At 43.3% G+C, this 288,358-nt stretch overlaps 6 protein-coding genes and 1 long non-coding RNA gene across 8 annotated transcripts; 1 reads left to right on the top strand and 6 right to left on the bottom strand.

The window, feature by feature from the left end:
• Positions 1-15,388: 15,388 nt before the first annotated feature.
• On the bottom strand, positions 15,389-44,487 carry rbm12 (RNA binding motif protein 12). Its single transcript, XM_034164494.1, has 3 exons — positions 44,391-44,487; positions 31,588-31,665; positions 15,389-19,132 (listed from the first exon to the last, which is right to left on the bottom strand). The coding sequence occupies exon 3, from the start codon at positions 19,101-19,103 to the stop codon at positions 16,380-16,382; it is 2,724 nt and encodes a 907-aa protein (XP_034020385.1). The 5' UTR covers positions 19,104-19,132; positions 31,588-31,665; positions 44,391-44,487; the 3' UTR covers positions 15,389-16,379.
• Positions 44,488-72,815: 28,328 nt separating this feature from the next.
• On the bottom strand, positions 72,816-80,605 carry LOC117507862. Its single transcript, XR_004559850.1, has 3 exons — positions 80,491-80,605; positions 77,862-77,864; positions 72,816-72,826 (listed from the first exon to the last, which is right to left on the bottom strand). It is a non-coding gene; the product is annotated as an uncharacterized LOC117507862 (long non-coding RNA).
• A 1,352-nt stretch (positions 80,606-81,957) lies between these two features.
• Positions 81,958-178,409, bottom strand: nfs1 (NFS1 cysteine desulfurase). Its single transcript, XM_034164472.1, has 13 exons — positions 178,196-178,409; positions 169,881-169,957; positions 169,690-169,806; positions 167,943-168,026; positions 167,716-167,868; positions 148,117-148,210; positions 147,854-147,988; positions 116,377-116,534; positions 116,187-116,292; positions 90,004-90,085; positions 89,709-89,792; positions 82,668-82,757; positions 81,958-82,585 (listed from the first exon to the last, which is right to left on the bottom strand). Exons 1-13 carry the CDS (start codon positions 178,275-178,277, stop codon positions 82,522-82,524), a joined length of 1,326 nt encoding a protein of 441 aa, XP_034020363.1. The 5' UTR covers positions 178,278-178,409; the 3' UTR covers positions 81,958-82,521.
• On the bottom strand, positions 118,159-119,009 carry LOC117504978 (reduced folate transporter-like). The gene is given in 2 exon segments (XM_034164483.1): positions 118,159-118,592; positions 118,595-119,009. Coding segments are annotated over 2 exon segments (651 nt in total). The 5' UTR covers positions 118,905-119,009; the 3' UTR covers positions 118,159-118,251.
• A 328-nt stretch (positions 178,410-178,737) lies between the features above and the next one.
• LOC117507650 (caldesmon-like) lies at positions 178,738-182,965 on the top strand. The gene is made up of 2 exons (XM_034167474.1): positions 178,738-178,941; positions 180,986-182,965. Exons 1-2 carry the CDS (start codon positions 178,738-178,740, stop codon positions 182,963-182,965), a joined length of 2,184 nt encoding a protein of 727 aa, XP_034023365.1.
• Positions 182,966-183,229: 264 nt separating this feature from the next.
• Positions 183,230-199,332, bottom strand: LOC117507861 (MKRN2 opposite strand protein). Of its 2 annotated transcripts, XM_034167644.1 has the most exons (6): positions 199,322-199,332; positions 199,099-199,100; positions 189,470-189,759; positions 189,165-189,214; positions 183,673-183,841; positions 183,230-183,524 (listed from the first exon to the last, which is right to left on the bottom strand). In XM_034167644.1, exons 3-6 carry the CDS (start codon positions 189,667-189,669, stop codon positions 183,305-183,307), a joined length of 639 nt encoding a protein of 212 aa, XP_034023535.1. In that variant the 5' UTR covers positions 189,670-189,759; positions 199,099-199,100; positions 199,322-199,332; the 3' UTR covers positions 183,230-183,304. The 2 variants fall into 2 exon arrangements, with proteins under 2 accessions (XP_034023535.1, XP_034023534.1); XM_034167643.1 differs by lacking the exons at positions 199,099-199,100; positions 199,322-199,332 and having other exon boundaries at positions 189,470-189,898.
• A 2,527-nt stretch (positions 199,333-201,859) lies between these two features.
• Positions 201,860-286,759, bottom strand: mkrn2os.1 (MKRN2 opposite strand, tandem duplicate 1). Its single transcript, XM_034164459.1, has 4 exons — positions 286,515-286,759; positions 277,760-277,806; positions 254,130-254,298; positions 201,860-203,144 (listed from the first exon to the last, which is right to left on the bottom strand). The coding sequence occupies exons 1-4, from the start codon at positions 286,727-286,729 to the stop codon at positions 202,934-202,936; spliced, it is 642 nt and encodes a 213-aa protein (XP_034020350.1). The 5' UTR covers positions 286,730-286,759; the 3' UTR covers positions 201,860-202,933.
• Positions 286,760-288,358: the final 1,599 nt, after the last annotated feature.

Below are 288,358 nucleotides of genomic sequence, written 5' to 3'. Positions count from 1 at the left end.
CGTTTTACAATTATGCCTCACATTCACCTCGATGTCAGTGTGCTGCGATACAAGGCGCTCACTACACACCAGGAGCAATACAGGATTAAAGGCCTTGCCCAAGGGCCCTTAGTGATTTTCCAATCAGGTGGGGATTTGAGCCCAAGATCTTCTGGACTCAAGCCCAACACCTTAACCACTAGATCATCACCTCCCCTATATTGTGCCTAAAACTCTAGTGAATATATTCTCTGGGTTTATAGACGTTGTTATTGTGTTTGTTTTATGTAAAAATGCCAGCAGAAGCTCAGGTTGTTTCTCCAAAAGATGAAAAGTCGGTTAAATTGTGATTCAGGCCGTGTGATATAACCGGCGTCAAAATGCATAGAACACTGCTATCTACTGGCGACCGGTTATATCACAGTGTTGTTGACCGCAGGATTTTGAAATTATCTGTAGGTTTACAAAACCTCAGAGACCCCACACGTGGAGATTAAAAACAAATCATAGATCTGACAGGTTTAGTTGTACAGTGTGTGGTGTCAGCCACATGGTAAAAATAACACACAAACAGATTTCACACACAAACATTCCCAGGTCAGACACCTCGCTTTCTGATTGGCTGCATGTCACATGTTCCAGAGACACCACACACGGCAGGAATATCTATCTGAAGAGATTATGTTTAGCGTGATCACGATTGTCAGGGCGTCCTTAAGATTGTCGGAAGGGGAAGATCGGGTCCAATATTGACCTAATTATCTTGTCATGTGAACCAGGCTTGATGTTGTGACTCCTCATGGAGCGAGGGATCTGTTATGACACCGCACCGAGCCGCTAACCGATCGGATGTTATGACGCCTCGCGGAGCGACTGATTGATCTGTTATGACACAGCACCGAGCCGCTAACCGATCGGATGTTATGACGCCTCGCGGAAAGACTGACTGATCTGTTGTAACACCGCACCGAGCCGCTAACCGATCGGATGTTATGATGCCTCGCGGAGCGACTGATTGATCTGTTATGACACAGCACCGACCCGCTAACCGATCGGATGTTATGATGCCTCGCGGAAAGACTGACTGATCTGTTGTAACACCGCACCGAGCCTCTAACCGATCGGATGTTATGACGCCTCGCGGAGCGACTGATTGATCTGTTATAACACCGCACACAGCCTCTAACGGGTCGGATGTTATGACACCTCACGGAGCGACTGATTGTTGCGTTATGACACCGCACCGAGCCGCTAACCGGTTGGATGTTATGACGCCTCGCGGAGCGACTGATTGATCTGTTATAACACCGCACACAGCCTCTAACGGGTCGGATGTTATGACACCTCACGGAGCGACTGATTGTTGCGTTATGACACTGCACCAAGCCGCTAACCGATTGGATGTTATGACACCTCGCGGAGCGACTGATTGATCTGTTATTACACCGCACACAGCCGCTAACGGGTCGGATGTTATGACGCCTCACGGAGCGACTGATTGTTGCGTTATGACACCGCACTGAGCCGCTAACCGGTCGGATGTTATCAATCAATCAATTTCAATCAATTTTTTTATATAGCGCCAAATCACAACAAACAGTTGCCCCAAGGCGCTTTATATTGTAAGGCAAGGCCATACAATAATTATGTAAAACCCCAACGGTCAAAACGACCCCCTGTGAGCAAGCACTTGGCTACAGTGGGAAGGAAAAACTCCCTTTTAACAGGAAGAAACCTCCAGCAGAACCAGGCTCAGGGAGGGGCAGTCTTCTGCTGGGACTGGTTGGGGCTGAGGGAGAGAACCAGGAAAAAGACATGCTGTGGAGGGGAGCAGAGATCGATCACTAATGATTAAATGCAGAGTGGTGGATACAGAGCAAAAAGAGAAAGAAACAGTGCATCATGGGAACCCCCCAGCAGTCTACGTCTATAGCAGCATAACTAAGGGATGGTTCAGGGTCACCTGATCCAGCCCTAACTATAAGCTTTAGCAAAAAGGAAAGTTTTAAGCCTAATCTTAAAAGTAGAGAGGGTGTCTGTCTCCCTGATCTGAATTGGGAGCTGGTTCCACAGGAGAGGAGCCTGAAAGCTGAAGGCTCTGCCTCCCATTCTACTCTTACAAACCCTAGGAACTACAAGTAAGCCTGCAGTCTGAGAGCGAAGCGCTCTATTGGGGTGATATGGTACTACGAGGTCCCTAAGATAAGATGGGACCTGATTATTCAAAACCTTATAAGTAAGAAGAAGAATTTTAAATTCTATTCTAGAATTAACAGGAAGCCAATGAAGAGAGGCCAATATGGGTGAGATATGCTCTCTCCTTCTAGTCCCCGTCAGTACTCTAGCTGCAGCATTTTGAATTAACTGAAGGCTTTTTAGGGAACTTTTAGGACAACCTGATAATAATGAATTACAATAGTCCAGCCTAGAGGAAATAAATGCATGAATTAGTTTTTCAGCATCACTCTGAAACAAGACCTTTCTGATTTTAGAGATATTGCGTAAATGCAAAAAAGCAGTCCTACATATTTGTTTAATATGCGCTTTGAATGACATATCCTGATCAAAAATGACTCCAAGATTTCTCACAGTATTACTAGAGGTCAGGGTAATGCCATCCAGAGTAAGGATCTGGTTAGACACCATGTTTCTAAGATTTGTGGGGCCAAGTACAATAACTTCAGTTTTATCTGAGTTTAAAAGCAGGAAATTAGAGGTCATCCATGTCTTTATGTCTGTAAGACAATCCTGCAGTTTAGCTAATTGGTGTGTGTCCTCTGGCTTCATGGATAGATAAAACTGGGTATCATCTGCGTAACAATGAAAATTTAAGCAATACCGTCTAATATGACGCCTCACGGAGCGACTGATTGTTGCGTTATGACACTGCACCAAGCCGCAAACCGATTGGATGTTATGACACCTCGCGGGGTGACTGATTGATCTGTTGTGACACCGCACCGAGCTGCTAACCGTATCAGATGTTATGACGCCTCGCGGAGCGACTGATTGATCTGTTATAACACCGCACACAGCCTCTAACGGGTCGGATGTTATGACACCTCACGGAGCGACTGATTGTTGCGTTATGACACCGCACCGAGCCGCTAACCGGTTGGATGTTATGACGCCTCACGGAGCGACTGATTGTTGCGTTATGACACTGCACCAAGCCGCTAACCGATTGGATGTTATGACACCTCGCGGAGCGACTGATTGATCTGTTATTACACCGCACACAGCCGCTAACGGGTCGGATGTTATGACGCCTCACGGAGCGACTGATTGTTGCGTTATGACACCGCACCGAGCCGCTAACCGGTCGGATGTTATCAATCAATCAATTTCAATCAATTTTTTTATATAGCGCCAAATCACAACAAACAGTTGCCCCAAGGCGCTTTATATTGTAAGGCAAGGCCATACAATAATTATGTAAAACCCCAACGGTCAAAACGACCCCCTGTGAGCAAGCACTTGGCTACAGTGGGAAGGAAAAACTCCCTTTTAACAGGAAGAAACCTCCAGCAGAACCAGGCTCAGGGAGGGGCAGTCTTCTGCTGGGACTGGTTGGGGCCGAGGGAGAGAACCAGGAAAAAGACATGCTGTGGAGGGGAGCAGAGATCGATCACTAATGATTAAATGCAGAGTGGTGGATACAGAGCAAAAAGAGAAAGAAACAGTGCATCATGGGAACCCCCCAGCAGTCTACGTCTATAGCAGCATAACTAAGGGATGGTTCAGGGTCACCTGATCCAGCCCTAACTATAAGCTTTAGCAAAAAGGAAAGTTTTAAGCCTAATCTTAAAAGTAGAGAGGGTGTCTGTCTCCCTGATCTGAATTGGGAGCTGGTTCCACAGGAGAGGAGCCTGAAAGCTGAAGGCTCTGCCTCCCATTCTACTCTTACAAACCCTAGGAACTACAAGTAAGCCTGCAGTCTGAGAGCGAAGCGCTCTATTGGGGTGATATGGTACTACGAGGTCCCTAAGATAAGATGGGACCTGATTATTCAAAACGTTATAAGTAAGAAGAAGAATTTTAAATTCTATTCTAGAATTAACAGGAAGCCAATGAAGAGAGGCCAATATGGGTGAGATATGCTCTCTCCTTCTAGTCCCCGTCAGTACTCTAGCTGCAGCATTTTGAATTAACTGAAGGCTTTTTAGGGAACTTTTAGGACAACCTGATAATAATGAATTACAATAGTCCAGCCTAGAGGAAATAAATGCATGAATTAGTTTTTCAGCATCACTCTGAGACAAGACCTTTCTGATTTTAGAGATATTGCGTAAATGCAAAAAAGCAGTCCTACATATTTGTTTAATATGCGCTTTGAATGACATATCCTGATCAAAAATGACTCCAAGATTTCTCACAGTATTACTAGAGGTCAGGGTAATGCCATCCAGAGTAAGGATCTGGTTAGACACCATGTTTCTAAGATTTGTGGGGCCAAGTACAATAACTTCAGTTTTATCTGAGTTTAAAAGCAGGAAATTAGAGGTCATCCATGTCTTTATGTCTGTAAGACAATCCTGCAGTTTAGCTAATTGGTGTGTGTCCTCTGGCTTCATGGATAGATAAAGCTGGGTATCATCTGCGTAACAATGAAAATTTAAGCAGTACCGTCTAATATGACGCCTCACGGAGCGACTGATTGTTGCGTTATGACACTGCACCAAGCCGCAAACCGATTGGATGTTATGACACCTCGCGGGGTGACTGATTGATCTGTTGTGACACCGCACCGAGCCTCTAACAGATCGTATGTTATGACGCCTCACGGAGTGACTGATTGTTGCGTTATGACACCCCACCAAGCCGCTAACCGTATCAGATGTTATGACGCCTCGCGGAGCGACTGATTGATCTGTTCTAACACCGCACCGAGCCGCTAACGGGTCGGATGTTATGACGCCTCACGGAGCGACTGATTGTTGCGTTATGACACCGCACCAAACCGCTAACCATATCGGATGTTATGACGCCTAGCTGAGCGAGTGATTGATCTGTTCTAACACCGCACCGAGCCGCTAACCGATAGGACGTTATGACGCCTCATGGAGCGACTGACTGTTGCGTTATGACACCGCCTAATCTGCTAACTGTATCGGATGTTATGACGCCTCATGGAGCGACTGACTGATGCATTATAACACCGCACCGAGCCGCGAACCGATCGGATGTTATGAAGCCTCACGGAGCAACTGATTGTTGCATTATGACACCGCACCGAGTAGCTAACCGATCGGATGTTATGACGCCTCACGGAGCGACTGATTGATGCGTTATTACACCGCACCAAGCCGCTAACCGATTGGATGTTATGACGCCTCACGGAGCGACTGATTGATGCGTTATGACACTGCACCAAATGTTTTTTCACTATTATTTCTTTGTGTGAATGACATCATTATTCAAGCATTCAAACGGCGATTCCTATCGACACACAACTCCAGCACACGAGAAAGTTTTTCGACAGTTCTTGTTATTGAAAGAAACCTCGTCTTCCTAACCAGATAGAGTTGTGATGTCATCACACGTGCGCTTAGGTGCTGTCTAGCAGGAGCTTGAAAATGTTTTTATACAAATGAAAAAAATGACATTTTACAAAAGCACATTTATTTGTAAACACCAACACACGTTACATTGATTCACTTGTGTTGGTTTTTACATTGAATGAATGAATCAACCAATCAGTATGAGCGGAGGCTTAGTTACCCATAATCCCCTTTGGGGATCTGTGTGTTAATGTTCAAATCTTCAGAATTAGTGCATTATTTTAAAATTAACAGATGTGTGTTATATATCACTTTGTTCATATTAAGAGTTTACATTAATGTAGTTATTCTATCCGGAATAATTTTATTTATAAAGCAAAACTGTAATTCAAACATGCTTTCCATTTCAAGACCTCTGCCTCATCGCTGGACCACTGTATTCTGTAAGAGACACTTTCCTACAGCAGGGGGCAGCGTGCATAAAGACAGAAGTGCTGCTCATTGGCTGTTTGGGTTTGTGATTACCGTTGGTTCAATTAAAAGCTTTGGTGGAGTTTATACTCAAAATCAGCTTCTTAGTAGCTGAGAGCGTACGGGAGGCAAAATTTAAAGTTATCGGTTATCTGTAGCTTCCGATAAGTTTTTAGGCAGTTTATCGGTTTAGCGTTAAAAAAGGTAACTTTTCTGTTAGCTGATTACCAGTTATTGAAGCTAACTTTTTGGTTAGCTGTGCCCACCACTGGTGACATCACAATTTACACACGTTTACTGACAAATACTGAACACAGGATGTTTGTTAAGAAGCTCTGCAGCTCACCATCAAACAAAAATAAAAAAAGAGACATTAATAATCATAAAAACATTTTTGAATGTGCACATGCACAAATGTGTTCACGCTGGTTTTTGTTCGGGACAATTACACAAATAAACTATTTCAGGGATGAAAGTGGTGAAACACACACACACACACACACACACACAAAAAAGCTGAAGCTGAAACATCCAGGAGTCACCAGAAGCCTCATGTACAAAGCGTGCGTACGCACAAAAACCTGGCGTCCGTCTCCGCGTGCAGCTGTATTAAAAGTGAAAGACTGTGGAAATGCGCGGTGCATCACGCACAAATCCAGGCTGGCATCCGCACGTTTCTACAGCTATTGTTCCTCTGTGGACACGGGCAGGTGATGCTGGGAACCGTTAATAGTGTGAAAACATGAAGTCATCAGATTGACATCAGAGACACACTGACAAACAATTAACACACTCACGAGTTTGTAGTTATATGGGTGGATATAAAAACATGCACACAGTGATGTGTGAAATGGCGCTAACAGTGGCTGCATTAGTGTTGTCAGAGGACCTTACAAATGGTTCAATCCAACGTGATTTGAGTATTGGGAGAATGCGAGGATTTATGTACAAATGAGGATAATTGGCTCATAAACCTTCATCAAACTTGCACCGAAATGTCATCAGGTACATTCCAACATTACAGCACATTTTGCAGCCACAGCCGGTTTCCTGAATGTAATTGGAGCTACTGACTGCACACGTTGCTATAAAGGTGCCGTCACATGATGAATTTGCTTGTTAATAGGAAACATTTTCATTCCATCAATGTTCAAATCACACAGTGAATCAAATAAGTATTTGACCCCCTGTCAGTTTTGCAGGTTTTCCCACCTACAAAGACTGTAGAGATCTGTAATTTTTAATCATAGGTACACTTCAACTGTGAGAGACAGAATCTAAAAAAAAAAAAAAAAATCACAGTGTATGATTTTAAATAATTATTTTGCATTTTATTGCATGAAATAAGTATTTGACCCCCTACCAACCAGTAAGAATTCTGGCTCACACAGACCTGTTCATTTTTCGTTAAGAAGTCCTCTTATTCTGCACTCTTTACCTGTATTAATTGCACCTGTTTGAACTTGTTACCTGTATAAAAGACACCTGTTCACACACTCAGTCAATCACACTCCAACCTGTCCACCATAGCCAAGACCAAAGAGCTGTCTAAGGACACCAGGGACAAAACTGTAGACCTGCAGAAGGCTGGGATGGACTACAGGACAACAGGCAAGCAGCTTGGTAGAAGACAACTGTTATGATTATTTATTAGAAAGTGGAAGAAACACAAGATGACTGTCAATCTCCCTTGGTCTGGGATTCCATGCAAGATCTCACTTTGTGGGGTAAGGATGATTCTGAGAAAGCTCAGAACTACACAGGAGGACCTGATCAATGACCTGAAGAGAGCTGGGACCACAGTCACAAAGATTACATTAGTAACACATGATGCTGTCATGGTTTAAAATCCTGCAGGGCAGCAAGGTCCCCCTGCTCAAGCCAGCACATGTCCAGGCCCGTTTGAAGTTCACCAGTGACCATCTGGATGATCCAGAGGAGGCATGGGAGAAGGTCATGTGGTCAGATGAGACCAGAATAAAGCTTTTTGGAATCAACTCCACTTACCATGTTTAGAGGATGAGAACAACCCCAAGAAAACCATCCCAACCATGAAGCATGGGGGCGGAAACATCATACTCTGGGGGTGCTCTTCTGAAAAGGGGACAGGACGACTGCACCGTATTGAAGGGAGGATGGATGGGGTCATGTATTGTGAGATTTTGGCAAACAACCTCCTTCCCTCAGTAAGAGCATTGAAGATGGGTCATGGCTGGGTCTTCCAGCATGACAATGACCCCAAACACACAGCCAGGGCAACTAAGGAGGGGCTCCGTAAGAAGCATTTCAAGGTCCTGGAGTGGCCTGGCCAGTCTCCAGACCTGAACTCAATAGAAAATCTTTGGAGGGAGCTGAAACTCCAAACCTGAAAGATCTAGAGAAGATCTGTATGGAGGAGTGGACCAAAATCCCTGCTGCAGTGTGTGAAAACCTGGTGAAAAACTACAGGAAACATTTGACCTCTCTAACTGCAAACAAAGGCTACTGTACCAAATATTAAGGTCTGTTTTTCTATTGGATCAAATACTTATTTCATGTAATAAAACAATTTTCTGAATTTTTTTTTTTTTTTAGATTCTGTCTCTCACAGTTGAAGTGAACCTACAATAAAAATTACACACCTCTCCATTCTTTGTAAGTGGAAAAACCTGCAAAACTGACAGGGGGTCAAGTACTTATTTGCCTCACTGTGTGTGGAGGCTGCACGGTGTGCGAAGGGGGACGGGGCTTGTGTTTAAATAGTTCATTTGTGTAATTGTTCCTACCGGAAACCAACGTGGACACATTTGTGCATGTACACATTCAAATATGTTTTTATGATTATTAATGTCTTTTTTATTTTTGCTTGATGGTGAGCTGCAGAGCTTCGTAACAAGGTTCCAATGTTCAGTATTTATCAATAAATGTTTGTAAATTGTGATGTTACACTGTCAGCAGGTGCGCCTCACCTTTTTAATGTCAGTGTGTGCGGCCACACACACACACACACACACATACACACACACACACTCTCTCTCTGTAGCTCCCACAAACATTTTTCCAGTTTAATCCATTTAACAGCATCCTGAATAAACTGTCCCTGTGTGTCTCCACGTCATGTCCAGTTGTCTGTAGTATCATTTCTTTCCTGTGTTCATGTTGTCTGATGTGACGTCTTGGGGAATCTCTGTTCAAAGGGCCTATTTACATGAAATTGCATATTGAAATGGGGCGTGGCCTGGGAGGGGTTTGGTTCCACCTTCAGCTCCACGTTCAGTGGGATGTACAAAGAGAACGTGTGTGGATTCATGCCTCTGCACACTTTGATATATCTGAATATATTTGATAAATATATTTTGTACTTACTCCAGATTCAGGGTTTTGGTGAACACCAACTTGTAGTAGAAAGTCTTTGTACATGAGGCTGCTGGTAAGTTTGAGACGTTCACTGTGAAACTACAACATATGAATAGAAATAAATGAAAAAATATTACAATCTGTTACGCATTTGACTCTTTTACATCAACAAAATCTGAGTCAATTATTATAATGACCACAAATACACACAAATGTACTGACAGGCGACAGGTAAGTTTAACATTATAAAGTTATAAAATACATATATCAACTCTTTCAGAAGACCATAACAGGTCAGTTTAACATAAGGTAAATATTACTCACAGACAGATGCTCTTGAGGGTTTAGTGGGGGAAAAAATTTAAGATAAAGTGAAATAAAAACCAACAGCTTTGCTTCAAGGGCCTCTTGCTGCCCAACAAGATGCCTGATGGAAAAAAGTGGAAATCCACCAAAAGTAGACATTTTTCATCCCTGCTATTTAAACACAAGCACCCCCCTCCCCCATTGCGCACCATGCAGCCTCCAGCCTAATGTGGCGATTTGTGCACCACATATGATTAGAACATTGATGGAATGTAAATGTTTCCTATTAACAGAAACAAACTCACCATGTGATGGCGCCTTTATAGCAACATGTGTGCAGTCAGTAGCTCCAATTACATTCAGGAAACCAGCTCTTGCTACAAATTGCACTTTAATGTTGGAATGTGATGTACCTGGATGACATTCAGATGATTGTGTTCCACACAGCTGGTGGCTCCGCTCAAGGTTGACTGGCACACTCCTGACCGATCAGCCAGCTCCCGCTGGAATGCCCCTGTTGCCAGGATGCCCAGTGTGGTCAGCACCTGTGTGGGCACAGACAGCCCCTGGCTCCTGCCTGTCTTGCGCTCTGGGCCAACCACAGTTCTGCAAGCAACTCCAGTAACAGTAGTCTTAGTAGTCGAAATTGGTTTATGAGCCAATTATCATCATTTGGAAGTAAATCCTCGAGTTCCCTGAAGACATGCTCACGTTGGATTGAACCATTTGTAAGGTCCTCTAACAATGCTAACACAGCCACTGTTAGCGCCATTTTACACATCACTTTTGCGCACGTTTTTATATCCACCCATATAACTGCAAATGTGTGTGTGTTAACTGTTCATCAGTGTGTCTCTGATGTTCCTCATCAGTCTGATGACTTCATGTTTTCATACTATTTAACGGTTCCCAGCATCACCTCTACGTGTCCACAGAGGAACAATAGCTGTACAAACGTGTGGACAACAGCCAGGATTTTTGGGTGACGCATCACATATTTCCATGGTCATTTCACTTTTGATACATCTGAAAGTTGTTCTGGTCTTTTCTGAAATTCAAAAATATTACATTTCACATTTACAAATTCCACATTTTTACACAGTTACTGTACTCTCTGAAGTCCTGGATCAGCCCTGAGGCCCACTGGTTCCAGTACTGACCTCTGGATTCCATAGTGTCACGCGGAGGAGTCTACAGCTCACCCCGGAGGGGACACCAGTCCAAAGTAGCCTAGTTCCCCAGCCAACACTGGTACCTGTTTACAGCTGGGTGGACTGAGACAATGCAGATTCAGCATTCTATCCACAGGTTAGAGGTATCATGACCAGGAAGTCAGTTGTATATGCCGATAGCTGCTGGAAATCCTATCCACATAAAATCTTTACAGGACTGTCTGACAGCAGTGAGAAGTTGGATGTCTAGCAACTTTCTACTTTTGAACCCTGATAAGACTGAAATGATGGTTCTTGGTCCAGCAAGACATTGGCATCAATTTGATCAGCTAGCGCTTAGCCTGGGTTCATGTGTTATACATCATACTGACAAAGTGAGGAACATTGGAGTAATTTTTGATCCTACGTTGTCCTTTGACCTCCACATTAGGGACATTACAAGGACTGCTTTCTTCCATCTAAGAAATATAGCAAATATTCATCATGGCTGATGCTGAGACTCTGATTCATGATTTTGTTTCTTCTAGATTGGACTATTGTAATGCTTTGTTTTCTGGTTTACCACAGTCCAGCATCAGGGGTCTTTAACTGGTTCAAAATGCTGCTGCCAGACTTCTGACACGAAGCATAAGGTTTGACCATATTACGCCGGTTCTGGCATCCTTTCACTGGCTTCCGGTCTCTTTAAGATCGGATTTTAAAGTATTACTATTGGCCTATAAAGTTGTTCACGGACTGGCGCCCTCCTATTTGGCCGGCCTGGTTGAGTCCTATGTGCCGGTTGGGGCTCTGCGTTCACAGGGTGCAGGACTATTGTGTGCCCCGAGGGTGAAGAAAAGGTCAGCAGGTTACAGAGCTTTTTATCACCGCACCCCAGCTCTGTGGAATGATCTGCCTGCGCTGATACGACAGTCGGACTCTGTGGAGACTTTTAAAGCCAAGCTGAAGACACATTTGTTGTCCCTGTTTTATCATTAGTATTTTATATGATTATGTGTCTTTTTTTATTAGTTTTATTTGTTTTACTTCTTTTACCTTTAATGGTTAACCTTTTTTTATTGTGTTTTAATCTTATTTCATTTTATTCTGCTTTTAAATGTTTGTGAAGTGCCTTGAGGCGATTACTCGTGATTTGGCGCCATATAAATTAATAAATTATTATTATAAATTATTAGGAAGTGAACCTAGGTCTTCATATGGGTCATCCAAATCCTGATTCACTGAACATTAGCATCAATTCTCCCTTTCGTATGGCTAGCATACTGGCATAGAATGGTAGTATGCTTCCTATATTTTAAAATTCATTTTATTACTAACAAAATGGGTCTCAGCCTCAACTTTATCTAAAATTTTGGGTCTGTTAGTGAAGCTTAGGGCTCGTGGCCAGCGATCACCTTAATATTTTCTTTGCTTTCCTGGTGATGTACTGCTGATGAATTATACCTTAGGTGTCGTCTTTTTCTTTTTTTTGGGGGGGGGGGGAGACTGAGTGTGTTCTTTTTCTCTCTGTCTGAGGTACGTATAGCGGGACGACTACTGAAGACAGACTGACAGACTGAAATGGCCGTTGCTGTGGAACAGGCCCACTGACAGCATGAGGATTGCTGGATAACCCCTGCCTAGACATGGGTATTGATAAGATTTTATTGATATTGCTGCCATTATCAATTCTGCTTATCAATCCGATTCTTAATCAATTGCCTTATCAATACTTCTTGTGGATTTTCTGTGTACTCATGTAGGCTTTACAGGTTTTCCATGTCAACATTTTATTGAGTCTTAAACTAAATAAATATGAAACTGCTGACTGGATCCTTGATCTCTGGACATAAACAGAAATAAAATTCTGTAGTTTGTGTCAAAAGCATTTCCTTTCAGGTATAAATGAGACACGTCAAGATCAATGTAATTCATAAAGAATGGAGGACGTCTCATTTTGTGGGGGGGAACAGTTTTGGTCAGTTGTAGTTTATTGTCTGTATAACAAAGTTTGGAAAGAGATGCCATTTGATTTCAAACTGATTTGCTTTGAAGTTATTAATTCTGACTGAAATCCAGCATTTCAACTTTACTCAAAGAGTTGTGCTGTTTGCAGTTTGAAGCTGTACAGTTAGTCCCACAAAACAGAGGACAATATTATTATCATTATTGTTATTTCCTCTACCTGATGGACAACTTCAGCTCACGCCAGAGAACCATCCCGTAAAACTCTGGTATGGAACATTGGACGATTCTCGTTTCTTGCCCGTAACAAGACAAGAGTCCCAGTTAGTGACTTTAATAGCACAAAGGTGACTCACGATTGACATCTTTAAATGGCTTTGAGGTTAATGAAGAAATTGCAGACCCACTGTTTCTGAAAAGCAGCGAAGCAGAGAACCAACAAAGCAGTGGGTCGCAGCGCTGCTTCGTTAATTCAAACTGCAAGCAGACTGCAATCAACAAAGAGAAATTAGCATTTTTTGTCTGATACACACCTTCAAAAACAATGGCCGCTCCAGCATAATGTGAACTAAAGGACCGGTAAAGGAATCATTAAGCAAAAAGGCTATTGATGTTGGTGGATCAAATTATTTTTTACTCTGTTGTGATTCGGCGCTATATAAATTAAAATAAATTGAGCTGAAATCACTCAGCTTCACCGTGGAGTGGGACTGAGAACGTCTCTGAAAGTAAGACTGACTGTCAGGAAGACTGGTGCGTGGTTTTGATGCAGGTTCTTCCGCTCCAACTTGAACCAGTATAACTGCTGATGCACAGTCTCCAGTCACAGCCACAGAAGCCTAGAACCGCTTCAGGATGGTCTTGGTGGCTTCCCTCACCCATTTCAGTAACTCAGTTTCTGATTTGTTTACAGAAAAAAGTAACCAAGCTGTCCCTTAAAATAATAATCTGGATTTTAAAAAATTATCCTTACATTTCAGTTTGTCTAGTTCCCTCTGCTCTCTGAACTCTAATTTACAAGCACTTTAAAAAATGTTGAACTCCACTGTGATGGCAAAAACTCTGTCCCAAAACACGTGGGCCTGACTGTAGACCTATGGATTTATACACTATTACTGATGGACAGTAAGACGTCTCAACCTGATTTGAAAGGAATTGAAGCAGGAGTGACAATTTGAATATTTGTTAGCTGTTAGATTAATATTTTAATGTTTGTGCTGTTAATGAAGCAAACTTATAATTCTACATGTTGTACACAGAACCCTCAGACACCATGACAGCAGGTCTTACTGATGTAATTTCATGTCAATCATGTTCTGAAGGGAGTGGCAACATGGCAGACAGAGGTTTGAAGCGCCTCAGTCCAGCTGGGTGGTGTTTAGGTGTATTACTGCCACCTGCTGGTTTGACTATTTTCCTTCACGGCTGTGACAGGCCGACAGACTTGAGGCAGGATGCGGTTGCCCTTGACAACCAGCAGCACATTCAAGTGAGATGTTCCGGGTTATTATGGTCTGAAATTTTTGAATTTTGGTGTTAAATGGATATTTTTGACTATTTTTGAAAGTTTTCAGATACAAGCTGCAGAGATCAAAGACCAAGCAAGAAAACTAGACCAGGTGGATTCTGAGAGATGCGACTCACCTTCTCACTGCCTTTTAGACTGTTGCTCTCTGAGGGGCGCTATCAGGCACTTACAGCTCTTAATATTAACAAGTGTTACAGAACCGGAGAGTTTAAATGTTTGAGGGTTTTTGTCCAGTTAACTTTCCCCAGAGAAACTCCCCAAATGCAGTAAAAGTCCACATTAAACCAGGCAGCATGCAGTGCCCTCTGGTGGTCACACCACTGAATAATGATGTGTTTAAGTGGCAAAAACGTTTAACTCCTGTCTGAACAGTCCTTCAAGCCACTGGTCATTTTTCTAGTTCAATGAGCATCTCTCAAAACAAAGAACTAATCATCAGGATGTTGTCCACCATCATCATCACGTCAGCAGCGCTCCTGGAGCAGGCTGTCAGGAGTGGGTCTGGTTTAGGAACAGGTTTGGGCTGACGTGGCTGCCACTGTTTTGACATTCAAATGCTTTTATTGTGAAGCCCATTCAGGAAACAGTGCAGCAGCTTTTCAACTTTGACTTACTGCTGCAGCGACAGTTCTCAGTAAGAACTATCCAGACTGTCTCAGCGGTGTCAGTGCTTCGCTCCAGATTGTGTAGCGTGAAGAAGGTGAGAGCCTGCGACACCAGTCCATCACAGGTTACTCCCTAGCCGAGGCAGTACCCATTTTTACAGCTGCGTGGACCGAAACAGTGCAGATTCAGGGTCTTGTCTGCAGAGATTCAAACCCAGGGCTACAGATTGTCAGGCTCAGTAAAAGTTCTCAGTGTTGCTCGACTTCTTTCCTGGAAATACTGCACAGTTCTACATCATGTCCATTTATAACAAGTTTTCATTTATAACTTGGCGTACAAACTGACATCTCAATAAAGGACATTTACCAGAGCCGGAATATAAGAGCGGGAATCAGAAAGAACTGAAACTTTAGGAAGATACCAGCATTTATCCTGATCATGGACGAAGATCAGGACATCTGGGGGGGGAAAAAGACCACACAAACATGACAGCGTGATTACAAAAAATTACATCAGTGGTTTGACATCAGACGAGGAGCAGCAGCTGATCTCAGAAACAATGTTTTATTGGTCCAAGCAAACATCACGGTGAGCTCAACCATCATACAGATGAAGAAACAGGAAACAACAGGAGAAAGGACGAGAGGCAAATTAAAAACGGCAAACTGGGGGAGCACAGGAAAGAAAGCAACAGCCTCGGATATTTACAAAATAAAAGACAAATGAGCAATCCCCATTCACTCCTTAGCAATAGGACACCGGTGCTAACAGGTTACCGTGGCAACACAGCAGGGCATCAGGTTTTGAAATTATGCATTTATGTTTTTGCAAACGTGTCGACATCTTACAACAAAGAACATGTCAAAATATAAACAAAGCAACGCCGCCGGATGTTATATCACCATAGCAACAGAGCATTTCAACAGTTGTACCTTAGCAACAGACCCTGTCATCATGTTACTTTAGCGGCAGATCACAGGCATTTTGAAGAGGACTTTTCATATTCACATTATAACAGCAATAATATCACCATGGCAACACAGTAGAAAAACAAGCTCTTCATCGACAGTATGTTTGACCAGAGACACAGCAGGTACAGTCATAGCATCAAAACAGCTTTCACCATAGCAACAGAGCATTTTATACATCGCCACAGCACCACAGCACATTTAGGTGCAACCAGACACGTACGTCAGCTGCACTGTAATACCGAGTTCCCATGGCAACAGAACATCACTCCTCTTGACAGAGAAACACCCATCAGCCACCACAAAGGTGTAACATGATCACAATCAGAACCGCTGTTATGGCTGAGTAAAAGCTGTTTGAATTAAAGTACAGGTTTAGTCAGAAAGCAGGGGGCGGAGTTCACCATCAATTTTATACAGGCAGGGCGGGGCTATGATAAAAGAAAGGGTGACCAGGGTGTTACAAAACCAGCCGACTATAGGTTCAAATCCCACTTGCTTACAGTCGTGTATTTGAAATGGGGCGTCAGATGACATTTTTATTTAGTCCGTTTTGGCCAGGATAATCCTAACCCAGGCTAATCTTGACCTTGCGTGCTCCAATGGGTCGGTCATTCAGGTCCATGACAGCAGCAGTAGCCTCCTCATGATTCTGGAAGGCCACCATGGCCTCACCCGTTGGAAGGCCTTTCTCACTGAACTGTAGGCAGACGGAGCCGGGCAGAACCTGGTAGCCATAGAAGAAGTCCATGATCTCATCCACCGTCACGGTGAATGGCATGTTCTGGAGTTTCACCACTGTTGGCCCAGCCGCACCATGTTGCCCGTTGGGGTTGTTTGGACCACTTGGGGCTGGTTGGTTCCGTATGCTGTCAGGACCAGGTTGGAACACTGGCTGTCCACTTGCAGCTCCACTCCCTGGGTGCACTGGTACTTGACTGGTATTAGGGCCTCCTCCTCGGTTCTGGCCTCCTCCTCCTCCTCCTCCACTTCCTTTCCTGGTAGTATTATCAAAGGGTGCCAAGCCTCTCAACCCTTCCTGACCAAACGGACCTCCTCCTGCAGCTCCAGGTCGAAAACCCGGAGGCTCCAAGAGGGGAGCACCAGGAAGACCAGCAACAAGTGGAGGCGCTACATTCAAATTGACTTCACCCAGCCCAGGTCCCAGAGGTGTTAGAGGAGGAGGGCCTGCCAACCCATTCCCTGGGGCTGAGAATGTGGAAACAAATGGAGGAGTGCTGAGATTTCCCATTGGACTCCTAAAAAAGTTGAACTCCTCCCCACCTATCCCAGCAAATGGGTTGATTTGAGGCTGTTGCGGACTGGGCTGAGCTGGTTGATGTTGGTTTAATGTTTGGGTTTGGTTTTGCTGGTTCTGATTGCGCTGTCCCCTCTTGGTCTGAGGGGGAGGATTCCTCTCAATCTCCTTCATCTGCTCAAAAGTCACCAGGTGGATGAATGCATCGCGACCATTGAGTTTCTGGCGGTGGAGCCTCTCAGCCTTATGGGCATCTTCCTCTGACCGTAGTTGGAAGATTGCTTGTCCTAAACCATTGCCTTGGCTATCTGTCAGGACCTTGAGACTATCCTCATAAATTCCAATCCCCTCCAAGAAGGCACGGACATCTTTCTTAGAGATATTGTAAGGGATGTTGCTGATGTGTGCACAATTCCTAGGAGCTTTCATAGGATCGTGGTTCTTGCCATCACTGTGATCCGTTTCACGTTTTCGAATCATGTCAATCTTCTCCAGCATTCCTTTCCGGCTGACTGGATGCACCTGAATGAAGCGGTTGCCCATGTATTGCATGTGTGCTCCTAGAGCAGTCTTGTAGTCCTGTTCTGTCTTGAATTCAAGGAAACCCTCTCCAGTGGCTCGCCCAGTGGGCCCGTATGCAATGTAGACACTGTCTTCCACAATGGACAAATTCTTAAAAAACTCTTTCAGCTGTTTCTTGTCAGCTTCGTAAGGAAGGCCTTTCAGGTAAATACAGAATTCATGCCGGTGTGGAGATCGTGACCGTCCACGCTGATCCCTGCCTCCTGGCCCAACATGATCGCGACGATGCTGATGGTCATGTGATTGGTTGACATTAATTGGTTTGCTGCTATTGTGAGGGACCTGGCCTGGCATACCATCAGTAAAGCTGGTCCATTGCCGCTCAGTGGCTGGAGTAATCTCAATGAACCTTTGGCCCATCATTCCCCCGCCCCGTTTTACAGCTTCAAAGCTGTCATGAGGTGAGAAGAATTTAACCACAGCCCTGCCTGTTGGACGACCCTGTCCATCTCTGATTAGACGAACCCCTTCCACCCCCAGTCCCCGAAAAAACTCTCTAACTTCAACCTCTGAGCAGGAGAATGGGAGATTTTGCAAGAGTACAAATAGTTCATCTGGATTAGCTGCTACTCCTCCAGTAGCGACAGCTGCAGCAGCTTTCATATGGGCTTGAATGCCAAGAGAGGCCAGAGGATTAAACAACATGGGGTTGGGAGTTCCTAAAGGAAGACCAGAGCCCAGCCCTGCAGGGGGTGGCAGGGAAGGGTTGAAAGGAGGCAGGGATGACATATGGGGAAGATGAGACATAGGAAGTACTGGAGGTCCTTGGGGTAGTGGGGAAACAGTAGGTACAGGTGGGAGAGAGGACAATGGAGGAGGAACAGGAATTGTGGGCAACGTGGCAATTGGGGGCATAGAGGTGATATTGGGAAGTGGAGGAATTGCTGGAGGACCAGCATTTAGAGATGCAAGAGCTGTGGTGATTATGGGGGCAGAACTGAAACTATTGGTGAAGCTGGGTACCACACTGGTCAGGTTGGCAACCGTCTTGTTGGCCTGTGGCTCTTGAGAGGAGCTGGCTGTCACTGAGGCCTGTGTGTTACTAAAACCCTGGTTGCCAATGCTACCACTTCTCCCCGTTGAACCTGGTTGGCCCACAGAGGGCATGGGTACAGAGGCAGCTTGACGACTGGCATTTCCCGCTGTAGGCACAACAACATCTACAGAAACTGCACCAGCTTCAAACCTGCGGCGGCTCAGCTCAATCATGTTCTGCATTTCAGTCTTACTGCTAAGCAACAAGGACACTTTGGAGCCCTTAATGGACCCACCTGTACGCATCATCCCCAGACGGGCATCTTCATCAGTGGCAAACACAATGAAGGCCTCACCGTGCTCACCCCCCACAATATGCACTCCCCCGTCAGGGATGGTGAGGCCAGAGAAGAAGTGTCTGATATCCATGGTGCCAGCCACAATAGGCAGACCCTGCAGCCTGATGACTACCGCCATACCGACTGCTAAACAACAGGCACTACAACCTGGGGAGAGAACAACACAGGAAAGCACATAAACCAGTTTGAAAGTGTTTTCCCGGAATTAACTTCACAGGTCAGTCAAACTTTAGGACAATTCAGCAGCCAGGATTAAAAAAAAAATAAATAAAAAAATTGCTGGGGATTTTGCTGGGGGCTATAAAGCCAATGGCAATTTTATGTTCTTATACTTAAAGAAAAAAGGCATGTCATTAAGAAAATAAATTAAGATGACACTGAAAGAGCTCCAGGCACAGACAGCAGACGGTGTTTAATTGTGGATTACTTTGAGAAGAAAATTGAAGACATTAAGGTTAAACATATCCCAGCATGCCTTAACCCAGCCACTACAACCTGCTATTGAGGTGGGCGCCATTACTGAGGTATTACCTAGATTTACAGAATTTGATAGTATCTCACTAGGCATGCTGCTGAAACTCGTAACGTCAACAAAACGCACAACCTGTTTATTTGATCCTATACCAACAAAACTGTTTAAGGACCTGTGGTCCACTCTTGGGCCGACTGTGCTGGAAATTATTAATCTTTCTTTAACTTCTGGATTTGTTCCTAAATATTTTAAGTCTGCAGTGATTAAACCATTACTTAAGAAACCTAATCTTGACTCTAGTGTATTGAAAAACTATCGGCTGATATCAAATCTATAATTTTGCTCTAAAATTCTGGAAAACGTGGTGTCACGGCAGGTCGTGGACTATCTTACTGAGAATAATCTCTTTGAGCCACTGCAGTCTGCTTTTAGAAAATATCATTACCACATAGACGGCTCTCACTAAAGTGGTGAACAATCTACTGCTTACAATGGATTCGGACACCACTACGGTTCTGTTGCTGTTAGATCTCAGTGCTGCGTTTGATACAGTGGATCATCATATTCTACTTGATAGGGTGGAAAATCATTTTGGGATTACTGGGAGTGTCCTTGCATGGATATTGACGTCATACCTGACCAGTCGTTCTCACTGTGTTTTGTACAGTAACACTACCTCTAACCTTAGTGACATGAAATTTGGGGTTCCACAGGGGTCCGTCTTAGGCCCCCTGCTTTCCTCCCTTTATATAGCACCCCTTGGGCACATAATGCAGCACTTTAGGATTACATGACGATAACTGCTGGTAATCTCATCCACATAAAATCGTGAGAAGATTGCCTTGCATCAGTGAGAAGCTGGATGTCTAGAAACTTCCTACATTTAAACTATGATAAAACTGAAACGATGGTTCTTGGTCCAGTGAGACAACGGCATCAATTTGACCAGTTAACGCTAAAGCCTGGGTCCCACTGAATAATGAAGGATGATTAACGAGCCACGCACAGGGGCGTCGGACGGGGGGGTGGGGTGGTGGGTAAAGGGTACTATGCACCTAGGGCCCAGAGCATGGGGGGAGCACAAAAACTGGCATTAAATACATTTTGTGTTGCATGTTATTAATGTCCATACAATTCATGTTGTAAAAGAATATAATTACAATGAATATATAAATGTTGCGAAACATAATTCTGCTCTAACAATAATATTGAAAGATCTCTGAGGGCCCTTCCACGCCTGCATAGTTGTACAATGGTTTAGTCCAGGCGCACAGGCGGCACTCTGCACCCCCCCACACATCCCAAACAGGATCTGACAGAAAGAGGAGGCGTTTAGTAGAGCTGAAACAACTAATCGATTTAATCAATTATTAAAACAGTTGTCAACTAATTTAATTATCAATTAGTTGTTAAATAACTTTGTTTTACCGCAAATGTTTAGTTTCTTCCATATAAATCAATCATTTCTGCAGCGCGGCTTTGCTTTGAACCAATCAAAGCAGTGATTCGCAGATCAAAGCAGTGCTTTGATCTGCTGCTTTGTTGATTTGTTGTTTTATTTCACTTTATCTTAAATCTTTCCCCACTAAAACCCCAAAGAGTATATGTCTGAGTAATATTTACCTTTTATGTTAATCTGACCTGTTATGGTCTGAAACAGTTGATATATGCATTTTATAACTTAAAAACAGGACCGATGCTAACGCATTAGCATGTCTACGGCATTTTCAATGTTAAAGTTAGCATTAAGCTGTTGCAGCTGTCAGCACATTTGTTTTCTGTATAATTCATGACTCAGCATTTGTTGTTGTAAAAGAGTCAAATGTATTACAAACTGTAATATTTAAATTTATTTTTTATTTATATATTAGTAATAGCAACAATAGTAATAATAACCAGTAATGCTACAATTTTAGAGAAAGAAACAAAAGAACCTGATTAAATACAACAGAAAAGATAAATCCAACTAACAATGAACATACATAAATACATTTAGAAATAAATAAGTGTTTCCTGTGAACACCTAGTGACCCTTAAACCTCCACTTCATCCCTGTTTTATTTAAGTTTAATGACAATTTGTTTTGGTCAAACCACACCTAAGATGTGTTTTTACACCAGAAAAAATAAAATGCAGCAAAATTGTGTCTTTTTCATGAAAATAACTTAAAGATCACATATTACACTTTAGTCAGGCCTTTAAAATACTTTTGTGGACTCTTGCTGTAATATGTTGGCAGTGGTTGAGATAGTTGCTGTAGGCATCTAAAAATGCTCATGATCGGATGAAACCTGATAGAAATCTCTGTGGTGTGTCGGTGATGTATGTATGTGCAAAATAAAACAAAACATATTCCAGGTATGTTTTTGACGAGAATATAACATCAAACGTTGTTGTTGTGTGATAAAGGCCTTTTAAGTGGTTAATGTGTTTGGTTTCAGTTCAGAAGGCTCCAGGTTCAAATCCCACCCCTGCCACATTTCTCCATGTAATGTGGAGTTGCGTCAGGAAGGGCATCTGGCGTAAAACCTGTGCCAATTCAACATGCAGATGCACCTTGGATTTGCTGTGGCGACCCCGAGTGCAAACAAGGGAGCAGCCGAAGGGACTTACTTTTTACTTTTACTTAAAGAAATAATGGCAAAACTTACATATAAGTTAAAAAAACCAAAACAGTTAATTAAAATATAATCGACCGATGAATTGATTACTAAAATAATCTAAAGTTAGTTGCAGCCCTAGTGTTTAGGCTGAAATATAATATGTCTTTCCCCAAAAAAAATCACAATCCCGATTTCAAAAAAAGACAAAAAAAAAAAGGTCAGGGAAAGAAAACTAAATGAGGGAAAGCAGCTGCTAACCAAATTCTCTGAAAAGAGAAAAATATAAAAATATAATCAATCAATTTTCAATCAATTTTATTTATATAGCGCCAAATCACAACAAACAGTTGCCCCAAGGCGCTTTATATTGTAAGGCAAGGCCATACAATAATTACGTAAAAACCCCAACGGTCAAAACGACCCCCTGTGAGCAAGCACTTGGCAACAGTGGGAAGGAAAACCTCCCTTTTAACAGGAAGAAACCTCCAGCAGAACCAGGCCCAGGGAGGGGCAGTCTTCTGCTGGGACTGGTTGGGGCTGAGGGAGAGAACCAGGAAAAAGACATGCTGTGGAGGGGAGCAGAGATCAATCACTAATGATTAAATGCAGAGTGGTGCATACAGAGCAAAAAGAGAAAGAAACACTCAGTGCATCATGGGAACCCCCCAGCAGTCTAAGTCTATAGCAGCATAACTAAGGGATGGTTCAGGGTCACCTGATCCAGCCCTAACTATAAGCTTTAGCAAAAAGGAAAGTTTTAAGCCTAATCTTAAAAGTAGAGACGGTGTCTGTCTCCCTGATCTGAATTGGGAGCTGGTTCCACAGGAGAGGAGCCTGAAAGCTGAAGGCTCTGCCTCCCATTCTACTCTTACAAACCCTAGGAACTACAAGTAAGCCTGCAGTCTGAGAGCGAAGCGCTCTATTGGGGTGATATGGTACTACGAGGTCCCTGAGATAAGATGGGACCTGATTATTCAAAACCTTATAAGTAAGAAGAAGAATTTTAAATTCTATTCTAGAATTAACAGGAAGCCAATGAAGAGAGGCCAATATGAGTGAGATATGCTCTCTCCTTCTAATCCCCGTTAGTACTCTAGATGCAGCATTTTGAATTAACTGAAGGCTTTTCAGGGAACTTTTAGGACAACCTGATAATAATGAATTACAATAGTCCAGCCTAGAGGAAATAAATGCATGAATTAGTTTTTCAGCATCACTCTGAGACAAGACCTTTCTGATTTTAGAGATATTGCGTAAATGCAAAAAAGCAGTCCTACATATTTGTTTAATATGCGCTTTGAATGACATATCTTGATCAAAAATGACTCCAAGATTTCTCACAGTATTACTAGAGGTCAGGGTAATGCCATCCAGAGTAAGGATCTGGTTAGACACCATGTTTCTAAGATCTGTGGGGCCAAGTACAATAACTTCAGTTTTATCTGAGTTTAAAAGCAGGAAATTAGAGGTCATCCATGTCTTTATGTCTGTAAGACATTCCTGCAGTTTAGCTAATTGGTGTGTGTCCTCTGGCTTCATGGATAGATAAAGCTGGGTATCATCTGCGCAACAATGAAAATTTAAGCAATGCCGTCTAATAATACTGCCTAAGGGAAGCATGTATAAAGTGAATAAAATTGGTCCTAGCACAGAACCTTGTGGAACTCCATAATTAACCTTAGTCTGTGAAGAAGATTCCCCATTTAAATGAACAAATTGTAATCTTTTAGATAAATATGATTCAAACCACCGCAGCGCAGTGCCTTTAATACCTATGGCATGCTCTAATCTCTGTAATAAAATTTTATGGTCAACAGTATCAAAAGCAGCACTGAGGTCTAACAGAACAAGCACAGAGATGAGTCCACTGTCCGAGGCCATAAGAAGATCATTTGTAACCTTCACTAATGCTGTTTCTGTACTATGATGAATTCTAAAACCTGACTGAAACTCTTCAAATAGACCATTCCTCTGCAGATGATCAGTTAGCTGTTTTACAACTACCTTTTCAAGAATTTTTGAGAGAAAAGTAAGGTTAGAGATTGGCCTATAATTAGCTAAGACAGCTGGGTCAAGTGATGGCTTTTTAAGTAATGGTTTAATTACTGCCACCTTAAAAGCCTGTGGTACATAGCCAACTAATAAAGATAGATTGATCATATTTAAGATCAAAGCATTAAATAATGGTAGGGCTTCCTTGAGCAGCCTGGTAGGAATGGGGTCTAAGACATGTTGATGGTTTGGATGAAGTAACTAATGAAAATAACTCAGACAGAACAATCTGAGAGAAAGAGTCTAACCAAATACCGACATCACTGAAAGCAGCCAAAGATAATGATACGTCTTTGGGATGGTTATGAGTAATTTTTTCTCTAATAGTTAAAATTTTATTAGCAAAGAAAGTCATGAAGTCATTACTAGTTAAAGTTAAAGGAATACTCGGCTCAATAGAGCTCTGACTCTTTGTCAGCCTGGCTACAGTGCTGAAAAGAAACCTGGGGTTGTTCTTATTTTCTTCAATTAGTGATGAGTAGTAAGATGTCCTAGCTTTACGGAGGTTTTTTTTTATAGAGCAACAGACTCTTTTTCCAGGCTAAGTGAAGATCTTCTAAATTAGTGAGACGCCATTTCCTCTCCAACTTACGGGTTATCTGCTTTAAGCTGCGAGTTTGTGAGTTATACCACGGAGTCAGGCACTTCTGATTTAAAGCTATCTTTTTCAGAGGAGCTACAGCATCCAAAGTTGTCTTCAATGAGGATGTAAAACTATTGACGAGATACTCTATCTCACTTACAGAGTTTAGGTAGCTACTCTGCACTGTGTTGGTATATGGCATTAGAGCAGTGATTCTCAACCGGGGTGCCGCGGCACCCTAGGGTGCCGTGATCGATCGTCAGGGGTGCCGTGGGCAATTATCAAATATCACCATTATCGGGTGTATGTGCTGTAATAGTGTGGCAGATGGTGTAATGCTCTTTTATTCCAGTAGATGGCAGCAAAGCGCGCAGTAGCGCTGAGCCATGTGCCGACAAGGAGGCGTGATCGACATTTTAATTCCGGGCAAGTTAGTGATTTATGTGCATAGAAGTTCACTTAGTCTCGTCAAGAAACAGGTGGAATATGCCGGAAAGCTGCGTATGTTGGCAAAGTCACAAACGGAGGAACAAGGGAGACAATATTTCCTTCCATAAGTAAGTGGTTTTAGTTATTGTTGTCACTTTGTCTGTGATATTTGGATGATAAACAGCTGTATGTCTCCTACCGTACCTGTGTCGCCCGATGACACGGATCATTAATTTCACTTATGTCTAGTTAATATTTTCCACTGCTAGACCAATGTCTAGTTAAAATTGTCGTTAGTGACTAAAAATTATTCGACAAGACTGGGGAGTTTTTTTTTTTTTTTTGCACCTTAAAATAATGAGATTAATGACCCGCGCTGTGCTGCCACACACACAGAGATGTGCGCACACACACACGGCTGACTTCATGAATGAAACTCGGTCAATAAAGGATAATTATGTAAAAATATAATATATATAAATGTATTGTGATGGTTTTCGGAGCCGCGCTGCGTTGAACAGCAGCAGATCAGCCGAGCAGCGTAGCTTATCAGCGCAGATCCGTGTAACTTTCAACAACAATATTTGTGAATGTGTGTGTCAGAGTAAGTTTAATACTTTCCTGAATTAATTTAATGTAATTTAATTTTACTGGCTCAATATCCAGGACAAAATGGCATTTTAACACGTATTTTGCGAGCATTTTTCTGAGTGTGTTCAGTCGCGAATCTCCATTGAAAATGCATTAACATCCGGGTACTTCGTCAATATTTTGCCCGGTTAGGAGACGTCATGTCGCTGTCCATGAAGGGACGTTTTCGTTTAGTGTGCAGCAATGGGACTGCGCTCTCTAGTTCTTATATACAGCTCCATGACCATAGTATACATGTTACGTCATATCTGTACCGCACGTGTTGCTAACGTGCTAACGCACCGTGTAGAGACAGTAGAGTTAGTGGTGCGTGACACGTGACACATGACAGTGGTGTGCCGCAGGACTTTGTAAATATAAAAAGGGTGCCGCGGCTCAAAAAAGGTTGAAAATCACTGCATTAGAGAACATAAAGAAGGAATCATATCCTTAAACCTAGTTACAGCGCTTTCTGAAAGACTTCTAGTGTAATGAAGCTTATTCCCCACTGCTGGGTAGTCCATCAGAGTAAATGTAAATGTTATTAAGAAATGATCAGACAGAAGGGAGTTTTCATATATATATATATATATATATATATATATATATATATATATACATATACATACCCCCTGTCAGTTTTGCATGTTGTACCACCTACAAAAAATGGAGAGGTCTGTAATTTTTATTGTAGGCACACTTTAACTGTGAGAGACAGAATCTTAAAAAAAAAAAAAAAAAAATCCAGAAAATCACATTGTATGATTTTTAAATAATTAATTTGCATTTTATTGTATAAAATAAGTATTTGACCCCCTGGAAAAACAGAGCTTAACAATTGGTACAGAAATATTTGTCTGCCATTACAGAGGTCAAATGTTTCCTGTAGTTTTTCACCAGGTTTTCACACACTGCAGCAGGGATTTTGGTCCACTCCTCCATACAGATCTTCTCCAGCTCTTTCAGGTTTGGAGTTTCAGCTCCCTCCAAAGATTTTCTATTGAGTTCAGGTCTGGAGACTGACCAGGCCACTCCAGGACCTTGAAATGCTTCTTACAGAGCCCCTCCTTAGTTGCCCTGGCTGTGTGTTTGGGGTCACCGTCATGCTGGAAGACCCAGCCATGACCCATCTTCAATGCTCTTACTGAGGGAAGGAGGTTGTTTGCCAAAATCTCGCAATACATGACCCCATCCATCCTCCCTTCAATACGGTGCAGTCGTCCTGTCCCCTTTGCAGAACAGCACCCCCAGAGTATGATGTTTCCACCCCCATGCTTCACAGCTGGGATGGTTTTCTTGGGGTTGTTCTCATCCTCTAAACATGGTAAGTGGAGTTGATTCCAAAAAGCTCTATTCTGGTCTCATCTGACCACATGACCTTCTCCCATGCCTCCTCTGGATCATCCAGATGGTCACTGGTGAACTTCAAACAGACCTGGACATGTGCTGGCTTGAGCAGGGGGACCTTGCTGCCCTGCAGGATTTTAAACCATGACAGCATCATGTGTTACTAATGTAATCTTTGTGACTGTGGTCCCAGCTCTCTTCAGGTCATTAACCAGGTCCTCCTGTGTAGTTCTGAGCTTTCTCAGAATCATCTTTACCCCACAAAGTGAGATCTTGCATGGAATCCCAGACCAAGGGAGATTGACAGTCATCCTGTGTTTCTTCCACTTTCTAATAAATAATCATAACAGTTGTTGTCTTCTACCAAGCTGCTTGCCTGTTGTCCTGTAGTCCATCCCAGCCTTGTACAGGTCTACAGTTTTGTCCCTGGTGTCCTTAGACAGCTCTTTGGTCTTGGCTATGGTGGACAGGTTGGAGGGTGATTGATTGATTGTGTGAACAGGCGTCTTTTATACAGGTAACAAGTTCAAACAGGCACAATTAATACAGGTAAAGAGTGCAGAATAAGAGGACTTCTTAAAGAAAAATTAACAGGTCTGTGAGAGACAGAATTCTTACTGGTTGGTAGGGGGTCAAATACTTATTTTATGCAATAAAATTCAAATTATTTAAAATCTCGTAATGCAAATTATAATGACAATAAAGTGAATAATGTGATTTTCTGGATTTTTTTTTTAGATTCTGTCTCTCACAGTTGAAGTGTACCTATGATAAAAATTACAGACCTCTTCATTCTTTGTAGGTGGGAAAACCTGCCAAACTGACAGGGGGTCAAATACTTATTTTCCCCACTGTATCTGTATATATATACTCAACAAAAATATAAACGCAACACTTTTGGTTTTGCTCCCATTTTGTATGAGATGAACTCAAAGATCTAAAACTTTTTCCACATACACAATATCACCATTTCCCTCAAATATTGTTCACAAACCAGTCTAAATCTGTGATAGTGAGCACTTCTTTGCTGAGATAATCCATCCCACCTCACAGGTGTGCCATATCAAGATGCTGATTAGACACCATGATTAGTGCACAGGTGTGCCTTAGACTGCCCACAATAAAAGGCCACTCTGAAAGGTGCAGTTTTATCACAGCACAATGCCACAGATGTCGCAAGATTTGAGGGAGCGTGCAATTGGCATGCTGACAGCAGGAATGTCAACCAGAGCTGTTGCTCATGTATTGAATGTTCATTTCTCTACCATAAGCCGTCTCCAAAGGCGTCTCCGAGAATTTGGCAGTACATCCAACCAGCCTCACAACCGCAGACCACGTGTAACCACACCAGCCCAGGACCTCCACATCCAGCATGTTCACCTCCAAGATCGTCTGAGACCAGCCACTCGGACAGCTGCTGAAACAATCGGTTTGCATAACCAAAGTATTTCTGCACAAACTGTCAGAAACCGTCTCAAGGAAGCTCATCTGCATGCTCGTCGTCCTCACCGGGGTCTCGATCTGACTCCAGTTCGTCGTCGTAACCGACGTGAGTGGGCAAATGCTCACATTCGCTGGCATTTGGCACGTTGGAGAGGCGTTCTCTTCACGGATGATGCAAAGGAGATGTGTTGCACTGCATGAGGCAAATGGTGGTCACACCAGATACCGACTGGTACCCCCCCCCCCCCCCCCCATGAAACAAAACTGCACCTTTCAGAGTGGCCTTTTATTGTGGGCAGTCTAAGGCACACCTGTGCACTAATCATGGTGTCTAATCAGCATCTTGATATGGCACACCTGTGAGGTGGGATGGATTATCTCAGCAAAGGAGAAGTGCTCACTATCACAGATTTAGACTGGTTTGTGAACAATATTTGACGGAAATTAGTGATATTGTGTATGTGGAAAAAGTTTTAGATCTTTGAGTTCATCTCATACAAAATGGGAGCAAAACCAAAAGTGTTGCATTTATATTTTTGTTGAGTGTCTATATATATATATATATATATATATATATATATATATATATATATATATATATATATATAATCTTTATTTCTTCTGCAGCTTACAAATCACCGTGATACGACTTTTAACTTTGTGTTATGTCTTCAAAATCGGTGTTTTGCGTGCTCTCCTGTGTTGCTGCACAGCTCTGCGCTTCTTTTAGCGGCTTCACTGGAGTTATTTCTTGGGCAGCTTTAAACACACATCCACTTTCATGCAGTCATCCAAATTTCAACTTTGTGTTCATTGAATACTGACTGAAAAGAAAAAGAAAAAAAAAAATCACTTTTGTGAGCCGGCATTCTGCCTACATGCTCCTTTGGCACGTGATGAGTCACTGCGTCAGTGCGCACACACAGCAGAGCTCATGTGATCCATTAACAAGATATTAAATCCACTACAGACATACTTTTACAGCTAGGAACTGTTTTATCCATTTTTAAACATTAAAAATAGTTACCTTAAGCTTAAACACTTACATTCTTTAGAATTGTGTGTGTGTGTGGGGGGGAGGGTGTTAATAATCAGAGGTAAAATTAAAGCATTTGCAGTCTGAAACAATCGGTGTCCGGTGGAAATGAGGTTTATAGCAGGAATTTTTCAATTTACCTTATTTTCATTTATGTAGCGTCAAATCACAACAAATTTGGCTCAAGGCACTTCACACAAGTAAGGTCTAACCTTACTAACTCAGGAAAACGTGAAAACACTCTTGCACATTTGGGGTATGGACCCAGAATTTCTTTATTTTTAATTCCCCCCAGTCAGATGAATTCCTGGCCCCACTGTTTACAGTGCTTGACAACCACATTTTTTTAATTTATTCATGTGTCTACAAGATGTCTGCGCAGCTTTGTCCAATTTGTCAAGAGTGTGACCCTGGAGAGGAAGCAGCGTGGCGTTAGCAATCTAAACAACATCAGCAACATCCAAGTTTAATGGCTTACTGACCGAGGCTGAAGAAATGAAAGAATTAAAACATGATAATAAATCGCATATTTAAGGACCGTCTTGTGAAACTTTGAAATATGTAACATTATGAAGCCCTGTGAAGCAGGATGATATTGTCTCTGATTTCTGTGTGCCACTTAAGTGAAGTCAGTGGGATGTGGTTGTGTTGTCAGGTTTACAGTTACCATTTGTTACTTTGTTTGTCCAGTCTAGTTCACACTTACTGATGTATTTTTAATGCTGGCTGCACCAGTTACAGTGCAACCACAAAAACAGCTGACTGTCAATCTCTTCAAAAGAAGGTAAATAAGAATAATGTGGCCTTACGGTGGCCTGGATATGACAACAGGGAAGATGAACAGTGGGACTGCGAAGATGTTTCATATTAAAACCTCAAATATGGTAATCTGTGTCAAATCAGTGAAGAATCTGCTGACGCCTCTCAGAATTTTGCAGGGCTGGTATGAGTTAAAATCATTAAAAGATTTTTTTTTTTAAAGAAATCAGTGCCATTAATTCATGGTACTTGTACATGTATGTGTGCCTATATGTTTTAACATGTCAGTAAAGATTATAACTAATGATATTGTATCGTCTCATTAAGAAATAAATAAAAGTGAAAAAAGTATTTAAATCATTAAAAGTACATTTAAATTGGGAAAAAAAAAATCAGAAATAATGGCTTTTTAGAAAAAAGAAAAAAAAAGAAAAGGTTTTCATAAACCAGCCCTGTAATTTTGGAAATCTTTGTGGGATAATTGTGATTCATGAGTAACGGCCCTAAACTCTCATTTTTTGCTCAGTTCTGGGTGTTACCCATGAATCCCAGTCATCCCACAAAGACCTATGAAATTCTGATGGTCAAATCTGCTCCTTCAAAAAACTTACAAACTGGATGAAAATTTTCATGAATCAATGTTTTTCAACACAGTTGTATATTTTAAACAAATACTTGGCTGCATGCTCATTTAAGATCAACAAGTCAATGGTAAATGGGCTGCATTTATATGACGCTCAAAGCACTTTACAATAATGCCTCACATTCACCCCGATGTCAGGGTGCTGCCATACAAGGCACTCACTACACACCGGGAGCAACTAGGGGATTAAAGACCTTGCCCAAGGGCCCTTAGTGATTTTCCGAACAGGCTGGGATTCTCTGGTCTTTAACCATTAGACCATCACCTCCCCTAAAGGTGATGGTCTAGTGCTCTAAGGCACTCAGGTACTTAGAGTGGAGCACCAAACTCCTCTGGTCCACAGAACCAGATCACTTTTTAAACAGCATTTCCATGAAAACTAATGGTTGTCTTCAGAAAATACTTTGTAGGGAGTTACAGCTATGAAAACATTATCTAGACACTTTTACCTCACATATACAGTGAACAGAGAGAGGAAAAAAGAAATCAGAGAGAGAACGAGCTGTAATCCTCAACTCTAAACTCTAGTGGTTGTAGTTTTAAATTAGGTCATAACATTTTTTGTACAACATTGCAGGAAAACTTTCATGCAACTTTCAACTCACCAATGCAACTAAGCTGTGTTTAGTTTTGGGGCAACAGCAGCCTGACAGAGAAGTCAGGTTTCTGGATGACAGCGACACCTGGTGGAAAGGTCAGAGAAAGAAATGTGTTGACATAACAGATTGATTTAGTGCTGACAGGTGCCTGCAATGATTCCTGCAAGTTAAGATGACTTGTGTTCGTTGAACCTGGACATCAGCCAGTTTCAGGTAAACTTTCAGCAACAATAAATGCAGACACACAATTCAAACACTACAAACTGTCCACAAAACACTCCCAAACCCAAAACTATGGATGCTCCAATCAAGTTCCTGCTTGGCCAAGTCATTTCATACAGAGCAATGACTGTTGCCGGTAGATTACAAGTATTTATGACTCAATCCATAGCGCCTCTACAGACAGACGTGGTGGCCTGTCGAGAAAACACAAAAGTCTGAGGTACTGCTGAGATATGAAGACTGTGAAATTCTGAGGGGTTGTGCTAGAATTTATCCAGAGGATTTGTAGATGTGGACATAAATGATCAACCAAATGGAATGTGGAAGTCTCCAATATCCATAAGAGGAGGCGTTTCATATCTGATGGGACTCTGAATATCATCTACATGATTTGAGGTGCATGGCATCATGGAAAATGCAGGTATTGGGAGTAGACAGAGGCGTTAGTTCAAAGAAAATGTGAAAAAAATAACTCACCACCTGTGGTCCAGTGACTCTTGGCCTGCCTACAGGCGAACAGGAGCACTACTTTACTCCAAACAAACATTTTCCAACTCAGTTGCCACTGCTGTAGCTGAATACTTTGAGCCGCTGTTTAAAGACCCCCTGACACTTGCATAACTTTGAACTTTGATCCGTGCACTTGCATGTACATTGTTGTGACAATCCCACCTGCTGTGTTCCCAGCTGGATGCCATGCTTTATTCCACTGGTTACCATGCGTTGCGCACTGGACGCTGCGTATATGAAATAATTATTTTGCAGCAGATGAATAATTTTCTCTGCGAGCTGTCTGTTGAAAATGGCTCGAATTGCTTCATGATTCACAGAGGAGCACTCCAGCTGCTGCTGTTCTCACGCGCACGCTGAACGACGTGGAGAAAGCATTTAGAACCGTCTAAAAAGGTAATTGTTTGTCATGTTTACATTGTCATGGCTTGGTAAAGCCCCTTTCACACCGGGCCCACTTCCAGTTGCTTCCTGTTACATCATGACTCATGACGACGCAGGAATATCTATGTCAGGTGCGAGCAGCAGGGGGCAGAGAGGAGGTGAGAACGCAGCCTGCAGGATCTCTGCACAGAGGAATCAGAGTGCACAGTCTGGCTGCAGACAGACTGTGCACTCTGATTCCTCTTCTAGTTTATATTTGTTCTTGTGCTGAGCTGCAGGTCTATGCTCTGAGTTCTGTTATACAACCCCTGGCAAAAATTATGGAATCACCGGCCTCAGAGGATGTTCATTCAGTTGTTTAATTTTGTAGAAAAAAGGCAGATCACAGACATGACACAAAACTAAAGTCATTTCAAATGGCAACTTTCTGGCTTTAAGAAACACTATAAGAAATCAGGAAAAAAAAATTGTGGCAGTCAGTAACGGTTACTTTTTTAGACCAAGCAGAGGGGAAAAAATATGGAATCACTCAATTCTAAGGAATAAATTATGGAATCATGAAAAACAAAAGAACGCTCCAACACATCACTAGTATTTTGTTGCACCACCTCTGGCTTTTATAACAGCTTGCAGTCTCTGAGGCATGGACTTAATGAGTGACAAACAGTACTCTTCATCAATCTGGCTCCAACTTTCTCTGACTGCTGTTGCCAGATCAGCTATGCAGGTTGGAGCCTTGTCATGGACCATTTTCTTCAACTTCCACCAAAGATTTTCAATTGGATTAAGATCCGGACTATTTGCAGGCCATGACATTGACCCTATGTGTCTTTTTGCAAGGAATGTTTTCACAGTTTTTGCTCTATGGCAAGATGCATTATCATCTTGAAAAATGATATCATCCCCAAACATCCTTTCAATTGATGGGATAAGAAAAGTGTCCACAATATCAACGTAAACTTGTGCATTTATTGATGATGTAATGACAGCCATCTCCCCAGTGCCTTTACCTGACATGCAGCCCCATATCATCAATGACTGTGGAAATGTACATGTTCTCTTCAGGCAGTCATCTTTATAAATCTCATTGGAACGGCACCAAACAAAAGTTCCAGCATCATCACCTTGCCCAATGCAGATTCGAGATTCATCACTGAATATGACTTTCATCCAGTCATCCACAGTCCACGATTGCTTTTCCTTAGCCCATTGTAACCTGTTTTTTTTTCTGTTTAGGTGTTAATGATGGCTTTCATTTAGCTTTTCTGTATGTAAATCCCATTTCCTTTAGGCGGTTTCTTACAGTTCGGTCACAGACGTTGACTCCAGTTTCCTCCCATTTGTTCCTCATTTGTTTTGTTGTGCATTTTCGATTTTTGAGACATATTGCTTTAAGTTTTCTGTCTTGACACTTTGATGTCTTCCTTGGTCTACCAGTATGTTTGCCTTTAACAACCTTCCCATGTTTGTATTTGGTCCAGAGTTTAGACACAGCTGACTGTGAACAACCAACATCTTTTGCAACATTGCGTGATGATTTACCCTATTTTAAGAGTTTGATAATCCTCTCCTTTGTTTCAATTGACATCTCTCGTGTTGGAGCCATGATTCATGTCAGTCCATTTGGTGCAACAGCTCTCCAAGGTGTGATCACTCCTTTTTTAGATGCAGATTAACAAGCAGATCTGATTTGATGCACGTGTTAGTTTTGGGGATGAAAATTTACAGGGCGATTCCATAAATTTTTCCTCAGAATTGAGTGAGTCCATATTTTTTTCCCTCTGCTTGGTCTAAAAAAGTAACCGTTACTGATTGCCACAATTTATTTTCCTGATTTCTTATAGTGTTTCTTAAAGCCAGAAAGTTGCCATTTGAAATTACTTTAGTTTTGTGTCATGTCTGTGATCTGCTTTTTTTCGACAAAATTAAACAACTGAATGAACATCCTCCGAGGCCGGTGATTCCATAATTTTTGCCAGGGGTTGTAGTTCATCTTTCCTCCTTTGACCACAAGATGCGCGCGAACGAACTGTCCATGAGCAAATGTGGAGATGTCTGGAGTTCTACTTGATGTGGACATGTCCTGTCTCTGGCAATCAGTCTGTGAGCAGGACTTATGTCTTTTTTTTTTTTTAAACACAGTGATGAGAGAGTTTGAGGGCAGAACAAGGAACTAACTGCCTGCAGCCTAATTGTTCACATGTGCATGCCTGAACAAATCGTCCATGAGTGAACTGGAGATGTCCGGACTTTTTACTGGATGTGGACATGTCCTGTCTCTGACAGTCTATGAGCAGGACTTTTATGGACTTTATTTAAACACATTTGTGAGAGAAGAAGCTGCAGCTGCTTCACAGTGCCTCTCTGTGCCACAGTGTCGTGCCAGAACTGAGACCACGTCATATGGAACAGAGCTCACATGGGTGACATGAAAATCAGATCGCCCACTGCGTGTTCTGATCTGACGGTCCGTTTCAGCCTGGGGGCAGCAGCAAGGGAGCAAGCGCACGCTGCAGCAAACAGCATATATCGCCACAGCGACATATGCTTTTATTTATGTCCACGTGATGACAGCAAACAGACAAACGTGTCACAGTGGGCAGTTGTTAGTCCATGTTGGTCCAAACACAGTACATGTTGTCCAGCTGTAATGTCCAGATAGACAGATCTCCACAGCCACATCTCCTGTCAGTTCTGCGCACACACCAAAGCCACACTTGTGGAGAACTTAGACAAATTTCACTGCCAGCACGACAGTGATTGTCTGCAAACTATTGTCGTGCCAAAAGTGCGAATGGCCACACATTTTCTAAGTGCCAAATAAGCAGTGCTAGATGTCTGTGTGTGTTACCTGGAATTTGGCCGACACTTGTTGTGAAAGGGATTGATGGGTTCGCACAGCGCACACTCTGTCTTTCAGCCGCTGGTGTGCGCAAATAGTTGTAGCAACAGGTGTACGAGGCGTTCAAGGCAGGGACAATTTTACACATGGACTACACGTGTAAAATGTGTAAACATGGTGTCTGTGGACACAGACACTATGTAGACCGCTCGCATCCAGCATTTCGGTGTCGCCGAACAAACAGCCCCCACCCATAAAAAAAATCGGTCCACCTTTTGCATCTGTGCATGTGTCATTAACCGCGGTTCATGGATTAAAACCACGTTTCTGCTTCAAACTGTACTCCAGTCATCATCTATCTCAGCGACAGATATCTGAAGATTTGTACAACAATCATTTCCACATAAATTCATTCATTATTTCATCATAAAAGGAGACGGAAGCAATCAGAGCACCGTGGCTAAACAAGCTGCTAGCTGATGCATTTCACTGCGTGTTAGTCATTTCAAAGAGTCATGGAATTTCGCAGAGTTTCTACTTAAAATGGCCTTGTTTCTGCTTAAAACTGACTTTAGAATGATTTAAGATATTTTACTTCTGTCATCTGATGGTTAATAATTCCATTAATCCAGTTGATCACTTTGGGTGAAGAGACTCCGTCTCAGACGTGCTGCTGTGGTCCGACATGACGCATGCGCAGATGCAAAAGGCAGATCGATTTTTAGGGGCGGACAGTTTGGTCTGCGACACGGGATTTGATGAAACTTGAAAGTGCAACAGTAGTCAACATTTACAACCACACATCATATGATTTAGCAGCATCAAACCACATTAAATTTGAGCAACTGTAATGTGAGAAAGAAAAGCATGCGAAGTAAGCAGAAGACTCCAAGTAGAACCTGATCAAATCAATGAAGAAATGCATCCAATACAACAACAGCATCATGTAGGACATCAGCAGCAACTCACAAACCATGTCAAGATCTTAAACCATAACAGCAGCGTAATCACAAACAAAAACGAGAGCATCATCATCAACACGGGAATAAAAATAAGGGACATTTTAAACAGACGCCCTTCAGCAACACACCCAGCAAAAAGTGCAATACTGTCAAAGCACAATTTTCAAATTTATCACTTACTGAGGCGTTGCTGGGCCGGTAGCATAGATTTACATTTACACTACCTGTCCATACCTGCCCACAGTAACAGGCGGGTATCCCAATACCCACCTGCTGTGTGTAAAGTGATGATGTCATAACATGAGCAACCCAAGAACTGTCCGCAGAGGACAACGTGAAAAGGCGCGAAGTGTGTGTTGGTCCCAATATGGATAATACAGATGATTTCCTCATGGACAGTCTGACAATGAACAGCAGCCAAAGCAGCCAGCTTGATGAGGACGCGCTGGAGAATTTGGAGAGCAGCGCGGTACCAACCAACATGACAAAAGTTAAAGTGAGCCAACTTTTTATGTACACGTTTGCTGGGTGTCGTGCGTTTTGAAATGACATTAAATATTGTTAATGTGAATCCACGTGTTGTGTATCTCAGTAAGTGATAATAATGCAAATAACATGCAGTTGTTGTGCGGTATGCATTTTCAGAGTCCCTCCGTCCAGTCACCCAAAATGACCGATATTCACCCGAGTTAGACAAGTATATAGGTCATTTTGGGTGACTGGACGGAGGGACTCTGAAAATGCATACCGCACAACAACTGCATGTTATTGTATCATGAGTCACCCAGATGTGTTTCAGCAACACACCCTGCAAAAACAAAGCGCAATTTTGTCAACAGCAATATCAGACATGAGTCACCCAGATGTGCTTCAGCAACACACACACACACACACAGCAAAAACAAAGTACAATACTGTCAAAGCACAATTTTGTCAACAACAGCAATATCAGATATGTGTCACCCAGATGCCTTTCAGCAACGCACCCAGCAAAAACAAGCTGCAATACTGTCAAAGCACAATTTTGTCAATAACAGAAATATCAGATATGTGTCACCCAGACGCCTTTCAGCAACGCACCCAGCAAAAACAAGCTGCAATACTGTCAAAGCGCAATTTTGTCAACAACAGCAATATCAGATATGCGTCACCCAGACGCCTTTCAGCAACACACCCAGCAAAAACAAAGTGCAATACTGTCAAAGCGCAATTTTGTCAACAACAGCAATATCAGATATGCGTCACCCAGACGCCTTTCAGCAACACACCCAGCAAAAACAAAGTGCAATACTGTCAAAGCGCAATTTTGTCAACAACAGCAATATCAGATATGCGTCACCCAGACGCCTTTCAGCAACACACCCAGCAAAAACAAAGTGCAAAACTGTCAAAGCGCAATTTTGTCAACAACAGCAATATCAGATATGCGTCACCCAGACGCCTTTCAGCAACACACCCAGCAAAAACAAAGTGCAATACTGTCAAAGCGCAATTTTGTCAACAACAGCAATATCAGATATGCGTCACCCAGACGCCTTTCAGCAACACACCCAGCAAAAACAAAGTGCAATACTGTCAAAGCGCAATTTTGTCAACAACAGCAATATCAGATATGCGTCACCCAGACGCCTTTCAGCAACACACCCAGCAAAAACAAAGTGCAAAACTGTCAAAGCGCAATTCTGTCAACAACAGCAATATCAGATATGCATCACCCAGATGCCTTTCAGCAACACACCCAGCAAAAACAAAGTGCAATACTGTCAAAGCGCAATTCTGTCAACAACAGCAACATCAGATATGTGTCACCAGACGCCTTTCTGCAACACACACAGCAAAAACAAAGTGCAATACTGTCAAAGCGCAATTCTGTCAACAACAGCAATATCAGATATGCGTCACCCAGACGCCTTTCAGCAACACACCCAGCAAAAAAAAGTGCAATACTGTCAAAGCACAATTCTGTCAACAACAGCGATATCAGATATGCGTCACCAAGATGCCTTTCAGCAACACACCCAGCAAAAAAAAGTGCAATACTGTCAAAGCGCAATTCTGTCAACAACAACATCAGATATGCGTCACCCAGACGCCTTTCAGGAACACACCCAGCAAAATCAAAGCGCAGTACTGTCAAAGTGCAATTCTGTCAACAACAGCAATATTGCAATATTGCCAGCAGGGTAACAAAAGCAACAGAACCAGACACCCTTCAGCAATTCAACTAGCAATAAATAAATAAAAATAAAATAAAAATGCATTTTTGAAGATTCTTGGACCAAACTTTGACTAGTATACTTGTTTAAAACTAATACTCTTCCAATGGCATGTATTTCTGGTCCAGTACGAGGTACACAAAAATGTGACGTACAGCAACAGAGAGATTTGTTGGAACTGTTAGCTACTGCTTGAAGTGTTCAAGCCAAGACGTATTGTGAGAACCAAACAACAGGGCATAACTCATGGCATAGTTCCAAGCTGGTTCTGGAATGCTATCAAGTGTGACGTAAACAAATTGTGACGTACCGTATCTGTGCATCATTAATATCAAATACATTCAAAGAAATAGCTGACAAAATAGTAAGTACAGCTTACCTATACCTTAACTAGTGACATCCCATAAACAGCTGTCCTGCATCATCAGTATGTCATCTCTGGGGTGCAAGTTTTTGTGACGTACAAAAATGTGACATACATAACAATAAGTGAGTGTGCATGTTCCCGTGCAACAAGGCTTAAGCCAACCAGATAATCCTCATGTATCGGGAAGAATTACAACAAGACCTTTAAACCAACCAGTGCAATGTCACCTATTGAAATGTCAATATTTTAACACCAGCAAGATGTAGAGCACAGAAACAGCAACTTCTAGTGCTGTTACCAACTTGCAATATCAATAAGCTAACCAACGCAACATCAGCTGGATGACAAACAAAAGCAGAAGAGCTCCTTGAGAAATATCAGCAACTTGATGTCAGCACAGAACATGTGGTCACAGGGCCAGCGGACAGCAGTGACTGGAGCTAACTTTTCCTAAGCAAAGTGTTCACCGAGACTGAAAATAAGACTTTCCCATAATTGTTTTACAGCAGGTTGTCTATTGAAACGAACGAACGAATAGTAACTATTTAAGTTACTACTCAGACCTGATCCAGACGTGTCAGACCATTATTACCACCCAGTCAGAGGTCAGACTGACGCTTCAATCATTCTCAGAGCTTCCACATGAATCAGTCCAACAAGGTGCTACACTATTAGCGGCTGTTAAGAAATTTCATAAAATAGGTTCATTTTAACTGCTGATGTAGCATTATGGATTTGCTTTATGAACACGTATGAGTGTGGGTGTGTGTGTGTGTGTGTGTGTAACACTGACCAGGAAACCATCATAATGAAAAGACCACAAAATGAACACACTCACAGAATTTTTACGAGTCACAGTATGCTACAAAAATTGTAATCACTATGGTGCATAAGAGGGACAAATAAAAATAAAAAGCAGCACAAGATCCTTGCTGATTTCTAACTGAAATCATAGATCAAAATTATGGTCTGGCAACTGTTAAAGAACCCTTTTGAAAAAATACATAAAAATACAGTCATTCTCCAAATATTTAAGTCAACATTACATCACAGATTAAAGCCAAAATAAAAGTGTTCTGCCTGAATTTTTTCTTATACAGCCAAGACATAACCCGTTCACCATCGACCTTTTTACAGAAACTCTTTTGTGATGGCATCCTACAGTTTAAGGTAAAACAAGGTGGAGATGGTTAAGAAAAGAGAAAATTGTTCTCCTGCTGAACAGATTATATTTTACTCACTAACTGTTGCTGTTCCTTTCTAACACTGCATCATATTATAGAAAGACTTTAACCTACACATTATTTAAATATTCAGGATAAACACATTTTAAGGGGACAGCTTTTCTACAGCTTTTATTTCATTCAACATCAATTCAAATCTCAGGCCTGTAGCCAGGATCTGAATTTTTTTTTGGAGGGGGGTCTTGTTTGGTGAAAGTGGATCTTTGTTGGCAAGGGGTCTGGGGCCCAAAACATTTTAGTTGTTTAAACATTGTTATAAGTAGGAGCAGTATATATTCAAAAGTGGACCTTTAATCAAGGGCACGCCCCCCAACACCCTCTGTCTGTCTGAATGCACAGCTGGTTTGCAGTCTCTGAGCAGGAACAATCAAGAATTTGTGGATTTATGTGGAAAGCGCGACCTGGTTGAGGCGTAGGAAGGTTTTATGAGCACATTTACGTCACACCATCCTCAGGAAGAGATCTTAGGCATATTTTTTGGGAGTAAAAAGAGCATTAGTGTTTGATGTTAAGGGTTTGCTGGCCTGCAGCTGTGTTTTTAGTTTAATCACAGTGAGCACACTCACAGACAGAGCAGACTTTGAAAGAAAAGAAAAGCTTAAAAATATGTTTGGAAAACTCTGCTCTTTGTTGGCAGTGCGCTGAGAGACACTCAAACACACCGACCCCTCCTCTTCCTGCAGACAGGACACGACTCGCTACCAAAAGAAAAAAATAAAACAGAAACATTCTAAAACTGGATTTTTGAAACATGGTTCAGGTGGAATCTGAAATTTCAGGATGTCGGGGCTGCTACAGCTAGCAGGGGGTTGGGAGAAATACTACATGCAATTTGGTGCAATCAATAAGCTAAATGAGAGCACAGCTGAAAAGATCATTCGAGTAACTAATAATTCAATTACAAAAAATGTTTCAGGCAAATTCTGTGCCTCAAAGCTCCATTTAATGTTGTAGTACATATGCCAGGCCTGTCTATGGCACTGTAATGTCCCCAGAAAAAAACCAGAAGAACAGAGCATGCACATAAACCGTGTAAACGCTAATCAATTTAGCACCAAAAGCTACAGCTTTCCAACGCGACACACAGAGTAAAATAAAACCTTTTAAGAGAAAGAGGATCCACGCTAATCATCTGAAATAGCATGACTGCACATTTAAAGTGAAGCAGTGTGTTTGTCTATTTTTTAAAAACACACGGTCCGTCTACGTGGGGAATGACTATTAACTTGGTGGCCGGGTACCCACAGTCAAAGTCTGCTGTTCACCTGGCTGCTGTCTCTCTCTGCCCGGTGTGAGGGGCTCAGCACTCCCCTCATACCGGGCGAGTCACAGCTCCGTCCCCGGACACACCGACAAACAGTCTCTGAAAGACGCACCTCTCAGCAGAAGTCCACTCTTTCTTCTGTGTTTTGCTCAGACTCACACTGAGTGTTTCGCTTTTTAATTTTCACTGTTTTTGGGCAACACGCTTCACAGACACGGTAACTTAAAAAAAAAAAAAAAAGTGAATGCAAGGCTTGCATCTGTTGAATCACAGAGAAAGGAATAACACACCAACCTTTTTGGGGGAGTAAAAAAAAAAACAAAAAAAAACAAAACTCAAAAATGGTTAAATTTTACAAGTTGGGAAAAAAGGGGGGGGGGGACACATAAAAGCCACATCCCATTGCCATTTCAGCAAAACATTAAAAGACTTTGGTGCAGCGACATTTTGCCATTGCTTAGGGAGAGTCCTGGACTATTGATGTTGTATAAAAATGCAAAAGTACTCTATCCGATTACTCGATTAGCCGCCAGAATCGATAGAATACTTGATTACTAAAATTATCGATAGCTGCAGCCCTAAATGAGAGCTCAGTTCATTCATTTCATGCTCATTTTAGTCATAAAAACTATATTTTCCCATATTGCCAAGATGACAGAACTATAATCCAGTCTGTCAGAACACTGATTTGGGTTTAAATTAGATTCTTATTCACTTCTATAAATAGGAAACACAATAATACATTTTTCTGTCCATTGATGACATCAGCATTTTTGGGATACTGATAATTTAGGTGTTGCACAAAACAACACACAAAGTTTTTTTTTTCACATCAACATTTGACTTTTCAAGCATATTAAGAGCCAGTTTTTATAAGAGTCAGGCAGGTGGTGATTTATGAATTTTTTTATGGGTAGATACATGTTAGAAACTAACAAAAATCACATTTATTTATCCTTGATAGGGTCCTTTTTTTTTTAAAGGGGGTCCTGGAAATTTGGGGTGAAATTGAGACAAAAATGGCAAAAATCACAAAATTTAGGTTCTCAAATGCTCATATTTCTGTGCACCCTGAATGAGCCAAATTGATTTTCATTTGTGTTAGTCTTCCGGGTATGGACTCTCCACAAAACTGAAAATTTTGGCAGCTGACGCAGGGCGCAGTCCAAAGGCGGTGCTGCTTATCGCTATTTTTTTGTAATTGTGTACATTTTCACAGGGGCGGTGTGACCTGCCTCCTTTTCCACCTCCTCCACGCAGGTGGAAAAGGAGGCAGGTCACACAGCAGCAAAGTCACGTCACTTCCAGGCAAAAATCTGTCCGGAAGTGACATGACAAGCAGTTTGGACATTCTATTTTTTTTTCTGTTACGAATTAATTTTGCGTGTCAGTGAAAAAATAACATTTGACATAAAAACTATTCATGAACAGAATTTTATGCAGTGAAAATAAATATGCACACAATAGGAGCACAGTAGCAATGAAGGAGGTGGGAACCAGGCTGTCTTACATCTGTGTGAGCCAATCAGATGTGCTCAGTGCAAAGTGCTCTCCAGCCATTGAAACAGAGAAACTCACTGCTGGCTGTCTGCCTCCTGTTGCGCGTGCACGGAGGAGGCGGGGCCCGACCAGTTGAAAAACATGTTGGGCAGGTGCCCTCCAGGAGCAGGGTTGGAGAGGCCTGGTTTAAAAATTCCACCCCCTGTCCAGTTATCATAGAGAAGGGATCTATCTATAGAGACCAAAACCAGTTTTTGTATCAGGCTGTAAACATGTTTATTTCTGCTCTGAAGTTGGACATTTTAACTTGAATGGAAACCTGCTCGCTTTTGGAGCTTCAAGTGACCAGTCAAAGAACTGCAATTGTTTTTCTTCCCCTGTGGAGCCTCATCTGAGACCATCAAAGCGTATCTCTTGCATACAAACCCAAATTTGACGTTCTGGCCAACGTGAGCACCATCTATGCTCTTGTACAGATGGTCTACCTGCCTGAAGAGTTCAACTCAAATGGTTTAGGGAGGAGGACAGAACAAGTTACGCCTGTGGACCTGGAGGGGAAGCGTCTATTTCAAGTACCGAGGATTTTAGGAAAGTAAATAAATAAATCAAGCAAGTCTGAGGGGATGATAGATCAGCCGTCACCTGACTCTCTAAAGAGAAAAAAGGGATCCCTGTCTGATCAGCCCCCTGCCTTCAGTGCGCATGCGTCATTTCAGCACAGTAGGGGTTCACTGATTATCACGCCGTTCCTGTTTCAAACTGCCTCCAGTCACCATCTATCTCAGCGACAGATATCTGAAGCTTTTGTACAACAATCGTTTCCATATAGATTCAGCATTATTTCATCACAAATTACAGAAAGTCCTAAAAATCAACTGAGATTAATGAATCTCGGTGCGTCTGAGTCTGACTCTCTACACCCAAACCAATCAAAAAGGCAGAGGGAGTGCCGAGCTCCCGACACCGGCCAAATGATGGGCCCGTTTTAATTGGTTTTATCCAAGTCTAAACCGGTTCTGTCCGGTTCCGGCTGGATGCTGAATTTGATTTGAATCAAACTGAAAAAAGCCGGTTCAGAAACCGTAAGATTGTTACAGTTTGTGAACTAACACAAAGTAGGGTTCCCCCGCACAGAAACATAAAACATTCACATGCTGAGGATAAAAGCTGGCTGGCTAACTAGCTCTTAGGTTAGCAGGCTGAGGCTAGCTGTTAGCCGCGGAGCCTGCCGGTGGGTGGAGCTCACAACGGCTCCCACACCGACACGTCATTAGCGAGTCGCCGTCGCTGATTCTTACCGACAAAGATGTAACCGAACTTTATTCACGGTTTTGAGTCTGTCTGATCCGAGGCCTTCACCACCAAATGTCAGCCGAGCTGCTTTTTCTTCTTCTATGGCGTTTAACGGCAGCCAGCATCCTTATTGGTGCACTGCTGCCACCTGCTGCATCAGTCCGTTATAGCAGCACTAAATCTTCTCCATAAGTTGTCTTTCAAGTATTTTTTTTCTTTCAAAATCTTTTTATTAAATTTCCAACGCGAATGTATTCACATGTGTACATACACGCACCCACATATATACATACATATACATACATGTATATACATGTACCCACACACAAGGAGAAGAAAAGAAAAAAAAAAACACAGCAAATGCACCTTGGAATTGAATAGTACAAATATAAAAACAATAATAGCAACAACCGAACACATCTTCCCAGTATTAGGCAGGTACCGGTATGGAAAGTACAGTTAAGTGCTCTACCCTTCCAAGTGTTATGCAAACACCTACGTAGGAGCGTATGACGACTCCACTTCATCTTATTATGATAGAGGTAGGACGTTGAACCTGCTCCCCCCCCCAAAGAAATACAGCTAAGGCACACACATCAGTCAGCAGGCTTGACATTCTTCAAATATTGAGCTACTTGGATGTCAGGGGCCTACTCCGCAAACGTATTTTACAACGCGTACGAATCATGAAAGTAAGTTAGGAAGGATCCCCAAGTCTTATAGAATTTGCCCTCAGTGCCTTTCAGTGAGAAGCGCATCTTTTCTAGAGCAAGACAGTGCATAATTTCCCTCAGCCATTGAGTATGTATGGGCGAGGTCGCCTCCCTCCACTTAAGCAAAATGGCCCGCCTGGCCAACAGGAGAGAGAAGGAGACCATGTGGTGCTCTGCCGAAGTCGGACGGGGGTCGTCAGGCCCAAAGGTGCCAAATAAGGCCATCATAGGATTTGGGTGGAGTTCACGTTTCAGGATATTTGAAAGAGCACGAAAAATCTCACTCCAAAAGGTTTGTAAATGGGGGCATAACCAATACATGTGGAAGAGTGTGGCATCGCCCAATTTACATTTCACACAGGTGGGGGTAACATCGGGATATATGCTAGCTAACTCCGCTTTTGATCTGTGAGCTCTATGGACCACTTTGAATTGGATTAGGCAGTGTCTTGCACATAGTGACGATTTATGAATCGAGTTTAGGATCAAGTCCCAACGGTCGGTGGATATCGTGCCTCCTAGGTCCTGTTCCCACGCCTTTCTGGTCTTGTCTAGTGTCAAATCCGAGAGTGCCATAATGTTCCGGTATAGTTTAGCGAGTGCGCCCTTCAAGGTTGGATTAAAGGAGAGAAATGTGTCAATTGGATTAGCACCTGGTTTGTTGGGGAAGCATGGCAGGGTATGTCTCATAAAATCTCTGACCTGTAAGTAACGAAAAAAGTGTGTTTTGGGCAAGTGGAATTTCTCAGAGAGTTCGTCGAAAGAAGAAAAACTGTTGCCCTTGAATAAATGTGAGAGTGAGATGATGCCCTTTTTATGCCAGTCTGTAAAGGAGGTATCGTACTGAGACGGGGCAAAAAGGGGATTGAATGCAACAGGGCTGAGCATGGAAATTTCGGCAAGATTGAATGCCCTAAACTGAGTCCACACCTTCAATGTGGAGCGCACTACTGGATTCTTTATTTGTTTGGGTATTGGGTAGTTAGTTGGGGCACCAAGCAATGCAGAGAGTGACATGTTTTGAACTGAGTTCAGCTCGACTGTTAGCCATTCTGGGGCATCCGATCGAAGGTTGTATTTATACCAAAAGGCGAGAGAACGAATATTCGCTGCCCAATAGTAGGAGCGCATGTTTGGTAATCCCATGCCGCCGTCAATCTTCAAACGTTGGAGGACTGCTTTGCTTACTCTGGGTTTCTTGATCTGCCAGATGTATGAAGAAATAGTCAAATCCAACAAGGTAAAAAAGGATTTAAGAACAAAAATAGGTAGAGATTGGAATAGGTATGTAAACGCAGGCAGTATGTTCATTTTTACGGAATTTATACGACCAGCTAGTGTCAATGAGAGGGGTGACCATTGTTGTAGAGATGTTCTCACCTGATTGTGGAGAGTTACGAAATTTTCACGGAATAAGTCCTTAAATTTAGGGGTGATCTCTAATCCTAAATAAGTAAACTGCCGTTTCTCAATTTTAAGGGGGGTGCTGCTGTAGTCAGCCACCAGGGCCTCATCATTTAATGGAAAAAGCTTTGTCTTGTGGATGTTAATTTTGTAGCCAGACATACGTCCAAATTCTTCAAACAGAGATAACGCCGCGGTCAGAGAGTTAATTGGGTCAGAGATATACAACAAGAGGTCGTCAGCGTAAAGAGAGACTTTATGCTCCAAGCCACCCCTATTGATGCCTGGGATGCTGTTTCTAAGCGTGACTGCAAGTGGCTCTATCGCTAAATCAAATAGGATCGGGCTCAACGGACAACCCTGTCGTGTTCCACGGCTTAGTACGAACGGTTGGGATGTTATGCCATTCGTCCGTACAGTTGCCTTAGGTGCGGCATAGAGCAACTTAATCCAGCCTATAAACATGGGGCCGAAGCGTAGTGCTGAAAACAAATATTTCCATTCGACACGGTCGAATGCTTTCTCCGCATCAATAGAAACAATGCATTCCGGAATTTTATCTTGAGAGGGCGTATATAGCACGTCAAGAAGACATCTGATATTAAAAAAAGCATGGCGGCTTTTAATAAAGCCGGTCTGATCAGTGGATATTATATGAGGGAGGGCCTCTTCTAATCTGAGAGCTAGGACTTCCGCTAAAATTTTGGCATCCGTATTAAGGAGTGAGATAGGACGATAGGAGGCACAGTCAATCAATTCAATCAATTTTTTTTTTTATATATAGCGCCAAATCACAACAAACAGTTGTCCCAAGGCGCTTTATATTGTAAGGCAAGGCCATACAATAATGATGTAAAACCCCAACGGTCAAAACGACCCCCTGTGAGCAAGCACTTGGCTACAGTGGGAAGGAAAAACTCCCTTTTAACAGGAAGAAACCTCCAGCAGAACCAGGCTCAGGGAGGGGCAGTCTTCTGCTGGGACTGGTTGGGGCTGAGGGAGAGAACCGGAAAAAGACATGCTGTGGAGGGGAGCAGAGATCGATCACTAATGATTAAATGCAGAGTGGTGCATACAGAGCAAAAAGAGAAAGAAACAGTGCATCATGGGAAGCCCCCAGCAGTCTACGTCTATAGCAGCATAACTAAGGGATGGTTCAGGGTCACCTGATCCAGCCCTAACTATAAGCTTTAGCAAAAAGGAAAGTTTTAAGCCTAATCTTAAAAGTAGAGAGGGTGTCTGTCTCCCTGATCTGAATTGGGAGCTGGTTCCACAGGAGAGGAGCCTGAAAGCTGAAGGCTCTGCCTCCCATTCTACTCTTACAAACCCTAGGAACTACAAGTAAGCCTGCAGTCTGAGAGCGAAGCGCTCTATTGGGGTGATATGGTACTACGAGGTTCCTAAGATAAGATGGGACCTGATTATTCAAAACCTTATAAGTAAGAAGAAGAATTTTAAATTCTATTCTAGAATTAACAGGAAGCCAATGAAGAGAGGCCAATATGGGTGAGATATGCTCTCTCCTTCTAGTCCCCATCAGCACTCTAGCTGCAGCATTTTGAATTAACTGAAGGCTTTTTAGGGAACTTTTAGGACAACCTGATAATAATGAATTACAATAGTCCAGCCTAGAGGAAATAAATGCATGAATTAGTTTTTCAGCATCACTCTGAGACAAGACCTTTCTGATTTTAGAGATATTGCGTAAATGCAAAAAAGCAGTCCTACATATTTGTTTAATATGCGCTTTGAATGACATATCCTGATCAAAAATGACTCCAAGATTTCTCACAGTATTACTAGAGGTCAGGGTAATGCCATCCAGAGTAAGGATCTGGTTAGACACCATGTTTCTAAGATTTGTGGGGCCAAGTACAATAACTTCAGTTTTATCTGAGTTTAAAAGCAGGAAATTAGAGGTCATCCATGTCTTTATGTCTGTAAGACAATCCTGCAGTTTAGCTAATTGGTGTGTGTCGTCTGGCTTCATGGATAGATAAAGCTGGGTATCATCTGCGTAACAATGAAAATTTAAGCAATACCGTCTAATAATACTGCCTAAGGGAAGCATATATAAAGTGAATAAAATTGGTCCTAGCACAGAACCTTGTGGAACTCCATAATTAACTTTAGTCTGTGAAGAAGATTCCCCATTTACATGAACAAATTGTAATCTATTAGACAAATATGATTCAAACCACCGCAGCGCAGTGCCTTTAATACCTATGGCATGCTCTAATCTCTGTAATAAAATTTTATGGTCAACAGTATCAAAAGCAGCACTGAGGTCTAACAGAACAAGCACAGAGATGAGTCCACTGTCCGAGGCCATAAGAAGATCATTTGTAACCTTCACTAATGCTGTTTCTGTACTATGATGAATTCTTAAACCTGACTGAAACTCTTCAAATAGACCATTCCTCTGCAGATGATCAGTTAGCTGTTTTACAACTACCCTTTCAAGAATTTTGAGAGAAAAGGAAGGTTGGAGATTGGCCTATAATTAGCTAAGATAGCTGGGTCAAGTGATGGCTTTTTAAGTAATGGTTTAATTACTGCCACCTTAAAAGCCTGTGGTACATAGCCAACTAACAAAGATAGATTGATCATATTTAAGATCGAAGCATTAAATAATGGTAGGGCTTCCTTGAGCAGCCTGGTAGGAATGGGGTCTAATAAACATGTTGATGGTTTGGATGAAGTAACTAATGAAAATAACTCAGACAGAACAATCGGAGAGAAAGAGTCTAACCAAATACCGGCATCACTGAAAGCAGCCAAAGATAACGATACGTCTTTGGGATGGTTATGAGTAATTTTTTCTCTAATAGTTAAAATTTTGTTAGCAAAGAAAGTCATGAACTCATTACTAGTTAAAGTTAATGGAATACTCAGCTCAATAGAGCTCTGACTCTTTGTCAGCCTGGCTACAGTGCTGAAAAGAAACCTGGGGTTGTTCTTATTTTCTTCAATTAGTGATGAGTAGAAAGATGTCCTAGCTTTACGGAGGGCTTTTTTATAGAGCAACAGACTCTTTTTCCAGGCTAAGTGAAGATCTTCTAAATTAGTGAGACGCCATTTCCTCTCCAACTTACGGGTTATCTGCTTTAAGCTACGAGTTTGAGAGTTATACCATGGAGTCAGACACTTCTGATTTAAAGCTCTCTTTTTCAGAGGAGCTACAGCATCCAAAGCTGTCTTCAATGAGGATGTAAAACTATTGACGAGATACTCTATCTCCCTTACAGAGTTTAGGTAGCTACTCTGCACTGTGTTGTTATATGGCATTAGAGAACATAAAGAAGGAATCATATCCTTAAACCTAGTTACAGCGCTTTCTGAAAGACTTCTAGTGTAATGAAACTTATTCCCTACTGCTGGGTAGTCCATCAGAGTAAATGTAAATGTTATTAAAAAATGATCAGACAGAAGGGAGTTTTCAGGGAATACTGTTAAGTCTTCTATCTATCTATCTTCTATCTAGTCTTCTTTGGTTCTCCGTCAAATTCAGAGGAATATAGACTGGAATAAAAATTTCTAAACGTAGTGTTGATCTCATTGGGGTTGGAAGTCATTTCCCCATTTTCAGAGCAGATGGCCGATATGTGTTGTTTGGCTCTGCGTCCCCTTAGCAAGTTAGCGAGTAGTTTCCCCGATTTCTCCCCGTGTTCATACAGTGTGCAATTGGTTTTCAGGAGAATGTTTTGTGTTTGGTAGATTGTCAAGAGGTCAAATCTGGTTTTGAGTTCAGTCTTTTTGTTATAAAGCTCAGGAGTTTGGTATGTTGCATACTCCTTGTCAGTGTTGTGGATTTCAGATAGGAGGTCTGATTGGTCTTTCCGGGATTTTCTTTTCAAGTTTGCTGTATATGAGATAATTTGGCCTCTCAAATAGGCTTTGAGTGCTTCCCAGACTGAGAGTGCAGATATGCCAGGAGTATTATTAGTTTCAAGAAATAGAGAGATCTGTTCCTCTATAAACTTGATAAAGCTATCATCTGAGAGTAGTGTAGAATTAAATTGCCAATGTCTTGAGGGGTTTGGGATTCCGGGGAAATTCATTAACATTGTCAGAGGAGCATGGTCGGAGATGACTATACTCTGATAGTCACATGAGCTGACTTGGGGAGCAATTTTGTCATCCACAAAAAAAAGATCTATCCTGGTAAATGTATTGTGCACGGGGGAGAAAAAGGAATATGCCCTATCATCAGGATGAAGATGGCGCCAAACATCGGAGATTCCGCCCTCTGACAAAAACGATTGTATGTACGAGGCTGACTTAGTCCTCATAGCTGGCTTGGAAGAGGAGCGATCTAGTACTGGGTCCATCCAGCAACTGAAGTCCCCGCCCATGATTAGGTAGCATGAGTCTAACTCTGGAAGCTTGGAAAAAGTTTTTTCAAAGAAGGTAAAATCATCCACATTTGGAGCATAAATGTTAACTAGGACAACACTGGTATCAAAGAGTTTCCCAGAGACAATTAAGAACCTGCCATCTCTGTCAGCTATGATGTGAGTTGGTTCAAACAGCACATCCCTAGACATGAGAATGGCCACCCCCCTTGCATTAGCCTGGAAGGTAGAATGAAAACACTGCCCTGTCCATTTGGAAAATAACTTAGAGTGCTCAGATGACTGCAGGTGAGTTTCCTGCAGAAACACAATTTCTGCCTTTAATTGTTTGAGATGGGTTAGCACCTTTTTCCTCTTAACTACATGGTTCAGACCCCTGACATTCCAGCTCACCAAATTAACTTGTCTAGCCATTACCATTTAAGTGAGTAAAGGAAAGGAAGAAAAACTATATATATGCATATACATACACATATGCACATGCATGTATCGACACACAGAAGATAAGAAGAAATAGATAGACCTGCACGTGTGCTTGCTGCAAGAAACAGAACCCTCTCCCCCCCTCTAACCCTACCCATAACATCCAAAGAACAAAGAACAGACCTTCTTACCACTACTCAAAAAGCAGCTGACTCGAACTGCAGCTGCATACTTCTCCCATGCACTACTCCATGCATATACTTCCCTGTGTACCTACTCCTTCTCCCTGGATTGAAATTTAATCAATATTTAACATGTTGAAGAGAATGTTAACGATAAGAAACCGTGATAGCCGCTGGGGCTGTAAGCCGTATGTCTCCTGTGGCGCAACTTGCCCCGTAGACCTTGTCCAATGGCTTGCAGACAGAGAGGTCCAGAACTCAGTTGCCAGCTGAATAAGCATGATGAGGTGTCATAAATCAGGCCAACATAAGCAGGAACGTTGTTTTTGGTATACAGTAGACAAGTGCTACTACAAACGAGGTACTTAATAGGAAAAAAAAGGGGGGGGAGGGGAAGGGTAATGGGAGCACCTGGCTGGGAGCCACGTAACATGGCCAGTCCTTGGGGTTGAGTAGGCTGGTATGACCAAGGTGAAGAACCCTTATTAGAGTTATTATTATTAATTTTTATCATAAAATAAAAAATAAATAAATAAATAGATGAAAAAATAAATAAATAAAAAGGGTGGGGGTCGGTGGGAGCGCTCAGTTGGAAGCCACGTGACATGTTCAGTTTTTGATACAGGGTAGGCGAGCGCTGCCCAAATAAGGAGACCTATTTAATGTAAAAAAAAAAAAAAAAGGGGGGGGGGGGGTGATGTGAGCACCATGCTGGGAGCCACGTGAGGTGGCCAGTCCTTGGAGTTAGATAGGCTGGTGCTACCAAGATGAAGACCCCTAATTAGAGTTATTATTATTAATTGTTATTAATATTGATTTATTTATAATTAATAATTAATATTTTAATTCATATTTTTAATTATTATTTTATAATGATAAAAAAAATGGGGGGGGGGGGAATATCGACGATAAAGGCACCCAGCTGGAAACCACGTGTGCTGTCCGATATGCTGTGCAGTGGCGCTACAATTGGCTGTCGAATCGCAGCATCTTTGGGTCAGAGCATCAGCGTAACATGTCGTGTCGAACGGGTGTCACACAGTTACCGTACATCACTGCGGATTTAGCGCTGTGACGCCAGAAAGTCCTCAGCATCCTTCACAGAGGCGAGGCATTTCCTCCCACCGTCTTTGGTTGTGATTCTCAATTTGGCCAGGTATAGCAGCGATGGTTTGAAACCCCGCTGGTAAAGTGCCGACATCACCTCTCGGTATGCTGTGCGCTGCTCCATAATTTCCGTACAGTAGTCCTCAAAAATTGCCACCGGTTTCCCCTCGTAGAACAGCTTCCCTCTCCTTTTGCGGGCCTCCTGGACGATCAGTTCTTTAAGCCTGTAGTTGTGAACTCGTGCAATCACCAGCTGTAGTTTGTCCCCGGAGCGCTTGGCAGTCGGCGCTCTGTGGGCTCGGTCTAATTCCGGAGGCGAGCTCAGAACCCCTTCGCCTAGGATTTCAAGCAGAAGCTTTGAAAAAAAGGCAGTGGGTTGCGTGCCCTCCGCAGACTCAGGCACTCCCGCTATCCGTATGTTGTTGCGTCGGCTGCGGGATTCAAGGTCGATAGCCTTAGCGTTTAGCTTGTTGTAGCCCTGCTCCAGAGCACCGATCCTAGCCTCCATGTCCTCCAGCTTGTCACTAACTTGGTTCGCTTCGGCTTCCAGGGAACTCAGTCTCTGTCCGTGGTCGGAGATGGTTGTTTGAACACAGTCTAGCTTAGTTTCAAGGGAGATCATGGCCATTTTAAACTCAGCGGAGAGGGCTGCTTTTTGCTCCTCCAGTAGCTTAGCCAGGGCCGCCATGTTAGCACCTGCCGACGCGTCGTCTTTTTTCCTGTCTTTCCTGGCTGACTTCGACGCCATTTGGACTTCGGGCAGTAGTAGATTGGTAGTAAAGGCCAACGCTGCTATGTAAGCACACAGTCCTTGTTAAATATTAATTTACATTGAGATGTTGCGGGAGCGCGAGCGACGAGCGTCTACTCCATTCGTGACCCAGAAGTCCTCCCCTCAAGTATTTTTAAAAAGCCAACACTACCTCCTCTCACTTGACCTTATGTCTAAAATACTTCCCACAGAAACGTCTTTCAGGCCTGTTCTTCTAAATTCTGAGAGAACTTCTCGCCTTCCTCTGGAATATTGATTTCAGTCCATGAGGACATGCTGCACTGTCTCTGGCTGTGGACGTTCCAAACATAGTCCATCCTGGCACTTTACTAGGAAGAAGAGAGTACTGTTCAAGAAGGTATGACCAATTCTCAGTCTACCAACAGTGACTACATCCTTTCTTCTCCAGCTGTTTCCCGAGTCTGTCACTCTGCTAGTTATTGAATATAAATATCTGCCCTCAGTCTGCTGCTCCCAGACTTTTTGCCATTGTCAGTTAATTTCACTCCTGATGATACACTAACCCTCTGCTTTGGAAAGGTTGATACTGATGTCTATGTTTTCTTTTGTCACAGCTTTTTTTGGCCAACCTATCCATCCTCTTATTTGTTGGGATCCATCTATGTGCTGGAACCCAGATCAGCATTAGCTCCACCCCATTCCTCGCCACACACCTAATTGCCAAAAGTATGTCGTGAATGAGGTCTTGCCTTCTCCTGGATGATCCTGTGCCAATACTACTGATAGCTGACACAGAGTCACTGCACACCGACACTTTACGATGATCAGTCTGTGACATCCACCAGACTGACATCAGAACAGCCAATAACTCCACTGTGAAGACGCCTACGAAGTCTGACGTTCTCTCGTATTACTCAGTATTCATCGTTGGTAAGGTTAGACCTTACCTGTGTGAAGCACTTTGAGGCAATTCTGTTGTGATTTGGCGCTATATAAATGAAAATAAACTGAAAAAAATTTAATTAAAATCACCTCTTTTCCTGAGTTAGTGAACATAAAAGCTCTTTTCAAGCAGGGCCGTGTTCCCACAAGTGACTTCCACTCCTGTCTCCAGGTCGAAACACCGGACTTTAGTGATAGGGGATTCTATCACCCGCATAGTCAGGTTACAGACCCCGGCTGATGTTAAATGTATTCCTGGGGCCAGAGCTCCCGACACTGCATCTCATCTTAGGGTGCTGACGATGCAGAGGGGAAGACAGATGAAGGAACATGACATGAGATATAGTCACATATTTATTCACGTTGGCACCAATGATATCAGGATGAAGCACTCAGTGGTCACAAAAATAGACATAGAGAGGACTTGTGACCTTGCCAGAAAGATGTGTCGGCATCAATTAATAGTCTCTGGTCCCCTCCCCTCCCGGGGTACTGATGAGGCGTTTAGCAGGCTGACATCGTTAAATAGGTGGCTGGCGCAGTTTTGTATACAGCAAGGCTTTAGCTTTATTGATAACTGGCCTTCGTTCTGGGGCCGCCATGGCTTGCTGATGCCGGATGGCCTCCACCCTACTGGGGAAGGTGCCGCCATCTTCTCTGCGAACATAGATAGAGCTCTACAGGGAGGGTAACATTAGGAATCTACAGCAGGCCACGGAGCATGTGATTAGAGACCCTGCAAGGCTTATGACAAATGTGGGTGTGGAATCCATTAGCTTAGTGGGGAATTTAGTGCAGAAAATCCACTATGGTGATAGTGCAGATTATTTACCAGGGAGGGAATTTCAACAAGTTGAGACTGTGGCCTGCTTCCGTAGTGTCCAGAAAAATCATAGAGGGATATGCTTTCCAAACTTAATACCCATTACTATATTGGATGATGTTGAAATTGAGGATGGCCCAGTGGTTGTTCCAGCAATAGCAAAGATTTCGTGTCTGCTACCTACAACGCGCATGGAATGTCTTAAACCTAAACCTACTTCGAGGCATCTTATATATGCTACTCTGGAACCACCCCTAAACCCAAACAATTCAACTGTCAACCCCACTGAGGTCCTTAGACTGGGTTTCATTAACATAAGATCACTGTCCTCAAAATCATTGTTGATCAATGATCTCATTATTGATCATCACTTAGATATGATTGGGCTATGTGAAACCTGGCTTAAACCTACAGCTGTCCTCTGCTTAAATGAGGCCTGGCCAATAGCATATACATTTAGTCACATCCCTCGTGATGCGAAGCAAGGCGGGGGTGTTGCTCTTATTTATAAATCTAGGTTTAGCTTATTAGCTGTTGGGGGTTACAAATATCACTCGTTTGAGCATCTGATTCTCTGCTCTGCTCAGGATACTACGCATTGGCAAGGTCAGAAGAATAAAAATCAGTCTTATTACTTTGTCACTGTATATAGGCCTCCTGGCCCATATTCTGAATTCTTAGATGAATTTGGTGCGTTCATCTCTAACTTGTCAACTAATGTAGATAACATTCTGATCATTGGTGACTAACATTCATATAAATAAGCCTTCTGATCCCCTCTGCAAATCATTTCTGGAAATTGTGGATGCATTAGGATTTTGGCAATGTATTCAGGATTCGATGCACATTAGCAGAAATACCCTGGATTTGGTTCTCGCATGTGGTATTGCTGTCACGAATACTGACATCATGCCTCTTGCATCGGTGGTGTCTGATCACTCACTTATTAAGTTTACAGTTTCGCTGCCGTGTTTAGTGGAACAACAACCTTATTTATCATTACGGTGATGCATCAGCTCCTCAACTAAGACTGAACTGGAAGCTAGACTGCTTGATGTCTTAGCTTCACATTTGACAAATACCCAGTCATTATTATTACTTTACCAGGGCGTTGCTGGGCCGGTATCATAGATTTACGTCGACGGTATCTGGCTATACCCGCCCGCTGTGAAAAACAAATTACATCATAGCACGTGTGCAGCCCAAGAACTGTCTGCAGAGGAAAAGATTAAAAGGCGAGAAGTGTGTTTTGGTCCCAATATGAATATTCCGGATGATTTTCTGATGGATAGGTCGACAATGAACAGCAGCAGCCAGCTGCCATATTGGCATCTCTTCATTGGCTTCCTGTTAATTCTAGAATAGAATTTAAAATTCTTCTTCTTACTTATAAGGTTTTGAATAATCAGGTCCCATCTTATCTTAGGGACCTCGTAGTACCATATCACCCCAATAGAGCGCTTCGCTCTCAGACTGCAGGCTTACTTGTAGTTCCTAGGGTTTGTAAGAGTAGAATGGGAGGCAGAGCCTTCAGCTTTCAGGCTCCTCTCCTGTGGAACCAGCTCCCAATTCAGATCAGGGAGACAGACACCCTCTCTACTTTTAAGATTAGGCTTAAAACTTTCCTTTTTGCTAAAGCTTATAGTTAGGGCTGGATCAGGTGACCCTGAACCATCCCTTAGTTATGCTGCTATAGACTTAGACTGCTGGGGGGTTCCCATGATGCACTGAGTGTTTCTTTCTCTTTTTGCTCTGTATGCACCACTCTGCATTTAATCATTAGTGATCGATCTCTGCTCCCCTCCACAGCATGTCTTTTTCCTGGTTCTCTCCCTCAGCCCCAACCAGTCCCAGCAGAAGACTGCCCCTCCCTGAGCCTGGTTCTGCTGGAGGTTTCTTCCTGTTAAAAGGGAGTTTTTCCTTCCCACTGTTGCCAAGTGCTTGCTCACAGGGGGTTGTTTTGACCGTTGGGTTTTTTTTTTACGTAATTATTGTATGGCCTTGCCTTACAATATAAAGCGCCTTGGGGCAACTGTTTGTTGTGATTTGGCGCTATATAAATAAAATTGATTGATTGATTGACTTGTGGATAGTTTAAACTCAGTGCTCAAAACTACACTCGACATGATTGCACCACCTGCGTTAAAACTGCGCTCCCCCAAATCACAGTCACCTTGGTTTAATGATTATCTGCGTGACCTCAAGCATAAGGGTAGAGGTCTAGAACGGAAATGGCATAGTTCAAAATTAGAAGTATTTCACCTTGCGTGGCGTGATTCTATCTTAGACTATAAGCATGCATTATTGGCTACAAAACGGACTTACTACTCTGATTTGAACAAAAACAAGCATAACTCAAAGTTCTTGTTCGACACAGTGGCAACACTTATTCATGGACAACCACCTGCAGTTCACTGTCCTTTTACAGCACAAGATTTCCTGGATTACTATGAGAAGAAAATAGAAGACATTAGGTTAGACATATCCCAGCATGCCTTAACCCAGCCACTACACCCTGCTATTGATGTGGACGCCACTACTGAGGTATTACCTACATTTACAGAATTCGATAGTATCTCACTAGGTGTGCTGATGAAACTCGTAATGTCAACAAAAAGCACAACCTGTTTATTTGATCCTATACCAACAAAACTGTTTAAGGACCTGTGTGTTTTTACATAATTATTGTATGGCTTTTGCCTTACAATATAAAGCGCCTTGGGGCAACTGTTTGTTGTGATTTGGCGCTATATAAATAAAATTGATTGATTGATTGGCCCACTCTTGGGTCGACTGTGCTGGAAATTATTAATCTTTCTTCAACTTCTGGATTTGTTCCTAAATGTTTCAAATCTGCAGTGATTAAACCATTACTTAAGAAACCTAATCTTGACCCTAGTGTATTGAAAAACTATCGGCCGATATCAAATCTATCATTTTTCTCTAAAATTCTGGAGAAAGTGGTGTCACGGCAGCTCGTAGACTATCTTAATGAGAATAATCTCTTTGAGCCACTGCAGTCTGCTTTTAGAAAATATCATTCCACAGAGACGACTCTCACTAAAGTGGTGAATGATCTTCTGCTTACAATGGTTCTGGTGCTGTTAGATCTCAGTGCTGCATTTGATACAGTAGATCATCATATTCTACTTGATAGGCTGAAAAATCATTTTGGGATTACTGGGAGTGCCCTTGCATGGCTGACATCATATTTGACCAGTCGTTCTCACTGTTTTGTACAGTAACACTACCTCTAACCTTAGTGACATGAAATTTGGGGTTCCACAGGGGTCTGTCTTAGGCCCCCTGCTTTTCTCCCTTTATATAGCACCCCTTGGGCACATATTGCAGTGTTTTGGGATTACCTTTCACTGCTATGCAGATGATACTCAGTTATACATGCCGATAACTGCTGGTAATCTCGTTCACATAAAATCCTTAGAAGATTGCCTTGCAGTAATGAGAATTTGGATGTCTAGAAACTTCCTAGTTTTAAACTCTGATAAGACTGAAATGATGGTTCTTGGTCCAGTGAGACATCGGCATCAATTTGACCAGTTAACGCTCAGCCTCGGCTCGTGTGTCATACATCACACTGACAAAGTGAGGAACCTTGGGGTAATTTTTGATCCTTCGTTGTCCTTTCGCCTCCACATTAGAAATATTACTAGGACTGCTTTCTTCCACCTGCAAAATGTAGCGAAGATTCATCCCATCCTGTCTATGGCTGATGCTGAGACCCTGATCCATGCATTTATCTCTTCTAGATTGGACTACTGCAATGTTCTATTTACTGGTTTACTGCAGTCTAGCATTAGGGGTCTCCAATTGGTTCAAAATGCTGCAGCCGGACTTTTGACAAGAAGCAGAAAGTTCGACCACATTACACCCATTTTGGTGTCTCTTCATTGGCTTCCTGTCCCAGTGAGATCAGATTTTAAGGTTCTGCTACTAACCTATAAAATTATTCATGGACTGGCACCTCCCTACCTAACTGACCTAATTAAACCTTACGTACCGGCCCAGGCTTTACGTTCTCAGGGTGCAGGACTACTTTGTGTCCCTAAGGTGAATAAGACGTCTGTGGGTCACAGAGCTTTCTCTTATCATGCCCCTGTTCTGTGGAATGATCTCCCTGCATCAATAAAACAGTCAGATTCTGTGGAGACTTTCAAGTCCAGACTTAAGATACACTTACTTTCCCTTTCATATGGCAGCATACTGGTACAGTTTTGTTTTATGCTTTTTACTCTTTTAATTCATTTATTAGTAATTGGAGTGGGCCACGGCCTCAACGTTACCTAAATTCTGGGTCTTTTAGTGAAGTTTAGGGCTAGTGGTCGGCGATCAATCAATCAATCAATCAATTTTATTTATATAGCGCCAAATCACAACAAACAGTTGCCCCAAGGCGCTTTATATTGTAAGGCAAAGCCATACAATAATTACGTAAAAACCCCAACGGTCAAAACGACCCCCTGTGAGCAAGCACTTGGTGACAGTGGGAAGGAAAAACTCCCTTTTAACAGGAAGAAACCTCCAGCAGAACCAGGCTCAGGGAGGGGCAGTCTTCTGCTGGGACTGGTTGGGGCTGAGGGGAGAGAACCAGGAAAAAGACATGCTGTGGAGGGGAGCAGAGATCGATTGTTTGGCGCTGGGACGGAGCTCATAGCGCCGAGTCCTGGAACTCAGAGATGCAGACACACATTGCTCCAGCTGTGGCTCCAGGCGCGTTTCATTTAAAGCGTGATCGTGAGCTTTGGTTTTGTTAAGTTCCTCTGTCGTCCCTTTTGCGCTCTTGCTTCACAGGTTGTTCAGCAATAAAGCTCTTTCATTCACCTTTTCTCAACAAATTGTGACTTTTTTTACTTTTTTCCCTTCGTTCAGGATTGTCTTGTGCCGTGTGACTGGACCATCATTTAACTGCTTTGAGCACTTTCTGTGAGTTAATGGACCATAAAACGATGTTTAGAGACTTATTAATCATGCTAAACTAGCTTAAATGTTTTCCCTTGTGGCAGCTGTGTTCAGACCATGGAAATATAGACCTGGAATGGACGTCACATGACTAGCGGCGTGCTGCACGGCGGCCGTTACTAAGGGTGGACAGAGCACCTTGAGCCAGTTAAGGAAACAAAAGAGAAATGAGGGAAAAAAGGCAGCCAGAGCTTCACCATCAACTGCACCAACTACAAAAACAAATTCTTCAAAACTAAAATGAACTGTACAAGAGCTTTAATGTAACTATGTAAAACAAACGTCTATTTTAAAGTCTGAATTTAATATCGATATACTGAGACTGTAACTCAACACGATAAGTTCTTTTCATTAAGCTGCGTTCACATGCATACAGATACAGAAACAAAAATGTTTAAATATACACTCAACAAAAATATAAACGCAACACTTTTGGTTTTGCTCCCATTTTGTATGAGATGAACTCAAAGATCTAAAACTTTTTCCACATACACAATATCACCATTTCCCTCAAATATTGTTCACAAACCAGTCTAAATCTGTGATAGTGAGCACTTCTCCTTTGCTGAGATAATCCATCCCACCTCACAGGTGTGCCATATCAAGATGCTGATTACACACCATGATTAGTGCACAGGTGTGCCTTAGACTGCCCACAATAAAAGGCCACTCTGAAAGGTGCAGTTTTGTTTTATTGGGGGGGGGGGGATACCAGACAGTATCTGGTGTGACCACCATTTGCCTCATGCAGTGCAACACATCTCACATGGGTGAGTTTTTCCATGCCTGTCGGTTGCGTCATTTGCCGGTGAGCAGGCTTTGAGTGAGGAGTGGTCCACCCCCTCGTCGTTGTTTCATTGCCAGGAAATGGAATGATTTGGGCTTTTTTTCCATCAGAATTTTTTCAGAAACTGTTAGAGACTGGCAGCTGGAAACCATTCGAAAAATTTATCTGGCTTTCGGTGAAAATTTTACGGGCTTGGTAGAGAATAAGGAGTGTTACTGTCGCTTTAAGGACGGCCCCCAGCAGCTGTGGAGTGCGCCGCACTCCGTGCTGCCATCGAGAGCCACAAACCACCGGATCATTTCTAAACGGATGGCTGTCTGGATCCATGACCATCATGTGCACTTTCTCTGGTTATCAACCAAACCAAGAGATTTTGTCATGGAAAGCCGAGCGATGGATTCGCTACTGGAGCAAGACAAAACCACCTCCGTTTTGGTCTCACAGGACGGCTTTGAGATGGCGTTCAGACAGACGTTGGTGGTTTTTCCATCGAGTGATTATCCGAGAAATTGTGGATGTGCCTGAACATGCCAGAACATGTCCTGTGAGGCTTCATCACAGCGTTGCTTTGTGCCATGCGGCACTGCTGCGACGTGCGAAGCCTCCGCTCCTCTTTCCATGACAAAAATTCCTGTAATAGTGGAATGTGCCGTTCATTTCCAAACTGGATGCTGTGTTTTATCCGGGACGTCGTCTGAGTAGCACAGGAATTGTGAAAAGACGTGGACATCAGCACACAACAAAGTGTGAGACAAAAACACAATGGCTGGTGCAGTGATATGGAGTGGCAACATATTTGGGCTGGCATGAAAGAAACGTAGAACAATGAACAGAGCTAAAACAGAATCATATAAACCATACCTGACAGAACTAAGATGGCAGTAAACAAAGAAATCAATTATCTTAACTATAACCTGAGTGAGATGGATCAAAATATAAAAGTGAATGCAATAAACAATGGTGAGATGACAGTATAAACTAAGACTGAATAATGAACAGAATGACAGCCAGTGACTATAAGATAGAAATAAAAGGACTTAACAGATAAACAATAAATGGAACATAATCACAGATAAATAATGACCAATACCTGTGACAAAAGCAAAATGCCAAAAATGTGATAAACCGAACTGTAGATCAAAGCATAAATGAACAGAAACAAACTAGGACTGAAGTGACTAAGTGAACATGAATGACAAATACCAGGATAACAGAAACAAAACTAATGATAACCTGACATGAACATGAAGCAAGATCAGACATAACCTAAGCGGGACTATACATGACTAAAAGACAAAAGGCTCAGAACATGAAAGTCCAGAATCAGAACAGCTGGCCCACATGGGCCAGATCATGACAATGTGGGGATTGTTAATTTATGATGTTAGAATAACAAAATAATAGACTATACGATCACACGAGAATGTATTTTTTTGTTTTATTTTATATGAACAGATTTCTGTATTTTATTGCAATGATTGACTTAATTACTGTACAGCACAGAAAAAAGAGGACTCCACTGTGGTGTGCTCAGATTGTCCCCACACTGACACCGTCTTTCCCACAAACTGCGGTGCTTATATGCTGTGTTGCAGAAAAGAGGTGTTGTAATAAAGTAACCCACAATCCACCTGGTCGTCATCTCTGGAAGCAACAGCAGTGTGGCAGCCTGCGACCCGTCACAGATAGACAGTTTAGAAGAACAGTTTTTGACAAACGGGCTGATTTTTACGGAGCTCTGGAAGTGTCATTGCAAAAGGTTTTGCATGTGGAGAGAATGTGCACACATTTTATTATATTGTGCGCACGTTTTAAGCATCGTTTGAGTAGATCTACTTAAACGTGGCCACAATTTGTAAAACGTGCACTCAATATGGTCTTGACACATAAATGTTGGCTATTAGTCAACAAACCAGCAGACAGTGTGATACATTTCCCCTTTAGAAATGGATCTGGTCAGAGTGTATCATCATATGTTTGAGCGCACAAGGACATATAGAGAACTCCAGCTGCCCAGCATGACATCATCTGGAGTATAAACACATTAAAAAGGATGCTGAGGGCGAAGCGTCTCCCCATCATGAGGATGACAGTTAAGGTCATATTATGAAGTTCATTTTGAACGAATGGAAAACGTGCGCACGTTTTATTAATTCGAGGGCTCAATTAAAGGAAAACGTGCGCACAAATTATCATGGCCAGAAAAAATATCACTTTAAGTGACCTCTCCTGGGTTCCGTAGATTTTAACTTTCATATTGTAAAATTTCCTTATATGAGTAGTAACATACTGAGTAAACCTACATGCGGTGTTTACACCTCCCAACTAGTCAGAATTGGTTGAATCTGTGATAATTACCAACGTTTTTACACTATACACCATAAACTTACTAGTATAAATTAGTTAAACAAGGGTTTCTGTATAACAAATTGGTTCTTCAGTTTAAAAGATTTTTTGAAATGCATACTGAGATAATATCTAAGTTTGCGGTTTCCATTAGGAAGCATCTAGAGGATGGAATTTGTCTGCCTATAGAGGGTTTTCAATCATCTGACTGATTTGCTCTTGTCTCTATTATGGATTACTACACTGCTGGCGCATGAAAGAAAATAGAGAGAATGAAAGGTTATTATGAGGCTTTAAATCCTCGATATAAAGCTGTTTATGGTGATTGATGTGTAACAGTTGGTTCAGTGGATCCGTATGTTGTACCGGATCATGAATTTAATGACAACTTAACGAAGTGTCAGGCAGTTTCACAGCGTAAACTTAATATGGGCATAACCAAGCAGACCACCCGTAAATTCACCAGAGGAAAAGCTCGGAGAAAGCAGCTCGCTACCAAAGCTGCCCAGAAGAGTGCTCCGGCTACCGGCAGTGTGAAGAAGCCTCACCGTTACAGGCCCGACACCTTGGCCCTGAGAGAGATCCGCTGCTACCAGAAATCCACCAAGCTGTTGATCCACAAGCCACTGACCACTTCAGCCTCATTGGCCTCCTGCAGAGCATCACAGCAGAGCTCTGAAAGTGGAGGTCGGTCTTGAAGTCAGGAGTGATCTTCTTAAGTTTATGGGTTCTATAATAGATATCAACAGATAGTATCTAAGTTTGGGGTTTCCATTAGAAAACATAGCGTATGTAGCAGAGTATAGTATCTAGCAGGGTGAACTTAAGATAGATACCTAAAACATATGACATCATAGCTTCTGTTTCGATAATAAAATAACCATATTGATAGCTTAGCCTTTAGAAGCTAACTTCTATAATATTATGTAGTAACTATATTTCTTGTATATGTTGTTTACTACTGTGATTGTCTAAATGTCACTTATATACCTGCTGTCCATATTCTTGAGCTGTTTAGGTGGGTGGGGAGAGTTCCCATGGGATAAAAAAGCTTTTCAACCTACCATCCCTGGTTCTCAAGACCAGACACCTAAGTAGCTCTACTCTTTACACTACACTACACTCTACACTAGTAGAGTTCTACCTTAGAATTGGAATGTATAATAGAAGATATACCTTACTGAATTTTCATGAGCTCAGAATGGGCAGAACCATGACACTTTGTTGTAGGAAACACGGACACATTTTCCAGCATGTGACACGATGAATTGTTCCATAATGGTCTTCCTGCCATTCCTTTAGCAGAAACATGGCCAGCTGGTCCTTGAATATGCCATTATCCAGATGTTTCTGGCAGTTCTACCTCTGAGTTTCTTCAGGACGTGCAATGATGAATGGCTGGTCATCTGCTCCTCACAGATTCCTTTTGCTCACCTTCAGGGACATTAGTTTGCATGTAGGGCTGCAGCTATTCATTATTTTAGTAATCAAGTATTCTATTGATTATTCTAGCGATTAATCGAGTAACTGGATAAAAAAGTACTTTTACGTTTTAAAACATTAACAGTCCAGGGCTCTCCCTAAGTAATGGCACAATGTCACTGCGTCATCACAGAGACTGTCAAAATCTCTTTCTGTTTTTCTGGGTAATTATTTATTTTTTCACATCTTTACAAGTTTTGGATCTTTCCTGGTGTCAGAAGCTCAGTCAAAGTCTTGACATTTTGCTGAAATGGTGATGAGATGTGGCTTTCTGTCTTTGTTTTCCCCAACTTGTAAAATTTAACCGTTTTTATTCATTTATTTATTTATTAAGGTGGTGGACTGGGTCCCTGCATGAATTTCTTTTTAACACTGTCTCTGGGATTCAGCCAATGCATTTAATTTTCTGCTGGAGGCTGAACATGCAGCCTCGCAGTCACTGGTTTATGTATTATTATTATTATTTTATTTGAGTTCCCGTGTTTGTGAAGAATTGTGTGTTGCCCAAAAAAGCGAAAATTAAAAAGCAAAACACTCATTGCGAGTCACACAGAAGAAAGAGTGGACTTCTTTCAGAGACTGTCTGTGTGTCCAGCAGCTGGTGTCCTGTCGAGATGAGGTGAACATCGAGATGAGGTGAACATCGAGATGAGGTGAACATCGAGATGAGGTGAACATCGAGATGAGGTGAACATCGAGATGAGGTGAACATCGAGATGAGGTGCGTTGCGCAACTGCACATGTGGAGATGATGTAACTCGCTCGACGTGCAACTGTGCATGCGCATTGTTTTTTTTTTTGTTTTTTTTGTCTGAGTCAAAGTTTTTTTTTTATTAATTGTATTCAGTGTATTTATAGCCTAGCAAGTAAAACATTTTCTGTATTTTACGTTAGGAGCATAAATGTATGTACGAGGGCTGTCAATAAAGTAACGGTCCTTTTTATTTTTTTCAAAAACTATATGGATTTCATTCATATGTTTTTACGTCAGACATGCTTGAACCCTCGTGCGCATGCGTGAGTTTTTCCACGCCTGTCAGTGACGTCATTCGCCTGTGAGCACTCCTTGTGGGAGGAGTCGTCCAGCCCCTCGTCGGAATTCCTTTGTCTGAGAAGTTGCTGAGAGACTGGCGCGTTGTTTGATCAGAATTTTTTCTAAACCTGTGAGACACATCGAAGTGGACATGGTTCGAAAATTAAGCTGGTTTTCAGTGAAAATTTTTAACGGTTGATGAGAGATTTTGAGGTGATTCTGTCGCTTTAAGGACTTCCCACAGTGCGAGACGTCGCGCAGCGCTCTCAGGCGCCGTCATCAGCCTGTTCAAGCTGAAAACCTCCACATTTCAGGCTCTATTGATCCAGGACGTCGTGAGAGAACAGAGAAGTTTCAGAAGAAGTCGGTTTCAGCATTTTATCCGGATATTCCACTGTTAAGGAGATTTTTTTAATGAAAGACGTGCGGACGGGTCCGCGCGTCGGGACGCAGCCGACGCGGTGCGGCGGCACAGGAAAAACACCTCCGTGTTGATAACCATTTGTAAAATCCAGGCGGCTTTTGATGGCTTTCAGTGGAGTGAGTATATGAGAAATTGTTTAACAGGCAGGACATGTTCCAACTTGTCCTTAAGGCTTTCAACAGAGGTGTTTTTCCTGTGGCGGAGCGTCGCGTGGCTGCGTCCCGACGCGCGGACCCATCCGCACGTCTTTCATTAAAAAAATCTTTAACAGTGGAATATCCGGATAAAATGCTGAAACCGACTTCTTCTGAAACTTCTCTGTTCTCTCACGACGTCCTGGATCAATAGAGCCTGAAATGTGGAGGTTTTCAGCTTGAACAGGCTGACGACGCCGCCTGAGAGCGCTGCACGACGTCTCGCACCGTGAAAAGTCCTTAAAGCGACAGAATCACCTCAAAATCTCTCATCAGCCGTTAAAATTTTCACTGAAAACCAGCTTAATTTTTCGAACCGTGTCCACTTCGATGTGTCTCACAGGTTTAGAAAAAATTTTGATCAAACAACGCGCCAGTCTCTCAGCAACTTCTCAGACAAAGGAATTCCGACGAGGGGCTGGATGACTCCTCCCACAAGGAGTGCTCACAGGCGAATGACGTCACCAACAGGCGTGGAAAAACTCACGCATGCGCACGAGGGTTCAAGCATGTCTGACGTAAAAACATATGAATGAAATCCATATAGTTTTTGAAAAAAATAAAAAGGACCGTAACTTTATTGACAGCCCTCGTATATGTATATTTTGCCTGTTGAAATAATCTAACTCCAGGTTAAAAATACTTATCGTTTTATAGTGAGTAGATTTTATACATTACTACGTTCGGATGAACAATTTATACATTTAATTGTCCATCAAAATAAGCGAACTTTGTCAAGTAATTTTTTCAGTGCACACATACAGTAGTGTTCAGAATAATAGTAGTGCTATGTGACTAAAAAGATTAATCCAGGTTTTGAGTATACAAGGTCTGTTAGAAAAGTATCGGACCTTTTTTTTTTTCTTCAAAAACTTGATGGATTTGAATCACGTGTGTTTGCATGAGCAAACCTTGAACCATCATGTGCATGCGTGAACTTTTTCACACCTGTTGATTGCATCATTTTCTGGTAAGCAGCCTTTGTGTGAGGACGTGTTGTGCGCTCGGCGGATTTTCATTTCAACGAAAAAGACGGAACAACTGGAGCAGCGCCACATCAAATTTTGCCAGAAACTGGACAACAACCAGGTGGAAACCATTCGGATGATTCAGACGGCTTTCGGTGACTTTTCATTCGTGTGACTATCCGAGAAATTGTGGAAGAGGTGAACATGTCACAGCATGTCACAGCATGTCCTGTGAGACTTCAACACAGAGGTGCTTTTGCTCTGCCGTCAGCAGCTTCGTGTCGAAGCCATCGGCATAAATTTCACCGTCAATCTTTTCATGGCCAAATCTTCTGTCACAGTGGAATGTGCCAAAAAAGTGCTAATGTTCACCTCTTCTGCAATTTCTCGGACAGTCACACGACAGTCCCACATCACCACAGCGTTCACTTTGGAAATTATCTGGTCATTTTGATGGCCGACTGGAGCGTGGCTCGCTCTCCACCGTTGTGCGGCCGTCTTTAAACCGGTTGTACCGCTCCTTAATCTGTGTGATGCCCAGAGGATCGTCACTGAAAGCCGTCTGAATAATCCAAATGGTTTCCACCTGGCTGTTGCCCAGTTTCTGGCAAAATTTGATGCAGTCGCGCTGCTCCAGTCGTTCCGTCTTTTTCCTTGGAATGAAAAAACGCCAAGCGCACGACGCACACCTCACACAAAGGCTGCTTACCAGGAAATGACGCAATCAACAGGCATGAAAAAGTTCACACATGCGCACGAAGGTTCAAGGTTGGCTCATACAAGCACACGTGATTCAAATCCATCAGGTTTTTTGGGCCATTAGTAAAAAAAAAAAAAAAAAAGTAGAAAAGGGGGTGTTCACAATAATAGTAGCATCTGCTGTTGACGCTACAAACTCAAAACTATTATGTTCAAACTGCTTTTTTTTTATCAATCCTGTGAATCACTAAACTAGTATTTAGTTGTATAACCACAGTTTTTCATGATTTCTTCACATCTGCGAGGCATTCATTTTGTTGGTTTGGAACCAAGATTTTTCTGGTTTACTAGTGTGCTTGGGGTCATTGTCTTGTTGAAACACCCATTTCAAGGGCATGTCCTCTTCAGCATAAGGCAACATGACCTCTTCAAGTATTTTGACATATCCAAACTGATCCATGATACCTGGTATGTGATATATAGGCCCAACACCATAGTAGGAGAAACATGCCCATATCATGATGCTTGCACCACCATGCTTTCCTTCTTTCTTTCTTTAATATTTATTTCATTCATTTAAAAGAAAAAAAAAATCAGAAGAGCAGAAGTAAAGCATCACAAATCACCTGAATGAAAAGGAGCAGAGAGAAGAACAAGTCTTATGTTTTCTGGCCCTTTTTACAATACAATCTTTCAATATCCAGCGTCATTATTTAACAGATTGCATTTCTTTGACTTGTCACATACCACTGACTTATTTCATAATTATGACCATTATTTAGTAGATTACATCTCTGACAGGTTACATTTTAAACTTAAAACATTTTAAACGTTAACAGATTACATTGTTTGGCTTTCTCACAGCCCACTGACTTATTTCATAGTTTCATACTTACTTAATACATCTAGTTTAATACATTTTTTAAATAACTTAAGCAACCTTAATTCTTTGATTTCTTTGTTGAGGTTGTTCCATAATTTTACACCATTTACTGCAATACTCCTTTCCTTTTCTTTGGTTCTGTATCTTGGTTTTTTTAAAGACTTCTATTCCTTTCAATTTATAACTACTTACTCTTTTTTCAAACATATTTTGAATGTTTGTTGGTAAAGTATTTTTATTAGCTTGGTGCATTGTTTGTAATATTTTCAAATCGACTAAATCATGAAATTTAAGTACCCTATACTTAATAAACAATGGATTAGATGGATCTCTAAAACCACTGTTGCTAATCACTTTTAAAGCTCTTTTCTGCAGAATAAATAAAGGTTGTGTATAAACTGTATATGTTGATCCCCAGATTTCTGCACAATAAGTTAAATATGGAACAATCAATGAATTGTACAATGTTAATAAACCATAACTATTTAATGAATATTTTACTTTATGCAAAACAGCAATGGCTTTCGCTATTTTCCCTTTTATGTAATTTATGTGTGACTTCCATGTAAGATCTTCATCAATCATGACAAAAAAATTTCGTTTTTACCCTTTGTATGTCCATTCCATCTATTTGTAATGACACATTATTTTTTTTCCACTCTGTCATTAAACAATATGAAATTTGTCTTATTAATATTTAGTGACAATCTGTTTATATCAAACCAATATTTAACTTTTTTCAACTCTGTATTTATCACTTGTGCTACTTCCTGTATATCTGATCCAGAGTAAAACAGCGTTGTATCATCAGCAAATAAAATGCTGCCAAGCACATTAGATACATTCACAAAATCATTAATATACAAAAGAAACAGTTTGGGTCCAAGTACCGATCCGTGTGGTACTCCATAAATAATGTTACACAATTCTGATTTGGTATTATTTATCTGAACAAACTGTTTTCTATTTTCTAAGTAGCTTTTTACCCACTGATGTGCAATACCTCTTATTCCATATCGTTGTAACTTGTAAAGCAATCTTGAGTGGTCGACAACATCAAAAGCCTTTTTCAGGTCGATAAAAATACTTACAAAATAATCTTTATTTTCTATTGTTGTTGATATTTTCTCTATTAATTCCATAATTGCTACAGCTGTCGAATGTTTTGTTCTGAATCCATACTGAGCATTATTTAAAATATGATGTTTCTCAATGAATTTGTCCAACCTTGTCACAAAAACTTTTTCCATAATTTTAGAAAACTGTGGAAGCAATGACACTGGCCTGTAATTAGAGAATTTATGTTTGTCTCCATTTTTATATAATGGGACTACCTTTGTTGTGTGGGCTGCTGAAGAGGAGGTACTGCTGGCCCACCACCACCAGAGGGCACCCTGCCTGGAGTGCGGGCTCCAGGCACCAGAGGGCGCTGCCGCCTCACAGGAGCAGCCGGGGTGACAGCTGACACTCATCACCTGTGACAGCTGTCACCACTCATCTGATCTGCATCGGTATATCAGCAAGACGTCATCTCCACCTCTTTGCCGAGATATCGTTCTACCTGAAAGGTAATATCCTCAGCCTGACTGCTTGATAGAAAGCCCTTTTTGTGATTTTTGTGAGTGATAACAGACTTTTTCTCCAACGAGAGGTGGAGGTAGCTTCCCTGCCGTGCAGATTGCTGGGTGCAGACGCACCCACGTTTAATTGTGTTTTTGTTCCTCGCCAGCAGTACCAGGTCCGACACGCGGAGGCAGTGGCCACCTGGGAGTTCGGGACTTGGCGGCTCCAGTATTCCCGGGGTCTGGTGGTGGAGGAAATCGTGTGGTTCTGGTTCTGCTTTGGACAGGCGTCTCCTATCTTCGAGCCTGCCCACACGACACCTTGTAATTTGACCTTTGATCTATTGTGTAATCTGTTGTGTTTGTTGTGCACGTTCGCAACAGTAAAGTGTTGTTATTTGACCTATTCCATTGTCCGTTCATTTGCGCCCCCTGTTGTGGGTCCGTGTACTTACACTTTCCCAACAGGATATCTCGGCCAACGTCATGGATCCCGAGGGGCGTCAACCGGCTGTTGAACGACCAGTGGAACGTCACTGTTACGCACAGGGTCGACAGGAGGGAGAGCCGCAGCAGCGCCCTGAGGGCGCGCTTCCACCTGCGCGGCGAGAGCCTCCACCCTGCGGTTAAGGAGGACGTTCTGCTCGGTCATTAAATCCAACCGAGCCGTGAAAACGGTGAGGATCCGCTGCAACTCACCGATCATTCCTCCTGCGGGCGCCTGTGCGCCCTGTTCTTCCATTGGCCGTTCAACAGCCCATTAGGTCACTTTGAGTACCTGGTCATGCCGTTCGGCCTCACAAACGCCCCCGCGACGTTCCAAGCATTAGTTAATGATGTCTTGCGGGATTTCTTGCACCGATTCGTCTTCGTATATCTAGACGATATACTCATCTTTTCTCCGGATCCTGAGACTCATGTCCGGCATGTACGTCAGGTCCTGCAGCGGTTGTTGGAGAACCGGCTGTTTGTGAAGGGCGAGAAGTGTGAGTTCCACCGCACCTCTTTGTCCTTCCTGGGGTTTATCATCTCCCCCAACTCCGTCGCTCCTGATCCGGCCAAGGTTGCGGCGGTGAGAGACTGGCCCCAACCCACTAGCCGTAGGAAGCTGCAACAGTTCCTCGGCTTTGCTAATTTCTACAGGAGGTTCATTAAGGGCTACAGTCAGGTAGTTAGCCCCCTGACAGCCCTGACCTCACCAAAAGTTCCCTTCACCTGGTCGGATCGTTGCGATGCCGCGTTCAAGGAGTTGAAACGGCGCTTCTCGTCTGCACCCATTCTGGTGCAGCCCGATCCTGGTCGCCAGTTAGTGGTTGAAGTGGACGCCTCGGACTCAGGGATAGGAGCTGTGCTTTCCCAGAGCGGGAAGACCGATAAGGTCCTTCACCCGTGTGCCTATTTTTCCCGCAGGTTGACCCCGGCCGAACGGAACTATGACGTCGGCAATCGAGAACTCCTTGCGGTGAAAGAGGCTCTTGAAGAGTGGAGACATCTGTTGGAGGGAACGTCCATGCCATTCACGGTTTTCACTGACCACCGGAACCTGGAGTATATCAGGACCGCCAAGCGGCTGAATCCCAGGCAAGCCCGCTGGTCACTGTTCTTCGGCCGTTTTGACTTCCGGATCACTTACCGTCCCGGGACCAAGAACCAGAGATCGGATGCCTTGTCCCGGGTACATGAAGATGAAGTCAAAACGGAGTTGTCGGATCCACCGGAACCCATCATCCCGGAGTCCACTATCGTGGCCACCCTCACCTGGGACGTAGAGAGAACCGTCCGGGAGGCCCTGGCACGAAGCCCGGACCCCGGAACTGGGCCGAAGAACAGACTTTACGTCCCACCAGAAGCTAGGGCTGCAGTCCTGGACTTCTGTCACGTCTCTAAGCTCTCCTGTCATCCAGGGGTGCGAAGAACCGTGGCAGTTGTCCGGCAGCGCTTCTGGTGGGCGTCCCTAGAGGCCGACGTCCGGGATTATATCCAGGCCTGCACCACCTGCGCCAGGGGCAAGGCTGACCATCGTAGGGCTTCGGGTCTGCTCCAGCCGCTGCCCGTGCCCCATCGCCCCTGGTCCCACATTGGCCTGGATTTTGTCACGGGTCTCCCGCCGTCCCAGGGCAACACCACCATCTTCACGATAGTGGACCGATTCTCCAAGGCGGCCCACTTCGTGGCTCTCCCGAAGCTCCGGACGGCCCAGGAGACAGCGGACCACCTGGTTCACCACGTCGTCCGGCTGCATGGGATCCCAACAGACATTGTCTCAGATCGCGGTCCCCAGTTCTCCTCACACGTCTGGAGGAGCTTCTGCCGGGAACTGGGGGCCACGGTGAGTCTCTCATCCGGGTACCATCCCCAGACCAACGGGCAAGCAGAACGGGCCAATCAGGAGATGGAGCAGGCCCTGCGTTGCGTGACAGCCGCGCACAGCCGGCGGCCTGGAGTACCCATCTGGCCTGGATCGAGTATGCCCATAACAGCCAGGTGTCGTCAGCCACCGGCCTCTCCCCTTTCGAGGTATGTCTGGGGTACCAACCGCCTTTGTTTCCAGTGGTTGAGGGAGAGGTCGGTGTGCCCAGGCCCACCTACGGAAGTGCCGTCGGGTGTGGCGTGCCGCCCGTTCTGCCTTGCTGAGGGCCCGGATGAGGTCAAAGGCCCATGCAGACCGTCGGCGGACCCCGGCCCCTGCGTATCGGCCAGGGCAGGAGGTGTGGTTGTCGACAAAGGACATCCCCCTCAAAGTGGACTCCCCCAAGTTACAGGACCGTTACATCGGTCCCTTCAAAATCCAGAAGGTCATCAGTCCAGGCTTCAGCTGCCGGCCTCACTGCGGATCCATCCTGTATTTCACGTGTCCCGAATCAAACCACATCACACCTCACCCCTCTGTACTCCGGGTCCGGCACCGCCTCCTGCCCGGATCATCGATGGCGAGCCGGCTGGGACTGTGCGCCGGCTTTTGGATGTCCGTAGGATGGGCCGGGGCTTCCAGTATTTGGTGGACTGGGAGGGGTACGGACCTGAAGAACGCTCCTGGGTGAAGAGGAGCTTCATTCTGGACCCGGCCCTCCTGGCCGATTTCTACCGCCGCCACCCGGACAAGCCTGGTCGGGCGCCAGGAGGCGCCCGTTGAGGGGGGGGTCCTGTTGTGTGGGCCGCTGAAGAGGAGGTACTGCTGGCCCACCACCACCAGAGGGCACCCTGCCTGGAGTGCGGGCTCCAGGCACCAGAGGGCGCTGCCGCCTCACAGGAGCAGCCGGGGTGACAGCTGACACTCATCACCTGTGACAGCTGTCACCACTCATCTGATCTGCATCGGTATATCAGCAAGACGTCATCTCCACCTCTTTGCCGAGATATCGTTCTACCTGAAAGGTAATATCCTCAGCCTGACTGCTTGATAGAAAGCCCTTTTTGTGATTTTTGTGAGTGATAACAGACTTTTTCTCCAACGAGAGGTGGAGGTAGCTTCCCTGCCGTGCAGATTGCTGGGTGCAGACGCACCCACGTTTAATTGTGTTTTTGTTCCTCGCCAGCAGTACCAGGTCCGACACGCGGAGGCAGTGGCCACCTGGGAGTTCGGGACTTGGCGGCTCCAGTATTCCCGGGGTCTGGTGGTGGAGGAAATCGTGTGGTTCCGGTTCTGCTTTGGACAGGCGTCTCCTATCTTCGAGCCTGCCCACACGACACCTTGTAATTTGACCTTTGATCTATTGTGTAATCTGTTGTGTTTGTTGTGCACGTTCGCAACAGTAAAGTGTTGTTATTTGACCTATTCCATTGTCCGTTCATTTGCGCCCCCTGTTGTGGGTCCGTGTACTTACACTTTCCCAACAACCTTGGCAATTTTCATTTCATCTGGAAAAATCCCTGTTGACAGAGACAGATTACAAATGTAAGTAAATGGTTCAATAACAGTTTCTATTATACTTTTTACAGTCATCATGTCTAAATCTTCATGGTCAGTTGATCTTTTGCTTACAGTTTTTTTTTTTTTTTTTTTACAATATTTCTTATTTCATCTTTTTCCACATTGTTCAGGAAAATACTATTGACCGTATTTACAAGTGTATGTAATTTATCTTCTACTATTGGTTAATTTCCTACCAGACCTGATCCTACATTTGAAAAATAATCATTAAACCCATTTGCAACTTCTTTTATGTCATATATTTCTTTATTTTCCTTGACAAAGTAATTTGGAAAAGTTGCTTTCGCTCCATCACTTTCAATCACACTTTTTATAATTCCCCATGTTGCCCTCATATTATCTTTATTCTTATTTAATTGTTCACTATAATAATCTTTTTTTTGTTTCCTAATTATTGTCAATAGTTTATTTTTATCTTTTTTGTATCTGTGTTCTGTTTCCTTTGTTTGCATTTTTAAAAAGCACCTGTATAAATAGTTTTTCTTTGCACAAGCATTTTTTATTCCCTTTGTCAGCCATGGTTTATTTACTCTTTTCTTACTAATTTCTATTAATTTACAGTTTTTATTATATGATTTCATCAATATTTTCATAAATGAATTATATGCTACATTAACATCACTGACATAAAGTTCCCAATTTTGATCTTTTCAGGTCATCATCTTATCTCTTTTAAAGTTTATAACAGTTTTTTTCTTGTACCTATTTTTATATTTAAATATTGAAAAGACTGGTAAATGATCACTAACATCTGTCATCAAGATCCCATTCCTGATAATTTCATCTGTTCTATTTGTAAATATATTGTCGATTACCGTTGCACTTTGCGATGTGATTCTGGTTGATTTTGTTATCAAGTGGAATAACCCCAAACTATACATTGAATTCACAAAATCACTTATTCTTTGGCAACTGGAGCTTTCTTTCTCCACACATATAAAGCGTTTTGTTTTTGATTTGATGGAATAATCCTATTATTTTATCTGTAAATTTCACAACACAAGTGCCTGGTGCTCTGTATACACAACTGATTAGAATATTTTTAGATGTTTCATGTACAAGTTCCACTGTTACAATTTCTATGACATCATCTATAATTGTCATTTCTTCTACAATTGTACATATCAGATCTGCCTTTATGTACAGAGCAACACCACCGCCCCTTTTATCTCTTCTGTTCACAAAATACAGCTCATATCCCTCTATTTGAACATCAGCCATGAGATCATCATTAAGCCAAGATTCAGTGATTGCAACAATACTAAATCTATTTTTAAACTGATTTAAATAATCTTTTATTTGTGACATTTTACAATACAAGCTTCGACTGTTTATATGTAAGAGTGACAGGGTATCTTCTGCAATTTTTTCACTATTTAGCTGTTCTACTGTATAATACTCACAACCAATCGTTTTTAATTCAAATATACTTTCATCAATATTAGTGTCTATGTCATATTTTATCATCTGTTTCCATGTTTAATCTGATTTTATTGTTGGTCAAATTACCAACAGATGTTATATTTGATTGTCTATTCAGGTCTGTATTTTGTAAGGTCCTCCATGTTTTTGATTTGTATACCGTTTGTTCCTTCTTTTACTCTAATCCAAACCCTACAATTCCAGACCCATGTAGTAACAATGTGTTTCTGTTTTCTTAGTAGTCTTGCTTCCCTAGCAATATCTGCATTTTTTTTCGTTAGATGCTCATTTATATAGATGATCGTTCCTTGCAAATTCTTTGCCTGTCTTAATAACTCATTTTTATATTTTCTGCTTGTAAATCGTATAACAATGTTAGTTTATTTTTTCTATCTTTAGCTGGAATAGTATAGCAGTCTGATATTGTGTCTTGATGGATGACAACACCTTTTTGATATAAAAAGTTTGTAACTTGTTCCAGTGATTGTCGTTCTTCAGGTGGTGTATCCTCCCCATTGGCTCCACCAGAATCCACCACCCTTGCATATGTCCGATGTTTAGTTTCTAGTCCAGATATTATAACATCATCTTTTCTAGTGAATTGTTCAAGTTCATCTACACGTTGTTCAAGTTTCTTGATGATCTTGTCCTTCTCTTTAACCAACTTTTGGAGTTCTTTAATCTCCATCGTCAGCTTGTCTAAATTAGACATGTCTTTTGATATCTGGTTTAATGAGGTCTTTATCTCCTCTATATTTTCCTCGAGTTTATCTGTTTTCTTGGGTGGTGCCATGTTGATTATCGTGGCCCAGTATGGTCACTATCAATTACAAAACAATTCTCACCCGTAGCCTCCACCACCACCACAGGTTCGGTCGCCGCACACTAGCCCTCCCCGTTGCTAATCTCAGTCACAGCCGCCCCCAGCCTTGGTCGTAGCCGCAGCTAGCCACGGATGTAGCCGCCGTCAGCCCAGGATGTAGCCGTAGGCAGCCTCGGATGTAACCGCCGCCAGCCCCGAATGTAGCCGCCGCTAGCCAAGGATGTAGCCGATGCCGCGGGCCTGGATGTATCGCCCCCACCGATGCCGCGGGCCTGGATAAACCACCTCCACCGATGCCGCGGGCCTAGATGAACCGCCTCTGCCGATGCCGTGGGCCTGGATGAACCGCCTCCGCTGATACCGCGGGCCTGGACAAACCGCCTCCGCTGATGCCGCGGGCCTGGATGAACCTCCATGCCGCGGGCCCGGATGAATCGCCGACCCAGGTACGATCAGCTCACACTCAAAGTTATGTCCAAGATCAAACTCAATGCTCGTTAACTTTCAAAAGTTCAGTCAGTTCACTAAAAGTATGCACAGGAACAATGACTTCCTCATGCAAAATCTTCTTCACTTCACACTTCTGCTTCACTGTCTTCACTGTGAACTGTGGCTTGAATTCAGAGTTTGGGGGTCGTCTCACAAACTGTCTGCGGCCCTTGGACCCAAAAAGAACAATTTTACTCTCATCAGTCCACAAAATATTCCTCCATTTCTCTTTAGGCCAGTTGATGTGTTCTTTGGCAAATTGTAACCTCTTCTGCACATGTCTTTTATTTAACAGAGGGACTTTGCGGGGGATTCATGCAAATAAATTAGCTTCACACAGGCGTCTTCTAACTGTCACAGCACTTACAGGTAACTCCAGACTGTCTTTGATCATCCTGGAGCTGATCAATGGGTGAGCCTTTGCCATTCTGGTTATTCTTCTATCCATTTTGATGGTTGTTTTCCGTTTTCTTCCACGCGTCTCTGGTTTTTTTGTCCATTTTAAAGCATTGGAGATCATTGTAGATGAACAGCCTATAATTTTTTGCACCTGTGTATAAGTTTTCCCCTCTCCAGTCAACTTTTTAATCAAACTACACTGTTCTTCTGAACAATATCTTGAACGTCCCATTTTCCTCAGGCTTTCAAAGAGAAAAGCATGTTCAACAGGTGCTGGGTTCATCCTTAAATAGGGGACACCTGATTCACACCTGTTTGTTCCACAAAATTGATGAACTCACTGACTGAATGCCACACTACTATTACTGTGAACACCCCCTTTTCTACTTTTTTTTTTTTACTAATAGCCCAATTTCATAGCCTTAAGAGTGTGCATATCATGAATGCTTGGTCTTGTTGAATTTTTTCTCTCAAAAATTCTTGAAAGGGTAGTTGTAAAACAGCTAACTGATCATTTGCAGATGAATGGTCTATTTGAAGAGTTTCAGTCAGGTTTTAGAATTCATCATAGTACAGAAACAGCATTAGTGAAGGTTACAAATGATCTTCTTATGGCCTCAGACAGTGGACTCATCTCTGTGCTTGTTCTGTTAGACCTCAGTGCTGCTTTTGATACTGTTGACCATAAAATTTTATTACAGAGATTAGAGCATGCCATAGGTATTAAAGGCACTGTGCTGCGGTGGTTTGAATCATATTTGTCTAATAGATTACAATTTGTTCATGTAAATGGGGAATCTTCTTCACAGACTAAAGTTAATTATGGAGTTCCACAAGGTTCTGTGCTAGGACCAATTTTATTCACTTTATACATGCTTCCCTTAGGCAGTATTATTAGACGGTATTGCTTAAATTTTCATTGTTACGCCGATGATACCCAGCTTTATCTATCCATGAAGCCAGAGGACACACACCAATTAGCTAAACTGCAGGATTGTCTTACAGACATAAAGACATGGATGACCTCTAATTTCCTGCTTTTAAACTCAGATAAAACTGAAGTTATTGTACTTGGCCCCACAAATCTTAGAAACATGGTGTCTAACCAGATCCTTACTCTGGATGGCATTACCCTGACCTCTAGTAATACTGTGAGAAATCTTGGAGTCATTTTGATCAGGATATGTCATTCAAAGCGCATATTAAACAAATATGTAGGACTGCTTTTTTGCATTTACGCAATATCTCTAAAATCAGAAAGGTCTTGTCTCAGAGTGATGCTGAAAAACTAATTCATGCATTTATTTCCTCTAGGCTGGACTATTGTAATTCATTATTATCAGGTTGTCCTAAAAGTTCCATAAAAAGCCTTCAGTTAATTCAAAATGCTGCAGCTAGAGTACTGACGGGGACTAGAAGGAGAGAGCATATCTCACCCATATTGGCCTCTCTTCATTGGCTTCCTGTTAATTCTAGAATAGAATTTAAAATTCTTCTTCTTACTTATAAGGTTTTGAATAATCAGGTCCCATCTTATCTTAGGGACCTCGTAGTACCATATCACCCCAATAGAGCGCTTCGCTCTCAGACTGCAGGCTTACTTGTAGTTCCTAGGGTTTGTAAGAGTAGAATGGGAGGCAGAGCCTTCAGCTTTCAGGCTCCTCTCCTGTGGAACCAGCTCCCAATTCAGATCAGGGAGACAGACACCCTCTCTACTTTTAAGATTAGGCTTAAAACTTTCCTTTTGCTAAAGCTTATAGTTAGGGCTGGATCAGGTGACCCTGAACCATCCCTTAGTTATGCTGCTATAGACGTAGACTGCTGGGGGGTTCCCATGATGCACTGTTTCTTTCTCTTTTTGCTCTGTATGCACCACTCTGCATTTAATCATTAGTGATCGATCTCTGCTCCCCTCCACAGCATGTCTTTTTCCTGGTTCTCTCCCTCAGCCCCAACCAGTCTCAGCAGAAGACTGCCCCTCCCTGAGCCTGGTTCTGCTGGAGGTTTCTTCCTGTTAAAAGGGAGTTTTTCCTTCCCACTGTAGCCAAGTGCTTGCTCACAGGGGGTCGTTTTGACCGTTGGGGTTTTACATAATTATTGTATGGCCTTGCCTTACAATATAAAGCGCCTTGGGGCAACTGTTTGTTGTGATTTGGCGCTATATAAAAAAAATTGATTGATTGGATTTGTGAGAATCTACTGAATCTACTGGTACCTTGTTTGCCATGTTAACAATAAGAAATATACTCAAAACCTGGATTAATCTTTTTAGTCACATAGCACTACTGTTATTCTGGACACTACTGTATGCAGTTACGCGAGGAACCTCATCTCGACAGAACACCGGCCGCCGCGTGTAGAGCGGCCAGTGGACCAAACTGTTTTTTTAAAAAAACAACCACACTGCTTTGCTTTAAATGCACAGTAAGCTATTTCAGATGATCAGCGTGGACCGTCTTTTTCCTAAAAGGCTTTATTTCAGTCTTTGTCGCGTTGGAAAGCTGTAGATTTTGTGCTAATTTGATTAGCGCTTGCTCTTCTTCTGTTTGTTTTTCTGGGGACATTACAGCGCCACACACAGGCCTGGCATATGTACTACAACGTTAAACGAAGCTTCGAGGCACAGAATTTGCTCAAACATTTTATGTAATCTAATTATTCAAATTACTCGACTAATCGTGCATGTGTCAAATAAGACATGGACCTCATTGCCGAGACAGCTGCAGACATGTGACAGAAGTGACCTGGCCAAGTTTCCATAGGATGTGACACACCCTATGCCAGACAGGAAGGAGTGGATTAGCAATCCACCATCAATCAAAGTGGCATTGATGGTTGGTGGAGGTGTCTCCGTGAAACCATCCTGCAGTGTCTCAAGCCTATCGAGGAGTTTGCTCTTCTCCGTCTTTAGCATTGAACCATCAGAATGTATAATGGACAGTGGATAGTCACTCATCGGGAACATCGTCACATTTTTCAGGCTGAATGTAGTCTTCTTGGAGACAGCAATAAGCAACCGGATGAATACATCCCTCTGGCTTTCAGCAGCAGCTGTTTTTCCCAGGGACTTTGGGCATTTCTTGGAATTTTCCTGAGCAAAGTTGGCCACCTTTCTCCTCTGGATCACTCTGAGAAACCTGTCCATATTTGTGGCACATTCTTCAAATTTCAAACAACAGGCCTGACCAGCATCAAGGCCTTCACTCAGGTAGGTCCTTGTTCCTAATGCTGCCTTCTCTCTGTGGCAATATTCACGAGGTAAGCAGAGGTTGATGCTGGAGCTGAGAAAGGCTCACAAGCCTCAGTGACTGCTTCATATAAGGCATCTCTGTGGTGACTATCCTTCTCGATCCTGCTCATCCGTAACCGTGCTGCAGGTTGGTCTTCTGATTCCAATCCAGTCATATGCCGGAGTTCTGTAACAGACACACCTCGCTGTGTTGATGCAATGCACCATCGTCTAACGGCATTATGGGTGTAGTGGAACCCTATGATTCCTCTCATTAGTGACGCAGCATCTTGATTAACAGTCTACTCCAGTGTCAAATCAGTTGCTGCCATGGAATAGTTCTTGTTTGTCCTTCTGAGTGAAAAAGCCCCTGCATGAATTATCAGTTGTGACATTTTGAAGATCCTGTGTTTGGGAAATCGTGCTCAGGACTGTAGTGGGACTTCCTGCACATTTACAACACTTTACCTCATCAGAAATCATCATCAGCACCTCCCAGAGGCCATGTGCCAAAGCACAAGAGCAAAGATAATAAGGACACAGAGTACCAATGACAAAAGGTAGAGGACAACCACCCAGATAGACATCCAGTCCATCCCAACCTCTGTCAAGTAACCATCTACCTGCTGCAGGTGAAACGTGGGCATGTCCTTGACCTTCTCCAGTCTTCGGGGTCCTCCACACTGGCACACTTGTGTCCTGGATCAAGTCCAGAGAAACGCCCCACATGGACTAAACGTGGTGTCTGATGTTCCATCACAGTGTCAGTGATCCTCCTCATCTGAGTCTCACCAAGTAACTGTTCATTGGACACAAAGTCATTTCAGCAGGACCCAAAGATCCTCCACAGAGACCTGGGACCAAAGACAACCAGTTGTCTCCTTAGGTCACTGGTTAGAGCCCAAGTGTGACAACCAGACAATGAGACAGGAAGCACCAAGTCCCTAAAGACATGGACCTTCTTTGTCCTGCAAAAATATTAGCATCATCAAACACCTCTGACCTACGACCTCATGACCCCGTAAGATCTTTCCAGGCGTCTCTGGATGTCAAAGGCCGAGGACCCAGAGACATGAAGGTCCCTGCTGAGATCAGTGAATGTTTCTACAAGTTCAACACTTTGACCCCATACAGAAACACTTTGGATGGACAAGTCCAGGAAGTGACTGAACGTCTGGATCTTAGTCTGGATCCAGGACAAGAACCGTTCATGTCTTCAGTAATAAACAACACAATTACGCAATATTGAAGTTGGTGTTTATTAGTAATCATACAAAAGGCACACAAAAAAGTAACAGTGCAGTGGACCTTTAAAACCAGAGCAGGTCCAGAACCACAGGGTTCTTAGACCTGGTCCAATCTCACTTGTTTTTATTCTTCGTCATCCTGCAATTGTCCCATTGTCCTTCACAGAAAACCAAAACACATTAAGACGTCCTTAAGTTCTCATTGTTTGCATTTCACAAAAATTTTTAATTTATTTCTCGGAACGCGAGTCCTCTCTGGAGGACTTTGGGTCCACTGAGACTGATGTAAAAACAGACCATATGAACCAGGTTTCCTTTGATTTAACGTTTTGTCTCTAAACAAGAAAAACTGTCCAGATTTTAACTGAGATTTCTTGTTTTTTAAGTTCTGGGGATTCGTCTGTCTTGGGCTTTGCAGAAGGGGGCGCTAATGTCGGTGCTGAAGAACAAATGGTGGTTCGGAGTTAGTCAGAAAGGTGTTTGTGCAGGTTGGACACAGAAAGACCTGGTCAGTCACCAGGTCCAACTCAATCCCAGACTGAAAAAAAGTGGGAGGGGTCTAATGCTGGGTCCACTTGATGTTCTTTATGTCGATGCCGTCCTGAACCATCTCCCACAGAGGGCTGAAAAAGACAGACACGTCACGGTGCTTTGGAACACATGGGCTGCCGGGATGAGGTGGGTGTTGAAGGATGAAAGACTCACCTCATGTCTCTGAGCCTGCGGACCTGCTGGATGCATTTCTCTGCTGTGTAGTCTACTTCTTCTTCTGTGGTGAACCTGCCGATGCCGAACCTGAAACAACACACAAACGAACATTAAAACCTCTCTTCTTACACATGGGCATGGACCTGAACTCCAGCCCTGGTCCTCAGGGATGGAACATAATCCACCTTTTCCTGCTGTGACTGGATCAACACAACAAACTCAGCTAATGGACTAGCTTAGCCATGAGGTCAGTGTCACATGACCTCCTCCAGTTTGCAGTTTGTGGTTCCTGTGAAAGCAAAATAATTGTCTTCATGTGACACCATGTTTATTTCATATTGTGTTCCTCACTGTGAAATGTCCTTAATCCAGAAACTGTTCATGCAGTTTGCACAAAAAGCCACATGTTTCTGTCTGACTCAGAATGACACAGAGTCTGTTCTGATCGTGCCTAACTGCAGCCTTGAGACAAAAACATCTTCTCCAGATGAAGTCATTTTCAGATAGCTACGAGTATCAGTTTGGGGAGATGAGCTCATGAGAACTTGTGCATGAACACCGTCCTGACATGTGTACATAAGGGTGCACTCTAAGTGCTGATACACACACGTTCAGATACTTGCTGTATGCTGTTCGTTGGTGTGTCCAAAGCACTTTGTATAATAAACCTGTTAATTTTGACAAACAGTCAACCTCCTGACTCTTCGTTCCACGACAGCCAGAGACCGTTTGGTCCAAAGTTTGAAATTTTGCCTCCACAAGCTGGTGTCAGACGTGGGATGCTCTCTGGACCGTTGGACCGGACCGGACGGTTGGCCAAACAGATCTAATAGGTAGAGATCTGCCTCATACCTGTTATTAATGGACGGAGGACCGACCGGCTCCGGGTTCCCGATCGTCAGTGCAGCATTCCCACGAACCGTTCATGTTGTAACAACAACACTGGTGAGAGCAGCATCAGAATCACATTTATTGCAAAGTAAGTTCTCACATACAAGTAATTTGATCTGGTGTCATTGGTGCATAAAAAACAATAATAAAAAGAAAACAAAAAAATTCTTCTGTAAGAAGTAAAGAAATAAATCTGCTCTTTTAAAAGATGAAACCCTGGATGAAAAGCTTTGTGAATCAGTTTTTCACACTTTACTGTTTCACTGAAGCTGTGTGGTGAAGATGATGGTTGACTAAAATTGCTTCGCTGCTTTTTTACAGCGTGTAGCGTCTGTTCACACTTTTTCCTCCTCTCTCTCTCTCGCTCTCTCTCTGTCTGAGGGAACGAGAGACTCGTCACTCTCACACCGTCTTTGCGGCTTATTTAAGCAAACTTTGGAAACGTGAAGGCTTTCATCTGTAAAATAAAGCCTTAATGTGTACTAACTACGCGGGCAGAAGGAGCACTTTTTATTGGAAGACTTTGATGGAGTTTTTGTTCTTTCACTCTGAGCTGTGGCTCTGCTCGGCTCTCTGCCGGGGGTGGAGGCAGCAGTCCGTTCAGCACAAACAGCCTGGCTGGATTAAAAAATATCTGGGAGCACGGTGCAGTATAACGGCGATGTCATGACACTATAATGGCGCAACGGCGTTGTTCCATTGTCTGGGGAGAACCCTGGGACATGGTTTCCAAATGGATTGAGGCCTTTCCAACAAATATACGTCAGCACAGGCAGCAGCAAAAGCTTTAATGACAGACACTGTTCCCAGATGGGGAGTTCCAGAAAAACTTTCTTCAGACAATGGTCCACACTTTGTGAATGAAGTGATCAAAGAGCTGAGTGCTGTCTTGGACATTGAGCTTAAAAATCACTGCAGCTATCATCTGCAATCAGGAGGAGCTGTAGAGAGGGAAGATGGTACATTAAAAATAAATTGGCAAAATGCACCACTGAAACAGGCCTAAAGCGGGTAGGCCTAAATCATTGGCTCTGATGCAAATGAGATTTAGCACACGACAGAGACTTAATCTGTCACCCTTTGAAATCAAGTTTGGAAGACCACCTCACACAGGACTCCATCCCAAGGTGTTGACAAGGGAAGATGCCAGTGTTTGTTGATCACAATCTTGTGTCTTATTGCATGAAGCTTTCACAAGCTCTTTCTGTGTGCAGGTCTCGAGTGAAGGCAGCCCTTCCATTGTCAGCTAAACAACCACTCCATGATATCAGTCCTGGAGACTTTGTGATCGTAAAGAATCTGAGAAAGAAGCACTGGAATGATCATCACTGGACAGGCCCCTTCCAAGTGCAACTGATGACGCATACCGCCATCAAGGTTGCGGAAAAATCGACATGGATACACGCAACTCACTGCAAAAAAGTACTGAAAGAACTGGACCTTGTTCTTGATCCCCTTCACCCAACAACCTAAAGAGACTTCAACAAACCCCACTCCATCCATCATGGCTGACATTATTCTTTGGCCTGGGGAATGTCTATGATTTTGAAGAATGTAAAACAATGACGTGCTGTCTTAAACTGGCAAAGGTGTGAGAATACAGATGATATGTTATGTTATTATTTTGCTATGATTTGATTGATCATATAATCAAAAGGGAGGAATTGTGAAAGCAAAATAATTGTCTTCATGTGACTCCATGTTTATTTCATATTGTGTTCATCACTGTGGGAATGCACACACACACACACACACACACACACACGTTCAGATGCTTGCTGTATGCTGTTCGTTGGTGTGTCCAAAGCGCTTTGTATAATAAACCTGTTAACTCTGACAAACAATCAACCTCCTGACTCTTTCTTCCACAGACAGCCAGACACCGCTTGGAAATTTTGCCTCCACATTCCAAACAAAGAATCAACAGAATATTGGAAAGTGTGGCAGCAGATCCATCAAAGCCAAAGTCCACACCAGGATAAAAGACAAGGCCGAGGTCAGGTCCAGTCGTCTCACATCAGGTGAGATTAGGCCAAGTTGTTGCCTTTATGAGCAGATTAATGTGAATGTCTGCAGGTGTAAAACAGCATTGCTAAGGAACGCTGCCAAGGAAACAAGGTCACACTCAACTGATCTACTAGCAAAGACAGGTGGCAGGAAACACAGACAGGCAGGAGCCTAAACAGTAAACCAGTAGTGATCAGTATGTCTGGTATTTATATTGTATAATCATATTTCGATTTGCACACTGTTTTTAACTTTCACTTTTGATACTCTGCGTGCGTCTTACCCTGTGTGCTGCTGTCCAATGCTGCTGGAACCTCAATTTCCCTGACGGAGTCTTCCCAAGGGATCAATAAAGTTCTATTTAATCTAATCTCCAGATTGTTCCAGTCTGGATTATGATTAGGATTATTATAAAATAATAGTTTATGAACAGGACGATCACTGAGATAGGATGATAATCTGGATTGTAATCCAATTACATTTTTTCTGCAAATCCGATTGGTTTAATCGTGTGAGATTTCAGACCGTATAATATCGGGTGTAAGGTCGAAAAATATTTCAACGTTTCACATTTAATGTATTAATCTGCACCCTGACTGGCTGCGTGCACTGCTACACAGATGTCAATAATGGCGCCGTTAGCAACAGAAAGTCGTATATCGATGATGATGCCGAAATGGGTGAATTTAAGATACCACATGAAAGTATTGATGTAGATTCTGAGACAGACTAACCATATGAATTTGATGGCTTTTCACTTGATGGATTAATCCGCACCCTGACCAGTGTTGGAGAGACGCTGCCTCACGCTAAGCCTCACCGAATAACCCCCTTCAGTTTCAATTTATTTTCATTTATATAGTGCAAATCACAACAGAGTGCCTCAAAGCACTTCACACTGGTAAGGTCTAACCTTACCGACCCCCAGAGCAACAGTGGTAAGGAAAAACTCCCTCTGAGGAAGAGACCTCAAGCAGACCAGACTCAAAGGGGTGACCCTCTGCTTGGGCCATGATACAGACATAAATTACAGAACAATCACAGAACCATTCACGGACGAATATACAAGAAATGCTATGGCGCACAGGGACAGGAGGCTCGCCAACATGAATACAACCTCCCATCTCTGGATGGAGCTGCACCCTTAAACAGAGAGAAAAAACAGAATCAGGCATCAGAAAGACAAAAATACTGTATATTTTGCCAGCATTGAACAACAAGAAAAACAGAGAATACTAAGGTGATCGCCGGCCACTAGCCCTAACTTCACTAAAAGACCAGAATTTAGGTTAAGGTAAAAACTGTACCAGTATGCAAGCCATATGAGAGGGAAAATAAGTGCGTCTTAAGTCTGGACTTGAAAGACTCCACAGAATCTGACTGTTTTATTGAAGCAGGGAGATCCTTCCACAGAACAGGGGCACGATAAGAGAAAGCTGTGTGACCCACAGACTTCTTACTCACCTTAGGGACACAAAGTAGTCCTGCACCCTGAGAATGTAAAGCCCGGGCCGGTACGTAAGGTTTAATTAGGTCAGCTAGGTAGGGAGGTGCCAGTCCATGAATAATTTTATAGGTTAGTAGCAGAACCTTAAATCTGATCTCACTGGACAGGAAGCCAGTGAAGAGACACCAAAATGGGTGTAATGTGGTCAAACTTTCTGCTTCTTGTCAAAAGTCCGGCTGCAGCATTTTGAACCAATTGGAGACCCCTAATGCTAGACTGCAGTAAACCAGTAAATAGAACATTGCAGTAGTCCAATCTAGAAGAAATAAATGCATGGATCAGGGTCTCAGCATCAGCCATAGATAGGATGGGACGAATCTTTGCTATATTTCGCAGGTGGAAGAAAGCAGTCTTCGTAATATTTCTAATGTGGAGGCCAAAGGACAACAAAGGATCAAAAATTACCACAAGGTTCCTCACTTTGTCAGTGTGATGTATGACACACGAGCCGAGGCTGAGCGTTAACTGATCAAATTGATGCCGATGTCTCACTGGACCAAGAACCATCATTTCAGTCTTATCAGAGTTTAAAAGTAGGAAGTTTCTAGACATCCAACTTCTCCCTGCTGCAAGGCAATCTTCTAAGGATTTTATGTGAACGAGATTACCGGCAGTTATCGGCATGTAAAACTGAGTATCATCTGCATAGCAGTGAAAGGTAATCCCAAAACGCCGCAATATGTGCCCAATGGGTGCTATATAAAGGGAGAAAAGCAGGGGGCCTAAGACAGATCCCTGTGGAACCCCAAATTTCATGTCCTAAGGTTAGAGGTAGTGTTACTGTACAAAACACAGTGAGAACGACTTGGATAGATCATCACCATGCAAGGACACTCCCAGTAATCCTAAAATGATTTTCCAGCCTATCAAGTAGAATATGATGATCCACGGTATCAAATTGCCAGCACTGAGATCTAACAGCAACAGAACATAGTCGTGTCAGAATCCACTGTAAGCAGAAGATCATTCGCCACTTTAGTGAGAGCCGTCTCTGTGGAATGATTTTTTCTAAAAGCAGACTGTAGTGGCTCAAAGAGATTATTCTCAGTAAGATAGTCTACGAGCTGCCGTGACACCACTTTTACCAGAATTTTAGAGAAAAAATGATAGATTTGATATCGAGGCCGTAGTTTGTCAATACACTAGGGCCAAGATTAGGTTTCTAAGTAATGGTTTAATCACTGCAGATTTGAAAACATTTAGGAACAGATCCAGAAGTTAAAGAAAGATTAATAATTTTCAGCACAGTCGGCCCAAGAGTGGGCCACAGGTCCTTAAAACAGTTTTGTTGGTAGAGGATCAAATAAACAGGTGTGCTTTTGTTGATGTTACAAGTTTTGTCAGCATGTCTAGTGAGATACTATCAAATTCTGTAAATCTAGGTAATACCTCAGTAGTGGCGCCCACCTCAATAGCAGGGTGTAGTGGCTGGGTTAAGGCATGTTGGGGTATGTTTAACCTAATGTCTTCCATTTTCTTCTCAAAGTAATCAAGGAAATCTTGTGCTGTAAAAGGAGAATGAACTACAGGTGGTTGTCCATGAATAAGTGTTGCCACCGTGTCGAACAAGAACTTTGAGTTATGCTTGTTTTGTTGATCAAATCAGAGTAGTAGGTCCGCTTTGTAGCCAATAATGCATGCTTATAGTCTAAGATAGCATCACGCCACGCAAGATGAAATACTTCTAATTTTGAACGATGCCATTTCCGTTCTAGACCTCTTGCTTTATGCTTGAGGTCACGCAGATAATCACTGAACCAAGGTGACTGTGATTTGGGGGAGCGCAGTTTTAACACAGGTGGTGCAATCATGTCGAGTGTAGTTTTGAGCACTGAGTTTAAACTATCCACAAGTGTGTCTACTAACTGGGTATTTGTCAATGTGAAGCTAAGACATCAGTCATCAGGCAGTCTAGCTTCGAGTTCAGTGTTAGTTGAGGAGTTGATGCATCACCGTAATGATATATAAGGTTGTTGTTCCACTAAACACGGCAATGAAACTGTAAACTAATAAGCTGAGTGATCAGAGGAATGATGTTCAATATTCGTGAGAGCCAATACCACGTGCGAGAACCAGATCCAGGGTATTCTCACTAATGTGCGTCAAATCCGAATGCATTGCCGAAATCCTAATGCATCCACAATTTCCATAAATGATTTGCAGAGGGGATCAGAAGGCTTATTTATATGAATGTTAACGTCACCAATGATCAGAATGTTATCTACACTAGTTGACAAGTTAGAGATGAATGCACTAAATTCATCTAAGAATTCAGAATATGGGCCAGGAGGCCTATATACAGTGACAAAGTAATACGACTGATTTTTATTCTTCTGACCTTGGCAATGTGTAATATCCTGAGCAGAACAGAGAATCAGATGCTCAAACGAGTGATATTTGTAACCCCCAACAGCTAATGAGCTAAACCTAGATTTATAAATAAAAGCAACACGCCCCCGTATCTGATGATTTGTGGACGTTCATGCTGGATAACGGTTACAAATATCAGTTTTACTGTAAAACTCTTTTTCACTGGCTCCACTAACATGTTGCTGGTAAAGCTCAATTTGTGACTGTATAACCAGCATGAACGTCCGCAAATCCCCTAAGTATAGTGTATAGTGACTGTGTACCTGATGGAGGAGTGGGCCAGGTCTTCATCAGCGCCGATTGCTCTGAGAACATATGACGGCTCCAGAGATGCAGACGTGCACGCACTGTTCACAAACAACGGCATCAATTAACTTTAAATTACTTCCAAAAAACCCCAAGTCCCCAATCAACCTAAGAGTCACACCGTGGTGGCTTAACTCTGGTGACAAAAACAAAACAAAGCACTGAAATGTCAAACAAACACTTCAAAGTTGCAGACAGAGTTTGATCTTAAACCATGCTTCACGTGGACAAGACGACCCTAAATATCCTGACCTGCCCGATGACAGAGCCACATCCTTCAGCGCCATCAAGAGGCTCTCCCCCTCCACATACGCAAACGACAGATTGATGCAACCTGAAACACACAAACTCACCTCAATCCACAAAACCAAATTTATTCAGACAACACAAAGAAACAGTGTTTCACACAGTAAACACATCTGTTAAAATCTGACAGCGCCCCCTGCTGCTCTCCAACCTCAATTCCAATGAAGTTGGTACGTTGTGTAAAATGTAAATAAAAACAGAACACAATGATTTTCAAATCCTCTTCAACCTGTATTCAATTGAATACACCACAAAGACAACATATTTAATGTTCAAACTGATAAACTTTATTGTTTTTGTGCAAATATTTGCTCATTTTGAAATGGATGCCTGCAACATGTTTCAAAAAAGCTGGGACAGTGGAATGTTTATCACTGTGTTACATCACCTTTCCTTCTAACAACACTCAATAAGCATTTGGGAACTGATGACACTAATTGTTGAAGCTTTGTAGGTGGAATTCTTTCCCATTCTTGCTTGATGTACGACTTCAGTTGTTCAACAGTCCGGGGTCTCTGTTGTCATATTTTGTGCTTCATAATGTGCCACACATTTTCAATGGGCGACAGGTCTGGACTGCAGGCAGGCCAGTCTAGTACCCGCACTCTTTTACTATGAAGCCACGTTGTTGTAACACGTGCAGAATGTGGCTTGGCATTGTCTTGCTGAAATAAGCAGGGACGTCCCTGAAAAAGACTGTTGTGTGGGCCGCTGAAGAGGAGGTACTGCTGGCCCACCACCACCAGATGGCGCCCTGCTTGGAGTGCGGGCTCCAAGCACGAGAGGGCGTCGGAGCCGCTGGAGGTGACAGCTGTCACCTATCAACACCAGCTGTCACCCATCACCCACCACTACAAAGGCCGGACTGCAACTCCACCTCCTCGCCGAGAAATCTTCTACCATACAGGTAATTAATTCTCTGCTGAACCTTAATCCGAGCATTAGTCTGATCTCTTTTGCAGCCGTTTTCCTGGGACGGATACTCTGTCTGCTGAGTTGGCGTTTGGTGTGGACTGCGACGGCTTCGCCTCCCACCCCACCCAGATAAGTGGTTATCTCGGGAGCTGCACGAGTGTGTGATTCGGAGGTGGAGGTTCTCCCTCCTAACTGTATACAGACTGTGGGATTACTGAGTGTGCGAACTCACACTCATCCAGAACTGTTTCTGTTTTCTGCCAGCAGTACCGGGTCTGACTGCTGAAGACAGTGGCCACCTGGGGCGCAGGGCTTGGCGGCTCCGGTGTTCTTCAGATCCGTTGGTGGTGGAAGCTGTGTGTGATCCGGCTCTTCTCGCACCGGACGTCTCCTATCTTCAAGCCTGCCACACGTCACCTTGTGTCAGATTGATATACCGCATATTTGTATTTGTCTGTACTACGTTGTGCACCTTCACAACATTAAATTGTTACTTTTTGGCTATTCCATTGTCCCTTCATTAATGCCCCTGTTGTGGGTCCGTGTCACGACACTTCCCCAACAAAGACGTTGCTTGGATGGCAGCATGTGTTGCTCCAAAACCTGGATGGACCTTTCAGCATTGATGGTGCCATCACAGATGTGTAAGTTGTCCATGTCATGGGCACTAACACACCCCCATACCATCACAGATGCTGGCTTTTGAACTTTGCACTGGTAACAATCCGGATGGTCTTTTTCTTCTTTTGTCTGGAGGACACGGTGTCCATGAAAAACAATTTGAAATGTAGACTCATCAGACCACAGCACACTTTTCCACTTTGCGTCTGTCCATTTCAAATGAGTTTGGGCCGAGAGAAGGCGGTGGTGTTTCTGGATGTTGTTGATGTTTGGCTTTCGCGATGCATGATACAGTTTTAACTTGCACTTGTAGATGTAGTGATGAACTGTGTTAACTGACAATGGTTTTCTGAAGTGTTCCTGAGCCCACGCGGTAAGATCCTTTACACAATGATGTCAGTTTTTAATGCAGTGCCGCCTGAGGGATTGACGGTCACGGACATTCAAATGTTAGTTTTTGGCCATGCTGCTTACGTGTCGAAAGTTCTCCAGTCTCTCTGAATCGACTGATTACATTATGGACTGTAGATGGTGGAATCCCTAAATTCCTTGAAAGTGAATGTTGAGAAACTTTGTTCTAAAACTGTTGGACTACTTATTTACGCAGTTGTTCACAAAGTGGTGATCCTCACCCCATCTTTGTTGTGAACGGCTGAGCCTTTTGGGGATGTTCCTTTTATACCCATCCTGAGTGTCCTCAGTCTCCAAACGCTTATTGAGTGTTGTTAGAAGGAAAGGTGATGTAACACAGTGGTAAACATACCACTGTCCCAGCTTTTTTGAAACGTGTTGCAGGCATCCCATTTCAAATGAGCAAATATTTGCACAAAAACAATTGTAAGAGTCAAACTCGTTTTTGGCTAGCTGGTCGTCCTGGTGTACACGTGTCTCGTCATGTCTATGTAGCATTCATCCAATCCAGTTGAACATACAAAAATGTTTATTCCAAAAACCAAAAAAGGCTGTCACAGCAATCTTTAGATGAACGATATTACCTCAGGTTCATGCAAAGTATGTGCAGGACATAGACACAGGCACAGTATGAAAACCATGTGACTCCACAGATGGTAAGCTTCCAACTGCTTCAAAAAACTACTAACCTCACAAAGTCCCTTCTTAAAACTACAGTAACTACATAATTGTAATTACACATTATGTAAAAAAAAAAAGGTTTTAGTTGTAGCAATAATCAATTATTATTAACAGAAGAGTAATAATTCTAAATATAAGATGAACATAAAATAAAGGAAGAAATATGCAGTCTTAAACTTATAAAAGAAACAATCAGAACTTGTCTCATACATACCCGGCCCCTAATTGTTCTCTACACTTAGAAACAATTGACAACATTAAATAGAAAGAGACAAGGGCACTGAAGTCTTCTGTCTTATGATGTCAGAGTTTACTAGCACATGACATACTGTTGGAGTGCAGTCTTTACCACTGCCTCATATCAAACTGCCTCCAGAAGGAGACAGACCTTCATGATGGGTCTATCTAGTTCACTTGTCTTCGACTTAAGACGAACTCGGCGAACAAGTCCATGTTTACCTGGTATCGACTGGATGACCTTGCCGATTACCCAGGAGTCCCTTGGTGCAGTAAAACGATGTCTCCTGGCATAAAATTTTGAGACACACGTGGACACTTCGGACGTAATGTGAAGCTCAGGGAGGTACTCCCTTATGCAGCGTTTCCAAAATAGGTCTGCCATGTACTGGATCTGTCGCCACCTTCGTCATGCATAAAGAGCCTCTTTCTGAAAAAGTCCTGGAGGTAAAGATGGCTTAGTCCTCAAGAACAGGAGGTGGTTGGGGGTAAGTGCTTCCAGGTCATACGGGTCACTGGAGGGTGTGGTAATGGGTCGACTGTTCAAGATGGCTTCAACTTCACAAAGAAGCATGTGAAGGCTCTCTTCATCCAGACTCTGGGTCCTTAAAATGGCAGTAAGGATTTTTCTGATGGACCTGATTAAACGCTCCCATACTCCTCCTTGGTGTGAAGCAGCAGGTGGGTTGAACATCCACTTAATACCATGCTGGAGCAAAGTGCTCTCTATTTTGGAGGTATTCAACTCTTGGATGGCCTTTTTGAGTTCCTGCTCTGCCCCCACAAAATTGGTCCCATTGCCTGAACGCAACTCTGACACCTGGCCTCTTCTTGCAATTAATCTACGGAGTGCGTGTATGAAAGAGTCAGTGTCAAGGGATGCTGCAACCTCCAAATGGATAGCTCGAATAGTTAAACAGGTAAAGATGACGCCATATCTCTTCTCAGTAACTCTTCCATGCTTGACTTCAAAAGGATCGAAATAGTCCACTCCAGTTCTAGTGAAGGGTGGTTCATCTGGTGTGAGTCTGTTCTGTGGAAGGTCTGCCATCTTTTGTTGTCCAGCAGCACCATGCAGTTGCCGGCATATGAGACATTTGGACAAAATTCTTTTGATTGTTGCACCTGCACCAGGGATCCAGTATTTCATGTGCAACTTAAGGCCCAATCACACGGCACTTAACGAAGGGCAACGAAGTCCTGACAAAACAAGAAATCTGGACTTTCATTGGCATCATTTAACCTTCGCGCAGCTTAGTTTCTGCAGCTGGCACTTCAGGATTTTTAAACTGTTGAAAAATTTGAACAAAGGGCAACGAAAACCTCAGTTCGTCTGTGTCTCGTTTTGCTGTCATTCTTGACGTTTTTTAATCGTTTGTGTAGTTTTTGTAACGTTATTGTTTAATTTGACTTCATTGGAACAGCTGAATGTTTTCACACAGTGCAGAAGCCGGTTTGTGAGCGCTGAGGCTGGTGCTGCTTCATGTACCGTCAGAAATTACAGGACAAGCTCAGCCTGCTTGCTTGGATTTTTTTTTTTATCTGTGTGGGGGGGCAGCTTCAATGGGCTCAGGCACCTTACATAGGCCAGAATTAATCTTTTGTGTGGATATAATTAATTATTTTGCCACAAGCAACTGTTGAATTTGAAACAACAGAAAGTTGTGTAATTTCCGACGGTACATGAATGCAGCATTAGCAGCACGAGCAGCTGCTGCGTGCACTTATTATTTTGAATTAAATATAACAATATGAGTGCAGGAATGACAATCCAGTCCTTCTGTACATGTGGCAACAGGCAGATGAATCAAAACCTACCATCGACATTAACGCTTGTCCGATTGTCTGGGACAAGTGTAAAATGTGATTGGACAAGCAGTAGCTCTAAATCGTTGTCCGACCGGACAAGTGGCTTTTTTTTTTTTTTGGTTTAAAACGTTCAAATTCTTCTCGCACCTCGCGAGAAAGCTTCTTTGGTTTTTCCTGCCACTCTCCACGCAGCGGACAATCGGAAAACATGATAACACAGGGTTGTCCCCAGGCAATGGAACAATGGCACTGCGCCACAGTGTTCTGACAGCGCCGTCACACTCTGACCTGCTATCAGGTAGTTTTTCTAAAATCCAGCCAGATTGTTTGTGCTGAACTGCCCCCCCGCAGACGGAGAGCCGAGTAGCGCTGCAGCAGAAAAAACTCTGTCAAAGTCTTCAGATAAAATGAGCTCCTTCTGCTTGCATAGCTCCAGAAATTCATTTATAGGCTTTAGTTTACAGTTGGAAGCCTTCATGTGTCCAACGTTTGCTCAACTACGGTGTGTGTGTGAGAGAGAAAGCGACAGAGAGAGAGAGAGAGAGAGAGAGGAGAGAGAGGGGGGAGAAAGGAGAGAGGGAGAGAGACAGAGAGAGAGAGAGAGAGGAGAGAGAGAGAGGGGGAGAAAGGAGAGAGAGAAAGGAGAGAGGGGGGGAGAAAGGAGAGAGAGAGAGAGGGGGGGAGAAAGAAGAGGGGGGAGAAAGGAAAGAGAGAGAGAGAGAGAAAGGAGAGAGAGAGAGGCAGAGAGAGAAAGAGGAGAGAGAGAGGAAAGGAGGAGGAAAAAGTGTTATTAGATGTAAAAAAGCAGCAAAACAATTGTAATAAACGATCATCTTCACCACACAGCCTCAGTCAAACAGTAAAGTTTGAAACACTGATTCAAAAAGTTTTTTTCATCCAGGATTCATCTTTAAAAGAGCAGATTTACTCCTTTACTTCTTCCAGAATTATTTTTTTAATTTTCTTTTTTATTGTTGTTTCTGCACCAATGACACCAGATCAAATTACTTGTATGTGAGAACTTACTTGGCAATAAATTTGATTTGACGATCAAATCAGTCCAGATTTAGCTCTCATTCAAAGAAGACAATTAGGGGTTTTATATATATATATATATATATATTATATATTATATATATATATATATATATATATTTTAATAAGTATGCAATTCCACTCAAAAATGTTGAGAAAAAAAAAAAGCTAAAGTGTCAACATGACAGTAAAACTCTGCCTGTCTGATTGGATTAAAGGCACAGTGTGTGTCAGTGTGTCATTTTTAATGAAGAGAGCAAATGTTATGTCCATCAAATATTAATGTTTTTAAACTTTTCAATGTCATTTATTTTCTTAACACAGACAGAAAAATACAAAGAACTTTGATATTACAACATAAGTGTATTTTTTTTTTTTGTCTATTATTCTTGCTTTCAATGTATCTAAAACCTGTCAAAATGACTCAGCGTGCCGCCTCGGGTGATAATTACCAACAGCACCGCTATACTAAACATTTCTGGGGAGAACCCTGTATCATGTGTGCACGAGACCACTGTATGGAGTGTGCATTCACAGCATCTTGTTGCAAGATGCTGTGGAGGGAAACATTAGATAACGAACATCACATCGATTAACACGCCTTTTGAAGAATATATTGAACAGAATGTCTTTTCTAAAACCTCCAACACCGGGCCAGATACCAGGGAAACACCAGTCAAACACAAAGCATCAACCCCTGCAAGTGTAGAAGCTTCATAGAAGAGGTATGAAGAGAGAGGAAGTTTGTGAGGAGCTGGACACAGGATTATCTGTGGCCCAAGGAAGAGGACAACACAATATACTTCCATGTCTCAGGATTTTCCTTCAATTGCAGACCAATGCGTCATTTTTAAATGTTGAAATAAAAGAATTTGATTTGCTTTATCAAAATACGTACTGGCAAATGATCGTGCATTGAACAGTGATGAATTCAGAAAACACACATTTACCAATTATTTTAATTTTTTTCCCCAATTATGAACAATCACAGGAGAGAAACATTATGAGTTATGTCTTGGTTAACAGATTAAAAGGCAGAGGCTGTGCATGCAATATGTATTAAAATTTATTTTTTGGAAATTCAGTTTTACCACCCACACAGGAGAGAAGCAATTTATGAAAAAGTGTCATTTCAGTACTTCCACAGTAGCATGCCCCCAGACACCCCTAGGTGACACATGCTATTGCTGTATGTATCGCGTGCCTTTGGCACGCTTCACACGGCTCGCACCTGCGGCGCTCACTTTTCCAGACAACCAGCTTTTCCTATAGGACACGTAAACCACCAGGGTTACTTGTCCTATGGACAAGTACACTAAAAGCTTAATGTCAATGCCTGAAATGATGATATAAAGAGCTGTTCTGGAAGGAAGAATTCACGTTGTGGATCAGTGATCAGCTGGTGGAAATAACCGCACGTGAGTCAATGCGCGCGTTCACACGCACTGATTAATTTACTGCTCTGATATATTCAATCATCTTTATACTTATATTTATTCTCCCTTTTGACAGTTTTCTGTTATAAATAAATATATATGGCTTAGAACATAATACAGTGATACAGCAGTGACCACAGCACAGTTTTTTTTTTTTATTGGAGGAAGACGGAGCGCACAGCGTGTCGACAGACAGTGTGGATTCTGATGATGATGGAGATGATTCCTCTTTTGTTCTGGACGAGGAACCAGAGCAGGTGGTCCACTGACGTGCGCACAGATCTCCACAGATTCTGTTTGCAGTTTCTCCAGGACTCAGGCACTATGAGCACCATCCCAGCACCTGGAACTCAGAGATGCAGACACACATTGCTCCAGCTGTGGCTCCAGGTGTGTTTTGTTAAAGCATCGAGATCGTGAGCTTCAGTTTTGTTAATTTCCTCTTTCGTCCCTTTTGTGCTCTTGCTTCGCAGACTGTTCAGTGATAAAAGCTCTTTCATCCACCTTTTCTCAACAAATTGTGACGTTTTTTACTTTTTTCCTTCATTCAGGAATCGTCGTGTGCCGTGTGACTGGACCATCAGATAGAACACGGTTACGTCCGCTGTGCCCAAGATCATGATGGATTTGTTGCAAAATGAGGTCGGACACCCACTGTTTCTTTGCCAGGACGGCTGGGTGTTGGATTCTTCTGGCATGGCTGCTCTATTGAGCCTACCCCCAACTCTTAGAATCCCATTCTGAAGTATAGGATCAAGCCTGTACAAGTGGCTGCTTCTTCTGGTCAGCTCTCCCTTTTGTAAAGAGGTCAATTTCTTTGTGGAATGTTTTTCTCTGGCAGTGTCTTATGATCTCCTGTTCAGCTTTTTAAAATCATCGACTGTGAGACTCCTTTTGCTCAGACTTGCCTTCAAGCTCAGCATATTTTGTGAAGCTGTTGTTTCTGTTGGTTGTTCACTGGTGGATAGTCCGATCTCTGATCTTTGCTCCTTTCTCTTCTTTGCTAAACACAGCAATGTGTCTTTCACCTTGAGGATCCATGCTGCAGCTTTCTTAAGGTGGGTCCATGAGGAATAATGCTCTGTTAATTGTGTCATAGCATCCATTGCTTTGTGTCAGTGCAACACATTGACTGCTGCATTTCTCTTAATCTCAGGATGTGCTGCTGTGAGGTCTTTCACTTCTTTAGCTATCTCCTCATGGGGTATGGCTGCAAGAACTGTCTTGCAGTTGCTAATCCACTTTGTTAAGTTAAAACCTCCCTGCTGACAGATTGCTTTCAGGTTGTGGCACAGCAAGACAGCCTCTTCCTTAGAGCTGACTGACGTGAGGCAGTCGTCAACATAAAGGTTGTGCAATACAATGTTAACTACTGTAGTGTTAAACAGATCCCTATTGTCTTCAGCACATCGTCTTAATGCATAGCTAGCACAACTTGGTGAAACCCAAGTTGGCCCCAAACAAGAGCACAACCATCCTGTGCTCGTCCAAATCCTTGCTTGTGTCACCATTTGGCCACCATAGAAACCGCAGCAAGTCAGTATCATCTGGTGGGACCTTTACTTGATGAAACGTGGCCTCCACATCAGCCATGAGAGCCACTGGTTCTTGGCAGAATCGGGTGATGACTCCAATCAGGGTACTGGTGAGGTCTGGCCCTTGAAGTAGTTGGTCATTAAGAGAGGTTCCTTGGTACGAAGCACCACAATCAAACACCACGCGTAGCTTGAGAAGCGTTCTTGAAAGTTTTTTTCCTCATGTTCAAGGCACGAGCGCGGTTGTTGGGCATGCAGAGCGCCTTGTTTTTCAGAGGTAAGTTGATACAGTAATGACCTTCTATCAGTTTGGCAGACTGTGAGACACTGTCCATAAATCTGAGCTTTTCCTGTGACATCTCCTGCTGTTCATCAGGGCTACCCTCAGGGAAGTCATATCTGAACTGTTGGTTCCACAGCTCATCCAGCTTGGCTACAGATATCCTGTTTGATGTAGCATGTACTATAGCATCCTTTGTTACCTTTGTACAGCTGCCCTCTCTCAAAGGTCCTTTCACTGTCCAGCCAAGAATCAAATCAAATCAATTTTTTTTATATAGCGCCAAATCACAACAAACAGTTGCCCCGAGGCGCTTCGTATTGTAAGGCAAAAGCCATACAATAATTACAGAAAAACCCCAACGGTCAAAACGACCCCCTGTGAACAAGCACTTGGCAACAGTGGGAAGGAAAAACTCCCTTTTAACAGGAAGAAACCTCCAGCAGAACCAGGCTCAGGGACGGGCAGTCTTCTGCTGGGACTGGTTGGGGCTGAGGGAGAGAACCAGGAAAAAGACATGCTGTGGAGGGGAGCAGAGATCAATCACTAATGATTAAATGCAGAGTGGTGCATACAGAGCAAAAAGAGAAAGAAACACTCAGTGCATGATAGACAGACAGACAGACAGACAGACAGACAGACAGATAGACAGATAGATAGACAGATAGATAGACAGATAGATAGATAGATAGATAGATAGATACTTTATTGATCCCAGAGGGAAATTCAAAGCATCCACCAGCTTACACATTAGACAAGACACACACATTGCACCAGACACACAAAATAGGGTTAAGTAAATAAAAGAAAAATGGACTAATCAATAAAAGCTACTAACTAAAAATAAAATAAATTTGTGTGCAAGTGCAGCATCCAGTCTCAGAGAATATGACGGAGGAGTAAATTAGTAGTGCAGTAGTGAGGACGTAGCACAGGTGTAAACAGTACACAATGTAAACAGTGTTGGTAGTGCAAAAGAAAGCAATAAAAGGTCAAACAGATGTGTCACAGGATTATTTCTTACTGAGATGGGAAGAGTTGAACAGTCTGATGTGCCTGAGGGACAAAAAGACTTCCTGAATCTGTCCGTGTGGCAGGACTGGGACAGCAGTCTGCCGCTGAATGAGCTCCTCTGCCTGATGATGGCGCTGTGCAGAGGGTGCTCAACATTGTCCATGATGGCCAGCAGTTTACTGAGGGTCCTTCTCTCTGCCACTGATGTTAGTGTCTCCAGCTCTGTTCCCAGCACTAAACCAGCTTTCCTCACCAGCCTGTCCAGTCGCCCGGCGTCCCTCCTCTTCATGCTGCTCCCCCAGCAGACCAACACAGAGAAGAGGACACTGGCTACCACAGACTGGTAGAACATTCGCAGGAGTTTACGGCAGATCCTGAAGGACCCTACCCTCAGGAAGTACAGTCTGCTCTGTCCCTTCCTGTAGAGGGTGTCAGTATTGGCTGACCAGTCCAACCTATCGTCCATAAGTGTCCCCAGATATTTGTAAGTCTGGACCACCTCCACATCGACCCCCTCAATGGAGACTGGCTGCAGAGTGGGCCCGGACCTTCTGAAGTCCACTACCATCTCCTCTGTTTTGGCAATGTCCCTGTACTCTCTTTCCTGTCCTTCTCGCACACATCCCACAATAGCAGTGTCATCTGAAAACTTCTGCATGTGGCACGACTCCGAGTTGTAATTGAAGTCTGATGTGTACAGAGTGAACAGAACTGGAGAGAGCACGGTTCCTTGTGGTGCTCCAGTGCTGCTGATCACTGTGTCTGAGGTGCAGTTACTGAATCTAACGTATTGTGGTCTTCCAGTTAGACAATCAGTGATCCAGGTGACCAGATGAGTGTCCACATCCATCTCCATGAGCTTGTCTCTCAGTAGCAGGGGCTGGATGGTGTTGAAGGCACTGGAGAAGTCAAAAAACATGACCCTCACAGCGCTGTTCCCCTGTCCAGATGAAAGTGGGCCCTGTGAGGAGGTAGAGGATGGTGTCCTCCACTCCCACCGTCTCCCTGTATGCAAACTGCAGTGGGTCCTCAGCATGTCTGACCTGAGGTCTGAGGACGCTCAGCAGCAGTCGCTCCATGGTCTTCATCACATGGGATGTCAAAGCGACTGGCCTGTAGTCATTCAGCTCCTTCGGGTGTGCCTTCTTAGGAACTGGAATGACACAGGATGTCTTCCACGTGACTGGGGCCTTTCTGAGATGCAGGCTCAGGTTGAAAACATGCTGGAGGGGCTCCCCAGTTGGTTGGCGCAGGCCTTAAGCATTCTGGGACACACTTTATCCGGGCCTGCTGCCTTCCTGGGGTGGAGTCTCCTTAGCTCTCTCCTGACCTGGTCTGCCGTGAAAGAGGGAGGACGGTGAGAGTGGGTGCTTGTTCCGGTTGACTGTGACGATGATGATGATGATGGTGGTGAGGACGGTGAGGGTGAGGACGAGGGCTGATCCACTGTGGGTTTGGTGCTGACAGTGATGATGATGATGGTGGGGGTGAGGGCTGATCTGCTGGGGGTTTTGATGGTGATGAAGTGATAACTGCTGCGGGAGGGGTTGATGGGAGGTTTGCAGAGGTAGAGGAACCCCCCAGCAGTCTACGTCTATAGCAGCATAACTAAGAGATGGTTCAGGGTCACCTGATCCAGCCCTAACTATAAGCTTTAGCAAAAAGGAAAGTTTTAAGCCTAATCTTAAAAGTAGAGAGGGTGTCTGTCTCCCTGATCTGAATTGGGAGCTGGTTCCACAGGAGAGGAGCCTGAAAGCTGAAGGCTCTGCCTCCCATTCTACTCTTACAAACCCTAGGAACCACAAGTAAGCCTGCAGTCTGAGAGCGAAGCGCTCTATTGGGGTGATATGGTACTACGAGGTCCCTAAGATAAGATGGGACCTGATTATTCAAAACCTTATAAGTAAGAAGAAGAATTTTAAATTCTATTCTAGAATTAACAGGAAGCCAATGAAGAGAGGCCAATATGGGTGAGATTTGCTCTCTCCTTCTAGTCCCTGTCAGTACTCTAGCTGCAGAATTTTGAATTAACTGAAGGCTTTTTAGGGAACTTTTAGGACAACTTGATAATAATGAATTACAATAGTCCAGCCTAGAGGAAATAAATGCATGAATTAGTTTTTCAGCACCACTCTGAGACAAGACCTTTCTAATTTTAGAGATATTGTGTAAATGCAAAAAAGCAGTCCTACATATTTGTTTAATATGCGCATTGAATGACATATCCTGATCAAAAATGACTCCAAGATTTCTCACAGTATGACTAGAGGTCAGGGTAATGCCATCCAGAGTAAGGATCTGATTAGACACCATGTTTCTAAGATTTATGGGGCCAAGTACAATAACTTCAGTTTTATCTGAGTTTAAAAGCAGGAAATTAGAGGTCATCCATGTCTTTATGTCTGTAAGACAATCCTGCAGTTTAACTAACTGGTGTGTGTCCTTGCTTGCCTCTACTGGTGGTTGGCTCTCACTGCGGTATTGTATCACTTCCTGTTCCGGAGCACAGCGGTGTTTTCTGTATCTGTTAGCTGTTTAATCTGCGCAGGTTAGATTGATCTAGTTATCTAGATTACGATTTGTTTCACAGTGTAATCTTCACGTGCCTTAACTAAAGCACTGCTTCTGCTGAATCACCTCTAAATTATTTACACATTATTCACTTTGCGTGTTTTTAGGAATCCGCTAGCTTAGCGTAGCTACTAGCTCTTAGCCGATTTAGCATGGCAGCTTCTCCTGTCTCTCCCGCACTTTCTGCTCTGGGTGTGAAATGTTTAGTTATTCCTCAGCCTCCTTTAGCAGTAACGGTACTTGTAATAAGTGTAGCTATTCATAGCTTTGGAGGCCAGGCTGGGCGAATTGGAGACTCGGCTCCGCACCGTGGAAATTCTACAGCTAGCCAGGCCCCTGTAGTTGGTGCGGACCAAGGTAGCTTAGCCGCCGTTAGTTCCCCCTCTGGCAGATCCCGAGCAGCCGGGAAAGCAGGCCGACTGGGTGACTGTGAGGAGGAAGCGTAGCCCTAAACAGAAGCCCCGTGTACACCGCCAACCCGTTCACATCTCTAACCGTTTTTTCCCCCACTCGACGACACAACCCGCCGAGGATCAAACTCTGGTTATTGGCGACTCTGTTTTGAGAAATGTGAAGTTAGCGACACCAGCAACCATAGTCAATTGTCTTCCGGGGGCCAGAGCAGGCGACATTGAAGGAAATTTGAAACTGCTGGCTAAGGCTAAGCGTAAATTTGGTAAGATTGTAATTCACGTCGGCAGTAATGACACCCGGTTACGCCAATCGGAGGTCACTAAAATTAACATTAATCGGTGTGTAACTTTGCAAAAACAATGTCGGACTCTGTAGTTTTCTCTGGGCCCCCTCCCCAATCAGACCGGGAGTGACATGTTTAGCCACATGTTCTCCTTGAATTGCTGGCTGTCTGAGTGGTGTCCAAAAAATGAGGTGGGCTTCATAGATAATTGGCAAAGCTTCTGGGGAAAACCTGGTCTTGTTAGGAGAGACGGCATCCATCCCACTTTGGATGGAGCAGCTCTCATTTCTAGAAATCTGGCCAATTTTCTTAAATCCTCCAAACCGTGACTATCCAGGGTTGGGACCAGGAAGCAGAGTTGTAGTCTTACACACCTCTCTGCAGCTTCTCTCCCCCTGCCATCCCCTCATTACCCCATCCCCGTAGAGACAGTGCCTGCTCCCAGACCACCAATAACCAGTAGCAATCTATTTAAGCATAAAAAATTCAAAAAGAAAAATAATATAGCACCTTCAACTGCACCACAGACCTAAAACAGTTAAATGTGGTCTATTAAACATTAGGTCTCTCTCTTCTAAGTCCCTGTTGGTAAATGATATAATAATTGATCAACATATGATTATTCTGCCTAACAGAAACCTGGTTACAGCAGGATGAATATGTTAGTTTAAATGAGTCAACACCCCCGAGTCACACTAACTGCCAGAACGCTCGTAGCACGGGCCGGGGCGGAGGATTAGCAGCAATCTTCCATTCCAGCTTATTAATTAATCAAAAACCCAGACAGAGCTTTAATTCATTTGAAAGCTTGTCTCTTAGTCTTGTCCATCCAAATTGGAAGTCCCAAAAACCAGTTTTATTTGTTATTATCTATCGTCCACCTGGTCGTTACTGTGAGTTTCTCTGTGAATTTTCAGACCTTTTGTCTGACTTAGTGCTTAGCTCAGATAAGATAATTATAGTGGGCGATTTTAACATCCACACAGATGCTGAGAATGACAGCCTCAACACTGCATTTAATCTATTATTAGACTCTATTGGCTTTGCTCAAAAGTAAATGAGTCCACCCCAACTTTAATCATATCTTAGATCTTGTTCTGACTTATGGTATGGAAATAGAAGACTTAACAGTATTCCGTGAAAACTCCCTTCTGTCTGATCATTTCTTAATAACATTTACATTTACTCTGATGGACTACCCAGCAGTGGGGAATAAGTTTCATTACACTAGAAGTCTTTCAGAAAGCGCTGTAACTAGGTTTAAGGATATGATTCCTTCTTTATGTTCTCTAATTGCCATATACCAACACAGTGCAGAGTAGCTACCTAAACTCTGTAAGGGAGATAGAGTATCTCGTCAATAGTTTTTACATCCTCATTGAAGACAACTTTGGATGCTGTAGCTCCTCTGAAAAAGAGAGCTTTAAATCAGAAGTGTCTGACTCCGTGGTATAACTCACAAACTCGTAGCTTAAAGCAGATAACCCGTAAGTTGGAGAGGAAATGGCGTCTCACTAATTTAGAGGATCTTCACTTAGCCTGGAAAAAGAGTCTGTTGCTCTATAAAAAAAGCCCTCCGTAAAGCTAGGACATCTTTCTACTCATCACTAATTGAAGAAAATAAGAACAACCCCAGGTTTCTTTTCAGCACTGTAGCCAGGCTGACAAAGAGTCAGAGCTCTATTGAGCTGAGTATTCCATTAACTTTAACTAGTAATGACTTCATGACTTTCTTTGCTAACAAAATTTTAACTATTAGAGAAAAAATTACTCATAACCATCCCAAAGACGTATCGTTATCTTTGGCTGCTTTCAGTGATGCCGGTATTTGGTTAGACTCTTTCTCTCCGATTGTTCTGTCTGAGTTATTTTCATTAGTTACTTCATCCAAACCATCAACATGTTTATTAGACCCCATTCCTACCAGGCTGCTCAAGGAAGCCCTACCATTATTTAATGCTTCGATCTTAAATATGATCAATCTATCTTTGTTCGTTGGCTATGTACCACAGCCTTTTAAGGTGGCAGTAATTAAACATTACTTAAAAAGTCATCACTTGACCCAGCTATCTTAGCTAATTATAGGCCAATCTCCAACCTTCCTTTTCTCTCAAAAATTCTTGAAAGGGTAGTTGTAAAACAGCTAACTGATCATCTGCAGAGGAATGGTCTATTTGAAGAGTTTCAGTCAGGTTTTAGAATTCATCATAGTACAGAAACAGCATTAGTGAAGGTTACAAATGATCTTCTTATGGCCTCGGACAGTGGACTCATCTCTGTGCTTGTTCTGTTAGACCTCAGTGCTGCTTTTGATACTGTTGACCATAACATTTTATTACAGAGATTAGAGCATGCCATAGGTATTAAAGGCACTGCGCTGCGGTGGTTTGAATCATATTTGTCTAATAGATTACAATTTGTTCATGTAAATGGGGAATCTTCTTCACAGACTAAAGTTAATTATGGAGTTCCACAAGGTTCTGTGCTAGGACCAATTTTATTCACTTTATACATGCTTCCCTTAGGCAGTATTATTAGACGGTATTGCTTAAATTTTCATTGTTACGCAGATGATACCCAGCTTTATCTATCCATGAAGCCAGAGGACACACACCAATTAGCTAAACTGCAGGATTGTCTTACAGACATAAAGACATGGATGACCTCTAATTTCCTGCTTTTAAACTCAGATAAAACTGAAGTTATTGTACTTGGCCCCACAATCTTAGAAACATGGTGTCTAACCAGATCCTTACTCTGGATGGCATTACCCTGACCTCTAGTAATACTGTGAGAAATCTTGGAGTCATTTTTGATCAGGATATGTCATTCAAAGCGCATATTAAACAAATATGTAGGACTGCTTTTTTGCATTTACGCAATATCTCTAAAATCAGAAAGGTCTTGTCTCAGAGTGATGCTGAAAAAACTAATTCATGCATTTATTTCCTCTAGGCTGGACTATTGTAATTCATTATTATCAGGTTGTCCTAAAAGTTCCCTAAAAAGCCTTCAGTTAATTCAAAATGCTGCAGCTAGAGTACTGACGGGGACTAGAAGGAGAGAGCATATCTCACCCATATTGGCCTCTCTTCATTGGCTTCCTGTTAATTCTAGAATAGAATTAAAAATTCTTCTTCTTACTTATAAGGTTTTGAATAATCAGGTCCCATCTTATCTTAGGGACCTCGTAGTACCATATCACCCCAATAGAGCGCTTCGCTCTCAGACTGCAGGCTTACTTGTAGTTCCTAGGGTTTGTAAGAGTAGAATGGGAGGCAGAGCCTTCAGCTTTCAGGCTCCTCTCCTGTGGAACCAGCTCCCAATTCAGATCAGGGAGACAGGACCCCCTCTCTACTTTTAAGATTAGGCTTAAAACTTTCCTTTTTGCTAAAGCTTATAGTTAGGGCTGGATCAGGTGACCCTGAACCATCCCTTAGTTATGCTGCTATAGACTTAGACTGCTGGGGGGTTCCCATGATGCACTGTTTCTTTCTCTTTTTGCTCTGTATGCACCACTCTGCATTTAATCATTAGTGATCGATCTCTGCTCCCCTCCACAGCATGTCTTTTTCCTGGTTCTCTCCCTCAGCCCCAACCAGTCCCAGCAGAAGACTGCCCCTCCCTGAGCCTGGTTCTGCTGGAGGTTTCTTCCTGTTAAAAGGGAGTTTTTCCTTCCCACTGTAGCCAAGTGCTTGCTCACAGGGGGTCGTTTTGACCGTTGGGGTTTTACATAATTATTGTATGGCCTTGCCTTACAATATAAAGCGCCTTGGGGCAACTGTTTGTTGTGATTTGGCGCTATATAAAAAAATTGATTGATTGATTGATGGATAGATAAAGCTGAGTATCATCTGCGTAACAATGAAAATTTAAGCAATGCTGTCTAATAATACTGCCTAAGGGAAGCATGGATAAAGTGAATAAAATTGGTCCTAGCACAGAACCTTGTGGAACTCCATAATTAACCTTAGTCTGTGAAGAAGACTCCCCATTTACATGAACAAATTGTAATCTGTTGTGTGGGCCGCCAGAAGAGGAGGTACTGCTGGCCCACCACCAGTGGGCGCCCTGCCTGAAGTGCGGGCTTCAGGCACAAGAGGGTGCTGCCGCCACGGACACAGCCGGGGGTGACAGCTGTCACTCATTATCTCTTGACAGCTGTCACCCATCTACTCTACATCATCTCACTCCATAAAGACCAGACGTCATCTCCACCTCGTTGCCGAGATATCGTACTTCTTTGGAGGTAATATCCTCAGCCGTTTGTGTTACAATATAATCTGTATATTGTGAGTGTTTGCAGGAGTACCAGTACCTCTGTCGGTAGAAGTTGAGTGAGTGCTGGAACGGTCACTCTTTTCCCCCTGAGGAATCACATGCGGTACTCTGCAGAATATGAGTGAGAGGTGGAGGGGGTGCATTCCCCACCGTTGTTGTACTGGGTGTACACACACCCACACTTGACTGTCTTGTTGTTCGCCAGCAGTACCAGATCCGACAGTCGGGGACGGTGATCACCTGGGATTCGGGACTTGGCGGCTCCAGTATTCACCAGGTTCCGGTGGCGGCGGAAATCGTGTGGTTCCGGCTCTTCTCAGGGACAGACGTCTTCTATCCTCGAGCCTGCCCACACGTCACCTTTTTGGATTGACTGTAATCATATTCTGAGATTGTCTGTATGTTCGTTGTGCCCTCCAACAAATTAAATGTTATTTTTTGGTCATCTATTGACGTTCATTGCACCCCCTGTTGTGGGTCCGTGTCACTTACACTTTCACAACAGTAATCTATTAGCTAAATATGATTCAAAACCACCGCAGCGCAGTGCCTTAAACCCTATGGCATGCTCTAATCTCTGTAATAAAATTTTATGGTCAACAGTATCAAAAGCAGCACTGAGGTCTAACAGAACAAGCACAGAGATGAGTCCACTGTCTGAGGCCATAAGAAGATCAATTGTAACCTTCACTAATGCTGTTTCTGTACTATGATGAATTCTAAAACCTGACTGAAACTCTTCAAATAGACCATTCCTCTGCAGATGATCAGTTAGCTGTTTTACAACTATCCTTTCACACATGTAGAACACATGTAGTTCTGACTGCGTAAGGCCCATTATTAACACTCTAGATGACCTCTTCTGGCTCCATAGCCTTTGGCACATTTGTTCCAATCAGTAGACCTATTTCTGCCTCAATGTGAGGGATACGCACCCCCTCCAGATGAGCCATCTGTCAATGTCCTCTTGCAGTGGAATGTTTCTTTTATCAGCTGGTATTGTGACTTGAGAGAAGACTTCTTGTAGCTCTATGAAGTTGCAGTGTTCCATATTGCTCACCTCTAAGCCTGATACAAGATGGCTGGGAACAGTCTTTTGTTCTCCCATAGTAGTTAAGAGAATGTTGATTTTCTTTCTACGAACATTTAGCACATTCATTAGCTCTTCAGTACAAAATGTGGCAGTACTGCCTGGATCCAAGAAAGCATAGGAATGAACCACTTTACTACCCTTCTTGGCCTTTACTTGGACCGGAACGATGGCTAGGATACTGTCTGTGTCACCGGCCCGTGTGCCCAAACAGAATGTGTTAGCTGTACTCACAAACCCACTAGTTACAGAGAGTTTCTCACCATCAACTTGGGAGTCTTCCTTCACTGTTAACTTTCTTTTACTCTTCATGTGCAACAAAGTGGGATGTGTCAATGAGCACACTTCACAGCTTGGTTTCTCTCTGTGCAGAACTTGCTCATATGCCCTCGTTTCAAGCAACTGAAGCACAATCTTTTTCCACGAAGAAAGTCTAACTTCTCTTTGTGAAGGGTTTTTCTCATTTTCTTACAGTTTGCCATAACATGTTCATCTTGACAAAAAAGACAGGGTTTTGTGAAGGCACCGTCAGAACTGAAAGGAAACTTCTTGCTCACCTTCGCCTATCTGATTGGTCACAGGCGTCGCAGTTGTGGTGAAAATTGTTTTCCTAGTTTTCCTTTCTGCCATGAGGATGGCTGATGACTTGGTTTGTCCCTTGCTGATATCCTTTATATCTCCAAACACAGGATGTAGTTCTACCTTGACTTGTTTGTTAATAAACTTCACAAGGGCTTGAAACTTTGGTCTTTGAGACTTTGTTTCTTGAATGTCAAAAGCAACGCTTCTCCACTTCTCTCAACTTATATGGAAGCTTGTTGACAATGGCACGCATGTTGGCGATATTATCCAGCTCCTCCATATACTCCATGTCCATCATTGCGTTTCCACAGCTGGTGAGATAGAGAGCAAGCGCATTAGGAGCTTCACCATCGTCTGCCTTGACTGCAGGCCAATTTAAAGCCTTGTTAATGTAAGCCACAGAGATCCTATATTCATTTCCGAAATGCTCCTTTAAGAGTTTCTTTGCCTCCTCGTAACCCCTGATCTGGTTCCATATACAAACAACTCTGAATTAAGTCCTGTGGCTGGCCACTGGTGTACTGTTCCATAAAGTACAGGCGGTCCTTGCTGCTCTCTGTTTTACTCTCCACACCATGCTCGAATGCCCTAATAAAGAGTCTATATTCTAATGGATCACCTTCAAAGACAGGGATATTATGAGGTGGTAGAGTAGAAAGCTTTTGATGCTTCAGCAGAAACTCTGTAATATCAATTTGTTGCTGCATCACAGTGGCCAAAGGGTTTGCTGTGTCCTCGGAGTGGTTACTTAACATGTTGGAGTGATGGACTTCACCTGCGGCTCGAGGTCTTAATGGAGCAGGATTACTGAAGAGTGGCCTTGGATTACGTACATGGCCTGTATTCCTTGAATCCTCTGAATTGTCACTTCATTCATCATTTGATCCCTCAAACTCCTGTAAAACTTTGAGTTTAGCATCTGCAGCAGCCAGAGCAGTCTGGATCTCAAGCTCTTCCTTTCAGCCTTGAGCTTAGCTTCTGCTCTTCCAAGCATGTTTTTGTCTGAGTCCTGCTGCTTGTGCATAAGTGCAGCCTTTTCAAGTTCAGCTTTTCAAACGTGCAGGAAGAGGCAGAGGATGTTCGTGAATGGGCAGAACTTGACTTAGATCTTTTGGACTTTCCAGATGCGGCTACTGATGTGCTGTCTGTGGGGCGCGCATCTTCATTTATTTTCCTAGCTTCCTCCATGCACTCATAAACATCCCTTGGTTCAAACCAGTACTGCTGGTCCTTGTTCATGGCTCCTTCTGTGTCAATCTGCTGAAGTAGTGCTTTAACAGAGATACTGAACTCACAAAACTCTCCAAAGACTTGATTAAACTCCACAAGAAACTTCGTCTTTATCACCTCCAGATTGCCATCATCATCCACTAAGTGAAGAATCTCATTCTTTTTTGCAGTGAGTTTAAGGGCCTGTCAGTGGCGTATTCGCAGAGCTGCTCATTACAGCGTAGACAATACGCTGTAATGAGCAGCTCTATGCCCACTTCACGAGGAGTTTTTTCTCAATACGCAGCAGTATGTTGAGGGCTACGCGCGTAGGACAGAAGAAATTAAACCTGTTTAATTTTCTTCAGGGTACAGCACAGCATGGAGCCTTCACTCGAGAACACACAGCGCTGTGCTACTGTCCACTATTGTGAGCCCGCCCACGCTGCAACACGGTACTGTACACCACTTCACATCTCCCTGTTCTTCTGGAGCTATAAATACTGCAAGATCGTTGCTTCACTTTATCATACTGGAGGAGTCTGAGTCTCCTTAAATAAAACCGCTGTCTCTCCTCTATCAGACTCCTTAAAATAAAATAAAATAAAAGTGCTCTCTCTCTCTGTCTAATCAGAGCTGTGACTCTTTAAAATAAATGCGCACTCGCTGCATGTTGGTGCATTCATCAAACGCCCTGATCAATCAGTCTGATCAAAGCTGAAAAGAGCTGTGACTCTAAAATAAACGCGCACTCGCTGCATAATAATAATAATGTCAAATGACTGTTTTTGAGCTGCACCACACCGTGCAGTAGAGAACACAGCGCACTTCCACAGAGGCAGAAAATAGCACTGAAACTGGTGCAGCATGTCACACAACTGTGTGCACACATTAAAATGCAAACACACGCAGCTGCAAGTATGAACGAACACTGTTAAAGGCTGAGTACGTGCGCATTTAAATGAAACAACGCTGCAATGAGCAGCTCTACGAATACGCCACTGTGACAGGGGCTTTAGTTTTCCTTTGACTTATTTTTCTTTGCAGTGTTTCTTCCATACCTTTGTTGGCTTCAGTTCCCGTTTTTCCACTTTGGCTGGGTCATTATCCATCTCCTGATGTCCTGTTAACTTAAAGCAGTGCTGTCTCTGAAAGCCAGGAACAAAAGCTGTCCTTCGCATGTCATTAGCAGCTAATTTGCATAAAAGTCTGCAAATAGCTCCGTTGTCATTCCACAAGCACTTCCCACAGTCACCAGAAATGGGTTCCAGTATTCATTCCAGAGGCTTTGATTTCTTTTCTGCTCCAAAACTCTGACAACAAGGAGTTGGGTTTTAGTACTAATGTAAGAGTCAAACTCGTTTTTGGCTAGCTGGTCGTCCTGGTGTACACGTGTCTCGTCATGTCTATGTAGCATTCATCCAATCCAGTTGAACATACAAAAATGTTTATTCCAAAAACAAAAAAGGCTGTGACAGCAATCTTTAGATGAACGATATTACCTCAGGTTCATGCAAAGTATGTGCAGGACATAGACACAGGCACAGTATGAAAACCATGTGACTCCACAGATGGTAAGCTTCCAACTGCTTCAAAAAACTACTAACCTCACAAAGTCCCTTCTTAAAACTACAGTAACTACATAATTGTAATTACACATTATGTAAAAAAAAAAAGGTTTTAGTTGTAGCAATAATCAATTATTATTAACAGAAGCATAATAATTCTAAATGTAAGATGAACATAAAATAAAGGAAGAAATATGCAGTCTTAAACTTATAAAAGAAACAACATTCAGAACTTGTCTCATACAACAATAAAGTTTATCAGTTTGAACAATAAATATCTTGTCTTTGTGGTGTATTCAATTCAATATAGTTTGAAGAGGATTTGAAAATCATTGTATTCTGCTTTTATTTACATTTTACACAACGTCCCAACTTCATTGGAATTGGGGTTGTACTTATGGACTAACAGTGTCCCCCATCTGTTCTCATCTGAACATCACCCACCTTCCACCTCCTGTTATAATCTGGACTAACAGTGTCCCCCTGCTGTTCTAATCTGGAATAACAGTGTCCCCCTGTTACCACCTGCTGTTCTAATCTGGATTGACAGTGTCCCCCTGCTGTTCTAATCTGGAATAACAGTGTCCCCTGTTACCACCTGCTGTTCTAATCTGGATTGACAGTGTCCACCTGCTGTTCTAATCTGGAATAACAATGTCCCCATGCTACCACCTGCCGTTCTAATCTGGACTGACAGTGTCCCCCTGCTGTTCTAATCTGGAATAACAGTGTCCCCCTGCTACCACCTGCCGTTCTAATCTGGACTGACAGTGTCCCCCTGCTGTTCTAATCTGGAATAACAGCATCACACTGCTTCTACGTCCTGTTCTAATCTGGACTAACAGAGCCCCATTGCTTCTACCTGCTGTTCTAATATGGGTTGAGAGTGTCCCCTGCTTCCACCTGCTGTACTAATCAAATCAAAATCAAATCAATTTTATTTATATAGCGCCAAATCACAACAAACAGTTGCCCCAAGGCGCTTTATATTGTAAGGCAAAAGCCATACAATAATTACGGAAAAACCCCAAAGGTTCAAAACGACCCCCTGTGAGCAAGCACTTGGCGACAGTGGGAAGGAAAAACTCCCTTTTAACAGGAAGAAACTTCCAGCAGAACCAGGCTCAGGGAGGGGCAGTCTTCTGCTGGGACTGGTTGGGGCTGAGGGAGAGAACCAGGAAAAAGACATGCTGTGGAGGGGAGCAGAGATCGATCACTAATGATTAAATGCAGAGTGGTGCATACAGAGCAAAAAGAGAAAGAAACACTCAGTGCATCATGGGAACCCCCCAGCAGTCTACGTCTATAGCAGCATAACTAAGGGATGGTTCAGGGTCACCTGATCCAGCCCTAACTATAAGCTTTAGCAAAAAGGAAAGTTTTAAGCCTAATCTTAAAGTAGAGAGGGTGTCTGTCTCCCTGATCTGAATTGGGAGCTGGTTCCACAGGAGAGGAGCCTGAAAGCTGAAGGCTCTGCCTCCCATTCTACTCTTACAAACCCTAGGAACTACAAGTAAGCCTGCAGTCTGAGAGCGAAGCGCTCTATTGGGGTGATATGGTACTATGAGGTCCCTAAGATAAGATGGGACCTGATTATTCAAAACCTTATAAGTAAGAAGAAGAATTTTAAATTCTATTCTAGAATTAACAGGAAGCCAATGAAGAGAGGCCAATACGGGTGAGATATGCTCTCTCCTTCTAGTCCCGTCAGTACTCTAGCTGCAGCATTTTGAATTAACTGAAGGCTTTTCAGGGAACTTTTAGGACAACCTGATAATAATGAATTACAATAGTCCAGCCTAGAGGAAATAAATGCATGAATTAGTTTTTCAGCATCACTCTGAGACAAGACCTTTCTGATTTTAGAGATATTGCGTAAATGCAAAAAGGCAGTCCTACATATTTGTTTAATATGCACATTGAATGACATATCCTGATCAAAAATGACTCCAAGATTTCTCACAGTATTACTAGAGGTCAGGGTAATGCCATCCAGAGTAAGGATCTGGTTAGACACCATGTTGCTAAGATTTGTGGGGCCAAGTACAATAACTTCAGTTTTATCTGAGTTTAAAAGCAGGAAATTAGAGGTCATCCATGTCTTTATGTCTGTAAGACAATCCTGCAGTTTAGCTAATTGGTGTGTGTCCTCTGGCTTCATGGATAGATAAAGCTGGGTATCATCTGCATAACAATGAAAATTTAAGCAATGCTTTCTAATAATACTGCCTAAGGGAAGCATGTATAAAGTGAATAAAATTGGTCCTAGCACAGAAACTTGTGGAACTCCATAATTAACCTTAGTCTGTGAAGAAGATTCCTCATTTATATGAACAAATTGTAATCTATTAGACAAATATGATTCAAACCACCGCAGCGCAGTGCCTTTAATACCTATGGCATGCTCTAATCTCTGTAATAAAATTTTATGGTCAACAGTATCAAAAGCAGCACTGAGGTCTAACAGAACAAGCACAGAGATGAGTCCACTGTCTGAGGCCATAAGAAGATCATTTGTAACCTTCACTAATGCTGTTTCTGTACTATGATGAATTCTAAAACCTGACTGAAACTCTTCAAATAGACCATTCCTCTGCAGATGATCCGTTAGCTGTTTTACAACTACCCTTTCAAGAATTTTTGAGAGAAAAGGAAGGTTGGAGATTGGCAAATAATTAGCTAAGATAGCTGGGTCAAGTGATGGCTTTTTAAGTAATGCTTAATTACTGCCACCTTAAAAGCCTGTGGTACATAGCCAACTAATAAAGACAGATTGATCATATTTAAGATCGAAGCATTAAATAATGGTAGGTCTTCCTTGAGCAGCCTGGTAGGAATGGGGTCTAATAGACATGTTGATGGTTTGGAGGAAGTAACTAATGAAAATAACTCAGACAGAACAATCTCAGACAAAGAGTCTAACCAAATACCGGCATCACTGAAAGCAGCCAAAGAGAACGATATGTCTTTGGGATGGTTATGAGTAATTTTTTCTCTAATAGTTAAAATTTTATTAGCCAAGAAAGTCATGAAGTCATTACTAGTTAAAGTTAAAGGAATACTCGGCTCAATAGAGCTCTGACTCTTTGTCAGCCTGGCTACAGTGCTGAAAAGAAACCTGGGGTTGTTCATATTTTCTTCAATTAGTGATGAGTAGTAAGATGTCCTAGCTTTACGGAGGGCTTTTTTATAGAGCAACAGACTCTTTTTCCAGGCTAAGTGAAGATCTTCTAAATTAGTGAGACACCATTTCTTCTCCAATTTACAGGTTATCTGCTTTAAGCTGCGAGTTTGTGAGTTATACCACGCAGGCTCTCTTTTTCAGAGGAGCTACAGCATCCAAAGTTGTCCTCAATGAGGATATAAAACTACTGACGAGATACTCTATCTCACTCAGAGTTTAGGTAGCTACTCTGCACTGTGTTGGAATATGGAATTGGAGAACATAAAGAAGGAATCATATCCTTAAACCATCTGCTGTTCTAATCTGGACTAACAGTGTCCCCTGAGTCCATCTGCTGTTGTAATCTGAACTAACAGTGCCCCCTTCCTCCATCTGCTGTTCTAATCTGGACTAACAGTGTCCCCCTGCTTCCATCTGCTGTTCTAATCTGGACTAACAGTGTCCCCCTGCTTCCATCTGATGTTCTAATCTGGACTAACAGTGTCCCCTGAGTCCATCTGCTGTTGTAATCTGGACTGACAGTGTCCCCCTGATTCCACCTGCTATTCTAATCTGGATTGACAGTGTCTCCCTGCTGTTCTAATCTAGACTGACAGCATCCCCCTGTTTCCACCTGTTGTTCTAATAAGGACTGACAGTGTCCCCCTGCTTCCATCTGCTGTTGTAATCTGGACTAACAGTGTCCCCCTGCTTCCATCTGCTGTTCTAATATGGACTGACAGCATCCCCGTTTCCACCTGTTGTTCTAATAAGGACTGACAGTGTCCCCCTGCTTCCATCTGCTGTTGTAATCTGGACTAACAGTGTCCCCTGAGTCCATCTGCTGTTGTAATCTGGACTAACAGTGTCTCCCTGCTTCCATCTGCTGTTCTAATATGGACTGACAGCATCCCCGTTTCCACCTGCTGTTCTAATCTAGACTGACAGTGTCCCTGTGCTTGAAAGCCGTGTGTCAGGTTGTAGGACTGTGTACCTGGATAGCGGTGTTCTGGGTCTCCGTTCAAGATGACATCAGGGATCTCAGACAAAATCTTGTTGATCAGACGCGTTGCCAGAGCAGACACTCTGTGATGATCATACTGCGCACACACATATACATATATAATCAGTAACTGTGTGTGTGTGTGTGTGCACTGTCAGGCTGGTGCTCGATGTCGTGTTACCTCCATCTCCTGCTGGGCGATGGAGCAGGCGGCTCCCAGACCCACAGCCAGCGGGGTCGGAACTGTTCCAGACCGCAGACCCCTCTCCTGGCCACCCCCACTCTGCACGGGCTCCAGACGAACCCGAGGGCGTCGACGGACATACAGAGCACCCACACCTGTGCGCGCACACACACACACACACACACAGTGACATCACTGAATGTAGCAATCAACTAACAGACAAATACAAACCAAGCTGCAATCTGAGACGACAAGACATTCAGTTGAAGCAGAAGTGCAGTACTGTGACTGGCCACTTGAGGCAGGCTCCAAAACAGCACTTTCTTGTAGAACTCCATGTTAAAATGTCCAATTTTAGAGCAGAAATAAACATGTTTACAGTCTGGTACAAAAAAAGTTTTGTTCTCTTTCAACATTTTCTGTCTCCATGACAACTGGATGGGGGGGGGGGGGGGGGGGTTTCTAACATCTTTGTTTAAGACATTTTAAGGTATAAAGTTCTGTAAATTTGGGGGTGTGGTCACTTTGAGCGACAGGTGCTGAGTGGACCGTCTCTGTGTCTCGTCTTTAGCTCATTGTCCATTCGATGTGGCTGGTCGTGGAGACTATGACAAACACCTGGAACAATCTGTCTTCTTTTGGACAAACGTCGTCACGGCTCAGACGTCTCGACTGTAATATTCACACTGAGTCAAACTCTTGTTGAATTTAACCCTTCTGTTATGTTCTGGGTCAAATTGACCGGTTTTAAAGTTTGAAGATCTAGGAAAAATGGTTAAAAGTATTTTTTCAGCATGAAACTTCTTCTACTTGCCTTAATTAGTGTAATCAATATATAATATGAAAATGGTTCATCTCACATAGCTGGATGTTTATATCACAGATATATACATGAAGAATCATATATAGAAGAATATAGAAGAATCGGGGCACAAGGGTCATGCTCGACATGGCACAGGGTTTCAGGGGGACAACATAACCCGTGACAGTTTTTTCACAAGCTACAATTTGGGTCAGGAGCTTCTAAAGAGAAAGCTCACAAAGGTCGGAACTGTCCGAAAGAACAGGGCTGAACTCCCGGTTGAGCTGCTGGTGGTCAAGAACAGGGCCCCTCAATCTTCCATGATTGCCTTCACAGACACCAAAACAGGAAAAAATGTTGTGCTCATGAGCACTCTGCACAAAAATGTTGAAATCAATAATCAATAATAATCAATTTAATTTATATAGCGCCAAATCACAACAAACAGTTGCCCCAAGGCGCTTTATATTGTAAGGCAAGGCCCTACAATAATTACAGAAAAACCCCAACGGTCAAAACGACCCCCTGTGAGCAAGCACTTGGCTACAGTGGGAAGGAAAAACTCCCTTTTAACAGGAAGAAACCTCCAGCAGAACCAGGCTCAGGGAGGGGCAGTCTTCTGCTGGGACTGAAATCAGCACAAGAGGACCAGAGACCAAGCATGATCCTTGATTACAATGTCACCAAAGGGGGGGTTGACAACTTGGACAAAGTAACAGGGTCCTACAGCACCAAACAAATGACTGTGCGCTGGCCATTGGTCATGAGATGAGGTGAGATATACTTTACTGATCTCACAGTGGAGAAATTACGTTTACAATCCAGTTACCTCAGACATGAATTTGGCCACAATTATTACTTGTTTACCGTAATAATGGCACACATCAGAATTAAAGACAGCACATACACATTTGACACTGTTCATGTGCACAAAGTTTGAAGAAGTACATTATCCGAATTGAGGCAAGTGGGTGAAGGTCACGCAGCAACCCCGAGTCGCACCACCGTCAGCTGTAAAGCTGTATAACTGTACGTGTTCCCAGACTCCCAAGTGTGTCAGACCCAGTACGCTACACCACTGTGGCCAGCTGAGAATGTATGTCCAATGCCAGTCCCTTCTTATCAACAATGATCAAGTTGATGATAGTCTTTAGTATGGTCCCCCAGAAGGTGTTAATGCCAAACACCAGCGCACACGGCTCCTTGGTGAGGGATGAGGCAATCTGGAATGTGGCTATAGGCACCAGAAACTGGTAGGTGCCTCGGAAGACAATGTAGGAAATGTAGCAGACCCATAGGTTGTCTGTGGAGCCCATGAGGAGCAGAAGACCTGCCTGCACTGCAGTGATGATACCAATGACCAGCTCAGACCAGATATTCCATTGAATTTTCACAAAGCCTGCAATGAAAGAGTCACTGCACTCAATAAGGTCGAAGCTGCTTCCACTCCGCCGCTGTAAATGCGCTTGTTCGCAGTGGCTGGGTAGACTTTGCTCCACAGAATGTGAACATAGAACAGCACCAGGTCGTACCCTGTGGAGTTAAACACCCACCACAGGCACCACAGCCTGAGTTTGGGCCTCTTCACCACATTTCTCAACTCCAGTAGCATCTGCACCAAGACAGAATCTCTCCAGTGTGTCTCAGAGCATCCAGGTAGTTCAGAGGAACGGTCACCCTGGCTTCTTTTATAACATGATAGACGTATCGGCCTACAATGCATTTGTCATCTGGACTGAGATCTTTCCTGACTGGAATGTGTCAAAGCTGTACAAGAGGCGCATCTTTCTGGAGGAGCTGGGGAAGGCGCTTGTGACACCGCACATCCAACGGAGGCAGCAAGGACCCCAAGGACCCCAACCACTGCAGCCACGGTGAGGGAGATTCAGGAGAGGACGCACCAAGTACTACACCTCTGTGTGAGGAAAGTAAGTGTGCGTGTGTGTATAAGTGTATGAGAGTGTGTTGTGTGTCTTAGTATCAGCAAAAAGATGCCATAGTAAAGTCATCATGGTCCACTTGTTTCTAGGTTGCTGCTGAGGGAAAAAGGAAGAGGTGCAGGTCTGCAGACCGTCTGACCACATCAAGACAACATGACCACAGTGTGATGACATGTAGATGTACACACACACACACACACACACACACACACACACACACACACACACACACACACACACACACACACACACACACACACACACACTCATATTGCGATTGCTTGTTTGTTGTATTGCAATTTTGTTCATTTCTGGTTCACAAACTGTGCATGTATGTAAAACAAAATTTAAATGTTAGGTTTCAATGTTATGTAAAACTATTGTGTTTTATATGTTGATCTTTCAAAAGTAATAAAGTGGTGAACATTAAAAAAGTTTGAACATGTATTTTTTTTTTTTTTTATGAAAAACCAGTGAATTATCCTAATTGAACCTGTTAGAAGGAAGGAAGGAACAGCACTGAACTAAATATTGATAGAATAGTTAGTAATGAAATATTGACACAGCTTGTTAGGATTTTTTGGTTTCAGACATCTTTTGGATAATTAAACATGCACCGGGTCAAAGTGACCCGCCGGGAACACCACTGCTGTTCCTGACAGATGAACAGAACACGAGGGTTAATGTTGTATGCTAACAGTGTTAACATTTTTAGCAGCTGGCAGTAGCTTCACCTGTTAGATCCACTTAATGTACGTTTACTAAGAAAACAAGCGTCTCATACCTTTTAATGTCCACAACAAAAAAGAAAACTCTTAGAACCACTGCACAGTCCCCAAAAATATGATTTCATAAAACCCAGAACCCAGATTAGGTGGCTCAGACTCTAAGAGAGGGGCGTGTTCAGGCGTCTTTCGCCACACACGCTCCGCCCCTTATACATTAATGAGTTTGCTGGTTGTTGTCTGTGAACACAGCACCACAAAGAACAGAGCACAGACACAGGCTTCATTTGGGCTCTGCTGGGTCTCTCTGGAAAACCACCAGGTGACATCACACAGGCTCCGCCCATTATATATATAGCCTATGATTTAAGCACCGTCTCACGTGAGACTGAAATATTAACAACAATAATAATCAGCTCATATTTGTGATCAAAGCCACATTGTAATTTTTACAGTGTGAACCTTTTGGAAAAACCAGGTTTCTGAAGTGATGCAGACATTTTCCTCGTTTGTGTTTTGTGTGAAGGAGTTTGAGCACACTGAAGTACCGGGTTTGGGTTCGGGTGGCTGACGCCACACTGAAAACATTCGATTTCCACCTGCTGCAAGATCAGCGCTTCAGACTTTAGTCTGAGCCAGAAGGGATGTGTGTCCCGACCCGGGTGTGTGGACTGTGCCTGATGCAGCTCACAGTCTCTGTGCTTTGAACTGCAAACTGCATGAAACATTTCACGACACCAGAGCCACAAGCTGCAACCAGAGCGAGCTGCCGAGTCCACACAAACTGTTCTGTGAAGTCATTTATGTGACATCACAAAGTGCTTCATGGAGAAGATTAGCAATTAACAACATCCTCAGTAAAATGGACTACATTAGTATCACGCTTTTACATCTGCAGACACTCAAAGCGCTTTACAGTAATGCCTCACATTCACCCCAATGTGAGGGTGTTGCCATACAAGGTGCTCACTACACACCAGAAGCAACTAGGGGATTAGGGACCTTGCCCAAGGGCCCTTAGTGATTTTCCAGTCAGGCTGGGATTTGAACTGAGAATCTTCCAGTTTCAAGCCCAACACCTTAACCACTAAAGCAGGGGTGGGCAACGAGGGCCGAGACACTGCAGGTTTTCCTTGCAACCAATCACCTCAGCAGGTGGGCTGCTGATGAGCTTCTCCCTTGAACATAACCACCTGGTTGTCAATGAAATCACCTGCTGAAACACCTGAACATTAATGAAATCACCTGCTGATGTGATTGGTAGCAAGGAGAACCTGCAGTGCTTCGGCCCTTCATGGCACATGATTGCCCACCCCTGCGCTAAACCATCACGTCCCCTAAAACTATAAAGTAACAATTAAGACAAAGGCAGAGAATTCACAGGATCCCCAACAAGTTACTGGATACACAGGAACTGAGTGCTGTGTGGCCGGGGGCGGAGACTCTGACTTTGTCATAGTGAAAACTGCTCCTCAGGGATGGGTTCTGGTTCCTACACTGTTCCATTGTTACATGGACTGGGTGTTGGGTCAAATTGTGGAAATCAGCAACTTAGTAGCACTTGTTGGCAAGGAAAGGTTTACTGACCTTGACTTCATGGATAATGCTGTGACCTTTGTGGAATCAGTGAATACTCTGAGTGAGGAATCGGAGTGTCTCGGTTTGAGTTTGTCCTGGATCCAGACAATTTCAGTAACTTCCTGGACTCGGCCATCAGACGTGTGTCTGTATGTGGTGAAAGTGTTGAACCTATAGAGACATACAATGATCTCAGCAGGGACCTTCATGTCCCTGGATCCTCAACCTTTGAGATTCCAGAGACACCTGGAAAGATTTTATGGAGTCATGAGGTTGAAGGTCAGAGGTGTTTGATGATGCTGATATCGAAGAACAAAGATCCAAGTCTTTAGGGAACAGGGGCCTTATGTACAAAGCTCAAATATATCAAAAGTGAAATGAGCGTGGAAATGCGCGGTGCATCACACACAAATCCAGGCTGGCGTCTGCACGTTTATACAGCTATTGTTCCTCTGTGGACACGTAGAGGTGATGCTGGGAACCGTTAATAGTGTGAAAACATGAAGTCATCAAAGTGATGAGGAACATCAGAGACACACTGATGAACAAACACACTCACATGTTTGCTGTTATATGGGTGGATATAAAACGTACACACAGTGATGTGTAAAATGGCGCTAACAGTGGCTGTGTTAGTGTTGTTAGAGGACCTTACAAATTTCAATCCGACGTGAGCATGTATTCAGGGAACACATGGATTTACTTGCAAATGATGATAATTGGCTCATAAACTAATTTCGATTATCAAGGCCACTGTGACTGGAGTTGCGCACAGAACTGCACTCGGCCCAGAGCACAATACAGTGAGGAGCCAGGTGCTGACCACACTGGGCTTCCTGACATCAGGGGCATTCCAGCGGCATCTGGCTGATTGGTCAGGAGTGTGCCAGTCAACCTTGAGCCGAGCCACCAGCTGTGTGGAACACAATCATCTGAATGTCATCCAGGTACATCACATTCCAACATTACAGCGCATTTTGTTTTTTTGTCTTCGTCTGTACGCTTCCCTGCTGATTTTCACAGATCTGGCAACTTGCTTCTGACGGATTGTTTGTTGCTGTGATGCCACTCTGAACTTCACAGAGGAGCTGATCCATCTAGGCCCGTGGCGTCAGCGGAGGAGGTGATCCATCCAGGCCCACGACGTTGGCAGCGAAGGTGATCCGTCCAGGCCCGCGACGTCGGCAGCGAAGGTGATCCGTCCAGGCCCGTGGAGTTGGCGGAGAAGGTGATCCGTCCAGGTCCACGGCATTGGCGGAGGAGCGATCCATCCAGGTCCGCAGCGGTGGCTACATCCGAGGCGAACGACGGCTACATCTGAGGCTGGCGAAGGCTACATCCGAGGCTGGCGGCGGCTACATCTGAGGATAGCGGTGGCTACATCTGAGAATAGCGGCGGCTACATCCGTGGCTAATGGTGGCTAAGACCGGAGCTACTGCTTGTAACTGACTTGCTAGTAGTGAACACATGAGATTCTGAATAATGGCACTGAGAAGATCAGGACTTGAAGATGAACTAGAGGAAATTAAGAAGTCTCTGAATTACATCACACATGAGCTCTCAAAAGTGGTGAAAAATAACAAACAATTTCAAAATCTTGTGAAAGAGGTGAGGGATCTGAAGAATATGATAATGGAAAAAGACAAAAAAATGGAATACTTGGAGAGGAGAGTTGATGATCTTGAACAGTATTCAAGAATGAATGATTTGGTAATTCAAGGATTGGAAACAAGACATCGAATGTATGCCCGAACTGTAACAGCTGACAGGGATGGGGAGGATGTTTCTGCCAAAGAATTAGAAACTTTAGAGGAATAAGTTGTGAAGTTTTTTGAAAGTAAGAATATGAGCATTCAGAGCAGTTTCATTGAGGCTTGCCATACACTTCCTAGGAAAGATGCGACAGCCAAACCATTGGTAATTATACAGAAAATTGAGCTGCTCAGACAAGCCAAAAAACTTAAAGGGTCCTTTTCTCTCAAAGATTCTTGAGAGGGTAGTTGTAAAACAGCTAACTGATCACCTGCAGAGGAATGGTCTATTTGAAGAGGTTCAGTCAGGTTTTAGAATTCATCATAGTACAGAAACAGCATTAGTGAAGGTTACAAATTATATTCTTATGGCTTCGGACAGTGGACTTATCTCTGTGCTTGTTCTGTTGGACCTCAGTGCTGCTTTTGATACTGTTGACCATAAAATTTTATTACAGAGATTAGAGCATGTCATAGGTATTAAAGGCACTGCGCTGCGGTGGTTTGAATCATATTTGTCTAATAGATTAGTTTGTTCATGTAAATGGGGAATCTTCTTCACAGACTAAAGTTAATTATGGAGTTCCACAAGGTTCTGTGCTAGGACCAATTTTATTCACTTTATACATGCTTCCCTTAGGCAGTATTATTAGACGGTATTGCTTAAATTTTCATTGTTACGCAGATGATACCCAGCTTTATCTATCCATGAAGCCAGAGGACACACACCAATTAGCTAAACTGCAGGATTGTCTTACAGACATAAAGACATGGATGACCTCTAATTTCCTGCTTTTAAACTCAGATAAAACTGAAGTTATTGTACTTGGCCCCACAAATCTTAGAAGCATGGTGTCTAACCAGATCTTTACTCTGGATGGCATTTCCCTGACCTCTAGTGATACTGTGAGAAATCTTGGAGTCATTTTTGATCAGGATATGTCATTCAAAGCGCATATTAAACAAATATGTAGGACTGCCTTTTTGCATTTACGCAATATCTCTAAAATCAGAAAGGTCTTGTCTCAGAGTGACGCTGAAAAACTAATTCATGCATTTATTTCCTCTAGGCTGGACTATTGTAATTCTTTATTATCAGGTTGTCCTAAAAGTTCCCTAAAAAGCCTTCAGTTAATTCAAAATGCTGCAGCTAGAGTACTGACGGGGACTAGCAGGAGAGAGCATATCTCACCCATATTGGCCTCTCTTCATTGGCTTCCTGTTAATTCTAGAATAGAATTTAAAATTCTTCTTCTTACTTATAAGGTTTTGAATAATCAGGTCCCATCTTATCTTAGGGACCTCGTAGTACCATATCACCCTAATAGAGCGCTTCGCTCTCAGACTGCAGGCTTACTTGTAGTTCCTAGGGTTTGTAAGAGTAGAATGGGAGGCAGAGCCTTCAGCTTTCAGGCTCCTCTCCTGTGGAACCAGCTCCCAATTCAGATCAGGGAGACAGACACCCTCTCTACTTTTAAGATTAGGCTTAAAACTTTCCTTTTCGCTAAGGCTTATAGTTAGGGCTGGATCGGGTGACCCTGGACTATCCCTTGGTTATGCTGCTTTAGACGTAGACTGTGGGGGGGTTCCCATGATGCACTGTTTCTTTCTCTTTTTGCTCTGTATGCATCACTCCGCATTTAATCATTAGTGATCGATCTCTGCCCCCCTCCACAGCATGTCTTTTTCCTGGTTCTCTCCCTCAGCCCCAACCAGTCTCAGCAGAAGACTGCCCCTCCCTGAGCCTGGTTCTGCTGGAGGTTTCTTCCTGTTAAGAGGGAGTTTTTCCTTCCCACTGTTGCCAAGTGCTTGCTCACAGGGGGTCGTTTTGACCGTTGGGGTTTTTCATAATTATTGTATGGCTTTGCCTTACAATATAAAGTGCCTTGGGGCAACTGTTTGTTGTGATTTGGCGCTATATAAAAAAAAAGTTGAGTTGAGTTGGGGTTTTTCATAATTATTGTATGGCCTTGCCTTACAGCATGGAGCGCCTTGGGGCAACTGTTTGTTGTGATTTGGCGCTATATAAAAAAAAAGTTGAGTTGAGTTGAGTGTTCCTGAATGAGCACCTGACACAGAGAAATGCTGAAATTGCAAGACAGGCTTGAATGTTGAAAAAACAAAACAAAATCCATGCGACCTGGACCAGAAATGGTAAAATAATGCTGAGACAAAGTGAAGAGTCCAGCATGATGGTCATTAGAGAACTAAAAGATTTAGACAAATACAGATGAATCAGAAGATGACCTCATAGGACTTTAAAAAGAAAATCAGGTTAGTAAAATAAAATCATGCTAATGCTTAACAATATTTCACAAAAAATGTTAAAAATAGCTCATAATATATGAAGTTTAAGAAACAAGTTAATTGAAATTGAAAATTTAAGTGCTGAACAAAATTTTCAAATACTGGCAGTGTCAGAAACTCACTTAGATTCGACTTTGGAAGATAGTTCAGTTACAGTCAGTGGGTACAATATATTCTGTCGAGACAGAGATGCACATGGAGGTGGAGTGGCAATTTATGTTCAAAGTCACTTGCCAGTAAAAGTGAGATATGATCTGATGCCGAATTCTATTGAATGCATTTGGATACAGGTACATTTAAAACATCTCAAGCCAATTCTCATAGGATGTTGTTACAGACCTCCAAATTCATGTAAAGATTATTTAGATAAAATTGATCAGATGCTTGATCATGTCACTCGCACAGATTCTGAGGTGTTTTTGCTCGGAGACCTGAACACTGACTGGACTATGAATTGTCCAATGAAATCTAGACTGATGACACTGGCAACGGCAAATGATATCTGAACCCACCAGAGTGAGTCTAAAAAATTGATGGAACTGAGGTGGCAACATGTATTGACCATATATTTACCAACAGACCAAATCTCTGTTTGAGTGCCTCTTCTACATCTGTAGGATTTACTGATCATAACCTAATAGGTATTGTCAGGAGAACAAAAGTTCCCAAAGCTGGTCCTAAAAGTATAAGGAAGAGATTTTTTTTAAATATTTTAATCTTGACAAGTATGTGGATGAAATCATACATGTAAATTGGTCTGAAGTAATGACTGAAAAAGATCCAGAGAAAGCTTTTCAAATATTTGACAGTCTATTAACAAAAATTGTCAACAAATATGCACCTATTAAGAAATGTATTGTATCCAACTCAAACAGTCCATGGCTGGATGTCAACTTGACAGCACAAATGAAGGAAAGAGATAAAGCAAAGCAGACTGCAATAACATCTGGAAGGGAGTTTGACTGGAAAGTATATCATAAACTTAGAAACTTTGTGGTGAAAGAAAATAAGAAAAAGAAAAGATTGTGCTATTATGAGAAATTTAAAACTTTTACGGACAGTAAACAGTTATGGAGAAGTCTAAACTCCCTCCTGTATGGTAATACATCAACTCCACTGGTCTTGGAAACAGATGAGGGATTTTTAACTAAATCTGATGAAATTGCAAATTATTTAAATAAATATTTTATAGAAAAGATAGACGCATTCAGAAAGAAGTTAAAATCAAAAAATGAAAATCAGTCATTTGAGATCATAAAAGAAAATATGAAATCAAAAAAGTGTAATTTTTGCCTTAAGGTTTTAAGTATAAATGAAGTTCAACAATTTGAAGACACTAAAAGAAACCTCCAGGAGTAGATGAACTAGATGGGCGCCTCCTAAAACCTGTAGCCTCAATAACTGTACCAGCCATAACCCATATAATTAATCAGTGTTTTAAGGAAAATAAATTTTTGTCAGCTTGGAAAATATCAAAAATTATAGCATTGCCAAAAAATAAAAAAGTGTAATTTTCTGCAACGAATAGCAGACCTATTAGTTTACTTCCAGTATTGAGTAAATTAATGGAAAAAATTATGTATGATCAGATTAACGCTTATTTTAGAGAGAATGATTTAATAAGAAATTATCAGCATGCTTATAGAGAATAGCATTCAACAGCAACTGCACTGACCCAAATGACTGATGACTGGTTATGGGAAATGGACAAAGGTAACATTATTGGGACAGTATTATTAGACTTCTCTGCTGCATTTGATCTCATTGATCACAAAATTCTTCTAAAAAAAACTTGAATATTATGGCTTCTCCAAATCTGCTGTGCAATTTATTAGTGATTATTTATGTGACAGAAAACAGTGTATTATAATGGATGTTTTTCAAATGTTTTAACTGTGAAACATGGTGTGCCACAGGGCAGTTGTCTTGGTCCACTTTTATAGTCTATCTTCACAAATGATCTACCATTACTGCTGGATACAGCAAGCATTTCAATGTTTGCAGATGACACAACAGTCTAGATGGCTGGGAAATCAATTGAGACAAAAACAAAACTTGAGCAGGAAATTAAAAAGATTGAAAATTGGATTGAAGACAACAAACGCATTTTGAATGTAGGAAAAACAGCAAGCATTGTCATTGGAACTAAACATTCCTTAAGAGCCGAACCACAACTAAATCTTGTAATGAAAAATACAGTTGTTAAACAAGTGGAAGAAGGCAAACTCCTTGGAGTCTGTATTGACAGTCAACTGTCCTGGGACAAACAAATAAATAATGTAGTCTCTAAAATGGGACGGACTTTGGCAGTGATCAGAAGATGTTCAAGATATTTAACTAAACCAGTGATACCATATGTCATTCAAAGTTTGGTGTTGTCGCAGTTGGATTATTGTGCAGTTGTCTGGTCAAATACTTCAGTAAATAATGTAAAAAAATTACAGCTTGTGCAAAATAAAGCTGCATGTGTGGTGTTAAAATGTGGCTTTAGGACGAGTGTGGATACAATGCATAAGCGCCTCTCTTGGCTTTTGGTGAGGGACAGGTGGCTATATGTAAAAGCAAACTTTTTAAGAAATATTATTACAACTCAGATACTGTCTGTCCTTTACCAACAACTGCCTTTTAGTAAGGATACTCATTTTTATCCAACCAGGCATGCCAAAGGACTGTGTTTCATTTTGCCTAAATGTAAAACAAACCAGAATCAACGGACAGTGATGTTTTGAGCCATGAGAGAATGGAATCATTTACCACTAAAGTTAAGGGAACTGAGCAGTGGACTGGGTTTTAAAAAGGAACTTAAAAAGTATTATCTGAAGCAAATGGTTGAAGTATTGTGATGTATTATGAATTGATTATGAATGAATTTATTCTGAATGTATTTTCATTCTGATTTACAGGCCTTAATGGAAATCTATTATGTTATTGTACTGAAACTGTGATTAAAACATGAATGGACCCCAGGAAGAGTAGCTGATGCAGTTATACTGCAGATGCTAATGGGGATCCAAATAAATAAACAAATAAAGAGCGCATTTTGCAGCGAGAGCCAGGTTCATGAATGTAATCGGAGCTACTGACTGCACACATGTTGCTATAAAGGCGCCATCACATGATGAATTTGTTTTTTTTTACTAATAGCCCAATTTCATAGCCTTAAGAGTGTGCATATCATGAATGCTTGGTCTTGTTGGATTTGTGAGAATCTACTGAATCTACTGGTACCTTGTTTCCCATGTAACAATAAGAAATATACTCAAAACCTGGATTAATCTTTTTAGTCACATAGCACTACTATTATTCTGAACACTACTGTATGGGCAAGTGCACATTCAAATATGTTTTACATTATTTATTATTAACTCTCTGGGGTCCAGGGTATAATTGGTCTTTTTTTTTTTTTACTACTTTTAGTTTTACCTTCATAATTTACCTTGAAAAACTTTACTTTGCCTTGTTTGGTGTCATTTCTTTAGCACGTCACTTGCGTGACTTACAGTTTTTCTTTCATTCTGACATACTGTATCAACACAGTGAACCTAAATTCACACAAAAAAAATAAAACCTGAGTAGAAAAAAGCTATTTGTTTTTTTTACTGTGAAATTTGGTCCTAGCACAGAACCTTGTGGAACTCCATAATTAACCTTAGTCTGTGAAGAAGATTCCCCATTTAAATGAACAAACCGCAGCGCAGTGCCTTTAATACCTATGGCATGCTCTAATACTTGATGAGCTGGTTGGATAGGTTGACTCCACCCATGTATTTATTGTAGGCCACGACCGGAGTTGGACAGGGAATGTCTTGCACACTCCAACATCCATCCTTTCCATCCTTCACCCTTCTCCACACCGTCTCACCTGAAAATGGATGGATGGTGGAGCACACAGCCACCTCCTGTGTGTCCATCCACTTTACAAACACCAGATCCACCTCACAGATCTATTTCCAGACTTTTTGCTTAGAGCATTTGCCCTCCCTCTGGGGCATCATCCTCTTCTGTTCTCCCTGTATGTGCCACATGCTCCAAACTTCATCTTGGCCAAGGTCTATGAACAGTTTAGGACTTGACTAAAAATGGTCCATGTAAATTTGGTACCCAGTACCAAGAGAGGATGGCTGAATAAGACTCATGACCCCATCATAAGACAGCCCGTGCTCTCTTGTGGTCGCAGTGTTCCCAGTGTAGGTGGTAAACCTGAGTGTGTAGCCACTGCTTGACTCAGCCAACACAAAACGTTTCACTCCCCATTTAGTTGGTTTGTCCTTCAGACGTTGTGTCATTCCAGGTTTTGCTTTTGTGGACACCATTCTTTCATCCACTGCCAGCTCCCTCCTCGGGGGGTAATAAGCCTGGCAGGCACTGATGATGTCATCATAAAGAGGCCTGACAGTGTGTCATGACCCGGTGTTCCCTTTTTACTGTTATTTTTTACATCCTCATTTGGGTCACTCAGGTGGATGTTTGGTGGACTTTGTAGTCGTATCATCTGACCTTTGGCCACGTGTCTCGGACACTCGAGTGAAGAGAGGGGCTGAGCTGTCGACCAATCACCACCTGGTGGTGAGTTGGATCCGCTGGGAGGGGAGGAAGCCGGTCAGACCTGGCAGGCCCAAACGTATCGTGAGGGTCTGCTGGGAATGACTGGCGGAACCCTGTCAGTGAGGTCTTCAACTCCCACCTCTGGAAGAGCTTCTCCCAGATCCCGGGGGAGGTTGGAGACATGGAGTCCGAGCGGACCATGTTCTCCACCTCCATTGTCGATGCGGCCACTTGTAGCTGTGGTCACAAGGTCTCTGGTGCCTGTCGCAGCGGCAATCCCCAAACCCGGTGGTGGACGCCAGAAGTAAGGGATGCTGTCAAGCTGAAGAAGGAGTCCTACTTGTCCTTGCTGGTAGGTGGGACGCCGGAGGCAGCTGACAGGTACCGGCAGGCCAAGCATGCCGCAGCCCGTGCGGTCGCAGAGGCAAAAACTTGGATCTGGGAGGAGTTCGAGGAGGCCATGGAGGAGGACTATCGGTTGGCCTCGAAGAAATTCTGGCAAACCGTCCGACGCCTCAGGAGGCAGAAGCAGTTCTCCACCAGCACTGTCTATGGTGCTGGTGGGGAGCTGTTGACCTTGACTGGGGATGTTGTCGGGTGGTGGAAGGAATACTTAGAGGATCTCCTCAATCCCATCATCATGTCTTCCGAAGAGGAAGCAGAGACTGGGGACTCAGAGGCAGACTCATCCATTACCCAGGCCGAAGTCACCGAGGTGGTTAGAAAGCTCCTCAGTGGCAAGGCTCCTGGGGTGGATGAAATCCATCCTGAGTACCTTAAGTCTCTGGATGTTGTGGGACTGTCTTGGTTGACACGCCTCTGAAACATCACATGGCGGTTGGGGACAGTGCCTCTGGATTGGCAGACCGGGGTGGTGGTCCCTCTGTTTAAGTATTGGGACCGGTGGGTGTGTTCCAACTACAAGGGGATCACACTCCTCAGCATCCCTGGTAAGGTCTATTCCAGAGTACTGAAGAGGAGAATTTGACCGATAGTCAAACCTTGGATTCAGGAGGAGCAGTGTGGTTTTCGTCCTGGTCGCGGCACACTGGACCAGCTCTACACGCTCTATCAGGTGCTCGAGGGTTCATGGGAGTTCGCCCAACCAGTCCACACGTGCTTGTGGATCTGGAGAAGGCGGTCGACCGTGTCCCTCGGGGCACCCTGTGGGGGGTGCTCCGGGAGTACGGGGTCCGGGGTCCTTTGCTAAGGGCTATCCGGTCCCTGTACGACTGCAGCAGGAGCTTGGTTTGCACTGCCGGTAGTAAGTCAAACCTGTTTCCAGTGCACGTTGGCCTCCGCCAGGGCTGCCCTTTGTCACTGGTTCTGTTCATTATCTTTATGGACAGAATTTATAAGCACAGGCAGGGTGTAGAGGGGGTCTGGTTTGGTAACCACAGAATCTCATCTCTGCTGTTTGCGAACGATGTGGTTATGTTGGCTTCATCCAATCAGGACCTTCAGCGTGCACTGGGGCAGTTTGCAGCCGAGTATGAAGCGTCCGGGATGAAGGTCAGCACCTCCAAATCCGAGGCCATGGTTCTCGACTGGAAAAAGGTGCTTTGCCCTCTTCAGGTCGGTGGAGTGTCCTTGCCTCAAGTGGAGGAGTTTAAGTATCTCGGGGTCTTGTTCACGAGTGAGGGACGGATGGAGCGTGAGATCGATAGACGGATCGATGCAGCATCTGCAGTGATGCGGTCGCCGTATCGGACTGTCGTGGTGAAGAGAGAGCTGAGTAGGGGGGCAAAGCTCTCAATTTACCAATCGATCTACGTTCCGATCCTCACCTTTGGTCACGAGATTTGGCTCATGACCAAAAGAACGAGATCGCGAGTACAAGCGGCCGAGATGAGTTTCCTCCGCAGGGTGGCTGGGCGCTCCCTTAGAGATAGGGTGAGAAGCTCGGTCACTCGGGAGGAGATCAGAGTCGAGCCGCTGCTCCTCCACGTCGAAAGGAGCCAGTTGAGGTGGCTCGGGCATCTTTTCCGTATGCCCCCTGGACGCCTCATTGGAGAGGTGTTCCGGACACGTCTCATCGGGAGGAGGCCCCGGGGATGACCCAGGACATGCTGGAGGGACTACGTCTCTCGGCTGCCTTGGGAATGCCTTGGGGTTCCCCCGGAGGAGCTGGGGGAGGTGTGTGTGGATCGGGAGGTCTGGGCGGCTTTGCTTGAGCTGCTGCCCCCGCGACCCGACTCCGGATAAAGCGGAAGAAAATGGATGGATGGATGGAATTTGGTGCGTTCCTCTCTAACCTGTCAGCTAGTGCGGACAACATTTTGGTTATTGGTGACTTTAATCAATCAATCAATCAATTTTTTTATATAGTGCCAAATCACAACAAACAGTTGCCCCAAGGCGCCTTATATTGTAAGGCAAGGCCATACAATAATTATGTAAAACCCCAACGGTCAAAACGACCCCCTGTGAGCAAGCACTTGGCTACAGTGGGAAGGAAAAACTCCCTTTTAACAGGAAGAAACCTCCAGCATTAACATTCATATAAATAAGCCCTCAGATCCCCATTACAAGTCATTTATGGAACTTGTGGATGCCTTGGGATTCCAGCAATGCATTCATAATTCAATGCACATTAGTGGAAATACCCTTGATTTGGTTCTCACACGTGGCCTTGCTGTCACGAACATCGACATTTTGCCTCTTGCCTCGGTGGTCTCTGACCACTCATTTATTAGGTGTGCATTTATGTTGCCGCGTTTAGTGGACCAAAAGCCTCGTCTATCTCTGCGACGACGCATTAATCCCTCAACTATGACTGAACTCGAAGCCAGACTGCCTGAAATTTTGGCTTCAGGTTTGGAAAATGTTCAGTCAGTGGATAGTCTTGCGGATGGCTTGAATTCAGCGCTCAAGGCTACACTGGATACGGTTGCACCTCCTCTTTTAAGGCCACACCTTCCCAAGGTGCAGTCGCCTTGGTTCAATGGTTACTTGCGTGACCTTAGGCAGAAGGCTCGAGGTTTGGAATGGAAATGGCATAGTTCTAAATTAGAGGTGTTCCACCTTGCATGGCGTGATGCTGTCTTAGATTATAAGCATGCACTACTGGCTACAAAGCGTGCCTATTATTCTGATTTGATCAATAAAAACAAGCATAACTCAAAGTTTTTGTTTGAAACTGTAGCATATCTCATTCATGGACAGCCACCTGTTATTCACTCTCCCTTTTCAGCACAGGACTTCTTGGACTATTTCAAGAAGAAAATTGAGGATATTAGGTTGAGCATATCTCAGCAGGCTTTGGTCCAACCACTGCATACTGCTATGGAGGTGGATGCGCCCACTGAGGTGTTACCCAGATTTACAGATTTTGATGGTATCTCACTAGGCGCGCTGACAAAGCTCATGAAGTCTACTAAAAGCACAACTTGTTTATTTGATCCTATACCAACAGAACTGTTTAAGGACCTGTGGCCCACTCTTGGACCGACTGTGCTGGAAATTATAAATCTCTCATTAACTTCTGGATCTGTTCCTAAATGTCTCAAGTCTGCAGTGATTAAACCATTACTTAAGAAATCCAGTCTCGACCCTAGTGTATCGAAAAATTATAGACCAATATCAAATCTATCATTTTGTTCTAAAATCCTGGAAAAAGTGGTTTTGCGACAGCTCGTGGACTACCTCACTGAGAATCATCTTTTTGACAGCACTTACTAAAGTAGTGAATGACCTTTTGCGAGCAATGGACTCAGATACCACTACAGTCTTGGTGCTGCTGGATCTTAGTGCTGCGTTTGATATTGTGGATCATCATATTTTACTCAATAGGCTGAAGAATCACTTTGGGATTACTGGAACTGCTCTTGCATGGTTGACGTCATACCTGTCCAGTTGTTCTTACTGCGTATTGTGTAATGGCACCTCCTCTGATTGTAGGGACATGAAGTTTGGGGTTCCGCAGGGATCCATTTTAGCCCCCCTGCTTTTTTCCACTTTATGTAGCACCCCTTGGGAATATACTGTGGCGCTTTGGGATTCCCTTTCAATGCTATGTTGATGACACCCAATTGTACATGCCAATAACTGCTGGTAATCTCATTCACATAATAGCTTTGAAAGATTGCCTTGCATCAGTAAGAAGTTGGATGTCTAGCAACTTCCTACTTTTAAATTCTGATAAGACTGAAGTTATGGTTCTTGGTCCAGCGAGGTATCGGCATCAATTTGATCAGCTAGCACTTAGCTTAGGTCCGTGTGTTATACATCATACGGATAAAGTGAGGAACCTTGGAGTAATTTTGATCCTACGTTGTCCTTTGATCTCCACATTAGAGACATTACGAGGACTGCTTTCTTCCACTTGCGAAATATAGTGAAGATTCGTCCCATCCTGTCTATGGCTGATGCTGAGACTTTGATTCATGCATTTGTCTCTTCTAGATTGGACTATTTTCTGGCTTACCGCAGTCCAGGATTAGGGGTCTTCAACTTGTTCAAAATGCTGCCGCCAGTCTTTTGACACAAAGCAGAAGGTTTGACCACATTACACCCATTCTAGTGTCCCTGCACTGGCTTCCAGTCGCTGCAAGATCGGATTTTAAAGTACTGTTATTAGTTTCTAAAATTGTTCATGGACTTGCACCTCCCTATCTGGCTGACCTGGTAAGCCCCTATGTACCAGCTCGGGCCCTGCGTTCTCAGGGTGCAGGACTTCTGTGTGTTCCCAGGGTGAATAAAAAGTCTACCGGTAACAGAGCTTTCTCCTACCGTGCCCCAGCTCTGTGGAACGATCTCCCGGCACACATACGGCAGTTGGATACTGTGGAGACTTTTAAGTCACGTTTAAAGATGCATTTGTTTTCCCTGTTTTATCATTAGTGTTATGATGTGTTTTTATTCTTGTATTCTTTTATGGTCGTCTTTTTATTGCGTTTTAAATTTTTAATTCAGGTTTTTTTTTTATGTTGTGTGAAGCGCCTTGAGACGATTTCATCGTGAATTGGCGCTATATAAATTAATAAATTTGATTTAATTTCCACAGGGGTCTATTTTGGGGCCGCTGCTTGTATTTATTATTCCTTGTATTTTTTGCCCCACCCCCCCACCCCCACCCTAGGGTGGCTGGGCGCTCCCTTAGAGATAGGGTGAGGAGCTTGGTCACTTGGAAGGAGCTCGGAGTCAAGCCGCTGCTCCTCCACATCGAAAGGAGTCAGTTGAGGTGGCTCGGGCATCTTTTCCAGATGCCCCCTGGACACCTTGCTGGAGAGGTGTTCCTGGCACGTCCCATTGGGAGGAGGCCCTGGGGAAGACCCAGGACACGCTGGAGGGACTACATCTCTCGGCTGGCTTGGGAATGCCTTTGGGTTCCCTCGGAGGAGCTGGGGGAGGTGTTGGAAGTCTCACAGGACATATTGTGGCATGTCCAGCTGTTACACAATTTCTCGGATACTCACTCGAGTGAAAAGCCACCGAAAGCCGTCTGAATCTTCCGAATGGTTTCCAACACGGAGGTGTTTTTTGTTCCACGCCATTAGCAGCTCTGTCCCAAGGCGCAAATTCCCTTGCACGTCTTTCATTACAAAATCTTCTGTAACAGTGGAATGTGCCACAAAAGTGCTGATGTCCACATTTTCTGTGATTTCTCTGGTAGTCACACGACGTCCGGGATCAACACAGCCTTCACTTTGGAAATGATCTGGTCGTTTCAGCCTGTCGATGGGCGTTCGAAGCGCGGCGCGCTCTCCGCCACTGTGGGCCGTCTTTAATCTGGTTGTAATCCTCCTTAATCTGTGTGACACCGATAGAATCTTCACCGAAAGCCATCTGAATTTTCCGAATGGTTTCCACCTGGCTGTCTCACACAGTTTCTCAAAACATTTTTATGGAGCAAAGCGGCAGTCGCTCAGCCATTTCCCTTACAATGGGTGGTTTCAAGATGGCGCCGATGTATGTGGCTGGCCGTCTGTCTCTGCACAGTATTATGCTATTATTGTTATTGTTGCTGTTTTTTATTAAGAATGTGTCACCGCTACTGCAGTATGACCACCAGTCTCTTCTGAATATCCATGATTCAGAGATTAGGCCTGCGATCGATGGGAAAACTAAGCCGCTCCCTTCGTTACTGAAGTCGGTGCCTTACTTCTTGCGGCGTATAACTGCTCAATTGCCTCGCAAACGCCGCCACAGAAAACGGGGGAAACGCAGCGGTGTACTCATAAGACTGAGAGCCTACGTGGCGCAGCCCTCGATGTGTGATTCCTGTCGTTCCTTTTGACTTCCTCCGGGGAATGACAACTTCATCGTGTGGCATTTTGCGGACTTCCGTTGGCTCAGATCGGCTGTCCCAGGTGCCGACTACGAACAATTCAGCTGCCACCGGCATATCCGTGTCTGCAGGCGAGGGTCAGTAGAGGAAAATCTCCGTCCTATCGCACGTGGCTCAGGAAATGTGGACCACACGCTGGTGCACTTCGCTCTTATAAATGCGAGGTCTCTCACAAATAAAACTTTTATTCTGAACGACTTATTTTCCTCACGTGGGCTGGATATCCTCATGTTGACGGAAACGTGGACTAAACCAGGTGACTACAACACCTTCACGGAGCTCCTCCCCCCTCACTGCTCTTTCCTCTGTTCGCCTTGTGCGTCTGGTCGGGGAGGCGGAGTTGCCACCGTCTTCAAGGATAAATTTGCATGCAAGTCTTTACATGCAAATAATTATTCCTCTTTTGAAGTACAGCTGTTCCTGATGGATTTTTCTTGTCCAATATTATGTGCTGTGGTCTATCGTCCACCTAAATATAATAAGGACTTTATTCAGTTCTCTGAGTTCTTAGCTGAGTTGGCCCACAAATATGATCACATTCTAATCTGTGGAGATTTTAATATCCACGTTTGCTGCCAGTCCGATCAGGTGGCCACTGACTTTAAACGTCTTCTGACATCTTTTGATTTAACTCAGATTGTGGATAAACCAACCCACAATGCTGGACACACTCTGGATTTGATTATCACTCATGGGCTCATAGTGTCTCTTACAGAAATATCAGACACTCCCATTTCAGATCATTTCTCAATTATTTTTGACGTTCTTGCTCCACCTGTCAGTAAGCCTCCCGCCCCACCTTCTCGCCGCAGGATTATTACTTCTTCAACTGCTGGGGAATTTGCAACTGCTTTTGTGAATGTGGAGATTTCTACATATTATGAAGAGTCTCTCCCGCAAGGCCCAGATAGCCTTTTATTGTTTTTCCATACCACCTGTACTGGGATCCTTGACAAAATCGCTCCTTTTAGGTGCAGGTCTTCTAAACCAAGGGCTGACCCCTGGCTAAATGACACTACTCGTGCACTCAGGCAGTACTGCAGACAGGCAGAACGTTGCTGGAAGAAGGACAGACTACATGTGTCATTGGAGATTCTTAAGGACAATCTTGCTCGGTATCAGAGGGCAGTGAAGGAAGCTAAATCCCAGTATCTGTCTGACATTATTTCCACAAATGGACATAGCCCTTGCGTGTTGTTCAACACAATTAATTTGGTTGTGAACCCCCGCACCCCTCATTTTGAAAATGCCACTGTTTCTACCTGTGAGGACTTCTTACACTTTTTTGTGGATAAGGTGATGTCAGTGAGAGCACTGAGAAGCTGCAGTATCAATCTGGAGGAGTCTGTTACTACTGCACACTCTGCAGTGTTTGATCATTTTGATCCCATCACTTTGACATCCCTCACTGACACTGTTAAATGCATGAGGGTCACTAACTGCCCTTTAGATTTTCTTCCTGCTAAATTACTGAAAGAAGTGTTCACCACTGTTGGCCCGTCCCTCTTGATTTTAATTAATATGTCTTTAAGTTCAGGATGCTTTCCTGATGCTTTCAAACATGCTGTGGTGAGACCACTGCTTAAAAAAACCACGCCTTGACACTTCTGTTCTATCTAATTTTAGACCTGTGTCAAATTTGTCTTTTATTTCAAAAATTATTGAAAAAGCTGTTTTTAAACAGTTACAAGTGTTCTTAGATAGAAATTTTATTCTTGAAAAATTTCAGTCAGGGTTCAGAACAAGGCACAGCACAGAATCTGCACTCCTCAAAGTCCACAATGACGTGGCTCTGTCGCTTGATGCTAAATGTCCAGTTCTTTTAGTGCTTCTTGATTTGACAGCAGCATTTGATAATGTTGATCACAGGATTCTCTTGTCTCGTTTAAAGCACCACATTGGCATTTGTGGCACAGCATTAAAGTGGTTGAGTTCCTATCTAATGAAGAGAACATTTTCTGTCATGAGAGGTAACTTGTCCTCCTCTGCTGCAACCTTGTCTTGTGGAGTACCCCAGGGTTCCATTTTGGGCCCCATTTTGTTTTGTCTCTATATGTTACCACTGGGCTCCATTATGGAGAGACATAACATGTCTTTTCATTGCTATGCAGATGACCTGCAGATTTATCTGCCAGTGTCTTCAAATACAAATGACGCTATCAAACGTTTGTCAGACTGCATGGCTGATATAAAGCTGTGGCTACAGCAAAATTTTCTCCATTTGAACAAGGACAAAACTGATTACATTTTGTTTGGTGACCCTGCTCTTCTAGGTTCTGGCTTGTTATCTGCGTCTTTGAAACCTATAGTAAGAAATCTTGTGGTGGTATTTGACAATTCTTTTAGATTTGACAAACAAATTGACAAGAGTGGTAAGAACAAGTTTTTATCAGTTGCATCTTTTATCTAAGGTTAAACCATTTTTCACACTGACCTTGAAAAAACTATCCACGCTTTTATCAGCTCTAGAATTGACTATTGTAATGCCCTTTATGTCAGAGTTCCTCAGACATCTCTCAGTCGTCTCCAGCTGGTGCAAAACACTGCAGCCCGATTTTTAACAAACATAAAGACGTCAGCACATCACCCCAGTTCTTTTTAATTTGCACTGGCTTCCAGTCTCTTTTAGAGTTGATTTTAAAATTTTGATGTTTGTCTTTAAAGCCCTTAATGGCCGGGCCCCTCCTTATTTGACTGAGCTTTTGCATCCTCATGTCTCAAACAGGTCTTTGAGGTCTGTAAATCAGCTTTTACTGGAGGTGCCCAGGTCCAGGTCTAAACGCTGGGGTGATCGGGCCTTCTCTGTTGCTGGGCCCAAATTTTGGAATAAATTGCCCCCTGAAATGAGAATCATCTCTGACTTGGAGCTTTTTAAGTCCAGGCTCAAGACGTATTTGTTCAGGCTGGCTTTTAACACTCAGTAGCATGATGGCGCTTTATTTTATGTTATTAAATGTTTTTATGCATATTTTATTTAATTATTTTTGAAATGGTTTTACTGCTGGATATTTGTTTTTATCATGTTTTGTTTTTAAATTTTGTTGTAAAGCACTTTGGTCACTTTGAGTGTTGTAAAGGGCTCTAGAAATAAACTTGATTGATTGATTGATTACAATGAAAATCTGACGAGGGGGCTGGACCAGTGCTCACTCAAAGCCTGCCAAAAGGCGAATGACGCAACCGACAGGCGTGAAAAAACTCACGCATGCGCACGAAGGTTCAAGCTTGGCTGATGGAAGCGCACATCATTCAAATCCATATAGTTTTTGAAAAAAATAAAAAGGTCCGTTACTTTTCGGACAGACCTCGTATTTATTGCCCCTGGGCTCCATCCTGAGAAAGCATGGCATTTCTTTTCATTATTACGCAGACGATAGTCAGATATATGTGCCACTGAAGAAAAAAAATGGTTTCTCCCTCACACCATTTCTGTCATGTCTCAAAAACATCAAAGCCTGGATGGCCTTGAATTTTTAAAATTTGAATGAAAATAAAACAGAAGTGTTGGTGTTTTGCCCCAGTGGCTCTTGTGGACCCTCACCCATTGACTTGGATCCCTTGGCAGACTATGTAAAGCCAATAGTCACAAACTTGAGTCTTAAGATGGACAGTGATTTTAAATTGGATCGACAAATTAGCTCTGTTGTGAAGTTATCTTTTTTTAGATTAGCCATTTCTTGCACAAAAGCATTTAGATTAGCCATTTCTTGCACAAAAGCACTTTGAGACAGTGATCCAGGCCTTCATAACATCTCGGTTGGATTACTGTAACGCACTCTATTTTGGAGTCAGCCAGTCCTCCCTCGTACATCTTCAGCTGGTACAAAATGCCGCCGCCTGCCTCCTTATTGGAGCATGTAAGAGGGAGTACATAACCCCCACCCTGGCCTCCCTCCACTGGCTGCCTGTGGATTTTAGAGTCCATTTTCAGTAGAGAAGCTTGAATCTTCGACTGGACTGGGTTGCTTGACGCGAGGACGTTTCGCTTCAAATTGCAGAAGCTTCCTCAGCTGAAATTCTTGCTCTGGAAGTCTGACTTCTGTCTGACTCTTGTAGAGAAGAATAAAACAGAAGCCAACAACAGCTGGAGTTTTAAACCTAACCAGACCCCTCCTACTGAGAGGCAGACTGCTATAGGCTAGTGACTAAACAATAGCTCTACTTAGCAATTGTTGTGCTCTAGTTAGCACACCTAATGACAGGACAGCTGTCCCTCTAATGATGGGATGGATGCCTTTCTGATGGCTCCCTTGATGACGTGAATGACTCATTACCATGAACAAAAGACTGAAACTCCTTTGACCTGAGTACCCCATTGTAAACAGGGGATAAAGTGTGTCTCAGACCCCCTCCCCAGTTAAGGCTGGGTTTCAGACGTTTCACAAAGAATGCCTCCTTGACCCCTCTCTCAAACCATTTCTTCTCTCTGGCTAATATTTTAACTTCCTTGTCCTCAAACGTGTGGTTACTGTCTTCAAGGTGGAGATAAACCGCAGACTGAGGTCCACTGGCGCCCTCTCTGTGGTGCTGGTATAGCCTTTTGTGTAAAGGTTGCTTAGTCTCACCTATGTAGTGTTCGTTACAGTTTTCCTGACATCCGATATAATACACTACATTGCTCTGTTTGTAACTAGGGATCATGTCCTTCGGGTGAACTAATTTCTGTCTCAAGGTGTTAACCGGTTTAAAGTAAACTGGGATTTTGTGCTGTCTGAAGATCCTCTGTAGTTTTTCCCCTACTCCTGCTAAAATAAGGGAGAGACACTCCTCTTCTTCTTGGCTCCGTCTCCTGTCTATGTAGTGTATTCTATCAGATGTCAGGAAAACTGTAACGAACACTACATAGGTGAAACGAAGCAACCTTTATACAAAAGGCTATACCAGCACCGCAGAGAGGGCGCCAGTGGACCTCAGTCTGCGGTTCATCTCCACCTTGAAGACAGTAACCACACGTCTGAGGACAAGGAAGTTAAAATATTAGCCAGAGAGAAGAAATGATTTGAGAGAGGGGTCAAGGAGGCATTCTTTGTGAAACGTTTGAAACCCAGCCTTAACCGGGGAGGGGGTCTGAGACACACTTTATCCCCTGTTTACAATGGGGTACTCAGGTCAAAGCAGTTTCAGTCTTTTGTTCATGGTAATGAGTCATTCACGTCATCAAGGGAGCCATCAGAAAGGCATCCATCCCATCATTAGAGGGACAGCTGTCCTGCCATTAGGTGTGCTAACTACAGCACAATAGTTGCTAATTAGAGCTATTGTTTAGTCACTAGCCTATAGCAGTCTGCCTCTCAGTAGGAAGGGTCTGGTTAGGTTTAAAACTCCAGCTGTTGTTGGCTTCTGTTTTATTCTTCTCTACAAGAGTCCGACAGAAGTCAGACTTCCAGAGCAAGAATTTTAGCTGAGGAAGCTTCTGCGATTTGAAGCGAAACGTCTTTGCGTCAAACAACCCAGTACAGTCGAAGATTCAAGCTTCTCTACTATGGAAACCACCTGAACAACTGAGAGCCTACAAGAAACAGTCCATATCATGCTTGTCACAATTTCGGCCTGATCTGGGGTTTGATTTGGGTTTTCCCGCTTTCTTTTTTCCCCTTCTCATGCCCCGGTCTTGATTTACTAGTTATTTTATTTTTATCATGTGATTATTCTCTGTTCTGTTTTGATTTGTCACTTTGTTTTCTTTACTTGTTTCTTTGGCTTATCATTTTGTTCTAGTGTTCTTCAGTCAGTTGTGTTTTATTTATTGTTTATCACTTGTTTTATCTAGTTTCTCTCATTTGTTTCTCCTGCTAAACTGCAGGATTGTCTTACAGACATAAAGACATGGATGACCTCTAATTTCCTGCTTTTAAACTCAGATAAAACTGAAGTTATTGTACTTGGCCCCACAAATCTTAGAAACATGGTGTCTAACCAGATCCTTACTCTGGATGGCATTACCCTGACCTCTAGTAATACTGTGAGAAATCTTGGAGTCATTTTTGATCAGGATATGTCATTCAAAGCGCATATTAAACAAATATGTAGGACTGCTTTTTTGCATTTACGCAATATCTCTAAAATCAGAAAGGTCTTGTCTCAGAGTGATGCTGAAAAACTAATTCATGCATTTATTTCCTCTAGGCTGGACTATTGTAATTCATTATTATCAGGTTGTCCTAAAAGTTCCCTGAAAAGCCTTCAGTTAATTCAAAATGCTGCAGCTAGAGTACTGACGGGGACTAGAAGGAGAGAGCATATCTCACCCATATTGGCCTCTCTTCATTGGCTTCCTGTTAATTCTAGAATAGAATTTAAAATTCTTCTTCTTACTTATAAGGTTTTGAATAATCAGGTCCCATCTTATCTTAGGGACCTCGTAGTACCATATCACCCCAATAGAGCGCTTCGCTCTCAGACTGCAGGCTTACTTGTAGTTCCTAGGGTTTGTAAGAGTAGAATGGGAGGCAGAGCCTTCAGCTTTCAGGCTCCTCTCCTGTGGAACCAGCTCCCAATTCAGATCAGGGAGACAGACACCCTCTCTACTTTTAAGATTAGGCTTAAAACTTTCCTTTTTGCTAAAGCTTATAGTTAGGGCTGGATCAGGTGACCCTGAACCATCCCTTAGTTATGCTGCTATAGACGTAGACTGCTGGGGGGTTCCCATGATGCACTGAGTGTTTCTTTCTCTTTTTGCTCTGTATGCACCACTCTGCATTTAATCATTAGTGATCGATCTCTGCTCCCCTCCACAGCATGTCTTTTTCCTGGTTCTCTCCCTCAGCCCCAACCAGTCTCAGCAGAAGACTGCCCCTCCCTGAGCCTGGTTCTGCTGGAGGTTTCTTCCTGTTAAAAGGGAGTTTTTCCTTCCCACTGTAGCCAACTGCTTGCTCACAGGGGGTCGTTTTGACCGTTGGGGTTTTACATAATTATTGTATGGCCTTGCCTTACAATATAAAGCGCCTTGGGGCAACTGGTTGTTGTGATTTGGCGCTATATAAAAAAAATTTTGATTGATTGATTGATTTGTAATATTTGTTGTACAGTTATGTCAGGGTTTGTTTCTGTTATTATTTAGTCACTGCTTTTTCTTATGGTTTGTCTTACTGCCTTGTTAAGTCAGTTTTGGTTTAATTTTGTATTTATCTCTACTTTCTCATGCAGTTTTCATTAGGTTATCACTTGTTTTTTTTATACTATTAATACTTGTTTAGTTTTGCCTTACTATCTATGCTCCATGTTTTCTGATCAGTTTGTCATGTTCCAATTTGGTGTATTTTGTCTTCAGTTGTAGCTCTGTTTCACTCCATGCCCTGCTTCTGCTCTCTTCTCATCCCGCTCACATCTCTGTCTGTGTTGTCACGTCATTCCACTAGCTTTGTGCCCTGCTCTCACACTTTGTTCCAGTCTGCTTTGTGTTCTCACTTACTTGCGCTCTTGGCTCCAGCTCACGTGTCTTTGTCTGTTACTTCTCTCCACTCTGTGCTTTCCTTCCGTCACTATCTTGTACTTTGCACAACCTTTGGCTCCCCCAGCCACGCCCCCTTCCAGCGACTTCCACACACCTGCTTCACATCACCCTAATTTGTTTGCTCCTTATTTAAACCATCACAGTCTCACAGCTCACTGCCAGGTTGTTGTCACTTTATGCACACATCCCAGCCTCTGTATTTTGTCCTGATTTCTTGCTTTGCCGTGTACCGTGTTTTGCTCTGTTTTCCTCGACCACGTCTTTTTGCCTCACCCTTGATAACTGTGTGTGCTCGTGCCTGTGAATCCTGCCTGAACATGACTGCGTTCTTGCCAAATCCATATTGTGCTTCTGCTCCACTGACTGATCACCGGTGTGCTGAACCTGAGCCTGGAATAACGACCATGATTACTCACATGCCAAAAACAAGTCAGAGTCTGCTTCACGGGTCCAACTGCTCCTGGTGTCGGGCAACCGCCCGCCCTTACAATGCTTAGTTATCATGTTATGGGGTAACATATGTCACATGTCACAGAATCCAATGGACGTTGACCTTGTTTGACCTTTACTTTGGAGACCAAACATTCAACACAATCAAAACTATTCCATTTAGTAATCCTATTAGCTCAACCAATAATTTGCATCACTTTTTACCAAAACTGAAGGAACTTTAACTTTTGACCACTGTACAAACTGAAACTGACCTTTGTCACCATTTTTGTTGTTTTTACCCCATAACTTCTGATCATTCAGTCATAGATAGTCCAAACTATACCTTTTTGGAATCTTTACAATAAGACAAATAATGTAGTGTATTTTCAAAATGATTTGAGCATTTTTAATTTTGACCCCTGTGAAATTCTTCAATTGACCCCGACCTGGCCGCCTATTGAAAATTCAAGTGGCCAGTCGTTTTTTCCAAAAGAGTAATGTCTAAGGAGTATTTGTGCCAACTTTGGTGCTTGTATCACCATTTGCATGATTGTTTCAGTTATCTGCTGCACTACAGAGCATTTTCCGCTGCTGCTCCAAAACTATAGAACAAGTTACCATTGAACATCAGACAAACCTCCTCACTGTCCATTTTTAAAACCAGTCTTAAAGCCTGTTTTTACCCCCCTTGGCTTTTAACTCCGCATGAGACTGTTTTTGTTTTAGTGTTTTATGGTTTGCTTTTATTTACTGTTTTATTGTTTCGAATTGCTTTTAAAAACAATGAAGCAATTGTTCTTATTTATTTTATTGCTTTTAATTGTTTGTTTTTATGTACAGCACTTTGTTTTCAACTACGGTTGTTTTAAAGTGTTATATAAATAAAGTTGAGTTGAGTGAATGTCACACTGTCAGCCGCAGCACAGCTTTTTTTTTTTTTTTACTTCCGTGTGTGCACTGCTCAGAGCTCACAGAGGCTACACGCACACGCACGCACACACAAACATATTTTCCATTTCCTGTTTATTGCTTGTGACAGAGAACCAAATAAACTATCCCTGTGTGTCTCTACATTGTGTCCAGTCCTCTGTAGCTCATACTCGGTATAATTTCTATTCTGTGTTCAGCCAGCAGGAGACACTAGCACATTATGCTCCATACAGACCAACGATAATAAAGAGCTTCAAACATCCTGGCAGAGCCGGCAAAGAAACAACATCAGAGGAAACACAGACAAGAAAAACAAGGGCTGACGGAGCACCACACCAGACAAGAGTGAATACACGGCAGGATTTTACTTGCTGGGGAGCACGAGAAGAAGCTAAACGATGCTGGACTTGGTGTTCTGGACCGCTGACGTCGGGTTCAGTCTTCTGCTCCTGCACTTGTTTGATATTAGTCTGCATCACTGAAGCTGTCGACTGACTAGTTTAAGACCTGAACCAGGTGAGCCCGTTTTCAGAGGCAGGACCACAAAAAAACACAGAGCACAACATACAGTATGTTTGTGTAGCAGGATGGATGACCTTAATGATGTTCAGCTGGTTGTGGCAGAGGAGTGTTTGTATTAAAGAGGGACTGTGTCTCTTCTCTTTCTGGAGATTGACTGCAGGTGTCTGGATGTGTTCACCTCCACCTTCCCGTGAAGACAGAGTCCTCTGTGTGGGCTGTCGTTGGCGGTGTGCTGCTGAGAGTTTGTGGTGCTGTGGACACTCTGGGGCAGTCGAGTTCCAGCTGATTGCTGTGACGGACGGTTCGGTATGTACAGCACGAAGTTAAGCTCCTCCTTCAGATATTTGTTATTTATCTGTTTAAAATGTAGGATTTTGGACCGAGCTGTGGAAGGAGGCCCTGTTGCTTTGCTCTGGTGCTCTGCTGGAAGATTTCGTCCTGTGAGACCGCTGGATGTGCCCCGTTTGCTGCGGCGGCTTTACGCTCGGTGTGGACAAAATTGACAGTTTCAGGCTGACAGCTGCGTGATGCAAGGGCGCCCTCATGTGGTCATGAACAGTAGTGTTTTAAATTAGTCTTTATAAAATTGTCATTTTAACTAGAAATCTTATTAGTAATAAATTTCTTTTTGTATTTGGGAACCACTTCTCTGTCTCATTTGCAACGAACCTGCATGTTCTGAGTTGAAGTTATTCAAACTGTCGAATTCCCTGGGTGAAACTCCCAGGGTGGTGTCAGAAGTCCAACATATCATGTTATTCATGATTTCTAATTGTTTTGATGATTGGGATTAACTTGTCCGCTTTGCTACATGTGCATGAACTGATTCACTTGGTGATTTTGTGCGCACTACGTAAAGTAAAATGCTACACACTATTTTGTGTGTTTCACAGCTAATAACATCATCATCATATCCTGGGATTATTTACTGCTGCGGATACCCGCCCCTGACTTCTGGTTGTCGGAGGAGAGCGAGTCTCTGGGGTCGGGGTAGGCAGCAGGTGACTAGCTCCTCATACAGAGGTCCTCCAAGCAACTCGGTCCAGCGAATCAGTGCTGGCCAGGTTGCCGACTTTCATGTCGGCCTTGACACAGTCAGACCAGGTCTTCTTGGGTCTTTCTCGTCCTCTTCGACCAGGCATAGCCACACTCGTGATGGTGTTGATGGCCGAATCATGACATGACCGTACCAGCGGAGGCGTCGGGAGCGCAGTACGGTGGTCACATCTGCTAGCCCCAACCTGACGAGGAGCAAGTCGATGGGGACATCATCTGATGCCTTCACACCGCACATCCACCTCCTGGGAATGACTGAAAACCATCCAGCTGTAGCACTCTTCGGAGTGTGGGGAACTTGAGGCTGCCCCTTAACCACAGTTGTCTCCGGGCCCCCTTGGGCAAGGGGCAGTACCTGTTTAGCCTCCCATCTCTGGGTTACAAGCCCTCCCTGGGTTATGGGGCTGGCACATCCAGCATGGCACGGTATCCTGCAGCATACATCGACAAACTGGTGTCCTGGTGCAGCAACCACTGTGGCCCAGCATATGACTGCCTCCCAGTGTGGTGAGGACTTCGGTGGGGCACAAGGCCCGAGTGAGGGAACTGGCGGATGCCGTGTAGATCTGTGTTGGGGGCTAGGCAGAGCAGCCACCCTATAAAACCCCCACTACAGTATTATGACTAGTCAATCTACAGCTAATAACGACTTCTTAATTATTCCTGTACCGCTGAGAAGGCGCATACCGCGACCTGTGTGTACCACAGCATTTAAGAAGATGATTCTACTCCAAACCTGCAGGGGGAGCAAAAGAGCAAATGTTCCAGAGTGCTAGGGTGCTTGTGGATGAGGGGTTAAGGCATGTTTACAGCATCTCCAGGTTTGAATCCTGGCCTGGGTGACCTTTGCCACTTGTAGAAATAAGTACTGAGATGAAGCAACCACGACGGAAAAGTTGAAATTCTTAACTTATTCCTCTTTTGATCCCAAAGTCACCTGGCCTTGTTGTTGCAGTAGTTTTTGGACAGACCATAAGAGGTTTATCAATTAACCACAGGAAGTCGAGTCTCAGACTTACCAAGACCACCTGACTTCAGTGTTAGCCGTTAGCTGACTAGCTACTTTGACAACATGTCAGAGGTGAATTTAGCAGAAGCTGAAGTTTGATCTTGTTTCCAGACAAAACATGTAAGCAGAAATACCTTTGGGTCCGTAGATCTTGTGTCCACTTATGGACATCAGATCGACTTTACAGTCTGAGACACTGATGGGAATCTTTCCAACAGCTTGAGCGGCATCCGTGTGGAAGAACACGCCTTTAGAACGACAGATCTGACCTGTGGGGGGCAACAATATTTCTGTCAATCTCCCTGAGATAAATACTGGAAACAGTTCTCACCAGATTTGGATCACAAGTTCGTCAACATTCAGATTATTCATATGAAAATAGAGTCAAAGTGGTTACCAATGTCCCTGACGGGCTGCTTGACTCCGATCTCATTGTTGACGGTCATCACGGACACCAGAGACGTGTCAGGACGGATGGAGTCTTGCAGCAGCTGGACACATAGACAGACAATGTGGATCTTATTGGCCTTTCTCAAGGACACCTTAGAGATCCTCTGGTCTTAAGCCCTCTCCTCTAACCTGTCCTGTAATTATGTAATGGCCAATCTGAATCCTGTTTTTTTTCCCCCCAGACATCAAGATATATGTGAGAGATTTCTTCTGGGCCAGGCTTCCACGCCCCCCCGCCTTCCCTCACCTGAAGTCCTCTACCATTGTCCCTCTCCCTAAGAAGACCAAGGGTGGGATTCTACTCTGAGACCAAATCCATTGTGCAAACCCAACGACAATACTGAGCTGATCCTGTAAACGCCAAAACTCTTATGAACTGAGGTGGAATTAGAAAGGAACACAAAAGATAAAATTCCCTGAGATATGCTTCAAGATGACATATGACAGATATCAGGATCCAAAAGTCTACAGATTTACTCTGGCTTTATTTTTGGGACATCCTGTAGTTAGTATATTATAGTTCTTATTATAGTTATTGTTACAGTTAGTATATTAAAGTTGTCATTACAGCTAGTATAGTTATTACAGTTATTGTTACAGTTAGTATATTAAAGTTAGTATATTAAAGTTCAGTTAGTATATTAAAGTTCTTATTACAGTTAGTATAGTTATTACAGTTATTGTTAGTTAGTATATTAAAGTTCAGTTAGTATATTAAAGTTCTTATTACAGTTAGTATAGTTATTACAGTTATTGTTACAGTTAGTATATTAAAGTTAGTATATTAAAGTTCAGTTAGTATATTAAAGTTCTTATTACAGTTAGTATAGCTATTACAGTTATTGTTACAGTTAGTATATTAAAGTTCAGTTAGTATATTAAAGTTCAGTTAGTATATTAAAGTTCTTATTACAGTTAGTATAGTTATTACAGTTATTGTTACAGTTAGTATAGTTATTACAGTTATTGTTACAGTTAGTATATTAAAGTTAGTATATTAAAGTTCAGTTAGTATATTAAAGTTCTTATTACAGTTAGTATAGTTATTACAGTTATTGTTACAGTTAGTATAGTTATTACAGTTATTGTTACAGTTAGTATATTAAAGTTAGTATATTAAAGTTCAGTTAGTATATTAAAGTTCTTATTACAGTTAGTATAGTTATTACAGTTATTGTTAGTAGTTGGGGGGGGAGGAGCCTGAGCTTGTGCGGGAGGTTGAGAGATACCGACTAGAGATAGTCGGACTCACCTCCACGCACAGCTTGGCCTCTGGTACCCAACTCCTGGAGAGGGGCTGGACGCTTCATTTTTGTGGCGTTGCCCATGGGGAGAGGCGGAGAGCTGGAGTCGCATTGCTTATTGCTCCCCAGCTCAGTCGCCATGTGTTGGAGTTCACTCCAGTGAACGAGACGGTCGTGTCCCTACGCCTTCGGGTCGGGGACAGGTCTCTCACCGTTGTCTCGGCCTACGGGCCGAGCGGCAGTTCAGAGTACCCAACCTTCTTGGAATCCCTGGGAGGGGTACGAGATAGCGCTCTGACTGGGGACTCCATTGTTCTCCTGGGGGATTTCAACGCCCACGTGGGCAGTGACAGTGAGACCTGGAGGGGGGTGATCGGGAAGCACGGCCTCCCCGATGTGAACCCGAGTGGTGTTCAGTTGTTGGACTTCTGTGCTAGTCACAGTTTGTCCATCACAAACACCATGTTCGAGCACAAGGGTGTCCATAAGTGCATGTGGCACCAGGACACCCTGAGCCAGAGGTCGATGATCGACTTTGTAGTCGTATCATCTGACCTTCGGCCACGTGTCTCGGACACTCGAGTGAAGAGAGGGGCAGAGCTGTCAACCGATCACCACCTGGTGGTGAGTTGGATCCGCTGGGAGCCCAAACATATCGTGAGGGTCTGCTGGGAATGACTGGCGGAACCCTCTGTCAGCGAGGTCTTCAACTCCCACCTCCGGGAGAGCTCCTCCCAGATCCCGGGGGAGGTTGGAGACATGGAGTCCGAGTGGACCATGTTCTCCACCTCCATTGTCGATGCAGCCGCTCGTAGCTGTGGTCGCAAGGTCTCTGGTGCCTGTTGCGGCGGCAATCCCTGAACCCGGTGGTGGACACCGGAAATAAGGGATGCCGTCAAGCTGAAGAAGGAGTCCTACTTATCTTTGTTGGTAGGTGGGACCCCAGAGGCAGCTGACAGGTACCGGCAGGCCAAGCGTGCCACAGCCCGTGCGGTCGCAGAGGCAAAAACTCAGGTCTGGGAAGAGTTCGAGGAGGCCATGGAGGAGGACTATCGGTCGGCCTCGAAGAGATTCTGGCAAACCGTCCAACCCCTCAGGAGGCGGAAGCAGCTCTCCACCAGCACTGTTTACGGTGCGGGTGGGGAGCTGTTGACCCTGACTGGGGATGTTGTCGGGCGGTGTAAGGAATACTTCGAGAATCTCCTCAATCCCATCGTCACATCTTCCGAAGAGGAAGCAGAAACTGGGGATTCAGAGGCAGACTCATCCATTACCCTGGCCGAAGTCACCGAGGTGGTTAGAAAGCTCCTCGGTGGCAAGGCTCCTGGGGTGGATGAAATCCGTCCTGAGTACCTTAAGTCTCTGGATGTTGTGGGACTGTCTTGGCTGACACGCCTCTGCAACATCGCGTGGCGATCGGGGACAGTGCCTCTGGATTGGCAGACCGGGGTGGTGGTTCCTCTGTTTAAGAAGGGGGACCGGAGGGTGTGTTCAAACTATAGGGGGATCACACTCCTCAGCCTCCCCGGTAAGGTCTATTCCAGAGACCTGGAGAGGAGAATTCAACTGATGGTCGAACCTCGGATTCAGGAGGAGCAGTATGGTTTTCATCCTGGTCGCGGCACAGTATAGTTATTACAGTTATTGTTACAGTTAGTATATTAAAGTTGTCATTAGAGTTAGTATAGTTATTACAGTTATTGTTAGTATATTAAAGGTCTCAAAGTTAGTATAGTTATTAGTTATTGTAGAAGAAGTGCCATGATTTTGGCTTGATCAGGGCGTTGAGCCCATCCCCCTTTCTGTTGTTCTCTTTCTGCCCCAGCTTTGATTTATTAGTTCTTTATTTTCATCTTGGTTTATTCTCTTATGTTTTACGTTGTCACTTTTCTTTGTTACTTTTTTTTATGTTAGCCATTGTCCAGTTCCGTTCTAGTTCTGTTCAGCCGGTTTGTGTTTTCATTGTTTATCATTTAGCTTTTATCTGTTTATTTTGGCTGTTCTCATTTCTGTTGTACTTTTATATCAAGTTTTGCTTTCTGTTTATTAGTCAGTTCCTGTTTAGTTCTGCTTTAGTAGTGATTTCCTATTTTCTGCTCAGTTCTCATGTAGTTCTTTTTGTTCTCATGTTCATGCCCGATTCTAGTTCTTGTCATAGTTATATTATATTCTGTCCTTAGATTCTGTGTTAGCTCTGTTCTCAGTTTGCCCTCATGTCCATCTTCTTATGTTCAGTCCACGCCCTGCACCTGCCTTTATGTCTTTGTCCCTCACTTTGATTCAGTCTGTTTAGTATTTCCGTGCACTCACACTCTTGGCACCTGTTCACTCATCTTTGTGTCTTACCTCACGCCACCTTGTGCTGTCCCTCCTCATCTTCTTACCCCATGCATTATCTTTGTTCACTAGCCACACCTCCTTTCTAGACTGTTCCTCACGTGCACCTTGTTAACTCCTGTCCTATTTAACCACCTCCCAGCCACCACTTCTAACGCCAGTTTGTCGTTGTATGTACACATCCTAGCCGTTATTTCCTGTCCTGTTTTGCCTTGCCATGTTTTTTGAAATCTGCTCTGTGTTTCTGACTTCGTCTTCTGCCTCATCCATGAATACTGTGTTTGCTTTACTGTGCCACAAACCCCTGCTCGATTATGACTGCGTATTTGCCTGACCCTGTTTGTACCTTTGCTCTGCTGACTGACAACCTGTGTACCAAACCTGAGCCTGAATTAAAGATGACGACTTCTATTACACCTAAGCCTGGTCTGGGAGTCTGCATAAAGGGTCCTCCCTCTTTAGGTGCCTGGAACCCGCCTGACGTGTCAATAAGAAAGAATTTTTTTTTTTTAACACCAAAGGAAAATAAGTCAGGTGTAGTAATTTGCGTTGCATTGTGTGTATGTTGTCGTCATTAATTTTCATAGAGCAATTTTTGACATTGGCATGACGTTGGCATCGCTTAACCTTCGTGCAGCTTCGTTCCTGCAGCCGACGCTTCGTTCCTGCAGCCGACGCTTCATCAGGATTTTTAAACTGTTGAAAAATTTAAACGAAGGGCAACAAAAACCTCAATTCATCCGTGTTTTGTTTTGCTGTCGTTCTTGACGTTTTTAATCGTTTGCTTAGTTTTTGTAATGTTAGCATTTAGTTTGACTTCGTTCGACCAGCTGAATGTTTTCACACAGTACAGAAGCCGGTTTGTGAGCGCTGCTGCTGCTGCGTTCATGTACCGTCAGAAATTACAGGGCAAACTCAGCCTGTTTGCTTGGATTTCTTTTATCTGGGTGGGGGGTCAGCTTCAATGGGCTCAGGCACCTTATATAGGCCAGAACTAATCTTTTGTGTGAAAACAATTAATTATTTTGCCACAAGCAACTGCTGAATTTGAAACAACAGTTGTGTAATTTCTGACCGTACATGAACGCAGCGACAGCAGCAGCTCCTGCGTGCGTTATTGTTTTTTATTAAATATAATTTTTATTAAATATAACTATATGAGTGTAGGAATGACAATCCAGCCCTTCTGTACATGTGGTAACAGATAGTAGAGAAGCTTGAATCTTCGACTGGACTGGGTTGCTTGATGCGAGGACGTTTCACTTCAAATCGCAGAAGCTTCCTCAGCTAAAATTCTTGCTCTGGTAGTCTGACTTCTGTCTTGACTCTTGTAGAGAAGAATAAACAGAAGCCACATAAGCTGGAGTTTTAAACCTAACCAGACCCCTCCTACCGAGAGGCAGACTGCTATTGGCTAGTGACAAAACAATAGCTGTAATTAGCACCTATTGTGCTCTAGTTAGCACCCTCCTAATGACAGGGCAGCTGTTCCTCCTAATGATGGGACTCAAGGTGTTAACCGGTTTAAAGTAAAATGGGATTTTGTGCTGTCTGAATAACCTCTGTAGTTTTTCCCCTACTCCTGCTAAATTAGGGTAGAGACACTTCGGTTTACTTTAAACCAGTTAACACCTTGAGACAGAAATTAGTTCAGCCTAACGACAGGATCCCTAGTTATAAACAGAGCAATGTAGTGTACAGCCCCTGGCAAGAATTATGGAATCACCGGCCTCGGAGGATGTTCATTCAATCAATCAATCAATCAATCAATTTTTTATATAGCGCCAAATCACAACAAACAGTTGCCCCAAGGCGCTTTATAACTCCCTTTTAACAGGAAGAAACCTCCAGCAGAACCAGGCTCAGGGAGGGGCAGTCTTCTGCTGAGACTGGTTGGGGCTGAGGGAGAGAACCAGGAAAAAGACATGCTGTGGAGGGGAGCAGAGATCGATCACTAATGATTAAATGCAGAGTGGTGCATACAGAGCAAAAAGAGAAAGAAACACTCAGTGCATCATGGGAACCCCCCAGCAGTCTACGTCTATAGCAGCATAACTAAGGGATGGTTCAGGGTCACCTGATCCAGCCCTAACTATAAGCTTTAGCAAAAAGGAAAGTTTTAAGCCTAATCTTAAAAGTAGAGAGGGTGTCTGTCTCCCTGATCTGAATTGGGAGCTGGTTCCACAGGAGAGGAGCCTGAAAGCTGAAGGCTCTGCCTCCCATTCTACTCTTACAAACCCTAGGAACTACAAGTAAGCCTGCAGTCTGAGAGCGAAGCGCTCTATTGGGGTGATATGGTACTACGAGGTCCCTAAGATAAGATGGGACCTGATTATTCAAAACCTTATAAGTAAGAAGAAGAATTTTAAATTCTATTCTAGAATTAACAGGAAGCCAATGAAGAGAGGCCAATATGGGTGAGATATGCTCTCTCTTTCTAGTCCCCGTTAGTACTCTAGCTGCAGCATTTTGAATTAACTGAAGGCTTTTTAGGGAACTTTTAGGACAACCTGATAATAATGAATTACAATAGTCCAGCCTAGAGGAAATAAATGCATGAATTAGTTTTTCAGCATCACTCTGAGACAAGACCTTTCTGATTTTAGAGATATTGCGTAAATGCAAAAAAGCAGTCCTACATATTTGTTTAATATGCGCTTTGAATGACATATCCTGATCAAAAATGACTCCAAGATTTCTCACAGTATTACTAGAGGTCAGGGTAATGCCATCCAGAGTAAGGATCTGGTTAGACACCATGTTTCTAAGATTTGTGGGGCCAAGTACAATAACTTCAGTTTTATCTGAGTTTAAAAGCAGGAAATTAGAGGTCATCCATGTCTTTATGTCTGTAAGACAATCCTGCAGTTTAGCTAATTGGTGTGTGTCCTCTGGCTTCATGGATAGATAAAGCTGGGTATCATCTGCGTAACAATGAAAATTTAAGCAATACCGTCTAATAATACTGCCTAAGGGAAGCATGTATAAAGTGAATAAAATTGGTCCTAGCACAGAACCTTGTGGAACTCCATAATTAACTTTAGTCTGTGAAGAAGATTCCCCATTTACATGAACAAATTGTAATCTATTAGACAAATATGATTCAAACCACTGCAGCGCAGTGCCTTTAATACCTATGGCATGCTCTAATCTCTGTAATAAAATTTTATGGTCAACAGTATCAAAAGCAGCACTGAGGTCTAACAGAACAAGCACAGAGATGAGTCCACTGTCTGAGGCCATAAGAAGATCATTTGTAACCTTCACTAATGCTGTTTCTGTACTATGATGAATTCTAAAACCTGACTGAAACTCATTCAGTTGTTTAATTTTGTAGAAAAAAAGCAGATCACAGACATGACACAAAACTAAAGTCATTTCAAATGGAAACTTTCTGGCTTTAAGAAACACTATAAGAAATCAGGAAAAAAATTGTGGCAGTCAGTAACGGTTACTTTTATAGACCAAGCAGAGGGAAAAAAAAATATGGAATCACTCAATTCTGAGGAAAAATGATGGAATCATGAAAAACAAAAGAACGCTCCAACACATCACTAGTATTTTGTTGCACCACCTCTGGCTTTTATAACAGCTTGCAGTCTCTGAGGCATGGACTTAATGAGTGACAAACAGTACTCTTCATCAATCTGGCTCCAACTTTCTCTGATTGCTGTTGCCAGATCAGCTATGCAGGTTGGAGCCTTGTCATGGACCATTTTCTTCAACTTCCACCAAAGATTTTCAATTGGATTAAGATCCGGACTATTTGCAGGCCATGACATTGACCCTATGTGTCTTTTTGCAAGGAATGTTTTCACAGTTTTTGCTCTATGGCAAGATGCATTATCATCTTGAAAAATGATTTCATCATCCCCAAACATCCTTTCAATTGATGGGATAAGAAAAGTGTCCAAAATATCAACGTAAACTTGTGCATTTATTGATGATGTAATGACAGCCATCTCCCCAGTGCCTTTACCTGACATGCAGCCCCATATCATCAATGACTGTGGAAATGTACATGTTCTCTTCAGGCAGTCATCTTTATAAATCTCATTGGAACGGCACCAAACAAAAGTTCCAGCATCATCACCTTGCCCAATGCAGATTCGAGATTCATCACTGAATATGACTTTCATCCAGTCATCCACAGTCCACGATTGCTTTTCCTTAGCCCACTGTAACTTTGTTTTTTCTGTTTAGGTGTTAATGATGGCTTTCGTTTAGCTTTTCTGTATGTAAATCCCATTTCCTTTAGGCAGTTTCTTACAGTTCGGTCACAGACGTTGACTCCAGTTTCCTCCCATTCGTTCCTCATTTGTTTTGTTGTGCATTTTTGATTTTTGAGACATATTGCTTTAAGTTTTCTGTCTTGACACTTTGATGTCTTCCTTGGTCTACCAGTATGTTTGCCTTTAACAACCTTCCCATGTTGTTTGTATTTGGTCCAGAGTTTAGACACAGCTGACTGTGAACAACCAACATCTTTTGCAACATTGCGTGATGATTTACCCTCTTTTAAGAGTTTGATAATCCTCTCCTTTTTTCAACTGACATCTCTCGTGTTGGAGCCATGATTCATGTCAGTCCACTTGGTGTAACAGCTCTCCAAGGTGTGATCACTCCTTTTTAGATGCAGACTAACGAGCAGATCTGATTTGATGCAGGTGTTAGTTTTGGGGATGAAAATTTACAGAGTGATTCCATAATTTATTCCTCAGAATTGAGTGAGTCCATATTTTTTCCCTCTGCTTGGTCTAAAAAAGTAACCATTACTGACTTCCACAATTTTTTTTCCTGATTTCTTATTGTGTTTCTTAAAACCAGAAAGTTGCCATTTGAAATTACTTTAGTTTTGTGTCATGTCTGTGATCTGCTTTTTTTCTCCAAAATTAAACATCTGAATGAACATCCTCCGAGGCCGGTGATTCCATAACTTTTTGCCAGGGGTTGTATTCTATCAGATGTCAGGAAAACTGTAACGAACACTACATAGGTGAGACTAAGCAACCTTTACACAAAAGGCTATACCAGCACCGCAGAGAGGGCGCCACTTTGTCCCCCGTTTACAATGGGGTACTCAGGTCAAAGCAGTTTCAGTCTTTTCTTCATGGTAATGAGTCATTCACATCATCAGGAGAGTCGTCAAGGGAGCCATCAGGAGAGGCATCCGTCCCATCATTAGAAGGGACAGCTGCCCTGTCATTAGGAGGGTGCTAACTAGAGAACAATAGGTGCTAATTAGAGCTATTGTTTAGTCACTAGCCTATAGCAGTCTGCCTCTCGGTAGGAGGGGTCTGGTTAGGTTTAAAACTCCAGCTTATGTGGCTTCTGTTTATTCTTCTCTACAAGAGTCAAGACAGAAGTCAGACTACCAGAGCAAGAATTTTAGCTGAGGAAGCTTCTGTGATTTGAAGTGAAACGTCATCGCGTCAAGCAACCCAGTCCAGTCGAAGATTCAAGCTTCTCTACTATGGAAACCATCTGGACAACTGAGAGCCTACACAGAAACATTGGTAACAGGTAGATGATTCAGATGATTATATAAAGAGCTGTTCTGGAAGACAGAATTCACATTGTGGATCAGCTGCAGCTGGTGGAAATAACCACACACAGGGACTGATCAATTTACTGCTCTGATATATTCAATCATCTTTACACTTATATTTATTCCCCCTTTAGACAGTTTTCTGCTATAAATCAATATACAGGGCGGGCCAATAAAATGTTACCACTTTTTTAATTCGTACAATTTCAAAAATAACAAAGATTTCAGGAATATCAATTCCTGAAAATGAAAAAGAAATTCGGAGAATCCCTCTTGAGATGTGTGGTAATGTCATCACAAACTTCAGTGTGCGTGTTGCAGCTGTAATCCAAAGAAGAGGAGCATCTTGGACTATTTCGAGAAGAAAATTGAGGATATTAGGTTGAGCATATCTCAGCAAGCCTTGGTCCAACCACCGCATACTACTATGGAGGTGGATGGTCCCAATGAAGTGTTACCCAGATTTACAGATTTTGATGGTATCTCGCTAGGCGCGCTGACGAAGCTCATGACATCTACAAAAAGCACAACCTGCTTATTTGATCCTATACCAACAAAACTGTTAAAGGACCTGTGGCCCACTCTTGGGCAACTGTGCTGGAAATGATTAATCTCTCATTAACTTCTGGATCTGTTCCTAAATGTTTCAAGCCTGCAGTGATTAAACATTGCTTAAGAGGTCCAATCTCGACCCTAGTGCATTGAAAAATTACACTATGTAACACAATTTTTGTTCCTGGCTTCTAAGTGTTATATTTCAACTGCTTATGTCTAAAGTCTATGGAAAAATGACTACATTCAGCACAAACTTTGATTTAATTTTTTTTAACGTTCTAGAAAGTTCTAAAAGTTTCTTGAAATTTCTAGATAATTCTGGAAATTCTAGAAAATTCTGGACAGTTCTAGCAGTTAAAGAATATTCTAGAAGACTACTCAGTAGTAGTGAAGTCGAATCGAGAATATTCTTGAAAACAGACAAATTTCAAAATATCAATGTCCTGATCACAGAAGCAAAGTTTCTGTGGAATAACAGCTATTTTCTATTTATTTAAGGCATAACAGGTTAGGAAAACACACTGTGTACCCAGGAACAAAACAAAAATAAAAATTTGTTACATAGTGTTATAGACCGATATCAAATGTATCATTTTGTTCTAAAATCCTGGAAAAAGTGGACCACCTCACTGAGAATGATCTTTTTGAGCCATTGCAGTCTGCTTTTAGAAAATATCACTCCACAGAGACAGCTCTCACTAAAGTAGTGAATGACCATTTGCAAGCAATGGACTCGGATACCACTACAGTCTTGCTGCTGTTGGATCTTAGTGCGGCATTTGATACCGTGGATCATCATATTTTACTTGACAGACTGGAGAATCAGTTTGGGATTACGGGAACTGCCCTTGCAGGGTTGACGTCATACCTGTCCCAGTCATTCTTACAGTGTGTTGGGCAATGGCACTTCTTCTGATCTTAGGGATATGAAGTTTGGGGTTCCGCAGGGATCCGTTTTAGGCCCCCTGCTTTTTTCCCCTTTATGTAGCATCCCTTGGGAATATACTGCAGTGTTTTGGGATTGCCTTTCATTGCTATGCTGATGACACCCAACTGTACATGCCAATAACTGCTGGTAATCTCATTCACATAAAATCTTTGGAAGATTACCTTGTATCAGTGAGAAGCTGGATGTCTAGTAACTTCCTACTTTTAGATTCTGATAAGACTGAAGTGATGGTTCTTGGTCCAGTGAGACATTGGCATCAATTTTGATCAGCTAGCACTTAGCTTAGGTTCGTGTGTTATACATCATACGGATAAACTGAGGAATCTTGGCATAATTTTTGATCCTATGTTCTCTTTTGACCTCCACATTAGAGACATTATGAGGACTGCTTTCTTCCATTTGCAAAATATAGTGAAGATTCTTCCCATCCTGTCTTTGGCTGATGCTGAGACTTTGATTCATGTGTTTGTCTCCTCTAGATTGGACTATTGTAATGCTCTATTTTCTGGTTTACCGCAGTCCAGGATTAGGGGTCTTCAACTGGTTCAAAATGCTGCTGCCAGACTTTTGACACAAAGCAGAGAATTCAACCACATTTCACCCGTTTTGGTGTCCCTGCACTGGTTCCCAGTCGCTGAAGATCGGATTTTAAAGTACTGTTATTAGTTTATAAGATTGTTCATGGTGACCTGGTAAGCCCCTATGTACCAGCGTGGGCCCTGCGTTCTCAGGGTGCAGGACTTTTATGTGTTCCCAGGGTGAATAAAAAGTCTACCGGTCACAGAGCTTTCTCCTACCATGCCCCAGCTCTGTGGAACGATCTCCTGGCACACATACGGCAGTCCGATGCTGTGGAGACTTTTAAATCACATTTAAAGACTCGTTTGTTTTCCTTGTTTTATCATTAGTGTTATGATGTGTTTTTATTCTTGTATTCTTTTATGGTTTTGTCTTTTTAAATTTTCATTGAACTCAAACATTCATTATTTATGTACAACCCCAATTCCAATGAAGTTGGGACGTTGTGTAAAATGTAAATAAAAACAGAACACAATGATTTTCAAATCCTCTTCAACCTATATTCAACTGAATACACCACAAAGACAAGATATTTAATGTTCAAAGTGATAAACTTGATTGTTTTTGTGCAAATTGTTGTGTGGGCTGCCAGAAGAGGAGGTACTGCTGGCCCACCACCAGAGGGCGCCCTGCCTGAAGTGCAGGCTTCAGGCACCAGAGGGCGCTGCCGCCAAGGACACAGCTGGGGTGACAGCTGTCACTCATTATCTCAGGACAGCTGTCACCCATCTACACTTCATCAGTCCACACCATAAATACCAGACGTCATCTCCACCTCGTTGCCGAGATATCATCTACCAGTAAAGGTAAAACTCTCAGCCATTGCTTTTGTCTTTTCTGACAAGTGTTTGTTACACAGTGTTTGCAGTCAGTTCCGTGAGTGCTCGCAGCCGGAGGCTGAGTGTGAGAGACGTGGAGAGCTGACGTCTTCGCTCCCCACGCTATTCTGTGATAAGTACTCTCAACTGCTGCACGTACCTGTTTTCTGGATAGGAGATGGAGGTGGGATCTCCACCAGCGTTGTTACTGGGTGTACACACACCCACCTCTGATTGTTTCTGCTCCTCGTCAACAGTACCAGATCCGACGCTCGGAGACGGTGGCCACCTGGGGATTTGGGACTTGGCGGCTCCAGTATTCTCCTGGTTCGGTGGAGGAGGAAATCGTGTGGTTCCGGTTCTTCTCAGGACAGACGTCTTCTATCCTCGAACCTGCCCACACGTCCCCTTTGTTGACTGACTATTATCTGACATTCTGTAATCTGCTGTACTTGGTTGTGCTCATTCACAACAGTAAAAGTGTTCATATTTGACTCTTTCATTGTCCGTTCATTTACGCCCCCTGTTGTGGGTCCATGTCACGACACTTTCCCAACACAAATATTTGCTCATTTTGAAATGGATGCCTGCAACACGTTTCAAAAAGCTGGGACAGTGGTATGTTTCCCACTGTGTTACATCACCTTTCCTTCTAACAACACTCAATAAGCGTTTGGGAACTGAGGACACTAATTGTTGAAGCTTTGGAGGTGGAATTCTTTCCCATTCTTACTTGATGTACGACTTCAGTTGTTCAACAGTCCGGGGTCTCCGTTGACGTATTTTGGGCTTCATAATGCGCCACACATTTTCAATGGGCGACAGGTCTGGACTGCAGGCAGGCCAGTCTAGTACCCGCACTCTTTTACTACGAAGCCACGCTGTTCTAACACGTGCAGAATGTGGCTTGGCATTGTCTTGCTGAAATAAGCAGGGATGTCCCTGAAAAAGACGTTGCTTGGATGGCAGCATGTGTTGCTCCAAAACCTGGATGTACCTTTCAGCGTTGATGGTGCCATCACAGATGTGTAAGTTGTCCATGCCATGGGCAGTAACACACCCCCATACCATCACAGATGCTGGCTTTTGTACGTTGCGCTGGTAACAATCTGGATAGTCTTTTTCCTCTTTTGTTCAGAGGACACGACGTCCATGATTTCCAAAAACAATTTGAAATGTGGACTCATCAGACCACAGCACACTTTTCCACTTTGCGTCTGTCCATTTCAAATGAGCTCGGGCCCAGAGAAGGCGGCGGCGTTTCTGGATGTTGTTGATGTATGACTGCCACTTTGCATGGCAGAGTTTTAACTTGTTCTTGTAGATGTAGTGACGAACTGTGTTAACTGACAGTGGTTTTCTGAAGTGTTCCTGAGCCCACGCGGTAAGATCCTTTACACAATGATGTCGGTTTTTAATGCAGTGCCGCCTGAGGGATAGAAGGTCACGGGCATTCATTGTTGGTTTTTGGCCTTGCTGCTTACGTGTAGAAAGTTCTCCAGATTCTCTGAATCTTCTGATTATATTATGGACTGTAGATGATGGAATCCCTAAATTCCTTGCCATTGAATGTTGAGAAACATTGTTCTTAAACTGTGTGACTATTTTTTCACGCAGTTTTTCACAAAGTTGTGATCCTCGCCCCATCTTTGCATGTGAACGGCTGAGCCTTTTGGGGATGCTCCTTTTATACCCAATCATGACACTCACCTGTTTCCAATTAACCTGTTCACCTGTGGAATGTTCCAAACAGGTGTTCTTGGAGCATTCATCAACTTTCCCAGTCTTTTGTTACCCCTGTCCCAGCTTTTTTGAAACGTGTTGCAGGCATCCATTTCAAAATGAGCAAATATTTGCACAAAAACAATCAAGTTTATCAGTTTGAACATTAAATATCTTGTCTTTGTGGTGTATTCAATTGAATATAGGTTGAAGAGGATTTGCAAATCATTTGTTTCATTTACATTTTACACAACGTCCCAACTTCATTGGAATTGGTTGTATTATACTTGTTGTTATAGTTATTAGTTGTTATTAGTGTTATAAATGCACTGCATTTATACAGCGCTTTTCCATCTGCATCAGATGCTCAAAGCACTTTACATTTCATTACATTTACATTTCACATTCACCTTGATGTCAGGCTGCTGCCATACAACGTGCTAACTACACACCGGGAGCAACTGGGGGATTAAGGACCTTGCCCAAGGGCCCTTAGTGATTTTCCAGTCAGGCTGGGATTTGAACTGAGGATCTTCTGGTCTCAAGCCCAACGCTTAACCACTAGACCATCACCTCTCCTGTTATAATTAGTTATTGTTATAGTTATTATTATAGCTAGTGTTATAGTTATTATTACAGTTATTGTTAGAATTAGTTGTTATAGTTATTATTATAGCTAGTGTTATAGTTATTATTATAGCTAGTGTTATAGTTATTATTACAGTTATTGTTAGAATTAGTTGTTAGTTATTATTATAGCTAGTGTTATAGTTATTATTACAGTTATTGTTAGAATTAGTTGTTAGTTATTATTATAGCTAGTGTTATAGTTATTATTACAGTTATTGTTAGAATTAGTTGTTATAGTTATTATTATAGCTAGTGTTATAGTTATTATTACAGTTATTGTTAGAATTAGTTGTTATAGTTATTATTATAGCTAGTGTTATAGTTATTATTATAGCTAGTGTTATAGTTATTATTACAGTTATTGTTAGAATTAGTTGTTATAGTTATTATTATAGCTAGTGTTATAGTTATTATTACAGTTATTGTTAGACTTAGTTGTTATAGTTATTATTATAGCTAGTGTTATAGTTATTATTACAGTTATTGTTAGAATTAGTTGTTATAGTTATTATAGATAGTGTTATAGTTATTACAGTTATTGTTAGAATTAGTTGTTATAGTTATTATAGATAGTGTTATAGTTATTATTACAGTTATTGTTAGAATTAGTTGTTATAGTTATTATAGATAGTGTTATAGTTATTATTACAGTTATTGTTAGAATTAGTTGTTATAGTTATTATAGATAGTGTTATAGTTATTACAGTTATTGTTAGAATTAGTTGTTATAGTTATTATAGATAGTGTTATAGTTATTATTACAGTTAGTTAGAATTAGTTGTTATAGTTATTATAGATAGTGTTATAGTTATTATAGATAGTGTTATAGTTATTATTACAGTTATTGTTAGAATTAGTTGTTATAGTTATTATAGATAGTGTTATAGTTATTATAGATAGTGTTATAGTTATTATTACAGTTATTGTTAGAATTAGTTGTTATAGTTATTATAGATAGTGTTATAGTTATTATAGATAGTGTTATAGTTATTATAGACAGTGTTATAGTTATTATTACAGTTATTGTTAGAATTAGTTGTTATAGTTATTATAGACAGTGTTATAGTTATTATTACAGTTATTGTTAGAATTAGTTGTTATAGTTATTATAGATAGTGTTATAGTTATTATAGATAGTGTTATAGTTATTATTACAGTTATTGTTAGAATTAGTTGTTATAGTTATTATAGATAGTGTTATAGTTATTATAGATAGTGTTATAGTTATTATTACAGTTATTGTTAGAATTAGTTGTTATAGTTATTATAGATAGTGTTATAGTTATTATTACAGTTATTGTTAGAATTAGTTGTTATAGTTATTATAGATAGTGTTATAGTTATTATTACAGTTATTGTTAGAATTAGTTGTTAGAGTTATTATAGCTAGTGTTATAGTTATTATTACAGTTATTGTTAGAATTAGTTGTTATAGTTATTATTATAGCTAGTGTTATAGTTATTATTATAGCTAGTGTTAATGTTATTATTACAGTTATTGTTAGAATTAGTTGTTATAGTTATTATTATAGCTAGTGTTAGTTATTATTACAGTTATTGTTAGAATTAGTTGTTATAGTTATTATTATAGCTAGTGTTATAGTTATTATTATAGCTAGTGTTATAGTTATTATTACAGTTATTGTTAGAATTAGTTGTTATAGTTATTATTATAGCTAGTGTTATAGTTATTATTACAGTTATTGTTAGAATTAGTTGTTATAGTTATTATTATAGATAGTGTTATAGTTATTATTACAGTTATTGTTAGAATTAGTTGTTATAGTTATTATTATAGATAGTGTTATAGTTATTATTATAGCTAGTGTTATAGTTATTATTACAGTTATTGTTAGAATTAGTTGTTATAGTTATTATTATAGATAGTGTTATAGTTATTATTACAGTTATTGTTAGAATTAGTTGTTATAGTTATTATTATAGATAGTGTTATAGTTATTATTATAGCTAGTGTTATAGTTATTATTACAGTTATTGTTAGAATTAGTTGTTATAGTTATTATTATAGATAGTGTTATAGTTATTATTACAGTTATTGTTAGAATTAGTTGTTATAGTTATTATTATAGATAGTGTTATAGTTATTATTACAGTTATTGTTAGAATTAGTTGTTATAGTTATTATTATAGATAGTGTTATAGTTATTATAGCTAGTGTTATAGTTATTACAGTTATTGTTAGAATTAGTTGTTATAGTTATTATTATAGATAGTGTTATAGTTATTATTATAGCTAGTGTTATAGTTATTATTACAGTTATTGTTAGAATTAGTTGTTATAGTTATTATTATAGCTAGTGTTATAGTTATTATTATAGCTAGTGTTATAGTTATTATTAGTTATTGTTAGAATTAGTTGTTATAGTTATTATTATAGATAGTGTTATAGTTATTATTATAGCTAGTGTTATAGTTATTATTATAGCTAGTGTTATAGTTATTATTACAGTTATTGTTAGAATTAGTTGTTATAGTTATTATAGCTAGTGTTATAGTTATTATTACAGTTATTGTTAGAATTAGTTGTTATAGTTATTATAGATAGTGTTATAGTTATTATTACAGTTATTGTTAGAATTAGTTGTTATAGTTATTATAGATAGTGTTATAGTTATTATTACAGTTATTGTTAGAATTAGTTATAGTTATTATAGATAGTGTTATAGTTATTATTACAGTTATTGTTAGAATTAGTTATAGTTATTATAGATAGTGTTATAGTTATTATTACAGTTATTGTTAGAATTAGTTATAGTTATTATAGATAGTGTTATAGTTATTATTACAGTTATTGTTAGAATTAGTTGTTATAGTTATTATAGCTAGTGTTATAGTTATTATTACAGTTATTGTTAGAATTAGTTGTTATAGTTATTATTATAGCTAGTGTTATAGTTATTATTATAGCTAGTGTTAATGTTATTATTACAGTTATTGTTAGAATTAGTTGTTATAGTTATTATTATAGCTAGTGTTATAGTTATTATTATAGCTAGTGTTAATGTTATTATTACAGTTATTGTTAGAATTAGTTGTTAGTTATTATTATAGCTAGTGTTAGTTATTATTACAGTTATTGTTAGAATTAGTTGTTATAGTTATTATTATAGCTAGTGTTATAGTTATTATTATAGCTAGTGTTATAGTTATTATTACAGTTATTGTTAGAATTAGTTGTTATAGTTATTATTATAGCTAGTGTTATAGTTATTATTATAGCTAGTGTTATAGTTATTATTACAGTTATTGTTAGAATTAGTTGTTATAGTTATTATTATAGCTAGTGTTATAGTTATTATTACAGTTATTGTTAGAATTAGTTGTTATAGTTATTATTATAGATAGTGTTATAGTTATTATTACAGTTATTGTTAGAATTAGTTGTTATAGTTATTATTATAGATAGTGTTATAGTTATTATTATAGATAGTGTTATAGTTATTATTACAGTTATTGTTAGAATTAGTTGTTATAGTTATTATTATAGATAGTGTTATAGTTATTATTATAGCTAGTGTTATAGTTATTATTACAGTTATTGTTAGAATTAGTTGTTATAGTTATTATTATAGATAGTGTTATAGTTATTATTACAGTATTGTTAGAATAGTTGTTATAGTTATTATTAGTGTTATAGTTATTATTATAGCTAGTGTTATAGTTATATTACAGTTATTGTTAGAATTAGTTGTTATAGTTCTTATTATAGATAGTGTTTAGTTATTATTACAGTTATTGTTAGAATTAGTTGTTATAGTTATTATTATAGTGTTATAGTTATTATTATAGATAGTGTTATAGTTATTATTACAGTTATTGTTAGAATTAGTTGTTATAGTTATTATTATAGATAGTGTTATAGTTATTACAGTTAGTTAGAATTAGTTGTTATAGTTATTATTATAGATAGTGTTATAGTTGTTATTATTATAGCTAGTGTTATAGTTATTATTACAGTTGTTAGAATTAGTTGTTATAGTTATTATTACAGTTATTGTTAGAATTAGTTGTTATAGTTATTATTATAGATAGTGTTATAGTTATTATTATAGCTAGTGTTATAGTTATTACAGTTATTGTTAGAATTAGTTGTTATAGTTATTATTATAGATAGTGTTATAGTTATTATTATAGCTAGTGTTATAGTTATTACAGTTATTGTTAGAATTAGTTGTTATAGTTATTATTATAGATAGTGTTATAGTTATTATTATAGCTAGTGTTATAGTTATTATTACAGTTATTGTTAGAATTAGTTGTTATAGTTATTATTATAGCTAGTGTTATAGTTATTATTATAGCTAGTGTTATAGTTATTATTACAGTTATTGTTAGAATTAGTTGTTATAGTTATTATTATAGCTAGTGTTATAGTTATTATTATAGCTAGTGTTATAGTTATTATTACAGTTATTGTTAGAATTAGTTGTTATAGTTATTATTATAGATAGTGTTATAGTTATTACAGTTATTGTTAGAATTAGTTGTTATAGTTATTATTATAGATAGTGTTATAGTTATTATTATAGCTAGTGTTATAGTTATTATTATAGCTAGTGTTATAGTTATTATTACAGTTATTGTTAGAATTAGTTGTTATAGTTATTATTATAGATAGTGTTATAGTTATTATTATAGATAGTGTTATAGTTATTATTATAGTGTTATAGTTATTATTATAGCTAGTGTTATAGTTATTATTACAGTTATTGTTAGAATTAGTTGTTATAGTTATTATTATAGATAGTGTTATAGTTATTATTACAGTTATTGTTAGAATTAGTTGTTATAGTTATTATTATAGATAGTGTTATAGTTATTATTATAGCTAGTGTTATAGTTATTATTACAGTTATTGTTAGAATTAGTTGTTATAGTTATTATTATAGATAGTGTTATAGTTATTATTATAGATAGTGTTATAGTTATTATTACAGTTATTGTTAGAATTAGTTGTTACAGTTATTATTATAGATAGTGTTATAGTTATTACAGTTATTGTTATTATGCTGTAATTGTATATTATGATGTTCATCACGGCTCCACATGAAAACAAGAGTTCTGTGGTTTCAGAGACAAAAAGGTGACCTGAATGTTTCTCCATATTTTCTGGGTGTAGTTCTGAGAGTTCTACAGCAGGTACCTGCAGGTCCAGCAAGCCGGTCTTCTGGACAGGCAGGTAGGTGACGCTGAACCCTTCAGCCTCCAGAACCCGACAGGAGTCCAGCACACATTTGTGTTCCGTCTGAGTGGTGATTACGTGACGCTTCTTGGCCTGGTAGAATCTGGCAATGCCCTGCAGGAGAGGAGGGAGTGGATCAGTGCCAGCATCACAGCAACGACATGAAGGACGCAAGACGGCATCTGCACCTTGATGGCCATGTTGTTGGACTCTGTGGCACCGCTGGTGAAAACAACTTCTCTGGGGTCTGCTCCAATCAGATCAGCCACCTGCTGCTCTCACACACACACACACACACACACACACACACACACACACACACACACACACACACACACACACACACACACACACACACACACACACACACACACACACACACACACACACACACACACACACACACACGGTACATTCAGTGTCCACAGTTCTGCATTTGTCTCTGTCTAGTCCAGTCATATTGAGACTTGACCCACCACTAATTGCAAAAAAACATGTTTCATGTGGGGTTCTCCTGTGATATGGCCCAGGAATAACCGACTAAAAATACAGAACAATACAAAGGGTGCTAATTTATGTTCATTATGAACATCAAAAGAACCAATCAGACTACTAAAAATCTGGTATCTGTCATCCAAAGGAGGACTGAAATATTCTCCAAATTCACCTGTAGTGTTGTTAGAAATACTAGAAACTGAAATCGGGTGCCCTTTTGGATAATTAGTTAATGATGTAATCATAAGCTAATTAAGTATCACCATCATTGAAAAGAACACCTATTTTACCAAAACGCTTAGAACTTTGAACAAATTCATATGAGGTAAGTGTCAAATTCAGTAGGAGTCCTAAAGAGGTTGTAATTCTGTATAAGGCTTAAAAAAAGTATGTCTCGTACCAGACAAGACAAAACCTGGAGCAAGATGATTCCAAAGTCACCAAAACACTTTTTGAAGGCCTTCTGATTGTTCATTCATCAACTTCAGTCACAATGTCTGGATCCATTGCATTAGAGCAGCTAGAACCTTTCCAAGGCCACGCCTGAGACAAGTGCAGTTCAAAGTACTGCATCCAGTCTTACAGTTCCACGAGGCGCTGAGGAGCTGGAGGCAGGTCTGTTCGTACTGGAATGAACTTGTCATTCTTTTCCTTCCACCCTTAGTCAGTGGGATTTAGAGTTTCTCCGTTCCATCCACATATTTGATGGACGGCACGTCATGAGTGATACTTTGCTGCACCTGAACTTGGTGGCAAAACCTGTGCCTGAATCTCTTTTGGACACCTGACAGTCTTTTCTTAAAATCACCTAATCTGGCATCTGATTTTTTTGAGGCTGTCATTTTTTCCTCCATTGTACAGGGACACGGTTGCCTTCTCAGCTTCAAGAAATTGATCTTTTTCAGTATCTGGATTTCTGCACGTTTCCTGAATTCAGAATCATTGAGCAGCATAATAAGCTAATTATCCAAAAGGGCACCCGATTTCAGTTTCTACTATTTCTAACAACACTACAGGTGAATTTGGACAGTATTTCAGTCCTCTTTTGGATAACAGATACAAGAGTTCCAGTTGTCTGAGGGGTTCCTTTGATGTTCATATCTAATTAACATGAATTAGCATATTTTGGGCCCTTCCACCTCTTCTATTGTTCTCTATTGTTTATATGTTATTTCTGGGGTACATCAGAGGAGAACCCCACATGAAACTTTTCAATTAGTGGGGGGTTGGAGCCTTAAACTGAATAACTTGACTGGACGGGCCTGTTTCTGCATGTCTTTGTCTCTATGAGCGAAGTCCAAACCCGGCCAGGCCCACAGGTGAGCACACCGATAGCAGCAGCGAGCAAAAACTGTATTTTGTTTCAGGAAGAAACCTGAAGCAGACCGGACTCAGCAGCCATCTGCTGGGTTCAGAATATGAACACTGATTGGTCTGTACCTTCCTGGCAGTTTCCATGGCGCTCTCACTCTCCCAGCCGTAGGCGTGTGTTCTGGAGTGAGGGTTCCCGTAATAGTTCACCAGGTAGGGCAACATGGCATCCAGCACCCGCGGATCCTACACACGGATTCAACACGTTATTCAAATCCACCTCTTACAGGTGACCCGTAAGCGCACAGGGGACAGCTTACCATCGGAGTGGTCGCCTGGAAGTCCATATAGAGGGGACGCAGCTCGTCTCTGTCCTGGTTCTGGTTCTTGATCAGTTCTGAGGAAAGAAACAGCAGAACTTAAACCAAAGACCAAAGAAAGTGCTGTGTGGGTTTCCGCCAACCGTCAAAAAACCTGCTTATTTAGGTTCTGCTCCTTTCTCTGCCCCTGAGCAAGGCAGCATCTCTACATCTGAAGTTGGCCCCTGGACTGTGGCTGCACACTGCCCCTAGTGGTTGGATTGTGTGTAACTGTATTTAGGACGGTTAAATGCAGAGGACAAGTTTCTTTATATGTATATATGTGCAATGACAAAGTTTCTTTTCTATTCAAACTGATGGACACAAAAAATACAACAAAAAAATTAGTCTTAAAGAATTTTATTGATTTAAACAAAGGGGCAAAATTCTTTTAAGGATTTTAATCTGGCCCACAGCAACAGCCGTCTGTGATTTTGGTCTAACGTGTCTATCTGTCTCTGACTGTCTGTCTGTGTCCGACTGTCTCTGTCTGTCTGTCTCTGTGTCTCTGTCTGTGTGTGTCTGACCGTCTCTGTGTGTGTCTGACTGTCTCTCTGTCTGTCTCACTGTCTCTCTGTGTGTGTCTGACTGTCTCTGTCTGTCTCACTGTCTCTCTGTCTGTCTCACTGTCTCTCTGTGTGTGTCTGACTGTCTCTGTGTATATCTCTGTCTGACTGTCTCTCTGTGTATCTGACTGTCTGTGTGTCTGTCTCTGTGTGTCTCTCTCTGTGTCTCTGTCCATCTGTCTGTCTCACTGTCTGTCTCTCTGACTGTCTGTGTGTCTCTGTCCGTCTGTCTGTCTCACTGTCTCTCTGTGTGTCTGACTGTATCTGTGTCTCTCTGACTGTCTCTGTGTGTGTCTGACTGTATCTGTGTGTCTGACTGTCTCTGTCTCTCTGCGTGTCTCTGTGTCATTGTCTGTCTGTGTGACTGATTGTCTCTGTGTATGTCTCTGTGTATGTCTGACTGACTTCTATCTGTGTGTCTCTGTCTCTGATTGTCTGTGTGTGTGTGTGTCTCTGATTGTCTCTCTGTCTGTCTGTGTCTCTGACTGTGTGTGTCTGCATGTCTCTGACTGTCTCTCTATGTGTGTCTCTTATTGTCTGTGTCTGTCTGTCTCTGTGTATGTCTTTGACTGACTTCTCTCTGTGTGTCCCTGACTGACTGTCTGTCTGTCCCTCTGTGTGTCTGACTGTCTGTCTCTCTGTGTGTCTCTAATTGTCTCTGTGTATGTCTTTGACTGTCTCTGTTTGCGTCTCTGACTATCTGTCTCTGTGTGTGTCTCTTTGTCTCTGACTATGTGTGTGTCACTGACTGTGTCTCCGAATGTCTGTCTGTCTCCGTCTGTTTCTGTCTGACTCTGTGTATGTCTCTGTGTCTCTGACTGTGTCTGTGTGTGTATCTCTGTCTGTCTCTGTGTATATTTGACTGTCTCTGACTGTCTGTCTGACTGACTGTGTGTCTCTGATTGTCTTTGTGTGCTTCTGTCTGTCTGACTGTCTGTCTGTCGCTGTGTGTGTCTCCGTGTGTGTATGACTGTGTCTGTCTCTCTGCATGTCTGTGTCACTGTCTGTCTGTGTGACTGATTATCTGTGTCTGTCTCTGTGTGTCTGACTGTCTCTGTGTGTGTCTGACTGTCTCTGTCTCTCTGCGTGTCTGTGTATGTCTTTGACTGACTTCTATCTATGTGTCTCTGACTGTCTCTGATTGTCTGTGTGTGTGTCTCTGATTGTCTGTGTCTGTCTGTATGTGTCTCTGACTCTGTGTGTCTGCATGTCTCTGACTGTCTGTCTCTATGGGTGTCTCTTATTGTCTGTGTGTCCGTCTGTCTCTGTGTGTGTCGCTTATTGTCTCTGTGACTGTCTGTGTGTGCCTCTGTCTCTGTCTGTTTGTCTGTCTCTGTCTGTATGTGTCTCTGACTCTGTGTGTGTCTGCATGTCTCTGACTGTCTATGTGTGTCTCTTATTGTCTGTGTGTGTCTGCATGTCTCTGACTGTCTATGTGTGTCTCTTATTGTCTGTGTGTCTGCATGTCTCTGACTGTCTATGTGTGTCTCTTATTGTCTGCGTGTCTCTGACTGTCTATGTGTGTCTCTTATTGTCTGTGTGTGTCTGCATGTCTCTGTCTATGTGTGTCTCTTATTGTCTGCGTGTCTCTGACTGTCTATGTGTGTCTCTTATTGTCTGTGTGTCTGCATGTCTCTGTCTGTCTCTTATTGTCTGTGTGTGTCTGCATGTCTCCGTCTGTCTCTATGTGTGTCTCTTATTGTCTGTGTGCGTCTGCATGTCTCTGTCTGTCTCTATGTGTGTCTCTTATTGTCTGTGTGTGTCTGCATGTCTCCGACTGTCTATGTGTGTCTCTTATTGTCTGTGTGTGTCTGCATGTCTCTGACTGTCTATGTGTGTCTCTTATTGTCTGCGTGTCTCTGACTGTCTATGTGTGTCTCTTATTGTCTGTGTGTGTCTGCATGTCTCTGTCTGTCTCTTATTGTCTGTGTGTGTCTGCATGTCTCCGTCTGTCTCTATGTGTGTCTCTTATTGTCTGTGTGCGTCTGCATGTCTCTGTCTGTCTCTATGTGTGTCTCTTATTGTCTGTGTGTGTCTGCATGTCTCTGACTGTCTATGTGTGTCTCTTATTGTCTGCGTGTGTCTGCATGTCTCTGACTGTCTATGTGTGTCTCTTATTGTCTGCGTGTGTCTGCATGTCTCTTGACTGTCTCTGTGTGTCTCTTATTGTCTGCGTGTGTCTGCATGTCTCTTGACTGTCTCTATGTGTGTCTCTTATTGTCTGTGTGTGTCTGCATGTCTCTTGACTGTCTCTGTGTCTCTTATTGTCTGTGTGTGTCTGCATGTCTCTTGACTGTCTATGTGTGTTTCTTATTGTCTGTGTGTGTCTGCATGTCTCTGTCTGTCTCTATGTGTGTCTCTTATTGTCTGTGTGTGTCTGCATGTCTCTGTCTGTCTATGTGTCTCTTATTGTCTGCATGTCTCTTGACTGTCCATGTATGTCTCTTATTGTCTGTGTCTGCATGTCTCTGTCTGTCTCTATGTGTGTCTCTTATTGTCTGTGTGTCTGCATGTCTCTGTCTGTCTCTATGTGTCTCTCTTATTGTCTGTGTGTCTGCATGTCTCTGTCTGTCTCTATGTGTCTCTCTTATTGTCTGTGTGTCTGCATGTCTCTGTCTGTCTCTGTGTGTCTCTTATTGTCTGTGTGTGTCTGTCTCTGTGTGTGTCGCTTATTGTCTCTGTGACTGTCTCTGTGTGTGTCTCTGACTGTCTGTGAACTGATTCAGAATCATCCAAATCAGAAGTTTGTGTTTTTTAGCTACTTTCACACTAGCGTATTCGTAGAGCTGCGTATTGCAGCGCTGTGTCTCAAGTACACCCGAAATAAGTGCATACTCAGCATTTTTCTGTGTTAGTAGATTTGCTTGCTGCTGCATGTGTTTGCTTTTTAATGTGGGCACACAGTTGCATGTACCTTGTCGCTATTTAAACCCAGTTCCCTCCTGCCGGCTGTGCAGACGCAGAACACGTCACTGCACTTGGAAAATAGTGGACTGTATCTTCAGGGTTTTACAGTTTCAGTACTGCCACGTATGGAGCCAAAGCTGCTATTTTCGGCCTCTGTTCTTTACTGCATGGCATGGTGCACGTCAGAAACAGAGTCATTTAACATTATTTTATTTTTTGTCTTAGTGGATCTGTTCTATTTCTGGATTGATGAGTTGAGGTTCGATCAGCTGTTCTGAGCACACAGATCGGCTGCGTGATCCTGTTCTCCAGCTGATTCACTCTGGCTGCACGCACTCAGTTTTTGGATGTGCACAGGAGCGCCGTGTTGCACAGAGTTCCTTAAAACTGCAAATTTTCTGCGTCCAGTGCTCTACACCGAAAAAATTAAACAGAGCTACGCAGAGTGGGCATAGAGCTGCTCAACTCGGCATAGACAGTATGCTACAATACGCAGCTCTATGTTTGCACCAGTGTGAAAGGGGCTTTACACTAACTGGCTGCCAATTCAGGAAGTGTACTGTGCACTTCTGGAACTGAAACAAGATGATGCCTGAGGTGGCCAGCATCTCTTCAATTCAGGATACCATCCCAACTTTATTTATAAAGCACTTTAAAACAGCCAGCGCTGACACCAGGTGCTGCACCTGACAAACATCATACAAATTAAAAAAAAAAAAAAAACACTAAAATGCAATTAAAAATTTATCAAACTAAGCCCCTTTGGTGTCAAAAGCCAAGGGACCTGCAGGAGCAGCTGGTCAGCCCACCTGAGAGACCGACTAGGTGCATAAGGCTGAAGAAGCCCAGAGAGGTCCGATGGAGCTAAAGCAGGGCTCTTCAACTCCAGTCCTCGAGGGCCGGTGTCCTGCAACTTTTACACGTGTCTCTCTGTTTCAACACACTGGAGTCAATTAATGAGGTCATTAGCAGCACTCTGGAGAACCTGAGTGCATACTGAGGAGGGAATTCAACCATTTAATTCAGGTGTGTTGGACCAGGGACACATCTATAAGGTGAAGAACACCGGCCCTCAAGGACTGCAGTTCAATACTACTGAGCTAAACCATGGAGGGACTTCAAAACGAACATAAGAATTTTAAAGTGAACTGGCAACCAGTGAAGTGCAGCTGGGACAGCAGTCATATGCTCCCTCCTCCGAGCCCGTCAAAAGCCGCGGTGCAGCATTCTGGACCAACTGCAGACGGGAAAGAAGCAACTGATTTACTCCCACAGAGAGCAAACTGCAGAAATCCAGACGAGATGATGCAAAAGCATGAATAACTAACTCAAAGCGTTGCCTGGAAAGAAAAGGTCTCACTATTGCCAAACACCTTAAATGATAAAAACCAGATTTCACACTGCTGCAGTTTGACTGTTCATTTTAAGATCACCATCCATCCTAAAACCAAGGTGCCCTACTACAGGGGTGGGCAACTTGTTCCAGAAAGGGCCAAGAGGGTGCAGGTAATCTTTGCAGCCACTGACTCCACCAAGTGATTTCACTGATTAACTGATTCCATCTGCTCAAAGTGATATTAATCAGTGAAATCACCTGGAGTCAGTGGCTGCAAAGAAAACCTGCACCCTCTTGGTCCTTTCTGGAACACATTGCCCACCCCTGCCCTACTACATCCTCTAAAAATGAAAAGGTCACAGATGCAAATTGAATTAAAGTGACAGGACAAAAAACCAAAGCCAAAGGGTCAAAAGCAGGAATGAAAAGAGAAGCCCTAATATTATCAACTTTCTCCATTAAAAAATGGGCAAAGTTATTGCACATATCAGGGGAGGCGTCCAAACATACATTCTGTGAAATATCTAACACAGGGTCAATGATCTTAAACAACACACATGGGTTGTGACCATGAGGGGAAATAATGTTCACAAACTATTCCCTTCTTGCCTCCTTTACAACGGTCTGGTAGCAACACCCACAGTTTTTTCGAGGTTTGAAAAGAGTCCTGTAATCTGTCCTTTTTCCACTTGCACTCGGCAAAACTGAGTTTAGATTCTCTGAAACGCACATAAAGTCTTAAAATTTAATCTCGGGTTTGAACAGTGACTCAATTTCTGGGACTGGAAGTGAGATGACTTCATCCAGATACCATTCTGTCTCAGCATCCCATTGTTCTATCAATTTCTGATCCAGTTTTGGCGACCATGTTTGACCTGGTCAAGAACATGTCGACAAGTCACCTGGCTCCTGTGGACAGATGGTTACTTTGAACAGCTGGGAATGGGTCTTTCTGGGTGGTTGTCCTCTTGGACCTATGGTGGTTTCCTTTGGTTTCTGATGATGATGTCTAGTTCCTGAAGGGTTCCTGTGGTTTCTGATGATGGTGTCTGTAGTTTCTGAAGGGTTCCTGTGGTTTCTGATGATGATGTCTAGTTCCTGAAGGGTTCGTGTAGGGTTCTAATGATGATGTCTAGTTCCTGAAGGGTTCGTGTAGGGTTCTAATGATGATGTCTAGTTCCTGAAGGGTTCGTGTAGGGTTCTAATGATGATGTCTAGTTCCTGAAGGGTTCGTGTAGGGTTCTAATGATGATGTCTAGTTCCTGAAGGGTTCTTGTGGGTTCTGATGATGGGGTCGCAAATAAGGCAGTCGGATTCTGTGGAGACTTACATCTAGACTTAAGACCCATCTGTTTTCCCTTTCTTCTGGTTAGTATATTATGTTTTTTTTTTAATTCTTTTTACTCTTATCTTTTTACTCTTTTATTGTGCATTTTGATCTTTTAATTCATTCTGTTCTGTTTTCAAATTGTGTTGTCTGGAGCGCCCTGTTGTGAGTTGGCACTATACAAATTAATAAACTTGATTTGATTTTGGTGTCTGTAGTTCCTGAAGGGTTCCTGTGGGTTGTGTCTCAAGCACACATTTAAAGAACATTTGGGCTGTTTTTTGTTGTTTTTGTTTTCTTTCCAAATTGTCCAAATCCTTATGGACCGGACTGTGAAGTGGGTTCTGTTGAACTGAGACTTTTTAAATCTGTAGTTCCTCAGAACCGGAACCTTTCAATTTATTTAATTTAAATAGCGCCAAATCACAACAAAGTTGCTTCAAGGTGCTTCACACAAGAATGGTCTAACCTTACTAACCCCCAGAGCAGCAGTGGTGAGGAAGAAACCTCAAGCAGACCAGACTCAAAGGGGTGACCCTCTGCTTGGGCCATGATATAGACACAAATTACAGAACAATTCACAGAACAAATATACAGGAAATGTTATTGGTGCACAGGACAGGAGGGTTACAGGAACAGACACCACACCCATCTCTGGATGGAGCTGCACCTCAAACAGAGAGAAAAAAAAACAGAATCAGGCATCAGAAAGACAACAAATACTGTATAATTTGTCAGCATTAAACAACAAGAAAAACAGAGAAATACTAAGGTGATCACCGGCCACTAGCCCTAAGCTTCACTAAAAGACCCAGAATTTAGATAAAGTTGAGGCCGCGGCACGCTCTGTTTACTAATAAAATGAATTAAAAGAGTAAAAAGCATAGTAACATACTGTACCAGTATGCTAGCCATATGAAAGGGAAAATAAGTGCGTCTTAAGTCTGGACTTGAAAGTCTCCACAGAATCTGACTGTTTTATTGACGCAGGGAGATCATTCCACAGAACAGGGGCACGATAAGAGAAAGCTCTGTGATCCACAGACTTCTTATTCACCTTAGGGACACAAAGTAGTCCTGCACCCTGAGAACGTAAAGCCCGGGCCGGTACGTAACGTTTAATTAGGTCAGCTAGGTAGGGAGGTGCCAGTCCATGAATAATTTTATAGGTTAGTAGCAGAACCTTAAAATCTGATCTCACTGGGACAGGAAGCCAATGAAGAGACTCCAAAATGGGTGTAATGTGGTCAAACTTTCTGCTTTGTCAAACGTCTGGCAGTAAACCAGAAAACAGAACACTGCATAGTCCAATTTAAAAGAGACAAACGCATGGATCAGGGTCTCAACATCAGCCACAGAGAGGATGGGACGAATCTTCGCTATATTTCGCAGGGGGAAGAAAGCAGTCCTCATAATATTTCTAATGTGGAGGGCAAGGACAACGTAGGATCAAAAATGAGCCCAAGGTTCCTCACTTTGTCAGTGTGATGTATGACACACGAGCCTAAGTTAAGCGTTAGCTGATCAAATTGATGCAGATGTCTCACTGGACCAAGAACCATCATTTCAGTCTTATCAGAGTTTAAAAGTAGGAAGTTTCTAGACATCCAACTTCTCACTGCTGCAAGGCAATCTTCTAAGGATTTTATGTGAACGAGATTACCAGCAGTTATCGGCATATATAACTGAGTATCATCAGCATAGTAGTGAAAGGTAATCCCAAAACGCCGCAATATGTGCCCAAGGGGTGCTATATAAAGGGAGAAAAGCAGGGGGCCTAAGACAGACCTCTGTGGAACACCAAATGTCACTAAGGTTAGAGGTAGTGTTATTGTACAAAACACAGTGAGAACGACTGGTCAAGTATGACATCAACCATGCAAAGGCACTCCCAGTAATCCCAAAATGATTTTCCAGCCTATCAAGTAGATGTAGATTTGAAACATTTAGGAACAGATCCAGAAGTTAATGAGAAATTTTCTCTTTTCCGCCCAATTTTCTAAAACGCCGTTAAAAACCAGTTTAAATTAAGCAGCTTTCACTTCCACACACATAGTCGGGTTTAGATTGTTTGAAGTGTCAGATCCGGATCAGAAGCGATGCTGACTCACTGCTGAATCAGGCGGAACAATACCAGTACCTGTTCCCAGGGATCTGGTCCCTCTGTGGATCCGGATCCATGAGACCGAACTCAGCAGGCGACCTCTGAGCGAACAAATCATAACGACGTCTTCAACACCAGAACCAGCTGAACGGGATCAGTCCGAGCCGCTGGAACGTGAAAAACCAAAGTTCGACCCGGTTTGATAATCGGGACAGTTACGTCACAACGCCGTCCACTCTTCTTCTACTACTTGTTTCAGGCGGCGAATAAACAGAAGACAAGTCCACACTGCCACCTAGTGGTGTAGAACAGAACAACGCTGGACACAGAAAAGAAAAGTCCCTTCAGAACCGTTTTTACTTGCTCCTAATTTATGAGTTTCTGTGTCCCAAAAAATGTTATAAAACTTGTGTTAAAGCAGTTTGTTCCTTTTGGGGGGAACAAACTTATGCATTTGTCCAAATGTAACTGAGCAGAGGACAGTAGATCAAAAGACAGCAGACCAAAGGACAGCGGACAGCAGACCAAAGGACAGAGGACAGTGGACCAAATAACAGAGGACAGTGGAACAGAGGACAATGGACCAAATAACAGAGGACAGCAGAACAGAGGGCAGCAGAACAGAGGACAGTGGACCCGAGGACAGCAGCAAAACAGAGGACAGCAGAACAGAGGACAGTGGACCCGAGGACAGCAGAACAGAGGACAGTGGACCCGAGGACAGCAGAACAGAGGACAGTGGACCCGAGGACAGCAGCAAAACAGAGGACAGCAGAACAGCAGCACAACAAAATCAATCAATCAATTTTTTTTATATAGCGCCAAATCACAACAAACAGTTGCCCCAAGGCGCTTTATATTGTAAGGCAAGGCCATACAATAATTATGTAAAACCCCAACGGTCAAAACGACCCCCTGTGAGCAAGCACTTGGCGACAGTGGGAAGGAAAAACTCCCTTTTAACAGGAAGAAACCTCCAGCAGAACCAGGCTCAGGGAGGGGCAGTCTTCTGCTGGGACTGGTTGGGGCTGAGGGAGAGAACCAGGAAAAAGACATGCTGTGGAGGGGAGCAGAGATCGATCACTAATGATTAAATGCAGAGTGGTGCATACAGAGCAAAAAGAGAAAGAAACACTCAGGGCATCATGGGAACCCCCCAGCAGTCTAAGTCTATAGCAGCATAACTAAGGGATGGTTCAGGGTCACCTGATCCAGCCCTAACTATAAGCTTTAGCAAAAAGGAAAGTTTTAAGCCTAATCTTAAAAGTAGAGAGGGTGTCTGTCCCTGATCTGAATTGGGAGCTGGTTCCACAGGAGAGGAGCCTGAAAGCTGAAGGCTCTGCCTCCCATTCTACTCTTACAAACCCTAGGAACTACAAGTAAGCCTGCAGTCTGAGAGCGAAGCGCTCTATTGGGGTGATATGGTACTACGAGGTCCCTAAGATAAGATGGGACCTGATTATTCAAAACCTTATGAGTAAGAAGAAGAATTTTAAATTCTATTCTAGAATTAACAGGAAGCCAATGAAGAGAGGCCAATATGGGTGAGATATGCTCTCTCCTTCTAGTCCCCGTCAGTACTCTAGCTGCAGCATTTTGAATTAACTGAAGGCTTTTCAGGGAACTTTTAGGACAACCTGATAATAATGAATTACAATAGTCCAGCCTAGAGGAAATAAATGCATGAATTAGTTTTTCAGCATCACTCTGAGACAAGACCTTTCTGATTTTAGAGATATTGCGTAAATGCAAAAAAGCAGTCCTACATATTTGTTTAATATGTGCTTTGAATGACATATCCTGATCAAAAATGACTCCAAGATTTCTCACAGTATTACTAGAGATCAGGGTAATGCCATCCAGAGTAAGGATCTGGTTAGACACCATGCTTCTAAGATTTGTGGGGCCAAGTACAATAACTTCAGTTTTATCTGAGTTTAAAAGCAGGAAATTAGAGGTCATCCATGTCTTTATGTCTGTAAGACAATCCTGCAGTTTAGCTAATTGGTGTGTGTCCTCTGGCTTCATGGATAGATAAAGCTGGGTATCATCTGCGTAACAATGAAAATTTAAGCAATACTGTCTAATAATACTGCCTAAGGGAAGCATGTATAAAGTGAATAAAATTGGTCCTAGCACAGAACCTTGTGGAACTCCATAATTAACTTTAGTCTGTGAAGAAGATTCCCCATTTACATGAACAAACTGTAATCTATTAGACAAATATGATTCAAACCACCGCAGCGCAGTGCCTTTAATACCTATGACATGCTCTAATCTCTGTAATAAAATTTTATGGTCAACAGTATCAAAAGCAGCACTGAGGTCTAACAGAACAAGCACAGAGATGAGTCCACTGTCCGAGGCCATAAGAAGATCATTTGTAACCTTCACTAATGCTGTTTCTGTACTATGATGAATTCTAAAACCTGACTGAAACTCTTCAAATAGACCATTCCTCTGCAGATGATCAGTTAGCTGTTTTACAACTACCCTTTCAAGAATTTTTGAGAGAAAAGGAAGGTTGGAGATTGGCCTATAATTAGCTAAGATAGCTGGGTCAAGTGATGGCTTTTTAAGTAATGGTTTAAAAGACAGCGGAACAGAGGACAGAGGACCAAATAACAGAGGACAGTGGAACAAAGGACAGCGGACCAAAGGACAGTACAGCAGTAGCAGAACAACGGACAGCAGAACAAAGGACAGCAGAATAGCAGCAGAACAAGAACAGAGTCCAGCGAAACACAGGACAGCAGAACAGAGGACAGCGGAATAAAGGACAGCTGAACAGCAGCGGAACAAAAGACAGTGGAACGGGGACAGCAGAACAAAAGACAGCAGAACAGCAGCACAACAAAAGACAGTGGAACAGAGGACAGCAGAACAAAGGATAGCAGAGCAGCAGCAGAACAGAGGACAGCAGAACAACAGCAGAACAAAGGACAGTGGAACAAAGGACAGCAGAACAGCAGCAGAACAAAGGACAGCGAAACAGAGAACAGCGGAACAAAGGATAGCAGAGCAGCAGCAGAACAGAGGACAGCAGAACAACAGCAGAACAAAGGACAGTGGAACAAAGGACAGCAGAACAGCAGCAGAACAGAGGACAGCGAAACAGAGGACAGCGGAACAAAGGACAGCAGGACAGCAGCAGAACAAAAGACAGTGGAACAGAGGACAGGAGAACAAAGGACAGCAGAACAAAGGACAGCAGAGCAGCAGCACAACAAAAGACAGCGGAACAGAGGACAGCAGAACAGCAGCACAACAAAAGACAGTGGAACAGAGGACAGCAGAGCAAAGAACAGAGGACAGCAGAACAAAAAACAGAGGACAGTGGAACAGCAGCAGAACAAGGAACAGAGGACAGTGGAACCGAGGACAGCAGCAAAACAAAGGACAGCAGAACAGAGGGCAGCGGAACAGAGGACAGCAAAACAAAGGAGAGCAGAACAGCAGCGGAACAAAGGACAGGGGCACAGAGGACAGCAGAAACGAGGACAGCAGAGCAGCAGCAGAACAAAAGACAGCGGAACAGAGGACAGCAGAGCAGCAGCACAACAAAAGACAGCGGAACAGAGGACAGCAGAACAGCAGCACAACAAAAGACAGTGGAACAGAGGACAGCAGAGCAAAGAACAGAGGACAGCAGAACAAAAAACAGAGGACAGTGGAACAGCAGCAGAACAAGGAACAGAGGACAGTGGAACCGAGGACAGCAGCAAAACAAAGGACAGCAGAACAGAGGACAGCGGAACAGAGGACAGCAAAACAAAGGAGAGCAGAACAGCAGCGGAACAAAGGACAGGGGCACAGAGGACAGCAGAAACGAGGACAGCAGAGCAGCAGCAGAACAGAGGACAGCGAAACAGAGGACAGCGGAACAAAGGACAGCAGGACAGCAGCAGAACAAAGGACAGCAGAACAGCAGCAGAACAAAAGACAGTGGAACAGAGGACAGGAGAACAAAGGACAGCAGAACAAAGGACAGCAGGACAGCAGCAGAACAAAAGACAGTGGAACAGAGGACAGGAGAACAAAGGACAGCAGAACAAAGGAGAGCAGAGCAGCAGCAGAACAAAGGACAGCAGAACAGCAGCAGAACAAAAGACAGTGGAACAGAGGACAGGAGAACAAAGGACAGCAGAACAAAGGACAGCAGGACAGCAGCAGAACAAAGGACAGCAGAACAGCAGCAGAACAAAAGACAGTGGAACAAAGGACAGCAGAACAAAGGACAGCAGAACAGCAGCACAACAAAAGACAGCGGAACAGAGGACAGCAGAACAAAGAACAGCAGAACAAAGGAGAGCAGAGCAGCAGCAGAACAAAGGACAGCAGAACAGCAGCACAACAAAAGACAGTGGAACAGAGGACAGGAGAACAAAGGACAGCAGAACAAAGGACAGCAGGACAGCAGCAGAACAAAGGACAGCAGAACAGCAGCAGAACAAAAGACAGTGGAACAAAGGACAGCAGAACAAAGGACAGCAGAACAGCAGCACAACAAAAGACAGCGGAACAGAGGACAGCAGAACAAAGAACAGCAGAACAAAGGAGAGCAGAGCAGCAGCAGAACAAAGGACAGCAGAACAGCAGCACAACAAAAGACAGTGGAACAGAGGACAACAGAACAAAGAACAGCAGAGCAGCAGCAGAACAGAGGACAGCAGCAGAACAAAGGACAGTGGAACAAAGGACACCAGAACAAAGGCCAGCGGAACAAAGGAGATCAGAACAAAGGAGATCAGGCAACATAATTTATGTCCATCTTCCAGCAGCTCACAGTCAAAGTTAATAAGATAAAATACATAACTATAAAACAACTTGAAGAGCTGAAAAAAGCAACAAAGAAATAAAAATAAACTCAGTAAAAGTTTGCAGTATGTGAAGACAAATTCATCACAGAGCAAAATATGACTGATAACTGCAGATGGATGGATGAACAGAAGTGCTCCGTCCCACTGCACTGTAGGATGCTGTCCACAAGACGAGGTCATCAACTTCACATCTCCTTGAACTTTGAGGTCACACTTTCATTTTTATTTCATTAAAATTTCAACACCAACAATAAAATGTGTTTTTCATTATAATGGAAATAAAGTCCAAGTGAAGACACAGGAAGTGATGTCATAACCACCACCCTCAGAGCTCTGGTCCCTCCTCTGGTCTGTCCACCACGTAGTACTGCTGTTTCTGGACGTGGTGGTACAGAGTCAGGTACTTGTAGACCCTGGTCATCCTCGGCACGATGAAGCTCTTTGTGAAGAACTCGCGGGTCAGGAGGCTCCGCCCCTCCATCGCTAAGACACTGTTGATGAACTGGAGACAGAAACTGAAGCAGTTGTGACTGTCTTCATCAAACCTGAGAGACAGAGACACACACAGACAGACAGACACACGCAGATACAAACGGACACAAAGACACACACAGACACAAACAGAGACACACAGACAGGGTCAGTGGTTGGCCGTGAGGTCGTCTCACCTGTGAGCTGTGTGTGGTTTGGTACCTGTGCCAGACCGTGTCCCACATGGGCCCATCAGAGAAGCGGTCCAGGTACTGGTCCCACTGGGCCAGCAGGTAGAACATGTCTGGTCTGACCAGCGGCACGCTGAGGCAGCGCTCCCAGCCGCTCTGGTCTCTGCGCACGCCGGCCCGTGTGTAGTTATAAACGACACCTGCAGCCAGAGTGTGGGGGTCAGTTTGTGTCTGAATATAGAGTCGGTGCTGAAAGCGTGATCCAGAACCTCCTGTCAGCGCCTGCTGTCCCCCAAGACAGTCCTCTGTCACAGTGAAACTGAGATATCAGAGTGCATAGACGGGACACTCAAAGATGAGCAGACACGCCCATGTCCTCTGACCCGGGTGATATCACACACCCTGGACAGTCTGTCCCTTGGAGGTGGACCCGCCTACTGAGATCAAAATTGAAAGGGTCCCAAAGACTTTTTAATTTTTCTCATGTCCCACTTTCAAGACCCAAGTCACATGATGGCTCCAGGGGACATGTCTGTCCCTGAGACAGACTGAGACAGGGGTCATGAGGTCAGTCAGAAGGAATGCAGGACAGCTGTTGATGTGGACGCCTTGTTGAAGGATTTCCTGAGAAGAAGCCCTGGGATCGACCCAGATAACTATGAAATTACATGAATATCAGTAATAAATCATTTCCTTCAGGATAAATTTGATCTTTATCTTTAAAATGATTCTGAACTCAGCCACATGGGGTGTGCAGCCAGTACATTCTGAGTGCCGGTCCCAAGCCCGGATAAATGAGGAGGGTTGCGTCAGGAAGGGCATCCGGCGTAAAACAAGCCAACCGAACTATGCAGACTCAGAATCGAATTCCCATACCGGATCGGTCGCGGCCCGGGTTAACAACGTTCGCCACCGGTGCTATTGCCCAACAGGGTGCCGGTGGAAATTGGACTACTGCTGGGCGAAGACGACGACGAAGAAGAGGAGGAAAACGTTGCCACGAACAGCGGGAGAAGAAGAAAACTAGAAGGGTGGAAATGAGAGTCGGGACTTTGAATGTTGGTAGTATGACTGGTAAAGGGAGAGAGCTGGCTGATATGATGGAGAGGAGAAAGGTAGACATATTGTGTGTGCAAGAGACCAAGTGGAAGGGAAGTAAGAGCAGGAGCATCGGCGGTGGGTACAAGTTGTTGTACCATGGTGAGGACAGGAAGAGAAATGGTGTTGGGGTCATTTTAAAGGAAGAGTATGTTAAAAGTGTTTTGGAGGTTAAGCGAGTGTCTGACAGGGTGATGACTGTGAAGTTGGAAATTGAAGGGGTGATGATGAATATCATCAGTGCATATGCCCCACAGGTAGGTTGTGAGATGAAGGAGAAAGAAGATTTCTGGAGTGTGTTAGATGAGGTGGTGGAGAGTGAACCCAAGCATGAAAAAAAAATGAAATGAAAAAAAAAAATGAGGTGGGCTTCATAGATAATTGGCAAAGCTTCTGGGGAAAACCTGGTCTTGTTAGGAGAGACGGCATCCATCCCACTTTGGATGGAGCAGCTCTCTTTTCTAGAAATCTGGCCAATTTTCTTAAATCCTCCAAACCGTGACTATCCAGGGTTGGGACCAGGAAGCAGAGTTGTAGTCTTACACACCTCTCTGCAGCTTCTCTCCCCCTGCCATCCCCTCATTACCCCATCCCCGTAGAGACGGTGCCTGCTCCCAGACTACCAATAACCAGCAAAAATCTATTTAAGCATAAAAATTCAAAAAGAAAAAATAATATAGCACCTTCAACTGCACCACAGACTAAAACAGTTAAATGTGGTCTATTAAACATTAGGTCTCTCTCTTCTAAGTCCCTGTTGGTAAATGATATACTAATTGATCAACATATTGATTTATTCTGCCTTACAGAAACCTGGTTACAGCAGGATGAATATGTTAGTTTGAATGAGTCAACACCCCCGAGTCACACTAACTGCCAGAACGCTCGTAGCACGGGCCGGGGCGGAGGATTAGCAGCAATCTTCCATTACAGCTTATTAATTAATCAAAAACCCAGACAGAGCTTTAATTCATTTGAAAGCTTGTCTCTTAGTCTTGTCCATCCAAATTGGAAGTCCCAAAAACCAGTTTTATTTGTTATTATCTATCGTCCACCTGGTCGTCACTGTGAGTTTCTCTGTGAATTTTCAGACCTTTTGTCTGACTTAGTGCTTAGCTCAGATAAGATAATTATAGTGGGCGATTTTAACATCCACACAGATGCTGAGAATGACAGCCTCAACACTGCATTTAATCTATTATTAGACTCTATTGGCTTTGCTCAAAAAGTAAATGAGTCCACCCACCACTTTAATCATATCTTAGATCTTGTTCTGACTTATGGTATGGAAATAGAAGACTTAACAGTATTCCCTGAAAACTCCCTTCTGTCTGATCATTTCTTAATAACATTTACATTTACTCTGATGGACTACCCAGCAGTGGGGAATAAGTTTCATTACACTAGAAGTCTTTCAGAAAGCGCTGTAACTAGGTTTAAGGATATGATTCCTTCTTTATGTTCTCTAATGCCATATACCAACACAGTGCAGAGTAGCTACCTAAACTCTGTAAGGGAGATAGAGTATCTCGTCAATAGTTTTACATCCTCATCGAAGACAACTTTGGATGCTGTAGCTCCTCTAAAAAAGAGAGCTTTAAATCAGAAGTGCCTGACTCCATGGTATAACTCACAAACTCGTAGCTTAAAGCAGATAACCCGTAAGTTGGAGAGGAAATGGCGTCTCACTAACTTAGAAGATCTTCACTTAACCTGGAAAAAGAGTCTGTTGCTCTATAAAAAAGCCCTCCGTAAAGCTAGGACATCTTACTACTCATCACTAATTGAAGAAAATAAGAACAACCCCAGGTTTCTTTTCAGCACTGTAGCCAGGCTGACAAAGAGTCAGAGCTCTATTGAGCTGAGTATTCCATTAACTTTAACTAGTAATGACTTCATGACTTTCTTTGCTAACAAAATTTTAACTATTAGAGAAAAAATTACTCATAACCATCCCAAAGACGTATCGTTATCTTTGGCTGCTTTCAGTGATGCCGGTATTTGGTTAGACTCTTTCTCTCCGATTGTTCTGTCTGAGTTATTTTCATTAGTTACTTCATCCAAACCATCAACATGTTTATTAGACCCCATTCCTACCAGGCTGCTCAAGGAAGCCCTACCATTATTTAATGCTTCGATATTAAATATGATCAATCTATCTTTGTTAGTTGGCTATGTACCACAGGCTTTTAAGGTGGCAATAATTAAACCATTACTTAAAAAGCCATCACTTGACCCAGCTATCTTAGCTAATTATAGGCCAATCTCCAACCTTCCTTTTCTCTCAAAAATTCTTGAAAGGGTAGTTGTAAAACAGCTAACTGATCATCTGCAGAGGAATGGTCTATTTGAAGAGTTTCAGTCAGGTTTTAGAATTCATCATAGTACAGAAACAGCATTAGTGAAGGTTACAAATTATCTTCTTATGGCCTCGGACAGTGGACTCATCTCTGTGCTTGTTCTGTTAGACCTCAGTGCTGCTTTTGATACTGTTGACCATAAAATTTTATTACAGAGATTAGAGCATGCCATAGGTATTAAAGGCACTGCGCTGCGGTGGTTTGACAGTATTGCTTAAATTTTCATTGTTACGCAGATGATACCCAGCTTTATCTATCCATGAAGCCAGAGGACACACACCAATTAGCTAAACTGCAGGATTGTCTTACAGACATAAAGACATGGGGACTAGAAGGAGAGAGCATATCTCACCCATATTGGCCTCTCTTCATTGGCTTCCTGTTAATTCTAGAATAGAATTTAAAATTCTTCTTCTTACTTATAATGTTTTGAATAATCAGGTCCCATCTTATCTTAGGGACCTCGTAGTACCATATCACCCCAATAGAGCGCTTCGCTCTCAGACTGCAGGCTTACTTGTAGTTCCTAGGGTTTCTCTTTTTGCTCTGTATGCACCACTCTGCATTTAATCATTAGTGATCGATCTCTGCTCCCCTCCACAGCATGTCTTTTTCCTGGTTCTCTCCCTCAGCCCCAACCAGTCCCAGCAGAAGACTGCCCCTCCCTGAGCCTGGTTCTGCTGGAGGTTTCTTCCTGTTAAAAGGGAGATTTTCCTTCCCACTGTAGCCAAGTGCTTGCTCACAGGGGGTCGTTTTGACCGTTGGGGTTTTACATAATTATTGTATGGCCTTGCCTTACAATATAAAGCGCCTTGGGGCAACTGTTTGTTGTGATTTGGCGCTATATAAAAAAATTGATTGATTGATTGATGAAAGAGTGGTGATAGGAGCAGACTTCAATGGGCATGTTGGTGAAGGGAACAGAGGTGATGAGGAAGTAATGGGTAGATATGGTATCAAGGACAGGAATGGGGAAGGACAGATGGTAGTTGATTTTGCAAAAAGGATGTAAATGGCTGTGGTGAATACCTACTTTAAGAAAAGGGAGGAGCACAGGGTAACATATAAGAGTGGAGGAAGGTGCACACAGGTGGACTACATTCTTTATAGGAGATGCAAGCTAAAAGAAATCACAGACTGTAAGGTGGTGGCAGGAGAGAGTGTCACTAGACAGCATAGGATGGTTGTTTGTAGGATGACTTTAGAGGTAAAGAAGAAGAAGAGAGTGAGAGCTCAACAAAGGATCAGATGGTGGAAGCTGAAGGAGGAAGACTGTTGTGTGAAATTTAGCGAGCAGGTGAGAGAAGCACTGGTTGGAGGGGAAGCAATTTTGGACAACTGGAAAAGTACTGCAGATGTGGTGAGGGAGACAGCTAGGGCAGTACTGGGTATGACATCTGGACAGTGGAAGGAAGACAAGGAGACTTGGTGGTGGAATGAAGAGGTCCAGGAAAACATAAGGAGAAAGAGGTTGGCGAAAAAGTTTTGGGATAGTCGGAGAGATGAAGAAAGTAGACAAGAGTACAAGGAGATGCGGCGTAAGGCGAAAAGAGAAGTGGCAAAAGCAAAGGAAAAGGCATATTGTGAGCTGTACAAGAAGTTGAATAGTAAGGAAGGAGAAAAGGACTTGTACCAATTGACAAAGGGACAGAGCTGGAAAGGATGTGCAGCAGGTTAGGGTGGTAAAAGATGCACATGGTAATGTGCTGACAAGTGAGGAGTGTGTGCTGAGAAGGTGGAGGGAATATTTTGCAGAGTTGATGAATAAAGAAAATGACATTGACAAATGGTGTGACAGAGGAAGATACAGAGGACAGGGTGAGATGGAAACGATTGATCTGCTGTGGCGACCCCTAACGGGAACAGCCGAAAGACAAAGAAGAAGAATCTTTAAAATGATTCGGGAACCCTTGTGGTCTCAGAACGCCTTCAGAAGGAGACTGAGGACATGCACGGTGACCAGGATCCTGATCAGCAGTGGAAAAAGGATTTGATACTTGACACATAACACGCTGTCTCCATGGAAACAGACCTGCCAGCCTGACCTCTGAACCCTGATGTTCACCTTTGTTGTTGGAGATGCCAGTGTGCAGGTCTGAGGTCCCGTCAAACGCTCTGAAAAACACACCACACACCCTTTAGAAAAGATATAAGGACTTGGTTTTGACAGATCCTGGTTTCTGAGCAGTTCTTCTTTTAGCTATCAGTCTTACTCTTAGTGTTTTTACGGCTGGTTAAAGCACCAGAACCTCCTGAAGGTTCCTGTAGATGTAACCCCCCACTGTTAGAGGAGTCTGACGCTCCTTCAGTGCTGGTTTTGTGTATCTTTACACTCTGTGTGACTAAAGATGAATCATGACGTGTCGGTACCTGTCCAGGTCGTCAGCGGTGACCAGCAGGCAGCAGGAGGTCTTGTGTCCGTCAGTCAGGGGGCAGGGCAGCTTGACGGGGGCCTCCTGCAGCCTGCTCCCCTTCAGCTGCTCCCCACAGCTCGGACACTCCTCCGGCACCGAGAAACAAAAGATGTGCTTGTGGCAGTGACTGAGCCGGATGACTGCGCTGTGCTCCATGTCTCACTCCGCCCTCACACGCCATTAGCCATCCATGTGCATCCTGAAGGTCTCGCTCTGCTCTCTGTTGCTCTTCTAGTTGGCGTAAGTCTTTGGGTTTCTCCTCCTCTGCTCCTCTGCCCAGCCAGGTGCTGAGTTCCAGCCTATCAGATGTCACCACAGCTCAGTTGCAGCCTATCAGGTTGCATGTCCTGTGAGTCACATGACTCATCTTACCTGAACTGTTTCAGGCAGGTCAACGCTGTCATGGAAATCAGTACTAACCTGCAGCTTAGTCAAAGGACAAAATATTTTATAAAGAAATCCATGAAGTCATTTTTGTCTCGTAGAAAATAATTTTTCAATTGGACGTTTGACCACAGCAACCAACCCAAACCAGAGCCCTAACCACAGCAACCAACCCAAACCAGAGTCCTAACCACAACAACCGACCCAAACCAGAGCCCTAACCACAGCAACCAACCCAAACCAGAGTCCTAACCACAACAACCGACCCAAACCAGAGCCCTAACCACAGCAACCAACCCAAACCAGAGAGAGTCCTAACCACAGTAACTGACGCAAACCAGAGCCTAACCACAGTAACCGACGCAAACCACAGCCCTAACCAAAGTAACAAACCCAAACCAGAGTCCTAACCACAGCAACCAAACCAAACCAAACCAGAGCCCTACCCAGAGCAACCAACCCAAACCAGAGCACTAACCACAGTAACCAAACCCAACCAGAGCCTTAACCACAGTAACAAACCCAAACCAGAGCCTTAACCACAGTAACCAACCCAAACCAGAGCCTTAACTACAGTAATGAACCCAAACCAGAGTCTTAACCACAGCAACCAAACCAAACCAGAGCCCTACCCAGAGCAACCAACCCAAACCAGAGCACTAACCACAGTAACCAACCCAAACCAGAGCCTTAAACACAGTAACCAACCCAAACCAGAGCCTTAACTACAGTAACAAACCCAAACCAGAGTCTTAACCACAGCAACCAAACCAAACCAGAGCCCTACCCAGAGCAACCAAACCAAACCAGAGCCTTAACCACAGTAATTAACCCAAACCAGAGCCCTAACCACAGTAACCAACCCAAACCAGAGCCTTAACCACAGTAACGAACCCAAACTAGAGTCCTAACCACAGCAACCAAACCAAACCAAACCAGAGCCCTACCCAGAGCAACCAACCCAAACCAGAGCACTAACCACAGTAACCAACCCAAACCAGAGCCTTAACCACAGTAACGAACCCAAACCAGAGCCTTAACCACAGTAACCAACCCAAACCAGAGCCTTAACTACAGTAACGAACCCAAACCAGAGTCTTAACCACAGCAACCAAACGAAACCAAACCAGAGCCCTACCCAGAGCAACCAACCCAAACCAGAGCACTAACCACAGTAACGAACCCAAACCAGAGCCTTAACCACAGTAACCAAGCCAAACCAGAGCCTTAACTACAGTAACGAACCCAAACCAGAGTCTTAACCACAGCAACCAAACCAAACCAAACCAGAGCCCTAACCAGAGCAACCAAACCAAACCAGAGCCTTAACCACAGTAATTAACCCAAACCAGAGCCTTAACCACAGTAACCAACCCAAACTAGAGTCCTAACCACAGCAACCAAACCAAACCAAACCAGAGCCCTACCCAGAGCAACCAACCCAAACCAGAGCACTAACCACAGTAACCAACCCAAACCAGAGCCTTAACCACAGTAACCAACCCAAACCAGAGCCTTAACTACAGTAATGAACCCAAACCAGAGTCTTAACCACAGCAACCAAACCAAACCAAACCAGAGCCCTACCCAGAGCAACCAACCCAAACCAGAGCACTAACCACAGTAACGAACCCAAACCAGAGCCTTAACCACAGTAACCAACCCAAACCAGAGCCTTAACTACAGTAACGAACCCAAACCAGAGTCTTAACCACAGCAACCAAACCAAACCAAACCAGAGCCTTAACCACAGTAACGAACCCAAACTAGAGTCCTAACCACAGCAACCAAACCAAACCAAACCAGAGCCCTACCCAGAGCAACCAACCCAAACCAGAGCACTAACCACAGTAACCAACCCAAACCAGAGCCTTAACCACAGTAACGAACCCAAACCAGAGCCTTAACCACAGTAACCAACCCAAACCAGAGCCTTAACTACAGTAACGAACCCAAACCAGAGTCTTAACCACAGCAACCAAACGAAACCAAACCAGAGCCCTACCCAGAGCAACCAACCCAAACCAGAGCACTAACCACAGTAACGAACCCAAACCAGAGCCTTAACCACAGTAACCAAGCCAAACCAGAGCCTTAACTACAGTAACGAACCCAAACCAGAGTCTTAACCACAGCAACCAAACCAAACCAGAGCCCTAACCAGAGCAACCAAACCAAACCAGAGCCTTAACCACAGTAATTAACCCAAACCAGAGCCTTAACCACAGTAACCAACCCAAACCAGAGCCTTAACCACAGTAACGAACCCAAACTAGAGTCCTAACCACAGCAACCAAACCAAACCAAACCAGAGCCCTACCCAGAGCAACCAACCCAAACCAGAGCACTAACCACAGTAACCAACCCAAACCAGAGCCTTAACCACAGTAACCAACCCAAACCAGAGCCTTAACTACAGTAATGAACCCAAACCAGAGTCTTAACCACAGCAACCAAACCAAACCAGAGCCCTACCCAGAGCAACCAACCCAAACCAGAGCACTAACCACAGTAACGAACCCAAACCAGAGCCTTAACCACAGTAACCAACCCAAACCAGAGCCTTAACTACAGTAACGAACCCAAACCAGAGTCTTAACCACAGCAACCAAACCAAACCAAACCAGAGCCCTACCCAGAGCAACCAAACCAAACCAGAGCCTTAACCACAGTAACCAACCCAAACCAGAGCCTTAACCACAGTAACAAACCCAAACTAGAGTCCTAACCACAGCAACCAAACCAAACCAAACCAGAGCCCTACCCAGAGCAACCAACCCAAACCAGAGCACTAACCACAGTAACCAACCCAAACCAGAGCCTTAACCACAGTAACGAACCCAAACCAGAGCCTTAACCACAGTAACCAACCCAAACCAGAGCCTTAACTACAGTAACGAACCCAAACCAGAGTCTTAACCACAGCAACCAAACCAAACCAAACCAGAGCCCTACCCAGAGCAACCAACCCAAAACAGAGCACTAACCACAGTAACCAACCCAAACCAGAGCCTTAACCACAGTAACCAACCCAAACCAGAGCCTTAACTACAGTAACGAACCCAAACCAGAGTCTTAACCACAGCAACCAAACCAAACCAAACCAGAGCCCTAACCAGAGCAACCAAACCAAACCAGAGCCTTAACCACAGTAATTAACCCAAACCAGAGCCTTAACCACAGTAACCAACCCAAACCAGAGCCTTAACCACAGTAACGAACCCAAACTAGAGTCCTAACCACAGCAACCAAACCAACCCAAACCAGAGCCCTACCCAGAGCAACCAACCCAAGCCAGAGCACTAACCACAGTAACCAACCCAAACCAGAGCCTTAACCACAGTAACGAACCCAAACCAGAGCCTTAACCACAGTAACCAACCCAAACCAGAGCCTTAACTACAGTAACAAACCCAAACCAGAGTCTTAACCACAGCAACCAAACCAAACCAAACCAGAGCCCTACCCAGAGCAACCAACCCAAACCAGAGCACTAACCACAGTAACCGACCCAAACCAAAGCACTACTCACAACAACCCAAACCACAGTCCAAACTGTATCTGTAACACACAGATCAGTGTCGGCGGGCTTATAAAACTTGCCCAATGTTGTAAAAAAGAACGCGTTGTGATAGGCATTTTAAAAACTCAGTGACGAACACAATTACAGTGTACAACACCAATCCCCCCCCCATGATGAAATCCGCGGAATTCCTTGGATCGACTGAGTTTTCACAGCCCTGTATACAGCACCAAATCACAAAGTTGCCTCAAGGCACTTCATACAAGTAAGGTCTAGCCTTATCAACCCCCAGAGCAAGAACACAGGCAACAGTGGTAAGGAAAAACTCCCTCTAATGATTTGAGGAAGAAACCTCAAGCAGACCAGACTCAAAGGGGCAACCTTCTGCTAGGGCCATGCTACCAACACAATAGACAGTACAGGAAATTATACAGGAAATTTTGGGAGATTTTGGGGGTCCATGCTAGTGTATAAAAAGGGAGGCCTGCAGAAGAAGACACCACACCCATCTCTGGATGGAACCGCACCGCAAACAGAGAGAAAAAACAGAATGAGGCATCAGAAAGACAACAAATACTGTATAATTTGTCAGCATTAAGCAACAAGAAAAACAGAAGAAATACTAAGATGATCGCTGGCCACTAGCTCTAAGCTTCACTAAAAGACCCAGACTTTAAAGTTGAGGCTGTGGCCTAGTTGAGGAGTTGATGCGTTGCCGCAGTGATAAATAAGGTTGTTGTTCCACTAAGCACAGCAGCGAAACTGTAAACCTAATAAGTGAGTCAATCAATCAATCAATTTTATTTATATAGCCCCAAATCACAACAAACAGTTGCCCCAAGGTGCTTTATATTGTAAGTCAAGGCCATACAATAATTACGTAAAAACCCCAACGGTCAAAACGACCCCCTGTGAGCAAGCACTTGGCGACAGTGGGAAGGAAAAACTCCCTTTTAACAGGAAGAAACCTCCAGCAGAACCAGGCTCAGGGAGGGGCAGTCTTCTGCTGGGACTGGTTGGGGCTGAGGGAGAGAACCAGGAAAAAGACATGCTGTGGAGGGGAGCAGAGATCGATCACTAATGATTAAATGCAGAGTGGTGCATACAGAGCAAAAAGAGAAAGAAACAGTGCATCATGGGAACCCCCCCCCAGCAGTCTAAGTCTATAGCAGCATAACTAAGGGATGGTTCAGGGTCACCTGATCCAGCCCTAACTATAAGCTTTAGCAAAAAGGAAAGTTTTAAGCCTAATCTTAAAAGTAGAGAGGGTGTCTGTCTCCCTGATCTGAATTGGGAGCTGGTTCCACAGGAGAGGAGCCTGAAAGCTGAAGGCTCTGCCTCCCATTCTACTCTTACAAACCCTAGGAACTACAAGTAAGCCTGCAGTCTGAGAGCGAAGCGCTCTATTGGGGTGATATGGTACTATGAGGTCCCTAAGATAAGATGGGACCTGATTATTCAAAACCTTATAAGTAAGAAGAAGAATTTTAAATTCTATTCTAGAATTAACAGGAAGCCAATGAAGAGAGGCCAATATGGGTGAGATATGCTCTCTCCTTCTAGTCCCCGTTAGTACTCTAGCTGCAGCATTTTGAATTAACTGAAGGCTTTTCAGGGAACTTTTAGGACAACCTGATAATAATGAATTACAATAGTCCAGCCTAGAGGAAATAAATGCATGAATTAGTTTTTCAGCATCACTCTGAGACAAGACCTTTCTGATTTTAGAGATATTGCGTAAATGCAAAAAAGCAGTCCTACATATTTGTTTAATATGCGCTTTGAATGACATATCCTGATCAAAAATGACTCCAAGATTTCTCACAGTATTACTAGAGGTCAGGGTAATGCCATCCAGAGTAAGGATCTGGTTAGACACCATGTTTCTAAGATTTGTGGGGCCAAGTACAATAACTTCAGTTTTATCTGAGTTTAAAAGCAGGAAATTAGAGGTCATCCATGTCTTTATGTCTGTAAGACAATCCTGCAGTTTAGCTAATTGGTGTGTGTCCTCTGGGTTCATGAATAGATAAAGCTGGGTATCATCTGCGTAACAATGAAAATTTAATCAATGCTGTCTAATAATACTGCCTAAGGGAAGTATGTATAAAGTGAATAAAATTGGTCCTAGCACAGAACCTTGTGGAACTCCATAATTAACCTTAGTCTGTGAAGAAGATTCCCCATTTACATGAACAAATTGTAATCTATTAGATAAATATGATTCAAACCACCGCAGCGCAGTGCCTTTAATACCTATGGCATGCTCTAATCTCTGTTGGGAAAGTGTAGTGACACGGACCCACAACAGGGGGCGCAAATGAACGGTCAATAGATGAGCCAAAAAGTAACAATTTAATGTTGTGAATGTGCACAACGAACATACAGACAATCACAGAATATCATAACAGTCAATACACAGAGGTGACGTGTGGGCAGGCTCGAGGATAGAAGACGTCTGTCCTGAGCAGAGCCGGAACCACACAACTTCCGCCGCCCCAGAACCTGGTGAATACTGGAGCCGCCAAGTCCCGAATTCCCAGGTGATCACCGTCCCCGACTGTCGGATCTGGTACTGCTGGCGAAGAACAAAGACAGTCAAGTGTGGGTGTGTGTACACCCAGTAACAACAACGGTGGGAATGCCACCTCAACCGATTGTCTAACCGTATAACGAGATCGATAAGCCCATCTAAATCCCGCGGTTCCTCCTTAGCTACCAGCTGCTCCTTCAGAACCAATGACAGTCCGTTTACGAAGGCGGCGCGGAGGGCAACGTTATTCCAGCCGGACCTCGCAGCCGCGATGCGGAAGTTGACTGCATAAGCGGCTGCGCTCTCGCGTCCCTGTCTCATTGACAGTAGCACGGTTGAAGCGGTCTCTCCTCTGTTAGGCTGATCAAACACTGTTCTGAACTCCCCCACAAACCCAGTGTATGCTGATAACAACCGTGAGTTCTGTTCCCAGAGCGCCGTAGCCCAGGCGCGTGCTTTACCCCGAAGCAGAGCAATCACATAAGCTATTTTACTAGCATCTGACGCGTACATGACGGGATGTTGTGCGAAGACGAGCGAACACTGCATAAGAAAGTCCGCGCACGTCTCCACACAACCTCCGTACGGCTCAGGAGGGCTTATGTATGCTTCAGGGGATGGTGGGAGGGGTTGTTGAACCACCACTGGAACGTTTATATCCTGCACAGGGTCGGCAGGAGGACAAGCTGCAGCAGCGCCCTGAGCGCTCGCCGCCATCTGTGCGGAGAGAGCCTCCACCCTGCGGTTCAGGAGGATGTTTTGCTCAGTCATTTGATCCAACCGAGCCGTAAAGGCGGTGAGAATGTGCTGCAGCTCACCAATCACGTCTCCTGCAGACGCCTGCGCTCCCTGCTCTCCCATTGGTCGTTCAACAGCCGGGTGACGCCCCTCGGAGTCCATGACGCTGGCCGAGATATCCTGTTGGGAAAGTGTAGTGACACGGACCCACAACAGGGGGCGCAAATGAACGGCCAATAGATGAGCCAAAAAGTAACAATTTAATGTTGTGAATGTGCACAACGAACATACAGACAATCACAGAATATCATAACAGTCAATACACAGAGGTGACGTGTGGGCAGGCTCGAGGATAGAAGACGTCTGTCCTGAGCAGAGCTGGAACCACACGACTTCCGCCACCCCAGAACCTGGTGAACACTGGAGCCGCCAAGTCCCGAATTCCCAGGTGATCACCGTCCCCGACTGTCGGATCTGGTACTGCTGGCGAAGAACAAAGACAGTCAAGTGTGGGTGTGTGTACACCCAGTAACAACAACGGTGGGAATGCCACCTCCACCTCTCACTCAATACTTGCAGCGCGTCCTCAGAGGAAAAAGAGTGCCGTATTGCACAGCCTCCACAAAAGGACCGGAACTCCTGCAAACACAATAAACAGATTCTCAATATTTCCACAAAGGCTGAGGATATTACCTCCTATGAAGTATGATATCTCGGCAACGAGGTGGAGATGACGTCTGGTCTTTATGGAGTGAGATGATGTTGAGTAGATGGATGACAGCTGTCAAGAGGTAATGAGTGACAGCTGTCACCCCCGGCTGTGTCCATGGCGGCAGCGCCCTCTCGTGCCTGAAGCCCACACTTCAGGCAGGGCGCCCTCTGGTGGTGGGCCAGCAGTACCTCCTCTTCTGGCGGCCCACACAACAATCTCTGTAATAAAATTTTATGGTCAACAGTATCAAAAGCAGCACTGAGGTCTAACAGAACAAGCACAGAGATGAGTTCACTGTCTGAGGCCATAAGAAGATCATTTGTAACCTTCATTTGTAACCTAAGATAGCTGGGTCAAGTGATGGCTTTTTAAGTAATGGTTTAATTACTGCCACCTTAAAAGCCTGTTGTACATAGCCAACTAATAAAGATAGATTGACCATATTTAAGATCGAAGCATTAAATAATGGTAGGGCTTCCTTGAGCAGCCTGGTAGGAATGGGGTCTAATAGACATGTTGATGGTTTGGATGAAGTAACTAATGAAAATAACTCAGACAGAACAATCTGAGAGAAAGAGTCTAACCAAATACCGGCATCACTGAAAGCAGCCAAAGATAACGATACGTCTTTGGGATGGTTATGAGTAATTTTTTCTCTAATAGTTCAAATTTTATTAGCCAAGAAAGTCATGAAGTCATTACTAGTTAAAGTTAAAGGAATACTCGGCTCAATAGAGCTCTGACTCTGTCAGCCTGGCTACAGTGCTGAAAAGAAACCTGGGGTTGTTCCTATTTTCTTCAATTAGTGATGAGTAGTAAGATGTCCTAGCTTTACAGAGGGCTTTTTTTATAGAGCAACAGACTCTTTTTCCAGGCTAAGTGAAGATCTTCTAAATTAGTGAGATGCCATTTCCTCTCCAATTTACGGGTTATCTGCTTTAAGCTGCGAGTTATACCACGGAGTCAGGCACTTCTGATTTAAAGCTCTCTTTTTCAGAGGAGCTACAGCATCCAAAGTTGTCTTCAATGAGGATGTAAAACTATTGACGAGATACTCTATCTCCCTTACAGAGTTTAGGTAGCTACTCTGCACTGTGTTGGTATATGGCATTAGAGAACATAAAGAAGGAATCATATCCTTAAACCTAGTTACAGCTCTTTCTGAAAGACTTCTAGTGTAATGAAACTTATTCCCCACTGCTGGGTAGTCCATCAGGGTAAATGTAAATGTTATTAAAAAATGATCAGACAGAAGGGAGTTTTCAGGGAATACTGTTAAGTCTTCAATTTCCATACCATAAGTCAGAACAAGATCTAAGATATGATTAAAGTGGTGGGTGGACTCATTTACTTTTTGAGCAAAGCCAATTGAGTCTAATAATAGATTAAATGCAGTGTTGAGGCTGTCATTCTCAGCATCTGTGTGGATGTTAAAATCGCCCACTATAATTATCTTATCTGAGCTAAGCACTAAGTCAGACAAAATGTTGTGAAAGTGTCGTGACACGGACCCACAACAGGGGGCGTTAATGAACGGACAATGGATAAGCCAAAAAGTAACAATTTAATGTTGTGAATCGCACAACAACGTACAGACAATAACAATATGGTGGACTGTCAATCATACACCAGGTGACGTGTGGGCAGGCCCGACGATAGAAGACGCCTGGAGAGAGAAGAGCTGGATCCCCACACAGCTTCCAACACCAACGGAGCTGAAGAACACCGGAGCCGCCAAGCCCTGCGCCCCAGGTGGCCGCTGTCTTCAGCAGTCAGACCCGGTACTGCTGGCAGAGAACAGAGACAGTCCAGATGAGTGTGAGTTCGCACACTCAGTAATCCCACAGTCTGTATTAAGTAAAGGAGGGAAAACCTCCACCTCCAATCACACACACTCGTGCAGCTCCTGGTCAACCACTTATCTGGGTTGGGGTGTGAGGCGAAGCCGTCGCTGTCACACCAAACGCCAATCCCTCAGATAAGGACACACTCCAGGAAAACGGCTGCAACAGAAGTTCAGGTTATTACACACAAAGTGTCAGTCAGCAGAGAAATTACCTGAATGGTAGTTGATTTCTCGGCGAGGAGGTGGAGTTGCAGTCCGGTCTTTGTAGTGGTGGTGATGGGTGACAGCTTGTGTTGATTAATGACAGCTGTCACCTCCAGCAAAGCCGACGCCCTCTCGTGCTTGAAGCCCGCACTTCAAGCAGGGCGCCATCTTGTGGTGGTGGGCCAGCAGTACCTCCTCTTCAGCGGCCCACACAACACAAAAGGTCTGAAAATTCACAGAGAAACTCACAGTAACGACCAGGTGGACGATAGATAATAACAAATAAAACTGGTTTTTGGGACTTCCAATTTGGATGGACAAGACTAAGAGTCAAGCTTTCAAATGAATTAAAGCTCTGTCTGGGTTTTTGATTAATTAATAAGCTAGAATGGAAGATTGCTGCTAATCCTCCGCCCCGGCCCCTGCTACAAGCGTTCTGACAGTTAGTGTGACTCGGGGGTGTTGACTCATTCAAACTAACATATTCATCCTGCTGTAACCAGGTTTCTGTAAGGCAGAATAAATCAATATGTTGATCAATTATTATATCATTTACTAACAGGGACTTAGAAGAGAGAGACCTAATGTTTAATAGACCACATTTAACTGTTTTAGTCTGTGGTGCAATTGAAGGTGCTATATTATTTTGTCTTTTTGAATTTTTATGCTTAAATAGATTTTTGCTGGTTATTGGTGGTGAGAGGAGTGATCAGAGACCACCGATGCAAGAGGCATGATGTCAATATTCATGAGAGCAATACAATGTGCGAGAACCAAATCCAGGGTATTTCCACTAATGTGTGTTGAGTCCTGAATACATTGCTGAAATCCTAATGCATCCACAATTTCCATAAATGATTTGCAGAGGGGATCAGAAGGCTTATTTATATGAATGTTAAAGTCACCAATGATCAGCATGTTATCTGAACTAGTTGTCAAGTTAGAGATGAATTCACCAAATTCATCTAAGAATTCAGATTATGAGCCAGGGGGGTTATATACAATGTCAAAATAATACGGCTGATTTTTATTCTTCTGACCTTGGCAATGCGTAATATCCTGAGCAGAGCGGAGAATCAGATGCTCAAACGAGTTAATATTTGTGACCCCCAACAGCTAATAAGCTAAACCTAGATTTATAAATAAGAGCAACACCCCCGCCTTCTGTCGCATCATGAGGGATGTGACTAAATATATATGCCAGTGGGCAGGCCTCATTTAAGGGGCGGACAGCTGTAGGTTTAAGCCAGGTTTCACATAACCCAATCATATCTAAGTGATGATCCATAAGTAGATCATTAATCAACAATGATTTGAGGATAGTGGTCTTATGTTAATGAGACCCAGACTAAGGACCTCGGTGGGGTTGACAGATGGACTGTTTGGATTTAGGGGTGGTTCCAGAGTAGCACATATAAGATGCCTGTAAGTAGGTTTAGGTTTGAGACATTGCATGCGGGTTGTAGGTAGCAGACACAAAATATTTGATATTGTTGGAACAACCATTGGGCCATCCTCAAATTCAACATCATCCAATATAGTAATGGGTATTAAGCTTGCAAAGCACATCCCTCAATGATTTTATGGACACATCTACGGAAGCAGGCCATAGACTCAACTTGTTCAATTTCCCTCCCTGCCACATAAACTGTACTATCACCACAGTGGATTTTCTGCACCAATTTCCCCGCTAGGCTAATGGATTCCACACCCACATTCATCATAAGCCTTGCAGGATCTCTAATCACCTGCTCTGTGGCTCCCTGTAGAGCCCTATCTATGTTCACAGACAAGGTAACCACAGTAACCAACCCAAACCACAGCCCTAACCACAGAAACCAACTCAACCTAGAGTCCTAACCACAGTAACCAACCTGAACCAGAGTCCTAACCACAGTAACCAACCAAATCACAGCCCTAAATACAGCACTCAACCCAAACCACAGAAAGCAACCCAAACTACAGCCCTAACCACAGCACCCAACCAAAACCAGACTTCTAACCACAGGAACCAACCCAAACCACAGCCCTAAACACACCGCCCAATCCAAACCAGAACCGTAATCACATTACCCAATAGCCACGCTGTGCATAATTCATTGCTGGTAAATTCTGTAGACTTCAAAAAGGCATTTAACAGCACTGACAGACAGTGCCTATGGAGATTGATGGTGAGGAAATAACGAGCAGAGTACTGCACAAAGGAGAGCCATTGGAACTGTTCAAGATTCGAGCAGGTGTGAAACAGAGATGCCTATTGTCTCTGTTCCTGTTTCTCCTTGCTACTGAGCCAGGAACTAACCAAAAGTAGAAACCCAATATGCAGACAAAGATGAGTTCTAAAAGAAGCCAATGTTTAATGTTCAGTTAGTAAGACAAAAACAGGTATGGGAAAGGTTTCAACAAAAATACAAAGTAACCCTGAACGCTGTGTGAGGAGACAAAAACAGTTAAACAGGGAGTGTAAACAAAAATGCCGAAATACTTAAACCCATGGGAATTAAATGAACACATAAATGCACAACCATAAAGAATTACAACAATCTGTAATACAGGATATACATACCACCAGCATATGAGAAGTACAAACAACAATAGACCCGCAAAGACGAACACAAACGTGAAATAATCAATTTAATAACCAATTGAACTAATTAGACACAGGTGTATTGATTAGGCAGCAATAGATGTACTTACAAAAATGGAACACAAGGGGGCAACAGAGAACAGATGTTCACAATCCAGGGTAACTGGAACATGAGATAATAAAACAGTCATGGTCTGTGCCATGTCTTAGAAGATAAATAAGTGTTTCGATGTTTTCTTAGTGCAACATTGCCATCTAGTGGCAGAGTATAAGAATGTGGCTGTCATTCAAAGTTAATTTTCACTTTCATTAATTAAAAAAAGAACTCGTGATCAGTGCTGTCTTATCTCGTGTCCTGTGAAGGAATACTTTGTTTATTGAAGCAATCGAAAGCCATATCCGTGTGTTTCATGATATTTGTTTTGTCATTACTAAAAATTGATGTTCATGAATATCAACAGAAAAACTAAATAAGACACATTCCCTTTATGTTGCAGCTTGAATCATTGGCCTGGAGAATGTGCAGGATTCTGTTGATGTATACTTAAGCATTTCTTTAGCACTTTAATGGCTTATTTGTTGATTTGTCTTATTCAAAGATGATTGTGCACATGGTAAATACTTACCTTAGCTTGTGTGATAAGAACGTATTTGTAAAATTATGTTGAAGAGTATACATTCATTGTATTCTGTATTGTTTGTATTACAGTTTCTGTCCTGTCCAAACAGGGCTTCTGTTGAGAAAAGTTCAGGTCTTGTTTCCTGTAACACACATGGATCAGAACAGAAACAGGTGGAAAACCCACAGTCCATGTCTCTGACCCCTCTGTACTTCCTCTGGACTTGAGATGTGGGTGGGATCTGTTGCTTGGTGAACTGCAGTAGAACTGCACTCAGAGCACTGTGGTGCTGTAGTAGCCTTGTTGGCAGATGACCTGGTAGATGGACAGGTACTTGGAAGCAGTCCGTATCCTGGGCAGGACATACTGGGTGGTGAACATCTGTCTGCTGATTGGCTCATTGCCTTCTGACCTCATCAGCTGGTTGATAAAGCTCAGAGTGAAGCCATAGCAACAGGATCCGAACTCCCTGTCCTCCTGAAACCTGCCAACAGACGGTTCAGGACACAGGAGACAGACGTGCGATTGGTTCATACAAGCAAACAAGATTTCTGCAGATTAACAAAACCACCACCAGCAGAACCAAAATCAGGAAGTTTTATGTGAAAAGGTTTTCATCAGGCTGTGACGATGAATCCGACTGAAACAAACAGGTCCTTTATATTTACTCAGTGTGTGAATGGTTTTAATATTGGAAACAGTCCGTTTACATGAGGACTGCAGCTTTCAGCCAATCAAAAGACAGCACTGATGGACGTATCTTGTATAAGTTACAAGAAACATGTCAACAATCACATAACTTACCGACAACTTATGTCCCGCGTATGTTGGACGTATGAGTCATACAATGAAAATATTGTACGTGCCCAAACTTTTTTGACATACTCGCTGTAGTACAACGTATATCAGCGAGCTTCAACATGCTCTTAAGTTACACAAAACTTACCCACAACTTATTAGAAGTACACCAGCACTTTTAATACAGATGGCATACGCTGGCTAAATCGTCGGGGTGTGACAGGGGTGTTAATGTTTGATTTTAAAGTTATTAATGGCCTTGCACCATTCTTCTTGTCGGAAATTTTATCTTCGCGTACATAGTGCATCCAGAAAGTATTCACAGCGCTTCACTTTCTCCACATTTTGTGTTACAGCCTCATTCCAAAATGGCTGAAATTATTATTTTTTAATCAAGATTCTACACACAATACCCCATAATGACAACGTGAAAACAGTTTTTATGAGATATTTGCAAATTTATAAAAATTTTAAAAACTAAGAAATCACATGTACATAAGTATTCACGGCCTTTGCCAAGAAGCTCAAAATTGAGCTCAGGTGTCTCCCGATTCCACTGATCATCCTTGACATGTTTCTACAGCTTAACTGGAGTCCACCTGGGGTAAATTCAGTTAATTGGAAATGATTTGGAAAGAGACACACCTGTCTACAACCCCAATTCCAAGTCGGGACATTGTGTAAAATGTAAATAAAACAGAATTCAGTGATTTGCAAATCCTCTTCAACCTATCTACCTCAATTGAAAACACCACAGAGACAACATATTTAATGTTCAAACTGATACATTTTATTGTTTTTGTGCAAATATTTGCTCATTTTGAAATGGATGCCTGCAACATATTTCAAAAAAGCTGGGACAGTGGTATGTTTCCCACTGTGTTACATCACCTTTCCTTCTAACAACACTCAATAAGCATTTGGGAACTGAGGACACTAATTGTTGAAGCTTTGTAGGTGGAATTCTTTCCCATTCTTGCTTGATGTACAACTTCAGTTGTTCAACAGTCCGGGGTCTCCGTTGTCATATTTGGGCTTCATAATGCGCCACACATTTTCAATGGGCGACAGGTCTGGACTGCAGGCAGGCCAGTCTAGTACCCGCACTCTTTTACTATGAAGCCACGCTGTTGTAACACATGCAGAATGTGGCTTGGCATTGTCTTGCTGAAATAAGCAGGGACGTCCCTGAAAAAGACGTTGCTTGGATGGCAGCATGTGTTGCTCCAAAACCTGGATGTACCTTTCAGCATTGATGGTGCCATCACAGATGTGTAAGTTGTCCATGCCATGGGCACTAACACACCCCCATACCATCACAGATGCTGGCTTTTGAACTTTGCACTGGTAACAATCTGGATGGTCTTTTTCCTCTTTTGTCCAGAGAACAGGACAGCCATGATTTCCAAAAACAATTTGAAATGTGGGCTCATCAGACCACAGCACACTTTTCCACTTTGCATCTGTCCATTTCAAATGAGCTCGGGCCCAGAGAAGGCGGCGGTGTTTCTGGATGTTGTTAATGTTTGGCTTTCACGATGCATGGTGGAGTTTTAACTTGCACTTGTAGATGTAGTGATGAACTGTGTTAACTGACAATGGTTTTCTGAAGTGTTCTTGAGCCCACGCGGTAAGATCCTTTACACAATGATGTCGGTTTTTAATGCAGTGCCGCCTGAGGGATCAAAGGTCACGGGCATTCAATGTTGGTTTTCGGCCTTGCTGCACACTAACTGCCAGAACGCTCGTAGCACGGGCCGAGGCGGAGGATTAGCAGCAATCTTCCATTCCAGCTTATTAATTAATCAAAAACCCAGACAGAGCTTATTTATGTTCTCTAATGCCATATACCAACACAGTGCAGAGTAGCTACCTAAACTCTGTAAGTGAGATAGAGTATCTTGTCAATAGTTTTACATCCTCATTGAAGACAACTTTGGATGCTGTAGCTCCTCTGAAAAAGAGAGCTTTAAATCAGAAGTGCCTGACTCCGTGGTATAACTCACAAACTCGCAGCTTAAAGCAGATAACCCGTAAGTTGGAGAGGAAATGGCGTCTCACTAATTTAGAAGATCTTCACTTAGCCTGGAAAAAGAGTCTGTGTTGGGGAAAGTGAGGAACACGGACCCACAACAGGGGGCGCAAATGAACGGACAATGAAGAAGTCAAATAACAAGGTTTTACTGTTGTGAATTCGCACAACAAACACAACAGATCACAATTGTGAGAATAAACCAATTCTACTGGTGACGTGTGGGCAGGCTCGACGATAGGAGACGTCCGTCCGAGTCGAACCGGAACCACCCGATTTCCTCTGCCACCGAACCCCGGGAATACTGGAGCCGCCAAGTCCCGAACTCCCAGGTGGCCACTGCCTCCGCTCGTCGGATCCGGTACTGCTGGCGAGGAACAGAAACAGTCAGATGTGGGTGCGGCTGCACCCAGCAACACGTAGGGTGGAAACACCACCTCCACCTCTAGTCACAAACAATATTGCAGTGAAGGGTACTTATCCGATATGGATCAAGTTCAGTCTTCAGCTGTCTTAAGCACAAGCAAAAACAGGTTAGTCCTCAGAAATATGATGACTGGCTGAGTGCGTTACCTTCTTGGTAGAACGATATCTCGGCAGTGAGATGGAGATGCCGTCCAGCTGATATACCCCTCAGCTGATGAATGTCAGCTGTTTCAGGTGATGGGTGACGGCTGTCACCTGGGCTGCTCCTCTTCAGCGGCAGCGCCCTCCGGTGCCTGGAGCCCGCACTCCAGGCGGGGCGCCCTCTGGTGGTGGTGGGCCAGCAGTACCTCCTCTTCAGCGGCCCACACAACAGGACCCCCCCCTCAACGGGCGCCTCCTGGAGCCCGACCGGGCTTATCCGGGTGGCGGCGGTAGAAGTCGGCCAGGAGGGCCGGGTCCAGGATGAAGCTCCTTTTCACCCAGGAGCGTTCTTCGGGGCCGTACCCCTCCCAGTCCACCAGGTATTGAAAACCCCGGCCCATCCGTCGGACATCCAGAAGCCGGCGCACGGTCCAAGCCGGCTCGCCGTCGATGATCCGGGCAGGAGGTGGCGCCGGACTGGGAGTACAGAGGGGTGAAGTGTGATGTGGCTTGATTCTGGACACATGGAATACAGGATGGATCCGCAGTGAGGCCGGAAGCTGAAGCCTCACTGCGGCCGGATTGACGATCTGGAGGATTTTATATGGTCCTATGTATCGGTCTTTGAGTTTCGGGGAGGCTACTTGCAGTGGTATGTCCTTGGTGGATAGCCACACTTCCTGCCCGGGGCGATACGTAGGGGCCGGGGTCCGCCGCCGGTCTGCATGGGCCTTAGCCCTCGCCCGGGCCCTCAACAAAGCAGAACGGGCGGCACGCCACACCCGACGGCACTTCCGCAGGTGGGCCTGGACCGAGGGCACGCCGACCTCTCCCTCAACCACCGGGAACAATGGGGGCTGATACCCCAAACACACCTCAAAAGGAGAGAGGCCGGTGGCTGACGACACTTGACTGTTGTGGGCGTACTCGATCCAGGCCAGATGAGTACTCCAGGCCGCCGGGTGCGCGGCTGTCACACAACGTAGTGTCTGCTCCATCTCCTGGTTGGCCCGTTCTGCTTGCCCGTTGGTTTGGGGGTGATACCCGGACGAGAGACTGACCGTGGCCCCCAGTTCAATCAATCAATCAATCAATCAATCAATTTTTTTTTTATATAGCGCCAAATCACAACAAACAGTTGCCCCAAGGCGCTTTATATTGTAAGGCAAGGCCATACAATAATGATGTAAAACCCCAACGGTCAAAACGACCCCCTGTGAGCAAGCACTTGGCTACAGTGGGAAGGAAAAACTCCCTTTTAACAGGAAGAAACCTCCAGCAGAACCAGGCTCAGGGAGGGGCAGTCTTCTGCTGGGACTGGTTGGGGCTGAGGGAGAGAACCAGGAAAAAGACATGCTGTGGAGGGGAGCAGAGATCGATCACTAATGATTAAATGCAGAGTGGTGCATACAGAGCAAAAAGAGAAAGAAACAGTGCATCATGGGAACCCCCCAGCAGTCTACGTCTATAGCAGCATAACTAAGGGATGGTTCAGGGTCACCTGATCCAGCCCTAACTATAAGCTTTAGCAAAAAGGAAAGTTTTAAGCCTAATCTTAAAAGTAGAGAGGGTGTCTGTCTCCCTGATCTGAATTGGGAGCTGGTTCCACAGGAGAGGAGCCTGAAAGCTGAAGGCTCTGCCTCCCATTCTACTCTTACAAACCCTAGGAACTACAAGTAAGCCTGCAGTCTGAGAGCGAAGCGCTCTATTGGGGTGATATGGTACTACGAGGTCCCTAAGATAAGATGGGACCTGATTATTCAAAACCTTATAAGTAAGAAGAAGAATTTTAAATTCTATTCTAGAATTAACAGGAAGCCAATGAAGAGAGGCCAATATGGGTGAGATATGCTCTCTCCTTCTAGTCCCCGTCAGCACTCTAGCTGCAGCATTTTGAATTAACTGAAGGCTTTTTAGGGAACTTTTAGGACAACCTGATAATAATGAATTACAATAGTCCAGCCTAGAGGAAATAAATGCATGAATTAGTTTTTCAGCATCACTCTGAGACAAGACCTTTCTGATTTTAGAGATATTGCGTAAATGCAAAAAAGCAGTCCTACATAGTTCCCTGCAGAAACTCCTCCAGACGTGCGAGGAGAACTGGGGACCGCGATCGGAGACGATGTCTGATGGTATCCCATGCAGCCGGATGACGTGGTGGACCAGGAGGTCCGTTGTCTCCTGGGCCGTTGGGAGCTTCGGGAGGGCCACGAAGTGGGCCGCCTTGGAGAAACGGTCCACTATCGTGAGGATGACGGTGTTTCCCTGGGACGGCGGGAGGCCCGTGACAAAATCCAGGCCGATGTGAGACCAGGGGCGATGAGGCACGGGCAGCGGCTGTAGCAAACCCGAAGACATGCGGTGGTCGGCTTTGCCCCTGGCGCAGGTGGTACAGGCCTGGATATAGTCCCGGACGTCGGTCTCCAGGGATGCCCACCAGAAGCGCTGCCGGACGACTGCCACGGTTCTACGCACCCCAGGATGACAGGAGAGCTTCGAACCGTGGCAGAAGTCCAGGACCGCAGCCCTAGCTTCTGGTGGGACGTAGAGCCTGTTCTTCGGCCCGGTTCCGGGGTCCGGGCTTCGTGCCAGGGCCTCCCGGACGGTCTTCTCCACGTCCCAGGTGAGGGTGGCCACGATAGTGGACTCCGGGATGATGGGATCCGGGGGATCCGACGGCTCCGTTTTGACCTCATCTTCATGTACCCGGGACAAGGCATCCGATCTCTGGTTCTTGGTCCCGGGACGGTAGGTGATCCGGAAGTCAAAACGGCCGAAGAACAGTGACCAGCGGGCTTGCCTGGGATTCAGCCGCTTGGCGGTCCTGATATACTCCAGGTTCCGGTGGTCAGTGAAAACCGTGAATGGCACGGACGTTCCCTCCAACAGATGTCTCCACTCCTCAAGAGCCTCTTTCACCGCAAGGAGTTCTCGATTGCCGACGTCATAGTTCCGTTCGGCCGGGGTCAACCTGCGGGAAAAATAGGCACACGGGTGAAGAACCTTATCGGTCTTCCCGCTCTGGGACAGCACGGCTCCTATCGCTGAGTCCGAGGCATCCACTTCAACCACTAACTGGCGACTAGGATCGGGCTGCACCAGAACGGGTGCAGACGAGAACCGACGTTTCAACTCCTTGAACGCGGCATCGCAACGATCCGACCAGGTGAAGGGAACTTTTGGAGAGGTCAGGGCTGTCAGGGGGCTAACTACCTGACTGTAGCCCTTAATGAACCTCCTATAGAAATTAGCAAAACCGAGGAACTGTTGCAGCTTCCTACGGCTTGTGGGTTGGGGCCAGTCTCTCACCGCCGCAACCCTGGCCGGATCAGGAGCGACGGAGTTGGAGGAGATGATGAACCCCAGGAAGGACAAAGACGTGCGGTGGAACTCACACTTCTCGCCCTTCACAAACAGTCGGTTCTCCAACAACCGCTGTAGGACCTGACGTACATGCCTAACATGGGTCTCAGGGTCCGGAGAAAAGATGAGTATATCATCTAGGTATACGAAGACGAACCGGTGCAGGAAATCCCGCAAGACATCATTAACCAACGCTTGGAAAGTCGCGGGAGCGTTGGTGAGACCGAACGGCATGACCAGGTACTCAAAGTGACCTAACGGGGTGTTAAATGCCGTCTTCCACTCGTCTCCCTTCCGGATCCGAACCAGGTGATACGCATTTCTAAGATCGAGCTTCGTGAATATTCGGGCTCCATGCAGGGGCGTGAACACTGAATCCAACAGGGGCAACGGGTATCGATTGCGAACCGTGATCTCGTTCAGCCCCCTATAATCAATGCATGGGCGAATTCCGCCGTCTTTTTTACCCACAAAAAAGAAACCTGCGCCCATCGGGGAGGTGGAATTCCGGATCAACCCGGCGGCTAACGAGTCCCAGATGTAGGTCTCCATTGATTCGCGCTCAGGCCGTGAGAGGTTGTACAGCCTGCTGGACGGGAACTCACTGCCCGGAACCAAATCAATGGCGCAATCATAAGGACGGTGGGGGGGAAGGGTGAGCGCCAGATCCTTGCTGAACACGTCAACCAGGTCATGGTACTCCATCGGCACCGCCCCCAGATTGGGCGGGACTCTGACCTCCTCCTTAGCCTGGGAGCCAGGATGGGTTGAGTCCTCATAAAGGATCGTAACTGGGAGTCGTGTGGCGATGTGGGTGTGTCCCACGTGAATGTCTTGGCCCATCCCTAGCCCAGTCTCTACGGGCGGGCGTTGGTGTTTAACCGCTCGGGGCAGTCTTTTACGTGGTGCTCTATCGAGCCACAAACAAAACAAGCTCCGTGGGCCTGCCTCCTCTGTGCACCTGGTGCCCTAAATGTTGCCCTACTCGTGTCCATTGCTTCGTCAGCAGGGGGAGCTGTGGCCCCACGGAGCGCAGGAGCCGTGGTGCGTGGGGAAGGCGGAGCGTGGTTGGAACCGGAAGGGAGAGGGACGGCGCGTGCCCGGCCACGCCCTTCGTCTCGTTCCCGCCGACGTTCTTCTAATCGGTTGTCTAGTCGTATGACAAGATCGATGAGCCCATCTAAATCCCGCGGTTTGTCCTTAGCCACCAGGTGCTCCTTAAGAACCAATGACAGTCCGTTTACAAAGGCGGTGCGGAGGGCAGTGCTATTCCAGCCGGACCTCGCAGCCGCGATGCGGAAGTCGACTGCATAGGCAGCTGCGCTCCGACGCCCCTGTCTCATCGACAGTAGCACAGCTGAAGCGGTTTCTCCTCTATTAGGGTGATCGAACACGGTTCTGAACTCCCTCACAAACCCATCATATGTCTGAAGGAGCCGTGAATTCTGCTCCCAGAGCGCTGTAGCCCAAGGGCGTGCCTCGCCGCGAAGCAGGTTTATTACATAAGCTACCTTGCTAGCATCGGTCGCGTACATAACTGGACGCTGTGCGAAGACGAGCGAACACTGCATGAGGAAATCCGCGCACGTCTCCACACAGCCTCCGTACGGCTCTGGGGGGCTTATGTATGCTTCCGGGGAAGGTGGGAGGGGTCGTTGAACGACCAGTGGAACGTCAATGTTATGCACAGGGTCTACGGGAGGGAGAGCCGCAGCGGCGCCCAGAGCTGGATGGCATTACCCTGACCTCTAGTAATACTGTGAGAAATCTTGGAGTCATTTTTGATCAGGATATGTCATTCAAAGCGCATATTAAACAAATATGTAGGACTGCTTTTTTGCATTTATGCAATATCTCTAAAATTAGAAAGGTCTTGTCTCAGAGTGATGCTGAAAAACTAATTCATGCATTTATTTCCTCTAGGCTGGACTATTGTAATTCATTATTATCAGGTTGTCCTAAAGGTTCCCTGAAAAGCCTTCAGTTAATTCAAAATGCTGCAGCTAGAGTACTGACAGGGACTAGAAGGAGAGAGCATATCTCACCCATATTGGCCTCTCTTCATTGGCTTCCTGTTAATTCTAGAATAGAATTTAAAATTCTTCTTTTTACTTATAAGGTTTTGAATAATCAGGTCCCATCTTATCTTAGGGACCTCGTAGTACCATATCACCCCAATAGAGCGCTTCGCTCTCAGACTGCAGGCTTACTTGTAGTTCCTAGGGTTTGTAAGAGTAGAATGGGAGGCAGAGCCTTCAGCTTTCAGGCTCCTCTCCTGTGGAACCAGCTCCCAATTCGGATCAGGGAGACAGACACCCTCTCTACTTTTAAGATTAGGCTTAAAACTTTCCTTTTTGCTAAAGCTTATAGTTAGGGCTGGATCAGGTGACCCTGAACCATCCCTTAGTTATGCTGCTATAGACGTAGACTGCTGGGGGATTCCCATGATGCACTGAGTGTTTCTTTCTCTTTTTGCTCTGTATGCACCACTCTGCATTTAATCATTAGTGATTGATCTCTGCTCCCCTCCACAGCATGTCTTTTTCCTGGTTCTCTCCCTCAGCCCCAACCAGTCCCAGCAGAAGACTGCCCCTCCCTGAGCCTGGTTCTGCTGGAGGTTTCTTCCTGTTAAAAGGGAGATTTTCCCTCCCACTGTAGCCAAGTGCTTGCTCACAGGGGGTCGTTTTGACCGTTGGGGTTTTTACGTAATTATTGTATGGCCTTGCCTTACAATATAAAGTGCCTTGGGGCAACTGTTTGTTGTGATTTGGCGCTATATAAATAAAATTGATTGATTGATTGATTTTTATTTACATTTTACACAATGTCCCAACTTCACTGGAATTGGGGTTGTACATATAAGGTCCACAGTTGACAGTCAGAGCATAAACCAAGCATGAAGTCACAGGAATTGTCTGTAGACCTCTGAGACAGGATTGTCTCAAGGCACAAATATGGGGAAGGGTACAGAAACATTTCTGCTGCTTTGAAGGTCCGAATGAGCACACTGGCCTCCATCATCTTTAAATGGAAGAAGTTCAGATCCACCAGGACTCTTCTTAGAGCTGGCCGACCGTCTAAACTGAGCAATCGGGGGAGAAGGACCTTAGTCAGGGAGGTGAACAAGAACCCGGTGGTCACTCTGTCAGAGCTCCAGCATTCCTGTGTGGAGAGAGGAGAACCTGCCAGAAAGACAACCATCTCTGCAGCAATCCATCAATCAGGCCTGTATGGTAGAATGACCCAACGGAAGGAAAAGGCTCATGGCAGCCCACCTGGAGTTTGAGAAAAGGCACCTGACGGACTCTTTGGTGTCATGTTTGGAGGAAACCAGGCACCATCCCTACAGTGAAGCATGGTGGTGGCAACATCATGCTGTGGGGATGTTTTTCAGCAGCAGGACCTGGGAGACTAATCAGGATTGAGGGAAAGATGAATGCAGCAATGTACAGAGACATCCTGGATGAAAACCTGCTCCAGAGCGCTCTTGACCTCCGACTGGGGTGACGGTTCATCTTTCAGCAGGACAATGACCCTAAGCACACAGCCAAGATATCAAAGGAGTGGCTTCAGGACAACTCTGTGAATGTCCTTGAGTGGCCCAGCCAGAGCCCAGACCTGAATCAATCAATCAATCAATCAACTTTTTTCTTGTATAGCGCCAAATCACAACAAACAGTTGCCCCAAGGCGCTCCACATTGCAAGGCAAGGCCATACAATAATTATGAAACACAGTCTACGTCTAAAGCAACATAACCAAGGGATGGTCCAGGGTCACCCGATCCAGCCCTAACTATAAGCCTTAGCGAAAAGGAAAGTTTTAAGCCTAATCTTAAAAGTAGAGAGGGTATCTGTCTCCCTGATCTGAATTGGGAGCTGGTTCCACAGGAGAGGAGCCTGAAAGCTGAAGGCTCTGCCTCCCATTCTACTCTTACAAACCCTAGGAACTACAAGTAAGCCCGCAGTCTGAGAGCGAAGCGCTCTAATGGGGTAATATGGTACTACGAGGTCCCTAAGATAAGATGGGACCTGATTATTCAAAACCTTATAAGTAAGAAGAAGAATTTTAAATTCTATTCTAGCATTAACAGGAAGCCAATGAAGGGAGGCCAACACGGGTGAGATATGCTCTCTCCTGCTAGTCCCCGTCAGTACTCTAGCTGCAGCATTCTGAACCAACTGAAGGCTTTTTAGGGAACTTTTAGGACAACCTGATAATAATGAATTACAATAGTCCAGCCTAGAGGAAATAAATGCATGAATTAGTTTTTCAGCATCACTCTGAGACAAGACCTTTCTGATTTTAGAGATATTGCGTAAATGCAAAAAGTCAGTCCTACATATTTGTTTAATATGCGCTTTGAATGACATATCCTGATCAAAAATAACTCCAAGATTTCTCACAGTATTACTAGAGATCAGGGAAATGCCATCCAGAGTAACGATCTGGTTAGACACCATGCTTCTAAGATTTGTGGGGCCAAGTACAATAACTTCAGTTTTATCTGAGTTTAAAAGCAGGAAATTAGAGGTCATCCATGTCTTTATGTCTGTAAGACAATCCTGCAGTTTAGCTAATTGATGCGTATCCTCTGGCTTCATGGATAGATAAAGCTGGGTATCATCTGCGTAACAATGAAAATTTAAGCAATACCGTCTAATAATATTGCCCAAGGGAAGCATGTATAAAGTGAATAAAATTGGTCCTAGCACAGAACCTTGTGGAACTCCATAATTAACTTTAGTCTGTGAAGAAGATTCCCCATTTACATGAACAAACTGTAATCTATTAGACAAATATGATTCAAACCACCGCAGCGCAATGCCTTTAATACCTATGACATGCTCTAATCTCTGTAATAAAATTTTATGGTCAACAGTATCAAAAGCAGCACTGAGGTCCAACAGAACAAGCACAGAGATAAGTCCACTGTCCGAAGCCATAAGAAGATCATTTGTAACCTTCACTAATGCTGTTTCTGTACTATGATGAATTCTAAAACCTGACTGAAACTCTTCAAATAGACCATTCCTCTGCAGGTGATCAGTTAGCTGTTTTACAACTACCCTCTCAAGAATCTTTGAGAGAAAAGGAAGGTTGGAGATTGGCCTATAATTAGCTAAGATAGCTGGGTCAAGTGATGGCTTTTTAAGTAATGGTTTAATTACTGCCACCTTAAAGGCCTGTGGTACATAACCAACTAACAAAGATAGATTGATCATATTTAAGATTGAAGCATTAAATAATGGTAGGACTTCCTTGAGCAGCCTGGCAGGAATGGGGTCTAATAAGCATGTTGATGGTTTGGATGAAGTAACTAATGAAAATAACTCAGACAGAACAAACGGAGAGAAAGAGTCTAACCAAATACCGGCATCACTGAAAGCAGCCAAAGATAACGATACATCTTTGGGATGGTTATGAGTAATTTTTTCTCTAATAGTCAAAATTTTGTTAGCAAAGAAAGTCATGAAGTCATTACTAGTTAAAGTTAATGGAATACTCAGCTCAATAGAGCTCTGACTCTTTGTCAGCCTGGCTACAGTGCTGAAAAGAAACCTGGGGTTGTTCTTATTTTCTTCAATTAGTGATGAGTAGAAAGATGTCCTAGCTTCACGAAGGGCTTTCTTATAGAGCAACAAACTCTTTTTCCAGGCTAAGTGAAGATCTTCTAAATTAGTGAGACGCCATTTCCTCTCCAACTTACGGGTTATCAGCTTTAAGCTACGAGTTTGTGAGTTATACCACGGAGTCAGACACTTCTGATTTAAAGCTCTCTTTTTCAGAGGAGCTACAGCATCCAAAGTTGTCTTCAATGAGGATGTAAAACTATTGACAAGATACTCTAACTCCCTTACAGAGTCTAGGCAGCTACTCTGCTCTGTGTTGGTATATGACATTAGAGAACATAAAGAAGGAATCATATCCTTAAACCTAGTTACAGCGCTTTCTGAAAGACTTCTAGTGTAATGAAACTTATTCCCCACTGCAGGGTAGTCCATCAGGGTAAATGTAAATGTTATTAAAAAATGATCAGACAAAAGGGAGTTTTCAGGGAATACTGTTAAGTCTTCTATTTCCATACCATAAGTCAGAACAAGATCTAAAATATGATTAAAGTGGTGGGTGGACTCATTTACTTTTTGAGCAAAGCCGATAGAGTCTAATAATAGATTAAATGCAGTGTTGAGGCTGTCATTCTCAGCATCTGTGTGGATGTTAAAATCGCCCACTATAATTATCTTATCTGAGCTAAGCACTAAGTCAGACAAAAGGTCTGAAAATTCACAGAGAAACTCACAGTAACGACCAGGTGGACGATAGATAATAACAAATAAAACTGGTTTTTGGGACTTCCAATTTGGATGGACAAGACTAAGAGACAAGCTTTCAAATGAATTAAAGCTCTGTCTAGGTTTTTGATTAATTAATAAGCTGGAATGGAAGATTGCTGCTAATCCTCCGCCTCGGCCCGTGCTACGAGCATTCTGACAGTTAGTGTGACTCGGGGGTGTTGACTCATTTAAACTAACATATTCATCCTGCTGTAACCAAGTTTCTGTTAGGCAGAATAAATCAATACGTTGATCAATTATTATATCATTTACTAACAGGGACTTAGAAGAGAGAGACCTAATGTTTAATAGACCACATTTAACTGTTTTAGTCTGTGGTGCAGTTGAAGGTGCTATATTATTTTTTCTTTTTGAATTTTTATGCTTAAATAGATTTTTGCTAGTTATTGGTGGTCTGGGAGCAGGCACCGTCTCTACGGGGATGGGGTAATGAGGGGATGGCAGGGGGAGAGAAGCTGCAGAGAGGTGTGTAAGACTACAACTCTGCCTCCTGGTCCCAATGCTAGACAGTCACAGTTTGGAGGATCCCAAAAAATTGGCCAGATTTCTAGAAATGAGAGCTGCTCCCTCTAAAGTGGGATGGATGCCGTCTCTCCTAACAAGACCAGGTTTTCCCCAGAAGCTTTGCCAATTATCTATGAAGCCCACCTCATTTTTTGGACACCACTCAGACAGCCAGCAATTCAAGGAGAACATGCGGCTAAACATGTCACTCCCGGTCTGATTGGGGAGGGGCCCAGAGAAAACAACAGAGTCCGACATTGTTTTTGCAAAGTTACACACCGATTCAATGTTAATTTTAGTGACCTCCGATTGGCGTAACCGAGTGTCATTACTGCCGACGTGAATTACAATCTTACCAAATTTACGCTTAGCCTTAGCCAGCAATTTCAAATGTCCTTCGATGTCGCCTGCTCTGGCCCCCGGAAGACAATTGACAATGGTTGCTGGTGTCGCTAACTTCACATTTCTCAAAACAGAGTCGCCAATAACCAGAGTTTGATCCTCGGCGAGTGTATCGTCGAGTGGGGAAAAACGGTTAGAGATGTGAACGGGTTGACGGTGTACACGGGGCTTCTGTTTAGGGCTACGCTTCCTCCTCACAGTCACCCAGTCAGCCTGCCTTCCCGACTGCACGGGGTCTGCCAGGGGGGAACTAACGGCGGCTAAGCTACCTTGGTCCGCACCGACTACAGGGGCCTGGCTAGCTGTAGAATTTTCCACGGTGCGGAGCCGAGCCTCCAATTCGCCCAGCCTGGCCTCCAAAGCTACGAATAAGCTACACTTATTACAAGTACCGTTACTGCTAAAAGAGGCCGAGGAATAACTAAACATTTCACACCCAGAGCAGAAAAGTACGGGAGAGACAGGAGAAGCCGCCATGCTAAAACGGCTAAGAGCTAGTAGCTACGCTAAGCTAGCGGATTCCCAAACAGGGAATCCGACACTAGACAGGCTGTGGAGCAGCACAGGTAACGCACGACAACAGTGCTAAAATAAAATAAAAATCCACTAGACAGGCTGTGGAGCAGCACAGGTAACGCACAACAACAGTGCTAAAAAATAAAATAAAAATAAAAATCCACTGGACAGGCTGTGGAGCAGCACAGGTAACGCACGACAACAGTGCTAAAAAATAAAATAAAAATAAAAATCCACTGGACAGGCTGTGGAGCAGCACAGGTAACACACGACAACAGTGGTAAAAAATAAAATAAAAATCCACTAGACAGGCTGTGGAGCAGCACAGGTAACGCACGACAACAGTGCTAAATCAAAATCCACTGGACAGGCTGTGGAGCAGCACAGGTAACGCACGACAACAGTGCTAAAACAAAATAAAAATCCACTGGACAGGCTGTGGAGCAGCACAGGTAACACACGACAACAGTGGTAAAAAATAAAATAAAAATCCACTAGACAGGCTGTGGAGCAGCACAGGTAACGCACGACAACAGTGCTAAATCAAAATCCACTGGACAGGCTGTGGAGCAGCACAGGTAACGCACGACAACAGTGCTATAACAAAATAAAAATCCACTGGACAGGCTGTGGAGCAGCACAGGTAACGCACGACAACAGTGCTAAATCAAAATCCACTGGACAGGCTGTGGAGCAGCACAGGTAACGCACGACAACAGTGCTAAAACAAAATAAAAATCCACTGGACAGGCTGTGGAGCAGCACAGGTAACACACGACAACAGTGGTAAAAAATAAAATAAAAATCCACTAGACAGGCTGTGGAGCAGCACAGGTAACGCACGACAACAGTGCTAAATCAAAATCCACTGGACAGGCTGTGGAGCAGCACAGGTAACGCACGACAACAGTGCTAAAACAAAATAAAAATCCACTGGACAGGCTGTGGAGCAGCACAGGTAACGCACGACAACAGTGCTAAATCAAAATCCACTGGACAGGCTGTGGAGCAGCACAGGTAACGCACGACAACAGTGCTAAAACAAAATAAAAATCCACTAGACAGGCTGTGGAGCAGCACAGGTAACGCACGACAACAGTGCTAAAACAAAATAAAAATCCACTGGACAGGCTGTGGAGCAGCACAGGTAACGCACGACAACAGTGCTAAAACAAAATAAAAATCCACTGGACAGGCTGTGGAGCAGCACAGGTAACGCACGACAACAGTGCTAAATCAAAATCCACTGGACAGGCTGTGGAGCAGCACAGGTAACGCACGACAACAGTGCTAAAACAAAATAAAAATCCACTGGACAGGCTGTGGAGCAGCACAGGTAACGCACGACAACAGTGCTAAAACAAAATAAAAATCCACTGGACAGGCTGTGGAGCAGCACAGGTAACGCACGACAACAGTGCTAAAACAAAATAAAAATCCACTGGACAGGCTGTGGAGCAGCACAGGTAACGCACGACAACAGTGCTAAAACAAAATAAAAATCCACTGGACAGGCTGTGGAGCAGCACAGGTAACGCACGACAACAGTGCTAAAACAAAATAAAAATCCACTAGACAGGCTGTGGAGCAGCACAGGCAACGCACGACAACAGTGCTAAAACAAAATAAAAATCCACTAGACAGGCTGTGGAGCAGCACAGGTAACACACGACAACAGCGCCAAAAAAAAAAAAATCAAAATCAAAATCAAAATCCACTGGACAGGCTGTGGAGCAGCACAGGTAACGCACGACAACAGCGCCAAAAAAAAAAAAAAAAAAAATCAAAATCAAAATCCACTGGACAGGCTGTGGAGCAGCACAGGTAACGCACGACAACAGTGCTAAAACAAAATAAAAATCCACTAGACAGGCTGTGGAGCAGCACAGGTAACACACGACAACAGTGCTAAAATAAAATAAAAATCCACTAGACAGGCTGTGGAGCAGCACAGGTAACACACGACAACAGCGCCAAAAAAAAAAAAATAAAAATAAAAATCAAAATCCACTGGACAGGCTGTGGAGCAGCACAGGTAACGCACGACAACAGCGCCAAAAAAAAAAAAAAAAAAATCAAAATCAAAATCCACTGGACAGGCTGTGGAGCAGCACAGGTAACGCACGACAACAGTGCTAAAAAATAAAATAAAAATCCACTGGACAGGCTGTGGAGCAGCACAGGTAACGCACGACAACAGTGCTAAAAAAAAATAAAATAAAATAAATAAAATAAAATAAATAAATAATAATAAAATAAAAATCCACTGGACAGGCTGCGGAGCAGCACAGGTAACACACGACAACAGTGGTAAAAAATAAAATAAAAATCCACTAGACAGGCTGTGGAGCAGCACAGGTAACACACGACAACAGTGCTAAAAAAAAATAAAATAAAAATCAAAATCCACTGGACAGGCTGTGGAGCAGCACAGGTAACGCACGACTGAACATCTCTGGAGAGATCTGAAAATGTCTGTGCACCAACGCTCCCCGTCCAACCTGATGGAGCTTGAGAGCTGCAAAGAGGAATGGACCAAACTGCCCAAAGATAGGTGCACCAAGCTGGTGGCATCATATTCAAGAAGACTTGAGGCTGGAATTGCTGCCAAAACTGCATCAACAAAGTACTGAACAAAGACTGTACATACTTATGGACATGTGATTTTCTTATCTTTAATAAATTTGCAAAAATCTTAAAAAAAAGTTTCATGTTGTCATTATGGGGTGTTGTGAGAAGAATTTTGAAGGGGGACAAAAAAGAATTTCCTCCATGTTGGAATAAGGCTGTAATGTAAAATGTGGAACAAGTGAAGCGCTGTTTATACTTTCTGGATGCTCTTACAGTCGAACATTACTGGTGGTCTGGTCAATTTTCAATTTCAATTTATTTCAGTTAAATATTGGTAAATCACAACTAAGTTGCCTCAAGGTGCTACACACAAGTAAGGTCTAACCTTACCAACCCCCAGAGCAAGAACACAGGTGAAAGTGTTAAAAAAAAAACTCCCTCTGATGATTTGAGGAAGAAACCTCAAGCAGACCAGACTCAAAGAGGTGACCCTCTGCCTGGGCCATGCTACTGACACAATAGACAAAACAATGAACAGGAAAATTTGCCGGTGCACAGGACAGGATGGTTACAGAAACAGACACCACACCCATCTCTGGATGGAGCCGCACCTCAAACAGAGAGAAAAAAAAAACAGAATCAGGCATCAGAAAGACAACAAACACAGTATAATTTGTCAAGAAAAACAGAAGAAATACTAACCACTAACCCTAAGCTTCACTAAAAGACCCAGACTTTAGATAAACTTGAGGCCGCAGCCCACTCCGTTTCCTAATAAAGTTCATTTAAAAGAGTAAAAAACATAGTAACATCCTATGCCAGTATGCTAGCCATATGAAAGGGAAAATAAGTGCGTCTTAAGTCTGGACTTGAAAATCTCTGCAGAATCTGACTGTTTTATTGATGCAGGGAGATCATTCCACAGAACAGGGGCACGATAAGAGAAAGCTCTGTGACCCGCAGACTTTTTATTCAACCGAGGGACACAAAGTTGTCCTGCACCTTGAGAACGCAGAGCCCGGGCCGGTACGTAGGGCTTAATTAGGTCAGCTAAGCAGGGAGGTGCCAGTCCATGAACAATTTTATAGGTTAGTAGCAGAACCTTAAAATCTGATCTCACTGGGACAGGAAGCCAGTGAAGAGACACCAAAATAGGTGTAATGTTGTCGAACTTTCTGCTTCATGTCAAAAGTCTGGCTGCAGCATTCTGAACCAATTGTAGACCCCTAATGCTGGACTGCAGTAAACCAGAAAATAGAACATTGCAGTAGTCCAATCTAGAAGAGATAAACACATGAGTCAGGGTCTCAGCATCAGCCATAGACAGGATGAGACAAATCTTTGCTACATTTTGCAGGTGGAAGAAAGCAGTCCTAGTAATATCTCTAATGTGGAGGTCAAAGAACAACGTAGGATCAAAAATTACCCCAAGGTTCCTCACTTTGTCAGTGTGATGTATGACACACGAGCCTACGCTAAGCGTTAGCTGATCAAATTGATGCTGATGTCTCACTAGACCAAGAACCATCATTTCAGTCTTATCAAAGTTTAACAGTAAGAAGTTCCTAGACATCCAGCTTCTCACCGATGCAAGGCAATCTTCTAAGGATTTTATGTGAATGAGATTACCAGCAGTTATCGGCATGTATAACTGAATATCATCAGCATAGCAGTGAAAGGTAATCCAAAAACACTGCAATATGTGCTCAAGGGGTGCAATATAAAGGGAGAAAAGCAGGGGGCCTAAGACAGACCCCTGTGGAACGCAAAATTTCATGTCACTAAGGTTAGAGGTAGTGTTATTGTACAAAACACAGTGAGAACGACTGGTCAGGTATGACGTCAACCATGCAAGGGCACTCCCAGTAATCCCAAAATAATTTTCCAGCCTATCAAGCAGAATATGATGATCCACGGTATCAAACTCAGCACTGAGATCTAACAGCAAAATAATCGTAGTGGCGTCCGAATCCATTGTAAGCAGAAGATCATTCACCACTTTAGTGAGAGCCGTCTCTGTGGAATGATATTTTCTAAAAGCAGACTGCAGTGGCTCAAAAAGATTATTCTCAGTAAGATAGTCTACGAGCTGCCGTGACACCATTTTTTCCAGAATTTTAGAGCAAAATTATAGATTTGATATCGGCTGAAAGTTTTCAAAACACTGGGGTCAAGATTAGGTTTCTTAAGTATTGGTTTAATCACTGCATATTTGAAACATTTAGGAACAGATCCAGAAGTTAATAGTCTAGTTCCTTGTGACCCATATTTTACTTTTGTTGGATTTTACTGGAGAGTTGGAAACCTATACATTTTTGGAAAGCTTACATTATGGGCTTTCAGAAAAACCATGTTGCCATTTGCCCCAATGAACCAATATGGCCACCATCTTGAATTCCAATATGGCTACCAACATTTAAAATTTTTTTGCAAAAATATGACAAATAAAACATATTCTTTTTTTCACAACTAAACTGAATATTTATTGTCAAAAACCTACATATGAATAGTGGTATATAACATCTTATTACATAATTAACATATACATATGAATAAATGTCCAATATACTAAGTGGAATAACTGTTCCAAGTTAGTAAAGTACATGTAGGCCTAATTAAGGTCTACAAAATACTTAATAGCTATCACTCTCATCATCACTGTCACTGCTGTAACTCACACATTGTGTGCCCACATCATTCTCACAGTCACTACCACACTGACACAGATCAGTGCAGGGTAGATCCTTTGCTCTTCAAGAACATCTGGCAGATGAACAGTTCGATTTGCACTGACATCTGACCATCTCGATGATGGCCTTTGGAGCTGGAAGAACATCTGTTGTTGTTGGTCGCCATTGTCCTGCTGAGGTAACATGGTAGCCATTCAGTAGGGGATCTGGTAGAGGGTCTTGAATAGCAGTATTGGTCTGTCCCCACACTCGGGCCTGGATGTGGACCCTTAGAACATGCTGCTTCAATGCCCAAATGGTAGGAGGCAGCTTGTCACTTTCTGCCATATGCTTGCAGAAGAGATGCCATCGTAGTTCAGGAATCGTCCTTATTGAGATGCCTTTTGGGGAGTAGGCTGTACAGAGAAAAGTAGCAAGAGCCATCAATGTATCTTCTGTTACATCATCTTGTACAGATAGACTGTGAAGAGCCCTTATAATGTCTTTGTCTGCCTGCATGTACACTTGTAACCAGGTAGATTTGCCAATTCGAGAGAACTGTCCTGTGTTACCTGTTCCAGTGAAAGCGTGGAATGCTGGCAGTGCCTTTGCTCTCTCAGCACCTAAAGCTTTCCAAACCTGCTCTATCTGAACTACACCAGAAGTCATGGAAATGGATGTTTTTCAGCATGAGGTCGTAGTGTCCAACTGCTAATACCAGAACATCACTGTCAGGTGAGAAGACCATCACCTGGGTATGTGGATAGTTTCTATTTGTTGCTAGAACAGCATGATAAATCAACAGTGCATCTGCTTCTTCGTGGTTATTGTCTTCAAGTATGAGACCTTTGTTGTTCCATCTTTTCCAAGATGCAGATGTGATGAAAAGTTTTGGTGATGTTTCACTGTATTCTAGGACTTTTGCAGCAAGATACTTCATCAGGTCTGCCTTTGTCTTGTCATGTGTTTGATATTTGTTTCATCGTTGACTTGATACTTGATGGCCTGACCTTTCCCATGCTTTCTTCTCTCTCGAGTAGCTTTTTTCAGTGAGTCTTCCTTGTATGTGTCAAATACCAGAATCACTTCTTCATAGTCCTGTGTGAGTGAAATCAATCTCTCATTGAAACATTTGCTGAGGTCCTTGACTGTCACTACAGTGGCTGGTTTCTTTGTCATCTTTTGTACTATAACCATCCCATCTACTAGGGCTACCTTATGAACTGGGAGATCTGGTGTCCTGTCCATTGCATGGTCTGGCTGGCTTTCTTCAGTATTATCTGTTTGGAGCAACTTGTTGAGCTGGTGAATTTACTATGACTTGTCCTGACATGAAGAACTGTACCATCTGGAGCAAAGAGTGCTCTTGGTGTCAGAGTGACCTCATAATTTCTGATGGCTTCTTTCTGATTTATGTCTCTACTTGACTTAGCAAGCACCATCAGTCTGCCATACAAGTCACAGGTCTCCTTTAGGTCCACAGTCTTGTCTCTGATGTTCACTGATGTTTTCTTATTTGCAGACATGAACATTTTGTTGTTCTCTTTCTTGACTGGCTCCCAGAAGCTGACTTCTCCATTTATTCTCTGTGTCACATAGTCTTCATACAGCATTTGACCAGTTTCATCAGCATTCAGGATCTGTGGGACAAACTCATCAGGGATGTAGGCTTGGGTGATGAGATTGTACAGCTTGTCACCTTCTACAGCAAATGGATTCCCGTGTTTCATTATTGCAGTCTTGATCTTGTCAATGGCATCATAATCCCTCTTCACAGCATTTGGACCAAGATCATGGTGTTTCCTGGCCTTCTTTGTTTCCATGCCAAGTTGACATTTGAACTCCTTTGACAGTCGTGAAAGTTCTGGTGTGTTTCGATACTGAATGTTTTGATGATGTTGGCTGACTTGGGATGGGTATTGAGAACCAGTTCCTTTCGGGTATGTTCTTCTGAATTTGGAATCTGAAATTAATTCTATAGACTGTGGAATTCCTCAAGGTTCGATTTTGGGACCGCTTTTATTCATAATATATATCAATGATTTTGCATCTGTTTCTACTGCAACATTTCCATTGTTGTTTGCTGATGACACTAACCTTTGTATTTCTTTCGTTCTTTCTTTATTGTTTATTTGATGAGGACAATGCACATTAATGAACACTCTGAACATTTTCATGCCTTAGTGTAAATATGCCAGATTTAGCTAAAAGCTACTTTCCATCTGTAGTCCTCAGACACACAACAACAAACAATAATTACAATAAATAAATTAAAACAAAACATGAGATTATGTAAATGCATCGCACCTGTGTTGACAGGTTTGATTGTTTTTGAGCCATTTTAAGCTCATTTTTAAAAGCACACAGGGTGGGACTGTCTCGTATCCTTGTTGGACGACTGTTCTAGTTTGTTCAACCCTTCACAGAGATGGTGTTTTGTCCTGTGGCAGTTCGTCTGAGGGGCACCTCACAGTCCCCTCTAGAAGCAGACCGAGTCCTGAGGTTAGGATCTCTATGTCTAATAAATTCCTCCAGAGGTGGAGGGGCTAGGCCATGGAGAGTTTTGTAGATGAGACAAGCACACTTAAACATTAAAAGTTGTTAAAACTTAAAAGATGGTATTTCTCCAGAATTTCAGTGCAGAGTACCCGACCTTCCTGGAGTCCCTGGGAGGGGTACTAGATAGCGCACCGACTGGGGACTCCATTGTTCTCCTGGGGGATTTCAATGCCCACGTGGGCAGCGACAGTGAGACCTGGAGGGGGGTGATCGGGAAGCACAGCCTCCCCGATCTGAACCCGAGTGGTGTTCAGATGTTGGACTTCCGTGCTAGTCACAGTTTGTCCATCACGAACACCATGTTCGAGCACAAGGGTGTCCATAAGTGCACGTGGCACCAGGACACCCTGAGCCGAAGGTCGATGATCGACTTTGTAGTCGTATCATCTGACCTTCGGCCACGTGTCTCGGACACTCGAGTAAAGAGAGGGGCAGAGCTGTTGACCGATCACCACCTGGTGGTGAGTTGGATCCGCTGGGAGGGGAGGAAGCCGGTCAGACCTGGCAGGCCCAAACGTATTGTGAGGGACTGCTGGGAGCGACTGGTGGAACCCTCTGTCAGGGAGGTCTTCAACTCCCACCTCCGGGAGAGCTTCTCCCAGATCCCGGGGGAGGTTGGAGACATGGAGTCCGAGTGGACCATGTTCTCCACCTCCATTGCTGATGCGGCCGCTCGTAGCTGTGTTCGCAAGGTCTCTGGTGCCTGTGGCAGCGGCAATCCCTGAACCCGGTGGTGGACACCGAAAGTAAGGAATGCCGTCAAGCTGAAGAAGGAGTAGCTTGCCTCTACTGGTGGTTGGCTCTCACTGCGGTATTGTATCACTTCCTGTTCCGGAGCACAGCAGTGTTTTGCTGTATCTGTTAGCTGTTTAATCTGCTCAGTTAGATTGATCTAGTTACCTAGATAACGATTTGTTTCACAGTGTAATCTTCACGTGCCTTAACTAGAGCACTCCCTCTGCTGAATCACCTCTAAATTATTTACACATTATTCACTTTGTGTGTTTGTAGGAATCCGCTAGCTTAGCGCAGCTAGGACATCTTACTACTCATCACTAATTGAAGAAAATAAGAACAACCCCAGGTTTCTTTTCAGCACTGTAGCCAGGCTGACAAAGAGTCAGAGCTCTATTGAGCCGAGTATTCCTTTAACTTTAACTAGTAATGACTTCATGACTTTCTTTGCTAATAAAAATTTAACTATTAGAGAAAAAATTACTCATAACCATCCCAAAGACGTATCGTTATCTTTGGCTGCTTTCAGTGATGCCGGTATTTGGTTAGACTCTTTCTCTCAGATTGTTCTGAGTTATTTTCATTAGTTACTTCATCCAAACCATCAACATGTCTATTAGACCCCATTCCTACCAGGCTGCTCAAGGAAGCCCTACCATTATTTAATGCTTCGATCTTAAATATGATCAATCTATCTTTATTAGTTGGCTATGTACCACAGGCTTTTAAGGTGGCAGTAATTAAACCATTACTTAAAAAGCCATCACTTGACCCAGCTATCTTAGCTAATTATAGGCCAATCTCCAACCTTCCTTTTCTCTCAGAAATTCTTGAAAGGGTAGTTGTAAAACAGCTAACTGATCATCTGCAGAGGAATGGTCTATTTGAAGAGTTTCAGTCAGGTTTTAGAATTCATCATAGTACAGAAACAGCATTAGTGAAGGTTGCAAATGATCTTCTTATGGCCTCAGACAGTGGACTCATCTCTGTGCTTGTTCTGTTAGACCTCAGTGCTGCTTTTGATACTGTTGACCATAAAACTTTATTACAGAGATTAGAGCATGCCATAGGTATTAAAGGCACTGCGCTGCGGTGGTTTGAATCATATTTATCTAATAGATTACAATTTGTTCATGTAAATGGGGAATCTTCTTCACAGACTAAGGTTAATTATGGAGTTCCACAAGGTTCTGTGCTAGGACCAATTTTATTCACTTTATACATGCTTCCCTTAGGCAGTATTATTAGACGGCATTGCTTAAATTTTCATTGTTACGCAGATGATACCCAGCTTTATCTATCCATGAAGCCAGAGGACACACACCAATTAGCTAAACTGCAGGATTGTCTTACAGACATAAAGACATGGATGACCTCTAATTTCCTGCTTTTAAACTCAGATAAAACTGAAGTTATTGTACTTGGCCCCACAAATCTTAGAAACATGGTGTCTAACCAGATCCTTACTCTGGATGGCATTACCCTGACCTCTAGTAATACTGTGAGAAATCGTGGAGTCATTTTTGATCAGGATATGTCATTCAATGTGCATATTAAACAAATATGTAGGACTGCTTTTTTGCATTTACGCAATATCTCTAAAATTAGAAAGGTCTTGTCTCAGAGTGATGCTGAAAAACTAATTCATGCATTTATTTCCTCTAGGCTGGACTATTGTAATTCATTATTATCAGGTTGTCCTAAAAGTTCCCTGAAAAGCCTTCAGTTAATTCAAAATGCTGCAGCTAGAGTACTAACGGGGACTAGAAGGAGAGAGCATATCTCACCCATATTGGCCTCTCTTCATTGGCTTCCTGTTAATTCTAGAATAGAATTTAAAATTCTTCTTCTTACTTATAAGGTTTTGAATAATCAGGTCCCATCTTATCTTAGGAACCTCATAGTACCATATCACCCCAATAGAGTGCTTCGCTCTCAGACTGCAGGCTTACTTGTAGTTCCTAGGGTTTGTAAGAGTAGAATGGGAGGCAGAGCCTTCAGCTTTCAGGCTCCTCTCCTGTGGAACCAGCTCCCAATTCGGATCAGGGAGACAGACACCCTCTCTACTTTTAAGATTAGGCTTAAAACTTTCCTTTTTGCTAAAGCTTATAGTTAGGGCTGGATCAGGTGACCCTGAACCATCCCTTAGTTATGCTGCTATAGACTTAGACTGCTGGGGGGTTCCCATGATGCACTGAGTGTTTCTTTCTCTTTTTGCTCTGTATGCACCACTCTGCATTTAATCATTAGTGATTGATCTCTGCTCCCCTCCACAGCATGTCTTTTTCCTGGTTCTCTCCCTCACCCCAACCAGTCCCAGCAGAAGACTGCCCCTCCCTGAGCCTGGTTCTGCTGGAGGTTTCTTCCTGTTAAAAGGGAGTTTTTCCTTCCCACTGTAGCCAAGTGCTTACTCACAGGGGGTCGTTTTGACCATTGGGGTTTTTACGTAATTATTGTATGGCCTTGCCTTACAATATAAAGCGCCTTGGGGCAACTGTTTGTTGTGATTTGGCGCTATATAAATAAAATTAATTGATTGATTAATTGATTGATTGAAGGAGTCCTACTTATCTATGTTGGTAGGTGGGACCCCAGAGGCAGCTGACAGGTACCGGCAGGCCAAGCGTGCCGCAGCCCGTGCGGTCGCAGAGGCAAAAACTCGGGTCTGGGAGGAGTTCGGGGAGGCTATGGAGGAGGACTATCGGTCGGCCTCGAAGAGATTCTGGCAAACCGTCCAACGCCTCAGGAGGCGGAAGCAGCTCTCCACCGGCACTGTTTACGGTGCGGGTGGGGAGCTGTTGACTCTGACTGGGGATGTTGTTGGGCGGTGGAAGGAGTACTTCGAGGATCTCCTCAATCCCATCGTCACGTCTTCCGAAGAGGAGGCAGAGACTGGGGACCCAGAGGCGGACTCATCCATTACCCAGGCAGAAGTCACCGAGGTGGTTGGAAAGCTCCTCGGTGGCAAGGCTCCTGGGGTGGATGAAATCTGTCCTGAGTACCTTAAGTCTGTGGATGTTGTGGGACTGTCTTGGTTGACACGCCTATGCAACATTGCGTGGCGATCATGGACAGTGCCTCTGGAATTGCAGACCGGGGTGGTGGTTCCTCTGTTTAAGAAGGGGGACCGGAGGGTGTGTTCCAACTATAGGGGGATTACACTCCTCAGCCTCCCCGGTAAAGTCTATTCCAGAGTACTGGAGAGGAGAATTCGACCGATGGTCGAACCTTGGATTCAGGAGGAGCAGTGTGGTTTTTGTCCTGGTCGCAGCACACTGGACCAGCTCTACACACTCCATCGGGTACTCGAGGGTTCATGGGAGTTCGCCCAACCAGTCAACATGTGTTTTGTGGATCTGGAGAAGGCGGTCGACCGTGTCCCTCGGGGCACCCTGTGGGGGGTGCTCCGGGAGTACAGGGTCCGGGGTCCTTTGCTAAGGGCTATCCGGTCCCTGTACGACCGCAGCAGGAGCTTGGTTAGCATTGCCGGTAGTAAGTCAAACTTGTTTCCAGTGCACATAGGCCTCCGCCAGGGCTGCCCTTTGTCACCGGTTCTGTTCATTATTTTTATGGACAGAATTTCTAGGCGCAGCCAGGGTGTAGAGGGGGTCTGGTTTGGGAACCACAGAATCTCATCTCTGCTGTTTACGGACGATGTGGTTCTGTTGGCTTCATCAAATCAGGACCTTCAGCGTGCACTGGGGCGGTTTGCAGCCGAGTGTGAGGCGTCCGGGATGCAAATCAGCACCTCCAAATCCGAGGCCATGGTTCTTGACCGGAAAAAGGTGCTTTGCCCTCTTCAGGTCGGTGGAGTGTCCTTGCCTCAAGTGGAGAAGTTTAAGTATCTCAGGGTCTTATTCACGAGTGAGGGACGGATGGAGCGTGAGATCGATAGACAGATTGGTGCAGCGTCTGCAGTGATGCGGTCACTGTATCGGACCGTCGTGGTGAAGAGAGAGCTGAGTAGGGGGGCAAAGCTCTCGATTTACCGATCGATCTACGTTCCGATCCTCACCTATGGTCATGAGATTTGGCTCATGACCGAAAGAATGAGATTGCGGGTACAAGCGGCCGAGATGAGTTTCCTCCGCAGGGTGGCTGGGCGCTCCCTTAGAGATAGGGTGAGGAGCTCGGTCACTCAGGAGGACCTTGGAGTCGAGCCGCTGCTCCTCCACGTCGAAAGGAGTCAGTTGAGGTGGCTCAGGCATCTTTTCCGGATGCCCCCTGGACGCCTCGCTGGAGAGGTGTTCCGGGCACGTCCCATTGGGAGGAGGCCCTGTGGAAGACCCAGGACACGCTGGAAGGATTACATCTCTCGGCTGGCTTGGGAACGCCTTGGGGTTCTCCCGGAGCAGCTGGGGGAGGTGTGTGTGGATCGGGAGGTCTGGGCGGCTTTGCTTGAGCTGCTGCCCCCGCGACCCGACTCCGGATAAAGCGGAAGAAAATGGATGGATGGATGGACTCAAACCACTGAACTGCACCAGGTGAGAAATTAAAGTATGTGAGTTTATTAAGCAAAACTTTGTGATTGACGGTGTCAAATGCCTTCCTGAAGTCAAGAAACACTGCACCTACATAGGAATACTTATCCAATAAACACTTAACCTTTTCGGTTAACATACAACTGGCTGTTTCAGTTGAGTGGTGTGACCGAAACCAAAACTGCATTGGATGTAGTGGTGTGAAGCCTTTATCAAGGTGTTTGATCAGCTGATTTCCAAACCATTTTTCAGCTACCTTGGAGATGACTGGAAGAATACTGATTGGCCTGTATTTGCCTACTTGAGTTTTACAGCCTGATTTAAAAATGGGAGTCACTGAAGCAACTTTCCAGGCTGTTGGGACTGTTTTATGATGAACTGACAAATTAACCAAATGAGTGATAGGTTGTACTAAGGCATTAGTGTGTGTTTTATAAAGTTGGTATCCATACCATATACATCTTTAGCTTTGGAACAATTAAATCCTTTAATAATTTTTAATACTTCGTCTTCAGTTATTTTGTCCAGTTGGAAAATGGGTTGGTCACAGTTTAGAACACAAGGTGCAACAGAGATGGGGGAAAACTGATGTGTTATATTGAGCACACTATTTAAAAAGTAGTCATTCAAAGTATTCGCTATTTTTTTAGGATCTTTCTCCAGAGCATTATCAATATCTAACTCAAGAGTGTTATTGTCATATTTGCTATTTTTACCAAGTAATTTATTTAGTGTCTGCCAAACTTTCTTCCCATTACCCTTTGAATCCTCAATAACTGAGATAAAAAATTGGCTTTGCCTTTCCTTTTTTTTTTTTTTTTAAGTAATCTTGAAAATCTTGAGTTGGTGTGCTTCCTAGACAAAAATATGTAATTGTGATCTGAAACGCCTGTTGGGGAAAGTGTAGGAGCACGGACCCACAACAGGGGGCGCAAATGAACGGACAATGGAGGAAGTCAAATAACAACACTTTACTGTTGTGAATGAGCACAACAAACACGGCAGGTCACAATAGTATGCAATGAAGTCAATGTACAGAACGTGTCATGTGGGCAGGCTCGAAGATAAGAGACGTCTGTCCAAAGCAGAACCGGAACCACGATTTCCTCCGCCATCGAACCCCGGGAATACTGGAGCCGCCAAGTCCCGAACTCCCAGGTGGTCACTGCCTCCGCTTGTCGGATCTGGTACTGCTGGCGAGGAACAAAAACAGTTAGATGTAGGTGGGTTTACACCCAGCAACACGTATGGTGGGAAAATCCACCTCCACCTCTCATCAAAAAAAACTGGTAAATGCAGGAGTATGGTTACTTATCAACAGGTAGGAGAAAAGTCCAACTCGGTCTCCAGCTGCAAGCACTCACTCTGCTGTCAAAAACACAAAGCAACAATATTCTGCTGTCAGAAAGATAAGTCAATCGGCTGAGCTCGTTACCTCCTAAGAATAGCGATATCTCGGCAAAGAGGTGGAGATGTCGTCCTGCTGATATACAGATGAAGATCAGATGATTGGTGACAGCTGTCATAGGTGATGAGTGACAGCTGTCACCCCGGCGGCTCCTGTGAGGCGGCAGCGCCCTCTTGTGCCTGGAGCCCGCACTCCAGGCAGGGTGCCCTCTGGTGGTGGTGGGCCAGCAGTACCTCCTCTTCAGCGGCCCACACAACAGATCTAAAACTTTTTCCACATACACAATATCACCATTTCCCTCAAATATTGTTCACAAACCAGTCTAAATCTGTGATAGTGAGCACTTCTCCTTTGCTGAGATAATCCATCCCACCTCACAGGTGTGCCATATCAAGATGCTGATCAGACACCATGATTAGTGCACAGGTGTGCCTTAGACTGCCCACAATAAAAGGCCACTCTGAAAGGTGCAGTATCTACACAGATTTCGACTGGTTTGTGAACAATATTTGAGGGAAATGGTGATATTGTGTATGTGGAAAAAGTTTTAGATCTCTGAGTTCATCTCATACAAAATGGGAGCAAAACCAAAAGTGTTGCGTTTATATTTTTGTTGAGTGTATAACAATTGAAATTCATGTAAAACAAGCTAATAATATTAAGTTGTATCTATAGAACACCAGGATCATGTCTTGACACATTCAATGAAAAACTTGCTGCCATATTTAACCATTCTGATAAGAAAGTGAAAATAATCTGTGGTGATTTTAATATAGATTTGTTAAATCCGAATGGACATCAAAAAACAACAGACTTTATCCATACAATGTACAGTAACTGTCTTTTCCCTGTAATTATAAAACCAAGTAGAATAACACTGGATACAGCTACACTGATAGACAATATATTTACAAATAAAATTGACTCTGAAATAGTTGGTGGACTTCTCATAAATGATATAAGTGATCATCTTCCCATTTTTGCAATTTTTCAAAATTATTTTGGGACTCAAACTAAATTAAGGACTTCTACATTTAAAATGATAAGAAATAGAACATCAGGAGCTATGGCTGCCTTCAAGGTGGAACTTGGGGAACAAGACTGGACTGAGGTTTTTGTTAATGAAAACCCTAATAATGCATATAATGCATTTTTGTCAACCTTAATTTCATTATATGAGAAACATTGTCCCGTAGTGAAAATAACTAGAAAGCACCAGTGTTTAAATAAACCATGGATTACAAAGGGAATAGAGGATGCATGTAAAAAAAAAACAATTTATATAAGAGATTCATAAAATATAGGACAAAAGATGCTGAAACAAAATATAAGTTATATAAAAATAAATTAGTAAATATTATAAGAATGAGTAAGAAAGAATATTATCATACATTTGTTGTGTGGGCCGCTGAAGAGGAGGTACTGCTGGCCCACCACCACCAGATGGCGCCCTGCTTGGAGTGCGGGCTTCAAGCACGAGAGGGCGCTGGAGCCACTGGGAGTGACAGCTGTCACTCATCCTCAGCACCAGCTGTCACTCATTCATCTCATCACCATCACCATAAAGGCCGGACTGCAACTCCACCTCCTCGCTGAGAAATCAGCTACCATTCAGGTAATTTCTCTGCTGACTTAAAACTGAATAATAGTCTGAACTCTTTTGCAGCCGTTTTCCTGTGGTGTGTCCTTATCTGTGGGATTGGCGTTTGGTGTGATCAGCGACGGCTTCGCTTCACACCCCAACCAGATAAGTGGTTACACAGGAGCTGCACGAGTGGGTGATTGGAGGTGGAGGTTTTCCCTCCTAACTGTATACAGACTGTGGGATTACTGAGTGTGCGAACTCACACTCATCAGGACTGTCTCTGTTCTCTGCCAGCAGTACCGGGTCTGACTGCTGAAGACAGCGGCCACCTGGGGCGCAGGGCTTGGCGGCTCCGGTGTTCTTCAGCTCCGTTGGTGGTGGAAGCTGTGTGGGATCCGGCTCTTCTCTCGCCAGGCGTCTTCTATCGTCAAGCCTGCCCACACGTCACTTTGTGTATAATTGACAGTCCACCATATTGTTATTGTCTGTACGTCGTTGTGCGATTCACAACAATAAATTGTTACTGTTTGGCTTATCCATTGTCCGTTCATTAACGCCCCCTGTTGTGGGTCCATGTCACGACACTTTCACAACAGGATTTCTCGGCCAGCGTCATGGATCCCGAGGGGCGTCAACCATCGCTTGAACAGCCAATGGAAGAGCGAGGTGCACAGGCGCCAGCAGGAGGCGTGTTGGGTGAGCTGCAGCACATCTTAACCGCCTTTACCGCTCGGTTGGACTTAGTTACCGAGCAGAGCATTGTTCTCAATCGTAGGATGGAGGCTCTCACCGCCCAGGTGGACGCGCATGCTCAGGGCGCTACTGCAGCACCTCCTCCTGCTGACCGTGTGCCAGAGACAGACATTCCGCTGGTCGTTCAACGAACCCCCCCACCTTCCCCTGAAGCATACATAAGCCCTCCGGAGCCGTATGGAGGCTGTGTGGAGACGTGCGCGGACTTCTTGATGCAGTGCTCGCTCGTCTTTTCACAGCGTCCCGTCATGTACGCGTCAGACACTAGCCGGGTGGCTTACGTTATAAATTTGCTTCGAGGAGAGGCACGCGCCTGGGCTACGGCGCTCTGGGAGCAGAATTCACGGCTCATAACGGTTTACACTGAGTTTGTGAGGGAGTTCCGACAGGTGTTCGACCACCCTCATAGAGGCGAGACCGCTTCAAGCGTGCTGCTGTCGATACGGCAGGGGCGTCGGAGCGCAGCGAAGTATGCAGTCGACTTCCGCATCGCGGCAGCGCGAGCCGGCTGGAATGCTGTTGCGCTCCGCGCCACCTTTGTAAACGGACTGTCTCTGGTCGTTAAGGAGCACCTGGTGACGAAGGACGAGCCGCGGGATTTAGATGGGCTTATCGACCTGGTTATACGGTTAGACAACCGATTAACAGAACACCGACGGGAGCGAGACGAAGGGCGTGGTCAGGCACAAGCCGTCCCTCTTCCTCCTGGGTCCGAAAGGGAGCCGACTTCCCCACGCTCCACTGCCAGGGCTCTCCACGTGACAACAGCTCCCCCTGCTGACGTTGCTATGGAAACGAGCAGGGCCAAAAAGCGATCAGATCAGAGACAAAGGAGGCTGATCCGTGGAGAGTGTTTTCTCTGCAGCTCAACCGAGCACACACAGAGAGAATGCCCCAAACGGTCAAAACAGCAGCACTAGTCCTTAGAGACTGGGGTAAGGGTGGGTCACAACACCCACGCGGGGAAACCCCGAAGATCTGCACGAATCCCAGTCACGATCCTGAGCGGGGATCTAACCCTTCACGCCCCAGCACTGGTGGACACGGGGTCAGACGGGAATCTGCTGGATAGCAGATGGGCAAAGGAGGTTGGGCTCCCTCTAGTGGCCTTACCGTCACCATTGTCGGTGCGGGCACTAGATGGCACCCTTCTTCCACTAATCACACACCAGACACAGCCAGTGACATTGGTGGTGTCTGGGAATCACAGGGAGGAGATTGTGTTTTATGTAACACCTTCTACTTCCCGAGTGATTTTGGGTTTTCCATGGGTGTTGAAACACAATCCCCGGATTGATTGGCCGTCTGGGGTTGTGGTTCAGTGGAGCAAAACCTGCCACCGGGAGTGTTTAGGATCCTCGGTTCCACCCGGTGTGACAGCTAAGGAGGAGGTTTTAGTCCCCCCCCAATCTGGCGGCGGTGCCAGCCGAGTACCATGACCTTGCTGACGTCTTCAGCAAGGATCTGGCACTCACGCTGCCCCCACACCGTCCATATGATTGTGCCATTGATTTGATACCGGGCGCTGAGTACCCGTCCAGCAGGCTGTACAACCTCTCACGTCCGGAATGCGAATCAATGGAGATCTACATCCGGGACTCGTAAGCTGCCGGGTTGATCCGGAACTCCACCTCCCCGATGGGTGCTGGTTTCTTTTTTGTGGGCAAGAAGGACGGCGGACTCCGTCCATGCATTGATTACAGAGGGCTGAATGAGATCACGGTTCGCAACCGATACCCGTTACCCCTGTTGGATTCAGTGTTCACGCCCCTGCATGGAGCCCAAATATTCACGAAATTGGATCTTAGGAATGCTTATCACCTGGTTCGGATCCGGGAGGGAGATGAGTGGAAGACGGCATTTAACACCCCGTTAGGTCACTTTGAGTACCTGGTCATGCCGTTCGGCCTCACCAATGCGCCCGCGACGTTCCAAGCGTTGGTTAATGACGTCTTGCGGGACTTCCTGCATTGGTTTGTCTTCGTATATCTAGATGATATACTCATCTTTTCTCCGGATCCTGAGACCCATGTCAAGCATGTACGTCAGGTCCTACAGCGGTTGTTGGAGAACCGGCTGTTTGTGAAGGGCGAGAAGTGCGAGTTCCACCGCACTTCTTTGTCCTTCCTGGGGTTCATAATCTCCTCCAACTCCGTCGCCCCTGATCCGGCCAAGCTTGCGGCGGTGAGAGACTGGCCCCAACCAGCAAACCGTAAGAAACTACAACAGTTCCTCGGTTTTGCAAATTTCTACCGGAGGTTCATCAAGGGCTACAGTCAGGTAGTTAGCCCCCTGACAGCCCTGACCGCCACAAAAGTCCCCTTCACCTGGTCGGATCAGTGCGAAGCCACGTTTAGGGAGTTGAAACGCCGGTTCTCAACTGCACCAGTTCTGGTGCAGCCCGATCCTAATCGCCAGTTCGTAGTTGAAGTGGACGCCTCTGACTCAGGGATAGGAGCCGTGCTATCCCAGAGCGGGGAGTCCGACAAGGTTCTCCATCCATGTGCCTACTTTTCCCGCAGGTTGACCCCGGCTGAAAGGAACTATGACGTCGGCAATCAGGAACTTCTTGCGGTGAAGGAGGCTCTTGAGGAGTGGAGACATCTGTTGGAGGGAGCATCGGTACCATTTACGGTTTTCACGGACCATCAGAACCTAGAGTACATTCGGACCGCCAGGCGTCTGAACCCCAGGCAAGCCGGCTGGTCGCTGTTCTTCAGGCGTTTTGACTTCCGGATCACCTACCGCCCCGAGACAAAAAACCAACGATCTGACGCCCTGTCCTGGGTGCATGAAGAGGAGGTCAATCAATCAATCAATCAACTTTTTTCTTGTATAGCGCCAAATCACAACAAACAGTTGCCCCAAGGCGCTCCACATTGCAAGGCAAGGCCATACAATAATTATGAAACACAGTCTACGTCTAAAGCAACATAACCAAGGGATGGTCCAGGGTCACCCGATCCAGCCCTAACTATAAGCCTTAGCGAAAAGGAAAGTTTTAAGCCTAATCTTAAAAGTAGAGAGGGTATCTGTCTCCCTGATCTGAATTGGGAGCTGGTTCCACAGGAGAGGAGCCTGAAAGCTGAAGGCTCTGCCTCCCATTCTACTCTTACAAACCCTAGGAACTACAAGTAAGCCCGCAGTCTGAGAGCGAAGCGCTCTAATGGGGTAATATGGTACTATGAGGTCCCTAAGATAAGATGGGACCTGATTATTCAAAACCTTATAAGTAAGAAGAAGAATTTTAAATTCTATTCTAGCATTAACAGGAAGCCAATGAAGGGAGGCCAACACGGGTGAGATATGCTCTCTCCTGCTAGTCCCCGTCAGTACTCTAGCTGCAGCATTCTGAACCAACTGAAGGCTTTTTAGGGAACTTTTAGGACAACCTGATAATAATGAATTACAATAGTCCAGCCTAGAGGAAACAAATGCATGAATTAGTTTTTCAGCATCACTCTGAGACAAGACCTTTCTGATTTTAGAGATATTGCGTAAATGCAAAAAGGCAGTCCTACATATTTGTTTAATATGCGCTTTGAATGACATATCCTGATCAAAAATAACTCCAAGATTTCTCACAGTATTACTAGAGATCAGGGAAATGCCATCCAGAGTAACGATCTGGTTAGACACCATGCTTCTAAGATTTGTGGGGCCAAGTACAATAACTTCAGTTTTATCTGAGTTTAAAAGCAGGAAATTAGAGGTCATCCATGTCTTTATGTCTGTAAGACAATCCTGCAGTTTAGCTAATTGGTGCGTATCCTCTGGCTTCATGGATAGATAAAGCTGGGTATCATCTGCGTAACAATGAAAATTTAAGCAATACCGTCTAATAATACTGCCCAAGGGAAGCATGTATAAAGTGAATAAAATTGGTCCTAGCACAGAACCTTGTGGAACTCCATAATTAACTTTAGTCTGTGAAGAAGATTCCCCATTTACATGAACAAACTGTAATCTATTAGACAAATATGATTCAAACCACCGCAGCGCAATGCCTTTAATACCTATGACATGCTCTAATCTCTGTAATAAAATTTTATGGTCAACAGTATCAAAAGCAGCACTGAGGTCCAACAGAACAAGCACAGAGATAAGTCCACTGTCCGAAGCCATAAGAAGATCATTTGTAACCTTCACTAATGCTGTTTCTGTACTATGATGAATTCTAAAACCTGACTGAAACTCTTCAAATAGACCATTCCTCTGCAGGTGATCAGTTAGCTGTTTTACAACTACCCTCTCAAGAATCTTTGAGAGAAAAGGAAGGTTGGAGATTGGCCTATAATTAGCTAAGATAGCTGGGTCAAGTGATGGCTTTTTAAGTAATGGTTTAATTACTGCCACCTTAAAGGCCTGTGGTACATAACCAACTAACAAAGATAGATTGATCATATTTAAGATTGAAGCATTAAATAATGGTAGGACTTCCTTGAGCAGCCTGGCAGGAATGGGGTCTAATAAGCATGTTGATGGTTTGGATGAAGTAACTAATGAAAATAACTCAGACAGAACAATCGGAGAGAAAGAGTCTAACCAAATACCGGCATCACTGAAAGCAGCCAAAGATAACGATACATCTTTGGGATGGTTATGAGTAATTTTTTCTCTAATAGTCAAAATTTTGTTAGCAAAGAAAGTCATGAAGTCATTACTAGTTAAAGTTAATGGAATACTCAGCTCAATAGAGCTCTGACTCTTTGTCAGCCTGGCTACAGTGCTGAAAAGAAACCTGGGGTTGTTCTTATTTTCTTCAATTAGTGATGAGTAGAAAGATGTCCTAGCTTCACGAAGGGCTTTCTTATAGAGCAACAAACTCTTTTTCCAGGCTAAGTGAAGATCTTCTAAATTAGTGAGACGCCATTTCCTCTCCAACTTACGGGTTATCTGCTTTAAGCTACGGGTTTGTGAGTTATACCACGGAGTCAGACACTTCTGATTTAAAGCTCTCTTTTTCAGAGGAGCTACAGCATCCAAAGTTGTCTTCAATGAGGATGTAAAACTATTGACAAGATACTCTAACTCCCTTACAGAGTTTAGGTAGCTACTCTGCTCTGTGTTGGTATATGACATTAGAGAACATAAAGAAGGAATCATATCCTTAAACCTAGTTACAGCGCTTTCTGAAAGACTTCTAGTGTAATGAAACTTATTCCCCACTGCAGGGTAGTCCATCAGGGTAAATGTAAATGTTATTAAAAAATGATCAGACAAAAGGGAGTTTTCAGGGAATACTGTTAAGTCTTCTATTTCCATACCATAAGTCAGAACAAGATCTAAAATATGATTAAAGTGGTGGGTGGACTCATTTACTTTTTGAGCAAAACCGATAGAGTCTAATAATAGATTAAATGCAGTGTTGAGGCTGTCATTCTCAGCATCTGTGTGGATGTTAAAATCGCCCACTATAATTATCTTATCTGAGCTAAGCACTAAGTCAGACAAAAGGTCTGAAAATTCACAGAGAAACTCACAGTAACGACCAGGTGGACGATAGATAATAACAAATAAAACTGGTTTTTGGGACTTCCAATTTGGATGGACAAGACTAAGAGACAAGCTTTCAAATGAATTAAAGCTCTGTCTAGGTTTTTGATTAATTAATAAGCTGGATTGGAAGATTGCTGCTAATCCTCCGCCCCGGCCCGTGCTACGAGCATTCTGACAGTTAGTGTGACTCGGGGGTGTTGACTCATTTAAACTAACATATTCATCCTGCTGTAACCAAGTTTCTGTTAGGCAGAATAAATCAATACGTTGATCAATTATTATATCATTTACCAACAGGGACTTAGAAGAAAGAGACCTAATGTTTAATAGACCACATTTAACTGTTTTAGTCTGTGGTGCAATTGAAGGTGCTATATTATTTTTTCTTTTTGAATTTTTATGCTTAAATAGATTTTTGCTAGTTATTGGTGGTCTGGGAGCAGGCACCGTCTCTACGGGGATGGGGTAATAGGGGGATGGCAGGGGGGGAGAAGCTGCAGAGAGGTGTATAAGACCACAGCTCTGCCTCCTGGTCCCAACGCTAGACAGTCACAGTTTGGAGGATCCCAAAAAATTGGCCAGATTTCTAGAAATGAGAGCTGCTCCCTCTAAAGTGGGATGGATGCCGTCTCTCCTAACAAGACCAGGTTTTCCCCAGAAGCTTTGCCAATTATCAATGAAGCCCACCTCATTTTTTGGACACCACTCAGACAGCCAGCAATTCAAGGAGAACATGCGGCTAAACATGTCACTCCCGGTCTGATTGGGGAGGGGCCCAGAGAAAACAACAGAGTCCGACATTGTTTTTGCAAAGTTACACACCGATTCAATGTTAATTTTAGTGACCTCCGATTGGCGTAACCGAGTGTCATTACTGCCGACGTGAATTACAATCTTACCAAATTTACGCTTAGCCTTAGCCAGCAATTTCAAATGTCCTTCGATGTCGCCTGCTCTGGCCCCCGGAAGACAATTGACAATGGTTGCTGGTGTCGCTAACTTCACATTTCTCAAAACGGAGTCGCCAATAACCAGAGTTTGATCCTCGGCGAGTGTATCGTCGAGTGGGGAAAAACGGTTAGAGATGTGAACGGGTTGACGGTGTACACGGGGCTTCTGTTTAGGGCTACGCTTCCTCCTCACAGTCACCCAGTCAGCCTGCCTTCCCGACTGCACGGGGTCTGCCAGGGGGGAACTAACGGCGGCTAAGCTACCTTGGTCCGCACCGACTACAGGAGCCTGGCTAGCTGTAGAATTTTCCACGGTGCGGAGCCGAGCCTCCAATTCGCCCAGCCTGGCCTCCAAAGCTACGAATAAGCTGCACTTATTACATGTACCGTTACTGCTAAAAGAGGCCGAGGAATAACTAAACATTTCACACCCAGAGCAGAAAAGTACGGGAGAGACAGGAGAAGCCGCCATGCTAAAACGGCTAAGAGCTAGTAGCTACGCTAAGCTAGCGGATTCCCAAACAGGGAATCCGACACTAGACAGGCTGTGGAGCAGCACAGGTAACGCACGACAACAGTGCTAAAATAAAATAAAAATCCACTAGACAGGCTGTGGAGCAGCACAGGTAACGCACAACAACAGTGCTAAAAAATAAAATAAAATAAAAATAAAAATCCACTGGACAGGCTGTGGAGCAGCACAGGCAACGCACGACAACAGTGCTAAAACAAAATAAAAATCCACTAGACAGGCTGTGGAGCAGCACAGGTAACGCACGACAACAGTGCTAAAATAAAATAAAAATCCACTAGACAGGCTGTGGAGCAGCACAGGTAACGCACGACAACAGCGCTAAAAAATAAAATAAAATAAAAATAAAAATCCACTGGACAGGCTGTGGAGCAGCACAGGCAACGCACGACAACAGTGCTAAAACAAAATAAAAATCCACTAGACAGGCTGTGGAGCAGCACAGGTAACGCACAACAACAGTGCTAAAACAAAATAGAAATCCACTAGACAGGCTGTGGAGCAGCACAGGTAACGCACAACAACAGTGCTAAAACAAGGTCAAGGTCAAGACCGAGCTGTCAGAACCCCCTGAAACCATCATCCCCGAGTCCACTGTCGTGGCCACCCTTACCTGGGACGTGGAGAAGACCGTCCGGGAGGCCCTGACACGGAGCCCGGACCCGGGGACAGGTCAGAAGAACAAACTGTACGTCCCACCAGAGGCCAGGGCTGCGGTCCTTGACTTCTGTCACGGTTCCAAGCTCTCCTGTCATCCAGGGGTGCGAAGGACCGTGGCAGTGGTCCGGCAGCGTTTCTGGTGGGCGTCTATGGAAGCCGACGTCCAGGAATATGTCCAGGCCTGCACCACCTGTGCCAGGGGCAAAGCCGACCACCACAAGGCCCAAGGCCTCCTCCAGCCTCTGCCCGTGCCTCATCGCCCCTGGTCTCACATCGACCTGGACTTTGTCACGGGCCTCCCGCCGTCCCAGGGCATGACTACCATCCTCACGATAGTGGACCGGTTCTCCAAGGCGGCCCACTTCGTGACCCTCCCGAAGCTCCCGACGGCCCAGGAGACTGCAGACCTCCTGGTCCACCATGTCGTGCGTCTGCATGGGATTCCATCGGACATTGTCTCGGATCGTGGTCCTCAGTTCTCCTCCCAGGTCTGGAGGAGTTTCTGCAGGGAACTGGGGGCCACCGTCAGTCTCTCGTCTGGGTATCACCCCCAGACAAACGGGCAGGCAGAGCGGACGAACCAGGAACTGGAGCAGGCCCTCCGCTGCGTGACCTCCGCGCACCCGATGGCCTGGAGTAACCATCTGGTCTGGATCGACTACGCTCATAATAGCCAAGTTTCATCTGCCACCGGCCTCTCCCCGTTTGAGGTGTGTTAGGGGTACCAGCCCCCATTGTTTCCGCTAGTGGAGGGAGAGGTCGGGGTGCCCTCTGTCCAGGCCCATCTGAGGAAGTGCCGTCGGGTGTGGCGTACCGCCCGCTCTGCCCTGCTCAGAGCCCGGACGAGGGCTAAGGCCCATGCAGACCGCCGGCGTTCCCCGGACCCTGCATACCAGCCCGGGCAGGCGGTTTGGTTATCCACAAAGGATATACCTCTACAAACGGAATCCCAGAAGCTTAAGGACAGATTTATAGGACCCTTCACCATCGTGAAGGTCCTCAGTCCAGCCGCAGTGAAGCTGAAGCAGCCAGCTTCACTGCGGATACATCCAGTATTCCACGTCTCCAGACTCAAACCCTGCCACACCTCTTCCCTCTGTGCCCCTGGACCGGCGCCGCCGCCTGCCCGGATCATCGACGGGGAGCCGGCTTGGACTGTGCGCCGACTCCTGGATGTTCGTCGAAAGGGCCGGGGGTTCCAGTATTTGGTGGACTGGGAAGGATATGGACCCGAAGAACGCTCCTGGGTGAAGAGGAGCTTCATCCTGGACCCGGCCCTCCTGGCCGATTTCTACGCCCGGCACCCGGACAAGCCTGGTCGGGCGCCGGGAGGCGCCCGTTGAGGGGGGGGTCCTGTTGTGTGGGCCGCTGAAGAGGAGGTACTGCTGGCCCACCACCACCAGATGGCGCCCTGCTTGGAGTGCGGGCTTCAAGCACGAGAGGGCGCCGGAGCCACTGGGAGTGACAGCTGTCACTCATCCTCAGCACCAGCTGTCACTCATTCATCTCATCACCATCACCATAAAGGCCGGACTGCAACTCCACCTCCTCGCTGAGAAATCAGCTACCATTCAGGTAATTTCTCTGCTGACTTAAAACTGAATAATAGTCTGAACTCTTTTGCAGCCGTTTTCCTGTGGTGTTGCCTTATCTGTGGGATTGGCGTTTGGTGTGATCAGCGACGGCTTCGCTTCACACCCCAACCAGATAAGTGGTTAGACAGGAGCTGCACGAGTGTGTGATTGGAGATGGAGGTTTTCCCTCCTAACTGTATACAGTGTGCGAACTCACACTCATCAGGACTGTCTCTGTTCTCTGCCAGCAGTACCGGGTCTGACTGCTGAAGACAGCGGCCACCTGGGGCGCAGGGCTTGGCAGCTCCGGTGTTCTTCAGCTCCGTTGGTGGTGGAAGCTGTGTGGGATCCGGCTCTTCTCTCGCCAGGCATCTTCTATCGTCGAGCCTGCCCACACGTCACTTTGTGTATAATTGACAGTCCACCATATTGTTATTGTCTGTACGTCGTTGTGCGATTCACAACATTAAATTGTTACTTTTGGCTTATCCATGATCCGTTCATTAACGCCTCCTGTTGTGGGTCCGTGTCACGACACTTTCACAACAACATTATTGGAGCAGAACAGAAGTAACACACAAGAAACATGGAAAGTATTAAATAGTATAATTAGAAAGGGTTCCAAAAGGAAGGAGTATCCAGAGTATTTTATAGCAGATAAAGATATTAAGATTGATAGTATTAAAGAAATAGTAAATGAATCTAATGAGTTTTTTGTACATGGTGGTTATAACCTTGCAAAAGAAATTCCCGAGTCAAGAATTAATTATGAAAGAGATAAACATATTATCAAAAACTCTTCCTCCATGTTTATTAATGCTGTAAATGATAAATACTTGACATTGTGAAAACATTTAAGAATAAAAAGTCTACACATTGTTTTGATTTTGACATGTTATTAGTTAAAAGTGTTATAGAGTATGTAGTGCAACCATTCACATACATTTGCAATTTGTCTTTTCGAACTGGTATTTTTCCTTCAAAAATAGCAAAAGTTATCCCTATTTATAAAAATGGGGAAATATACTAATTGACCAATTATAGACCTATATCATTACTTCCACAATTCTCAAAAATTTTAGAAAAATTATTTGTTCATAGACTTGATAAATATATTGATAAACATAATTTTTTAAGTGATAACCAGTATGGTTTTAGAGCAAAAAGGTCCACTTCAATGGCAGTGATGGAATTTGTGGAAGGCATTTCTACTGCAATGGATAATAAGGAATATACTGTTGGTGTTTTTATAGATTTAAAAAAGGCATTTGATACTATTGATCGTAATATATTGATGAATAAACTGGAGAGATATGGTATAAGAGGGTTAGCATACACATGGATGAAAAGTTATTTAGATGACAGATATCAATATGTGCAACTAAATAATGTAAAATCATATCAGTTGAAGGTTACTTGTGGGCTCCCTCAAGGGTCGGTGTTGGGTCCTAAATTATTCATATTATATATCAATGATATGTGTAATGTTTCCAAACTATTAAAGTGTGTTTTATTTGCTGATGACACCACTCTTTACTGTTCTGGTAAAAACCTAGAACAGCTTTTGACTACTGCGGAAAAGGAATTAAATATATTAAAAACCTGGTTTGACATTAATAAGTTATCTCTGAATTTGAACAAAACAAAGCTTATTGTTTTTGCCACTCGACAAATTAAAAACCTGGTTGCAATCAGGATTAATAATATTGAAATTGAACGAGTGTATGAAAATAAGTTTCTTGGAGTGACAATCGATCATAAGCTTTGTTGGAAACCTCATATAAACAACGTAAAATCTAAAATGTCAAAAACTATTGCTATACTTTATAAAGTAAAGGATGTCCTTAAAAAGTCACTATACATACTTTATTGTTCATTACTACTTCCATATATTACTTATTGTCTAGAGATATGGGGTAACACATATAAAACTAACACTCTTCCTATTTTTAGGATGCAAAAAAAAAAGCTATAAGAATTATTAATGGATCAAATTATAGGGAATCAACTAACGCATTGTTTATTGACAGTAATGCCCTCAAATTTTATGATTTAGTGGAATTTAAAATGGCACAGATAATGTATAAAGTACACAATAATTTACTTTGCCGCAATATTCAGAAGCTGTTTGAAATCAGAGAGACTCAATATGATTTGAAGGGAACAAGTATTTACAAAAAATCGAAGATACGAAAAAATATAAAGCAAAGATGTGTTTCTGTAAGAGGTGTTAATTTATGGAATACCTGTGACAACTTCATTTTCATTATTTAAAAACATGTTTAAAACTAAAATATTACAGAACTATATAAATCAAGTATGAAGAATGATAATGTAATTAATGTAACTTTTGGTTGTATTATTATGAAATTGTATTTATTTATATATATATATATTTTTGCTCTTATATTTCATATTGTTGAATTTGTTTTTGTAAAAAGGTTAGGCATAATAAGCTTGAGCTTCAGCATATACCTTTTTGATTAACATCATCTCTTTTTGAAATGTTTTTTTGTTGAATACGTTTGTGTGTGTATGTATATATGTAATTGTATTTCATTTGGGGGGTTGAATGCTAATCAAATAAAAAGTTTTCATCATCATCATCCCGGTTGATGTTAAAATTACCAAGGATAATTATTTCTTTGTTTGGGTTAAGTGAGTTTAACATTGTCTTTAGCTCATCGTAAAACACAGCCTTGGCATTTGGGGGGTGATACACACAAATACAAACAAGACATTTCATTGGACAACTTGATTTCGACACCAACACCATCAAATTCAAAAGCTGTTGGCAATTTCAACTGCTTACATGTTAAGCCTGCTTTTACATAGAGTAATCCCCCCCACCTTTTCCCCTTTCTCTATCCTTCCTAAACAGTTGATATTTAGGCATTGTTACCAAAGCTTCAGGTGATGATGATTTCAACCATGTCTCAGAGATACCTAGGATGTCTATATTAGAATCAGTCAGAAGATGCTCCATTTGTTCACGTTTGTTACACAGACTACGAATTTTCAAATGACCACAAAACAGTCCCTTTGGTTTACAGTTAGGGTCCCATACAGTTCTTTCCAGCAAAGATATACATGGTTTGGTTAAGAGTTTAAATAATGATCTCTTGAATTATTCAATGTGGTTCAAAGTTAATGAATTATCCTTAAATATAAAAACGTCTAATTTTATGTTATTTGCTGTCAATAAAAAATGTAATCATGACTAAATTAAAATTTACATAGACAACGAAGAAATATCAAGGGTCTCATCTACATGTTTTTTGGGTGTGTGGATGGATGGCAAATTGTGTTGGAAAGAACATATTGTAAAAAAATAACAGTCAATAGGAATCATAAGCAAAATAAGATTTTGTACATTACAAATGTCTTTTAACATTATATTACAGTTTAGTTTATCAGTATTTAACTTATTGCAATATTGTATGGGAAAGCACCGTTGCAACTTATATGAACAAAATTTTTCTTACAGAAAAAGTTTGTTTGAATAGCTACCTTTTCTAAACCTACTGCTCCTAGTACACCTTTGTTTTTTTTAAATTGCCGCTCTTAAATATCTATCAATAAAAATATTTTCCTGACCTGTATATTTGTCTTCAGAGCTCTTCATGATATTAGTTGGCCTTTTTTATTAAATATTATTTTGTGCATAACAATCAAATCCATAATTATCCGACAAGGCAGACCTCATATTTGTATTTATTTTTGCATAGAATGACTCGTTATCAGCGTCACATTAGATATCTTCTTCTTCTTTGTCTTTTGGCTGTTCCCATTAGGGGTCGCCACAGCAGATCAATCGTTTCCATCTCACCCTGTCCTCTGTATCTTCCTGTCACACCAACCACCTGCATGTCCTCTCTCAGCACATCCATGAACCTCCTCTTTGGTCTCCCTCACATTAGATATCATGGTGTTAAATCTTAGAATAACACAGTACATCTTCTAAATCCATCCATCACCTTATACAGATATAAAAGTGGATTAAAAGCAGAGCTCCTGTATGAGTATTTATAATGTTAATATATTACCTGGTTTTAACTGATTCAAACATCTTATACTTCATGAATTGATTTAATTCTTTTGTTTATTGTTGTGATATTTTTGTTTTTCTTTTTGTTTGGGAGTGGGTTTCTGATAAGCCTCTTTGGCTTCTACCCCCCCGCCCTCACCAACAGCCCCATCACCACTGTGGACTGTCACCGCTTCCTCTGCACCACCATCACCCAGGACCTCAAGTGGGAGTCAACCATCAGCTCCCTCATCAAGAAGGCCCAGCAGAGGATGTACTTCCTGTGGCAGCTGAAGAAGGACAAGCTGCCTGTCCAGCTGATGGTGCGGTTCTACACGGCCATCATCGAGTCCATCCTCTGCTCCTCCATCACGGTGTGGTACGCCGGGGCCACAGCCAGGGACAGACACAGACTGCAGCACATTGTGGCCTCTGCTGAGAAGGTGATCGGCTGTAGCCTTCCATCTCTCCACGACCTGCATGTCTCCAGGACTCTGGGCCGAGCAGGTCGGATCACAGCTGACCCTTCTCACCCTGCACACGGTCTGTTCAAACCACTCCCCTCGGGCAGGAGGCTACGGTCCATCCGGACCAGAACCTCCTGCCATAAGAACAGTTTCTTCCCCTCTGCCGTTAGACTCATGAACTCCTCATAACTCAGTCACCTTAAGCTTAACTCTGTCACTTTATAATTTTATCACGGGTCACTTTAGACAAATGTACTTTGGTTTTTAATTGCACTCCTCCCACTGCACTGTTTTTCTGTTGCACACAGCCTTTCATATTTAATCTTATTTTAGCACATATTTTATCTTAGCATTTTATATTACTCTCTGCTTAGTGCTGCACCATTATACCAAAGCAAATTCCTAGTCTGTGAATCCTGTTCATTGGCAATGGCAATAAACTTCTTCTGAGTTCTGAGTATCTACCAGCATCACTCAGGATTTATGTAAAGTGTAAGTAGTGTACGAGGTCTATTAGATAATAAACTGACCCTTTTATTTTTTTAACTATATGGATTTGAATGACATGCGATTACACCAATCATGCTTGAACCCTCGTGCGCATGCGTGAGTTTTTTCACGCGTGTCGGTGACGTCATTTCCCTGTGGGCAGGCCTTGAGTGAGATGTGGTCCCGCCCTCTCGGCTGAATTCCTTTGTTTCACACGCTGCTCCAGACGGCGCGCGTTGCTTTATCAAAATCTTTTCTGGACCTGTGAGGAATATCCGAGTGGACACTATTCGAGAAATTAAGATGGTTTTCGGTGAAAAGTTTAACGGCTGATGAGAAATTATGGGGTGTTTCTGTCGGTGTAAGGACTTCCCACGGAGCGGGACGTCGCGCAGTGTTTCCAGGCGACGTCATCTGGCTGTTTTGAGCTGAAAACATCCTAATTTAAGGCTTAATTCACCCAGGACGTCGTGAGAGAACAGAGAAGATTCAGAAGAGGCCGGCATGAGGACTTTATGCGGACATTCCACTGTTTAAGGACATTTTGTAATGAAAGACGTGCGCGCAAATTCGCCGAGTCGTTTCCGTGACGACTCGGCAAATCTGTGTGCGCCGCGACAGGAAAAACACCTCCGTGTTGAAAACCATTTGTAGAATTCAGGCGGCTTTTGATGGCTTTCAACAAGTGAGTAACTGAGAAATTGTTTAACAGCTTGGGCATGTTCCAACTTGTCCGTTAAGGTTTCCAACGGAGGTGTTTTTCCTGTCGCGACCCCCCGCGGTCGGGTCCGGCCCGACATGCGACTCTGCCCGCACGTTCTTTCATTACAAAATGTCCGTTAACAATGGAATGTCCGAATAAACTCCTCATGCCGACTTCTTCTGAAAGTTCTCTGTTCTCTGACGACTTACTGGGTCAACAGAGCCTGAAATGTGGAAGTTTTCAACTTGAAACGGCGAGACGCTGCCGCCTCGAAGCGCAGATCACCATCAGGCGCCATGGGCCGTCCTTACAGCGACACTACCAGACCAAAATCTCTCATCAGCCGTTACCGAAAACCAGCTGAATTTATGGAATGGTGTCCACTCAGTTGTGCCTTACAGTTTTGAAAAAATTTTGATCAAACAAAGCAACAGTCTCTGAGCCATTCCTAAACAATGAAAAAAAATCGACGAGAGGGTGGACGACTCCTCACTCAAAGACTGCCCACAGGCGAATGACGTAACCGACAGGCGTGAAAAAACTCTCGCATGCCCACGAGGGTTCACGCATGTCTGATGTAATCACACGTGATTCAAATCCATATGGTTTTTGAAAAAAAATAATAAGGTCTGATACTTTTCTAATAGACCTCGTACTTTGTGCACCAGAAATTCAAGAGTGTAGCCAAGCTAGCGCAAGCTAATTGCTAACAAAAATGCTAACCAGCCCTAAGATTCCCACAGGAGTAAAATAATGAGCTAAAACTCACAGGAATTACACTGACAAACTAACAGAGGTATTAGACTGGTAGAAAAAGTAATAAAAGAAACAGGGAGAAGGAAAAGGAAAAGAGGGAGAAGGGGGGAAAAAAGTGGTACTCTGGTCAACTTTATTTCGATGTCCTGAGGTCAAAATATAAACTCTGGGGTGATGGTGTTTTTGTGGGAGCTGAATCAAGAATGTAGAACAAGTCTGACACTGTAGCATTTCTTATTCACGGGCAGTCACCTGTTAGTCGTTCTCCCTTTTCAGCACAGGATTTCTTGGATTATTGAGAAGAAAATAGAAGATATTAGGCTGAGCATATCTCAGCACGCCTCGGCCCAACCATTAAAACCTGCTATGGAGGTGGATGCTACCACCAGGGGCGTGCTGGGAACATTTTTCAGCCCGGGAGTTTCATATCCAACCGGCCCACAAACAACCAGCGCACAGAGATAATAAGAGTTCTGCTGTGGCATTTAAATCCAGCATTTGGGTGATTCTTTAACTACGGGCACTACTGGCCTTGTAAATGTAATTTCCACCACACCATTGCCTTACAATATAAAGCACCTTGGAGCAACTGTTTGTTGTGATTTGGCACTATATACATGTGCTCTGATGTCACTGTTTATCTCCATAGAAACTACCCAAACAATCTTTCATACAAACTGTTTAAAGGGACATTACAGTGTTGTGGTGGAAAGTACGGCAATAGTGTGGGACAACTACATTTTGTTTAAAAAAATCACAACAGTTGTATGACATTGAATACCCCAATTATGTTTTGATTATTTTACTGATATTTTATTCAGAGATATTTTAAAACATTAGAAAAAAACGTTTCTTTACCATTCATTTTTATCATCGAAGATCAAAAGTCTGGGTGTGGGACAAGCACAAAACGGCAATATTTGCATATAATGATGCTGAAAAAAGGTGAAAAAGTCATCATAGACTACTAGAACAAATTTCTTAACACACTTTCATTGTAAAGATAACTATAAAAGTGTGAAATTTCCCCTTTTTTCTGTTTTTCATACAATATGATGAAAGGACATAAGTGTCCGTAGTCTAAGAATCACCCATTTATGTGCCGACTGACTGTGAAAATTGGGTGGCTTATACAATAATAGAAAGAAAAAGTTAGTTAGTTAGTTAAAACAAGAATGGTATCGTTAATGTTGGGAAAGTGTAGGTACACGGACCCACAACAGGGGGCGCAAATGAACGGACAATGGAGTAGGTCAAATAACAACACTTTACTGTTGTGAATGTGCACAACAAATACAACAGATTACAACAATGGACAAAAGTCAATTCACAAAGATGTCGTGTGGGCAGGCTCGAAGATAGGAGACGCCTGACCAAAGCAGAACCGGAACCACACGATTTCCTCCGCCACCAGACCCCAGGAATACTGGAACCGCCAAGTCCCGAACTCCCAGGTGGCCACTGCCTCCGCGTGTCGGACCTGGTACTGCTGGCGAGGAACAAAAAGCAATTAAATGAGGGCGCGTTTGCACCCAGGAATCCGTATAGCAGGAATGCTACCTCCACCTCTCGTTGGAAAAGTAGTCCACACTAACAACGCACAAGTCACAAAAAATACTGTCAAAACAGTCAGCTGAGGTACGTTACCTTCCAGGTAGAACGATATCTCGGCAAAGAGGTGGAGGCGTCGTCCTGCTGATATTCCCCTGTTGATCAGATGATGGGTAACAGCTGTTGCAGGTGATGCGTGACAGCTGTCACCCTGGCTGCTCCTGTGAGGCGGCTGCGCCCTCTCGTGCCTGAAGCCCGCACTTCAGGCAGGGCGCCCTCTGGTGGTGGGCCAGCAGTACCTCCTCTTCTGGCGGCCCACACAACAGTTAACTCACTAGTGCACCACCTAAGCAGTGAGGTCCCATACTGTAGGTAGCTGGAACAGGTGGTACAGTGGTCCCTTGCTATAACGCGGTTCACCTTTCGCGGCCTTGCAGTTTCGCGGATTTTTTTAGTGCAATTTTGCATGCTTTTTTTTCTTTTTTAAACAGCGCATTGTGTTCTGCGTCCTTATCAGGCGGGCCGGTCGCGGCACCGATCGGCATCATCGTGATTGCTCTCACTGCCTCCGATGCGCTTACTGAGTCTGCGGGCTCGGTAAACGCAGCAGCGGGCCACTCACACCGCCCGCCTGCCTGCTGTGCAGAGTTGCGGCCAAAATCTTGCAACAGGTCCAGAGACTAAGCTCGATGTTTTGATGCGGATGTTGACTGGAGCCGCAGAGCTCCGTGGCCACTGAGAGAGGACGTGGATTCTTTGCGGGTCCTGCATCCGTTTCCCCCGGAGACAGTGAGCGATTATAATCTTCTCTCCCAGAAGACAAAAGAGAGTGTTTACACAGGAGAGAAAAGTGAGAAAATGTTAATGCCTGTTTGAGAAAAGTATAAAGTGTGTAGTGAGGGGTTTTACAGCCTTAAAACATCTATAATAATTGCAAAAAATAGCGCTGACTACTTCACGGATTTTGCTTATTGCGGGTTATTTTTAGAACTCCCACGATAAACGAGGGACCACCAAATGTTGATACGGCTGACATCCTGGCATCAACAGGCATGTAGCCTGTTATGTCCGGCCCCATTTACCATTTCCCTCTTCGCTCTGTCTTGAAAAAATATCTGTGAGCTTTGCACACTTGGCAGCATCTTCCTCCAAAGCTTTTCTTTTTCTTAATCTAGCTTTTTCAGCTCCACCTGGCTTTTTTCTGTCCAGCTTTTCACTCACGGGTAGCGCAACAGGGCTTGATTGGACTGAACTAACTGTAATATTTTAGAAAAGGTGGTTTCACGGCACCTTGTAGACCACCTCACTGAGAATGATCTTTTTGAGCCACTGCAGTCTGCTTTTAGGAAATATCACTCCACAGAGATGGCTCTGACTAAAGTAGTGAATGATCTTCTGCGAGCAATGGACCCAGACACCACTATGGTTCTGGTGCTGTTAGATCTCAGTGCTGTGTTTGATACCGTGGATCATCATATTTTGCTCGATACGTTGGAGAATTGTTGGGGATTGCTGGAAGTGCCCTTGCCTGGTTGACGTCATATGTGTCCAGTCGTTCTCAATGTGTCTTGTATAATGGCACTACCTCTGACCTTGCTGACATGAGATTTGGGGTTCCACAGGGATCTGTTTTAGGCCCCTTGCTTTTTTCCCTGTATTGTGGCACCCCTTGGGCGTATACTGCGGAGTTTTGGGATTGACTTTCATTGTTATGCTAATGATACTCAGTTGTACATGCCGATAACTGCGGGAAATCTCATTCCCATAAAATCCCTGGAGGACTGTCTTCTATCAGTGAGAAGTTGGATGTCTAGTAACTTCCTACTTTTAAACTTTGATAAGACTGAAATTATGGTTCTTGGTCCAGCGAGACATCGGCATCAGTTTGACCAGCTGGCGCTCAGCCTGGGTTCGTGTGTCATACATCATACGGACAAAATGAGGAACCTTGGGGTGATTTTTGATCCCACGTTGTCTTTTGACCTCCACGTCAGGGATGTTACTAGGCCTGCTTTTTTCCATCTGAGAAATATAGCGAGGATCCGCCCCATCCTGTCCATGGCTGATGCTGAGACCCTGATTCATGCTTTTGTTTCTTCTAGACTAGATTATTGTAATGTTCTATTTTCAGGGTTACCACAGTCCAGCATTAGGGGTCTTCAGCTGGTTCAGAACGCTGCCGCCAGACTTCTGACACGTAGCAGAAGGTCTGAACATATCACACCCATTTTGGCATCTTTGCACTGGCTCCCTGTCTCTGTGAGAGCAGATTTTAAGATTTTACTATTGACTTATAAAGTTGTTCATGGACTGGCGCCATCTTATCTGGCTGATCTGGTGGAACTCTACGTGCCGGCCCGGGCTTTGCGGTCGCAGGATGCGGGACTTCTGTGTTCCCAGGGTGAAGAAGAAGTCAGCAGGTCAAAGAGCCTTTTTGTATCGTGCACCCACCCTGTGGAACAGTCTTCCTGTGACCGTGAGGCAGTCTGAGTCCGTGGACATTTTTAAGTCAAGACTCAAAACCTATTTTTATTCTCTTTCTTATGAATAGTTTTCATTTTTTATCTGTTTTATTCTTTTACTTCTGTTTTTATTTATGTATTTGAATTTTTTAATTCATTTTTAATTATTTATTTAAATTTTATGTTGAACTGTTTTATGTAAGGCGCCTTGAGACGGCTTTTGCTGTGATTTAGTGCATTATAAGCTAATTAAATTGAAATTGTTACCTCCTGATTTACTCACTATTTCTGACAGACCACTTTTTAAAATCAAAGCTTAAGAGTTATTTATTTAAACTAGCTTTTAACACCTGGTGGCGTTGTGACATTTTGTTTTTTTGTGTCGTTGATTTTACTGTGAAGCACTTTGGACACTGTCTGGCTCCTGTAAAGGGCTGTAGAAATGAATATTGATTAATTGATTGATTGACAGATTGATGAGGGATATGGCCTCACCTGTGTGGCACCCACATGTCCAGAGAAGAGAACGTCTCCAGCTCTCTGTCCCACCGCATCCTGAAGCTCAGGTGGCAGTTGCTCGGGGCGACCAGGTGAATGACAAGACTCTGCTCCCACCCGTGGCACTGCCGCTGAACCCCAGACTGCGTGTAGCTGTAGACCACGCCTACAACATGACACAACATTTAAACTCCACCCCTTTACAAGACTCCGCCCCAGATAGTCCAGCAGTTAAGGGACATATTTTGGCAAAATCGTTCACATTGTGATAAAAGTGCCAGATTTGGTACAGAAGTAGCTTAGGGTATTAGGTTTCATATAAAATCGAGACCCCAGCTGGATCTTGCTTGTGAGGGCAATTATATGGACTTTAATACATACTGCTAATTTCTGCCAAAATATCATAACGCATTTCTCATATATAGTTACTTCTAGCATGCTCATACACATGATTGTGGTGCCCAAAAGCCGTTTTAAAGGCCAGGGAGGTAAAATATTTTATCATATACCTATAAATGATACCCCAATATAATTGGATAAAACAATAAAGAATAAATAGCAATACACCCTTTTCGCAGACGGGTAATATTTTTCATACCACCCGAGTAATCAGCCAATCCGGACAGTGGAGCGGCGCCATGACCGAGAGGTGGGGTCAGAGGAACTGTGAAATACTGGTGAGTCACTATTAATAATTTCTGACGTGTCCAACCTCGTAGGTTGATCGTTAAAATTAAATTTGTCAGTTCTAAAAGCCATCATAATTATTTATAGGAAAACGTTCTATTTTTTTCTACTAAGGTTTGAACTTTGAGTGTTTACACAGGAGAGAAAAGTCAGAAAATGTTAATGACTGTTTGAGAAAAGTGTATAAAGTGTGTAGTGAGGGGTTTTACAGCCTTAAAACATCTATAATAATTGTAAAAAATAACGCTGACTACTTGGCAGATTTCGCTTATCGCGGGTTATTTTTAGAACGTAACTCCCACGATAAACGAGCTCACCTTTCGCAGCCTCGCAGTTTTGCAGATTTTTTTAGTGCAATTTTGCATGCTGCTGCTTCTTTTTTTTTTTTATCAGCGCATTGTGTTCTGCGTCCTTCAGCTTCAGCTCTTGCTTGCCTCTGCTGGTGGTTGGCTCTCACTGCGGTATTGTATCACTTCCTGTTCCGGAGCACAGCGGTGTTTTGCTGTATCTGTTAGCTGTTTAATCTGCGCAGTTAGATTGATCTAGTTACCTAGATAAAGATTTGTTTCACAGTGTAATCTTCACGTGCCTTAACTAAAGCACTCCTTCTGCTGAATCACCTCTAAATTATTTACACATTATTCACTTTGTGTGTTTGTAGGAATCCGCTAGCTTAGCGCAGCTACTAGCTCTTAGCCGGTTTAGCATGGCGGCTTCTCCTGTCTCTCCCGCACTTTTCTGCTCTGGGTGTGAAATGTTTAGTTATTCCTCGGCCTCCTTTAGCAGTAATGGTACTTGTAATAAGTGTAGCTTATTCGTAGCTTTGGAGGCCAGGCTGGGCGAATTGGAGACTCGGCTCCGCACCGTGGAAAATTCTACAGCTAGCCAGGCCTCTGTAGTCGGTGTGGACCAAGGTAGCTTAGCCGCCGTTAGTTTCCCTCCGGCAGATCCCGAGCAGCCGGGAAAGCAGGCCGACTGGGTGACTGTGAGGAGGAAGCGTAGCCCTAAACAGAAGCCACATGTACACCGCCAACCCGTTCACATTTCTAACCGTTTTTCCCCACTCGGTGACACACCCGCCGAGGATCAAACTCTGGTTATTGGCGACTCTGTTTTGAGAAATGTGAAGTTAGCGACACCAGCAACCATAGTCAATTGTCTTCCGGGGGCCAGAGCAGGCGACATTGAAGGAAATTTGAAACTGCTGGCTAAGGCCAAGCGTAAATTTGGTAAGATTGTAATTCACGTCGGCAGTAATGACACCCGGTTACGTCAATCGGAGGTCACTAAAATTAACATTGAATCGGTGTGTAACTTTGCAAAAACAATGTCGGACACTGTAGTTTTCTCTGGGCCCCTCCCCAATCGGACCGGGAGTGACATGTTTAGCCGCATGTTCTCCTTGAATTGGTGGCTGTCTGAGTGGTGTCCAAAAAATGAGGTGGGCTTCATAGATAATTGGCAAAGCTTCTGGGGAAAACCTGGTCTTGTTAGGAGAGACAGCATCCATCCCACTTTGGATGGAGCAGCTCTCATTTCTAGAAATCTGGCCAATTTTCTTAAATCCTCCAAACCGTGACTATCCAGGGTTGGGACCAGGAAGCAGAGTTGTAGTCTTACACACCTCTCTGCAGCTTCTCTCCCCCTGCCATCCCCTCATTACCCCATCCCCATAGAGACGGTGCCTGCTCCCAGACCAACAATAACCAGCAAAAATCTATTTAAGCATAAAAATTCAAAAAGAAAAAATAATATAGCACCTTCAACTGCACCACAGACTAAAACAGTTAAATGTGGTCTATTAAACATTAGGTCTCTCTCTTCTAAGTCCCTGTTAGTAAATGATCTAATAATTGATCAACATATTGATTTATTCTGCCTTACAGAAACCTGGTTACAGCAGGATGAATATGTTAGTTTAAATGAGTCAACACCCCCAAGTCACACTAACTACCAGAACGCTTGTAGCACGGGCCGAGGCAGAGGATTAGCAGCAATCTTCCATTCCAGCTTATTAATTAATCAAAAACCCAGACAGAGCTTTAATTCATTTGAAAGCTTGACTCTTAGTCTTGTCCATCCAAATTGGAAGTCCCAAAAACCAGTTTTATTTGTTATTATCTATCGTCCACCTGGTCGTTACTGTGAGTTTCTCTGTGAATTTTCGGACCTTTTGTCTGACTTAGTGCTTAGCTCAGATAAGATAAGTGGGCGATTTTAACATCCACACAGATGCTGAGAATGACAGCCTCAACACTGCATTTAATATATTATTAGACTCGATTGGCTTTGCTCAAAATGTAAATGAGTCCACCCACCACTTTAATCATATCTTAGATCTTGTTCTGACTTATGGTATGGAAATTGAAGACTTAACAGTATTCCCTGAAAACTCCCTTCTGTCTGATCATTTCTTAATAACATTTACATTTACTCTGATGGACTACCCAGCAGTGGGGAATAAGTTTCATTACACTAGAAGTCTTTCAGAAAGCGCTGTAACTAGGTTTAAGGATATGATTCCTTCTTTATATTCTCTAATGCCATATACCAACACAGGGCAGAGTAGCTACCTAAACTCTGTGAGTTATTGAAGACAACTTTGGATGCTGTAGCTCCTCTGAAAAAGAGAGCTTTAAATCATAAGTGCCTGACTCCGTGGTATAACTCACAAACTCGCAGCTTAAAGCAGATAACCCATAAGTTGGAGAGGAAATGGCGTCTCACGAATTTAGAAGATCTTCACTTAGCCTGGAAAAAGAGTCTGTTGCTCTATAACAAAAAGCCCTCCGTAAAGCTAGGACATCTTACTACTCATCACTAACTGAAGAAAATAAGAACAACCCCAGGTTTCTTTTCAGCACTGTAGCCAGGCTGACAAAGAGTCAGAGCTCTATTGAGCCGAGTATTCCTTTAACTTTAACTAGTAATGACTTCATGACTTTCTTTGCTAATAAAATTTTAACTATTAGAGAAAAAATTACTCATAACCATCCCAAAGACATATCGTTATCTTTGGCTGCTTTCAGTGATGCCGGTATTTGGTTAGACTCTTTCTCTCCGATTGTTCTGTCTGAGTTATTTTCATTAGTTACTTCCTCCAAACCATCAACATCTCTATTAGACCCCATTCCTACCAGGCTGCTCAAGGAAGCCCTACCATTAATTAATGCTTTGATCTTAAATATGATCAATCTATCTTTATTAGTTGGCTATGTACCACAGGCTTTTAAGATGGCAGTAATTAAACCATTACTTAAAAAGCCATCACTTGACCCAGCTATCTTAGCTAATTAGGCCAATCTCCAACCTTCCTTTTCTCTCAAAAATTCTTGAAAGGGTAGTTGTAAAACAGCTAACGGATCATCTGCAGAGGAATGGTCTATTTGAAGAGTTTCAGTCAGGTTTTAGAATTATCATAGTACAATCAATCAATCAATCAATTTTATTTATATAGCGCCAAATCACAACAAACAGTTGCCCCAAGGCGCTTTATATTGTAAGACAAGGCCATACAATAATTACGTAAAAACCCCCAACAGTCAAAACGACCCCCAAACAGCATTAGTGAAGGTTACAAATGATCTTCTTATTGCCTCAGACTGTTATGTGGGCCGCTGAAGAGGAGGTACTGCTGGCCCACCACCACCAGAGGGCACCCTGCTTGGAGTGCGGGCTCCAAGCACGAGAGGGCGCCAGACCCAGAAGAAGTGACAGCTGTCATTCTTCCTCTGCACCAGCTGTCACTCGTTCATCATCATCATCACCATAAAGGCTGGACTGCAACTCCACCTCCTCGCCGAGAAATCGACTACCAGTACCAAAGTAATTTCTCTGCTGACTAACACTGTGTGTGTAATAACTTGAACTTCTATTGCAGCCGTTTTCCTGGAGTGTTGCCTTATCTAGAGGATTGGCGTTTGGTGTGACAGCGACGGCTTCGCCCCACACCCCATCTCAGATAAGTGGTTGACCAGGAGCTGCACGAGTGTGTGTGATTTGGAGGTGGAGGTGCTCCCTCCTAACTGTATTTGGACTGTGAATTACTGAGTGTGCGGACTCACACTCACACATCATATCTCTGCTTTGTACCAGCAGTACCAGGGTCGACAGCCGAAGACAGAGGCCACCTGGGGACTCGGGACTTGGCGGCTCCGGTGTTCTTCAGACCGTTGGTGGTGGAGGCCGTGTGGGACGCGGCTTCTCTCTCGTCAGGGGTCTTCTATCTTCGAGCCTGCCCACACGTCACCTGGTGTTTATTGACTCTGCAAATTCTGTGACTTTAGTTGTGTATTATCACAACATTAAATTGTTACCTTTTGGCTTACTCATTGTCCGTTCATTTGCGCCCCCTGTTGTGGGTCCGTGCTACGACACCTTTCCCAACACAGACAGTGGACTCATCTCTGTGCTTGTTCTGTTAGACCTCAGTGCTGCTTTTGATACTGTTGACCATAAAATTTTATTACAGAGATTAGAGCATGCCATAGGTATTAAAGGCACTGCGCTGTGGTGGTTTGAATCATATTTATCTAATAGATTACAATTTGTTCATGTAAGTGGGGAATCTTCTTCACAGAATAAGGTTAATTATGGAGTTCCACAAGGTTCTGTGCTAGGACCAATTTTATTCACTTTATACATGCTTCCCTTAGGCAGTATTATTAGAAAGCATTGCTTAAATTTTCATTGTTACCCAGATGATACCATTGTATCATCTTTATGTCTTACAGACATAAAGACATGGATGACCTCTAATTTCCTGCTTTTAAACTCAGATAAAACTGAAGTTATTGTACTTGGCCCCACAAATCTTAGAAACATGGTGTCTAACCAGATTCTTACTCTGGATGGCATTACCCTGACCTCTAGTAATACTGTGAGAAATCTTGGAGTCATTTTTGATCAGGATATGTCATTCAATGTGCATATTCAATCAATCAATCAATCAATCAATTTTTTTTATATAGCGCCAAATCACAACAAACAGTTGCCCCATGGCGCTTTATATTGTAAGGCAAGGCCATACAATAATTATGTAAAACCCCAACGGTCAAAACGACCCCCTGTGAGCAAGCACTTGGCTACAGTGGGAAGGAAAAACTCCCTTTTAACAGGAAGAAACCTCCAGCAGAACCAGGCTCAGGGAGGGGCAGTCTTCTGCTGGGACTGGTTGGGGCTGAGGGAGAGAACCAGGAAAAAGACATGCTGTGGAGGGGAGCAGAGATCGATCACTAATGATTAAATGCAGAGTGGTGCATACAGAGCAAAAAGAGAAAGAAACAGTGCATCATGGGAACCCCCCAGCAGTCTACGTTTATAGCAGCATAACTAAGGGATGGTTCAGGGTCACCTGATCCAGCCCTAACTATAAGCTTTAGCAAAAAGGAAAGTTTTAAGCCTAATCTTAAAAGTAGAGAGGGTGTCTGTCTCCCTGATCTGAATTGGGAGCTGGTTCCACAGGAGAGGAGCCTGAAAGCTGAAGGCTCTGCCTCCCATTCTACTCTTACAAACCCTAGGAACTACAAGTAAGCCTGCAGTCTGAGAGCGAAGCGCTCTATTGGGGTGATATGGTACTACGAGGTCCCTAAGATAAGATGGGACCTGATTATTCAAACCTTATAAGTAAGAAGAAGAATTTTAAATTCTATTCTAGAATTAACAGGAAGCCAATGAAGAGAGGCCAATATGGGTGAGATATGCTCTCTCCTTCTAGTCCCCGTCAGTACTCTAGCTGCAGCATTTTGAATTAACTGAAGGCTTTTTAGGGAACTTTTAGGACAACCTGATAATAATGAATTACAATAGTCCAGCCTAGAGGAAATAAATGCATGAATTAGTTTTTCAGCATCACTCTGAGACAAGACCTTTCTGATTTTAGAGAGATTGCGTAAATGCAAAAAAGCAGTCCTACATATTTGTTTAATATGCACTTTGAATGACATATCCTGATCAAAAATGACTCCAAGATTTCTCACAGTATTACTAGAGGTCAGGGTAATGCCATCCAGAGTAAGGATCTGGTTAGACACCATGTTTCTAAGATTTGTGGGGCCAAGTACAATAACTTCAGTTTTATCTGAGTTTAAAAGCAGGAAATTAGAGGTCATCCATGTCTTTATGTCTGTAAGACAATCCTGCAGTTTAACTAATTGGTGTGTGTCCTCTGGCTTCATGGATAGATAAAGCTGGGTATCATCTGCGTAACAATGAAAATTTAAGCAATACCGTCTAATAATACTGCCTAAGGGAAGCATGTATAAAGTGAATAAAATTGGTCCTAGCACAGAACCTTGTGGAACTCCATAATTAACTTTAGTCTGTGAAGAAGATTCCCCATTTACATGAACAAATTGTAATCTATTAGACAAATATGATTCAAACCACCGCAGCGCAGTGCCTTTAATACCTATGGCATGCTCTAATCTCTGTAATAAAATTTTATGGTCAACAGTATCAAAAGCAGCACTGAGGTCTAACAGAACAAGCACAGAGATGAGTCCACTGTCCGAGGCCATAAGAAGATCATTTGTAACCTTCACTAATGCTGTTTCTGTACTATGATGAATTCTAAAACCTGACTGAAACTCTTCAAATAGACCATTCCTCTGCAGATGATCAGTTAGCTGTTTTACAACTACCCTTTCAAGAATTTTTGAGAGAAAAGGAAGGTTGGAGATTGGCCTACAATTAGCTAAGATAGCTGGGTCAAGTGATGGCTTTTTAAGTAATGGTTTAATTACTGCCACCTTAAAAGCCTGTGGTACATAGCCAACTAACAAAGATAGATTTGTTAGTTGGCTCAGCCCCAACCAGTCCCAGCAGAAGACTGCCCCTCCCTGAGCCTGGTTCTGCTGGAGGTTTCTTCCTGTTAAAAGGGAGTTTTTCCTTCCCACTGTAGCCAAGTGCTTGCTCACAGGGGGTCGTTTTGACCGTTGGGGTTTTACATAATTATTGTATGGCCTTGCCTTACAATATAAAGCGCCTTGGGGCAACTGTCTGTTGTGATTTGGCGCTATATAAAAAAATTGGTTGATTGATTGATCATATTTAAGATCGATATTAAACAAATATGTAGGACTGCTTTTTTGCATTTGCGCAATCGCTCTAAAATTAGAAAGGTCTTGTCTCAGAGTGATGCTGAAAAACTAATTCATGCATTTATTTCCTCTAGGCTGGACTATTGTAATTAATTATTATCAGGCTGTCCTAAAAGTTCCCTGAAAAGCCTTCAGTTAATTCAAAATGCTGCAGCTAGAGTACTGACGGGGACTAGAAGGAGAGAGCATATTTCACCCATATTGGCTTCTCTTCATTGGTTTCCTGTTAATTCTAGAATAGAATTCTGCTGGAGGTTTTGTAGAAGAATTTTTAGGTCCTTATTTGAACTATGATGAACTATCAAGTGTCCTGATCCGAACTGTATGTCCTCTGGTTGAACTAGCAGGTGTTCAACCCAAAAAAAAGGGCTCTATTAGTCATTCAGTCTGTCAGGGGCTTTCCAAGGCCTTTTAGGTGCTTTCCCGCAGGCCACGTGCAGGGGCCTCAGGCCAGCTGCACCTGTGGCTGAGGCCACGTGCGGGGGGGGCCTCAGGCCAGCTGCACCTGTGGCTGAAGGTCTTTTAAAAAAATCAGTTGTAAATCCTTCACGTTTTAATGGGAGCGTTTGTCACATTGAAATAATGGCCTAACACCTGCTTAGGGTTCACTAGAGGACGCTTCCAATAGAAAACCATGTCTTGGGAATGAAATAAATAAAAAAGTCGAAGGAGGAGCGATGCCCGCGGGTCTCCAATAAATAGATGAGCGCGGTTGTCATATTCAGTCTCTCTAGAGGACTCAGTTTGTCTAAGCTCTGTGTCGAAGGCTTAAATAAACTTAAAAACTCTGTGCATTTTATCTTGCTTAAGGCTGAATTATTCTAAAGTGTTGTGTCCTTTTCTAGCATATCACTTGCAATTAGTTTGTGTTATCTAAAAGAAGACATCCCGAGAAGACTAAAGACGAGCCACGTCAGAACTTGGCGAGCCAGCTTCAGGAGGGTCCAGGGGCATTCCGGCAGCCTGGGACGGTCCAGCTCATCCCTCCAGACCGTAAATAACAGTGATCACGACTAAAAGGTAAGCAGAAACCTTTTATAACTTCTGCACGATCTGGAGGAGTGAGTCGGGATTTCCGCCCAAGTTGACAGGTGATATTTTTTAATTGCCTCTTACCCAAAAGAACCTGGACTAAGAAAATTGATAAGAGACTAAAAAAAGATAAGATTGAAAATTATCAGGCCTTGTAGATAAAATGCTCAGAAGGTGTGTGTGTTCCCGGGAAAAAGAATGTCTGTGTGAGTGAAAGATCAGGAATGTTCATGAACTCTGGTGCGGAAAAGAGTGCGTGGAGAACTAACCTGGATGCTTGGGGAATAACTGGTGTTGAAATTCGTTACTAACGTGCCGGCTGATAGCATGCGCTGTAGGGGTTAATTTAGGGGAGTATACTGACAAATAGATACAAGGTAATACAAGGTTATTTAAAGAGTTTAACAGAGACTGAAGTGAAATAAGTGAGAAAAAGAGTTTAACAGAGAATACGTGCAGAGGAAGCACAAGATAAGCGCCTGAGGGGGCGCAGTAGAAATACCGTACGTGATAAAAAGAGAAAAGTGCAAAGTAGCACAGCTGACAGTAAGTAAAAGAGCTCAATAAAGGACGTCATTTTTTAAGAAAAGAGAAAAACTATAAAAAAAATAAAATAAATAGAGAGTTAGTGCAGAATACATGAGAATTAATGAAGCAGAAAATAGTGCAGTAAGGCACCAAATACACGCTTGTGGGGCGTGGGAGAAGAATAAGTAATTAAGTACACAGTAATATGAGTTTTTTATAAGAAAAGAAAAAGAGAGTATTTTCAGTGCAAAGGCACATTAAGCTCACGAGGAGCTCAGTAAGTGAAAAAAAAAAAGTAGAAGAAAGTGCAGAAAGGCACAGGATACGCACGCGAGGCGCGGTAAGGCGTAGAAATAAATGAAATATTGTATGCTCAGAAAGGAGCTGGTGAAAAATAATATATTAAGCACAGGATACGCACGCGAGGCGCGGTAAGGCGTAGAAGTAAATGAAATATTGTACGCTCAAAGAGGGCTTGTAAAAAAAAATAATATATGAAGTTGCTGGCAGCGCCGGAGAAGCTGTCTAACGTGAAGAAGAGATACATGCTTAAACAGAACACATTGGTGTTAAATGAATAAAAAGGTTGTTTAAAGCCGCGGAGTGAAAAGTGGCAGAAGTCTAGATAGAGATATATAGAAAGTTGTTTTTAATAATTTTTTGTGTATAAAGCTTTTGAAGACTGGTGTGTGGGAGAGCGGGGAGTTGCAGGCAAAGCTGTGAGGGCTTGCAGGCTGGCTGACATACAAGATTAATGTGAAAGAGTACGAGGAGGAGGTGTTTAGACCCAACAGAAGGACTTGGGAGGTGCATGACAGGCAGAGAGGAAAGTGTGAAATAGAGACAGTGAAGAAAAAGACAGGAGAAAAGACTGCTATGTAAATACAGAGAAGGTAGATATTATTTCAAAGAAAGAAAACTAATAAACAAACATAGCAGAAAAAGACAAGAAGCAGAAAGTTAAAAAATTAGAAGGAAAATAGAAAGTCGGGAGCAAAGACATTAGGAAGTGTTAGGGTTGTAAGAGGATTAAATAAATAAAATTGGTTATAAATCAATAGAGACAAAGCTTAGATTATAGTGAAAAAGCTGACAGACTGATCAATGCTTGGGACAGTCATTGATGGGAGACTTAAGTGATGATGAAATAATACTCCCAGAACATTACTTGACTGACGGAGACATCGAAACCCAGGGAATCAGGACACATTTTTGGCTGGAAAAGACCTATTTTGACAGGGTAGGAGCAGAACATTGGCAGGACGAACAAGAGATCAATCAGAAATTATGGCAGATTACTAAGGTAATCAATCTGAAGCAAAAGAAAGAACAATTCCCTCTAATTAATTGGGAGCTGCTGATAAGACGACTGTGGCATCAGGGTTTAACCCCGTGGCTGGAGCTGCTTTGTGCTGATCCTAATAAAGAAATTAGCATACCATTAAATCATTTAATAACACTGCCAACCGATCCAGGTGAAGAACTGTTTCCTAGGTTGACTCTGACTGTGGTCCCAAGGAAGGTTCGGTGGGAAACAGGTAAATTTTCATATTTAGTTAAAGAAAAAGAAGACGGGCATAACAGTTGGAAATTTAATCCTTTTAAGGGTTTAAAATACAAAACAGGTGTTACAGCCGGCAAGTTATTGGTCTGGATCAGGACAGCCCCTGAGGGACTACCAGAACACCATAGAAACACCTCACATAGCGTTTGTCAGGGTTACATGGGTAACTCTCAAGGTCAAGGTCGGGAAAGTACCCCGCTAGACTTAGTACTAAGAAAATATCCAGGAAAACGCACTAAGGCCAACCAATGTATGAAAAAGTGGCACAAAAGGTCACATGGGGGCAGGCAATGGCCTTTGGAGGGATCATTTGATCCGGTGATGTGTGAAGCAGTTGCGGTAGAAATACAGAAAAAAGAAATTAAAGATCAGCAGAAGAACGTGAATAACAACAAAAAACGCACTGAAGAAAAAGAAGTTTTGGCCTTGTTCAAGCAGGAAGCACAGAGGCTACAGCAGAAAAGAGAAAAAATGACAGAGGAAAGATCCAAAGAGACTAAAGCCAGTGCACCGAGCTGGGAAGCAGAGCCACCCCCATATAAACGTCATGATATGGGAAAGACAGCTGGACAATTTGTATTAGGAACTCGTGAAGAGGACCAAGACATGGATGTGGAGGGCAAATTCACACTGACACTAAAAGCTCGAGAGCCACAAGGAGACAGGTCCTCAGTCTGTCAAATGGATCATACAAGGTCTCCAAGTCCGAAAGTAATTGGTCGCTCACCACGACCAGCAGGGGGGGCCACAAATAACAGTGACACGGAGGCAGACGAGGATAAAGAGAGAGACCTGAAGGCTCCGCCTGCACATCGAGGTCCACTGAAAACCGTCCCCTCCCACCATAAGTCAGCCGACTGGACCTTCACAGGCTATAGAGGCTCCGAAGAGTGGCACAAGAGCTTCTGTGACACACTGGATCTGGCCAGAAGAGATAATGAAAAACTAGCTGAGCAGCTTCGGCTAGCGAAGGAAAGAATACAAAGACATAGGGACGCCGAGGAAAGAAGAATATTACAACAATCGACGCCCAATCAAGGGAATCACATTATAGAGCCACCCACCCGAAAAATTTCTGGTGAGATCGTCATTGAGAGTGCAAAAGAGGCCCGACTCAGGCAAAGACAACAATGTGTAGCCAAAGACATAGCGGCTTTAGAACAGAATATAACCAACTGGATGGACTGCCTGGAACCAGTCAGTCGCACTCGATCTGGAAGACAGTATGGAGCCCCCACAGAAGAAGAGGAGGACGAAGACCTCATATGCCCATTGGTGGTTAGAAATGGTCATCATGTGTATACCCCATGGAGCTGGACAGACATGGTGGGGCTGGCCAACAGGCTGCCAGACATCACCCAAGGAGCTGGGAGATGGATAACTGCCTTAGAAGAAGGCACTGCAGGGGTAACCTTGTCTTTAGGTGACATAAAAGCCTTGCTAATGCATGTAATGGGAAAAAATGACACTGAAGAATTAGCAGGAAAGGTTGGACTAACACAGATGATGGGCACTAATCAACATGATGAAGTCCCCTTTAATCGCTATAGAAACTCCATGTGGGAAGGACTGAGAAGAAAGTACCCTGAGGTCTTGGATCCCTCTAAATTGGATGATGAGGAGTGGACACCTGAAGAGTGCCCAAAGAAGTTCCTGCACCGATTCCAGAAAAGATGGGCGGAGGAAACAGGAAATGCATGGAACCATTCTCCAGCAACTGAAATCCTGTTTAAAATAACTGTAAAAAAGGCTCTACCAGATGAGGTTCAGAAAGCCCTAGATGGAGTCGTGGGACTATCGAAAATGAATTGGGCTTTATACTCTGAGCATATTTGTCACCATCTTGAAATCTACAAGAAAGAAAAACAAAAAGAAGAAGATGCAGCAAAATCCCTGACGAAAAAATTGGTGCAGATGCAGTTGGGAGAGCTAACCAAAGTCAAGAAAGAAAAAACAAAGACCCAGGCACCAATGATGACCCCTGTTCCTTCAGCACCAGTGGAGCATCACTATCACTACCATAGCACTGGCACACCCGGAAATGGACCCACCTACAGTCATGGGTGGAGAGGAGAGTCACGGAACTTTCAAGGTCAAAGAGGAGGGTGGCGAAGAGGATCTCGCCAACCTTCATTTGGAAGCAGATTCCAAAACTCAGCTCCCAGGGACAGTCAAGCGGGACCGCCTATGGGATCAACACCCCCAATAGGGGATCAACCCTCTAATGAGTGTTGGAGCTGTGGACAACCTGGACATCGAATGAGAAATTGTCCGGCCCGACCTTGGGTTGGACCCTCTGCCTATTGGCAATAGGGAGGCCTAGAGAAGACAGAGGGGGAAACGGTGGCATTGGCTATTTCGATGATACCTAAGGAAGAGCCAACCGTCACCGTTAATATACAAAACAGAGATTTCCCTTTCATGGTGGATACAGGGGCAACATACTCTTGCATAGGGAAAATGGGTGCTCATCTCCCCCTCTCTGGGTCTGTAATTAAGACCATCGGCTTCTCTGGGAAAACTCAAATAATACCTTTTACACGCCCACTTCCTGTAACGATTGCAGGAAAAACAATTGAAGCACCCCTGTTATACTCACAAAATACACCTGTGAATTTGCTGGGAAGAGACATTTTATGTAAGCTACAAACCCAGATAGTGTGTACCCATCAAGGACTGCAAATACACTTTCCTGACGAAGCACTCGCCAACATTATGGTGCTTATGGACATGGAAAACAAGGTCTGACCTGTGCAACCCATGGTATACTGGCTGAAGTTACAACCAGAAAATTCAAATCTTCAACTGGAATGGGAAAAATGGAAGCCCTGGGCAGAACAACACTATGCAGCAGTATATACACCTAGTTTACCTTTACATGTCACTCTGATGTTCGATGCCAAACAAGAACAGACTGACTATGCATGCTGCTGGGATGTATTGATGAATCAACGGCTGTTTCACATAACCACCACAGAAATTTATTTAGGCCCCCAAGGGGCCGCAGCTTCTGTCAAGCTAACTTCAGCTGAACAACAATGGTATCAAGTGCCGAATGCCACGCCTCATGTGACCCTTTTAGTCTCAGAAAAGTATGAATCCCATGACCTAGGTCCAATGGTAAAGACAGCCTCAGAAGTTGAAGAATGGCAAAACATGGAAAGTCCACAAGTACATCTGTCAAAAGACCAGCAGTTTATACGAATTAATTTAAAAGTAAATGATGAGGCTATAGCTCAAAAAGTGGAGCTCAATCCTAGATCAGAGGGACAGATGGTGTTATCGGCCCAACAAGAGAAATTGTTAGAGCAAATACCACCAGTGGTGTGGTCCAAAAGCAAAACAGATGTAGGACTAGTAAAAACAGCCTTACCAGTAAAAATAAAAGTAAAACCGGGAGCAAAACTGCCTCACCAAAGGCAGTATCCATTAAAACCTCAGGCTATTGAAGGCATAAAACCAGTAATTAAGGGACTAATGGCAGCTGGAGTATTAATAAAAACTGCAAGCCCATGCAATACTCCTATCTACCCTATCCCTAAAAACAATACCAAAGAGTATCGGCTGGTACATGATCTGCGTCCTGTCAATGCAATAATAGAAATGGATGCACCTATAGTACCTGATCCGCATACTATACTATCAAGCATCCCTGCTGGAGCAAAATGGTACACAGTAATCGATCTGTGTTCAGCCTATTTCAGTGTGCCTGTGCACCCAGACTCACAACATTTGTTTGCATTCACATTTCTGGGACAACAGCTAACGTATACACGGCTACCTCAGGGACTGAACCTGTCCCCAGCCATCTTTAACAAAGTCCTGGCTGAAGATTTACAACACCTTGACATACCCAGTACATTGGTGCAATATATGGATGATCTCCTTATTGCATCAGAGACTCAAGAACAGTGTGAAAAAGATTCATTAATTGTATTGCATGCATTGGCAGATGGAGGTCATAAAGTAAGTAAGGACAAATTGCAGTTCTGCAAACAACAAGTAGAATACTTGGGAAGACAGTTGTGTGGGACCACGCGATGTATAGCCCCAAGCCAAGTGGAGGCTATAATCAAGGCTCCCAAACCCCAAACAGTGGGACAGATGCTTTCATTCCTTGGGATGGCAGGGTACAGTCGGCCGTGGATTTGTGATTATGCTATAAAAACTGCACCTTTGCGTGCCATGATTAGAGCAGTGGGGCAAACAAGCAATGCAGCTCTCCTCGTCTGGACAGATGAGGCAACGGGAGCTTTTGAGGCCCTAAAAACAGACATGCAATCTGCTCCCGCGTTAGGTAACCCAGATTATGGGAAACCTTTCCATTTGTATGTTACTGAAAAAGCTGGATATGTATGTGCTGTACTAATGCAGGAAACAAATGAAGGAAAACAACCATTGGCCTATTATAGTACCAAGCTTGACAACATTGAAACAGGATTGCCACCATACTATCAGGGTCTAGCAGCAGCTGCCTTTGCATTTCAAAAAGCATCATCCATAATCATGGGACATGCAGTAACGTTGCACACATCGCATCAGTTACATGTCCTGCTAACCAGTCAACGTTTTGTCTTAACACAAGCTAGACGCACTGGATATGAAGTTGTGTTGTCCGCCCCAGAAATAACAATACAACGTTGTCACACGGTGAATCCCGCCACCAAATTGACCACACCGTTAGATGGTACTCCACATAACTGTGTGGCAGAGACAGAGAAATTTTTGAGAGCCAGAGAACATTTGTATAATCACGCCATAGATGCAGATCTAACCCTGTTCGTGGACGGCTCATGCTTTCGGGATGCCGCGGGATTGCATGCAGGTATGGGGATTGTTAGATTAAACACGGATGGCGAGACCTTTGAATTACTGGAGTCCCAAGGAATTGATCAGCCTTGTTCAGCCCAACTGGCAGAAATCAAAGCTTTAACTATGGCTTGCCAGATAGCTAAAGATCAACGTGTTAATATCTACACAGACTCAGCCTACGCTTATGGCGTATGTCATGTACATGCAAACATTTGGAAACAAAGGGGATTCCTGAGAGCAGATGGCACCCCTGTCACTCATGGAGAAGCGATTTCCCAACTGTTACAAGCTCTCCAATTACCGTCTGAGGTAGCCATCATTAAATGTGCAGGTCATCAAAAGAATAACAACATCATAGCTCAAGGTAACAACTTAGCAGATGACGCAGCTCGCAAAGGAGCACAAGGAGAAAATATGTTTCCCCTGTTAACCATCCAAGATTGTGCCCCACTGGTTTCACTTGACGCACTGATAGTGGCTCAAAGTAGGGCCAGTGGAGAAGAAAAACGAATGTGGTTTAAACGAGGCGCTATTGAGACACGCAGTCAGGGGCCAGCGGACAAGCTGTGGTGCAGTAGTCATGGACATTTTGTGTTACCCACCAATTTATTACGACATGCAATCATTTGGGCCCACGGACCCGATCATTGTTCGCGAGTCCAAATTATGAACAAACTAAAAGCTGTCTGGTGGTCACCATATATGGCAGCTACAGTGGACTGTTTGTTGAATGAGTGTGAGGTATGTGCACAGTACAATGTCCGGAAATCATTCACAGCCCCTTTAGCCCACATTCCGGTCCCTGATGGGCCATTCAGACATCTTATGATGGATCTCATAGACATGGGAGCTGAAAACCGAGTTAAACGAATGAGATATGTTTTGGTAGTGATATGCAGATTCAGCCGATGGATTGAGGCAGTAGCCTCTGCAAATCAAGACCATAAAACAGTAGCCAAATTTCTGTGCCGAGACGTCTTTCCAAGATTTGGCATTCCAGATACTATCTCATCTGACAACGGTAGGGCTTTTGTAGCCAAGGTTACACAAGAAACATTCAAACAATTGGGTATCAAACAGAAGTTTGGGTGTGTTTATCACCCTCAATCAAATGGGGCGGTGGAACGGGCTAATGGCATTTTAAAGAACAAACTAGCAAAAATCATAGCAGACAGCAATGGCAAACTAACCTGGCTGGATGCGTTGCCGCTTGCTTTATTGTCAATGCGCTCACAAACTAACCGACTAACCCATTTGACACCATTTGAAGCTCTTACAGGTCGGCCGATGCCTATTCCATACCTGAGAGGACCCTACGAAGGACCATCGCTGGAGCAGCTACAAGACGAATGGCATAATTATCTGAGACAGTTAACCCAAATACACAAAACTATCTTTTTGCAGGTCAAAGGTGCTACAGAAGACAGAGAAGCAGAGATTCCACTTGAAAATCAGAGCATCCAGCCTGGTGATCTGGTTTACGTCAAAGTGTTCAAAAAGAAGTGGGACAGGCCCCGCTGAGAAGGTCCTTTTAAAGTTATTCTTGCCTCACGTACAGCAGTCAAAGTAGACGGTAAGGACACTTGGTTTCATTTAAACCACTGCTGTAGGGTTGGTGGCCCAGCGCCCCTGCGGCCTCGGCAAGCTCGTCTTGGCAGAGCCGCCGGGCCAAGGGGGGAAGCAAGAGAAGCCAGAGACCCTACAGCAGCACCGAGGGACGGCCACGCCTCCCTGCAGCCAGAAGAAGCACCGAGGGAAGGCCACGCCTCCCTGCAGCCAGGCGAACACCGGCCAAGGCGCTCACAGAGACTGATTGAACAAAGACGACGCACAGCTTCAGAGAGTAGTGGATCCCTGCCAGATAGAGCAGCGACAGACTCAGATGCAGACTCAGAAACAACTGGAGACGCAGGCCAACAGACAGACAGAAATACAGACTGACAGATAGACAGGCCACAGGAGACATCAGACTCGGACAGCAACTTAGTAGATTTACCGACAGAAGAACCACAGGAAGTACAACCCAGACAAAGCACAGATACACCACACATCCCTAGTGACAGCTCATCTAGTGACGGCTCACTCAGTAGCACATCTAGTAGCACATCTCAACAGTCATCAGAGCAATGATTAAGGAATTATTCAAGGGATTGACAATACTACTGGTGGTCAGTATGGGAGAAAATAGACATCCAAAACATACAACGGACTGTGCCGTGGCCATGGCCGCAATAGCAGCTAAACAAGGCATTCTAAACACAGGAAAAACATATAATTTGGTATACATTAAATCAAAAGCCTACAAGAACATAGGAATACAGGGAAAGCTGGGGGATTACATATTAGGCGAAGCCATTAGCATCAAATGTGAAGAGGAGGGAACACTCAACATAGAGGTAATTTGTGATAAAGGAGGATGCAGGGAAACCAAGCAAGATGTAACTGTTACAGTACATGAAGCCACAAAATGGGTAAAAATCAAGCCAAGGAAAAAGAGGACAATTAGAAGCCTAGAAACAAGCAGTCACTTAGGGAGATGGGATCCCAGTACAGACCTAGCCCGCACACAAGGGTTGAAGACCAATTTATTTTACCAATGGTTGCAATTTTCGGCTAGGCAGATCAGTGAAAAGCCGTGCATAGCCTGTCACCGGAAGGGTGTGATACCTCAGGCTAAACCCCTACCTGATATCAACAGCTGTTATAGGAGCCCCCAACATAACTCAGACCAAGCAGAATGCTATACACAATGTGTTATGAAAATGGCAGTAGGTGATGAAAAATATGCTGCCGACAGTAAACTTTGTCCAGTGCCTCTAAGTACAGAAGGAACCGTTCCACCTATGATTAAAATAGAGAAAGGGATGATACACCCATTCTGTATAGCTAAAGGCTTAGTAGCACAATACATAAGCGATTGGCAGGTAGGGACGACCCAGCCAAAACACCACATACAGTGTATGCAAAAGCAGCAAGAATACAAACCGGCCAAAACAGCATGGAACATTACCGTCTGTCACACCCTGCCAGCAGCAGGCATACAGTGTGAACAAATAGTACCGGCCACAGGGGGGTCTGTAATTGGACTGAATCTCACCCATGCTTCATGGGTATCTACTCCAAATTTAGCTAAAGGAACGGTACCCTTAGCTGACATCTTTTGGATATGCGGACAAAGAAGGAAACTCCTGTCATCGCTGTCCCCTAATTGGAAAGGCCTTTGCGCTCCTGTGATGCTCACAGGAGCTATAACAGTAATTGAAATGCCAAATTCAATACAACCCATGCCACAGAAACTTCGTAAGAAAAGAGGAATAATGACGTTTAAAACAGACTACAACATCACAGTAAGAAACGGGATACCAGAAGGGATACCCCGACAATTAGAAGCCATAGACAGTAGCAGAGTTAAAGCAGATGAAGACGCGGATAAATGGGGATGGGCATTGGCTCTGTTCGGGGTTACTCCAAAAATCCGTTCTAGGTTCCAGGAGGTGCAGTGGATTAATTACTTGTGGTATAATCAGCAAAGATACCTGAACTGGACATTGGCAGCAGTAGGAGCCTTAACCGAACAACTGCACGCCACCTCGCTAATGACAATGCAAAATAGATTAGCTATCGAGATGATGATGGCTGATGAACAAGGAGTTTGTATTATGATCAACGCCACCGAATGTTGCACAGCTATTCCCATGCGTACAGGGGAAGACGGAAATTTGACAGAGCTCTTAATCACACTTGAAGAGATGCAACTGGAACTGTTAAGTAACTCCATAGGAGGGAGAAATGAAACTGACGATTCTGGATACATTGTAGGGAATGGAATGAATATTGGCCCACTGTTTTCACTGTTTGGGGCTCTAAGGAGAGGGTGGATATCATGGAAAGACTGGTTATATCAGATAGGTGTAATCTTGGCACTAACAGGGGTGGCGGTCTTGCTGGTAATATGTTGTGGTATTCCCTTGATAAAATTTCATCCACAGTAGGACAGCTCCCACTGTTAGCCATCCGAGCCCTAGAAGAAAGCACAAACGAAACAGACAGAGAACCAGAATATATGGAAATGGATGAAATACCAATTATCCTCCCCGACAGCCCCCAGCTCCCTAATATTGTGGCGTACACCCCAGATAGGGAGGACTGGGATGGACCGTGCTTGGTGATATTGTAGACGAGGAAGAAGACATGCACGCACATTTACATTCACACACATGCACCCACAAAAATGAGGGATAGGATAGACAATATCTGAAAGAATGACATGGAGCTGTAATAATGAACGTATATGTATATTACTAGGACACAGGAGTATGGCTGAGAGACCAGACTCCCCTGATCAGGGACCTATGCCTGATCTGCCTCTATCAAGTCTGATTGGACTCTCAGAACTGTTTGGAGAAGAGGATATACAGGAGGGATGGTCGAGACATGATTGGTCGCCACAGCCGCCTTCCATCCAGCAGCTAAACCAGTTGGCAACAGAAGGATCTTCATCATTCCAGCACCTGGCGATGACGGCTTCACAGAATCTGCCTGCAGCAAGAGTCGGCCCGAGGACTCCACCATCACCTGAAGGACCCTTTGGACTCAGGAACACACCCCTTCCGCAGATGCCATGGAGACAGTCACATGTGCCAGTGGCAACGATACCCTCCACGGGAGGCAGCCAAGGTCGGCCATATGCAGCAACTGCCCGAGTGCATCCTAGACCCAATTCACTGCTAGGACCTGTCCCCAGCTTTCCACCCCCAAGGCAGGAGAGATATTCTGATCAGCCCAGTGCCTCTGGAGGAGGATCAGCAGGGGTAGACCTTAGCCGAACTCACCCACCAGGACAGAGGGGAGCTTTGTACAGGCTGCTAAATGCCCAGAGTGTCCCAACCACTTGCCTGTGCGACATCAACAATACTCCCCCCACACACGAAATGCCTTCCCCCTTGTACTTCCTGTCCCCTGGACTGCACAACCTTAATCTGGTCATGGTCACCCCACAGGACATGGCAATCTTGGTTCGAGAGCTTCGTCTTCCACAAGAGTCTGTTCCAAAAACCTTGGAGCAGCTCCTGCCCCTCACAAATCACATTCCCCATGAGCTATTTGAGGAAATCATGCCACAACTAAGTCAGACAGCTGCATACCTGTTCAGGATACACCGTGACAATGCCAACATCTCTTGTGCTCAGGAGGGCCTCCATACTCAACTGTGTGGTCTTCAGTCTAGTATGGACATGCTAGCCAGTATGATGGAGCATATGGAGAGGGAACAGCTAGGGCTGGCCACCACCACCCTGAATGTGGGCAAGAATTCTCTGGGGGCCCTGTACAACCTGGCCAAGCAGCACAAGGAGCTGGAAAGATCCATCAGAGAACTGCACGACTGTCTGAAAGCCAGAATTCCTGATCCTTCCCCCACTACCCCTGAAAGGCCAACCTCCCCATATTCCCCAACTTCGCCCAAAACTTCAGACGCTGAGTAAATGCTGAGGAGCGCGGACTGACGTAATGGGTCGGGTAAATGTCTGTCCTTACCATCATCTGTGTAACACAGATAAAGCTAAATGCATACACATAGATATCACATTGCAAAGTTATAAAAAGGGGACCCTTACACGGCGTGTTTGGAGATTTAGTAGTAAAGATGCACCATAGGGACCCCTTTTTCTTAAATTATAGCATGCCTCAAGAGACATGCATCGCCTAAATTTGGCGTCTGGCCAAAAAGGGCATTAGAAAACAAGCTGAAAAAGAAGAAAAACAAAGTGGAGAATGTTGAGAAATGGCCTATAATGAAAACCATTATATGATTGACTAAGGCAAATGACTTAAGGACGGACATGAAGGGAAACCATTTATGGTGTTTATCATTTAACTAGACATAGCTGCGCTAACCTTAGAATAGTTTCTTGATTGGCTGACTAAATAGTGGTAACGTAGGGGTTATTTGATGCATTTAAATAATAAATGTGTGACGCTTTAACAAAATAATATGTAGAACCAAGTATAATGGGTTGGAGCCTCTGGTTGAGTGAGACAATAGATGCCAGAAGATGATTGGTTGCACTGATGTCAATGTAAAGCCTTTACTTTGCCATGATTAAGAGGTTGCTGTAACTTGTTTTATGTGGCCATTTTAAGTGCCTTGAATTACACCAAAACTCAATGTTTGAATGTCACCTTGCGTTGATATAATCCAGCTAATTGATCACCTTGTGCCTTAGTATGTAGGTTCACCTGCACTTCAATATATTTACCGTGTGAAGTATCACTGATATTCATATCCGCACCAGAGTTATCAGTAATTCGAGTGATGTGTTTTTCTTTTTTATTGCAATGCACAAATGAGGATGTCTTGTCAGTAAACAACCCAAGAGTATAGTTGATGTAATGGGACTCTTTCGAGTCCCAGAGGAGGGACTGTAGAAGAATTTTTAGGTCCTTATTTGAACTATGATGAACTATCAAGTGTCCTGATCCGAACTGTATGTCCTCTGGTTGAACTAGCAGGTGTTCAACCCCCAAAAAAGGGCTCTATTAGTCATTCAGTCTGTCAGGGGCTTTCCAAGGCCTTTTAGGTGCTTTCCCGCAGGCCACGTGCAGGGGCCTCAGGCCAGCTGCACCTGTGGCTGAGGCCACGTGCGGGGGGGGCCTCAGGCCAGCTGCACCTGTGGCTGAAGGTCTTTTAAAAAAAATCAGTTGTAAATCCTTCACGTTTTAATGGGAGCGTTTGTCACATTGAAATAATGGCCTAACACCTGCTTAGGGTTCACTAGAGGACGCTTCCAATAGAAAACCATGTCTTGGGAATGAAATAAATAAAAAAGTCGAAGGAGGAGCGATGCCCGCGGGTCTCCAATAAATAGATGAGCGCGGTTGTCATATTCAGTCTCTCTAGAGGACTCAGTTTGTCTAAGCTCTGTGTTGAAGGCTTAAATAAACTTAAAAACTCTGTGCATTTTATCTTGCTTAAGGCTGAATTATTCTAAAGTGTTGTGTCCTTTTCTAGCATATCACTTGCAATTAGTTTGTGTTATCTAAAAGAAGACATCCCGAGAAGACTAAAGACGAGCCACGTCAGTTTCTTCCTGTTAAAAGGGAGTTTTTCCTTCCCACTGTCGCCAAGTGCTTGCTCACAGGGGGTCGTTTTGACCGTTGGGGTTTTTCCGTAATTATTGTATGGCCTTGCCTTACAATATAAAGCGCCTTGGGGCAACTGTTTGTTGTGATTTGGCGCTATATAAATAAAATTGATTTGATTTTTCCTGTACCCCTTATCAAACCCAGCATACCGCTTATCCAAGGCTTAATGGAAAATTAGTTGGTATATTTTAGTATATTTGGATATTTTTGACACAAATAGCAAATTTGGACACTTCATTTGGTTATAACAGTCTGTTACAAGTTATTGTTGAAACCTGTCCACCTCCTTGAATTTGCATGATTTTCACAATTTTGCTATTTTGGGCCTAAAATTGTTTTTCTCTGGTCTGACTAACCAAGGTAGATTTTGGTTTGGTTTGGTAGATTGTGGGTCCCTAGCTTAAATGAATCTCCATATCTTAAAGAACATCTCTGCCAATGTTGGTGCTTTTATCACATTTTGAATGATTTTTCCCTCATCCGCTGGACTAAACTGAAGCTTCTCAGAGTCATCCCACATGAATTTAAACCGCAGGAGGTCAGAATAACCCTTAATGAACATTAATGACTTCCTGCCTCACAATTAACAGCTTGTTTTATTTGGGGTGGAATCAGAGAACTGAGCCAACAAACACACACAAAACCCACCCGGGCTGAGTGACCTCTGACCCCTCTGAGTCTGATCACAGTGTGACCTCACTCATTCAAACAAACAACAACAACAAAAAAAAACCCCTCAGAACCCCAAAGCCGGTGTGGACCTGCAGAGTTGGACAGTCCCACATGGAGCTCATCTTGGTCTTCATCACTGCGGACAAAAAGAAAGTGAGCCAAATGTCAGCACACCCACCTGAAGCATGATGGGAAAACAAAATATCATCAAGAAGGCAAAAGACTTTTAGTGAACATTTTACCACATTCTCTGCATTATCTGTCGACCGTCTTGTTAGAAAATGAGATCATGGCAGTAGTGTGTGTGTGTGTGTGTGTGTGTGTGTGTGTATAAAACACACATGATTCTGAGTGAAAATTCCCTGTGAAAATTAGATCAAAGCAAATGCCTGCCTGTGGGCAACATGCACAACGTGTCTCTTTGTCCCAGGTAGATCTCTTTCAGTGCAGCTACTAATAAACACTCCAGTCGTATCTTTCTGAACTCTTCTGCATCAAACTCCATTGTGTCAGTGTTTACGATGTACTTGAGCGATAACAGGTGAAGCCGCTCAAACTTTAAGTTTCTTAAAAAAAAAAAAAAAAACTTTTAAAACTTCAGTTCTCTTTATAATTTTATTACTGGTAAATTTTTAGAATTGTTTGATTTAGATGAGATATACTCATTATCTCAGGAATATATCACAATTATCTGAGAACTACTTTTTGGGCAGGAATTCATCACGCACGTGGGCCGCGGGCGCCGACTAACACAGAATACCCAGAAACTGGATATCATTGTTCGGCCAAACTGACCTAGTGGCACATGCAAGAGTATGGACTCTGTGACTGGAGGGTTTTTAAAAGATGGAGCAGAATGCAGATGAGGACAAAATTACCAGCCCCCCCCCCCCACACACATCCCCTGAGGAATCCCAGACCACCCTTCTTCAGTCAGTCCTTTGTGGAGACCCGTCAGTAACGTTCACTGTGGTCTTCTGGAGGTAGATGTTCACCAGGAGCCACGTATGTTTTGGGTTGTTGTCGTCCTTCCGCCTTGAGGAGATTCCCAGTTCCAGACACACTGAGGTGTCCCCACTGCGTAATACTCCCACTGCCGTGTCTCACTGTGGGGACGGAGTTCTTTGGGCTTCTTTCTCCACACATAATCCACGTCTCTATGGACAAAGAGCTCTAGTTTTGTCTCATCTGACCAGAGGACACGCTGCCAGTCTGCATCATCTTTCTCCAGGTCCATCTTTCTCAGTTTGAACTTGATTTTACGAGCATCACGATTTAAAACTTGTCACTGAACCTCAGCGGTTTGCGCTGCCGTCCAACAAAAAGGTTACTTCTTAAGGGGACTAATGACTGTGACTCTGGTAGTGTTTCTGAAATCATTTTGTTTCTGTGTGCAAAGGGAAATAATGTAAACACACACACTGAGTGGAGATATACACTCAACAAAAATATAAACGCAACACTTTTGGTTTTGCTCCCATTTTGTATGAGATGAACTCAAAGATCTAAAACTTTTTCCACATACACAATATCACCATTTCCCTCAAATATTGTTCACAAACCAGTCTAAATCTGTGATAGTGAGCACTTCTCCTTTGCTGAGATAATCCATCCCACCTCACAGGTGTGCCATATCAAGATGCTGATTAGACACCATGATTAGTGCACAGGTGTGCCTTAGACTGCCCACAATAAAAGGCCACTCTGAAAGGTGCAGTTTTGTTTTATTGGGGGGGATACCAGTCAGTATCTGGTGTGACCACCATTGGCCTCATGCAGTGCAACACATCTCCTTCGCATAGAGTTGATCAGGTTGTCAATTGTGGACTGTGGAATGTTGGTCCACTCCTCTTCAATGGCTGTGCGAAGTTGCTGGATATTGGCAGGAACTGGTACACGCTGTCGTATACGCCGGTCCAGAGCATCCCAAACATGCTCAATGGGTGACATGTCTGGTGAGTATGCCGGCCATGCAAGAACTGGGACATTTTCAGCTTCCAAGAATTGTGTACAGATCCTTGCAACATGGGGCCGTGCATTATCCTGCTGCAACATGAGGTGATGTTCTTGGATGTATGGCACAACAATGGGCCTCAGGATCTCGTCACGGTATCTCTGTGCATTCAAAATGCCATCAATAAAATGCACCTGTGTTCTTCGTCCATAACAGACGCCTGCCCATACCATAACCCCACCGCCACCATGGGCCACTCGATCCACAACACTGACATCAGAAAACCGCTCACCCACACGACGCCACACACGCTGTCTGCCATCTGCCCTGAACAGTGTGAACCGGGATTCATCCGTGAAGAGAACACCTCTCCAATGTGCTAAACACCAGCGAATGTGAGCATTTGCCCACTCAAGTTGGTTACAACGACGAACTGGAGTCAGGTCGAGACCCCGATGAGGACAACGAGCATGCAGATGAGCTTCCCTGAGACGTTTCTGACAGTTTGTGCAGAAATTCTTTGGTTATGCAAACCGATTGTTTCAGCAGCTGTCTGAGTGGCTGGTCTCAGACGATCTTGGAGGTGAACATGCTGGATGTGGAGGTCCTGGGCTGGTGTGGTTACACGTGGTCTGCGGTTGTGAGGCTGGTTGGATGTACTGCCAAATTCTCTGAAACGTCTTTGGAGACGGCTTATGGTAGAGACATGAACATTCAATACACGAGCAACAGCTCTGGTTGACATTCCTGCTGTCAGCATGCCAACTTGCACGCTCCCTCAAATCTTGCGACATCTGTGGCATTGTGCTGTGTGATAAAACTGCACCTTTCAGAGTGGCCTTTTATTGTGGGCAGTCTAAGGCACACCTGTGCACTAATCATGGTGTGTAATCAGCATCTTGACATGGCACACCTGTGAGGTGGGATGGATTATCTCAGCAAAGGAGAAGTGCTCACTATCACAGATTTAGACTGGTTTGTGAACAATATTTGAGGGAAATGGTGATATTGTGTATGTGGAAAAAGTTTTAGATCTTTGAGTTCATCTCATACAAAATGGGAGCAAAACCAAAAGTGCTGCATTTATATTTTTGTTGAGTGTGTGTATATATATATATATATATATATATATATATATACACACACACACACACACACACAAAGTAATGACTATACTTATTATAATATATCATTTTATAATTATATTATATAATAATACTATATTACTAATTATACTAGAATAAAATGTAATGTAAATTGTCAGATTAACACAAGAGCATGATGCCCCGCCCCAAACCATGTTTACACATGTACAAACTTGCTTGTGAAAGTCTTCCACCTGAAAGCCCTGACAGAGGGACTATGCACACACAGAGCTCTCAGCATTATATTTATATAGCGCTTTACGCAGTAAGGCCCAGTCACACTTATTGAACGGCAACGAAGCCCTGACGAAACAAAAATTCTGGACTTTCGTTGGCATCGTTTAACCTTCGCGCAGCCTTGTTCCTGCAGCTGGCTCTACGTCAGGATTTTTAAACTGTTGAAAATTTTGAAGGAAGGGCAACGAAAACCTCAATTCGTCTGTGTCTCGTTTTGCTGTCGTTCTTGACGTTTTTTAATCGTTTGTGTAGTTTTTGTGTTATTGTTTAATTTGACTTCGTTGGACCAGCTGAACGTTTTCACACAGTGCAGAAGCCGGTGGTGAGGTGAACGACACACTACTGCACATGCGTATTTTGTTTTTTTGTTGTTTTTTCCATCAAAGTTTTTTTATAATTGTATTCAGTGTATTTATAGCCTAGTAAGTAAAACATTTTCTGTATTTTACATTAGGAGCATAAATGTATGTATATGTATATTTTGCCTGTCGAAATAATCTAACTCCAGGTTAAAAATACTTTACTACGTTCGAATGAACAATTTATACATTTACTTGCCCATCAAAATAAGCGAACTTCGTCAAGTAATTTTTTTTCAGTGCACACATATGCAGTTAGTTGACGAATCTCATCTGGACACAACGCCGGTTTGTGAGCGCTGAGGCTGCTGCGTTCATGTACCATCGGAAATTACAGGGCAAACTCAGCCTGCTTGCTTGGATTTTTTGATCTTTGTGGGGGGTCAGCTTCAATGGGCTCAGACACCTTACATAGGCCAGAATTAATCTTTTGTGTAGATATAATTAATTATTTTGCCACAAGAACTGTTGAATTTGAAACAACAAAAAGTGTAATTTCCGACGGTACTTGAATGCAGCATTAGCAGCAGGAGCAGCTCCTGCGTGCGCTTATTATTTTGTGTTAAATATAACAATCTGAGTGTAGGAATGACAATCCAGTCCTTCTGTACATGTGGCAACAGGCAGATGAATCAAAATGATGATATAAAGAGCTGTTCTGGAAGGAAGAATTCACGTTGTGGATCAGTGATCAGCAAACGTGCACATGTGAGTCAATGTGCGCGTTCACACGCACTGATTAATTTACTGCTCCGATATATTCAATCATCTTTACACATATTTATATTTATTCTCCCTTTTGACAGTTTTCTGTTATAAATCAATATGGCTTAGAACAGGGCTATTCAAATGGCGGCCCGCGGGCCAGAACCGGCCCTTTAATAAGTTTAGACCGGCCTGCGGCCCATTTACCCATAAATATTAATAAATACACGATCAAAAGCCGCTACAAAGCGCATTCGCCAGTTTTCGGCATTTTGCGACATTTTGTGGCGCTTTGCGGCACGTTGAATCCTGTACGGCACGTCAGCACTGTTTCCAAACAGCCCCACCTCAAGGCAATCCTGTGTGCCTGCTGTGTTCTGACTGTTGCTCGGTGAATAAGGAATATAACGCGCGGGGGCACTTCATTACGACTCCCTCCCGTTTTGACAATGAATATCCACCGGGTTCTGATGCTCGTCATATAAAAATAAAAGGACTTAATCTGAACTACAAGTGAAGCACTGCAATCTTCTCCCGTAGCTGCACTCTGCAACACAAGACAACAGCAGCTTCCCTGCGTGTTGTGGGTTCTTGCTAAAAAGAAAATGCCGACTGACTCCGAAACAGTGAAAGAATGTATATTAGCTGCCGTCGACGAGCTGGTAGCGCACAAGCTAAAACAGCAGGTCATGTCTTCAATCAAGTCAATCCCTCTGTCAGATACAACAGCTGCAAGACGACTGGATGTTTTAGCCACAGACGTTTTCGAGACTCTTCTAAGTCAGTTGAAGAAAGCTGAATTCATGTCGCTGGCTGTGGATGAGTCAGCTGACAGCAACGATACAGCACAACTTTGTTTGTATGTGCGGTTTTTCAACAGTGACCGTTTCAAGGAGGATCTGTTGGGCCTAATTCCACTGGAAGGACAAACAACAGGGGAAATAAATTTCCAAAAGATTATTGCTTTTTTAAAGACAATGGACTGGACCTGGAGCGTATTAACCTGCTGGTTACAGATGGAGCTCCCTCGATGGCAGGAAGGGTCAAATGACCGTCTGCACGACTGTCTGCTGTGGCACCAAAACTACAGTCTGTCCACTGTCAAGTGGACAAGAGTGTCCTCTGCTCTCAGCTTAGTGCTGAGTTGAAAAGTACCATGGACTCTGTGACTGCTGCAGTGAACTTTATCAGAGCAACATCCAGTCTTCAGCACAGGTTGTTTAGCAGACGATGTGCTGATATGTCAGCTGAGCACTCTGACCTACTGTTACACAACATCAGGTGGTTAAGCCAGAGCAATGCACTTCAGAGAGTCTGTGAACTGAGGGAGGAAATGATCACCTTTCTACAACCCCTGGCAAAAATTATGGAATCACTGGCCTCGGAGGATGTTCATTCAGTTGTTTAATTTTGTAGAAAAAAAAGCAGATCACAGACATGACACAAAACTAAAGTCATTTCAAATGGCAACTTTCTGGCTTTAAGAAACACTATAAGAAATCAGGAAAAAAAAATTGTGGCAGTCAGTAACGGTTACTTTTTTAGACCAAGCAGAGGGAAAAAAATATGGAATCACTCAATTCTAAGGAATAAATTATGGAATCACCCTGTAAATTTTCATCCCCAAAACTAACACCTGCATCAAATCAGATCTGCTCGTTAGTCTGCATCTAAAAAGGAGTAATCACACCTTGGAGAGCTGTTGCACCAAGTGGAATGACATGAATCATGGCTCCAACACGAGAGATGTCAATTGAAACAAAGGAGAGGATTATCAAACTCTTAAAAGAGGGTAAATCATCACGCAATGTTGCAAAAGATGTTGGTTGTTCACAGTCAGCTGTGTCTAAACTCTGGACCAAATACAAACAACATGGGAAGGTTGTTAAAGGCAAACATACTGGTAGACCAAGGAAGACATCAAAGCGTCAAGACAGAAAACTTAAAGCAATATGTCTCAAAAATCGAAAATGTACAACAAAACAAATGAGGAACGAATGGGAGGAAACTGGAGTCAACGTCTGTGACCGAACTGTAAGAAACCGCCTAAAGGAAATGGGATTTACATACAGAAAAGCTAAACGAAAGTCATCATTAACACCTAAACAGAAAAAAACAAGGTTACAATGGGCTAAGGAAAAGCAATCGTGGACTGTGGATGACTGGATGAAAGTCATATTCAGTGATGAATCTCGAATCTGCATTGGGCAAGGTGATGATGCTGGAACTTTTGTTTGGTGCCGTTCCAATGAGATTTATAAAGATGACTGCCTGAAGAGAACATGTACATTTCCACAGTCATTGATGATATGGGGCTGCATGTCAGGTAAAGGCACTGGGGAGATGGCTGTCATTACATCATCAATAAATGCACAAGTTTACGTTGATATTTTGGACACTTTTCTTATCCAATCAATTGAAAGGATGTTTGGGGATGATGAAATCATTTTTCAAGATGATAATGCATCTTGCCATAGAGCAAAAACTGTGAAAACATTCCTTGCAAAAAGACACATAGGGTCAATGTCATGGCCTGCAAATAGTCCGGATCTTAATCCAATTGAAAATCTTTGGTGGAAGTTGAAGAAAATGGTCCATGACAAGGCTCCAACCTGCAAAGCTGATCTGGCAACAGCAATCAGAGAAAGTTGGAGCCAGATTGATGAACTGTTTGTCACTCATTAAGTCCATGCCTCAGAGACTGCAAGCTGTTAGAAAAGCCAGAGGTGGTGCAACAAAATACTAGTGATGTGTTGGAGCGTTCTTTTGTTTTTCATGATTCCATAATTTTTTTCCTCAGAATTGAGTGAGTCCATATTTTTTTCCTCTGCTTGGTCTAAAAAAGTAACTGTTACTGACTGCCACAATTTTTTTTCCTGATTTCTTATAGTGTTTCTTAAAGCCAGAAAGTTTCCATTTGAAATGACTTTAGTTTTGTGTCATGTCTGTGATCTGCTTTTTTCTACAAAATTAAACAACTGAATGAACATCCTCCAAGGCCGGTGATTCCATAATTTTTACCAGGGGTTGTATATGAATGCAAGCACAAGAAGGCTGAAACATTTCTGAGAAAAATGCTGGATGAGAAATATGTCTCAGAAATGTGCTTTTTAAGTGATATCATGCATCATTTGAATGGTCTTAATCTGAGTCTTCAGGGGAGGATAAACCAGTGGCTGATGTGCTTGAAAAGATGACTGTTTTTATAAAAAAAAAAAAAAAAACTAGACATTTTCGCATGTGATCTTAATGACAGCCTGCTGCACTTTCCCACACAGTGACTTCATTAGTATATACTTTTGATGTTCTGTTAAAGAAAAAGGGAAAAAGAAATGCAGTAGCATTTGTCTCGAGTAATAGTACAGGTCATGAGAATGTCCGGCCCACAGATCATAGTATTCTGACAAATTTGGCCCTCGGAAAAATATAGTTGAATAGCCCAGCTTAGAACATAATACAGTGATACAGCAGTGACCACAGCGCACTTTTTTTTTTTTTTATTGGAGGAAGATGGAGTGTGCAGCGTGTCGACAGACAGTGTGGATTCTGATGATGATTCCTCTTTTGTTCTGGACGAGGAACCAGAGCAGGTGGTCCACTGACGTGCACACAGATCTCCACAGATTCTGTTTGCAGTTTCTCCAGGACTCAGGCGCTATGAGCTCCGTCCCAGCGCCGAGTCCTGGAACGCAGAGATGCAGACACACATTGCTCCAGCTGTGGCTCCAGGTGTGTTTTGTTAAAGCGTTGAGATCGTGAGCTTCGGTTTTGTTAAGTTCCTCTTTCGTCCCTTTTGCGCTCTTGCTTCGCAGACTGTTCAGTGATAAAAGCTCTTTCGTCCACCTTTTCTCAATGAATTGTGACGTTTTTTACTTTTTCCCTTCGTTCAGGAATCGTTGTGTGCCGTATGACTGGACCATTAAAAATCCAGACGAAGCGCCAGCTGCAGGAACGAAGCTGCATGAAGGTTAAATGATGCCAACGAAAGTCCAGATTTCTTGTTTCGTCAGGGCTTCGTTGCCCTTCGTTAAGTGTGTGACTGGGCCATTACAGAACAGAGAAAATAACAAAGAGCAAAGCAACTTTATTATAGAAAGAAAAAAATGTGCCTTGTGATAGAATCACTACGATGACCGCTCCAAGATGGCGGCCGCATTTCTTGCGCCCCAGCAACCAATGCGGCGTCTACTCTCTATAATGTCTATGTGAAGGACCATATGATCGGGAGGCAGAAGTCTGAGGGGCAACCCCGACTAAGAGGATCTGGGCATTGAGACTTGACCTGCGCCCATTGATGGTTCCACCCACCTGTAGACAGGTGTTCGGTACCAACAGAACGACCCATTTTCGTTTTGTTTATTTATATCCGTCTCTCTTTGCCGTGTTTACATGAGTTCAATATGTTTATACGAATAAATCAATGAAAAAACCAGCAGAACCAAACCTGAATCCGGACGGTCCGAGTCTGGAGCTGATGACGAGGCAGCAGCAGGTTCGGTGTCCGTCCGTGAACGGACACGGAACCCGGACTGGAGCGTCCAGCAGACTCAACTGGAGCGGCTGCTGGCACAGAGGACACCCAACCGACCCGGAACCAACCGACCCGGCATCCGTGAACACGAACCGGCCACAGTGCTCGAACCGCAACAGCGACGTCATCGTCGTCTTCTTCCTCTGGCGAGTTTATTGGCGGTTTGCAAACCGACGCGGTGCATTACCGCCACCAACTGTTTGGGCATGGAACTGAGAGGGGAGGAAGACGAAAGAAAGAAAGAAAGAAGGTGGTGTTAGATAATATCTGTGCTAATTCTTTGTTTTATGTTAGCTATTAAGTATTTGTGTTATTTGTTTGGAGGTTCTGAGAAATATGTTAAGTTTTACTCTATCATATGTCCAGGGGAGACCACCCCCTGTTGGTGAGAGCCAGTAACATTAGAAATGTCAGACTAAACCACACCCACTGTTAACACCCACTGTATAAAAGGGTTGTACAAGTTACTTCAGGGGCTTTTCACAAGATGAACACTGTCTGTGAGGGTCCCAGGCCTGGTTTCTAACGTGAACTTGAATAAACTCAAAATGAGGAATACAATGGTTTGGTTTTTGGTAAGGGGCAGAATTTTACATAAAAGAACCAGGTAGAAATAACAGTGGGTAAGACACTGTATCCTGTTTTATCACAAATTGTAACAAAAATCTGCCCTATACTCATAAATCAACCCTCATGAGATACAAGAAAAAAACAGTGCTGATGAATCAGTTGAAAAGTTGAATCAGAATCAGTTGAATGAATGAATGAATGAATCAGTTGAATCAGATGAAAAGTTTACATACCCTGGCAGAATTTTTGCTTTTTTGGCCATTTTTCAGTGAATATGACTGATAACACAAAAACTTTTTTTCACTCATGGTTAGTGGTTGGGTGAAGCCATTTATTGTCAAACAACAGTGTTTCCTCTTTTTAAATCAAAATGACAAGAGAACTACCCAAATGACCCTGATCCAAAGTTTCCATCCCCCTGTTCTTAATACTGTGTGTTTCCCCCTTTAACATCACTGACAGCTTGGAGTCTGTTGGGGTGGTTGTGGACGAGGCTCTCTGATGGTGAAGCTGCCACTGAATATGTTTCAGACTTTATTTACATCAATTACAAAGAAATACAAACAGTATGACACTTTATGGTAAATCTGCATGGAGTAGACAGTTCTTAAAAACTAAGTGACTGTGCAAGAAGGAGAAGAGTGAGGAAAGCCACCAAGACACCCAGACAACCCAGAAGAAGTTATAGGCTTACGTGGCTGTGATTGGAGACGTTATAGAAGTTATAGGCTTATGTGGCTGTGATTGGAGACGTTATCAATCAATCAATCAATCAATCAACTTTTTTCTTGTATAGCGCCAAATCACAACAAACAGTTGCCCCAAGGCGCTCCACATTGCAAGGCAAGGCCATACAATAATTATGAAACACAGTCTACGTCTAAAGCAACATAACCAAGGGATGGTCCAGGGTCACCCGATCCAGCCCTAACTATAAGCCTTAGCGAAAAGGAAAGTTTTAAGCCTAATCTTAAAAGTAGAGAGGGTGTCTGTCTCCCTGATCTGAATTGGGAGCTGGTTCCACAGGAGAGGAGCCTGAAAGCTGAAGGCTCTGCCTCCCATTCTACTCTTACAAACCCTAGGAACTACAAGTAAGCCCGCAGTCTGAGAGCGAAGCGCTCTATTGGGGTGATATGGTACTACGAGGTCCCTAAGATAAGATGGGACCTGATTATTCAAAACCTTAT

Source organism: Thalassophryne amazonica, chromosome 3 (assembly GCF_902500255.1).
Source record: "Thalassophryne amazonica chromosome 3, fThaAma1.1, whole genome shotgun sequence".
Taxonomy (NCBI): Eukaryota; Metazoa; Chordata; class Actinopteri; order Batrachoidiformes; family Batrachoididae; genus Thalassophryne; species Thalassophryne amazonica.
The sequence above is the reverse complement of the archived record's forward strand: the minus strand, read 5'-3'. Positions and strand labels throughout refer to the sequence as shown.

Bases quoted from the DNA above. Each gene is read 5' to 3' on its own strand.
- LOC117507861 (XM_034167644.1), bottom strand. From the start codon at position 189,669: ATGGAGCACAGCGCAGTCATCCGGCTCAGTCACTGCCACAAGCACATC. The intron at 189,215-189,469 runs GTACCGACACGT...TGTGTTTTTCAG, and splicing joins ACCGCTGACGACCTGGACAG to AGCGTTTGACGGGACCTCAG. The intron at 183,842-189,164 runs GTGAACATCAGG...CTCTGGCTGCAG, and splicing joins TGGCATCTCCAACAACAAAG to GTGTCGTTTATAACTACACA.
- mkrn2os.1 (XM_034164459.1), bottom strand. From the start codon at position 286,729: ATGACGTCGCTGTTGCGGTTCGAGCACTGTGGCCGGTTCGTGTTCACG. The intron at 277,807-286,514 runs GTTTGGTTCTGC...TTTTGTCCGCAG, and splicing joins CTCGGACCGTCCGGATTCAG to TGATGAAGACCAAGATGAGC. The intron at 254,299-277,759 runs GTCCACACCGGC...GTCATGTTGTAG, and splicing joins GGGACTGTCCAACTCTGCAG to GCGTGGTCTACAGCTACACG.
- LOC117507650 (XM_034167474.1), top strand. From the start codon at position 178,738: ATGGACCAAATAACAGAGGACAGCAGAACAGAGGGCAGCAGAACAGAG. The intron at 178,942-180,985 runs GCACAACAAAAT...CGGGGACAGCAG, and splicing joins CAGAGGACAGCAGAACAGCA to AACAAAAGACAGCAGAACAG.
- rbm12 (XM_034164494.1), bottom strand. From the start codon at position 19,103: ATGGCGGTAGTCATCAGGCTGCAGGGTCTGCCTATTGTGGCTGGCACC.
- nfs1 (XM_034164472.1), bottom strand. From the start codon at position 178,277: ATGATTTGTTCGCTCAGAGGTCGCCTGCTGAGTTCGGTCTCATGGATC. The intron at 116,535-147,853 runs GTATTTCTGCTT...GTGCGCGCACAG, and splicing joins CAAGATCTACGGACCCAAAG to GTGTGGGTGCTCTGTATGTC. The intron at 116,293-116,376 runs GTAACACGACAT...GTGTGTGCGCAG, and splicing joins TCGCCCAGCAGGAGATGGAG to TATGATCATCACAGAGTGTC.